Here is a 280222-nt window from a genome sequence, read left to right on the forward strand (position 1 = left end):
CAATGATGACCCCCAAGTCTCTTTCTTCCATAGTGCTAGCCAGCGTAGTACTGCCGAGCCTATAAGGATGCTGCAGATTTTTCTTCCCAAGGTGGAGAACCTTGTATTTATCGGCGTTGAACACCATCAGATTCTCATCCGCCCACTTGCTGAGCCTGTCCAGGTCAGCCTGGATCACCCGCCTGTCTTCTGGTGTGGATGCTTTGCCCCAAAGTTTGGTGTCATCGGCAAACTTGGCCAGTCTGCTTCTGACTCCAGTGTCCACATCATTAATGAAGATGTTGAACAGTATGGGTCCAAGGACAGAGCCTTGGGGGACCCCACTGGTCACAGGACACCATGATGAGTGACTTCCATCAATTACTACCCTCTGGGTCCGACCCCAGAGCCAATTTTCCAGCCAGTGGATCGTGGAGGACCCAAGGTGACAATTAGCCAGTTTCTTCAAGAGGTGATCATGGGAAACCAAATTGAAGGCTTTTTTGAAGTCAAGATATATGACATCAATCTCTTCTCCCTTGTCCAGGTGATAGGTCACCTGGTCGTAGAAGGAAATGAGATTGGTCAAGCAAGACCTACCCGCAACAAACCCGTGCTGGCTATCCCTCAAGATGTTGGCATCTACCTACCAGTCCATTAAGGATGGCCTCTTTAATAAACTTTTCTAAGATCTTCCCCGGGATAGAAGTCAGGCTAATGGGCCTATAGTTAGCCAGATCCACTTTCCTCCCTTTCTTGAAGATAGGCACCACATTGGCCTTCTTCCAGTCTTCGGGCACTACACCAGAGCGCCAAGAGTTTTCAAAGATCCGTGCTAGAGGCTGGGCTACAATGCTCGCCAGCTACTTGAGTATCCTGGGGTGAAGATTGTCAGGGCCGGCTGACTTGAAGGTATCCAGCTTCTCAAGATTTTCCTTCACGAAGTCAGCATTAATGGAGGGCAGGGGATCACCCTCACCTGGACTTCCCTGTCCCGTAGCGGGCATGGGCGTCCCATGGGACTGATGAAACACCGACGCAAAGTACCTATTTAATAGGTTGACTTTTTCCTGGGCGTCAGTTGTCAGTTGCCCCATCTGGTTCAGCAGGGGTCCAATGTTGCCCCTGCTTTTCCTCCGGCTCCCCACATATCTGAAAAAGGACTTCTTATTGTCCTTGATGCTCAAAGCTAGTTGGAGTTCAGTTGCAGCCTTGGCTTTCCTGGTATGCTCCCTACAGGACCGGACCAGTGCAGAATAATCCTCCTTGGAGGTGACTCCCATCCTCCATCCTTTGTAGGCCTTTCTTTTTAGCCTCAGGAGGTCTTCTAGGTCCCTGGAGAGCCAGGGAGGCTGCTGTGCCCTCTTGCTGCCTTTCCTCCGAGATGGAATAGACTTAGTTTGTGCATTGAGGATCGCTCCCTTGAGGAGCAACCACTCTTCTTGAACTCCCCTCTCCCTGTGGTCATGGTCCCTTAGGGCCTCACTGACAAGCCTCCTGAGCTTGTCAAAGTCGACTTTCCTGAAGTCAAGGACTTCCGTGTTGCTGACTGACTTGCCAGCTTTTCGGTGGATGGTGAAGGTGATCAGCTCGTGGTCGCTGTCACCCAGCTTCCCATCAATCACTAGGTCGCTGACTAGGTCATCCCCAGTAGCCAGTACCAGGTTAAGCAGCGCTTTGCCTCTCGTTGGCCCATAGACTTCTTGAGTCAGGTAGAGGTCATCCATGCACGAGAGGAAGCTTTGCAACCACTCAGATTTTGCTGAGCGATCCTCCCACGAGATGTCCAGGTAATTGAAGTCACCCATGAAAACAATGGTCCTGGAGCATGCTGCCTCAGCCAGTTCCCGGGCAAATTCCTGGTCAAGCTCAGGACTTTGGGTGGGAGGTCTGTAGTAGACTCCCACCATTGTGTCCCCTGTGCCGCGTTCCCCACGGATTTTAACCCAGAGGGTCTCCAGTCATCCACCCGGGTCGCCAATATCGGCTTGCAGGGACATGTAGCTTTCCTTAACATAGAGAGCTACACCCCCGCCCCTTTTATCTACAAGATCCCTCCTGTACAGGGTATAGCCATCTATACCTGTGGTCCAGTCATGGGTGGAGTCCCACCAGGTCTCCGTTATCCCTATGACATCATAATTATTTGCATTGAGCAGGAGGATGAGCTCCTCCTGCTTATTCCCCAAGCTCCTGGCATTTGTGTACAGGCAGGCAAGTGTCCCCTGGGGGGCTCCTTCCTTGCCCACAGATTTTAACAGGGCTGGGGCCGGGGTGGGCTCCCTTAAGTGCCTTGACCCGCTGGCTTTGCAAAGATTGCTCAGCGGGCCAGCAGTGGCGGTAGCCCCCCCATCCCCCAGCAGGCTTAGCTTAAAGCCCGGTGGAGCAGGTCAGCCAGTCTGGCTGAGAAGAGCCTCCTCCCTAGGGGAGAGAGGTGGAGGCCATCTCTTCCCAGTAGCTCGCTGCCTGTCTCGCCAAAGAGCAGGCTGTGGTCATGAAAGCCAAAGCCTTCCCGATGACACCAGCGCTGCAGTCTTTGGTTGACCACGTGGCTCCTCCTCTTCCTCCTCAGCCCATAGCCTGAGACTGGGAGGTTGGTCTGACAGGACCTGCCTCTAATGAACCCACATTGGTTGCCCCCAAGCATAATCTCCCCTGCTGGTCCCTCGCAGATGTGCTCCTGGATAATTTTCTCAAAGAGCTTCCCCAGGACCGAGGTAAGACTAATGGGCCTATAGTTTCCTGGGTCCTCCTTCCTCCCTTTTTTGAAAATGGGGACCACAATGGCCCTTTTCCAGTCCTCTGGCACTTTGCCAGAGCACTACGAGTACTTGTAAACCTGTGCCAGGGGTTCTGCAATGACCTCTGCTAATTCCCTCAGCACTCTGGGGTGGAGATCGTCAGGACCTGCTGATTTTGAACACGTCTAGTCCCACCAAAATTTCCCTAACTAGGTCCTCGCTGAGCCTGGGCCTGGCTGCGCCTCCCCTGGGTCCGTCCAGGATCTCAGTGGGGGGGATGACTCGGTCCCTGCTCAGAAAAATGGAGGCAAAGAAATTGTTAGAGAGGTTAGCTTTGTCGTCTGGTGCAATGACCAGATTTTCTAGCATGTACTGCTGAGGCCCCACATTACCTGGTACCTTCTTTTTACCCCCTATTTAAAAAAGGACTTCTTGTTATCTTTGATCCAGGTCGCTAGTCCCAGTTCTGTCTCCACATTAGCCTTCCTAACAACCCCCCTACAATCTCAAGCAATGGAGGTACAATCCTCCTTGGTGATGGCCCCTCCCTTCTATTGGGTGTACGCCTCTTTTTTAGCTTTGAGACATTCCTGGATGCTTTTGGTGAGCCATGGGGGATTTTGAGCACTCTTGCCCCCTTTGATCCACATCAGGATTGTCACCTTTTGGGCTTGGAGGATCGTCTCCTTAAGGAACGACCACTCTTCTTGGACTCCCAACTCCACCCCCCTCCGGGACCTCAGTGCCTCCCCGACTAGTCTCCTTACCTCATTGAAATCTGCCCTCCTGAAATCCAGAGCTGCTGCCGTGCTGCAGGCCATTGTCACCCCACGCTGGATGGTGAATTCCAGTAGTCAACAATCATTATCACCCCGGTGGTCGAGAACCCACAGTCCCCTCACCAGGTCATCACTGGTGGCCAGGACCAGGTCCAAAAAGGCATTCCCCCTGGTGGGACTGTGCACCTCCTGGGTTAGATGGAGGTCCTGTAACTAACAAAGGTATCTTACAAAGGTGTAAGATATGCACCTTTATAGACTAAATTTAGAGAGAGAGAGAGCACAAGCTTGTGAATCCAAGTTCACTTCGAAGATTCTGCGAAAGTATGTGTATACCAGGGATGGGCAAAATACAGCCTGTGGGCTGGATCCAGCCCATGAGGCCATTCTATCTGGCCCGCAAGGCCCCAAAAAACATTTTGAGTATTAAAATGTATGTGTCCTTGGTTCCTGTCAAAGATGAGGACCCAGGGGAAGTTCAGCAGGCTCCCACAACAGCAGGGACCACCCGGCCCCAACCCCAGCTGGAAGCCGCAGCAGGGGCTTCTGGCCTGGGACCATGTGAGTGCACTGCACCAGAAACTCAAGTAAGGGATGGGGGAGGGCAGGAGAGTACCCCACGCAGGGAAAAGTGGCCCAGGGAAAAGCTGAGCACTGAGAAAAGTGACCCCTCACCTGCCCTGTGGCATATATGGAGCTGTATCTCTCCCTTCTACAAGTCATCACCCCCAATGGAGCTATCTTGCAAGACTCAGGTTCAATGGGGCTGGGTTCCTCCAACCACCGAATCAGTCAAACACATATACGCACATATACACACAGATTAACAGGGCACGCCTGAGTCAGGCCGGATTATTCAGCATTGACAAAATGACACCCTCATATGCCTTGAACTCAGGTCATCCCTTATTTCAGCAGGACAATAATAAATTCAGGTAGACACATATACACACATGCTACCAGAGTACAACTGAGCAGACTGTGTCCCATCAGTACTTTCAGCTGATACCCTCATGCATCTCAAAACTCAGCATGTCCCAGTCTCTTGTCACAATGCTCCTAGTTAGTCATGACTCCCTTGATGAGCAGACCCCACCATAGTTTTGGGCGTTATAGGGATCTTTGGCTTAGGTAAAAGAAGCGCTGCTGCAGAGTAAATGGGGAGGTCAAGGAGAAGGAAGAGTAAATGAGGTTCACAGAGAGAGTATAGCAACCAGCTTGACCATAAAAGTTATGTATTGCCAGGTATATGAACTTATGATGATACCCAGTAGAAAAAGCCATACAAGAGGGACAAATAAAACAGTTACAATGTTACATAGTTTCAATTAGGTATTTGGGAAAGTCTAGCTCAAGTTTGATCAGCAAAAGTCAGGTTTAGAAAGCTGTGCCTGGAGTAAGAGAATAAAAGTCAGGTTCCTGGGGTCAGAGAGAGAGAGAGAGTTGAGGTCTCACAACTCAGCAAAACTTGAACCAGTCAAGGTTCCCAGGTGTTTGTTGGAGCTTTCAGATAGGCAGAGCCCTCAGCATGGCCAGTGAAGATATTCCAGGCAGAAAAGGGGTGGAACTGGTGCAGTTTTTGGATCCAAGCACCAGGACAGGAACTTGAGCTTGGGTAGGGGTTTTTGTAGAGAGCTAACAATAGCACAAGGGAGAACACAAGGTTTGTTTATGGGTAAATGATGGCTCATATTCTGGATAATAGGAACTGATCACTCCTGGCTATGGGTGGCATTACTCTGAGGGAGCTCACAATACAGACAGGCAGATTCAGTGTTTTGGGTACCAATAAAGGAGTCATTACTAGAATTGGTCTGATAAATACTGAGCTGGGTGTGTGTAGACATGGATTGATTAGCATTTGGAGCAGGGATCCCCCATCATGCAGTGCTCCCCTGCTTCTCTGGTCCCAGAATCCAATGCGGTCCTTGCCTTGGAATCTCTGTTCTCCATCCTGAATGCTAATGAAGGTGCTTTCCTGTCCCATCTCCCATGTAAATGATTTGCCATCAGGTTCCATCTCTGATATAAATGAAACCAGGGGAGTTGCTTCACTCCTATCACCCTTGTCTGGAGGGCTTTAGATGTGTCTCCCACTGCATATCCATTGTCTTTTGTAAGTCATTCCTCTAATCAGTTCTTGTTCAGGCAGAGGTGGGGAGGGGTGAGTCCTTTGTGAGCCAGACAGGCTGCATCCTGTGCCAAGGTTCCCCAAGAACACAAAGCTGAGAGGTAACAATCTTGTATGCTTATGTCTTCACATCAAGAGCTTTTTCAGGCTGTTATTCAAACCTTCTACAGAAGTAAATTCATAGATTTATAGATTCATAGATGTAGGGTCGGAAGGGCCCTAAGTAGATCTTCAAGTCCAATCCCCTGCCCTGGCCAGGAGAAAATACTGGGTTCATATGACCCCAGTGAGGTAACTATCCAGCCTCCTTTTAAAGACCCCCAAGGTAGGAGCTAGCACCACTTCCCTTGGAAGTTGGTTCCAGATCCTAGCTGCCCTAACTGTGAAGTAGTGCCTTTTAATATCCAGTCTGAATCTACTCTCAAACAGCTTATGGCCATTATTCCTTGTTACTCTGGGAGGTGCTTGGGGGAAAAGGGTCTCTCCCATTCCCCGCTGATCCCCCCTGGTAAGTTTATAGACGGCCACCAGGTCCCCTCTCAGCCTTCTCTTATGGAGGCTGAACAGGTTCAGGTCCCATAGCCTCTCCTCATAGAATCTGCCCTGCTGTCCCTGATCATGCGAGTGGCCCTCCTCTGGACCCTCTTGATGCTGGCCACATCCCTCCTGAAGCGCAGCGCCCAGAACTGGATGCAGTACTCCAACTGCAGCCTGACCAGTGTCGCATAGAGGGGGAGGATCACCTCCTTGGCCCTGCTTGTGATGCATCTGTGGATGCCCGACAAGGTGCAGTTAGACTTCCTGACCACGTCCTCACATTGGCAGCCCATGTTCATTTTGGAATCGATAATGACTCCATGATCTCTTTCTGTCACTGTGCTTTCGAGAATGGAGTTCCCCAGCCTATAGGTATACTGCTGGTTCTTTCTGTCCAAGTGTAGTACCCTGCACTTATCAGTATTGAATCCCATCCTATTCTCATTCACCCACCCTTGTAACCTGTCCAGGTCCAGCCTGTCCCTCCCTTCTAGCGTGTCCACCTTGCCCCAAATCTTGGTGTCGTCAGCAAATTTGAATAGGGTGCTTTTCACCCCCTCGTCCAAGTTGCTAATAAAGAAATTGAACAGTGAGGGCCCAAGGACCGAGCCCTGGGGGACTCCACTGCCCACATCCCTCCAGGTCAAATATGACCCATCCATCACCACTCAGCCAATTTGTGACCCATCTGACTGTGTAGGCATCAATGCCACAGTTGCCTAGCTTTTTAATGAGAATGATGTGAGAGACAGTGTCAAAGGCCTTCCTGAAGTCCAGAAAGACTCCGTCCACCGCGACACCTGTGTCCAATGATTTTGTGACCTGATCATAGAATGCAATCAGGTTGGTCTGACAGGACCTGCCCCTAATGAATCCATGCTGGTTGCCCCTGAACATCATCCCTCCTGCTGGTCCTTCCCAGATGTGCTCCTGGATAATTTTCTCAAAAAGCTTCCCCAGGATCAAAGTAAGACTAACGGCCCTATAGTTGACTGGGTCCTCCCTCCTCCCTTTTTTGAAAATGGGGACCACATTGGCCTTCTTCCAGTTGTCTGGCACCTGGCCAGAGCACCATGAGTGCTCGTAAAGCCGTGCCAGGGGCCCCTTAATAACCCCTGCCAATTCCCTCAGAACCCTGGGGTGGATGGCTTGCCATATGCACCCATTCAATGACGGTTTGTCATATGCAATATTTTCTTTGCATTTTGCATCTATATTTAATACCCAACTTGTGGACTCTGCTACTTTAATAAAAATACCTTTTTGTTTTTCCACTTTTTTATTATTCCCGTTATTTTGCTCTTAATATAAAAGTGGTACTCAGAGAGCAGCTGCTCTACACTCTAATCATTTTATCTATTATAGACATAACAGTTTTGGATGTCATCCAAAGACTTCCGGAACATTAAAGTAGTCTTCTAGCAGCCATGGTGCGCAGATACATTATATATTATCGGTCAGGCAGCCACACTTCCTAAATAGTTGTTTTGGAAGCCAGATGAGATGACTTCAGTGAGGAACCTTTGCTAAATTCCCACATGAAGGAACGCTGTGCCATTCTTCCAGCCCGCCTGTGGCTTCAGTTTTCAGAGACCCACATCCAGAGAGAGAAAGACAGACAAAAGGCAGCTGCAAAATCAGGAGGATCCCAAACCAGAGAAACCAGGAAGACTGGCTGAAGTCAGAAAAGGACTCTATCCCACCTACACCTGAAAAAACAGGAGGTAACTTTTGTTTAAGTCAACCAACATTACAGCGTTTCCAGACTGTTTTTAGGACAAAACACCTCTGCCATTTCATTCGCTTCAATTGACTGGTGGTGAGTAAATGTGGGGTCTATTATCAGCATATCATGAATTGTTTCATCTTATTTGGACTTGGTGCTGACATGTCAGCTGTTTTTACTCAGCTTGGCCATACACTGATTTCTGGTTTCTACAGGTTCTTGATCAGGGATCCTCATTTTCTCTGTTTAAAAATTGCAGACTCTCAAATTAAAACCCCCCAAATCCATGATTAAAATGAAATGCCACTGTATATATAGGTATCAATTGAACACAATGTTTTATTGATATAGTTACAATTATAAAGCAATTGGTAAGCCTACCAGTGCCTCAATCACTATAATAAAATACATTCTAAGTACCTATAAATTTTAGCACTATGATTTTGGGTTTTTTATCATGGAAAATCAGAGCTCCCCCTGCCCCCTTATCTCACCAGAATGTAAATCAAGCCCCCTCCCACCCCTCATGGCACCCCTCACTCCCCACCCAAAGCTCCACAGCCATATTGGTGTCCCTAACTCCCCATCCACAGCCTCCAACCCCTGCTGGTGCCCCTCACTCCCAATCCTCAGCCCCACCACACTACCCAGCTGCCAGAGGTATGGGACCAGGGAACTGAGTCTGCAGCCCCTGCCCCTCATAGCAGCACCCAAGCTCTGGATGCTACCTGTAGGAGACAGTGACTGCCACAGCATAACAGAGTGCAGAACCCAGCTCCCCCTCCCTGTTATAGGCTTGGGTTCCCTGCCCTGCTGCCCTTCCCCCCAGGGCCTCAGCAACCCAGCAGGTGGGGTCCAGTGCAGCAGAGCAGGGCTGGGGTGCGGAAGCTCCTTGCCATTGCAAGCCCTGCACCACCCTGGCAAGGTGCCCCTTGCCTGCCCAACAACAGCAAGGGGCATAACTCCACACTACCACCCCCACTGCCACCGGGTGAGCATAGGGTGCTTTGCCGGGGCAGCACAGGACTTGCAGCAGTAACATCGAGCTTTCCCGCCTGGCCCTGTTCTGCCTTGCAGTGCCAGGTCCTGCCAGGTGGTCCATGGAGGCCCCAGGCAGAGGGCAGCAGGGCAGAAAGCCTGAGCCTGCAGCAGCCAGCCTGCACCTCCACCCCATGCATAGATGTGAGGGGCATATGCCCCCCAACCCCCTGGGAGTGTGTGCAGCAGCAGGGAGTCTCCCCTCGCACCCTGGACAAGCTGCCCATGGCCCTGTCCTGCTCCCTACCGGGGCCCTGCTACTGGACATTCTGGCCCCGGGCCCCAAGCCCCATGTACCACCTGGCAGAGCAGCAGCCCCAGCCCTGACTAACTCCCTACCTCCGTCCCTGTGGGAGTCTCAATTCCATCCCCTCCCCCCCACCAGACTTACCTGCAGGAGCTGCTTTCCAGGCTGCCTGGTGGCCATGTGCATATACGTGCACATGGTACCCCCCCCACCTAACTGCCCTCCTCCTACTCCCTCCCAGCCCCTTGCAGGCTAGAACTCTGCCAGCCTGCAGAGAACTCTTTGCAGAAGTGGAAAATCTGTGTGTTTCTCCCTTAAAATTAGAAATCCATGTTTTTCTTGGTTAAAAGGGAAAATCCATGATTTTTTCTGTTTTTCCATGGGAAACAGAAAACCCAGATTCCTGGTGATGACAGCCATTGAACAAATAGCTGTAGTATGTGAAGTTCACTGTGCAGTGTGAAAATGCTTTCAGAAAATTTCTAGGGTGTTATGGCCACTCTCCTGGTTTGCCAATGACATATCAAGACCCTCTGGGCCAGAAGACAGTTTTTGCTTGACTGCATTGGCATGGCTTTTTATTTTCTTCTCTATCCACTGTTGTGTAATGCTCTCCCCAGCATCATTTGAAGATTGGCCAGTTGCTCAACACCTTCCTCTCCCCATTGATGAACTTGGGAACAGATATCTGGCCCACTATCATGATTTTACTATCAAACACACCCCAAAATAGAGGTTTCTCAATATCAAGACATAATCACACCCCAAGACTCCCTATTCAAAAGCAATATATTGTAACAAAGGGCAAGGGTTGGACAAAATGACTGCTTCAAGACCTTGACTTTCAGGGTGTTACCCCAGACATAGCACAGGGCTGAAACTGAACAAAGCCTATCAAGGAAAGTTTGAAATACAGACAAAATTAGGAACAGGAAGTTTCTCTACCAGAAAAGAAAGGGAGAGCTAGACATGCCTGAGGGGATCATGGGAACAAGCAGTAGCCCAGGTCCAAAGCCTGTCCAACACTGGATCCCTGCAAAAGAATCTGGAATGGATCCTGGAGGGACTTGGCAGATACCCAAATGGAGAGAGGCTGAAAGTTGGAAGTGATCTAAAGAATTATGAAGCAGGGCCATTCAAACACACTCCAGAATATAGGCCCCTGGGCAAAATTAAAGAGTATAAGGAAGGGCTCCAGGGGTGGGCAAAATGCAGCCTGTAGGCCAGATACGGCCTGCCAGGCCATTCTACCCAGCCGACGGGGCTCCTAAAAAATTTAGAAAATTAATATTTATCTTCCCCTGGCTGCCTGTCATGCGGCCCTCGATGACTTGCCAAAACTCAGTAAGCGGCCCTCCACCTGAAATAATTGCCCACTAGACTATTCTGTGGGTTTCCAAGAAGTACGGGGTAAATGTTAGTGAGCCAAAGCAGTGGAACTTATTGAGCCCTGAAGGAAAAAGCTAAACACTTTGTGGGAAGCCCAGGACCCAAGAGATGACTGACCTGTGTCCAGGCCCCAACGATTCCTATGCCATTCCTGGGAAGCCCTCCACTGGGGCTCAGGGACTGGGCTGGGCAAGGCCCTTCCCTTCTAGGCCAGCCTCCTCCTGTACAGGCTGCTTTAGCGAAGCAAGGGGACTCTAAGCCTGGCTCTGGTGGCCTCTCCTTCCTGAAGCACTCCCCCATCCCTAACCCCCATCCCTCTCTCTCTCGCACGCACACTCCTGCTGTCACCTCCACCCATCCGCCAGCCCATCACACCCCACAAGTGGTTCCTCGGACCAGAAGCCCCCACAGGCCGGAATCTCATATCCCAGCACCAGTGTGGGTACAGTGCAGGGCTGCAGTGCTGCAACTCCCACCAGCAGGTCCTCTTCCATCTAGCAGCTCGGGATGCAGGGTGTAAGATGTGTGGGGGGATGTGGGGTTTAGGGGGAAGGAGTGTGGGGGTGGGTGGGGGATTTTGGGGGGGGCTGTGGATGGGAGTAGGGGTGAGTGTAGCATTTGCAGGGGTGAGGTTTGTGGGGGCAGTGGGGCTTATGCAAGTGTTGGGGTGGGGTGGGGATTGTGGGTAAGGGGTTTGTGAGTAGGGGTGTGGGGATTTTATGCTTCTATGATAAACAGTTATAAAGGGATCATTATCATGCTACTTAGCAGAAACAACCCTAAACATACTATAGGCCTTCCACAAAAAAGATCAACTTTCTTAGATATTTATTCAGGGAGGCATGAACTTAGCAAATCATTTCCTTCACAGTTAAGAGATTAGAACAAAGAATCTATTCTCAGGAAAAAGAAACAGGCCTATGATTCAGCCTGGATGATACAAGTGTCCAGTGTACACATGACGCACACTGCTATGATCTCTGCAGGCAGCATACACACCAAATAAAAATATTTCTCTGCCAGAATATGCAAGGCACTAGATGTTGGATACTGAGCAGGGACTTGGCAGGCAATTCTCAGTGGCTGGATTTCAGACTATTAATTAGGAAACATTTACAAGAAAATCAAGGGAAAAATAGAGTTAGTGAGCATGCAATGCTAAGATTCAGAAGACAATCTGCTCCAGCCTGGCTCTTGCAAAAACTTGTGTCAGGCCCCAGGTGTTAAAAAGAAAGAAAGGTAAGGGATTGTTTCATTGATTCTTCACTGTCATTATCATTAATTGCTTTAATTTCTGTTCTCTGCATCTCTCCCTCTCGCTCTGCCTGTCACCCCGCAACTGACCTTTGGCTCCCACTTCCCTCTCTTTCTCCTGATAGTCCATGTCTATACACAGCTGAAAGGAAGTCCCTCCAATGTTTCTGTATTCGTCTTTCTATCTGTCTGCAAGTCTCAGCAGGTCCCCACCCATCCTCCTTCTCCGTGTCTCATTTTGTCCCCAATACCCACCATGGCCATTATCTGTCAATCAGTGTGTGTCTGCTGTTCATGCTCACTGTTGTTTGGCAGTTTCAGATATGGAGCTTGGGGTGAGGCTGGTATTACTGGAGAAAAACTGTGATGCAGAATGACAGTCAATAATTGCCACATATCCCCTCTTGGTTAACAGGTTTGTGCACTGGAGAGGGTGGCCCAGCAAATGTCAGTAGAGATTTCATGATGGGTGAGTTAAGCACACCTTTCCAGACTCCTACTCAAAATCCCTCAATCCCTGAAAGCCCACCAGGTGATACAAGTGAAAAGGTCACAGGCGGCATCATGCTGTTCATCTGCCTCTTGGGGCTGGTGGGGAACGGGATCGTCTTATGGTTCCTTGGCTTCCGCATTAAAAGGAACCCCTTTACCACCTACATCCTGAACTTGGCTGTGGCTGACATTGGTTACCTCCTCTGCACTTTTGTTTTCTGCATGACTGAGTTCATGGAATATGTCTTTGTTTCGGATGGTGATGATGATGAACAACAATTACAGAAGACATTTGATGAACTCAGATGGCTCATGTACAATGCCAGCCTGTACGTCCTAACAGCCATCAGTGCTGAGAGGTGTCTGTCTGTCCTGTGCCCAATCTGGTACCGATGCTATCGCCCAAGACACTTATCTGCCATTGTATGTGTCCTGCTCTGGGCTCTCGCCTTCCTCATGACTGGAATAAGGTCTTATGTGTGTTTTAATGAAAATTTTCAAAGCTGTCAGAAGGCAGCCATGTCTATGTATGTGCTCAGTTTCCTGATATTTGCTCCCATCATGGTGATTTCCAATCTGATCCTGTTCATCACAGTCCATTGTAGCTTACAGCACCGTCAGCCTGGAAGACTGTACACTGTTATCCTGCTCACCGTTCTCTTCTTCCTCCTGTTTACTGTACCCCTCAGTGTCCAGAGTTTCTTCCAGCATTTTAACTACTTTACCATGTCCATTCAGACCTGTTTCATGCTGGTCTCTATCAACAGCAGCATCAATCCAGTTATTTACTTCCTAGTTGGGAGCTACACAAATCGTCAATTCAAGGCATCCATATCAACTGCATTCCAGAGGGTCTTTGAAGATACAACTGATTCCACAACCCAGAGAAGCTCTGTTAACAGACTCAGCGGGGAGACAGCCACTGAAATCTCAGACAGCACACAATCTGAAACACTCACTTCTAGAGACAGAATTTCCTCTAGGTTGTAGAACTGGACATGGAAGAGGCCTTTTGGTCATCCATCTACGGTATTGCCTGGTTGCAAATTCTTTTTTGTGTATACTCAAATGAAAGTTATAATATCCTAATGTTAATTGTCCCATAGTGATCTCTACTCCATGGTGAACATAATGTAATCCTTTAAAGGCTGTTGGCACTGCATGATCAAATATCACCTTCCAGTTATCCTCCTAAGCTGTGGTCTCCTAGGTATTTCATGCTTTTGTGTACACCTCATTTTTCCCGGTGCTCTCTTTTCTTCTGTATCTAGCCAGCATTTGACATCAATAAACGCAATTAGCATCTCTTAGTTAAGTGTGGAAAAAAACACTTGACTTTCTGTCTGCAAATATTTCTCTTGAGAGGTATTAGCACCAGTACACGGAGTGGCATTTAAGGAAATGGTAGTGCACTTTTTCTGCGAGGCTTTTACTATGGAGTGTAAAAGTCACATATATCTGCTGTCATTAGTGAAACAGGTTGCAATGTTGGCTTTTAATTTTGGTAGAATTTTGAAGAAGATCAAACTGTACCACCTTCATGTGTTTTTTCCTAAAAATAAGTTTCCACCCATAAAGAAAATTTCTAAACTTTAATTCAGGAATTTTTAGTCATCTGTTGTATTAGCAAAATATCTATGCCTTTCTCATAGTAACTTATGCCTCTACTTATGTTCCAGTGAAGCAGAGCAAGGAGCAAAGTTAAAAAATATGAAAAATAGCAGTAAAAAATATCCTGAAAAAAATAAAATGTAGATATTGCAGAATAATATTTTCCCATGGAATTGTTGATTCTGTTGAAACTGTTTGTCATTTGCTTTTGTTGTGGTAATGTTCAGTGCCAATACTTCTGGGTAGGGAAGAATTTCTACTCTGTGTTGGGACACAGCCTAGCACAACAGAAAAATAAATGATGGTAAGTGTCTGACTATATGCCCTGTCTTTTCCCCATGCTCCCAGGGACCAGGGACCCTTCTGAAAAGGCTTATCTTCATCAACCAAGATAAGCCTTTTCCATCTGACAATCTGGGAAATAGCCTTTTCCCCCATGTCTGTGGTCCCCATATTGATCACTGGTGGTTCAAGAAATATCATATGTTAATGCTAAGTCCCTGCACCCTGCATTTAACAATCATTCGATAAAATAGATGGAAGGCAGTGCGCTGGGGAAGTTTCTGCTCCACTTGGAGCAAGGCTTTGGTTGATAACACAGAGTCTTGCTCTGTCTCACTGAGCCACGCACTCTCTAGTTTATTCCCTTCTACCTGGTTCCACATATAAACCTCTCTGAGCTGCCCAGAAGGCCAGCGTGAGGATGCACCTGGAACATAGGTGGCTGGGTCTGCAGTAGGCCCCTAGGAGCAACCTGGGGGTCAGCAGGGCAAGGGCACATGTTACCAGAGCTGGGAGGGGAGATCCAAGAGATGTACCCCAATATATAAGCTGAAGTCAGGCATCAGAGAACCGGTGCTGAGTTCCAGTGAAGATCTGAGGTCAGGGTCAAGGAAGCCAAGCTGAGTTAGGATGCTGGGGAAACCAGAGACAGCAGGGCCAGCATTGTGGTACAGGGGCCATCCAAGATCAGGGTCAAGGAAAGTCAAAGCCAAGTCAAGAGCCAGGAGAACCAAAGAGCAGTAAACACAAGGGTTGCCAGAACAGACTGAGACTGTGTGAAGGCACTCAGCTCTTAAGCAAAAACACTGAAGGGTTGGCTCTCCTCCTCCATTTTGCTCCCAGCAGGTCCATGCTCTGGCACCCTGGGTGACTCTATTTTGACAGAGGATGAAAGAGAATTGCAAATTGCACCTAAGTACTCAAAACAGCCATGATGCAATGAGGTGACTGCCATTTGGGTATATCAAGTGAATTGAGACCTAACCCTAGGAGGAGGCACATGATAAAAAAGTGGTTCATAAAGTAACAGCAAGTAGCAAAGTGCAGTTTTCATTCGGATAGTGAGTTCTACCCTGAGCGTCCACAAAACACCTTTCTCATATTCTGATTGTTTCATGAAAGGTGGCACTGGGATTTAATCCCTCCTTTTGTGCATTTTGTGAGTTTAGGTAACATCTAACTATTACACAAGGGAGAAAGGAAGTAAAAGCTATCAAACTTATACAATGTAAAAAATGATATACTAATATAACTGAAGGTAGGAAAGGCCATATCACTGCACTAAGGACTGGGAGGGCATAAGATTCTCAACCCCCTCCCCCACCAATGGCACTGCACCTGACTTCACCCACTTTTTGACCCTTTCATTAATGTTTGGCCCCGTTTTCAACAGTTTCATAAACACAGCCTAAAAACTACACTTTGGGGCAAGAATTCACACATCGAACATAATTTAACTATGAGATAAATCGTGTGAGGTTCTGAAGTCCTACACAAGCCACGCTCAGGCTCTGTGGTTCCTTAAATTACCCTATTATTCAGTACCCAAAGGTACTATGACAAAGGTCACCTTGCAGTCACAAAAACATTTTTCACTGTTGGGTATCCCTACCTTAGTTTTTTCAACAAAGTTAATGCCCAGCTGTTTCAATCTTGAAATAACATTCAATAACTGTGACATTAAGTGGTAGATTTACCCAGCAGAGGTCACTTAAACAGTCACCATTAAGCCATATGGGGCAATGTCTGTGTAACGGTGCTCCTACTCTATTACTAGAATGGGAAGGGAGCCAGATACTTTTGGCCCTTTTCCTCTCCATCACCCCTCTCCCTACACCTTTTTCTCCCTTACCTTTTGTTTCTTTGCCAGTGCATCCTTTTCCCCAAGGATAGAGGTTCCTTCCTCCTGGTTTCCTGGTTACTTGGTTCTGATTCCCGCTTTCACTCTTGCTTTCTTCCACTTCATCTCTGTGTCTCTTCTACTTGTGCCACAGTGGTGACCCCAGGGGCAAACTCACAGGTAGGGGAACCTGAAACCAGATGGCCACAGGGTCTAGGTAGAGGCAGAGCCTGATGATGACCTCAGGGAGCCCTGGGGCTCTGCGGGCTTGAGCTGCGCTGGGCAGGCAGGTGGGGGTGCCCAGCGGCACCCGTGGTGGGCCATGGCCCAGCCCACACAGCTCCTCAGGGATGGGCCGCAGCCACCCTGTGCACATGGGGATGCTGCCTGGCTGGGGCAGGACGCCAGGCTCAGGGGGCTTCTCTCTCTGGGATCAGCCTCTGTGCATGCTGGGCACAGTGCAAGCAGGGCAGAGCCATCCCCAGTGCAAGGGCCTGTCCACAGGAGCACCCTGGAGCCTGGGTACAGCTACTGCAGCTGCCTCAGCCTGCCAACGTCCTGGCCTTGCCCACCCAGAGCTCCCCTCAAGGGGCCAGGGCTGGGGCAGGCACTGCACAGAGCCTCTGCACTGCACACTCCTGGCTGGCTCAGCCCTGAGCAGCAGCTGTGGCAGAGCCCAGGGAACAGCCTGTGGCTGCAGCTCCCATTCGCACTGTACCCAGCATGCACAGAGACCAAGCAGCGAGCTCCCTGAGCTGAAACCAGATGGCCACAGGGTCTAGGTGGAGGCAGAGCCTGATGATGACTCAGCGAAGGGAAGCAGAGGGGCCATGTGACCCAGAGAGCCCTGTATAACCTCAGGTCTCAGGTTGGGGGGCAGTCTAGCCATGGAAGCTACTGGGGATGGAACCTCCTCTGAGAGGTGTGAGCACTGGAGCCCAGGCTGTGGAGAGAGGACTCAGGAAGCAGTCCCAAGTGAAGAAAAGTTAGGGACCTGCATAGGATGCAAGGTAAGTACCACAGGCACTTTCTGTTTTCCTTTCTTTTCTATGTGGAGCCCACCACCAAGGTGTGCAGTGAACCCCCTGTGAGATATTCCTTTGAACCAGGACCAGTGCTTGCATTTTATGGTTTTCATTTTTCCCCAGGGGGACGGATTGTGGCTGTAGGGAAGGTAGAGGCCACTAAAAGAGGGTGGCTGGGGACACCCTGAATTTGAAATTGTTCTGAGTGAAACCTGAAGTCATGGGGCGTGCCTGGAAGTTATTCGGTGGCCACAGGAGGTCAGGCTTTCCTGGACTGTAAGGCAAGAGGTGTCAGGGGAAAACAGGTCTCAAGGCCCCTAGCTGCCTATGTAACAGATATTGCAGGTGCTAGAACCTGAGGTCACAGGGCATGCCTGGATCTGAGCCAGGAGCTTCCAGCCCTGAACAGCTGACCCCAAGCTAGGGGACTCAGTGAGAGTAAAATTGGAACAAGGCTGGGGGGAGCCTCAGACCTGACAGGGCCTCCCTCTTCTTCAAAAGTATGCCATGCCCTCCATGAAGCCTCCCATATTAATTTTAACATCAAGGCATGGTGGGTGAGACTACTGAACAGGGGAGGCCAGAAGGTATAGGCACTAGTAGGGCTCTAGACACAGATACCCTGCTGTGGCACTCATAAGTGGCTTATAGTCTGGTCTTACAGTAAACGGACTTTTTTTCATCTTTACTATCTATGGAAGCCAGGCATTGATGATGTCAGTTGCGATAATAGGCAAAATGCTGTACAAACAAGTAATGTTATCTGGAGCTGACCATACTTAGACTTTTCACTGAAATATAAAATGAGATATGATGTTTCATCTAAAATGTTACTGGAATGTTTCACTGTAATGCTGTATGCTTGGAGAGTTGCTGTTTTGTATACTTTAGTCTTTAGCAGAGTCCTGCATATATTTTTCAGGAGTTTTGTTCTTGAAACAAATAAAAGTATTTCTTGTGATGACTAAAAAGTACTTTGCATTTGAGTCTTGTGAAGTGGTGGTATTGGGGCATCTGTCCTGTTATTTCACAGATTTCATAGATTTTAGGGTTGGAAGGGACCTATTAGTTAATCGAGTCTGACCCCCTGCCCTGGGCAGGAAAGAGTGCTGGGGTCAGATGACCCCAGCCAGGTGTCTGTCCAATCTCCTCTTGAATACCTCCAAGGAAGGGGACAGCACCACCTCCCTTGGAAGCATATTCCATATTTTGGCAACCCTCACAGTAAAAATTTTTTCCTGATGTCCAATCTAAATTTGCTGTCCTTTAGGTTGTGGCCTTTGTTTCTAGTTACCCAGATGGGTACCCTGGTAAACATTGTATCCCCTATTTCCTGCTGTCCCCCCCCTCCTGATGAGTTTGTAGACAGCTACATGATCACCTCTCAGCCTTCTTTTGGGGAGGCTGAAGAGATTCAGGTCCCTCAATCAGTCCTCGTACATTTTTTCCTGTAGGCCTTTAACCAGACGGGTGGCCCTCCTCTGAACCCTTTTCAGGTTATCTACATCCCCCCTGAAGTGCGGCAGCCAAAACTGGACTCAGTACTCCAGCTGCAGCCTGGCCAATGCAGCATAGAGAGGAAATATCACCTCCCTAGATCTATTTGTGATGCACCTACTTATGCAAGAAAGTGTGTGGTTAGTTTTCACTTATTACTTCAGCACATTGGCAACTGATGTTCATCTTCATCAAGTGCTCGTTGGCTTGTATTCCTCTGCTGCCAATCACGTTCCAGTAGACTACCTACTGCACCATCCTTTAGGTCCAAGTTACTGTTCTAGGTGAGGATAAGTATTTGCAGTTTCTGTGACCTAGATATCCATCAATAATGTAACCAAGGGAGGGAGACAATGAGCAGTGCACCAGCCCCAGGTGCTGATTCAGAGAGGGCACCAGAATGGCAGCCCCCAGGAAGTCTGTACTGCTATCCCCTCCCCCTCCCTGGCCATTCAGGGAGCTTGCACTAAGGCAGCAGCAACATGTTATTGCAGCAACTCCTGCAGAGCCTCTGCTTTTCTTCCCTTCACAAAGAAAAGAGAACTCTCCCCGGGGCTCCTGCCGACTTCTCCGGGATTGGATGCATTACCGCACCGGACGCCTCGTGGCGCCCGTCTCTGCCACTCCGGATTCGGGGATCTGACTCTGACTCCTTTTTGATTGGCTGAGGGCAATGGAGGCCATCGCCCGTCCCTTTGGAAAAGCACTCGCCTATCTCTTAAGACCGACTGACCCCCTGCCCTTGCTTTCAGAGCTTGTAGTAGCCCCTCATCCCCTGCTCTTGGAACCCACCTGCCCCCCACCCCTGCTGTGACGAGACCTTCCTGTCTATGTCCAGAACCTTCTTCCTGGGAGAAATTCATTGTTTCCCCCCTTTAGTGAACTATTCTTGGTTTCTGATGTCAGGGTTTGTGTGTGGAATATGTGGGACAATTTCAACGACACTTGATAGGATGCCATCACGCTAGGAGGAATGCAATAAATTGTTTAATTTTTTTTTTTAAGTTGCTGCTCTGGGCTCTCCCATGCAGCCACCAGTCCCAGCGCTGCAGCAGGTACCAGAGCAGAACCAGGAGAACACAGGCAGGGACGCTGTCTCTGTTCTACTGCCCCCACCCCTTGCTCCCAGGCTGCACCCTCCACCCTGGCTGACCCCTGGAGGGCTGGGGCCGGGCTAGGCATTGCATACAGTTGCTGCCCTGGAGGTTTCCAGTGGATGGCAGAGCCCTGGGCCCAGGCAGGCAGACACCCTGTCCCACCAGGGCAGCACTAAGGTGCCGAGTGCTGAAGCCGGGCAGTCAGGACAGGGTCTGGGCAGCGTGTGGGGAGGCGCTGCAGGCAAGCCGGCCCAGTCGGGCCCTTAGGAAGGCGGGGCCTGGGCAGGAAGTGGGGGCAGCCCTGGGGCTCTGCCGGCTTGAGCTGTGCTGGGCGGGCAGGTGGGGGTGCCCAGTGGCACCCGTGGTGGGGCATGGCCCAGCCCACACAGCTCCTCAGGGATGGGCCGCAGCCACCCTGTGCACGTGGGGATGCTGCCTGGCTGGGGCAGGACGCCAGGCTCAGGGGGCTTCTCTCTCTGGGATCAGCCTCTGTGCATGCTGGGCACAATGCAAGCAGGGCAGAGCCATCCCCAGTGCAAGGGCCTGTCCACAGGAGCACCCTGGAGCCTGGGAACAGCTACTGCAGCTGCCTCAGCCTGCCGACATCCTGGCCTTGCCCACCCAGAGCTCCCCTCAAGGGGCCAGGGCTGGGGCAGGCACTGCACAGAGCCTCTGCACTGCACACTCCTGGCTGGCTCAGCCCTGAGCAGCAGCTGTGGCAGAGCCCAGGGAACAGCCTGTGGCTGCAGCTCCCATTCGCACTGTACCCAGCAAGCACAGAGACCAAGCAGCAAGCTCCCTGAGCCCAGCGTCCTGTCCCAGCTGGGCAGCGTCCCTTCGTAGGCAGGGTGGCTGCGTCCCATCCCCACGGAGCTGAGCGGGCTGGCTGGGCCCCACCTCCAGTGCTGCTGGGCCCCCCGCTGTGGCCCCAGTCTGCGGAGCCCTGGGACAGCCCCGGCTCCCCGCCTGACCCCAGCTCTCCTCCACCTGCAGCCTTCCCAAGGGCCTGGCCGGGCCAACCTGCCTGCGGTGACTCCCCTGGTGCCTGCTGCTCCCTGCTCCTCTCTCCCTCTCTTCCCCCTCTCATCACAACATGCTTAACAAGAAAAAAAAAATCACAACTACAAAAGCAGTACATGAAGTTTTATTTATTGTCATCAGGTTTTCAATGTTTTCAATTTTTAGAAAGCCTCATATTCACTGTAAAAAAAAAAAAAAAAGCAAGTTATGATTATTAACTGTATTATATATGCAGTGCATATGTACACCCCCCCCCCGTCCCAGCTCCAGCTTCTGCTGGCTACCCCAACCCCTGATGGTGGGGCAAAGCAGTGTGGCACATCTACACACTGGGGTACATTGAGGGCTCACATCAGAACCCTTGTAGTATGTGGGACACAGAGCTTGTCTGGACCTATGTGCAAAATTCAAATGACTAAATTATAATATCAGTGCCCTTTTGCACAAGAATGTAAACTCATGACTAGGGCTACCTGAAACATAACAATACAGTTAATCTCATCTCTGGCTTTGGTATCAAGTACACCCCATGCCCAACTACTCTAAATTGATTATGAATAAGTTCCCCTTTCAAAGTAATTGCCTCATCCTTGTTATCATATTCTTTGCCAATCTAGGTGTCTGTGCCAGTTGGAAAATATTTTAGGATCTGTCCTGTTATGACAATAACCTATACAATGGCTTGTATTCAAGTAATAAAGTCCTACTGCAATTAAATCAAGTAGTATTCCTCTGGTTTAGGGTGCTGGGCTCGAGCAATCAAGCCATACTATAGGTAAGAAAATGATAAACCTCCAGAGAGATCAAGGGTTTGTGTGTATGTCAGATTCACCCACAATAACCAGAGATGGATCCAAAAGGCTAACATTTACAACACAACCAAAGGACAATGACCTCCACACTGTCAGCTTTGTCTGGACCCTGATCTTCAACCCATCAAGAAAAATATGTTTTAAAGAATAAGAGAATAATGAAGCTACCAGCAAGGTGTGCTCATCTCAAAAGGGAAACACCACGCTGACCCACCATACCCTACACCCAGCTGACCACCCTCCACAATGGATCGATGCCTGGTGAGAAGCTGCAAAGATCAGGACTGCTTCCTTGCCTGTGTTGGTGAGAAAACTACTATTACCACTAGAAATACTGGACTTGATTATAGCTTGTTTTATTTGTAAGATTGCAATAGCCTACCTGTCATTTTCTTGTATAACTCATTATTTAATTAGTAAAGCCTTTCTGCTAACTATTGATGGAAGTGTCGTGTCAGTCTTCCTAAACACTAAGCAGCCCATTTTGATTGCAGCAGTATGGTGGGGGCAAGAGGGCTTGCACAGTGCATTGGGGGCCTGCACAGTACAGCAGCGGGAAAGGGGGGAGTCTACAGGTATGTGGCCTGAACAGTGTGTGGCTGGAGGACTTGCAGTTCTAAAGCCTTTTACTCTCTTTCCCCATTTGCTGGCTCTCCTGCAACCTGCAGAGTGCATTCCTAGGTCTGCAGCTTTCACTTTGGCACCTGTGCTATCAAAAACGGTTCCTCTCCCTGCAGAGCTCAGAATCAAATTACCTTCTCTGGCTCAGGGTCGGGGCTTATATTCCCTGGGAGCACCTGTTCCAGTCACGTTTCCCAACCCTTCACAGGAATTTCTTCTAGGCTTTAATCAGCCTGCTCCTCCTTCATTGCAGTCCCTACTTAACTTCTTAACTTGCTCCCAAATAATAATCTGTAGGCTCCTCTATTTCTGCTGCCTTAGTCACTTATTGTCTGGCAAATAGCTCTGCCCCAGCTGCCCATTTATTGCAGCCCTACCATGCTGTCCTTTCCCTTAAAATAGAAAGGGCTAGAAGCCCCCTAATACAGGTAGGGATAGCCTCCTTCGCCTCAAGCCATATTCTAAAAGAAAGAAATGGCTACTACTGCTTTGTGTGAGGAGCCGAATCCTGTGAGGAAGAGGGGGATGATAGAATGGTTCTGGGAACATCTGGAGTGAGTCTCTGGATCCCAGCTGGTCTTTGACAGGAGCCAAGAGCTGAGCTGCTCCATGCCTTCAGTACCAAGGTGCTTCTCCATATGTGCAGGAGCAAAATGTTCTGACACCTTGGGAGCTTTAGAGTCACTCTTTAAGGCATCTATGGGAGGCACCTCCAGGTCAAGCAGCAGCGGACCAGGGGTTTGCAGAGTGTCAGCTTTGGACTGAGGTGCTTAAACTCTGCCTACTTTCTGCTTTGGGGCCCTAAACATTTTTGGATGTAGCCTTTAGTTTCTCAGTCCCTCAGTGTCCCACCTGTTAAACAGGGATTGGAGTCCTTCTCTACCATGCTTGAAAATATGTCATGTCGGGTTTTAGGGGAAGCTGTGCTTGCAGCAGACTCCTGAGACCTCCTGGTGTGACTGTCACCTAAACAACAGTCTGCCAAGTAGCTGAGCATAAAAGCCAAACTTTTCCCTGGATCCCAGGGGCCCAGGGCCAATATGAGGAACCAGAGACAGAAATTAATGCACCATGGCACTGATGACCTGGTAATCTCAGCTCTCCCAGGATGTATATATGCCTGTTTGAATGCCTGTGGTTTATGAAATATCAGGCTCCCACACTAACGTATAACAGTCCCCAAATCTCTTCCTAACCCGGCGGATTCTAAACACAACGGAGTAGCCTGGGTCTTTGCCTCTTTTCACAACTATGACAATGTCCTTCAGTACCGACCTGCTGCCTCCTTACTGCTCTACTTTCTTTCTTTACACTCCAAATTATTTGGACCACACTCTGAGTCAGTCATCCCAACAACACTGTGTGTGGTGGCAAGTATTGAAAATCCATTGCTTAGGTTTTGATGCCATCGTGTGGTCATTCCTTTCCCTGCCCTTAATTTTCTATCTGTATTACACTATTGCAATAACAGTTCTCATGGTAAAGCCAATGAGACATGACTTCCAAATGTATTTTCCTGCATGGGCTGGGAAATAGCAGTGGTAAGTAAAGGGGACTAGTAGTCTATATTTGGGGGCATTTGGTCAAAAGATTCCCAAGATACACTGCTTCCTGCAGAGGACTAGGTTGTAATACTTACTGGCTCCCCTCTCTCTCTCTTTTTTTCCCTTATTCACATCTGGGGGTTGAGGGGAATATGGCCAGTAACCTCCTAAAATATATGTCCATTAGGCTTGTGCAAATAGGGAAATATTCTATTCGGATTTCGATTCAGATTCAGCTGATTTCATAGATTTCATAGACATTAGGGCTGGAAGGGACCTCGGAAGATCATCCAGTCCAGTCCCCTGCCCAAAGGGCAGGAAGTCAGCTGGGGTCACAGGATCCCAGCAAGATAAGCATCCAGTTTGCTCTTGAAGGTGTTCAATGTAGGTGCTTGAACCACCTCCGGTGGCAGGCTGTTCCAGACCTTGGGGGCTCGGACAGTAAAGAAATTCTTCCTTATGTCCAGTCTGAAACGGTCTTGTAGTAGTTTATGACCGTTCGACCTAGTCGTCATCCCTTGGGGCGCTCTGGTGAACAAACGTTCCCCCAGATACTGGTGGTCACCCCTGATAAACTTATAGGTGGCCATCAGATCACCCCTGAGCCTGCACTTTTCCAGGCTAAAGAGCCCCATAGCTCTCAGCCTGTCATTGTAGGGTCTGCTTCCCTGACCTCTGATCATGCACGTGGCTTTTCTCTGGACTCTCTCAAGCTTCTCCACATCCTTTTTGAATTGTGGAGCCCAGAACTGGACGCAGTACTCCAGCTGCAGCCTCACCAAGGCCGAGTACAAGGGGAGAATGACGTCCCGGGACTTGCTTGAGAAGCATCTATGGATGCAAGCCAGCGTTTTGGTCTCTTTACTAGCCGCAGCATCGCATTGCAGGCTCATGTTCATCTTGTGGTCAATGATGACCCCCAAGTCTCTTTCTTCCATAGTGCTAGCCAACATAGCACTGCTGAGCCTATAAGGATGCTGCGGGTTTTTCTTCCCAAGGTGGAGAACCTTGCATTTATCGGCGTTGAACACCATCAGATTCTCGTCTGCCCACTTGCTGAGCCTGTCCAGGTCAGCCTGGATCACCCGCCTGTCTTCTGGCGTGGATGCTTTGCCCCAAAGTTTGGTGTCATCGGTGAACTTGGCCAGTCCGCTTCTGACTCCAGTGTCCACATCATTAATGAAGATGTTGAACAGTATGGGTCCAAGGACAGAGCCTTGGGGGACTCCTCTGGTCACAGGACACCATGATGAGTGACTTCCATCAATTACTACCCTCTGGGTCTGACCATGGAGCCAATTTTCCAGCCAGTGGATCGTGGTGGACCCAAGGCGACATTTGGCCAGTTTCACCAAGAGGTGATCATGGGATTCAAATCACTGCCCCCATTCAATTCAGCCAAATACGCATCGGAGATTCGGTGCTGATTCAGAAATTAGGATTGGCCAGGGAGAGGCAGGTACACCTGGGCAGCTGGAGGTTCCCCCGCAGCTGCTCCGGCTGTGCCTGCCTCTCTCCAGGCAGGGGGAGCCAAGGGAGAAGCCCCCATGGCTACCCTGCCCAGCCCTATCCCCTGCCTGTATCAGCACTGGGAGCAGGGGATCTGCTCTACCGCCACTTGCACCCTTCCGCCTGGAGTGAGCCGTGCCTGCATTGTACCCTCCCGCCCCAGCTGGGCAAGTGGCAGCAGGGCAGAGCCCCTGCTCCCAGCCCTGCTGTGCCCGCATCCCATGCTCCCCTGCTCCTCTCCCCGAGTAATGCGCCCCACCGCCCCAGCTGGGCAACTTGTGCCAGTCCCAGCCCCAATCTCACCCTCCCCCATCCCCAACAGACTTACCAGCTAGAGGCAGCAGTGTCAGCTGCCTGTTTAGTCTATAACCGAATCTCTGAAGTGGCCAAATCTTTTCCAAAACTTTTCCGAGTCGATTCAGATGCTTCAAATCTATTCAGAGCTTTTAATTGGTCTCCCAACTTGATTTGGATTCAGAGATTCAGTCCCCAAATCAGGCCAAATCTCCCCCGAATCGAATCAGCTACCGAAGCTTCACATAGCCCTAACGGCCATGTCCCTAAATCTATCTTGTGTTTTGTTTGGGGCTGAGAAAGTTGAGTTTAGCGCTATTTTAGACCAAACTGGGCAAGACTTTCACATAGACAGGGACTCTCAGCAGCATAAGCAGAGCAAAAGACCACACCTAAGATGCATGGAAAAGAAGTTATGTACTTCATGTCCCTTGCTTTTACTTCCTGTTTGGGTGTACATAACGGCCTTCTAATGTTCAGTATCAGTACTACAATACCATGCTTGTCAACACCACAGGACCTCTCAGTATGTTACCAAAAATACAATAGTGGCTCTCAACCTTTTAGACAAGGCACCCCTCAAAAAAGGCCAGATCTCAGCTTTCACTTACGGGTTTTTTTCCTGACTTTCTCTTGTAAATCATGCATGGGTGTTAGCATGCCCAACAATGCTAACATTGAGTGGCACCCTGCACACCCTTAAAAGCATCTCACAACACTCCAGTGCACTGCAGCATACTGACTGAAAATCACCAAAACACCAGATGCTTTTAGACCTCTATTCCCCGTCATAGAATCATTGAAAATTAGGGTTTGCAGGGACCTCAGGAGGTCATCTAGTACAACCCCCTGCTCAAAGAGGGCATCCAACAGTATATTAGCCTTCTTCACAACAAGGGCATGCTGATGACTCATATTCAGCTTATTGTCTACTAAAACCCCCACTTCCTTTTTCAGCAGAGCTGCTGCTTAGCCAGTCAGTCTCCAGTCTATACACGGGATAGTTCCATCCTAAGTGCAGGAATTTGCACTTGTCCTTGTTGAACCTCATGAGATTTCTTTTGGTCCAGTCCTCCAATTTGTCAAGGTCTCTTCGAATCCTAGCCCTACCCTCCAGTGTATCTACTACTCCTCTCAGCTTTGTGTCATCCACAAATTTGCTGAGAATGCACTCTATGCCATCTTCCAGGTCACTGATGAACATATTGATATTGAACAAAACCGACCCTAAGACCAACCCCTGGGCACTCTATTTGATACTAGCTGCCAACTAGACATTGAGCCATCGATTACTATCCTTTGAGCATGAAGATCCAGCCAGCTTTCTATTGATCTTACAGTCAATTCATCCAACCCATACTTCCTTAGCTTGCTTGTGAGAATATTGTGGGAGACTATATCAAAATCCTTGCTAAAGTCAAGGGATGTCATGTTCCCTGCTTTTCTTGCATCCACAGAGCCAGTCGTCTGATCACAGAAGGTAATCAGGTTAATCAGGTATGACTTGCCCTTGGTAAATCCATGCTGACTGTTCCTAGTTACCTCCTTCTCCTCCAAGTGTTTAGAAATGGATTCCTTCAGGACCTGCTCCATGATTTTTCCCAGCAACTGAGGTGAGGCTGACTGGATTGTAATTCCCCAGATCCTCCTCCTTCCCTTTCTTAAAGATGGGCACTATATTTGCCCTTTTCCAATCATGTGGGGCCTCTCCCTACCACCACGAGTTTTTGAAGATAATGGCCAGCAGATCTGCAAGCACATCGGCTAACTCCCTCAGCACCCTTGTGTGGAATCAGAAAAAATATATGCCTTAAACTTTGATTATTTTAGTTATCAGATGACATAACTGCTTTGTGGAGAATTGCTGGCTCTGTATAGTAGAACAGATAAGAGAAAGTGTTTGTTCTTTGTAACTCCTCTGCAACTGCTTCGCTCACCGCGGCCTTGAAGATAGCAAAAAAGTATGTACAAATCTGATTTCCAGGTGCAAGAAGGAGGTTTGTGAACTAACCTCGCCTCCCCCATTAGTTCCCATCCTGATTACAGCAAAGAAATAATGAAGTAATATTATAGCCACTTTTCATGCTAATTTCACTATATGATCACGTGAGTTGTAAACAACTGTTAAAAAGTATATAAACCTCCTGATTTTGCTCTTGGGGGGGGGGACCCCTTCCAAGTGCTTGGGAAATCCATGTCACTTTGGGGTCCCCCCTACAGCTGTAGTTTCTTTTGAATAAAAGCTTCTGCTGACCTGACCCAAAAGTATGCTGCGTGTGTTGCCACGACACTTGGGTGTTCAGCACCACGGACTTGTACACGTCCAACTTTTCTAAATAGTCCCTAACCTGTTCTTTCACCACTATTGACCGCTCACCTCTGTCCCAAACTATGCTGACAGGTGCAGTAGTCTGAGAGCTGACCTTGCCTGTAAAGACTGAAGTGAAAAAGGCATTGAGTACTTCAGCGGTTTCCACATCCTCTGACTAGGATGCCTCCCCCATTCAGTAAGGGACCCACACTTTCCCTGCTCTTCCCCTTGTTGCTGACATACTTGTAGAAACCCTTCTTGTTATCTTTCACATGCTTCTTGTCATCCATCTCATAGCTGCAACTGCAATTGTGCTTTGATCTTCCCAATTCCATCCCACACGCCCTCACAATACTCTTATACTCCTGCCTAGTCATTTGTCTGAAGTTTCTACTTCTTCTAAGTTTCTTTCTTCTGTTTTAACTCATTGAACGGTTGCCTGGTAAGCCAAGCTGGTCTTCTGCCATTCTTGCTAGTCTTCCTGCGCATCTGGATGGTTTGTTCCTGCATCCTCAGTAAGGTTTCTTTTAAAATACAACCAACTCTCCTGGACTCCTTTCCCCCTCAGACAGGCCACCCAGGGGATCCTGCCCATCAGTTCCCTGAGTCAAAGTCTACTTTTCTGAAGTCCAGGGTCCTTACTCTGCTGCTCTCCTTCCTTCCTTTCCTCAGGATCTGGAACTCAGTTATCTCATGGTCAGTGCTGCCCATCATCTCATGGTCATGGCCTGCCCCAAGTGGCAGGAAGAGCCTGGTACTGCTGCCGAATCCAGCCTGCAGCAGCAACCTGCTGTCATCCCATGCAGATCCAGGGGCATGTACCCCACTGGGAAGAGCCTGGCACAGCCCCCCAGCCTGCAGCCCTCCCAGGGGGTGCAGAGCAGCAAGAGGTGTGCTCCCCCCCACAATGATAGTTCCCTCCACAGCTGGCATGGGCTGCTCCTGGGGCCACTGCAGCCAGGGCTGGGATGAGGGCTGTGCCCCGCCCTGCCTGGGGCTCCACTTTTCTGCACTCACCTCAGCCCATGCTGGAGCAGCCCCGGGAGCAGCCAGGGAACTGGGGTAAGTGGGGCCCAGGAACTGGGGTAAGTGGGAACAGGCAGAGCCCAGGCACGGGGGGACAGGCAGAGCACAGTGCAGCCCAGTGGCTGCAGGCAGTTGGCGCCAACCACTCCCAGGGCTGCTGCAGCCAGGGATGAAATGAGTGGGGCCACAGCTATTTCCCCTCCCCATATAGACTCACCTGCTTAGGTGGGGTGCCTATGCTGATTGCATAAGAATGAATTTACCTCACATATAATGAATTATGGGTCTAAATATGCTCATCTCATAGGAGCGAATTTGCATTTTTTTTGTAAATATATATATATATATAGATATACACTCCAAGTATCACTCCACAAAGAAAACCTTCACCTGTTACAAAAACTGAACCCACAAACCCATACAAAGGCGTGCTGGACACCCAGACCCATTACAATATCCGCATTGCGTGCTACATACACAAGCAACTCCTGGTCCCTCAGACCAGGCAACCCTTTCCTTTCATCCCTACTCTGCTTGTAGGATCACATACTTGGTTCACCTGTTGTCCATGTCACTGTCACTCCAGGTCCCACTGGAGGACCTGCTGCTGCTGTTGCTGTCCTCAGCTCCACTTGTCTCTTCCTCTTCCTCACTGTCACTGCCCCCTTCTTCACTCAGGGGGAGTTGGAAGGTCCTGTGCCACATGTCTCTGTGCCAGGTGGCTTTGGTGGCGTCCTCTCCATCCTCCACTACTGATGTCTGGTAGTAGGTCTGGAGTTCACTCAGCGCCATTTTCACACAGCCTACTACCTCTACATCCGTGTGTCTGTACAACAGGAGGTTCCTGGCCTTCCACAGGGCGCTCCTGACACACGACACAAACTGGTTGAAACGGGGCAACAGGTTCCCCTGGTGTTTGGCAAGGTGTCCATACAGTGCCACTTCTCTGGTTAGTCGGTTGACACTGGTCACCGCTTCACAGAGCTGCTTCATCCTTTTCCATCCCTCTTTGGCGCAGGTGCAGACATGAATGGTGCATGCCCCCGGCTGGCGGGGCACAGCTGTGCCGGCAGTGGCAGGAGCATGGTGGTGGCAGCAGGAGCCCGGCAGCAGTGAGTGGGGAGCTCCCGCAGATGCCACCGGCACTGGTGGCAGAAGTGGGGTGGAGGCACGGTGGTGAGTGCCGACCAGGGGTCGGCGACCACCCACAGGCACCACTGGCAGCGTCGGTGGTGGTCAGGGGTGATCATGGACCACCAGTAGATGCCGCTGGCAGTGCTGGCAGTGGGGTGGCAAGTGCTGACCACCTGCAGGCACTGCCGACAGTGTCAGCAGTGCCTTTTCGCAGGGGTCACACCACCATGCACAGGGGGTACACATGCACCCCCATGCACCCCCTATGCATCGCCCCTGGTGCAGAACCAGAGGAGGGGGCGATCGTCTCAGTGGCTCCATGGCGTTGGGCCACAGGCAGCTGGGTATTCCCTCTCTATGTCTCTGGGCCTTCACTGGTAGGGCTTAGTGGGCTATGAGCCACTTCAGGTCCTTGTGATCTTTGCACAGGTCTTTGTGGTCAATGCAGTCCTACACAGCCTGGCACACATCACCCGGGAGCAGGTCCACAGGCAACATGGTGTCCCTCAGCCTCACTGTCTCCTGGATCTTGTGGTTGCTCATGGTGGGGCCTGCGCTCTGCAGGAACCTGCATAAATCAAGGGAAAGCTATATATTCTGTGGGGCGTGGACTGGCTCTACCCCCTTGTTAGGGCTTTTGTCAGACACAGGCAGCAACCCCAGCAATCACTCCACTAGCAGCACTCCCAGCTGCTCAGAGCATGTGGCCAAACACATAGTTCGCAAAACAAACACTCAGCAAGCCAAACACACAGGCAGCCCTGGCTCACTCACTCACCTTCCCAGAGCAATGCCTCCTGTTGCCTGGCTCCTTTTGCTCTTCCTCCTCTCACTCCCACCAAACTACAAAACAGTCTCAGAAACTAGCACACACCCAGGACCTCCCTTATTAGGAGAGGAGAAAAAACCCAGGCAGAATTTCCATGTCAAACAGTCAACATACTATAGAATTCATGGGCTGGTGAAGAGGGGAGGGAGGGGTCAGATTATTTTGTAACTTGATCTGACACTTTAGGGGTTAAGTTACTTAATGTGATACAAGTTGGAAGTCATTTGAGGAAGAGATGCCCCAGACCAGAGCTCCCTCCGTCCCTGCCCTGACCCCCCCCCCACCCCCACCCCCACCCCCAAAGTGTTCCTATTAATTTTAATTTACAAAGTGCTCTTCAAACCACATGGATAATGGAAATTGCCTTGTAAATTGATATGCCATACCAGGAGCTGAGGGCTTACGGGATAAATTAGAAGTTACCGTGCAAAAAGACTTGGGGGGTTTCCATGTACATGGTCAGTGGGTATGAGCATGAGAAGAGTCCTGAGGAAAGCCCTGTGTTGCAATCTAGACATGTGGACTGTGTGTCACTTTGCATGATTGCTAATACAGAAATTAGTTAGTTGATTAATCAAGGGGTTGGAGGTTCTGAGGTTTTTCTTTGGCATTTTTTGCTGATGTTTGGATTTTGGTATGGGGTGATAGATTCATAGATTCACAGATTCATAGATTCTATGAATAGGGAGAGATTGCTTTGAAGCATATGCATCTTGATGCTGTCAGACACAAATGTTGGCTGTCATATATTACAACTTCATCAAGCCATAAAAAGCAACAGAAACCAATGAGCTCAAACAGAAACAGGACAAACAGCACAACATTTGCTTCAGCAGAGGCTTCAGCAGCAGGGGAGCTTTGACAGTGTTTGATGAAGGGAGGGGCTTCAACCCTGCCAGGGTGGAAAGAAGTAACAGCTGCTGAGTCCTAGCACCAGCCCACCTCAGATCCAAGGCAGGTCATTCCAGCCTCCTGTTGGAAAACATTGCCAACTTGGCATAGTTAGCCCGTGCAGTGCCTAGAGTCCTGCAAAGACTTTCCCAGTAAAAATGCCATCCTTGGAAATAAAAATATCCAAACATGGTGTTAAATGAGGGCTGAGAACTGGCTGCATGAAAGGAATTGGCCACATGATGGCAGTACATGCTTAGGAATGCCAGCTCCTGAGACACCTATTGGCAGAGAGCATCCCTCTACTGCCACCTTCCCCCCCTCCCTTCTGCTCCCCAAACCCTAATGATTACCCCTCTTAGGAGGAAGGTGTTCAAATTAATTTTCCAGTGTAATGACACTGCTCTAACTCCCTGGGTGGATGCTCTGATTCAGAACAACAGAGGGCCTTTTGTTTTAAGCAGTTTTAACTTAAGTTACTTTGGAAAGTACTTCAGAGGAGGTCTGACCTTAAAACCTTTAACAAAGAAATAAGTGTTGGGGAGTTCTAATGATATTTTTGTACCTGAAAAAGCCCCAGGGTGGTATCGGCACAGGTTACCAGACTTCCTCACTACTGCAGACTAGGCCTCAAAGGAAAAAGGAAACAAATACACAACCTAGGGTTAAAATATAATGGGAGTCAAGATTGCAGGGCACCAGCAGAGCCACCAGGAACCTAGTGCTGGGATAGCAGCAGACATGTCAGGACTGAGGCAGGGGTGGAGCCTGAGGCTGGGGTAGATTGGATCACATGGAGCAAAAGGAGACTTCCTGGAACAACTTAGCCAGGCTCTCAGCTGCCTTTCCCAAGGTCAGAGTGTTATTGTTCTGCCTCATTAACCCCATTAATTGTCCCCTCTGCCAAAAACAATCCCACCTGGTTCACCTGTGTGCCAGGTGCATAAGGCACAGAGTTCAGGGGTGGGGAAGGAGGAGCTGTAGGGGAGGGAGCAAGCTTTATTCTTGTTATAGGGCTGAGACACTACAGCAGCCCTCGGAAGGCATGAGCCGAGCTGCCTAGAGTCTAGGCTCTGGAGGGGCCGCAAAGCACAACCAGAAGCAGGTAGATAGACCCCAGCTGGCAGCAAAGGGCCCATCAGCCCCTCCGCTTATGCTATGATGTGACCTCTGAGGAGCTGGTTGGGGTACAGAGGATGTCTGCCAGGCTGGTTCACCTGGCACAATCTCCCCACTGTGCCAGAAGGGCACAAAGTTTATTTAGGGCTAATAGGAGTGCCCTCCACCTGCTCCAAAATCCTCTGGACATGGACCAAGATGGCCAAAACCAGGACCGACTCAGAAGTGAGAAGGGCATCAGATCACATGTTAGCTACCTCCAGATACACCCTGATGTACCATAGCAACCCCAAGGAAAAACACCTCAAAAAAAGCTACATCAAACATGCCTGCTGCCCTGGGCCTGTGCCTGGCAATGGGGTTCCTGCACACAGCACCTAGTACATGGTCAGTGGCCACATCTTCTGCTATCTGGGCCTCCCACAGAAACACTCCCAGCCATTCTCAGGGAGAGTCTGGTGCAGCTGCCAGCATGAAAGGAGTATCTGTAGGAAGGGACACAGACGTGGCAGAGGACTGCCTGTGTCTGCCTTTCCCCTGATAACCCATGACATGGAAAAACCAACCTCAGTGCCCATGGGATTCCTCTTGGGACCACAGAGTTGGGGTGATAGAGCCACAATCAGGGGGGCTGGTCCCTGCCCCCAGTCCATCAACAGTTAACTTAGCAGTTGACTGACCCATGAGCCATGGCTGAGCCACCCCCAGGCACCATGGCATGAGATCTGGAGGCAGAGGGACAGTAGCACCAAGTCTCCTAGTCAAACCCCTGGGATCCATGAATGAGTCTGGCTCCCAGTGGTGTTTGGATGCTGCGTGGCCAAGATTAGACTTTATGAGAAGGGCCTGGAGGGCATGATGCCAACTGCAATCCTGATAAGCCCAGGCAAAGGCTGTGACTCAGCTTAGAAACTTTCCTGGCACTGTGGACTTTGGATACCCCAGCCACTCCTTGCTAACTTCAAGGAAACCATGAAGATAATGGCACAGTTCCTAGCAGCTAGGGCAGGTGTGACCATCCTCTGACCAGACACAGGGATCAAACCCTAGGCTTCTGCGCAGCAGCTTCCACTGCTTGCATGTAGGAACAGTTCCACCCACTGGGGACCAGGAGAGTCAAAATCTGCTGTATATGATCTAGCCACTAGAGGAAGACAGCAGTCCACCCTAGACTTGCATGCTAGTCATCTGGGCCTCTATATGTCTTACACATGGTGCACAGCTCAGCCCAAGCCAGTATCTGGACTCTTACTGCATTTCTTGGGGAGAGTTACAGCTCCAGAGATCCAGCTGATGTCCATGTAGCACTTCTCCCAGGAGTGGTGAGCAGCCCAAGAGCCATAGCTATGAGCCCCACTTAAAACTGACAAACACTTTACCTTCCCCAACCCCATGCACTTCCTCACTTGCCAGCACAATGTCCAAGGAGAATTTCAGGAAGGGGAGGTAAGTATAGAATCAAGCTGGGGAAACACAGCCCTAAGAAAGCGATGTGTGTGCACACATATACACACGCACACACATGCACACATATATCCATGGCACCTCTAGCAGAAATAATTCTGTCTCCCAGTATTTAAGTTCTTTCCTCAGGGCAGCACACTCACAGTTCGCTGTCCAGGGTAAGCAGAGTCCCTAGGGGAAGTAGTGACAGGTCTAGACTTGATGTTCCACCACCCCTGCAGCTTAAAGCAACAGAGGTGGGTGCACAAGAGAAAGCTGTGCAAGTGTGTATGTGCGTGTTCATATATGTGAGCAGTGTGCATGGGTTGTGTGCAAGTAGCATGAGTAAATGTGTGCAAGTAGCATGCATACCCATGTGACTAGTGCATATATGTGCAGCTGGAAGTAGAGTGCATGGGCACATGAATGTGTGTGCAAGTGTACTTTAGCAGCCCACTAGTACATATGAGCAGCATGAATGCATGTGCACTCGTAAGAGTGTGCCTGGGCATGTGTATATGTGTGCAATAAAAGTATGTGTGAGCAATATAATACTGTGTGCACACATGTAAGTAATGTGCATGAGTGTTTGAGAGCACATGAGCATGGAAGTGCATGTGAGCAGTGAAGACGTGCGTACTTGTATGTCAGTAGACTGAATGGTGCATGTATGCATGTGCAGCATGAGTGCATGTGACCACCGTGAGGTGCACGTGAGTGTGCACACACATGAGCAGTATGTAATGCTTGTGAGTGCTGACACATGTAAGCACTGTGAAAATGGCTATGAGATCAGTATGCATGTGTTACTATGTATAATGCATAAGTGCACATGCCAGTGCAAGCATGTGTGTGTGCCTGCATGAGTAGTGGGTGTGGGTGTGTGCATGCCAGCAGTATGTGTCACTACAGACACTCTCACTCTCTTCTTGTGCCAGCCTGTTCCGTCAGTCACATTCTTGGCCACACCTGTCCCCCACCTCCCCGCTCCCTCCCCGCCCCTCCCCTACCATGGCAGGCCACGGTGAGGGCGGGGACCTCACTGACTCTGGGCGGCTCCCTCTTCCTGCACTGGGCGTGAAGCAGAAGCAGGTGCCTCATGCTTTGTGACCCAGAGCTAAGAATCACTGGCACCTGGCAGAGAGGAGGCCTGGAGAAGGAGGTAGAGGGGATCTACCATACGGGGTGTGGTAGCCCACGTGTGAAGATCCTGCCCCCTCCACAACCCCGGCTCTGAGGATGGTTCCTGGGAGCAGGTTGTGATTCGGGACAGCTGAGTGACAGAGACGTGCAAAGCCACCCTGTCCTGGAGCTGGGCTCTGGAGTACCAGGACATCAGAGATGCATCAAGCAGCCAGGGGGCACAGTCAGACAGCAGGGACCACAGAGGCTACAGGGGCTGAGATCAAAGCTGTCATTGTGGGGGACGGTGGCTGTGGAAAGACCTCCCTGCTTATGGTCTTCGCCAAGGGGGATTTCCCCAAGGTAAGGACCCCCCTGACATGCACCAGCAAAGATGAAACCCCTTCCCCTGCCTTTAGACTGCCTTTCGGTGGGATCCTGACCCTAAAACCCCATGCACACACCTTTTCTTTGAGACCCTCCCCTCCCAGACTACTCCCTGTGGGCTTCCAGCATTGACCTAGAAAGACCCCACCCCGCACACTGCTCCTCTGGTGGGACCCTGAGTCTGCCCCAGAGAGATCTCCCTCCCCTCATACTGCTGCCTTTTTGGGGCCCAACATTACCACAGACTCCCCTTCCCTCTGACTGCTGCCCTATAAGAACCTGTCCCAGATAACTCCCCCCTTCACAGTACCACCACCCCCCCACCAAAAAACAAAGACCCCTATCCCTCATCCTGGACTCTTCCCCACCTTCAAGGGCTCTATCCAACCATCTCTACTGACCCCTTCCCAACACCGCCTTTCCTGCCCTCATTGCACCCCCTTTCTGGGTCCCTATGTGTGTGCTCTCTCCTGCTGCACAACATAGCTTGTTCTCATAATCCACCTAGCGAGCACTGTCCAGAGGGAGCCTGCTGGGGACTCATGTAGATTCCTACTCATGTAGATTCCCCCCCGCCCCCCACCCCAAGGATATGGCTGTACTAGAAAGAGCTGTCTGACCAGGTGAGCTGTGGGTAGAGCTATAAAAGTGAGTTGACCTCTAGTCCCATTGCAGGGACAGCCTTAGGGACATACCCAGGTCAGGACTCTCCATTTTAGTGAAGACAGCTGGCAATTTTCAGGGAACCACAAAAGTGATCCAAGGACTAGAAAATAAAAGTCCTTTTCACGGAAGGATTTCAAGAGCTCAATGGGTTTCAGTTGAGAAGGTAGGGAGCTGACTGAGCTCCAGCACAAAAGGATGTTCACTGGGGGAAAATACTAGGAGGAAAAGCACTCCTTCATCCAGAGGAGAAAGGCTGAACAGGAAACCAGGAGAATTCGCCTGAGAATCCAGGCCCTTTCTATCAACAGTAAGGAGGAGTAATTGGAGCACATTGTTAAAGAAACTGGATTTTCCATCTCTTCCAGAAAGGCAGCCAGCCTGGTACTGAAGCCACTGAGAAAGCGGACTCCATCATTTCCCTCCATAATGTGTTGCAGTCTCCATTCTCACGCTCAATACTAGAGTAACTGAGTAAAATTTAGGCCTTAATTTATACCACAGAACAGGTACATTGACTAGGAGTGTGGAAGGCCCACAGCGCCGCACAGCTATAGGTGTACTAGCTAGCTGTCCTACCCCTGATTGCATGGACACAGCTACAGAAGGCCTCCACTAACATAGCTTCTGTCATTCAGGGTGGTATGGTAGCAACAACAGTGGAGAAAAACCTTCAGCCACAACATGGCACATCTCCACTAGAATGACCTGCTGCTATAGCTCTGCCAGCACCACCATAGTGAAGATAACCCCATTATGTAGATAAGCCCTGCTTTTGTGAGAGAAAATGGGTCAGGGTACATGACAGTCCCTTCCAGCCTTAGACTCTAGGCCAGGGGTGGGCAAAATGTGGCCCATGGGCCAGATGCGGCCCACCAGACCATACTATCCAGCTCGTGGGGCCCCTAAAAATTTTAGAAAATTAATATTTATCTGCCCCTGGCTGCCTGTCATGTGGCCCCCGATGGCTTGCCAAACTCAGTAAGCAGCCCTCCACCCAAAATAATTGCCTGCCCCTGCTCTAGGCCCTGATGGCCAGGGCTGCTATAGCAGTGTTCTACCAGTACGCTGTACCAGCAAAGCATTCTGAGTGTGAGCATGGCGTATGGGACACCATGCTCCAGCCCCAACAAGCAGATTAAGCTTTACTGGTATTTCTGCCACTGTACTATGTCTACTCAAGGCGGTTTTACCAGAACAGCTATGCTGGTTGAGGGTCACACCTCATCACCTCTTCATAAGAACATAAGAAGTGACATTTACTCTGTCAGACCATAGATCCTTCTTGCTCAGTATCCTGTCATACAGTGGCAGAGAGTGGTTGCTGAAAGGGAGAGTGAACTGGCTATGACCCAGGGTTTTCCTACCATCCCTGTCTCACTTGCAGTCTCCAGCATTTAAGTTCTAGGAAGTCCTGATTCAGCGGTTATATCCCTAACTCCCATGCTCAATAGCTGCTGATACCCCTTTCCTCCAATAATTTGTCCAGTCCCTTTTTGAATCTGGCTTAACTGACAGCTTCCACAACCTCTGGTGGCAATGAGTTCTACACTTTAATTACACACTGGGCATGTCTACACATGCATTTACTGAGCAGTAATTTACTGTACAGTAAGTGGTTTTTATGCCAGTGTCTATATGTGCAGGCATTACTGCACAGTAATGCTGTGTGTGGACTGACTTGGAACTAAAATCAGTCCTAAGTCAGTCCATACAAACAGGGTTACTGTGCAGTAAGGTGTCTACTCATGCCTTACTGTGCAGTAACTACTCAGGCATAAATTTGCTACCTGAATCATGCAGGTAGCAAATTTATGCCCAAGTCAGCATAAGTCGCCATAGTTACTGCACAGTATAGGCATGCACATGTAGACATGCACCCGTACTGCACAGTAATTTTTGGGTACTATGCAGTGACTGTGCACATGTAGACATGCCCACTGTGTGTGTGTGTGGGGGGGGGGGGGGGAGGGAGACTTCTTTTTGTTAGTTTTAAACTTATTACCTACTCGTTTCATTTTGTGACCCCTACTTGTATTGTGAGAGAGAGACTGACACAGTTATTTTTGTGGCATAGATCTGCCTATGGATCTTGTCCTCCAAAGGAAAAGGACTAAATTATGGAGATATAAGTGTATGGACACACTAGCAACTTACTGGACATGTCTGCATGAGACGCTTAATGAGCAGAAGTCTAATTCTACTGTGCATTAGCATGGCGGGCAAAAACTGTGCTAATGAATAGTAGATTTAGTCTAATGAGCCTTAACATCACTAAAAAACCATTCATCTACGCTAATGCATAGTAGCGCCAAATACAGCACATCAAGTTAGTATCTGTCATTACAGGTACTAAACTTAATGAGCCATAATTACGGCACATTCATGAGAGTGTAGACATGCCCACTGGGCGTGTGTATCTACACAAGAAGCTGACTGCGCAGTAACCAAATAATACTGCACAGTCGTGCATCACAGCACTAACAATGCTCATACGCTACTGTGCAGTATTATTAACCTACTGCACAGTAGCATCACTTAAAAGACATTTGCCAGTGCTCCTGCACAGTAACTCCAATTACTGTGCATTTATTTAGTACTTATATAGACAAGTACTTGTTTATACAAGTACTATATAGATGCACAGTAACAACTGCACAGTAGTGTCTCAGGTAGACACACCCACTGTGAGCTAAAGGGTGGTCAGGGTTTTGCTTCCCATCAGTTACTCCATGATAACTGCCCATGTGGACATGCTTAACCCATAGTAAATAGAAGCTAAACCACAGACTCCTAAGCCTTTGCAAAAAGTTACAATAGGTTTGCTTCCACTTACCATGAGATAGTCATGCATGGGGGCAGTTACCACCAAGCAGCTGATGTGCAGTAAAGTCTCATTCTATCTTTGCCTTGTGGTAAGTTGATTTCACGAGAATCATTTATGGAAGTTTATACCACTATAACTGCTACCCCAACTAGGGGTTGTATTGGTATATCGGTACAGAAGCACACCCCTTACTGACATATTGACAGTAGCTCAAAAACCGTACAGACTCAAAATTAGAGCTCTTAGGAAAAAAGGGGGAACAATAACTTGAAACATTTAGGGCTTTCCATTTTGCAGGGTTCAATATGAGAACATTCCAGGGAAGAAACACCTTTTTTCATTAACCGATTTTTCGAAAACATGTCAGGGGGTTTTCCCCCACCTTTTCTGTTCATCCACCTTTTTATCCCAAAAGGGATGCATGCAGTGTGAGCAAATCAATAAAGTTCAAGGATTGTTTGTCTGCTGTAATGTTTTCAGGACTTTGATCAAGTCACAGAACATTTTGAAGTTGAAAAAGGAAAAAGAACATAAGCTTTAATATCGCTTGTTTCTTTAGTCAATGGGTTAAAAAAGAAAAACAGCTGGAAAAGAGTAGAAAACAAGTGCAAATTGTCCATGTGTTTCTTTCTTTTCCAAAACAAAAATGAGATAGATGATTTTCATTTTCATGGTTGAAATTCCCCGTTGAAAAAAATCATTATTGACTCTATCCCTTTTTTTAGTGGGAAAATATTTTAGCCAAAAAGTTTGAATCGGCTTTGAAATTGTTCTGTTAATTCTGACAGTGCAATGCCAGTTTACACCAGCTGAGAACTTTGCCCCAGTTGACTTCAATGGAGTGATTCTGATTTATGCTACCTCAGGATCTGGCCCTTCTCTTTTTGTATGAGTATAGAGATCATTGCACCCCACACACCCAAAGTAGCCACCTTAAACCAGGCAGGAGCAGCTCTTCAAAGTGCACAACACTTGAGAGCACACCAAGTGAGTCCCACAGCATATTAAACCAGACACAGTGAGCATGTCAACATGTGTATTTACATGCGCCTAAACTTAATGGACCTCTGCTTAAGATGATTTAGGTGCACGTCTACACGTGGATATGCTAATGCGCATTAAGGCACATTAAATTTAGACACAAATAGCTAAATTGCATTAGCACATGTGCAGATGCACTACTGTGCACTAATGCAGTGTCTATCCATTGACACAGACCACATTACTGTGCATTAATATGTCTACATATTCACTAACGTAACTTAGCTATTCGTGCATAAATTTGATACCTGCTTTACACAGGTATCAAATTTAGGCTTGATTAATGTAAAATCGCCATTTTTAAGGAGCATTAAGGGTGCACACATGTAGACACTCACCGTTAATGTGTCTTAAACTGGGCTAATGCACATTAAATGCAGGCATGTAGATACGCCCTGTGGGAGGCTGTTAACCCTGGGGGAATACAATAAGTCAATCAAAGTTGAGTGCTATGAGCTCATTAATGCACCCAGATAGATTGCAGCCTTACTTGTATCCCCCTAGCCATTGCCTATACTACAGTGAGGTCCCTCTTCCAGCCACAGCACAAGGTCATAAAAACATAAGAATTGCCATTTAGTGGATCAGACCATAGGTCCATTTAGCTCAGCATACTTAGCCTTCTTAGCTAAGCTCAAGTGTAGTGATACATAGTAATATCCTCTCTTCTTTGTAAGCATTGTGCGTTTAGCTCCCCATCCCCCACAACCCAGCTGCATTCTTACTATATAACTTAATTACATCCTCCCCCCACCCACCCTGTACTATGTAGTCACCTTCCTCCAGATCGCTGTACTTCCTACTACCCCTTCAACTTTGTAACTCCCTTTTTAACATTCACTAATAAAGTTAAACCTGTGTCACACAGTGGCAGAGAGTGGATACTGAATGGGAGACTGAACTGGGTATGTCCCCTATTTTTTTTCACTGTTCTTTCACTTGCAGCCTCCAGCATTTAAGGTCTAGGAAATTCTAATTCTGAGGCTGTATCCCAAACACCCATGCTGAGTAGCTTCTGGTGCCCCTTTCCTTCAAGAATTTGTCCAATCCCTTTTTGACTCTGGTTAAACTGTTAGCTTCCACCACATCTGGTGGTAATGAGTTCCACACTTCAGTTATATGCTGTGTGGAAAAAAAACTTCCTTTTGTTAGTTTTAATTTACTACCTACTAGTTTTGTTTTGTGACACCTAGGCCACATCTACACAGGACAGTGACTGCACATTCGTTACTGCACAGTCATTTAGTACTTGCATATACAAGTACTAAATGACTGCACAGTAACTGGTGTTACTGTGCAGTAGCATCCCCAAATAGCTTTTTGGTGATGCTGATTGTGCAGTAGCTCATTACTACTGCACAGTAGTGTCACATCACATGATGCTACTGCGCAGTCAGTCAGTGTCTCATGTAGATGTGGCTCTAGTTCTTGAGAGAATAAATAATAAATCCCTATTTACTTTCTCTTCGCTGTTGAGTATTTTGTAAACCCTTATCGCACAAGCATCTCTTTTCTAAACTGAATGCTTCTTTAGTCTCTCCTCAATATGAAAGCCGCTCCATTCCACTAATCATCCTTGTTGCCCTTCTCTGTAGCTTTTCTAGTTCTGCTATATCCTTTTTCAGGTGTTGGGACAAGAACTGGGCACAGTATTCAAGGTGTGGATGCACCATGGATTTATAAGGGGGCATGATGGTTCAAAACTTTCAGTTTTGCTTACAGTTCCCTCCTTGGAGGGAACTGCAGGCCTTCTTGGAAAGGTCACAGTCCAAGGTGTGAGCTATAGAGTCCGAATATCCCCTTCAAACTCACCTCTGTTGTAATAATTGCAAAGCCCTATCTCAGCAGAGTACATGGTGAACAATCGCTGCTCAGTCCATGGATCACAACCATTCTCCAGCTGCTTTGGGCCACACCTGTTAGATCTGGGCTTACTCAGACTCCTTGGGGCAGGGGTGGTGTCTTTGCTAGGTGTGTCCCAGGCTCAGCGCAACAGGGCTGGAGACTAGGCTGGGGTGGCCAGCTTGCAGGATGCATGCCACGAGTGGTATGGGAAGCCTCTTTGTGTGGCATGCAGCAGATGGGGAAGGCGGCAGGCAACACAGTGGCAGATAGGGCAGGGAGCAGAAAGCAGAACAGCAGACCAGACAGGGAGCACAGGGCAGAAAGCCAAAAGCAGAATAGCAGATCAGGCCAGGGAAGGGAATCAGAGTGGCACATGGGGAGGATGCAGGGCTTAATTTGTAGCATGCCTGCCAAAAAGGTTGGTCCCCACTGATCGAGGTGCTGTGCAAATAAATAACAACATTAATAATGAATAACCAACCTCAGTGCAGCACACACAGCAAGCACCTTGGCAACCTTCCCGCCCCCACCTATACCAGGGCAAGGGTGGACTTATGCTGCTGTAATAACTAGATGGTCCAGTCAGTGGTTAAGACATTAGTTTAGGACTACAGTAGAGGTGGGCTCATGTGCCAGCTCTGCCACAGACTTCTTGTAGGACCTTGGCCATGTCACTTAGGACAAGGACCTAAGTGCTGCCTAGCTGCTCTTTCAGTTGTATGAGCTAAAAATTTAGCTCTTCCCCCACCCTCAACACCTCCCCTATCCATTTAAGTGTGGATGCACTGGAATCCTTCAGTCCTGACAATATGAGCAGTTCAGCCCCTGGCTGAGGCCTGTGCCCTGTCCAGCTTCACACATGTGGGGTCAGCCCACCACTCTCACTTCAGGATCCAACCTGCCTGGGCCCCACCCAAATCACAGACAAAAAATGATATGTCCCATCCTTTTTCCTGCCCCCAGCCCCCTTCACCACTCTGTGCCTCACATTCCCCACCTGGCAGGGCGTTGCCCTGCCTTATGAAGGGTGGTGTGGGGAACAGTACATAGAGGATAGCCAGTGCTCAGATACATGACTGCCTCAGACAGAGAAATGAGCTTCACTGGGTTAATGGATTCCATCTCCCATGGGACAGTCTGTCTGTCTGTCTATTTGACATGCTGACTCCCCAACCCTCTTTCCTTCCTCCTCCTCATAGGCCTATGTGCCCACAGTGTTTGAGAAGTATACTGCTTCCTTCCAGATTGGCAGCAAGACAGTGCAAATCCACCTTTGGGACACAGCAGGTAAGTATTAGGAGAGGATAGAGGATGCTATCTATGCACACAGTATGAACAGAAGAGGGAGCTAGCGTTATACATTGGGGATTAACCATTCTCTGGGTTTATTAGGGCTTGATGTACTTGTGTGGGGAAATGTGTGCACGTGGGCATGAGTGTTCACACCTGTGGGCATATACATTTGCATGTATATGTATGTGTTTACACATCACAGGAGTTGCTCCCTGGTTTGTCATGTATTTAGAATGAGTTGGATGAATGTGTACAGTACAGAAGGTTTGCAGAGGGTTTGGCACATAGCTTGCTGTGTGAATCATTCCTGAGTACAAGGCTGTACACAGTTTCTGTGTGTGTAAGGGTTACAGCAAGGCTGGTTCCCTAAATCATCATGTAAAATGTATTAGCTTGCAAATCTGGGGTTGGGAAACAGATGGTTGCACACGGGTCAATTCTGCCACAAGGGTCTCTGAGAGGAAGCAACACTGTTTTTTAAAGAACAGCGCATTACAAAAATACACTTTAAAAATATGTATTTTTAGACTTCATTTTCTTAAAACACTTTCCGGAAAACGGAAGCTCCTTGTTTCTATAGACCCTAAGGTCAGAGTCCTCTTGGGGCTCAGCTGCTGGCATCATGAGCTGCGTGCACTTTAAGGTGACACATCTCTGGCATTTCAGCCTCGTGCATTCCAGCAGCCTGAGCCAGGCCTCAGAAGATCATGAGATCAGCATAAAAAATCTTGAGACTTTTCAGAATAATTAGATGAGGGCTCTTTTTTCTTCCTTTTTCCTAAGTGTTCTGAGCCTTTCTGTTACAAGTAGGTATGATTTTTAGATAGTCTTTCTATAGCAGTGACAGTGAAGAGCCCCCCCCCCCCCACACACACACACACACATGCACGCGCACACGGTCCTGTTTTTTATTTTTCCTTTTAATGAAAAATTAGATTAATCCACAGTCGCATGGGATTTAGAAAAATCGGAGTGCTCCTGAGAGACAGAGTAAAATTATGAGAATAATCAGAACTGCATCCTGGGAACAGGGGGCTTGTTCTTATAATGCAAATGAATGGGAGAAAGATTCAAGGCATGGGGAAGCAAGCCGATTGTAGTTTCTGAAGGTTTTGCATGGCTAGTCCTTTATCTGGCTATATGGCCCCATCCCTCAGTGCCTTTAGGAGCCAGTCCCCTCTCATAGCCAAGGCAAGGTCAGGGGTGGAACCATGCCCATTAAGAGGAGGGGTGTAATGGCCTCCTCTTCTTTTTGGCAGGGCAGGAAGATTACGACCGGCTGCGCCCACTCTCCTACACAGAAGCCAACATTGTTCTCATGTGCTATGATGTCACCAGTCCCAGCAGCTATGACAATATTCTCACAAAGGTAAGAAAACTAATTAGGGACAGAGGCCAGATGGGAGGACCAGGACTGGAGCACAGCCCTACAGCTAGCATTCCTGTCCTGCTCCGGGTAGTATCTCTTGCCCTATCCTGCTGGTCTCTGTTGTGCTTTTTAGAGCTAAGGCCTCTTACTGCTGCTCAGCAGGCATGAGCACCGGGCTCACTGCCTCCCCCAGAGATCTCTGAACTCTTTTGCTTCCAGTCCCTTAGGAATATGTAGGGACCTTCTGTCCCGTGACTCAGGTCCCACCTCTCTCTCTCTCTCTTTCTCTCTCTGCCCTATACAGTGGTACCCAGAAGTGAATCACTTCTGCAAGGGAGTCCCCATCGTGCTGGTGGGCTGCAAAACCGACCTGAGGAAGGACAAGGCTGTGCTGAGGAAACTACATGAGGACCAGTTGGCACCCATCACCTACCAAAAGGTGAGGCACCCTCCCAGTCCTGCCTGCCCCAGACATGCCCTCCCAATACCAGGATGTTGTGCAAAGCTGGTATCCTTCCACCCTGGGGGGGAGGGAGGAAAAATAGTTCCTTCCAGTAATAACAGACCAGGGTTCAACCAAGCTCCAAGGCTTCCCATCATGGTTTCTCCCAAGCCAGGACTACAGGGAAGGCAATGGTACCTTGCAGGCCTGGTCACTTCTGAGGGCTGAACTCATGCCAGGCTCTTCCTGAGGCAGCAGAAACTTCCAGGAAGCTCATGGTCCAGCGGACGGGTAGGGGAGGACAAATCTGGTGATCATGGCTTCCCCACCTCAGCAGAGGCCCGGCTCCTATCCCCATCCCTTGTACCTTCTGTGGGCCTCATGCTACTTTCCTCTGCTCCATCTCTCACTGGCAGGGAGAGTCCATGGCCAAAACAGTTCATGCCATCGCCTACTTCGAGTGCTCGGCCAAGTTCCAGGAGAACATCACCAACATCTTCGTAGAGGCCTCCAGTGCTGCCCTGAGTGCCATGAGGAAGAGTCAGCGGAAGCGGAGACCCAAGAGGGGCTGCCTAATCTCCTAGCCATCCATGTGAACCTCATAGGACTTCCTCATGTGCTGGCCACCCACCACAGGGACTGTACCGTGCCCTGCAGACTGCACCCATCCCAGATCTGCCCTGCCTGTGAGCATCTCTGTGGGCTTCAGTTCCCACAGGACAGGGCACAAGGTGGCAGATCATCTGTTTCCCTGGTGTCTCAGGGGGCACATAATGCCACGGGGCAGGGCAGTCACCCTCCCTACCATCTGACACAGGAAGGAACTCTTCTGCCCCAGGGTTTTGCTGCCTCAGCTTGGAAGAACCATTCAGCAACTGTCTGGCAACAAAAAGACCTACGAAACTCTTAGCACAGTGGCTGGTCCCACCACTGACCCCACTATCTCAGAGCTTCTTCCACCAAAACAGCAGGGCTCTGTGCCCACTGACAAGACACAGCTCAGCTCAGCTTGGCTCTGCTCCTACCCATTTTGGCCCAGCTCAGTGTGGCTTCAAAAACTCTCCTTTTCTAGCCCCACTTCTGCCCACTTGACCTGATTCAGTACAGCTCCAATCACTGTGGCCTCCCAGAGCGTTCTTCAGCTCTGATCACCCCTGTCTTGTGTCATCCCATGATTGTCTGTCACACTCTGGCCTCCGGAGTTTCACCTCCCAAAGACCTGTAGCTGGTTATGGTATCCCTTTTCCATCACTACTTGCCCCATTGCTACTTAGTTACATGGGAGTACAGCTTCACTGCAGAAAAAAAGAGGGTGGTCATAATTTGAGTTAAAATAGCAGTGCAGACAGGGTATCCTGGGTTAACCTGAGTTAAAATCTAAATCACTTTATCTGCACTGCTGTCTTAACCTGGGTTAGCCAACCTGAGTGAAACACACTGCTTTTTTCTCAGTGCAAATGTACCCTTCAGTCAAGTACTTCTACCCCTTCCTCCTGAATCAAGCGGCTGCGCAGTCCTAGGACCCTTCTCTGAGCCATTCCAGGTCTGCTGAGCTCTCACCAGAGACAGTGCCCAGAACTCAGAATATTGAACAAGATCTCCTAAATAGTGTAAACCAGCACAGGTCCACCGGCAGGTTGACACCAGCTTGGGATCTGGCCCCATTCACTCTAATGAAGGCATGCCTAGTTTGCATCAGACAAGGTCTGTCCCATTGATTCAGGTGGAGAGAAGCTATATACGTAAGCCAGGGGCTTGGCCCAGTGATTCCAATGAAGCAATGCTTATATAGCCCAGCTGGGCATCTGGCCTCGTGTGCTAATGTGGTGAATCCAAAGAAGTGGGGGAGTGGCCTGTCACCAACCTGTTCTGCTGTGCCTATGGGATCCAAGCATTCTCAGCTATTTCATGCTGCGAATTATGTCTACCTTCTCCCTGCCTCATCCCTATCTGCCAGACATGAGGGGTATACCTCATGTCCCTTTTGACCTAAGCACACCTGACCTGGGGCTTAGTTTTTCTATTTTCCCAGCATCCTCCAGGCACTGGTGTTTTATCAATATCCTAGAGCATCTTCCTTGAACCATCGCTAGCAAGACAGCACACAGGATGGTACAACAAATGTTGTACTGGGCTCCTGGGTGAGGCTGGACTATGTGGGACCTCCCTGGGCTTTGCCAACTTGCTGGGCTGGGATCAGATGAGCTCTGGGCATGACTTGGCTACTGGCAGCAGAGAGGATGTCACATGCCCAGACATGTCCATCCATTCACTACAGCTCCAGCCACCGAGGGAGTAACCCTGACCTGCAAGACTGCAACAAGAAGTACATCTAGCCTTGAATAAGCCAGTGCCCTATGCTGTAGGACATGCAGATGTGGGTAATTTCACCCACCAGAGATGCACTGCCAGAGAACCCTCAGAGTCCAAGTTGTGCCAGTTTACCTGTGGGTTTGTGTCTAAATGGTTTCAGGCAGAAGACAGGGTAGATTTGCACTTTATAGACTAAATTAGAGATGCATAACACAAGCTTTCATAAGCATCAGGCTTACTTCAAGGGATGCTATGAAGGGACTGCAGGAAGCAGAGCTCTGAAACAGAAAGCAGTGATTGCAGGACATACAATAGGAAAGGTGGGAGGAGAAAGGAGGAGACGCTGCTGAGAAAGTTATGGTGAGAGAATCATTCATGGGTACATCATGGGAACCTAAAAATATGGCAGGCCCCATCTCTCAGGTCTACCAGTATTATACTTGCTTTTGTGCCCACAATCCAGGAAAAATCCATCATGAAGTTGGGCCCTGCAAACTACTACAACAACAGTAAAATAAATATTGGTTCTATTTAACTCCACTGCCAGCTGAGGGGCAAAGCCTATGTGTGTGTTTGTGCATGTGCATGCATGCACATAAGTGCTTCTCCACAGCATATAGTCCAGTGCCTGGTCCAGTGGCTGTTAGGTGCCACTCTCAGGGATCAACCTGAGTAATATGGGGGTTTTACGCAAGCCTCCAACCCTAGCCCAGAATCTCTACCCCAAGGACATGTTCTTGAAGGGCAAGTCTGCCCAGTACCAAGAGATCTACATTGCTGGGAAGCTGGTATTGCTGGTATGTCTCCTCATTTTCCCCACTCAGGTTAAAAGCAAATAGGAGTTATGCTGCTTTACACTGCAGAGACCTGCCCCATTGGGGCAGTTAATATATGGGTTAGACACAGTGTCTTGTCAACCTCACCTTTGGCATCCCACATGGGGAGTCTTGCTAAACAAGCCTCACATACCTGCAGGGGGTCACAGTGTCATAGAGAAGTAGGGCTGAAAAGGGCCTCCAGAGGTCATGTAGTTCAACCCCATGCCTGAGGCAGGATCATCTCTATGCAAACCATTCCATACAACCATAATCTAAACTTCACATAAAACTGCCGTCAACCCAGACACAACACAAACCCAGCCAATGTCCTGGTTCAATAAAATGTTGTCAATATACACTAAGGAGGTCCTAGGTAGAGGGCCACCCCTTCCCCTCCCTGCTACAAAGGAAAGCAAAAAAGCTCACAGTCTATGGCCTTAGAGAGCATAGCAGCCATAAGGCCTAGTGTTGCCATCCAGCCAGGTTTCACCCATTTTATATTTCTATTTTTGATTATTCCTCCTGAGGTGTAGCACTTCACATTTTTCCACATTGAAATTGATCCTGTTAGCTCTAGCCAAACTTTCCAATCTGTCAAGATCTTTCTGAATTTTGTTCACATCCTCCAACATGTTTGCCATCCTTCCATTTTGCATCAGCTGCAAACTTGCTCAAGAAGCCTTCTATTCCACCATCCAAATCACCAATAAACACATGGAACCCCATCGTCACTACCCTTGGCACCCCATAGACTGCATCCCATGGAAAAAATTGCTGGAGAGCTTAGCCCCATATCTACTCATCCTTTAAGGCTAGGGAGCCATTTTGTGCTCCCATTGGCCCATCCAGGCTTATTCACCAGCCCAAAAAAGAAGGATCTTACACCCTGTGCACCAAAAAGTGGTTTGGTATTCCGAGCAATGAGACTTCCCACTGCATCATGCTTCTCCTCCTTCTCCCAAATCAGCAGCACCAAAGCTTGGGGGCCAGGAAAAGTTGCTGCTATATTGTACATAGTTTGTCCATCCCCTTAACTGGTGAATGCACCAGGTTTCTGGAGCCCAAGCACTGCAAAGGCACAGAACATGCCCTTTGGTTGGGCTTGTACAGGGTTCCCCTGAAGCTGGGAGGCAGCAGGTCCTTCCCAATGTCTCCCACATCTCGTACTAGCTAGAACATGCCCTGGCACAGATCCCAGCTTGTATTTGGTATCTAAACCATCATACTGGCAAAGGTCAGAATCATAGCATAATAGAAAATTAGGGTTGGAAGGGACTTCAGGAGGTCATCTAGTCCAACCCCCTGCTCAAAACAGGACCATCCCCAACTATAGCATCCCAGCCAAGGCTTTGTCTACCCAGGTCTTAAAAATCTCCAAGGCTGGAAATTCCACAGCTTCCCTGGGTAACCATTTCCTGTGCTTTACAACCCTCCTCATGAGAAAGTGCTTCTTAATATCTAACTTAAACTTCCTTTGCTGCAACTTGAGACCATTGCTCCTTGTTCTGTCATCTGCCACCACTAAAAACAGTCCAGCTCCATCCTCTTTGGAACCACCCTTCAGACAGCTGAAGGCTGTTATTAAATCCCCCTCCCCCACCCCCACCCTTGTCTTCTCTTTTCCAGAATAAATAAGCCCAGTTCTCTCAGCCTCTCCTCAGAAGTCATGTGCCCCAGACCCCTAACCATTTTGTTGCCCTCCGCTGGACCTTCTCCAATTTGTCCACATCCATTCTGTAGTGGGGGCCCAAAACAGGGCACAGTACTCCAGATGTGGCCTCACCAGTGCCGAATAGAAGGAAAGAATCACTTCCCTTGCTTTGCTGGCAATGTTCCTACTAATGCAGCCCAGTGTGCTATTAGCCTTCTTCTCAACAAGGGCATGCTATTGGCTCATATCCATCTTATTGTTCACTGTAACCTGCAAGTCCTTCTCTGCAGAGTCCTTCAAGGTCCTTCAGGCTCCATGATGCCTTGGAGTGGGACGTGATGCTGTAAGACCAATAGCATGTGTTGCCCCTCACTGCTCTTGCTCACACACCAGCAAAACACTTGCAGGAACAGTTACTGCCCCAGTGGGACAGTGGGACAGTAAAATCAGCTCCATGGGATGTTAGAGGAGGTAAGGCAGCTGTAAACAAGAGAACTGGAAACTAACTCTCTATGGTGGTTCTCAAAAGCAGAAACACTACAGGTACAACCAGTCCCAAAGTACTCTTCTACTCAAAACCAGCAAAGGGCCTCCCACCACTATCTGTTGTAAGCCAGCTCCTGTCACCTAGGATGGAGACAGCTGGTGAATAGGGCTCCCAGGAATACCCCGGGATGCAGGGCCTCCATAGATGACAACCAGCCAGCAAGAGGGCTTTCTACCGACTCCTGTCTTGGCCTCCCACATAGGCAATGCCAGAGGCACCATAAGGATGTGCCTCACCTGCCATCTCTTCTCAGGTTCCCTGATGCAAATTCCCTTTTCTGTGCACAAAGGGCCTGAGACTTCTTTCAGCACTGACTCCAAGCCAATCTGCCTGCCCATCCATATCTGCATGGAGTCGTGCCTACACGCCCAGCCCTGTGTTCACAACCTACCATCCCAGAATCCCACTGGATTTCTTCCCTTTGCAGCAATAGCCATGGTGAGGGTTCTGCAGTGAGAGGCCGGTTCATGGCTGTGCCACAAAAACATGAAGGTGGCCCTAGGCTAGCTCCCTCTCCCATCACTGTGATGGTTTGGAAGGGAGAAACAGGAGGAAACCCAGGAACCCCCACTGTGAACAGCTGACTCCAGACCAATATGGAGCAGGGCTGCAGAACATTCAAATGTACTTCAAAAGAAGAAATAACCAGATGCCATAGAACACTTTTCTATATTAAGGTGTTCATATGCATTTATTCACACACAGATTAAAAAGCAGATTTTGGGGACCTGTGATATACAGAAAGACCAACAAGAAGGTTTACTGGTCCCTTCTGGGCTTAAATGCTAGGAGTCTGCTAACTGAACTAAATACAATCCTCCAGATTGGAACAGTTGGACCCTCTGAAGTCCATTGTTGGATCCACTGGGAATGTAGAGGAAGTCATCTTCATTTTCTGACCCTTCTATGCACAAGTGTTCCTGCTATTGCTACAGCCAGCAGAGTTTCTAAGTTTTCTTCTTCTCAGAGACAGGGGCCAATCCTGAGCAGAAGTCTGTGATGGTGCAGATCCTGTCATCCCTTGGTAATATATGTAACCCTATTTCTTGTCTTGTAGGATTGTCTTGGCTGAACTTTTGTCCCTTTCCTGATTGTCCATTAAATGAAGGTACTCGGGGTGTTGAGAGAGGCTGGGGGGCCACTCTCCCCCTGATTGTTCCATTCTGTTCTTTACACTAGGTTAATCCTTAGGGATATGCAATCAAGAGATGCAATTACAACATATGGTGGCATATCTAAGCTTACTCAAGTACCAGTGCCACTGAAGACATGGTGGAACAGACTATCTGTGTGTGTATAAATCCAGGGTCTCCAGCAGCCTACCCTGAAGTTCTTCCCACTGTTATTGTTCCCCTGTTAGCAATAATAAAACTAACTCAGGTACATCTACCCTTGCTGTAATCATGAGACAAGATAGATGTTACTGGTAATCTCTCTGCACAGTGAGACACTGCTGTGGTTCCCCACAAATGTATCTTTCCCAATGCCCATAGCTGTATCAGCAAAGTCTCTGTAGGACTGACAAGTCCCAAAACTGAGGAGATTCTCAGCTGAAACTTCATATAGGTTGATCTGGACCCTGTAAAGACACCTCCTCTAAATGCAAATTCAAACTGCATTCAAATGTAGGAGAAACCAAACAACAACTGTGTACCAGAATGAATGCACACTGAAAAATCTATCAAAGACAAAAATACCCGACTACCTGTAGGTACATACTTCTCACAAGATAACCACTCCCTCTCCAATCTCTCAGTTCTAATCCTCAAAGGGAATTTACAAAACACCTTTCATAGATGAGCCTATGAACTTCACTTCATAAATCTACAGGATACAAAAAATCATGGACGAAATGTAGACGTTGGACTTACGGCATATTATAACCTGCCTGCATTTTACCAGCTACATTCTATCACCAATTCAAATTACCTACCTGTCTTACACCTATTATCTCACAAAGCCTCTGATCCTCACTGCTACCCATTTGCATTTTCAGAGACCTGCATTTTGCATACTGGCTTCCATTCCACCCAGGGGAGCACACAAAGCAACAACATACTCTTCCTGTCCCTGAAGAAGGGTGTTTGTACTCAAAAGCTTGCAAAGAACATTTTTTTTCCAAATATTTAGTTGGTCTAATAAAAGATATCACATTTACCCAAGGAACCTTGTTTGCATTAGAATGAGATAGTTATAATAGAAACAAAATGCAAACATCAAAAGCCAGGACATATCAAGGTAAGGTTCTACAATAATATTAACGCTGAGGGCTGGCTCTTCAATGGTTTGAATTAATGATTACCCTTACTAATATCAGCTGAGGATCTGGCCTAAGACTATTAATTATCCAACATGGCTGTGGCCCAAATTTCACATCCTACACCCCTTGCTTTGTGCTGCATTTCCCATATGGGCTTCAGATTCTCATTTCTTAGTCTCTAAAACTATCACCAACACAAGATTTCCCCAGACCCCCTGCTCTATTCACACCTGCAGAATGCCTTGCTCTGCCTTGTTCCACCATGTATGTTCCAGAAACAGTCTTCTCTTCTGAAAGACAACATAAATACATTAGTTTGTGGTAACCCTCCCTGCCTTCCCCTCTTCCCCCCAAGCTTTGGTCTACACTACAAAAATTTCCTAGTGAACAATGGCACAACTGGGTTGAGACAAATGGAGCAACTGCCCTGGGCACCAACTTCGGGAGAGGGGGCAAAAAAAAGCTGCTACTGCCATCACCCATGCGATTGTAATTGTGATCAGGGTGGCAACTGGAAGTCACCATTAACCTGTTGTCCAGGTGCTAAGCTGCATCCCTACACTGTTGCTAATAAAACCTCTCAGAAATACAGGACTGGAAGGGGCCTCCTGGGAATCCCCAAAACCACCACTTCAAACCTTCCCATACAAGAAGGCATGACACCTGTAACACTACCAACACCCTATAACATGACAGAAATAAAAACAGAGGAGATGGGGGCACTGCCAGTGCCCTGCCACTGCAACAACAGGGATGCAGTAGGTTCATAGATGTCCCGAGGATCCTAGGAAATGGGCTATGCTACAGAGGAAAACAAAACCCTCACAGACTGTGCCAAATCTGATCTAAGGGAAAATGCCTTCCTGACCCCAGATTTGGTGACTGGTATGACCCTGAGCAGAAAAGCAAGATTCTCTAGGCAGGAAGCTATGATTTGTCTGTCCCCGCAGGAGGCGGATCAGGGCATTCTAATTCAAAACCCCCATTTTACCCATGGTCAACATCCCTGCGCTTCAGAGGAAGGCAGGGTCAGGGTGAATGGAAGCCAGAAGATTCCATGTCTTTCCTATGCCCTATATGTGACAAACAAAAGTCCTGAAACATGAGGTTGCCAGACATCTACTGCATGGTGAGGCTAGCAAGTAATCGCAGAGCAAAGAGGTGGGAGCAACAGGCACCAACCTGGGCAAGGGCACAAAAATAGCAGCAGCTGCGCTAACCAGCCCAACCACTGGCAACAGCTGCACAACCACTGATGCTGCCCTTGCACCACTGATGCCCAGGGCACTCAAGCATCCAGTTACAACTGCTGGCAAAAGCCCAATTGTGGGCTGAAGGAAGAAGAGTACTTCAACTGGCTTCCCTCCAGTGAAGTGATACAACTGTCTGAACACCTTCCCCTGGCATACATTCTGTCTCCACTAGGCGGCTCTGCTAGCATAGCTATGAGAGCAAAAACTGTACGAGAGCTGTGTCCAAAGACCTTCACATAAGTGCTCCTTTCCCATTAGCAAGTGCTAAAATATGGGGAGTGCCCCGCCCTGGGATCTGCAGCCAGAAGGGGCTCTCTCTGGAGCAGGGGTGGGCAATTATTTCCAGCGGAGGGCCGCTTACTGAGTTTTGGCAAGCCATCAAGGGCCGCATGACAGGTAGCCAGGGGCAGATAAATACTCATTTTCTAAATTTTTTAGGGGCCCTGCAGGCCAGATAGAATGGCCTCGCGGGCTGCATCTGGCCTGCGGGCCGCATTTTGCCCACCCCTGCTCTGGAGGGATTTGCCCTCCTGTGCAAGGAAGGGCCAGGCCTGGTGGCCAGGAATTTGTGTATAGAGAGGAAATTGATTGGGGACACCCTGCATGCAAACCTCCAAGGTGGAGGATTTCTTGCAGAGGTGTGTCTTGGGAACAGCAGTTTGCATGGGGCTGGAATGGCTCCAAGCCCCTAGGCAGTCCCCTCAAGATCTGTCACGGTCATCACAGGGTCTATCAGGTTTGGGAGCTGAACCACATGCTGCTTCTTCAAGATGGTAAGTCCCACTACCAAGGGTGGAACCTGCCTGGAGTATGTGTTACTCAGATATCAGAGTGTTTCTCTGCTGCTTGGAGGTAGTTACCAGTCAGCTTAAAGCTTCACCAATTAACAGTCAGCCTGACATGTGCAAAAAAAAGAAATGTTATAAGGGCTGCAAAATGATGTTGTTGTGTAATATGTTGGTAGAGCAGGGTGTAGTTGGCAATCTCTTGCTTAAGCAATCTACACTAAGATTATTATTATTATTATTCTTGTGATAGTGGCCGTGGTTGTGGTTGTTGTTGTTTTGTCGTGGTGATGGTTGTCGTTGTTGATGATGATGAATGATACTGTCTCAAAAGTCCTCTTTACCAAGGAGGTTTGCATAATTAACTAAGGGACTGCATAGTTTCATAGTTCATAGTAGCTAGGGTCAAGAGGGACCTGAACAGATCATCTAGCCTGAGCCCCTGCCACAGGTTAGATGGTCTGCATAATTAACCCAACTTTACAGGTTGGGAAATCAAGGAACATAAGGGTGCTGTGGCTTGCCCAGTCACTCAGCAGGCCTGTGGCAAACCAAGAAACAGTACCCAGCCCTCCTGAGTTCCCAAAGAATGGCACTATGTATTCACACTTCTCCTACCTGTTCTCCTACAAATTCAAGGACTGGTTATGAACAAGGGTGGTAGTGGTGGTTGGTAGAAAAGAGCAAACTATTCAAACATATTTCCAAGACCTGCCACCCAGCAAAACAAAATCTCCCAGAAGTCATTTCTTCTAGGTGCTGGATTTTGAGCAGTGGCATGAATTCCCACAAGGTACTGTAAATGGAACAATCCAGTGTGGCCAAGGGGCAAAACTGCAATCAGTAGCAACATGAATCCCTCTATCTTAGTTCTGTGCTCTTTATGATCAAAGCACCCAGGGATTCATTTAAAAATGGTCCTCAGATGTCAATGAATTCAGGTAGCTGACCAGTTTGAATGTGTCACAAACACCATGGAAGCAACGGAGCATGTGACTTGAATCCAGCTTGTTCTGTATGCTGGTTTTAGTTAATATTTATTTAACTCTGATACCCAACATACAGTTGGGGGAGAAGTCCTTTAGTTAAGGTTTCTGCGTTCTTAACTTTTTGAAAAAGCTTTCTGAAAAAACTTTTTCTTAACTTTTTGAAAAAACTCCAAAACCCATATGTCTCTGGCTTTGCTTTCATTTTGCCTCTATAATCTGCTTTCTGTTGAGTCACCTTTAATAAGCATAACCCAATTGAGGCTGGCGTAAGCAAGTGAAACTATACCACAATGCAACAAACACCTTCCAGAAGCTTGCTGTGATGTCCTGTTTCCCCCTGCCACTGCACTCCAAGTTTTGTCAGATGCCAAGGATCCTATGACTCCTAGCACACAGAGGCCTCTATGAATGCTTGAGCTGAGCATCCTGGCACAGTTCACCTTCTCTTCCTGGGTATTTTGGCTAGAAAAAAATTAATCCAGACACTCCCACAACTTGGCTTCTAGGTAGTAAACCTCCTCATTTCTTTGACCAACCTACATCCCAGTGGGTATCAAGGTATGGATACCATCCAGAGCAATGACATGCACTCAGACCCAATGAGGCCAATTGACCATCCACAATTGTTATCTAGCGGAGTAATTCTGCAGTAACATCCCATCACTGGACCAGCCAGTGAAACAGGAGGGACAGGACTTTGTTATGATTACAGGGAAGCACCCTTTTAAAGGGAGACTGAAGGGAAACTCCTCTAATTAAAGGGAAACTCCTCTAAGAGCCTTGAAATCCATATGGTTACTCAGATTGTGTTTACTCAGATAGAATTTCCCCTGTCTCAGAGAAGGGCACAGCAGGGCTAGTGGCTCCATTTGAGATCATTTGGATAAAGGGATCCAAGATACATTTCCCAGGTACAAACAAACAAACAAAAAATCCAGCAGATTCGCAAGTTCTGCCGTATTTCAGGAGAGGGGCAGACCTGTGGTTCCTCAGCCCCTTGCCTTAGGTATGATCATGCCCCAAATGATCTCAATCACTTGACACCCACAAGCTCCATTGCAACAACAACAAAAAAGAGATTAGCTAGCTGCCTAGGTGTGTGCCTAACCCCTTGTGCTCTGCCAGCCCTAGTGAGACATGGCTGACTTGCTGGGCTTGGCTCCAGTAAACATTGGCATCTTTAAGCACTACTTCCTGCCAAAGTGATCATCAGTCACCCAAGGTTTTTCAAAGATGTACCTGTATCCTTTGAGAAATGGCTGTGCTTGAATCAATGTAAATACTGAGTATGGCCTAGTTCTCAGAAGAAATGTTCCTCCTTCTCCTTTGCTTTGAGCAGCAAGGGAAACAGTGAAGAACACTGACATCCCCCCCCTCCCCAGAGTGACCTGGCAAGTCCCACATCACAGCCACTTACCCTGAGGCTCTCTGCTAAATCCTGCAGGAGTGGCTGCATTCATTACACAACAGTCAAGACTCTTTTCTTTGCATTCTGACAGATAGTAGACTCTTTATTTGCCATTTTGTAATGAAAGCTCTGAGCACTTTAAGGACAAGCATGGCACAGGAGGAGAGGGTGGATAGTTGGAGGTGTGGGGAAGGAGCTGCTATGCTGGTTGATCCTGCAATGTCCAACTTCTTAGGCACCTGGCCCCAGCCTGGATTTGCAGCCCTCCCTTTGCAAGGCATGGGACTGTTAGGCACCTCCATGCTGGATTCCCTGCAACAGATACACTGAGCTGGATGCGTGTGGTAGCCAACAGGGAAGGCAGAGGACAGGGGTGGATTGAAATCTGAAAACTTCTCCTTAGGCCCCTTATTTAGCTGCAGGGGGCACACTTGGGGCTGAGAGTCCTGAGCCATCTCCTGGAGCTAGGGACCTACCCACTTTGTTGCAACAACAAAGGAAAGGGAAGGGTTTAGTCCTGCTTTTTGAAGTGAGATGGAGTTGATAAGGCAATATCTAGTCCCCCTTTTATCCTCCTGCTGTCTCACTTCTGAGTGGCCAGGGACTGCAGAACCCCCAGCCACACAGCACGTGGGCCATGTACCTCCCAAGCTGCACGCCACGCTGCATGGGCACCCCCCATCCTCCAATACTAGGTTACCCCCTACTGCACTGGGTTGTGCCAGTGCAAACCATGCCATACAGGGTCCCTGGCTAGTCCCAAATCCTCCCAGGTGCAGGTTCCCTGAGCCCTGTGGGCCTGGCCACAGCACATTACCCCAACCCAGGGACAGGGGCAGGCAGAGGAAGCTGGAGGATGGAGGGGGTGCCATAAGACCCCAGTGACAGCAGCAGGAGCAACAGGGAGGGTGGCACCTAGATGGGGAGACCAACACCCATGGGTTAACCCCTCAGGGGCTGTATGTGGTCCATGGGCTACCAGCTGGATAGCCCTTGCCTGGTGGTTAGTGCACACACCCAGGTATGGAAGACCCAGGTTCCATGCCCTCCTTAGGCTGCCAAGGGTTCAAACCTCCCCTGAGAAATTGCTCTTTACTACCCCGCTATTCCAGCCTGGAGAGGGAAAAGAACATGCTCTCCCCCTCCCTGTCCCCAAACTTGTGGTGCTTTGCATGGAACAATTAAGGGCTCACTGAGCAATAGGAAGACAGAGTTGGCATGGCTTCCTAGCCTAGTGCTTAGGACATCAATCTGGAAGACAGGTGATGTGGGCTTGGATGCTCTCCAGTGCAGGGTGGAATTGGGCACAAGTCTCCCACATCCTGGATGAGTGCTCTAACTGCTGGGCTAAAGGAGAGGCTGGGCATGGGGCAGGGGGAGCCTTCTCCTGCACCAATGTGTTTATGTGGAGCCTGATCTGTTAGTTATCCATAGAGCCTGCCCACATTAAGTTGCTCTGTTTGAGCTTGCACATTGATGGTGCAAGTGCTTTACCAGCAAGTAATACAAATACTTAACTTGGGCAGTATAATCAGTGATAAGCCTGCCTTGGGCAGGGATTGAACAAAATGACCTTCTGAAGTCCCTTCAAGCCCTACTTGTCTATGATGCTAAGGGCCCTGCCACATGTTCAAATTAAAGCTGGCTGGATGGAAACCAACTATAGAGTTGTTACACATTTTCAAGCACTAACTCTATAACTGGTTGGCTCTTTTTATAGCTGGATAGACATTTTTATGGTGTAATAATTACTTTGTACATGTGCCTGGTGTAAATGTATTGTGCAATTAAACAGTTAATTGCATCATATAATGTGTGGCAGAGGTCTACAATTCTATCCAAGGCATAAAGAAGTACTAAGTACCACTTTGCTAATTTACTTGTATCCATTCTAAGAGCTTTTGCTGGTACAGAGTACTAATATTTCTGTACTGGTAAAGCACTTGTACCATAAATGTGGATGGTGTGGGGTCTTGTATAGCCTATACTAGACTGATATAGTTAAAATAAAGCACCTGCAGGTAAATGACTTACTACTTTGAACCAAGATTGTTTCAGTTTAGCTTAAGCTAACTAGGAGCTGGTTCAAGATAAACTAAAATAAGCCTCTCTTACCTGCAAATTGTGTCCACACTGGAATTTTGCAGTGGTTTAGCTCAAACAGTGCAAATGAGTGTTTAGATAAACCACAAAATCATTTTAAACTAGGATAAAATCTGTGGTAGAAAAACATAATATTGATGTTTCTAAGTGGTGTGTAGGGCAGGCAGGGGGGCGGGCGCTGATTTTAACAGGTATTAAGCACATGTCACTCAAGGTGGGGTGAGTCAGACCTTTGGTTTGATCCTGCTCAGCAGGTCCTACAAGCTCAGTTCCACCAGCTCACACAGGTCAAAACTGCAAATAGTAAAGCAGGATTGGGGTTTCTCAAAAAGCAGCGATTGAGGCTCTTTCCATATCAATGAACATATGACCATGCATACACAAAGTGTGGTATCTTTGTGCAGTGGAGTATCTCTGTGGACCTAGGCTAAAAGTAAGACCATGGCCTTTTGCCAGTTTATGTGAATTAGTTTAAAATTACATCCTAAATTAAACCAGTAAAACTTTGCATATAAATAAATTCTTAATTTAAACTAGTGCAACCTCTGTGTGCAGATTAGGGCTTTCATTGCAAAAGCAGGGTATTTACTTATGTCTAGATAGTAATTTTGATGTAAAAATATATGGGGTGGCAAGGCACTGTGGTAGGAATATGACACTGCAGCTAGTAGGGGTCAAACCTAGGTGGAAATATGATATTTTAACTAAGTCAAAGTCTACCCTAACTGGGAGTAAAATGTTGCAGCTAGTTGAGGTTACCCCTAGCTTAGAGTAGGATACTTCAGTTAGCTGCCACCCTAGTTAGGGGCATGACCTTAACTATCTTCTTCAGGGTAACAAGTAAAGGTGTTAGGATACAAGCAGAGGGGGAAATCACCTAGTATTGCTATACCAGTATAACTATACCAGCATAGTTGTGCACATATAATTCTCCCTGTGGACACTCTTGAAAAACAGTAGTTTTTTTTCTTTATTTAGCTTATGTTGCCAAAAAAGGGGGCAGGGGAGCACCATTATTAAAATAAGGCCATGTCTACATTAGAAGCACTTCAGTGATTAAGACATTCTCCTGCTGTTCAATATCTTTGTTAATAATTTGGAGGGTAGGATTGAGTGCATGGCTAGCAAATTTGCAAATGAACCCAAGCTGGGTGGAATTGCAGACGCTCTAAAGGATAGGATTAGGATTCGAAACAACCTTGATAAACTGGGAAAATGAGAACTGGAAAAAACCAGGAAAATTAATTGAATTAAATTCAGTAAGGACAAGTGCAGTTTCACACATAAGGCGGAATGATCAAATGCACATACGAATGGGGAAGTGACTAGCTTGGCTCCAGTACTGCAGAAAATGACTTGGAGGCAGGGGCAGATCTAGGGGGGATGGTAGTGTGATAGCACTCCCCTCCCCTGCCCCTTTAATTTTTCCTTCACTCCTGTCATCTGCAGAAGCCAAGGATTTACTCTGATGGGAGCGAGGCTGCCCAAGGCACTGCTCCTGAGCCCAGGGGGAAGCAGGCAGCCAGCAGCCCCTGCTTCGTCAGCGCAGAGCCTGACCAGACTGTGTGACCTCTCTTTCCCAGCCAGGTGGGCCAACAGCATGTTATTGCTGCAAGAAGCCAATGGCATACTGGGTTGCATTAACAGGAGTGACAGCTGCAAGTCAAGGGAAGTGATTCTACCAGGCTATTCAGCATTAGTGGGGCCTCATCTGAAATACTGTGTCCTATTTTAGACTCCACATTTCAAGGAAGATGTAGAAGAATTGGAAATAGTCAAGCAGAGGAACAAAAATTATTAGAGATTTAAGAAACATGATTTATGAGAAAAAACTGGAAGATGTTGGATTATTTAGTGTGAAGAAGAGGTATCTAAGGGAGAATTTGACAACAGTCTTCAAATACCTGAAGGGGGGTTATAAACAGGGGTGACACGTAGGGAGTGCATGGGGGTGTATGTGCACCCCCTGAGAACGCCAGTGCACCCCCTATCAGGCCGTGCTCCCTGTTTAGTTGGCAGGCAAGGGGGCAGGCGGGAGCATCAGTGCTCCCCCTGCAAGCACTGGCCTGGGAGTGGGACCGCCAGCAAAAAGTGGCTGCACCACTTTCAGAAGTGGCCACGGAAGTTCTGGAAGCGGCACAGCCGCTTTTATGGTGAGTGAGATTGGCCACCCCCCGGTCACCAGGATCAACTGCCAGAAGATTTCCATGCCCCACTCCCCCAGTCAGCTGGATCTGCCACCGGGGGCTCCCCCACCCAGTTGCTGACCAATGTCAGGGGGGGCACATGGCCCCCTGACTCAAGAGGCACCAGACACCCATGGTTATAAAGATAGTGATGGATTATTGTCTGTAGTTGTAGGGGACAGGACAAGAAGTAATGGTCTTATATTACAAGAAGGGAAATTTAGGTTGATAGAAGACCTTTCTCATTATGAGCATGGTTACACATATGAACAGATTATCTAGAGGCTGCAGAACTTCTATCCTCAGAAATTTGTAAGCGCAGATTAGACAAATATTTGGGTGAAATGGTTTAGACGGGGTAGTTAAACTAGATGAAGCCCCCAACATCCATCCCTTCAGCCTTATTTTTCTATGATTCTGTCCTATACAAAGTGCTCCCAGTGTAGACAGCTATATCAACAAAGTTGTACTTTGTACCCATGCAGTCAAATCATCTCCCCCACAAGAAACAAACTGTCCCCATTGCAGTGCCATGTGGTTGCTATAATATTGCATCTACACTAGGGGTTTCTACCGGTATGGATATGCTGGTCAGAGTTCATCCTACATCTACCACATCACACCCCTGAGCAACTGAGTTATGTAGCACAGACATCACAGCCTAAGATCTTTAAGTGCACTGAACTCCCACTCCCTCCTTGGTCATTCATTATTATCATCATCTTGTAACTACCCAGTCCCATCCTTCCTCTGCCTCCTTTCAGGAAACCTGAGCAGCTAGGAGGAGGTGATAGTGACCATAGGGTACACTGTCAGGTAGGACAGGGAGCAAGAGAGGTTCATAGATTTCTTAGACATTAGGGCTAGAAGGGACCTCGCAAGATCATCAGGTCCAGCCCCCTGCCCAAGGGGCAGGAGGTCAGCTGGGTTCAAATGATCCCAGCAAGATAGGCATCCAAGTGTGTCTTAAAGGTGTCCAGAGTAGGTACTTGCACCACTTCTGGGGGAGTCTATTCCAGACTCTGGGGACTCAGATGGTAAAGAAGATTTTTCTTATGTCCAACCTAAAATGGTCTTTCCAGAGTTTGTGACTGTTAGACCTTGTCTTCCCTTGGGGTGCCCTGGTTAACAGATGTTCTCCCAGTTCCTGGTGTGCACCCTTTATATATTTATAGGCTGCCACCAAGTCCCCCCTGAGCCTAGGCTTTTCCAGGTTGAAGAGTCCCATGGCTCTCAGCCTCTCCTCATAAGACCTGGTGTCTTGTCCTCTGATCATGCATGTGACTTTTCTCTGGACTCTCTCAAGCTTCTCCACATCCTTCCTAAAGTGCGGAGCCCAGAATTGGATGCAGTACTCCAGCTGCAGTCTCACCAAGGCTGAGTACAATGGGAGGATGACATCCTGGGTCTTGCTTGAGATACATCAATAGATGCAAGCCAGGGTTTTGTTTGCTTTGCTGGCTGCTGCATCACATTCGTGACTCACGTTCATCTTGTGGTCAATCATGACCCCCAAGTCTCAGTGTAGCATTGCCAAGCCTATAGGTATGATGTGGATTCTTTTTCCCGAGGTGGAGCACCTTGCATTTCTCAGTGTTGAATGCCATCAGGTTTTGATTCACCCACCTTGTGAGCCTGTCCAGGTTGACCTGAATCACCAGCTTATCCTCTAGTGTGACCACATTTCCTCATAGCTTGGTGTCATCAGCGAATTTAGCCAGTCCACTTCTGATACCTGAATCCAAATTGTTTATAAATATGTTAAAGAATACTAGTTCAAGTACAGAGCCCTGGGGGATGCCACTGGTCACCAAGCACCATGTTGACATGATTCCATCGACTATCAATCTCTGGGTCCAACCACGAAGCCAGTTCCCCAGCCATCAGACCATAAGGTTGTCGAGGCCACAATTCCCCATTTTAACCATGAGGACTTCATGGGAGACCAAGTCAAAGGCTTTTTTGAAGTCCAAATAGATTATATCAACCTCTTCTTTGTCCAGGTGATGTGTCACCTGGTCATAGAAGGAAATGAGGTTGGTCAGGCAGGACCTACCTGCAATGAAGCCATGTTGGCTATCTATCAGAATGTTGCATTCCATTAGCTTGTTGTTGATGGTTTCTTTGATGATTCTTTCCAATATCTTTCCACGGATTGAGGTCAAACTGATTGGCCTGTCATTCCCTGGATCTTCCTTCCTCCCTTTCTTGAAGATAGGTACCACATTGGCCCTCTTCCAATCCCCAAGAACCTCACCCAAATACCACGAGTTCTCAAATATCCTCACTATTGGCTGAGCTATGATGTCAGCCAGTTCTTTCAGCACTCTGGGGTGCAATCCATCTGGGCCAGCTGATTTGTGGATGTCCAGCCTCTCAAGGTGTCCCCTCATGAGATCTTTGCCAATGATGGGCAAGTGTTCTCCCATATCCTGACAATGCTACTTCTTGTTTGGCAGGGTAATCCTCTTGGGCTGGTGGAAGACCGATGCAAACTAATCATTAAGGAGATTAGTTTTTTCCTGGGTGTCGGTTGTCTCCTGCCCCATTTGGTTTAGCAAGGGTTCACTGATGCCCTTGCTTTTCTTCCGATTACCCACGAATCTGAAAAAGGACTTTTTGTTGTTCTTGATTCCCGTAGACAATTTGAGTTCAGTTTTGGCCTTGGCTTTCCTAGTTTGCTCCCTACAGGTGTGGGCCAGTGCTGAATAATCCTCCTTGGTGATGTTACCTGACTTCCAACACTTGTAGGCTTCTCTTTTCAGATACAGGAGGCCCATAAGTCCCTTATTTAGCCATGGGGGTCACCCAGCCCTTTTGCTACCTTTCCTAAGGGCTGGGATGGACTTCCCTTGTGCTTCAAGGATTGCATCCTTAAGGAGCAACCACTCCTCATGAACTCCCCTCTTTTAGATCCTGGTTTCTCAGGGCTTTGGCAATCAGCCTCCTGAGTTTATGAAAGCTGGCTTTCCTAAAATCAAGGATTTCTGCATTGCTGGCTGACTGATTTGCCAGCTGTGCAATGGATAGAGAAAGTGATCAACTTATGATCACTGTCTCCCAGCTTCCTTTCGATTCTCAGATCGCTCACTAGATCATCCCCTTTGGCCACTACCAGATCCAGGAGCGCCTTACCTCTTGTTGGCCCATAGACTTCTTGAGACAAGTAGAGTTTCTCAATGAAGGTGAGAAAGCTATGTGACCAATTAGATTTGACAGAGTGCTCCTCCCATGAGATGTCAGGGTAGTTGAAGTCACCCATGACTACCAGAGAGCATGCACCAAGAGCGAGCAGCCTCTGCCAGTTCCTTGCCAATGTATGGTCAAGATCTTCTTTTTGGTTAGGAGGTCTGTAGTAGACTCCAACCAATGTATCCCCTTCACCACATTCCCCCCGTAATCTGACCCAAAGGGTCTCGAGTCACCCTTTGTGGGTGCCAAACTCCACTTGTAGGGAAGTATACTGCTCCTTCACATAGAGAGCAACACGATCCCTCCTGTACAAGATATAGCCTATGCTTGTGGTCCAGTCATAGGTGGAGTCCCACCAGGTTTCCGTTATTCCTATGAGACCATATTGATTTTTATTTAGGAGGAGAGCCAGTTCCTCCTGTTTGTTCCCCAGGCTCCTGGAATTTGTGTACAGGCAAGTAAGCCTGCCATTGGAGGTCCTAGGCTTCCCAGCACTCCTAGAAGAGTCCTGTCCCTGGGCTGGGGTATGAGTGAATTCCATTGGGAATTCACTTATGTCCCTTGTGTTGCATGACTTACTGATTCTGTGATTGTTGCTTGGTGGGCTTGCACTGGTGGTTGCCCACCCATCTCCTGGTGAGCTTAGTTTAAAGACCTGTCGAGTAGGTCAGTCATTCTGGTCGAGAAGAGCTTCTTCCCCATCGGAGTGAGGTGGAGGCTGTCCCTTCCCAATAGTCTGATGCCTCCAACTCTATAGTGCAGGCTATGGTCAAAGAAGCGGAAGCCGCCACAATGGCACCAGCACCACTGTCTTCCATTGACTTCATCAATTCATCTCACCCTCCTGTGTCCATGACCCGAAACTGGGAGGATTGAGGAAAAAACTACCTGCACCCCCAACCCCTTGAGCCCCGCCCCGACCCCTGTAGTCACTCATAACCCGGCTGAGATTTCTCCAAGTCATGTAATTTGTGCCCATATGGATGAGGAGCATGGGGTAGCGATTAGAGGGCTGGACAAGTTTCGGGATCCTCTCAGCTGCATCCCGGATATGGGAACCTGGGAAGCAGCAGACTTCACAGGCCAAGGTATCGGGGTGGTAGATTGCTCCCTCTGTCCTCTTCAAGAGGGAGATGCCCACAATGATCACCCTGCATTTCTTCCTTGGAGTGGTTACAAGTTGCCTTTCTTCCTCTAGTGATGGAGTTGGTGGCTCAGTTGGCTCTACTGGTGCTGCGAAGGGTTTATATCCGTTTTGACATTCCAGGAGGGTGGTGACCCTGGCACAGGGTGCCTTGGGGCTGGAAATTACCTTTGTCCAAATGACCCCTAGCTGGCCTTCCTGGGGACTCCTCTTGTGCACCCTTGTCCTACTAGCCTTCCTTGCTTCTCCCTCCTCATTCTTTGGGCAAAGAGCCTGGTGGTAGGCATCAATCTCCTCTTCACCAACCCTGATGGCATGCAGCCTCTGCACCGCAGCCTGGAGCTCCCCTGTCCGGCACTCCCAAAACTCTGATGTGGAGCATACCCCACAAGGGGAGGCACCCTTGCTTCTGATCCCAGGTACCTGCATACATGCCAGGCAGCCCCCACAGCTGAGAGCCAGGGGCTCTGTCTGAGTGGAAGCTGGAGCCATGGGTTCTGTCTGGATAGAGGCCTCAGTGGTGCTGGGGGAGCGGGGGGGGATCTTCAGGGGGCAGCACGTCACCTCCATCATGCAGGTAACAGTCCAGGCTACTGTTGTGCCACCCCCTCTCTTAAGGCTCACTGCCAAGAGCCTTGTGCCCTTCCTGCTCACCCTCCTGTGCTGACTCCCATACTAACTCGCATGCCAGGCCCAGAGTGCACTTGTTTGCGCATTCTGGTTGCGTGGCTCCCTGGGTGGCTGGGCCAAGTAGTAGCCAGGTGAGGGCATGACCCTCCTTGGCTCCACTCACCTGCCTCCCACAGAGGCCCAGCACCCACCCACTGCAGACCCCACCTACCTCCCAGGTGCGCTGGGGGTCTGGGTCGGGGTCCACCGGGTGTGTGCTGGGCTCAATGGGGGTGCAACAGGCTTCTGCCTGTGTGTCTTGTTCCAGCACTGGACCTACACTGAAGCTTCTGCCATTGGCAGGCCCTTTTAAAACCTGCGCATACACAGCGTGCCCACCGCTGGCACTGCACCACTCTCGACAGCTGGGGGCCCCTGTCCCACTGGAAAAGGGGGCAGGTAAGTGCCCCCCCTCCCCCCCCTTCCCTAGACCCTCACTATGCCACATGCTGGGCAGGACCATTTGCGTGGCTCCCTGGGGGGCTGGACCAAGTAGGAGCAGGGGGGCAGGGGAAGGTGGGGAGTGACAAAGAACAGATAATACTTAATACTTCATTGAAGACCAGATAATACTTAGGCATTTAAAAATCCTGCTATCACCTTTAGGATTTGACTATGTAGGGAGTTATGATGCAATAAACTGAAAGTTACAAAGGGTAAGGGGTGTGATCTCCTCACATCTTCATCCAACATAGTTCTACCAGCAGAACTTTATAACAGGGGCAAGGGTTAGATCACTTGGAGGATACAGCTGCCTTAACTTCAATGTGAGCAAAGCTCCCTGGTATAGACATACCTCTGCTGGCAGCAGAAAATTGCCTGCCACCAGTTTCACTAGCCCCCTGACGACAGTAGAAATAGTAGATACCTTCTTCTGCTAGCAGAGCTGCATCTGCATTCAGAGATGCCACAGAGGCACATCAGCTTTGCTATGTGATGTCTTCCCAACTGTGGCTGATGTAACTTTACCAGCAGACCTTTGCCATGTAGACAAGGCCTTAGAGAGCAGGAAGGAGAAGTGTTCACACTGGGACTTGGAGGGTAAGGGAAGGGTCAGGTCTGGATAGCCAGCATAGGTGGGATATGAGCCCCTAAAAGCTGAGGTGGCACTGCCAAGCCATGGGGCAGGACCCAGGGCTTAGGTTCTTGATTTGCTTTACTCTGTGAGAAAAGGATCCTTAAGCATGTTCCTGTGTGCGTATACAGGTTTCCCTCACTTTATGCGGGTTCTGTATGTGTGAATTCGCTCTTATGTGATGACCCTTTTTATACACAAAATTCATTATATATGAGGTAAATTGACTCTTATGCAATCAGTGTAGTGGAAGCCCACAGTCAGCTGCCTTGTGCGGTGCATTGTGAGAGTGATACACACCAAAATAAAGTCTCCTGTGTGAACCTATGCTCTTCGCTTGTTGCCTGAGACACGTTTCTGTAGTTGCCATCCCCATTATGATGGTGCTGTGCTTGTGTGTACTGTCTGCTGTTGGTGAGTACCAAAATTGTCTTGTATAAGTGGTAGAAATGGGTCTGGGGGGTCAGTACAGTCATGGTCTTGGAACATATCCCTATTTGTTACATTGTAAAGCGGGTTCCCTTTATGTGAATTCGAGTTATGCACTGTTTTCCAGGAACGTGTGTACAGCCTAAAGTGAGGGAAACCTGTATATGGCTCCTTGGCAGATTTGGAACCATGAGTGAATCCAATGCGGCATGTGAGGCCAACACTTTGAGTGCCCCCAGGGCTCTTTGCATGGGGGGGGTCTAATGGATGATACTATGCGAGGCACCAGGTTTCTGTGGTCTGATCTCAGATGGAAGTGATACCACATGGATTGCTGCAGAGCATCTGGGTTGGTGCTGTGGATGCCCCACGCCTGTCCAGTGCAGCCAGAATAACATTGTGTGCACCCCAGGGCTGTGTGGTGCTTCTGGGTGAAGGGAGGTAACACAGTAGATAGATATAACACTTGAACTGTTCCAAGAATGTCGCGATTTCACACATGTCCCTGGCTGAAGCTGTCCACACATACATTGCAAGGGGTCCTAAGTCAGTGGTACCTGGCACTGTGGGATGGAAGAGTGTCATAGGGTAGGTCTGTGAGAGGTTGTGGGGCTGGCAAAGGGGGTCAACATGCAGGTGCAACTCAGTGCACCATAATGAGTCCACACTACAGATTGGTCCCAACCCCAAATGCCAGATATGCCCATCCACCAGCCTAATCCCATGTGCTGGGCTGACCACCTACTGGCACAATCTAGTGTGCAGGGGCATGGTATCCACCCCACAACTCCAGAAATATAGCAGAAGGGGAGTGGGAATTAACGTTGCCATTGCTCCACATTTTCAGACCTATGGGAAGCCCTGTAGGCCAGATGACAGCTTGACAGGCAGGCTGGATCTGGCCGGTGGGTGGGAAGTTGGCACCACTGTTCTAAGTAGAAGTCACCTTTAAGGCTTGCAGTGCTGCCAAAATGCCACCAGGGGTTGGTAGAGTACCCAGACCAGCAACTTTTCCAGGGGTTAGTGCCTAGAGTTCCCCAAGGATTCCCCTAGAGGGGGAGGAAGGCACAGATTGGCTGGACACCAAAAAAGATGTCAATGCCCAGAATTGCAATTTCTGCCTGCCCTCTCACCAAAAAAAGATTTAAATAAGATTGATGGAGTTTACTAAAGAACATGATTATGCTGTACCAAAATTCATGTGGTGGTGCCTTGGTTGGGGGTGCACAGGTGTGAGCATAGGAGCAATGCTCAGGGGTCCCAGGCTCATGGCGGGGTGGGGGAAGGCATGGGAGCAGATGGGTGGCCAGGTGCAGTACAGTCCTGACTGCATCCCAAAGCAGCCAGTTACCCTGCGTAGGGGGGGCAGGGCACAGGTTGGGATGCCTGGAGGCTTGACCAGGCACAGCACCCTTCTAACACTGCCCCAGTTCACAGACGGGTTCAAAGCAGGACCTGATTTTCCTGTGGTGCAGACAGACGCTACTGAAGCTACTCTGTGCTGGAACCTGTTCATCTGAACCCTCATGCAATGAGGGTCCAGATTTTAGAAGGCTCAGGCCCCTTTAAAACACCCTGCAGCCGTGCACTTCTGTTTAGTCACAGCTGTAGAGCGCTTTCAGGGGCCAGATGTTGCAAAAACTGTCACTTCTGTCAGCACCCCAGTGTTTTTTGAAACATTGAAGTTTAAAGCTTTCAAGGCTGGGCTCGCCTTGGGAGCCATGCTCTGCACCCGAGCGCACCCTCAGAAGCACCCCAGGGTGCCCCCGCACCCCGCTTGAGACTCTGCAACCCAGCCCTACCCCCCCTCCCAGCAGCCAACGCGCATGCGCACAGCAGCACTAAGCGGCCGCGGGTGGGAACACCGGGCGGCACCGTGCGCCTGCGTCGCAGCTCTGGCAGGCGGGACGCGGTGGGATTGACCCCCGCGCCTGCGAACTAATGCGCATGCGCCTCGGCGAATCGGAGCAGGGGCGCGCGGCGCGCGTGCGCAGTGCGCGCGTCGGGAGAGGGTGGTGGGGTGGGCCGTACGGGCGGGGGAGCCGGAGGGGGCCGCGGCCGCGCAGGCGCAGTGTGGCGGCCGAGTCAGTGTGTATGTGAGACTGTGACGGGTTCAAAATGGCGGCAGCTGCTCCTGTGTGAGGAGGGGACCCGCACCGGGCGGGGGGCACCGGGGGCGCGGGGCGCGCGGCGGCGGCGGCGGTGGGGGGCGGCGGCCCGGCCCGGCTCAGCCCGGTCCTGCCCGCCCGGGGCCCCGGCGCCCCGCGGGAGCGGGCAGCGGGGCGAGCCGGGGGCGCCGGGCGGGGGCCGGGGTCCGCGCGGGGCCGGGGCCGGGGCCGGGCACGTCCCCGCCAGGAGCCGCCTGCCCCGCGGGGGCCCAGGCCCGCCACACCTGGGCAGAGACGGCACGGGTGCCTGGGACCGCGGACCCCCCGCCCCCGCTCCCGGGACTTGCCTCCTCCTGGCCACTGAGGATCCTCCGAGGCGAAGACGGCCACGCGTGGGATCTAATTTTTTTTTTCTTCCTTCCTCCCCTCTCTTGTATTTTCTGCCTTTTTTTTCCCCGTCCCTAGAAGAGGACAAAGGAAAAGAAGAGACCTGGTGAGAGGCTCGAGTGATTGCATTTTATGTTGTTTTATTCCTTTCCCCTTGTATCCTTGTGTCCCTTCCCCCCCCCCCCAACTGCTTTGGCCAATCGTGAGGAGCCTGGTGACCTGCCCTCGCCAATGCTCGGGGTCTCCCTCCTCCTCAGCCCCTCTCAAGTTTATGTAACTCTGTAAACCAGGCATTTGGTTCTGGCTTCCAACCAGGCGCCCGCGGCTCGCCTTTGCTCCTGTTTGCCTTTCTCTGAAGGGATGAGCTGGGATTTGTACATGGGGGGTTGTTTAATCTCCCTGGGTTGCATAGCTTTTATTCATTACGGGGGGGTTTCAAAACAGTCTTTTTAGGAAGGTGGAACGGGGCACCCAGTGTGTCGCGAAGAGCTGGCTCAGTGTTTTGAGTTGGGAGCACAAGCCCATGGGATTTCTTTCCCACCCCCTTATTGCTTGTAGATATCAAGCATAAGATGGGTGGGGAGAGAGGGGTCCTCCTGGGCTCTGCAGAGATGCGGTTAAAATTCTTTCATCAGCTTTCTCTCACCCTTCTGATTTAGTAATTGATGCAATTTAAAGTGAGGTCCTTGTTGCTAGTGGGTGCTGGTTGACAGGTCCCTAGAGACTGAGGTCCTGAATGCGGTCCCAGATCAACAGGGCTGCTGCCACTTGTCTGTCTCTCTCGTGCAAACCAGGCCAGCTTCCTCTCTGCCCTTGCCTAAGATTTCCTCTGGGGAGGAGGGGTGGGGTGTGAAGTCTCTGTGGCTAGTTGGGATCTTGGCTTCTCTGATGAGGAGCCTGCTGGGGTATGGGCTTGTGAGGCAACAGCTGCACAATGAAGCTTACCAAGTGTTGTGGCATTGTGTTGCAAGTTACTAGTGTCCTGATAGCTTGATTGTACACGTGCTAAACTTTGTTGGAGGACCATGTTTAAGCTGCTTACAATGATGCTAGCCATAGCAGCGGTGGAAGTCTTGGAGTTGACAAGCAGTAGTGCTTTAGACACTTTGTGATATAACCTCGCACATGATGGGTAGAGAAGAGTTAGTAATAACAGACATCAGTCGTGGCTTGACCTCTGTATGTGGTAGAACTACTTTCTTTTGCTGAGTAGTGGGAGGTTTCCCAGAAAGCATGTAGGATAGCAGAAACCATACAACTTTGTTGCAGACCTTAATTTCTATAAGGGTTCATCCTGTCCAGTATAAAACAAAAATCATGCCGGGCTGTTGCATGTTCTTGGCACTTTGTGTTATAATATTTTGCCACAGCATGGCAAGTGTCAAGATCTTGAGTGTTTGAGTGTACCCACATCGGATCAGTCATGCCAACCATAGTGATGTTGAAACACTTGTAGGAGAGCTCCGGCTGATGAGTGGCAACTGTGTGTTTGGTGGGGGGAGGTGTTGCAGGAATAGAGACTTTGAATTGGGGCAGCTGGAAGGAGCCACAGTTCTAGCTGCCTGGAGGCATAGCTTGTTCCATGATTTTGCTGGCTTGGGTTTTCAGAATGGAGCCTTAGATCACCTAGGGAAAGCAGGCTGCAACCCTGCTGCCACCAAATAGGTTTAAATATAGATGTGTAACTAGCATGGCTTGAGACCTGACTTAACTGTCAGTGATGCTGGTGAATGTGAAGTGCGAAGGCCTTTCTCTGAACTTAAATCACTTCATGCAGCCTGTCAAACAGTCAGATCAAAGTTAGAACTCTAGGTTCATTGCTAGGCACCTGAGGCTGAGTTGGTAACAGAGTTAAGGTGAAAGGATTAGTCCATTGTATTCCCTCACCCATTGTACATGGCATTGCATAGTGTTACAGAATCATTCCTAAGTGAATGGAAGTTTAAAGGAGAGTTTATCATGTGTGCCATTATTATTCCTTACGTTTTTTAAAGGAGGAAGAGGAAGAAGACAGCAGCCCTGGAGTATCTTTCTCGCTCTCTTCGGAAGAGTCAGAGATGGAGCCTGAGGAAGAGAGAATTCGTTACAGCCAAAGACTGGTCAGTACATTTTTCCTTGCCTGTCACATTTGGTGTTGGTCTTCAGGTAATTAAGGCTTTATGTTAGGAGCAGACTTAGTGCCCTATGGAGTGATGAGGCTTAGTGGCTTCAAGCGTCCTCGCTGTGATCTTATGTCATTAAGGGCTGTAGAGAGAAGTTAGAAACAAAGTTATTATTACCCTTCCTGGATTTAGTTATCTGAGTTTCAAAAAAAGAAAAAAGAAGCTGCTTTGAGATGCTTGTGGACAGAAATAGGCTGGTTTAGATGTCAGTTGTGATGCAGCTGCCTCTCCGAGTGGTATTTAGGGCAAACAGGAAAGGGTATTGAAAAGCTGTGTTATGGTACTCTGGGATAGCTTTGTGTTGGTCTTACATTGGCGTAGTACTGACTTGAATATACTTCTGAATCTGAGGAAAAACTGGCTTCGCTCTTTCAGTTTGAAGTTGTGTGTTTGTATGCATCTTCCTTTTTTTTTTTTTCTTTTTTTAAATAAGTGCTGCTACTCTCTTAAGGAGAGTCTGAGATTATATTAATGGTGTCTCTGAGTGGGATAGAGTTGCTGTAATGGGAAGAAGAATAGAAAACTTGTTGTCTTAAAATTAATTTCACTACTTGGGAAAAGTATTGTTAGCTAGTGGAGGGAAGCAAGTTCAGGCTGCTCTGGATAGTATGATACTTCAAGTTGTGATGGAGTTTCCCTGAGTCATTCTTGATCTTTCTCTTACCCCTAAGCCTCAATGTTTTTGGCTGTTATTGTTAACTCATCCTTTAATGCTATGAAACAAAATCATCTAAGGTGGAGTGGTTTGTTTATATCTGAGTTTAAGTTTCCTAGAGATAGAAAACGTGTGTGTGTGTGTGTGTGTGTGTGTGTGGTCAATTTTCTTGCTGTCTCAGTTGCTGCTCTATTCCTTATCTGCCTATAGAGAAGTCATGGGGGAACTGTAAATGGTGCTCATCTTTATAAAGGTGGGCTAGAAATGGAAGTCTTCTGAGTAATCAGTTTTACTTCAAAAAGAAGAAAACCCATACGTACCCTACTTCAGTGATGAAGTTTGAAGACAGTTTATGACAACAAAGTGATATGAACTGACTGAACAGCGGCATTGAATTAGAAGCTGGAAACACTGGGATGGGCATGATGAAGTAGGGTTGAATCTGGTCTAGGTTCTATATCCCACATTGTCCACTGTCTTCCTGTGACTTTTGGTAAATCATGTAGGACTTGTCTGTACTTTAGAGCTTTTGCTGGCATAGCAGAGCCCATAACTGAAGATATAGCATTTGCTGTCAGAACAGGTTTTTCTGACAACATCGTTACAGCATCTCCCTAGACAGCACGTTCAAAGCAAAGAAAAGTTGTCTTTTGTCCGTGTAGTTGTGCCCACACCATGGGACCTACTGCCATAGCTGGGATCTACTGTTTGCTGGGTGTTAAAAAAACTTTAGGCCCCTGAAGCTGGTATATACTGACAACTTCATAGTGTAGAGCAGGTCTGTGTATTCTTTTTACTGCAACAACTTCCAATTTACCATGGTACTGTGGCCCTGTTAGTCTTCTCTTCCACATCTTCTCTATCCAGGTTGCGTATAAACCTAAATATTACCAACAATTAAAGATAGTAAAACAATGTGAGCACTAGAGTCAATGCCTCATTGAAATGAATGGTCTGGATGATTCATTCTCCATGTTATTCATCAGGCCATGGCAGACTCAAAAAGACAGTACTTCATCAGTTAACTCTCCACACATCTCACCAGTGTAGTCTCAGTAAATCTGATGGTAAAAAGCTTTCCCAGATGCATGCTCTGATTCTGAGGTATTTGAATGTCATGTTCTTCATGGTAGTCTAAGAGTAATGTTGTAGATGTGATGGTTCATTAATTATATGAGAAGCCAGGATTTCTTATGTTGGTATCTTTTATTGAACTATGTAGCTGGTAAAGCTTTTGCATGAAGAGCATTATGTCTTACATTCAAACTCATCAACCCTGTGAGCCAGGCACTTTATTATGTCTGCCTTAAAATTCCAGTGGAAGAAAGCAGGTAGTCCTTCTTAGCACACATGGGACAGGTGCGCACAACAGGCTTGTTGGCATGGCTTTGGTTAGATATGTAGCAATGTGTGATTTTTTTTTTTTTTTTTTTCTTTGTAATCAGTATAGTGGTGCTGGCAAAAACCACTAGAGTGAACTCAACCTGTATCAGCTAAGCCATGCTTTTGTTGGTATATGTTGTTTGCAGTGGTGAGACTGAATTTACTGTCCAAAGCAGTGTTTTGTTGATACAGGCTGCATGCACATCCATTAGCACTTTGCAAGTGCAGTATACTAGCACAGATATATCCTTAAAGCCTTTTCAGTGATGTCCTGGACTTAACACCCCAGGCATGTCTTGAATGAGGGTGTCTTGAGCACTTCCTTTCTTGGTGTTCAGGGCCTTAGAGCTTGTCTAAACACTACTTTGGCTTTCATTTAACTAAGGCCCTTTTCACTGGTTTTATATTGGTGCAACTGTTTCAGTTAGAGGCTTTTTTTTAAATTAAAATGATGCGCTGGTACAGCTGGTGTGGATGTAGTTTTATTGCTACAAAGTTTGTTTTATGCCAGTATAAGTGCCTCCCTAACAGACTGCATTCACACTAATCGGGTTGCACTCCTTAACTAAACTGTTAGAATATAAACAGCAAAGCTCACATGTAGTCAGATATGCAATAAAAAAAGGATATTGTAGTAAGGAAATTAGTACAAACTCCCGGTATAAATGCAGTTACATGGATATAATGGTCTTCATACTGGTCTGGTTTGTTTCCACCTGAAACACTCAAATGCGTGTAGAAGTTGTGTGTGCAGGCAAACACTTAAAGACAGAAAGAAGTAGGGAAACCAGCCTACTGGCTGTATACAAGAGGAAACTAACTCGTACCATTTATGAAATGAGAACTTGGCTAACAACTTAAATGGCAAGGATATTGGGAGCCCACCCCCTCTAAGTAATGAAGGACAGTGTTGTCCTAGTCGGCTGCTGTTGGTGGCTTTCTACTAAGTTTGTTCATTACTGTTCCTCAGTAGTATAATGGAATGTTTCAGAGTTGGAAAAGTTTTAGGTGTTGACTTTTACCTATGGGGGGCCAAATCTATAGGCCATACTATTGAGAAGTGAAATGGAGTATAGTGTCTCATGTCCTGGACCCTGATTTCAGTCCAGCCCCACATCAGTAATGATTTAATTATTCTCATGTGAGGCTGTTCAGTATTTAGTGGGAACTAGGTTGATGGTCTCAATTAGTTCATGCCACAGCTAGCACTGCTCAGTATTTCCAGCAAAGGTCAAGGACTGAAGGGTTCTTGGAGATTCAGTTCTCAGTTTGCCACTCCTGCCAGCATAGCCCTGCAATCCAGTGTTTTTGCTGTCAAAGGCCACACTTAATTTGTTCTATTTGGACTCCATTTTCAAGAAGATTACATGACAAAATGTTCGACTGAACATGTGTCTAGGATATATGAATTAAAACCTTTCAGGAAGCCATCTGGCAAGACACTGTGCTTTGTCATTGCATCAGAACAGTGATCCAACTAGTTGAGGACCATGTCTTAGTGAGTGGCTGATACATGGTGCTTTAGTGGAAAATAATATCTTAACTCATCATGCACTCAGCTGCTTGTACAGTGCCATGCAAGGGGAGGAAGAGTTCAGGACCCTTCTGATCATCTCGCTCTTGAGGCACTAGACTTCGTTATCCCCACAGAGCTGGAAATCGATTTATCAAAACGTCTTGCACTCGCACAGTTGCGCTGGTCTCCTCCCTATCTGCCTTCTGATTGATGAGTTCTAGAGCGTGCCTGACTTGCCACCCTGGAGTGATTTTTTTTTTTTGCTATCTGCTGCCCATATTCTTAAAGTTTAGAATTGTCAGTCTTAATTTTTTCTTTTTGGAGCCTTGTCATTCCTGTCCAGTCAAACCAAGAATCTCACCTTCCCAGATAGAAGCATGATTAGATTGAGTCATAAAGACTCTCCTAAAGAAAGTTGGTGCAGAAGTAATTTTGTGCTAGTGAATGACTGACAGCAGTAAGAAGGAAACAAGGCCAGTCACTTCTCAGCAACTTTAACATCAGAAAGAGTATCTAATGCTAATTGTGGGTGAATGTAATGGTATGGACAGATTCCACTAGAAACATAAGAATTGTCCTGCATATATGCTGTAGATTGCCAGACAACTGTTGACTGGGTGCATGTGCATTTAGTAATAGTACAGGTTGGAATTAGAACCAAAATGTATGGGTCTCTTTCTGTTTGCCTTCCTTGAGCAATTTAAGGACATCATAGATATGTGTGAGTTTTGTTTGTTTGTTTTTTTAAATGTATCCTACCCTCCATTTCCTGAGAGGACTTTAAAAGTACTTGCCATTTACTTATTATTTGAGATTTGGAGGGAGACTAGGGATTCACTAACTAAAATGGTGCCACAAACATTCAGTAGCAAAGTTAAGAGCTGGAAATGAAAAGTAGCAACTTTGTATCTAGCTAAAATAGCTTGGAAAATGAAGGAGGAGAGTGTAATCACTTAAAGTGTAGGGGTTTAGGTTGTAGCCGTGTTGGTCTAAGGACATCACTTAAAGTGGAAATTCTTCAGGTCCTGGGCTCTTTAAAGTCCATTGGCTATGGTGGTAACATTATCTAAGTTGGTCTCTGAGTGCGCTCCCTCATCAGGGCTTCTGAGCGCTATGTGAAAAAATACAGCCATTCAGATTATTATACCCTGCTCATTGAGGGCCACTAGCTGGTCCATCCAGCTAAAAAGAGTACTTTTTACTGAACTGCTTCCTCAGACTCTTGGCAGTATCCCATGGAAGCACTGGCTTGGCCTAGCTTCCAGTTACATCCCTGTGTTGTGCCTCCTTTCCCCCCACCTCCCCAAGCAAAGATGAAACCTTCTGTAAACAGTGATAAACAGGCATGTTTTTACAAGCTTAGTGTCCACAATATCCCTCCAGGCATGAGTTCAGATGTACTTTACAATGCATAGAATGACAGGGGAAGGGAAAGTGTTCAACTGCAGTTCTTGATGCTGACCTCACGCTGTACGAAAGGTCATAGTCTGGGTTTTGAGGAAAAACTAGAGCATTTGGGGTGGGAAGGGAGGGGATATTGGGGCGGGGGGCTGTTCTGGAGAACTGTCCATTAGGTGTTTGGGCTTGAGGGGTGGGTGCAGAAGTAGAGGCCTGTGACCCACCCCTTTGTTCACAGCAACCAAAACAATGGGATTGTGAGGGTAGGCACTCCAATCAGGAGGCTCCAAATTGATTACATCTAGTCAAAGCATGAATTTCAGTGGCCCCTGACTTCTTAGCAGTGGGAATGTAGGGATGGTGATTGATTGATCACCATCATAGTGAACAGTCATTATGGTGATTAATCCCTTGTGTCCTTGATGATAATGTTCTGCATTGGCTTCTAGTAACTTGGCTGTTATCTAGTGCTCTTCATCTTCAGATCTCAAAGCACTTTACACAGGAGTTCTTCTTGGTAGTTTGCACTTCAGGCCTTGATTCCAGTTGCTCAAGTACTTGCACCTGTGAATACTTGGGGTGGGATTATGGAATGCATGCAGCTGTAGCTGTTTCAGGGTAGAAAATGCCATATACAGTCAAGTGAGAATCTGGAGGACTGCAGTCACTCCAGAGCTGCCTTGTAGTTTAGAAAAACACCTACTTTGTCAAATAATCTTAGAGGATTGGCCAACTTGATTTTCCAGCAAACTAGGTAAAGCCTCACTTTCCCAGCCTAGGGAGTTTGGCAGTTATGGTGGTTAATCTTCTCTCCTCAGTCTCTAGTAGGCTTCCAGCTCAGGTCACAAAAAAGTTCCTTAAAATTGTTGTGTTCTAAGAACCATATTCAGTGAGATTTGACCTTAAAGCTTTGTTTGGGGGGTGAAGGGTCATCTTAAGTGGAATCTAATAGCAATAGCTGTGTTTCCTTATAACATTCAAACTAGAATGAAAATGTTTTTAGTAAGCCATTCCCTACAGTATTTTCATAGAAACATTTTATCATTAGGCTTATCCATGCAAGAATCTGAAAATAAAATTGACTGGATTGTGTTCATTGTTGGCTAAGAAAAATGCAGGAGATAAATACCTCAAATATTTAAGGGAGTGATTTGCTTTTATTAGTTTAACACTTTTTTTTTTTCTTTAAAAACACTGACTGCCCCTTTAACGTGGTTTGGAGGCTGCAGTGCTGACTGAGCTGAAGAGAGGAGCAGTGAAGTAAATGAACATACCTGGGTGCCTATCAACAAAGTTCGCAAGTAGTATTGGTGTTTCCTGTTAATGAGCATGAATAGACTTTATGAGGTTAACATTGTTAGAGGTGGTACTAACTCTTTAGGATACCAGTTTCACCCCCCACTGTTCTTTTATTGTTTGCTAATCATTTCACTTGTCAGGAGCCTCACAACTGGGGTGTACACTTCAGGTAGTCCTCTGGGACAACTACTATATGCAGTGGGGCAGTGGCAAAATGTTCAAAGGAAAAACAAAAGCTGTTGCATCAGTTTGAATAAGATAGTCTTCTGTGAAAGTTTCTGGGGTGGGAGGAGGCAGTTGTTCTGCTACTGTTGAGGAAAGCTGTGAAATGCCTTATGCACAGAACAAGTTTGCTGATTCCAGGGAAGGAAACATCATGGATGAGCTCAATAGAGGGCTATAAAAGGGTAGTGTGAATTCCAAAAAAGCTAATTCAGTGGCCATTGTTGACCTTTCTGTTTATGGGGCTTTCAGACTTCTGCAGTCATTGTTTTGTTTAGTTTGATGGCTAAATCCTTTGATCATGTAGAAATGCCCAGATCTGTGCAAGGGAAGGAAGATCTCAGATTTGCCATGATCTCTGTGTGTACATTTCTGAGTTCTGCTGCATGGTGCATGTGCTCTGGAGTGCAGAAGCACAGCACACTAGCAGCCAGCTCCTGTTTAGTGGGGTAAGGTTTTGTCCTCCCCCACTCCCTTCTGCTAGGTGGTATGTGTGATGGCAATGAGATGAGTGTGTATTATGAATAAAACTGAATTTATACCAAGACAGCAGCATAGTTAAGATGGTGTTCTGGATCTCTAGAAACCTGAGATGTATTGAAAGCCTCTCCCATAGTTCATCCTCTTCCCTGCCCCACAACCCTAACTTTGGGCAAGTCACCACATCTCCATGGCTCAGCATCCCTATCCCTACCTAGCATTTATTATGGCTTCACAGAGAAATCTGCGATGCATTTATAAATCAGAAACCACCTCCACAATTGACTCCAACATCAGCAGAAATAATAACATCTAGATGGACCATGAAAACTGAACTCCCTACACCCTACAGATGTTAAATCTGCTTCAGGGTTGAGGTGTATTTGCTACCTGGTTTATATTCACTCGGAGAGTATGTGTTGATGCTACCAGCTTTGCATCTGCCCTGTGGATGAGGTACCCAGTCTGTTATGCTGGCTACACTAAGGGAATGTGCACACTCAAGTGGGGCTTATGTTGAGGCAGCTTAACCCTATGCTGTCTAGAAGGGAAGGAGGGATGGGCTTAGAAATTCTAGATTGGTTCCTACTCCAGATTTACCTTTAAGACCTAGCATCAGAGAGGGAAAAGAGAGATTGTGTTTTCCCTTTCTTTCTCCTCCCGTTCGTCCCTCTCTCCCCTAACAGCTGTCAGGATACCAGCATAACTTGCCCATAACACTTTTGTCAGTGCTTAAGATGATCCTGAAACCTGGGGACAAAATGTAGCGTGTGACTTCAGGCACAGATGTGAATAAGTAGCAGCAAAAGATGCTGAGTCAGCTCTGTGACCAAATATCTCTTTCCTCCATCTCTGAAGGGTTCTGCTTGTTCAAATTTCTTGCAGGTGTGCTCTGTAAGGAAGAGTAGAATATGCATTGCTTGTGCATTAGTGCTGTGTGTTTTTGTTGCTGTAGAAACAGTACTTGCAGTAAACAGTTTGAGCTTTCTGTCCAGGGACTTTGAATCTCAGTGGAAAGTCTAGGAACTTGGCTTAAACAAAGAAGCTGTATGAGATATGGTGAAGTAAAATCCACCACAAGTTTAAACCATATGGCAAGAGTTTGGGAGGCAAATAACCAGTGTAGTTAGCAGGAACTTCAAAAATAGGTCTCTCTAACACTTCAGCACAGGTGGTTAACCAGAGCTGCACCTCTACAGAGGTTAGGGTAGCTCTAGAGCATGATAAGTGTTACCTTTTTGTGCTGTAATGGAGCAAGGTGCAGACAGTTTTTACTCAAGTGTAGCTAGGAGAGGTCAGGTCAGGAGTGCAGTTATATCATTGACCTCTCTGAGCCACACTGCACTGAAAACTGCCTGCACCTAGTTTTCACTAACATTTTACAGTGTGATTAGTTAACATACATTAGCTATCACCTTGTTTAAAAACAAAAAAAAAACACCTTTGGAGAGGAGGACATAGCTCCAGAGAGAGTAATAATTGTCTGTGGCTTTTATCAGTTCTGCTTCTCGGGACTGGGAACAGACTGAAGAAATTATAGTTCTTAGCAGTCAGTGTCTTGAAAGTTTGGGTGAGGAGGCAGCCTGGTAGAAGGCCATAGATGAAGGATCAGGAACTTGCTGGATGGGACTGTTGCCTACAACAAGTCCTGATTTGCCCTACCTTCCTCAGTTCTCATGCACTCCCATGAAACTGCTTCCTGCTGCTGGTTTATTGGATGTGATCCTGGGAGTCAGAAGAGCTAGCGTTGAAAGGCATTAGCAGCCAGAAATAGAGAAGAGAGCTGCAAACGTAAAGTTTTTTTAATCCAATCCTCAAGCTACACTAGTATATGTACCTGTTTTCAGGTACATTACAAATGCTCATTAATTTTTCTTATACTTTTCTGAAGGAGCGAAGGGAAGCGCTTTCTGTATATCATCTAGCACTGGGAGGAACTATGGCATCTGTCGGATACTGCATTAATACCCTGTACAATACAGTGAAAAGGAACTTCCCCTTCAGAGACAGTGTGTAATTAGCCATCTTCCATGCAATGTGAATTGGATAAGGACACCTGAGGACATGTCTGTACTGCCTCCCTGCTAAACTCAGGATGCTGTTTTGAATTGAGCCCCATCTACTTACTCCCGTCCCACATGTGCCCGAGTCCAATATTTATACAGGGTTTATTAGTGTAGAAGGGACCTGCTGGGATATGCACCCAGAAGCCTTCTAAGTCTTCTATTCAGCTTGATTTTGGTATGCATGGAGTTGCAAGTTAGTGAGAGGGACTTGTCTCTTGACAACAGTTCCAAGCTCAGCTGGGACGTGATATAGATATGTTCACTTCAGCATTCCTTCTCATAATAAAATGAATCCTAGTTCCCTTTAACCACAGTGGTGAGAACCTTGGGGTCTCTTGCCTAAAGAGTAACATTGACTCAGCAGATACAGCAGCACTAACCCAAATTCTCTCCATACTTTTGATACCTGTCCACATGCTGTCCTAATCCAACTTCAATTTAGTTCCTGTGATGAGACAAATTCAGTGTAGTGAAATGACTACAGACTTCCACTGAGTTCTTAGTATGTCAGTGCCTTATGAGTACAGGTCCCAATTAATGCCAGTTTCAGTTTAAGTGCAGACTATTCCCCATGGGAGGATGTGATGTACAGAGTATGGGACTGCAGATTTTGCAATCCACCCATATAAAAGAACGTAATGAAGTCAAAGCAGCCATTAGTTGTCAAGCATGTGTGTTGTTGTTGGGTTTTTTTAATTCCCTTCCTAGTTTGCTCGGAGAAATTTATATATTTTCAATCTCTAGTTACACTCCTACCTAATGAAAAAACCTGACAAAATTGCCTCCTGTTAATCACCATCAAGTAGGCAGTGCATGTGCTGGAAAACTTTAGAAAGGAGAATCTTTGTCATATCTACTTTGGAAGAATGGAGTCTTAAAATCAAAGAGTCTCTTGTAATAGACTGCAAGCACCTGGGAGGATTTTTGCATTCTGAAACTTTTATCATAGGATTGTAAGAAAGCAGGGCTAGAAGGGGCCTCACAAGGTTATCTAGCCCAACCTCCTGCTCAAGGCAGGATTGTCCTTGACTATACCATCCCAGCCTAGTGTGTCTAATTTTTTCTTGAAAACTTTCAAGGATGAAGATTCCATAGTTCTTCTAAGTAGCCAGTTCCGATGTTTGTCCACACTTGGTCAGAAAATTCTTCCTAATCTCCTGCCTAAATTTCCCCTGCTGAAGCTTGAGACCATTTCCTCCAGTCTTGTCCCCTGCAGCCATGGAGAAAGCCCATCTCCTTCCTCTCTCTAATGACCCTTCAAGTACTGTTACCAAATCTCCCTTCAGTCTTTTCTTCTCCAGACTAAGTAATTCTAGCTCTTTCAGCCTTTCCTCATAAGTCATGCTTCCCAGGCCCCTTAATAATTTTTGTTGCTCTTTGCTAGATTCTTTGCAAACTGTCCTAATCTTTCTTCAAGTGTGGGATCCAAAACTGGACACGGTACTCCAGATGAGGCCTTGTCAGTGCTAAACAGGGTGGAAGAATAATTTCCCTTAACTTGCAAGTTACACTCCTGTTAATACAACTCAGCATACTGTTGACTTTTTCTGCAAGCAGAGCACACTGTTGGCTCATATTCTGCTCGTGGGCTACTGCAGGGGTGGGCAAAATGCAGCCCACGGGCCAGATGCGGCCTGCCAAGCCATTCTATCCAGCCCACAGGGCCCCTAAACAATTTAGAAAATGAATATTAATCTGCCCTGGGCTGCCTGTCATGCGGCCCTCAATGGCTTGCCAAAACTCAGTAAGCGGCCCTCCATCCAAAATAATTGCCCGCCCCTTGTCTACTGTAAGGCCCAAATCCTTCTTTGCAGTACTGCAACTTAGCCAGCTATTCCCCAGTCTGTATTTGTGCAGGCAGTTATTCCATCCCAAGTGCAGGACTGTGTACTTGTCCCTGTTGGAGCTCATCTGTTTGATTGTAGACCATTTTTCCAGTCTATTCAAGTCATTCTGAATCCTAGCCCTACCCTCCAGAGCGCAACTGTACCCAACTGGTGTTGTATGCAAATTTGCTGAGTATGCACTTGATCCCATCATCCAAATAATCAATAAAGATATTAAACAATACTGGACCCAGGACAGATCCCTGGGGAACCTCCCTTCATTCTTTCTCCCCAACCAGACATTGATGCTATTCATTAAGTGTGATGATCCGACCAGTTGCGGATCCACTTTGCAATACTTCCACCCAGTCTGTAATTGCTTAGTTTATTAATGAGTGTCATAGGAGATAGTGTCAAAAATGCTGCTAAAGTCAAGGCATATCACATTCATGGCCCTCGTCCCATCGATAGAGCCTGTCTCACCTTAACATAGAAGGAAATCAGGCTGGTCAGGCATAACTTGCTCTTGGTGAATCCATGCTGGCCCTTCTGGTTGCCTTTTTCTCCTCTAGGTGCTTCACTGTAAACTCCTTGAGGGCCAGTTCTGTTACCTTTCCAGGTATAGAGGTCAGGGTGACTGGTCTATAACTCCCCAGGTTTTCCTTCTTCCCTTTCTTAAAGAGGAGCATATTTGCCCTTTTTCAATCATTTGGGACCACACACATCCTCCCTGAGTTCTCAAAGAAGATACCCGATGGCTCTAAAATAACCTCATCCAACTCGTTTAGGGTACATCCCATCAGGCCTGTTGACTTAGAGACATCTAGCTTCTCTAACCTGTTCTGCTTCTGCTCAGAACTGTTTATCTCCTCTATCTTTGCTACCAACTGCACCCATTATCTGGTAGCTACCTCTATTTGTGAAGACAGAAGTAAAAATAGGCATTAAATACTTTAGCCATCTCTGCATCGTCTGTAACTAGATTGCCTTCTGTAAAGGACCTGTGGTTTCTCTGGTTTTCCTCTTGCTTTTGGCATAATTATAGAGAATCCCTTTTTGTTGCCTTTTATGTTCCTTGCCAGCTGCATTTCAGATTGTGCTTTGGCCTTCCTAATCTCCCTGCATGCCCACTTTGATACTCTTGCACTCTTCCCTAGTCCTGTAACTAAATTTCCACTTTTAATAGTTCCTTTTTGAGTTTCAACTAATTGAAGATATTGCTGTCTAACCAGGGTGGCTTCTTCTTGCACTTCCCATTATTCCATCACCTTGGGATAAGTTGATCCTGTGCTCTTAAAAGAGCCTTCTTTAAAGTACAGCCAGATCTCCTGGACTCCATTTCCCATCAGACTTGCTTCCCTGGGCATGTTTCCCAGCAGTTCCCTCAGTTTGTTAAACTCTCCTTTTTCTGAGGTTCCGTGTCCTTATTCTGCTGCCCTCCTTCCTACCTCTCCTTAGGATCTTGAATCTTATTCTTTCATGGTCACTGTCACCCAGGTTACCTTTCACTTTTGCATTCTCAACCAATTCCTCCTTGTTTGTAAGCAGTAAGTCAATAAGAGCTTCCCCCACTTGACCTCTCTGCCATCTCTATCAAAAAAATATCCCCATCACACTCTTGCAGAAGACCTTCTTTAAGCTCTATTGGAACCCGTGCTTTAGCATGCTGTTTCTCATGTACAGATTTGTTTACTACCCTCAGACGGCTTTGCCTGGGAAAACGGAGGTTGAGGTGTGTTACTGGATGAAGCTTGTTATGTTAGCTGCCCTGAGCTGACTTCCCTCAGTAACTTAAACTCCTATGAATGTCAGAAGAATTGGCTTTTGCAGAGGTTGTAGAATTGCAAAGGAGAGGGTCTTTGTTCAGACACAGAACACTTCAATAACAGAAAAGGGAGTAGGTTACACTTACGTTAACTCCCTTGCTTTAGTCTTCCTATTTGCTACTTCCTTACTTGTGAGATTGATGGTCCCAAGGCAGAATGTTTCAAAAGTGACCAGCCAGCTGGGAAATAGGTGATGTTAGAAAAAGGTGTGACATGCATTGCAGCTAGCAGCAGGTGCACAGGATGATGGGGAGCTCTGTTCTTGTATTAGAGCAGCAGCAGCCAAAAGCTGGTTTGTGACCTGGTCAAAAATTCAGCTTGGATGTCTAGCGTTAACCCTCTCACCTGTCAGCATATGCTCTAGAAGTAGTTTATTGGAGTCTTCCTCAGCCATGGGGTACTGAAAAAACAGACCTGGCTTTCTCAGCCACCCTTGAATTTTCCAACAGCTCCATGATGTTTATCTGTTAAACAACCAAAAGTACAAACCAAATGCTCTGCCCACTTGCTCTGAAACCCTGCCAGCTCTGCTCGTGATAGGAATCCCTCCTGGAACTTTAAACCCTGGAAGGTCTCCAGGCTCTAATGAGTCCTGCTAACTCACAAGCCTGGTGCACAAGCCTGTCCTAGTCTGGATAAACACCCAAAGTGTGACCTGCTTGCTTTAGCTTATAGTTAACTTGGTGGGGGGAATACTAAGGCAAAATCTGCTACATTTATTCTGGGGCTCCCTTTGCAAAACCTACTAGCACCTGAACAGGTTTAGTATGGCTGTTTCTCTAATGATCTCCTTTAGGGTATGGGGTGTTCAGTGCTGCTAAAATTAGCCACCTGTAAGTTTGTCCCTGTGTCAGGCTGCCCTCCAGGGTAAGAACAACATTCAGATATATGCAGTAGTTGGCAGGGTGTCCTGAGTTCCTGATATGAAGGACTGTGAAACTTCCCCCCCCATACGCATGCACGCACGCACACACACTTTTTCCCCTTGATTCCTTGTGCTTTTCCAAGCTGGATAGTGGTATCGCAGTGCTGCTGTATTAATTCCATTGTAGTTCCAGGTATTTTGGTTATATGGTAAAACCAGGGTAGTGGTATCGATGTTACACACTGTTCAGTTGCAGGTCCTTTGAGCAGCCCTTTACAGGGAAAGGATGGAATAACATGCACCTTGCAGAGTTGGGTGCAAGTATCCTAGTAGCCAGAGAGGAAAAAGAAACAGTGATGGCATACAGGAAAAGTGGATCTGAAATTATAAAAGTATTGAAGAGGAAAAGAATGAAAACAATGCAAGGCTACTGTACCCATTGCTGCCAAAAGCAGAGGTACAAGAAATGGCACTAATTTGGCTCTATAAAGCAAGTCCTTGTGATCCAGGAGCCCTGGTTGGAGGTAGAGTATGGCTGTTCGAGGGAGGGATGAAGGAGGAAAAATATTGTGGTTTAGGTGAGCTAAGGCTCAAGAGATCTGGGGGTCCTTACTAACTATCACAGACTTTGTGTGCAGCTATGAGCTAGTCTCTTAATCTCTGTGCTTCAGTTCCCAATTGTATAGAAGAGGATTCTTCCTAGGGATAAGGGGAAGGCACATTTACGTGTATATCAGAGCATTTGAGCAAGTCAGGTTCAGGTCTGACAACCCCCATAGCAAATCTGTAGCTACTTAACCAAGGCCTGACTGTTTCTTCAGTTGTCTGTTTGTGACCAGCCCAAGTAGCACTGACAGGACACATGGCTGGTCAGGCAGCTGCTCCGGGGCTGGGGCCAGGTTCTTGTGGTGGTGACAGCGTGGTCTGGAGACAGGAAAGAGCCACAATCCACTGCCTGCACACCCCACGCAGGGGCATGTAGGCAGCAGATCCCAGTTCTGCCCTGCTTCCCGCATACCCAGGCGGGCAGGGGCATGGAGGCAGTAGATCACAGCTTGTCCTGGCTCCAGAGCAGCTCCCTGCCCAGCTGCACCAGCCTCGCTTGGGCCGGTTTCCATGGAAACCCTGGCCCCGCACTGTCATGGCCCTGCTGCTCCTGGGGTCCATCTCAATGCAAACTGGTGGTAGCCACACAGGCAGGGGCTGGTGGGAAATGAAGTTTGGCTGCTAGCTGGATCTGCCTTATGCCCACCCCTGCTCTAAAGTGTGAGAGCTCCAAACTGGGATTCAGGCATTTTTATGTGGCTGGTTAAAAATTGATACTTAAGGCTAGTTTAAGTGAAGAGTAGAGACATGCCCAAAGCAGAACACAGGTTTAATTTGCAAGTTGAGGAGATGTACAGGGTGCTAGCCTATTACAATGAAGTGAACATGGCAAGAGGTAGATGGGGATGTCAGCCTTGAACTATTCACTGTGTAGTTACAGGTGGAGCTTTATAAATACATAGACAGTGAGGTTTTATTCGTTTATTTGATTTATATGCTGCTGTCTTGGAGGCTGGAGATGTAATGGTAAGCTCTGAAGGAGGGAGCTCAAAAAAGTCAGTAAGTGTTCTTTTGAAGGAAAAATGTTTGATTCAGAAGAATGTAGAGGCTTAGTCTACACATGATATGTTGTCTGACACCATAACTATGGTATCAGAGTACTTTAGCATAGAGGCAGCTTTTGTTGGTAGAAATCCCTGCATGACACACAACTACCTGGCAGAGCAGCGCTCATGCTGGTGGTTTCGGTATGCCAGGGCACGATGCTTTCACTCTCTCGTGCCAGCAGAACTGTACTGGATACTCTACAGTGTAGACAAGGTCTGTGTGTCCATGTTGGAAATAGGGAGATTATAAGTAAAAAGCTTGTGGAGAGTTTTGAACCAGGAGACCAATTCTGAATTGAATGTCTTAATAGATTATCTAGGGAATTGACCTGGGAGGGGGAAGTGTGGCATGCTCCTGCTTGCCAGAATGCAGAGCACCTGAGCTTACCAATCTAGGTTCCCTGAAGTTTTAAAAGTAGAGGATATTAGGAAGGTCATATAGGGGATTGCAACAAACAAAGCAGGAAGTGACTAAAGTTTTGTGGTGTTCAGCGGTTTCATTCCTAAAATATGTGAGGTTGCTTGAGCAAAAGGCCAGCTTGGTCTGTATTTAAATATGACCCCATATAAAAACGGGGGGGCAGGGGGGAAATCTCCATACCTTGTATCCATCTGAATCACCAGTTCCATTCCTCATTTGAGATGGGTTTAAGTCCAGGGAAACAAAAGTAGCTTGAAAAGGCAGGTGTTGAAAGCAAAAAGTTCCTATTGTTAGCTTAGCCCAGTGATTCTCAACTGAGGTGCTGAGAGACCTGTTCAAAGGTGCTGCAGTGTAGGTGCCCTACTAAGACGAAGTGGAACTGCCTCCTGCACAGCCAGATTGGGAAGGGCTGTGTTTCTGAGCATGCACTCCCTCCTACTTCAGAGTTATCCAATAAGCTTAAAGCAGGCAGGAGCAAGCTCTTGTGCCACAGCCCATCGCATTCCAGCCCTGCAGAGCCTCTCTCAGAAAAGAGGTGCACAGAGCAGGTAGAACTGTCCTGGAAACAGGTGCAGAGGAGGAAGTGAGGGGCCACATAAAGGACGACTGTGTCAAGAGCAGGTACTCCTGCCTGCTTCAGGCTTACCTGGTTGTGCACAAGGTGCATGGGGCAGTTCTACTTGGCTGCTGTGGCAGGACCCCTGTTGAGAACCACTGAGGTAAAGTGAGGCAGCACCAGTGTTTCTCACTGGGGTGCCACCAACTTTAAAAAAGTGTTATGGTGGGATGGCCTGAATTTAAAATGGTTGAGACCAGTGGCTTATCTTGCCATCCCTAGGAAGTCTAGATGGCAGGTAGAAGGATCAGCTCAAGAAGGGGGTGCTTCAAAGTTGTTTTCAATGCAGAAACAATTGCCATGCTCTTCATTTCCTGTATTGTAGATGGATTTCACCCAGTAGAGCCAGGCACAAACAGTGAAGGCCAAATATATTAGATGAGAATCCCTGATTTGTGAGTTTCATAGATTCATAGATGTTAGGGTCGGAAGGGACCTCAATAGATCATCGAGTCCAACCCTCTGCACAGGCAGGAAAGAGTGCTGGGTCTAGATGACCCCAGCTAGATGCATATCTAACCTCCTCTTGAAGACCCCCAGGGTAGGGGAGAGTACCACCTCCCTTGGGAGCCCGTTCCAGACCTTGGCCACTCGAACTGTGAAGAAGTTCTTCCTAATGTCCAATCTAAATCTGCTCTCTGCTAGCTTGTGGCCATTATTTCTTGTAACCCCCGGGGGCGCCTTGGTGAATAAATACTCACCAATTCCCTTCTGTGCCCCCGTGATGAACTTATAGGCAGCCACAAGGTCGCCTCTCAATCTTCTCTTGCAGAGGCTGAAAAGGTCCAGTTTCTCTAGTCTCTCCTCGTAGGGCTTGGTCTGCAGTCCCTTAACCATACGAGTGGCCCTTCTCTGGACCCTCTCCAGGTTATCCGCATCCTTCTTGAAGTGTGGCGCCCAGAATTGCATACAGTACTCCAACTGCGGTCTGACCAGCGCCCGATAGAGGGGAAGTATCACTTCCTTGGATCTATTCATCATGCATCTGCTGATGCACGATGAAATGCCATTGGCTTTTCTGATGTCTTCGTCACACTGCCGACTCATGTTCATCTTGGAGTCCACTAGGACTCCAAGATCCCATTCCACTTCTGTGCCACCCAGCAGGTCATTTCCTAGGCTGTAGGTGTGCTGGACATTTTTCCTCCCTAGGTACAGCACTTTGCATTTCTCCTTGTTGAACTGCATTCTGTTGTTTTCTACCCACTTGTCCAGCCTGTCCCGGTCTGCTTGCAGCTGTTCCCTGCCCTCCGGCGTGTCCACTTCTCCCCATAGCTTTGTGTCATCTGCAAACTTGGACAGAGTACATTTCACTCCCTCGTCCAAATCACTGATGAAGACATTAAAGAGTATCGGTCCAAGGACTGAGCCCTGCGGGACCCCACTGCCCACACCCTTCCAGGTCGAAACCGACCCATCCACCACGACTCTCTGGGTGTGACCCTCCAGCCAATTCGCCACCCACCGGACTGTGTAGTCATCCAAGTCAATGCCTCTTAACTTGTTCACCAGTATGGGGTGGGATACCGTAACGAAAGCCTTCCTGAAGTCTAAGTATACGACATCCACCCCTCCTCATGTGTCCAGGCGTTTCGTAACCTGCTCATAAAAAGAGACTAGATTAGTCAGGCACGATCTGCCTGCTACGAACCCGTGCTGGTTTCCCCTCAGCATAATTTGTCCTGCCGGGCTCTCGCAAATGTGAGCCTTGATAATTTTTTCAAAGACTTTGCCAAGGATGGAGGTGAGACTGACTGGCCTATAGTTGCCTGGGTCCTCCTTCCTCCCCTTCTTGAAAATGGGGACCACATTGGCCCTTTTCCAGTCCTCTGGGACTTGGCCCGTGCGCCACGAGCATTCAAATATTCCCACCAGTGGCTCTGCAATGATGTTGGCCAGTGCCTTCAGCACCCTCGGATGGAGCTCATCCGGGCCTGCCAACTTAAAGGCATCCAGTTCTTCCAAGTGACTCTGCACCATCTCAGGGTCTACGCGTGGTAGTATGGCGCCTTGCTGCTGCCTCTCTACAACCCCAGTGAGAGAGTTGTCATGCCCTTCGCTTAGGAACACTGAGCCAAAGAACTCCTTGAGGAGTTCAGTCTTGTCCCCCCTGTCCGTCACCAATTGCTTCTCCCATTTAGTTCTGGGAGAATGAATAACTGCAGGGAGGTTTTGGCCCTCCAGATGTCCTAACATAGTGTGGGTTGTCATGGGCTCCTCTTCGGATCTTCATTGCATGAGCTTTCACTAGTATCAGCATTAGTGAGGTCTTGCAGAGAACTAACATAACTGAAGCAGACCTTTACAGCCATTCCTGCTATAAAGTGCAAAATTCTCTCAAACACTGAGGTAGCAAGTATTTCACTGGGGATGAAATTTAGGTTTTGCTGTGATTGATACATGGAGTCTGGTCGGGCTTTTGGCATACTTTATGCAACATTTGCAGAGGCAGCCTGCTCTGATATGAGGAATGTGGTATGTAGGATGTTTAGCGGGTGAGGGAAGCAGGGAACATTTCACTACTTGAAATGTATGTTCAGAAGGAGTTGATCATCTACAGATCTGGAAGATGGCAGGGGGCTAGAGAGTTCCATAAGACATGAAGAGGTACAGCAGGACTGCTTTAATGGGTGAGTGGGTCTAGTTAGGTTGTGTAGCTTTGGAGGGTCCAGAAAGGACTGGACTGAGGTGGGTCAGAAGTTTCAGAAGCCCATATCTTCCCTATCTGTGCAATAGGTTGCAATGTGCCCCTCAACCATAAAGTCTGATTTTTTTTTTTTCAGCTCATGACTTCACTCCTGTTGCACTGTGAGAGTGGACACTAGAAGGCTCCAAATAGCTTTGTATTATACCCAATGCATAGGATAGTCTCATAGACATCGAGATTTGAGGTCTCGACTGTCTCATATGCTAGCAGTTCAAGCAAAGAAATAGTCTGGTAAGTTGTATACTGGTGCCAGTACAAGCAGGGCCACAAAACTAAGTTGAAAATAGCGGGGGGAGCACAAGGATGAGATTCATAGATTCATAGATGTTAGGCTCGGAAGGGACCTCAATAGATCATCGAGTCCGACCCCCTGCATAAGCAGGGAAGAATGCTGGGTCTAGATGACCCCAGCTAGGTGCTCATCTAACCTCCTCTTGAAGACCCCCAGGGTAGGAGAGAGCACCACCTCCCTTGGGAGCCCGTTCCAGACCCTGGCCACTCTAACTGTGAAGAAGTTCTTCCTAATGTCCAATCTAAATCTGCTCTCTGCTAGCTTGTGGCCATTATTTCTTGTAACCCCCGGGGGCGCCTTGGTGAATAAATACTCACCAATTCCCTTCTGTGCCCCTGTGATGAACTTATAGGCAGCCACAAGGTCGCCTCTCAACCTTCTCTTGGAGGCTGAAAAGATCCAGTTTCTCTAGTCTCTCCTCGTAGGGCTTGGTCTGCAGTCCCTTAACCATACGAGTGGCCCTTCTCTGGACCCTCTCCAGGTTATCCACATCCCTCTTGAATTGCGGCACCCAGAATTGCACGCAGTACTCCAACTGCGGTCTGACCAGCGCCCGATAGAGGGGAAGTATCACCTCTTTGGACCTATTTGTCATGTATCTGCTGATGCACGATAAAGTGCCATTGGCTTTTTTGATGGCTTCGTCATGCTGCCGACTCATGTTCATCTTAGAGTCCACTAGGACTCCAAGATCCCTTTCCACTTCCGTGCCACCCAGCAGGTCATTCCGTAGGCTGTAGGTGTGCTGGACATTTTTCCTCCCTAGGTGCAGCACTTTGCATTTCTCCTTGTTGAACTGCATTCTGTTGTTTTCTGCCCACTTGTCCAACCTGTCCAGATCTGCTTGCAGCTGTTCCCTGCCCTCCGGCGTGTCTACATCTCCCCATAGTTTTGTGTCATCTGCAAACTTGGACAGAGTACATTTCACTCCCTCGTCCAAGTCACTGATGAAGACATTAAAGAGTATCAGTCCAAGGACCGAACCCTGCGGGACCCCACTGCCCACACCCTTCCAGGTCGAAACCAACCCATCCACCACGACTCTCTGGGTGCGACCCTCCAGCCAATTCGCCACCCACCGGACTGTGCAGTCATCCAAGTCACCGCCTCTTAACTTGTTCACCAGTATGGGGTGGGATACCGTATCGAAGGCCTTCCTGAAGTCTAAGTATACGACATCCACCCCTCCTCCTGTGTCCAGGCGTTTCATAACCTGGTCATAAAAAGAAACTAGATTGGTCAGGCACGATCTGCCTGCCACGAACCCGTGCTGGTTTCCCTTCAGCATAATTTGTCCTGCCGGGCTCTCGCAAATGTGAGCCTTGATAATTTTTTCAAAGACTTTGCCAAGGATGGAGGTGAGACTGACTGGCCTATAGTTGCCCGTGTCCTCCTTCCTCCCCTTTTTGAAAATGGGGACCACATTGGCCCTTTTCCAGTCCTCCGGGACTTGGCCCGTGCGCCACGAGCGTTCAAATATTCCCGCCAGTGGCTCTGCAGTGATGTCAGCCAGTGCCTTCAGCACCCTTGGATGGAGCTCATCCGGGCCTGCCGACTTAAAGGCATCCAGTTCTTCCAAGTGACTCTGCACCGTCTCAGGGTCTACGCATGGAAGTCTGGCACCTTGCTGCTGCCTCTCTACAACCCCAGTGAGAGACTTGTCGTGACCTTGATCTATAGGTACTCGGGACCCACCACAACAATCTCCTTGTTTGCCCTCTACCAGGATAGGCTGTAGATGCATATTGCTGGCTGGTCCTGTGAAGAAACTGAATGTCTGGACCAGTGGTTCTCAATGTTTTTGGACTCAAGGCAGCCTTCCATGACTTCTATGAATTAAGTCACACCCCATTTCAAAAAGTAGTTAATTCATTTCAGTGCTTACCTCCTTGCAGAGGGGCTACACAGGGGAGGCAGGGAAGTATCCTATCTCCTCACTTCCTGCAGCAGCCTTCAAAGGATCTTGTGGCACCGTGACTGAGAGTCACTCATCTAGATGGCCTTCCTACTATTGGAAGAGTCTGTGCAACCTTTACAAAGCATGTGTTGAAGGAGATATTTGAGCTTGTCAGCATCTTATGTCCCAGCTTTTCCTTATAGTTCCCTTGCTGTTGTCAGCCATTGGCCAGTTACTTAATTGTGTAACAATTATCTGGTTGGGCAAAATGAGTGTCAAAGTAGCAACAGAATGACAGTAGGTCTTACTTGCATGTCCTTCTGCATAAGGACTTTCAGGCTAAGGGGGACAAATGAGGAGGCCACTCTTCTATTCTGCAGCCCTTATCTTAGAGGCATGGGGAATGGTATCCCAGATGATCGGCAGTTTAAAATCCCAGAGGAGAAAGTGAAGACCAAAAACTAGTGAACTGTTTTTTAATCATGCATCAGAGAGAGATGAAGAGACTACTGTAGAGAGCTGGCTGTGATTCTTATAGACACAGTTTTGGTGGACCCGTAGAAATATTCAAGATTGCAGTGGTATAGTAATCAGAATCTTCCTTGCTCCCCAGCACTATTTGAATGTTGTCTTTCTCACCCTTGCAAGACAATAAAAGCACTGTGATACTGGCTTAGTATGAGTTTCCTATAGCTGGTGCTATTTGTTTGTATTGTTGCAGTGGTTAAGAGCCCCAGCCACAGTCCAGGGGGCTCATTGTGTTAGATGATGTATACATGCTGAACAGAAAGATTGTTTCTCTGCCCACAGGAACAAAAAGTCTCAGCATTGGGGTGCATAAAGCTATCTGTAGCTTACCTTATCAATTGAATATTACATTAGACTTTGGGATAGTCCTCTTGTAAGTCCAATTTGTCTTACAGAGAAATGCCCTTTCATCAATCCTCTGAGACTAGGATGCCTCTCAGCACCCTGGGAAACACCTCTTTACTAGTCAAAAGGGAAAAGGGAGAATTTTACTGTGACCTATCTGAAAATATGGTGTGCCAGAGGGTAGAACTTTCTCATAAAAGGCTTTGATAAACATAGCACTTAAACCTGGTTTAAACCTGAAAGTCTGTTTAAACTGGTTTAAAGCTGCCTGGAATGGTTCAAAAGCATATCTGAAAAATCAGGTATAAATATAGTTTTTTTTAAACCAGTTCACAATAAACCAGTCCAGGTCCAACATTACATGTGAACACCAAGCGTTGTGACAGGGTCTGGTAAGTCCTCCAGACATCCCACACTGCATCACATCTCACTCGCACTCACCCACTGCTGCAACTGGCTTTTCTGGTATGCAGCTGGTGGGGGTCAAGGCCAGCCCTGCTCCCTGGAGGGCTGTTCCCTGCTCCTGGAAGGCAGCAGTGGCACTGGGTGGTGGCACTCCATCCCTGCTGGGCCCCTCCCTCCCTTCCCCCCCCCCCCCCCCCCGCCCCCAATCATTCCTGATGAGCAGTTGGCTAGTTATCTTTATAACAACCATCTGTGTCCTTACACCCTACTCATGCCCCTTAGCCGCTGGGAATCCCAAAGCATGGGTCTAAGCACTCTTTCCCCCTTCCATTCCCCCTTAACCTCCAGCCACCCAAGTCAGGTAGGCACACTGCAGGGTTCAGTCAAACGTAAACTACTGAACTGTCATTCTTCTCTTCTTTAGAAGCCCCTGGGACCCCCAAAGGACAGATGTAAGTACTTTTCCCTCCCACCCTGCTTGCCTGTGAGGCATGCTGGGCTGGGCACTCAGTCCCAGCCACAGGTGTCAGAGCCACAGTACTTCAACACCTAAAGTGACCACTCCACTTGGAACACAAGGGTACTTGCATGAGTGGACACCTCTGGCCTGCAGCAGTTGTGAACTAATTTCCCATCAGTGACATTTTGAGAACAGGTCAGTTGTTATGTGTGTCCATACTCAAAGTCACAGTAGTGGTGCTGTAAGCAGGAGGAAAAGAGTGAATCAAAGAGCAAAAGTTCTGCTTTGATCACCTGGCAAATGTAGGTTCAGTTCTCTGTGTTGTAACTAACTTCAGTGTGTATTGTGACCATACTTATGCTTTGCACAGGCTAGTATTTGAGCCTGCTCACAGATGGGTGGGGGGGAGGGAGTACCACAGTGCTCTACTTTAAACTTGGTGTGCTGTCATGCCAAGCCTTGTGCATGTCCAGAAGAGGCAGCACATTAATTGCACCCAGTTTTCCCAACATCTGCAGAGATCCGCACTTTAGTGCAGCATTTTTGCTGCTTTTATCCAATAGCTAATTGAGTCAGCTTTAGCTAAAGTACCACAAAGCCCTGCTGAAGCACCTGATCTCTACAGGTGCTGCAGAGCTGGGAAGTAATGTGCTGCTGCTTCCCATAAAGAGTGTGTGTGTGTGTGTGTGTGTGTGTGTGTGTGTGTGTGTGTGTGTTTTCCCATGTCTGTCAGCCTCTATAGTTACCCAGCTCAATATAATTAATACCTGAAGACTAACCAAGACAAACAGTTGTATTACAGAATAACCTGCACTAGTCTCTTCCAGGCTTTCCTTTGGTATAAAGTACTACAGCCCACAGGAGACTACTACTTGGTTATAGTTGAACAGTATATTGCCTCCATGTGTATGTATGTCATAAAATACTATTACTCTCAAGTCAGCTTGAGTTGAAGAAGTTCTTAGTCTGGGTTAGTTACCTTGACCTGCAAGCATCCCTTTAAATCCTAGGGTAGGTAAAACCTTGGTTTCCTTTCAGTTAACGTGTTCATTTCTGCATGAGTTGGGGCCATTCTGTATAAGTTTTATAGGAATTAGCTTGCAAGAAATCTATTTTTTCCAGCATTCATGACTCTGCCTGCTTTAATCTCATGGTCTTTGTCAGTTTGTACTAGAAACTGCTTTGGCAGATATTAGCAGAGATCTTTTTCTGTTGAGCAATTTGGGAAGAAAAGCTTATTGGCATAGCTGGGAACCAGTGATTCAACTGGACCTGGATAGACTGCAGTCCACGGCCTTATCTGCAGTTTGCCACCCTCCTCCTGGTCTGTGTTCTGGCATGGGCCACAGTCTGCAGAGCTCAGCATGCTGTACTTCAGTGCACACATCCTCTGGTCAGATTAATATATAGAGATTTGCGTGCTGACATCTGTAGCCATAATGCTTTATTTAAAGGGATACCATCAACCATGTAACACTTAAAGTTACTCTAATCTAGAGCTGCAGGGGAGGTTTCCTTTTTGGTTAGTGCATTTGCCTGCTCTTGTGTCATTGGCTTTGCTGGAGTCTGCTAGTGAGGAATAAACTAACTGAAAGGCTACCCTCAAACCCTGGTTGTTAAAGTCACCAGAAGCCACTGAAGCGTTGTCCATTCTACCTTTGCTGCTCAGTTGTTGTGGCTGCTGCTGGGAGCTTCTCCTGAAACTCGCTGGTCTAGACTCTAGTAGGATAGTGTTCCAAGCTGGAGAGGGCCTGAAGTCTACAGTAACAAGCAACTGAAAACATTACATCTCCTATACTCTACTTCAGATTTTTATAAGGAAAAAGGCAAAAGTCTACATTTTTCTCCTCTGCAGCCAGGTCACCTTTAAAAACATTGTGTTAGGTTTTCCTGAGCACTGTCTTACTCTTCAGGCCATTATTTTAAGTCACCCCCCTCCTTCCATAACTCAGATGTGGTTGTCTGAGAAATACAGCTGTCCTGGCTGCTTTATGCCATCTTCAGAAGAGGGAATTAGCTCAACTGTAGGCAAATAATTCAGTGGCATTTATAAGGAAACTGAAATTGTTCGGCTGGTGTTTGCTTTCACTGTGGGGTTGGGAGCGCCAGTCAGGATCCTTAATATCTATAGATCTGCTACTTTCCCAGTGAGCAGAAGTTGAAATGTGCACTGTCTGAACTAGGGCTTGGTTTTTTGCAGCAGCTAGACTACAATTGCCCTTCCACTCCCTACTCTGGATATTGACTAATGCATTGGCTCTTCAGGAAAGTCCCAGATTTGTAGGACACTTGTATCCTGATAGGATGTTTGTCCTGTCTGGACAGATTTTAAACTTTTTCTGTAAAGGTTTTTCCTTTCCAAGGCTTGTGCATATGTGGGGTGGAGATGAGCTCTGGCACTTCAGTCGTGCTCCTATCTGTGTGGAGTATAAGGCAGGGAGTGATCTCAGAGCCTGTTTTCCCAGAACGTGACTGAGAAAAAGATTTTATCTGATTACCCTTTGCTCTGGGAATCTTATTTTTGACCCTTCCTGGGGAGAAGAGCCAGTTCCAAAAGGGTATAGAGAAGCTGTGCTTTTTTTTTATTCCCCTTTCACAGAAGGTGGCATGCTGTAAATGTGCATCTTGCACCATAGACATGATGTGAAAAGCCAATCACTACAGTGTCTGTTATGACTCAGTTCAAGTTCTGGCAACCTCTCCAAATGGGAGACGGGTGGGGAGCAGGATCACAGACTTATCATTCAGGGTAGGGTTGAATAGTTAAATATTTTGAATAGAGGCATATGCAAAAAGTACAGCACTGTTTGGCAGTGGCCTTCTTGCCAGGAAACTTCCAAAATCTTTTAGCAATAATGCAGCTGCTTTGGTGCATCATTAAAAACTTCCTAATGTGCATTAACCACTAGTGGTTAGTATTGCATGTAGGGCTGGAAGAGGTAGGCTTAAAGCAAATCTTTGCAAATATACATAAAAGCAAATATATTTTGCAAGGCAAGAAACATTACTTGTTGACAAACCCTGGATTTAGCACTACAAATGCTGTCACAGTTCTCAATCTTTGTCCAAGACTATGTAATATGAGACCTTTATCTGCTTCAACTGTATAAATTGAAATGTGAAATGTGTGGCATGCAGAACAGCACACACAATGGTAATTTGTTCATAGATTTTTAGGTTTATCTTCTCTGAGGGCTTATATAGGCCACAAACTTCTCCAGTAACATTTTTGATAAACCTATTGCTCTACCCAGTGTTGATTTTAAGTCGGAGTGAATTTTAGGAAGTTAGACTATTGGTCTTGTACAGTACTGGTATAACATGCATGGTGTAATGTTTAATAACAACAGGAGTCACTGTGAGTGAGCAGAACTGTACATAGTAGGTGCTGTTCCCAGTAATGAGTGTGCAAAAATGGAGCAGAGCTTTCTTTCATTTTTTATTTCACATAGCTAAAGACATGATGGACTTCAGCAAAGTTTGTCCTAAAACAGGGGTGGGCAAAATGTGGCCCACGGGCCAGATGCAGCCCACCAGGCCATTCTATCTGGCCCACGGGGCCCCTAAAAAATCGAGAAAGTTAATATTTATCTGCCCCTGGCTGCCTGTCATGTGGCCCTCGATAGCTTGCCAAACTCGGTAAGTGGCCCTCCACCCGAAATAATTGCCCGCTTCTGTCCTAAAATATCATTTACATAAAATAAAAACACTACTGCATTCTATACAAGTCTAGACTTTATTAAAGAAAGTTATTAATATATTTAGCGTTTGTTAAAATGTGGCTTGACAGTCTTATAAACATGCATGAAAAAGTTTAAAACTGAGCCCTTAATCATCTTCAGCTCAAGTGAGTTAGAAAACTAAACTTGCTTTGGAAAATTTAATGAGGAAACATTTACTTTTATTCGCTACTTACAGGTTGTCACATGGCTTGTTGGAAAAAAATGTCCATGCCCATTTTTTGTTTCAACTTCATAGATTCATAGATGTTAGGGTCGGAAGGGACCTCAATAGATCATCAAGTCCGACCCCCTGCATAAGCAGGAAAGAGTGCTGGGTCTAGATGACCCCAGCTAGATACTCGTCTAACCTCCTCTTGAAGACCCCCAGGGTAGGGGAGAGCACCACCTCCCTTGGGAGCCCGTTCCAGACCTTGGCCACTCGAACTGTGAAGAAGTTCTTCCTAATGTCCAGTCTAAATCTGCTCTCTGCTAGCTTGTGGCCATTGTTTCTTGTAACCCCCGGGGGCGCCTTGGTGAATAAATCCTCACCAATTCCCTTCTGTGCCCCCGTGATGAACTTATAGGCAGCCACAAGGTCGCCTCTCAACCTTCTCTTGCGGAGGCTGAAAAGGTCCAGTTTCTCTAGTCTCTCCTCGTAGGGCTTGGTCTGCAGGCCCTTGACCATACGAGTTGCCCTTCGCTGTACCCTCTCCAGGTTATCCGCATCCTTCTTGAAGTGCGGCGCCCAGAATTGCACGCAGTACTCCAACTGCGGTCTGACCAACGCCCTATAGAGGGGAAGTATCACCTCCCTGGACCTATTTGTCATGCATCTGCTGATGCACGATAAAGTGCCATTGGCTTTTCTGATGGCTTCGTCACACTGCCGGCTCATGTTCATCTTGGAGTCCACTAGGACTCCAAGATCCCTTTCCACCTCCGTGCCACCCAGCAGGTCATTCCCTAGGCTGTAGGTGTGCTGGACATTTTTCCTCCCTAGGTGCAGCACTTTGCATTTCTCCTTGTTGAACTGCATCCTGTTGTTTTCTGCCCACTTGTCCAGCCTATCCAGGTCTGCCTGCAGCTGTTCCCTGCCCTCTGGCGTGTCCACTTCTCCCCATAGCTTTGTGTCATCTGCAAACTTGGACAGAGTACATTTCACTCCCACGTCCAAGTTGCTGATGAAGACATTAAAGAGTATCGGTCCAAGGACCGAACCCTGCGGGACCCCACTACCCACACCCTTCCAGGTCGAGACCGACCCATCTACCACGACTCTTTGGGTGCGAACCTCTAGCCAATTCGCCAGCCACCGGACTGTGCAGTCATCCACATCACAGCCTCTTAATTTGTTCACCAGTATGGGGTGGGATACCATATCGAAGGCCTTCCTGAAGTCCAGGTATACGACATCCACCCCTCCTCCTGTGTCCAGGCGTTTCGTAACCTGGTCATAGAAAGAGACTAGGTTGGTCAGGCACGATCTGCCCGCCACAAACCCATGCTGGTTTCCCCTCAGCATAATTTGTCCTGCCGGGCTCTCACAAATGTGAGCCTTGATAATTTTTTCAAATACTTTACCAAGGATGGAGGTGAGACTGACCGGCCTATAGTTGCCCGGGTCCTCCTTCCTCCCCTTTTTGAAAATGGGGACCACGTTAGCCCTTTTCCAGTCCTCCGGGACTTGGCCCGTGCGCCACGAGCATTCGAATATTCCCGCCAGTGGCTCTGCAATGACGTCGGCCAGTGCCTTCAGCACCCTCGGATGGAGCCCATCCGGGCCTGCCGACTTAAAGGCATCCAGTTCTTCCAAATGACTCTGCACTACCTCAGGATCTACGCATGGAAGTCTGGCGCCTTGCTGCTGCCTCTCTACAACCCCAGTGAGAGACTTGTCGTGCCCCTCGCTTAGGAACACTGAGGCAAAGAACTCGTTGAGGAGTTCAGCCTTGTCCCCTCTATCTGTCACCAATTGCTTCTGCCCATTTAGCAGGGGTCCTATTCCTCCCTGGGCCTTCCTTTTACTCCCAATATATCTAAAAAACAATTTCTTGTTGTCCTTTACTTGGGTTGCCATCCTCAGCTCCATGGTAGCTTTGACCCGCCTAACTGCCTCCCTACAAGCACGAGCAGAGGAGGTATATTCATCTTTAGTGATCTCACCCTGTTTCCACTTTTTATGTGCTCCCCTTTTGGCCCTTAGGCTGCCCTGGATTTCTCTGGTCAGCCATGGAAGCCTCCTGGCCCCTTTCCCTCTTTTGCCTCGCTCGGGGATCGTCTTGCTTTGTGCCCAAAGGATCGTTTCCTTTAGGCACAGCCACCCTTCTTGGGCACCCATCCCATCAAAACTCCTACTCTGCAGTGCTTCCTTGACTAATCGCCTGAGTGCAAAGAGATCAGCTTTCCTAAAGTCTAGCACTTTCACCCTACTAGTTACCTTACCCACTCGCCGTCTTATGTTGAATTCTATCATAAGGTGATCACTGTCTCCCAGATAGCTACCGATTTGGAGGTCCCCTATCATGTCATCTCCCGTTGCCAATACCAGATCCAGTATGGCATTCCCCCTAGTGGGACCATACACCTCCTGTGTCAGGTGGAGGTCCTGTACACAAGTTAGAAACCTGCGTGAGCGATGGGACCTTGCTGTCTGCGTCTCCCAGCAGATGTCCGGGTAGTTTAGGTCCCCCATGACTACCGCCTCTTTAGCTTTTATGGTGTCCGAGAGTTGCCTCAGGAGCCCCGCATCTATTTCTTCCCCTTGGTGTGGGGGTCTGTAACAGACCCCTACCACCAAATCCCTTTCTCCTTGCCCCCCATGTAGCCTAACCCACAATCCTTCTACTTCCTCAGCCTCGGATTCTGTCTTGATGAGGGTTGATGTATATTGCTCACTGACATAAAGTGCAACCCCCCCCCCCCCTTTCTTCCCTGACCTGTCCTTTCTGTACAATCTATAGCCCTCAATATGTACCGCCCAGTCATGGGATGAATCCCACCAGGTCTCTGTTAGCCCCACTAAGTCATAGGTGTTTAGTGCAAGCAGGAGCGCTAGTTCATCCTGCTTGTTCCCCATGCTCCTAGCATTAGTATATAGGCACTTGATCCCTGCGACTGGTGCCTTTGCTGCCCCCCCGCTCCCAGTCCCATGGGGCCCATTGTTTCTTACCTTCTTGTTCCTTACCTGTTCTGATGTGCTGGCCTCCCCATGGCTTTCAGGTTCCCAATGTTCTCCTTCTTCAGGCTGGGCTGTCCTTGTGGGTGCCACATGGTTTGGTGGTCCACAGCTTCCCCCGCCCTCGTACTCCCCTCCCCCCGACGAGCCTAGTTTAAAGCCCGCCGGAGGAGATCCGCCAACCTAGAAGAAAACACACGCTTACCTTTGGGGGACAGGTGAAGCCCATCCCAGCTGAGCATGTCCCTCGTCGTGATGTGCAGCTTTTCTAAAAACCACACTAAGTTACACTTCTGTCAGCTTTTCTAAAAACCACACTAAGTTAATGAAGTATTAACAGTGGCTACAGTATAAATTTCTTTGCTGGCTTTGATGGTAGGAAACAAATTAGTAAATTGATCATGTTCTTGAAGGTGTTAGGTCAAGCTTGTAAATTACTTGCTAACAGAATCAGAATAATCCACTCTGAAACCAAAATGAGTGTCTGAACATCCTTTTGCTCTGGTTTCAATAAATTAGGAATTAGGGGTTGCATCTTAATTTTGAACCAGTACAGCATTCATATGTAAACAAGGACTGGTATAATAACCCTTGCCTCAACTGCATTTAGTCTAGATCAGAGCTGTCCAACTTCTGGATTCCACCTTGGTCCTCCCCCACAGCCAGTCCATTTTCCCCCCCCCCCCATGTGTACAGCACACCCACTCCCCTCCCAGCTGCACACATTATGCAGGCAGCCCACCTGCAGGACACAGCATGGGCAACCTGGCTTCCTCCTTTGGGGAGTACGTAGCCTGGCCCTCTCCTGCTGCACTGCCCTGCCCTCAGGAGCAGAGGCAAAAACCAGAAGCTGGAGGAGGGAAGGGGGAGCCTGGACACTGGCCAGGGCTGCCATTAATGCAGTGGGCAGTGACAGCCAGGCAGGAGCCTGTGGGCTGCATGTTAACTCTGTGGGCTGCCAGTTAAACAGCCCTGGTCTAGGTGGAACAAACTGGGTGAGGTGGGGAAGAGAGGTAGCATACTTCATCAGTGCCATATTGTAGCTCTTTAAGCATTATGTTTTGTTTGCTGTGGCCTCTTAAATGGGGCTGGGGAATGAATTAAAACAGGGTGGGCAGAATACGGCCTGTGAGGCCATTCTATCTGGCCTGCGGGGCCCCTAAAAATTTAGAAAATAAATATTGATCTGTCTCTGGTTCCTGTCAAAAATGACAGGGACCAGGGGAAGCCTGGTGGGCTCCCACAACAGCAGGGTCTGCCTGTCCCTGCCCCGCTAGCCAAAAGCCCCAGGAGGGGCTTCTGGCCTGGGACCATGTGGCTGCACCACACCGCAAACTCAGGTAAGGGTGGGGGAAGGGCAAGGGAGGACCCTGGGCAGGGAAGGAGCACAGGGAAAAGCGGCCCCTCACCCACTGCGTGTCTAGTGCTCCTTGCTCCAGCCACTCGCAGCCTGTGCAGGGCTGTCCTGAGCAGGCACAGACGACCCCACGCGGGCTGCGAGCGGCTGCAGAGTGCCGGCCCCAGGGCAGGTGAGGGGCTGCTTTTCCCCTGTGCTCAGCACCAGCTTGTAACCCAGCCCTGCTGCCAGCCTGGGCCCCGCATTGGCTTTGGACTTGCCCGTTGGGGCTGTGCACAATGGCAGCAGTTGTGCAGCCCGCTGCCTACCCCCCCTCCCTGCCCCCACCTCCCCACTTGACACACCAGGCAGTGTTTGCCACTGCCGCCTCTGTGCTGCCCAGCTCATGAGCTCCGGGCGAGCAACAGTAACCAACACTGCCCAGCACAGCAAGTGGTGGGACTGCAACTGCCGCTGCCGCATGCAGTCCCAACGGGCAAGCCCAGAGCCAACTCGGGGCCCAGGCTGGCAGCGGCTGTGGGTTACAAGCTGGTGCTGACCGTGGGTGGGGAAAAGCGGCCCCTCGCCTGCCCTGTGGCCGGTGCCCCACCCTGCAGCTGCTCGCAGCTTGTGTGGGGCTGCCTGTGCCTGCTCAGGACAGCCCTGCACCGGCTGCGAGTGGCTGCAGCAGGGAACACTGGCCATGGGGTAGGCGAGGGGCCGCTTTTCCCTGCACTCCACACCAGCTCGTTCCCTGCCGGCAAACAAGGTGTCAGGGCTGTGTGCTGCCCCCTGCCTGTACCGTGGGGCTGGGGGGTACTGGGAGTGAGCAGGCGCAGGAGCGTGGGGCCCACACCGGTGTCCAGGGCCAGCGCCAGCGGGGCCTAGAGCAAGGTGGCAGGGGTACAGGGTCCCGGGTGGCAGGGACTCTATGGAGCCAGGCCAGCTCTCCCCTCTTCTTGCTGGTGCAGCCCAGCCTGACTCCACAGACCCCTGCCAGCCTGTACCCTGCTCTTGTCCCCACTGGTGCTGGCCCTGGGACATTGGTCCCAAGACATTGGGACATTGGTCCCAAGATGGTGACCAGGAGGCGGGGCACCTGTCAAGGCACGGGGCTACCCATGTGGCCCTCAACAGCTTGCCAAAACTGGGTCAACTTGGTAGCATCTGAATCCTAGAATATGTATTCTCCTCCCCCACTCCCTTCTGCTAGGTGGTATGTGTGATGGCATTGAGATGAGTGTGTATTATGAATAAAACTGAGTTTATACGAAGACAGCAGCGTAGTTAAGACGGTGTTCTGGAACTCTAGAAACCTGAGATGTATTGAAAGCCTCTCCCATAGTTCATCCTTTTCCCTGCCCCTCAACCCTAACTTTGGGCAAGTCACCACATCTCCATGGCTCAGCATCCCTATCCCTACCTAGTATTTATTATGGCTTCAGGGAAATCTGTGACACATTTATAAATCTGAAGAAGAATGGAGCTGGCAGTAGTGAGGGGTGGCATAGAACAAGGTTGGATCTCGTTGTAAACTGTTCAGAGTCCAAATGGAAAGTCTTGCTGATGAGCACTGAAGTGATGGGGCTAATGAACCTGGAGCAGAAAGAGGGCCCCTGATTGTACTTCAGCTGGTGCTGCCTGCACAGACTTCTGTGACTGAATGATCAGTGTTTTATAAATATCAAGCCTCACTTTTCCCTGGCCAACCTATCTCACCCATATCTATCTTGTTACCCAAATGTGTTATGACCCTTTGGTGGCAGATGTTCCTGTCTGAAGGAGCTTATCTTCTGTCATCTCATCTGTAATGGCAGAAATGTCACCAGTAACTCACTAGGCCTCTGAGTTAGGGGTGCCATTTTTCCTGGATTAAATACAAGCTCTGTATGAAACAAGGTTCTGAAGTTCTGTCTCTCCTTCACTCTTAAGGCTAAGTGAATGGTGGAAGGGTACATGCAGGAGATATATCATCTCTCTGGAAAATAACTCCTTTCTTCTCTTGGAATTAAAAACAAGATCTATTTCTAAAGTACTTAAACAACCCTTGAGAGTTACAGAAACTCCATCCACCTACTTGCAGGGGTGTAGGTTGGTCTAATAAAAGATATCAAATTCACCCAAGGAACCTTGTCTGCCCATCCACCTACTTGGGTATTGTAAAAACTTGCTTTAGTATATCTGAGTTATGCTGATGCCAAAAGCATCCACCAACCCCTTCAGTTCTTAGCAGAAACACCTATTACAAAGTCCTGTCCTAGACGCTGTCTTTGGTAGCAGTTACGGATGTGACGTTTTAAATCTGTTTGGTTTTCACAAAATAACCCCCTTTTTCTGCTCCCCTGATAAATTTTTAGCTTTCTAGTGAAAGCTAATTTAATGACATTTAAATGCATTAAATAAAAGCGTGTTTCTCCTGTTCCAATACAAAATACTAACTCACTTATAAAAACCCAAATAAAAACTGTTGAAAGCTGATTCCCCTTCCCTTGCATTGGTCCCATTTTTCTTGAACACTGTCCCATGCCTCCCCTGTGCTGACAACTAAGGGATGGCCAACTTGTGCCTGCTAGTAGTCTGTCCACCTCTCTCTTCCCCCTTTTGGCCTGAGTGCAAGAGCTCCTAGGCAACAGGGAAATAGTTTGACAGTAGCAAGTTTAGAGGTGGTCAGAACAGCAATTGCATCTGGGACCTGATTACACCAGTTGCTCTCTGATCAAAAGGGGTTGGGGAACAAATGTGTGCCAGGTAACCAGGGGACATATGCCCCAGATTAATACTAAGCTAGTTGCTACTCTTGGTTGGGAATGGTGGCATCTTCGTTTGTGGTGTAATGGAGGCCATAAATAAGTCCCCCCTCAAATCATTGACTTAACTGTTTGTTGTAAAAATAAATTGCATCTTCCAGAAAGGCATCAGAGCTGAGGTTATTGCAACAGCTGGGAAAATGAGCTGGTTGTACCACACTGTATGCAGCTATTCTCATCTTCCTGTTTGTTCTGTCCACAGCGTGGGACAATGAGACGGCGCTATGAAGATGATGGCATCTCAGATGATGAAATTGAAGGAAAGAGGACGTTTGACCTGGAGGAGAAACTCTCCACCAATAAATTCAACTCCACCTTTGTCGTCTTCATGGAAGGCAAAGGTTGGTTCCCCTTCCCTTGGTAGTTTTTTTTACTCCCACCCAGAGTCCTGTTTAGTTTATGAAGCCAATAAAATTATGGGGGGAAACATGCCTGCAAATAGACCATATGGTCAATGTTTTCTGAGGGCCCTTGCTTCTTGGTAGGGCAGACTAACTACTTCTCTAGCAGAGTATTAATATCAACTCTGATATTATGGAGAGGGAAGCTTCATGGGAGAAAGCTCAGGAGTCTGTTCAGCTGCAAGCTAGATTGGAAGTATTAGGTAAATGTATTGGCAGCTAAACATGTTCTTTTGTAATTGAGCGGATTGCTTCTTGGTGTCCTATCTCTTCCCTCCCCCAGCTCCTTCAAGCTCCGGTTCAGACTTTCTTATTTCCTTTTGTCCTGTTTTTATTCTTCTCTAAGGTATTCTGCTTGCTCAGCAGTAAGGGGCCAAGTAAATAGTTGGGGGGAGCAAATATGTGAGGTTGACCTAGGTAAAAAGGGAACATGTAAGCTTTGCATGGCATATCTGTGATCATACAACTGCTCTGTATGTAGCACTGGAGGGAGTGGAAGTGATTTTTCTTGAGTCTTCTCTTGCTTCACTGAGTTTGTTTGGGGAATGAGAGTAACAAAGCCTTATTCCTTTGCTTGCCTGACCCAGCTGGTGGAACCAACATATCCTGTCCTGCTTGTCTGCATGACCTGTGTCTGTGGCAGGCTGTATACAGCTGATTAGAGCACTGGAGCAAACCAAATTCAAACACTTCTGGGGTGGCTGCTTAAGCCCTCTCTTTGCTATATTCCTCCTTCACTGGCTGTACCCCCAGTATCTCCTTAGCGATCTCCCCCTAACAATTACTCACTCTTGTCTTTTATTCCAATGGCAGACTTCACGGTTGAATACATCCAGCGGGGTGGACTGAGAGATCCTCTGATTTTTAAGAACTCTGAAGGCCTTGGAATAAAGTAAGTATCAGGGTCGGGGAGGTGACTCCAGCCTAGGGGGTCACTGCACTGCCTGGACTAGGGAAGCTGTAGCAGGATCCCCCAAGTGCCTTCCTCAGAGTAGTATTTTCCTTCCTCTTCACCTCCTAATTTTATGGGTGGGTGGTGGTCTTGGGAGTGGATAGTTCAGAATCTGTTTTGCTACTTACATCCAAGCCACGGGGATCAAATCCTGGTAGTAAGGTTGAGTGCATTTTACTGTGCTATTGGGATATAAACTTATTTTGATAGGGTTTCTGCTAGGGGCACTGCTGGATTACAGGTCCCTAGGGGAGGCATGGGGAGCACATGCCTTCCAGATTTGTGCATGTGGGTGAGGCAGGGTTCTGGCTGGGGCTCTGTGCCCTGCTGCTTTTGCCCTGGTTGCCACGTGATGTCAGCATGCCTCCTGCCACCCACCAGGATGAGGGAACGTCTAGCATGGCCAGCACGCAGCTCCCTGGGCAAACTTTGCCCTGGGAGCTGCACGCTGGCCGTGCTGCACTTCCCCTGCCCACCTGGTGGGTAGCAATAGGGCACGCTGGCATTGTGAGGCTTCTGGGGCAGAGGCAGTGGGCACAGAGCCCCAGCCCGCAGCAGGTAGCCTACCTCTGCCCCGTGTATGAAACTGCGGGGCATGTGCCCCCCATGTCTCCCTCGGGGTCTGTGCAGTGACAGGGAGCTGCCCACCCTCCTACCTCTCCCATACCTCTGGATGGAGCTACCCACAACTGTTGCATGACCCATGACCTGACCTGTATGTGTGTCCCTCACTCCCAAGGCACAGCCCCCCCAGCCCTGCTGCTGCCCCTCACTCCTGACCCACAGTCTTCACAATTAAACCTCCCCCCGCACACTTCAAAAATAGCATCTTGTGATTTACATACCAAATCTCTTGATTTTTAAGAGTTTGTCTCATGATTTTTGATGCAGTGGGGTTGGCAATACTGGCTTCCCATCTGAGACAATGGATTACACAGAGCAGTAAAAATAGGATAATCAGTGGGCTGAAAGTCCTGTGGCTGCTGAAATTGCTACAGTGAGTTGCAAGCGATTGTAGATGCCCTGGAGGTCTTACTGGGCTGCGTGCATTGTCAGAACTCCGAACAAGTTCCTTTCTTTTGACTTTTCCCTGATTTGGGGGTAGGAATTAACAGGTATGCTCCAGGTACCACCTGGGTTCTAGTGCCATTAGTATGCTGATCTAACGCATCCCTCATCTATTATAAACTGTGATCAGCAGTGAAACAGCTAAGGATGGTACCTAAGTTAATCACACCCTGAAGTGAAGCAGTTTCAGGCTTCCTGCAGCTTGGTCTGGGGTTAGTAGTGTGGGGGTTTTTTTATTTTTTAAAGATTTAAGCTACTTCAGTAGAGTGGTGAGGAATGCAGTCTTTATTGAGGTAGTAAAACTAGTACCACCAAGACTTAGTGGCTACAACATACTGTGGTAGTAGTGCTCACCTCAGGGATTCACACCATTCTAGCCAAGCAGGTAGGATTAAAGCACTCTGACTTCGTCAGGCAATACTTTTTGTTTCGAATCATACTTTGAAGGTTTTCTTCAGCCATGAAGGAGAGGTTTAGATCCTGCCTTTCAAAGTACTATTTCTGCCAAGGTAACTACCCAAACCCATGGTAAATAATGCTGCATAAATCTAGTAAGTAGCTTGCCCTGGAAGTTACTGGGAGCTTGCCCTGGTGCAACTACATTTGTACATGTATCCTTAGTATAGATGAGCTATTTTAAACGAAAGCTGAAGTTCTCTGAAACAAGCTCTTTATTTATCAAGGTTACTATACAGTATAAACTCCCAGTTCACACTCTGGAGATAATCATTCCAATTTTTAAACTGCCTCTGCTCTCCTAGCCATGGATTATGCCTCAGCATTTGTCTCAGGTATTTGTCTGTGTTCCAGGATGCCAGATCCTGACTTCAGTGTGAATGACGTGCGCCTCTATGTAGGTAAGTACATCCCTTCTCTGCCTTGAATGTTATACAAAATTATCACAATGACCTTCAGGCAGAATCTGGGGTGGCTTATAGAGCAGGGGTGTCAAACTCATCTGGTCATGTACGGGGCTGAACTAGCCATGTGCCCTGTATGCAGCACAAGGAATCAGTCCAGGGCACGTGCTGCATGGGGCCCCTTGCAGAACTGGCTCTGCTCTGTGGCTCCAGTACAGCCTGGTCTAAGCTGTTTCCAGAATACTGCACTAGGCCGGTCCTGCATAGTGCCACATGAGGTGTGCACCCCAGACTAGGCCCCTGTGCTGCTTGCAAGGTATTGCAGTGCTGGGTTCAGTCTGCACCCCACATGCAGTATATAGAGTCAGTCCAGTGGCCCATGAGTCAGATCATACAGCTGTATGGGCCTTATGTTTGACACCCCAGCATAGAGGGAATAGTTTGGGATGTTGAATACTTTGTACCATGAGTTAGGAAAGGCTTTATGGCTCACTTGCCAAACAGCTGTTTATGCCCAGACAGCTCTTGCCTGAACAAAAGGTCAAGTATTTTGTAAGGTATACACATGGGGCTGGCAAGGGAAAGGGACTGTTCTGTGATCTGAAGCAGCTCAGCAGTGGTCTCTTGTTCAGAGAGCCAGAGACTGTTTCTAGCTGTCCTGGCATGGATGTGGAGGACAGACCTAGTGACTGGCAGGGTAGGGTTATTGAGTTCATCCCCCAGGAAGGCAGCATGTCATCTTGTCCCCTAGCTTGCCTATTCTTAGCAGCTCTTTGTGCACAGCAGTCGCTCACAGCAACATCTGTTTGTTGTGGCAGGGAGCAGGCGGATGGTGGATGTCATGGACGTGAACACGCAGAGGGACATTGAGATGTCCATGGCACAGTGGGCACGCTACTATGAGACCCCAGAGGAGGAGCGGGAGAAACTGTACAATGTCATCAGCCTGGAGTTCAGCCACACCAGACTGGAAAACCTGGTGCAGAGACCTGCCACGGTCAGTAGAGTTGTCTTCTCCTGCAGCATGCTTCCACCCTGCACCCTTAGTCCTTTGTTATGCTCCCTGGATCAGAGAGAGGCTTCCCAAAGAGGAAAGCTTTATAATCACACCAGAGCCCTGTGAATGCCTTTAAGCTAATCCACCATTGCAGACCTTGCTAAACTAGTGAGAAAAGCAGAAATAATTGGGTAGCATGACCTGGGAGCTTTCCTCTCTGCTCACAGAAAATGTACAGTAATCATGTCTAAATCTTCAGCATACTACTAAGAAATGACATCCTGCCATTAGAGAAGGTGGGACCTATTGTATATAAAGAGGGTTAACTGGAAAGTGTAGTAACCTCTTTAGAAGCAATGGCAAAACAAAGAAATCATTTCCAAATTTGAGTTTCAGTGGACAGATTTATGTTAGCCTGAGAAGAGTGGTGCGGAAGGACTGGGTCACTGGCTCCCAGCTTCATCTCGGTTAGCTGGTTCCATTGCCTGATGAGACCTTGGCTCTCTTCCAACCAGTGCCTGATTTCCCCAGTCAGCTGTTGTGCACTAAACTGCTAAGGAGCTTGTTATGTAGAACCCACTCATACCTCATACATTAAGCCTTGGCTCCATTGTAAGTGAAAAGCGTAGGTAGCCAACTGGGAGGTGCAGAGCGGCAGTGGACAGCAGAGGCTGATTGTTGAGGTATAGGGGGAGGGCTGGAATACCAGAGAGAGTATTCTGAACTCTGCGCTTGAACCTTCTTGGGTTCTGCAGCTTTCACTGAGGATGGCGAGAGATCAAGAGCCAGTTCAGAACTTTCATTTAAAAAAAAAAAATCATCAAATTAAAAACAAAAGTAACACAGTCATTGCCCTGTGTTTAGGTATTCAAATTTTATGTGGGACTCTTAAACTTTCCATGGGTTGCATAATGTTACAGTGCAAACGCATGCTGCCATGGTCAAGTTTCTGAGGGGAGAAGTTGACGACTTCAGCTGCCTGGACAAAGCAGTTAGGGCTCTTAGAAAGGTACCAGAAGTAATTTAGCAGTGTGCTCAGGAGTGAGCAAAGCGGCAAATTATGTTTATCATATCTTTGTAGGACCTTGCTCTTCTGTTTAGGAATTAAACACCTCAGCAATTTATTTCAGGGTCTCTTGCAGGCTCAGACACTGTTTACTCTCCATTTGCATTTGAGGCTACTATGCAGACATAAGGATTAGAACAAAAAAGCTACGTTATGGAGCATGCTTTTGTGACGGGGCTGGATGACACATTGCACAGAATTCTCTGATGTCTGTTGCAAGTCCAGAGTGGCAGTGCTGGCAAACTGGCTATGAATAGTCTTGGGTGAACTCCATTCTGAGAATACTAGTGCTCAGAGGGGTCCATTGCAGGCATAGTGTTTCTACTTCTGAAGTACTGTATTTCATACCAGGCTACTAGAAGCGGCAAACTGTGGGGTTATAAAGCCTCCTAACAATTCTTTAAGCTGTTGTGATCTGCTAGATGAGGAATGGAAATGAGATCTTTTTACCTACACTTGGACCAACTGTTTCTCTGGTTGCAGGTGGATTTGATTGACTGGGTTGACAACATGTGGCCAAGACACTTGAAAGAGAGTCAGACTGAGTCTACGAATGCCATTCTGGAGATGCAGTATCCCAAGGTGCAGAAGTAAGTAACTTCATGAGACACCTGTGCCCTGAACCCACCATTCCAGTAGGGGCAGAGGGTCCAGGATATAATGTGATAGGAGGTGGTAGCCTGTTCCTAGGAAAAGGAGCTCAGGGACTCTTCTTCCCTTTAGCTGCCCCTCAGGACTGTAAATGGTATTAAAATTACAATGATGCCAACAGCCCCTGTACAGTCCCCTCCATGACAGGGCACGTAAATGAGCTATTCTGTCTTCTCTGCACATCAGAGGAACTTGTATGGCTTGTTATTCCAATGCAGTGTCTCGGATTGGGTGAGCGGCCTAGTATTTACTGTCCTGCTACAGCCACTGAGGCTGGGCCAATGAGAAACAGAATCTCCAAGAGTTATTTGGAGGATGAGGATGAAAGTGCTTTCTCCTCTTGCTTCTGCTAAAGCTCCTTGTGGGGATTTGATGTAAATGCAAGGTGAACTCTCCTGCTGTTGTCAGCTATCTCCAGCAATAGACAGTTATTAAGTGCTTATCACTGTAGCATTTAGCTTCAAGAGCTGCTCAGAGCCTGCATATCCCAGAAGCTGAGCAGTTCCAAGTACTTGTCATTCTCTTCCCCCTCACCCCCTTACTTCAGTGTCAAAAATAACAGTTTTAAAACCAGAGGCAGGGTCTGGTAGTTTTTATCTACTCATCTCTTCTTCCTGCCCTCTTGTCAGGTACTGCTTGATGAGCGTCAAGGGCTGCTATACAGATTTCCACGTGGACTTTGGGGGCACCTCTGTGTGGTACCACATCCACAGAGGGGGAAAGGTATGAAAACTGTCATTGTGAGGGCTGCTGCCAAAGATGTTCTCAGGAGGGCTGTGTTGAGTTTTGTGGGTTTGTACCAAACAAACTGTAGGAAGTGCAGTTGTTCTAAGCCATAGACAGGCTTCAAAGAATATTTGATCCCCAGGCCAAGGTGCTGTTCACTGGGGATTTCATGGTAGGTGTGACAGGGCTAATGTTGCAACCTGGGGCCAGCAATAAAAATTGGTAATCAAGACTTTTTCAAGATTAATGGATGGTTTCAAAAAATACAACTGTACACCGTCATCTCTTTTTGTTGTTAATTGTCAGTAGCTTTGGGGGAAGTCTTAAAATGATATATGGCTTTGTAAGGAGAAAGAGCTAGAGAGACATGATGGACTTGAATATGAAGTCACTTGAACACTTTCTCCAAACAGTAGCCCAGAACTAGTATTCAGTTCCGTGCTTATTAGCTGTAAATGAACCCAAACCCAATCCCCTTAAATTAAAGGCTGGGCTGCCCGGACTTGGATTCAAATTTCCTCGGCCTGTCTGCTTGCTATGGTTAATTCTCTAACTCTCTATAATGAATTTATGATCATTTTGTGTTAAGGTAGAAGGAAGATTGATAGTGTGATATGGCTTTCCCCTGATCTGGACTTCAACACAGTTTTATGTACTGTTTGTGCTAGATGATATACCTCAGCATTTCTGGAAGGTTTAACTTGGGTAGTTTCCTTTGTTAACTTGTTACCTTGCAGCTATAAGTGTTACAAAAACCTGCTGCATTCTTTTTAATAAAGACAATGATGCAATATAAGCAGGAATCCTGGTTTTCTCGGAGTTAAAAAAAAAAATTCTGAAATTCTCTGATTATTTAAAAAAAAAACCCTCAAATCCACATTTTTTCCACAATTAAAGTGAAATGCCACTAAATACAGTTATCAGTTGAATGCAATGTTTTATTGATAGTTACGATTTTAAAGCAATTTGAAAGCTTACCAGCACCTCAATTATTATAATAAAATAAATTATAAATACCTATATATTTTGGCATTTCATTTTTTTGGGTTTTTTATTATGAAAAACCAGAGTCCACCACTTCCACTCACTAGGACATGGGTCCAACTATAGCTGTCCTTCCTGCTACTTTGTGGCTCTGAACAGCCCTGATATGCCGGTGCCCTGTCCCTGTCATTGCCTCTCACTTCCAAGCCCCAGCCCCTTGCTCCTGACCTGCTGCCCCCAGGCCCTGGCCCCCAGTGTGAGAGGTAGTGGGTGGATGTGAGAGGAAGCGGGATGTGATCACAATGTGGTGAGGGGGTGGCAGGGGGGGATACATCCCCCCCCCAGATTTCTGTGCCCACAGTGGGGTGTGGGACTGCAGCTAGGTCAGACCAGCTCAGATCGCTAAACATAAGAAAAAGTTTGTCAGAGGAAGTGTATAAATTAGTGTATGATCTCCATGTTGAATGGTCTCCCTAGCTTACAAATACCTGTGAGCCTAAAAGCAGTGCATGGACTCATGCATGTAGGAGTATACACCAAATTGTCCAAACTAAATGATCCATGACCTGTGCTCCCTTACAGAGGTTCTAGTTCTTAGTAAGGTACACTGGGACAGCTCTGGAGCTCTTTCCACATAAGCTGCCATTTCTAGTGGACCTCTTGTCCTCAGACCTGAGTTTAGTGAATGAAACTAGTTGGAAATGGGGAATTCTCTGGCTCATGAAGTCTTGCATAGTAAGTTGTAACAAATCTATGATCACGTATGTCTTCCTGTCTAGCTCTCCTGCATCTGAAGTATTTTTAGATGCTATTCTTTATTCTGCAACTTTACACATTATTGTGGTTTAAATTCAGGCTCAGTCCACACTTAAGTCCTACCAGCCTAATTCTGGAGTGTGAAAAGAAATGACAGCTCCTAGCTAACCACTAGGCCTAACAGTGTTCAAGGAACTGATATCGGGTATGATGGCAAATAATTCTTCTCTGGGCCTGAGTTTCATCTTCCTGAAGAGGCTTTGCTAGTGCATCTATCATATTGCAAGCACTCAGCATTAGCAAGGCCTTATTGTTATGGGTGCTTAAGGCTGACAGTAAATGCTGTCTGTAAAACCCATTTTTATATATAGAAAAGGGAAGACTTTTTGAATGCACAGAAGACAGGTAAAACATCCGACCCCACCCCCCACCCCTCCCTGGAGGTGCCCAGTTCCCATCTCTGTCTTTGAATAATCTCCCCCCTACTTGATTAAAAGCAGAATTTTCCTTTTACTGGTCACAGGCACACAAAACTAATAACCACTTGTTTCAACATTTAAAACAAGGGAACACTTCTGGAGTCCAAAAACTATTTAAAAAAAACCAATGAACTGTAATTTGAAAGCACTGCTCACATATTTCAGACAAAATAGTGGATTTTCTAATGTCTGAGATGTTATACGTATAAAACTACCTGTCCCCAAAAGTATAAAACATTTTAACAAAAATGTAATTGATTTTTTTGGTAAACTTCTATTACAGTGATTTCTATTATGTCATTACATAGCATCAGTGTGTAAAACTCATCTAATTTTAGATCTGCCTTCTTGGGGAGGTGGTAGGAAAAAGCTGCATCTTATACAGAAGCTTTGTATGGGTACCATATTTTCATCTTCCCTATAAAAATTATGCTTATCTAGGAATTCTGGTTGCACCTGTGAAAATGGAGATAAGTTTCTCCCTGTGGCATCTGTGCATACAACCACTTTTAGCCTCTTGCTGTAGTGATAATATACATATTTTTGCAAGGTGTTGACACAGCAGATCCAATACTACTTCCAGAGTAAAGTGTTGGGCTTCATGCATTGATGCAGTCTGTAACATCACAATATCTGAGCACCTTAGGAAATACCAAGCCATGTGCCCAAACTGCAGGGCTTCAGAAATCTGTTTTTTCTCACTTTTCTGACTCACTAGAGGCAGGAACTATAGTATTCCTTACCTTGTCCAAAGTTTCAGCTTTGTCAGAGCTCTTGTCTGCTGACAGAGCTTTGTGGACTGGAACTCTGAAAAGATTAGCTACAGGGTGCAATGTGGCTCTAGCAGTGGAAAGCACATTCTTCTGGTGAAGCTATGTCATATGGGAGTGCTAGTCTAGCTCTGTTGGCAGAGCTGTGTTCACAAAAGGGGCTCAGCCACCTTGGCACTACCACTGCAATTGGCAGTAGCCCCATTGTGTATGTCCAACTGAAGGTGTGTGGTTGAAGCAGTTTCCCAAAGGGTTGTGAATTTGATCTAATAAAGTGGGTAGGGTCTATGGCTGCCTTCTGGGAAGAAATACCATTTGCATGCTGTAGGGCTGCGCACAGGTGCAAATGACTGGAGGCTGAATTCCCTGTATTAATGATAAAGAGAGTGCCCCAGGAACATGGTCATCATGAACTTGTCCCATATATGCCTGCCTAGTCTTGAATTTGTTTTGTATTACTTGACACTGTTTCTTGAAGATGAGAATGTGCTGAATATCCCCATGCCTGGACTAATGTGCAGTCCTTGGCACATTTCTTAAATTGGAAATCTGTCATTTTGCTAATTGCCAGCCATCTTTAATAGAATACACATTTCCTGGTCATTCAGTTAAAACCACCCTGTCTGGGGATCCCACTATGGATGGAAATTTGGTGTTCTGGCATTTGAAAGAGAGCAGAAAAATTGCAAGAAACCAAAAGCGAAGGGCGGGGGGAGAGGGAGGTGGCTGTCCAGACTGTTAACTGTCTTGGGTTCTCTTTACATTTGCAGATCTTCTGGTTGATCCCCCCTACACCCCAGAACCTGGAGCTTTATGAGAATTGGCTACTGTCTGGGAAACAGGGAGACATCTTCCTTGGTGATCGAGTGTCAGAATGTCAGCGTATTGAGCTCAAGCAGGGCTATACATTCGTCATCCCTTCAGGTACGAATGGGGAACAGGAAGACCTGCCAGGGTATATTGCTCCTTGTAGAAGAGTGTCTCTGGCAGGGGTCAGTTACAGAGGGTGGGTTGGGAGACTGAGCTCTCTGCAGGACACGATCAGAATAGTATGACTTCTCCTTGAATTTCTTCTGTAGCAGTCACTGCCAACCTGTGGTTCATAGACATATTGAGTAAGACCTCCATTATTCACTTTAGCTTCCCACAGATATGTATTTCTTTATATTGACAAGGCAATCACTGATGTTGCCTGTGGTGCATTACTTGCTTACTATTATCCATGGGCCAGCAAAGGTTGGGGACCATCACTGTAGTGAGTAGCTGCAAGAGAGGAGTATGACACAGCTCAGTTGTCTTGTAGCTTTCATTAATTCCCAAAACATTGCCAAGTTAAATAGTTGCCCTGACCCTGCTTTAAGGCACCATGTACATCAGAGAAGAGAGATTGTATAGTAAAAGGGCAGAGGAAAGAGTCCAGCAGAGAGCAAGAAAATTATTAGGGGCCTGGAAAGCATGTTTTTTATGAAGAAAGAGTAAAAGAACTAGGGATATTTAGTCTGGAGAAGAGAAGACTGAGGGTGGACTTGATAGCAGTCTTCAATACCCAAAGGGCATTTATAGAGAGGATGTAGATGGACTTTTCTTTGTGACCATAGAGACTAGGACTAGGAGCAGTGGCCTCAAGCTGCAGTAGAGGAAATGTAGGTTGAAAATTAAGAGGACCATTCTGTTTCTGAGGGTGGTCAAGTATTAGAGCAGTCTGCCTAGAGAAGTTGTGGACTCTTTTTCCCTGGAAATTTCAAGAGCAGGTTGGACAGACATTTTGAAGGGATGGTTTAAGCCAGGGATGATCCTGCCTTGAGCAGGGAGCTGAACTAGATGACCTTGTGAAGGCCATTCCTGCTCTATTTTGCCAAAATTGTCCTTCTTCCTTCAAACATTCAGCTGAATCCAATACAGGCAAGCTTTTTCAGATAGCTTGGGGAACATTGCAGGTTTGCAGATATCAAGTGGAGGTGAGTCGGGGGGTGGGGTAGGGTGGGGTGGGTCTACAAGGTTGGCTCTAGCAACTCTAGGGACCTTAACTAAAGGATTGTTTTGAGCTTTTGTGAGGGAGCTAGTACATGAATTTAGGAAATGAGTAATGGTATTACACTGCTTCATATGAGAAAATGACATCAGCATTCTGCTGATGCTGGAGTCTGGGGAGCTGGAAGTGTAGAGGTAGGAATGAAGGTCAGAGGAGCTGAAGCTAGCTGACTAGGGCACTGCAGCAGTAATCTGGGGAGAATCATAGAACAACAGTGTGACAAATAGCTCGTAGCCAAAGGCGTTCCAGGGCTAGGAATAAGTGAAGCACCTGGTTTCTTGACAGACAAGCTAAGGAAAAGACAGTTTTAAAGCTGGTCCACTTGTCCAAGGGTAGGCCTTCTGTCTGAGACATACAGCAGGCTGAAGGAAAGCTGAGGTAAAACTTCAGACTGACTTGAATGAGGTAGATGAGGGTGGTAAACATGAAGATATCAAATGAGTGTTAAGCATACAGCTGAATATAATGCAAGTGAATGGCAGTGAAGGTCAAGATGAGAACGTGGCAACGGGTAGTGGGCGAATAGAAGGATGAGTTGATTGCTGTGAGACTCTACAGCTCCAGCATTTCAAGGCTCTTGATGAATGGGGCCTGGGGAGTATTTTAGGTGAGTGCTTCCCAAACTTTTGATACCTGGGCCACACATTATTAATTTTTTCCTGGATTAAAGTTGATGGGGCTCTTCACTCTTACACCCAAAAAGGGCAGTGGGGTTGTATGGTTATGTGAAGTGAATGGAACAGTTAGAAATGGTTCTCATGCTTCTAGCATTATTGAAGGTGATGGCATCAGCAAATTTTGCTTCCATGTTAGTGAGCTCTTTAGAAAAGAGGGTGGCACCTGATGCAGCCTCATTCACAGGCTAGTTCTCTATAAGCTTTCCCCTTCTCACGGTCCTTCTCCTTTCTCTTGTAGGTTGGATCCATGCTGTGTACACTCCCACTGATACTTTGGTTTTTGGAGGCAACTTCCTGCACAGCTTCAACATCCCCATGCAGCTGCGAATCTACAGCATTGAAGATCGAACACGGGTAAGGTGTTTTAGGAGGGCTGGCAGGTGACGTGCATTAAGACTCCCTTGGTGCAGGGGAAAGCCATAGAAACCAACACAGTGGCTTTCAGACTGATTATTTACTGTGTCAAATAAGAACATAGGAGGAATGGCTGCCTGGCTTGGGGGTGTGTAGAAATGACACACAAGCTGTTAACTTCAAAGCCAGGAGCTTCAATCCAGTCTTAATTTGGGGCGACCCAAGTCCCCCTGACTCACTAGCAGTGGAACTCTGTAACCCTATTAGGTGTAAGGAAAGGCACATTGTTTGCTAGTCAGTGGGGTCATTCAAGTGTCGTTGGTTTTGCATTTCCACGTGCTTCCTGTGCTACTTTGCAGTTCTGCACTAGATTTTGACTAGTCAGAAAAGATTATTGAAGCCAAAGGCAGCTTATAAATCTGAGCTGAACTGCTTGGGTGTATAGGTGACCTTTCACTACTTTACTACTATTGCCAAACTAATTAGGAGGGAGTTTATTTAAAAGTAAGTGTAGCAAAGATCCCTGACCCTAAACAATAAAGAATGAAATGCTAATAACTAGGAAGTGAACTGTGTCTTTGTCTGACACCTGGTGACTCCTTCCGGCATGAGGAGGTTTGTGCCAGGCTGCTGAAAGTGCTCTTAAGTGTTGGTTGTTATGTGTACTTGCAGTTCCCACCCCCAGAATAAACCTGTTCTGTGTGATGATTGAAGCATTGTTAAACTCTGCTGCTCTATATTTAGGAACGTAATTGATCCCTTTCCTTCTGTTATCTTTTGCCTCTTACACCCCTTCTCAGGTCCCAAACAAGTTTCGCTATCCCTTCTACTATGAGATGTGCTGGTATGTGCTGGAACGCTATGTCTACTGTATCACCAACCGCTCCCACCTGACCAAGGACTTCCAGAAGGAGTCACTCAGCATGGGTGAGAGCTACTGCCTGAGTTTTCGTCCTGACCCCTTCCTCGCCGTGCTAAAGCAGTTTCCTTTGCTTCCCCTCTGATGCACCATCTGGCTGTCTGAGTGGCAGGGTGGGGAGGGCTCTGGTGGGGGAATTCAGGAGGATTGCTTCCTTAATTTCACAGGGTGGTTTTTATGGGTATTTCCTCTCTTTCCTGTTAGCTATATTTAAGGGGATCAGGTTCAGTGTGGGGCTGGAGGGAGACTGCAGACCGGGAGAAGGAGATGTGATTTTTAGCCACGAGTCAAAACAAGCTACCTTTCTGTTTCCTCCTACTCCCATGATATGGCTTCAAGGAAAAGTCTGGAACCTCACAATGGGCTGCATTTATGCTACTGTCTATGAACTTTAGAGTGAAAGTTGCAAGGGTGTCTGGTGATTTTATAGCTAGATCCATATAGTCAGTACAGGGCAATGTGAAACCTTACTCCCTAAATGGAGGTGAACAGCCCTTCAGGGGCATCTTTCATGGCAGCCATAGAGTTTCTGGGGCTCTGATTTCTAGCCAGAGGATTCCATCAAAGGCAAGGCTCGCAGGTTTTCCTGGTCTGTGTTCTTCAGTAGTTTAATCTGGTCAATCTGGAGTAGACTACTGCACACAGTCCTGGCTTTTCCAGTCTAAGCATGGTCAGTACAGGCAGTCCTCGACTTACAACTTTTCGAGTTACAACGTTTTGCACTTATAACATTTATAAATTGACACCCTGTTTCAACTTTGACATCAGTTTCGACTTCACAACGCTTGATCCGATGCGACGCCACACCAGCGAACAAGTTCGCTGCGTCGCTCATCTCCCTGGAGAACATCTGTCCAAACTTCCTTGGACACTTTCTTTAAGAAAGCAGACAAGACTCCAGAAAAACCTGCAGCCAAGACTCCTGAGAAGACTCCAGTCAAGAACCCTTCAAAAAGTCCATCCAAGAGCGTTTCAAAAAGTCCAGCAAAGTCACCTCAAATAAGTCCTTCCAGATCAATATGATTGCTATTTGCGATATAAATACATTAATATAGCTATATTACTCATCTATAATTAATCTAGTACAAAATTCTGGGGTATTTTTGGTGAAAATGGGGTATCGGGCCTTGGTACAGGAACCAATCCCCCATTTATAACATTTTTTTTATAAGAAAATTGGTTCTGAATTGCAACATTTCGACTTAAGACACAGTTTTCAGTAACCAGTTGTGTCGTAAGTCTGAGGACTGCCTGTACCTGTTCTCTCAGTTTCTCCCCTAGCAGCAGTGTGGTGAAACAGTGGTTAGAGCAGACTTGTTGTAACACTCCTGTAGTAATGGCAATACTCTCAATCCCTCTCTTCTCTCAGTCTAGGAGCAAGCTGATTTATATTTAGCACTTTTTGGAAATAAGGATACTCTTTTTTGACTACTCAGGCAGTTTCTGGAGTTTCCCACGTAGTAGAAGAACCTGAAAAATTGAAGCATCCCATGAGCTAATTGGTTGGCTGGGCCTACATCTCTGCTTCTCTCATTGCTCTTTTTCCCTATGGCATTGGCAGATATGGAGTTGAGCTCCTCAGAGTCAGGAAATGTGGATGAAGAGGAGGATGCACCTGATAAGGAGCCACGACGCCCGGTCACCAGACGGTCAGTCCTCACAAGCCCTGTGGCCAATGGTGCCAACCTAGACTATGACGAACTAAGCAAAGGCTGCAGGAGTCTGCCAGGCCTTAAGAAAACCCCATCCACGGACTCCTCTGACTCCAGCCGGGCCCCTCAGAATGGCCAGGCCTGGGACCCCCTCGCCAGCAGTCCACACAAGAGCAACAAAGTGCACCTGACTCAGTTTGAGCTGGAAGGGCTGCGCTGCCTGATGGACAAGCTGGAGTCTCTGCCCCTGCACAAGAAGTGTGTCCCCACAGGCATAGAAGATGAGGATGCCCTCATAGCTGATGTCAAGGTATGTAGCAGCTGAGGCACCTCTGCTCAATAGAGTCCTATATTCTGTTGCCAGCACTTGTTAGTGTATGAAAGCAAGTAATGCCAGGAAGCACCTGGCTTGCTGCAGTGCTCGGGGTGATGGGGAAGTGAGAGTCGTGCAAGAACTTCCCTTTACCAGCTTATAGCTGAAATCATGAAGTCAGCTAATTGATCCAAAGCAGGGCTTTTACACATTTTTTTTTTAAACTGCCCCATGCTATGTTATGCGAGTGTACTCTGTTTTGATCTTTTGGGGTGTTCTAGAAATCTGACATGAGCCCTGTGGGATCATTTTTTTCTAAATGTGCTGTCCCCTGTCTTGATATTGCCTGCCTTTATATGTTGGGAATGATATGGTCCTTGTTCATATTTTGAAAGGAAAACATAACTACTCACCTTACCAAGTGATGTGTATAAAGGTGATTAGCCATGCTAGCTTGAAGTCAGACAGAAGGCAGTACAGGCTGACACCGTAGAGGATCATTGGTTCAGAGGCATGGACTTTCATAGGTGACAGCCTGTTTCATCATGCTGTGGGCTTTGGAGTAAGAAAGGATGTAAAATAGGGAGGAATTTAAATACAGTGGAGAAGTACAGAGAGAGGGGGCACTGCTGAGAGAAACAAAGGACTGGTTTAAAAGGTCAGTAAGGATAAGGCAGTTAACACATTGAGTGATACAGGAATAAACTGTTAGAGCTAACAGCTGTCCCAGGTTATGGGGTAAGAACCCGTAGTCTTTTGTAGAGACCATGGTTAACACAATCCAATAATGATTGTGGTTGATTTCTTGTTCTGCATTTTCCTGTTCAAAGTGGCTTTGAAAGTTTTATTATATAAGGACAGCTACATTGAGGGTAGTGATGGACTGTCCAGGGAAGTTAAAGAGATCTGCCCGATAAATTTTTGTACTTTTCTGGAATTGATGTCAAATAGATATCCATTCTTCTTTCACTTAAGGATTGCCCCAGCTGCCCAATGTAAACAGCAGACAGGTACTAAACAGGTGAATGAACCCTGCAAGTTACATTTTATGTGGTTTGGTTCAGTGATGATGTGGTCTGTGTTGATGAGGGAGCAAAGCTGGTATCTGGATCTGAAGCAAGACCTAGTGACTTGGCATTAGGTAGTCAGTTGCTTAAGAGACCTTGTTTGAGATGGGAGAAGAGGATGGTGGGGGCTGTCTATAGGCCAGGACGGGCTTTTCCCCCCAAGGCTGCCTTAAGATGGTCGTCATTTTAAAAGAAGCTAGAGGTTTTCAAGCGTTAGGCTGTATTTGATGACCGGGGGATTCTGTTGTCCACATTACAGAGTTGGTATTGTAGCAGGTTGGAGTGAGGTCCAAGTCTGACTCTGATTTTTTTGAATGGCTACAGTTCTGGGATTGTATGATAAGTGTAGGAAGTCTTGTTCCAGATTCCTAAGGTGTGCCTCATGGCTGCTGGCAACAGAGCAGATACAGCTGTAACATAGAGCTTGGCTGTAGGTGATGGATTTAGTGATATGCTTAGGTTGAAAGATGGTGGCATGGAGGTAGCTGTAATAGATGGTTGGTTTCTGATGCAACATAGTAGTGATGTGGCCATTGCAAAGCTTTGCAGTGGGGTTTAAGAAATTAATTTGGGTAGAGTATTCGAGAGTCAGTTTGCTGGGAGAGTGGAAATTGTTAAAGTCCTGGTGGAATTTCTTTAGAGGTTCCTTCCCATTTATCCACAGGGTAAATATGTCATCAGTGTATCTTAGGTATAACAGGTAGATAAAGAGGGCAGCTGCAGAGGAAGCAGACTGAGATCTGTCATAAATACATTTGCAAAGTGGGGGGGGGGGGGAGGGGACTGTGCATGTGCATGTGCCCATGGCATTTCCATTTGTTTTATAGACATAGTGAGATCCCAAATCTGAAATAGTTGTGTAAGGCTAGAGTGGGGAAAGTGTGTGATGGAAACATAAGCAGTGCCATCACTGGGGAATAATGTTCTTTATGACTTGTAATCCATTACCACTGGGGATGTTGGTGTACAGAGATGTACAAGTGATGCATATGTGAGCTCTGGACTCAAAGTGAGAGTTGAATGAAATTTGGATCCCAGGTTTTGGGATTGTAAAGGCAGTAATCTGGTCACTGGCAGAATAACATGTCCTAACAAAGCACTTTTTGCTGGTTTCTTCATCTCTGAGTTCTGAAAGTTTGCAAGAATGTTCATATGAGGGTGTCCTCCATTCTAGCTTTAACCATGATAGGTGGGAGGGGTCGCTGGTCATCAGCACTCATTCTTTCCTTGTTACAGACTGACTGGGCTGTGTTTCTATTTGGTTATTTTGCAGAGGATTGGAGATCTGGCAGGTTCTCCTAGACAGGCTAAGCAATTTTTCCCCCTTCTCCCTGTTTTCCACCATTCTTTACATCAGGTAGACCTGTTTCCAAAATGTTAACCGTTGCTAAAACCAGGGAGAGCAGGCTGGACTCTAGTCGTATCCATAATTTGCTTTCCAAAGGCCTCTTTCTCCTCTTGGGCCATTTCCCTTTCTTGTTTTCTGTCCCTTAAACAAAAGAGCAAACAGTGTTAAATTCCATCTCAGTAACTCTGCTACCCTTCTAGCACCCCATCCCCAACTCTTCTATATAGCTTGGAAAGGCCAGCCTCCTCCTAATTTGGGAAAGGGATACTGGAAGGCTGGTGTTCCTGGTGTTTGTTAGTTATATTAGTGGTAAAATGCCTTTGCATGAACAAGCAGAGTGTATGTACTGTTGGATGGTTTAACTTTTGATTTCTTTGCTTTTCTGCCTTATGGTATATTATGTGTCCAGCGGCCATAACTGATATATATCAAGTGTTTGTGTATGATCTAAGACTTTAGAGAGAGATTTTCTGTTCTTGACTTTTTAAAAAGTTTAAAAGGAGACTGTCACTGTCCTCTGAACATCTAATACACTGTTTTTAAAATGCCTAGCAGATTGTACCATAAACCAGGTCTGTCCAGTTGGCAGCCCACAGGCTGCATGTGGCTGCCAGGGAGTTAACCTATGGCCTCTGGGCTCCCCTTCTGGGTGCTACTCTCCCTGGTGCTCCTGCTGCTGCCACCAGTGTCTCAGGGCTCCCTTTTCATCCTCTAACTTCCACTTCTTACTCCTGCCCCTGGGGATGGGGCACGGCAGTGTGGCCAAGCCCACAGGGCTGAGGGAATCTGCTAGTGGGGAGGTTCTGAGGAACCTGGTGGACCCCATGCAGTACAGCAGGAGGGGTCTCACATGGCATGATGCAGTTCAGTGGGGGGTGCCTGTGTGACTTAGGAGGCATGTAACTCATGTGGTGTTTGGCCAGCAGGTCTGCGGCCCTCAACTGCTCAGATTTGGATAACCTTGCTATACACAGTGGTTTGGTCTTGTGAATTACTTCAGGGGTGTCAAAGATGTGGCCTGTGGGGCTCTATCATTCAGCCTATAGCATTGCCTGTGGGTTTCAACTGGTCCCGTGCACTGCATGTAGTGTCCCAGACTGACACATGCATGTGGCACACAGGGTTGGTCTGAGGGCCCAGACCAGCCCACAGGCTGCCCCTGTACCCTGCCTCTGGCTTATGGGGCCTGATGAGTTTGCCTCTAGATTACTTGGTGCTGGCCATATTTTTAAAAACCATTGTACGCTTATCTAAGATTTTGTAATATACAAAATGTTCCAGTCAGTCACGCATTCCAGATCAGTTGGTGAAAAGCAGTGCAGACTAGTCAGAACACCTGAGCCAAGTGGCATTTCCATAAAACTCTCTTGTGAAAGGTTCTGCTCTTGGCTGGTGAATACATTGGGTCTGTATCTTTAAAAGCTTTTTTTCTTCAGCCATGAGAGTTACAACTTAGATTCTGGACACCTTTCAGCATAAAAAAAACCAACACACAACTTGACACAAGAAAAGCTAGTTGGCATTAATGTTTCATAGACATTAGGCCTCGGAAGATCGAGTCCAGTCCCCGCCCGAAGGCAGGAAGTCAGCTGGGGTCATAGGATCCCAGCAAGATAAGCATCCAATTTTTTCTTGAAAGCGTTCAATGTAGGTGCTTGCCCTGTCCGATGGCAGGCTATTCCAGACCTTGGGGGTTTGGACAGTAAAGAAATTCTTCCTTATGTCCAGCCTGAAACGGTCTTGCAGTAGTTTATAACCGTTCAACCTCCTCATCCCTCAGGGTGCTCTGGTGAACAAACGTTCCCCCAGATACTGGTGGTCACCCCTGATAAACTTATAGGTGGCCATAAGATCACCCCTGATCCTGCTCTTTTCTAGGCTAAAGAGCCCCGTAGCTCTCAGCCCGTCATCGTAAGGTCTGTTTTCCTGACCTCTGATCATGCACGTGGCTTTTCTCTGGACTCTCTCAAGCTTCTCCACATCCTCTTTCAATTGTGGGGCCCAAAACTGGACACAGTGTTCCAGCTGCGGCCTCACCAAGCCCAAGTACAAGGGGAGAATGAGGTCCCGGGATTTGCTTAAGAAGCATCTATGGATGCAAGCCAGCGTTTTGGTTACTTTACTAGCTGCAGCATCCCATTGAAGGCTTATGTTCATCTTGTGGTCAGTGATGACCCCCAAGTCTCTTTCTTCTGTAGTACTAGCCAGCGTAGCACTGCTGAGCCTATAAGGATGCTGCAGGTTTTTCCTCCCATAGTGGAAAACCTTGCATTTTTCAGTGTTAAACACCATCAGGTTCTCATCCACCCATTTGCTGAGCCTGTCCAGGTCAGCCTGGATCGCCCTCCTGTCTTTAGGTGTGGATGCTTTATCCCAAAGTTTGGTGTCGTCGGCAAACTTGGCCAGTCCTCTTCTGACTCCAGTGTCCACATCGTTAATGAAGATGTTGAACAATATGGATCCTAGGACAGAGCCTTGAGGGACCCCACTGGTCACAGGGCACTATGACGATTGACTTCCGTCAATTACCACCCTCTGGGTCCGACCATGGAGAGGTCTCACACCTGGAGAGGGTCCAGAGAAGGGCAGCTCGTATGGTCAAGGGCCTGCAGACCAAGCCCTACGAGGAGAGACTAGAGAAACTGGACCTTTTCAGCCTCCGCAAGAGAAGGTTGAGAGGCGACCTTGTGACTGCCTATAAGTTCATCACGGGGGCACAGAAGGGAATTGGTAAGGATTTATTCACCAAGGCGCCCCCGGGGGTTACAAGAAATAATGGCCACAAGCTAGCAGAGAGCAGATTTAGATTGGACATTAGGAAGAACTTCTTCACAGTTCAAGTGGCCAAGGTCTGGAACGAGCTCCCAAGGGAGGTGGTGCTGTCCCCTACCCTGGGGGTCTTCAAGAGGAGGTTAGATGAGTATCTAGCTGGGGTCATCTAGACCCAGCACTCTTTCCTGCTTATGCAGGGGGTCGGACTCGATGATCTATTGAGGTCCCTTCCGACCCTAACATCTATGAATCTATGGAGCCAGTTTCCCAGCCAGCGGATCGTGGTAGACTCAAGGCCACAATTGGCTAGTTTTGCCAAGAGGTGATCATGGGATACCAGATCAAAGGCTTTTTTGAAGTCAAGATATATGACATCAATCTCTTCTCCCTTGTCCAGGTGATGGGTCACCTGGTCGTAGAAGGAAAGGAGATTGGTCATGCAAGACCTACCCACAACAAACCCGTGCTGGCTATCCCTCAGGATGCTGGTGTCAGCCAGTCCATTAAGGATGGCCTCTTTAATAAACTTTTCTAAGACCTTCCCTGGGATTTGCCGGATCCACTTTTCTCCCTTTCTTGAAGATGGGCACCACGTTGGCCTTCTTCCAGTCTTTGGGCGCTACTCCAGAGTGCCAGGAGTTCTCAAAGATCTGTGCCAGAGGCTGGGCTATGATGCTTGCCAGCTCCTTGAGTACACGGGTGTATATTGTCAGGGCCTGCTGACTTGAAAGTATTCAGCTTCTCAAGGTGTTCCTTCACGAGGTCTGCATTGATGGAGGGCAGGGAATCTCCCTCACCCAGACCTCCCTGTCCCTTAGTGGGCATGGGCGTCCCAGTTGTCAAACTGAAGTGATTCAATAATAAATGTTGAAGTCCTCTTTCCCTTGGAACAGGGGTGTCAAACATATGACCCGTGGGTCTTGGACTGACCTTGTATGCCTGTGTGTGGCATGCAGACTTGGTCTGGCATTTGGGCTGAACCTGATGCTGTACATGGTACAAAGGGTCAGTCAGGGACACATGCCAAACTGGCCCTGCATGCTGGCTCCAGACATAGTCTGGATCAGGCCATGCCAGAGTTAGCGCACACAGCCAGTCAGGCAGGGCATCACATGTAGCATACACCCTGTGCCTGTACCTGTCCCCAGTGCTGTGTGCAGTGCTTGTGGCAATATGTCCAGCCCATGTGCCACATGCAACACATGCCAGCCCCACTCTACTGCTTGGACTGTTTGTGGTGCACTGACTGGATCTAGCACTGTGGGCAATGCCCACAGTTCAGGCTTGCACAGGACACATGCATGCAGTGTCCTGCTAGATCAGCCTTGCATACCGACTCCAGCATGCACAGATGTCCTCGGGCCCCATCTGGACTGGCCCAGGAGCCAGCATGCAGGGTTGGTCCAGTGAGGCGCCACATGTAGCACACGCCTTTGCTAGGCTGCAGACAGTGCCCATAGTGCCAGGTCCAGCTTGCATGCCATGAGCAGTACAAGCCCTGGAGCTGGGCTGACATGGGCTGCCCTTGGCACAGGGGGCCAACAAGAGCAATGTGCTGCATACAGCATCCTGCCAGACCAGCCATGCATGGTGGTTTCACCTCAGCCCAAATTGGCCTAGAGACTCTCGTCTGGTCCATGGGGCCTTGGAGATACTAAATCTTACAAGTAAGTAAGGTGGCTTTTAAATCTCAATTCCTTAATTTTGCTTGAGGAGACCACAAAAGTGAGGCTGAGAGACCTTAACAGGACAGCTTTCTAACCAATTTTAATTTAAATCTTTGCTACATGATACTTTTTATGTCCAAGACCTGATTCTCAACCAGGATGCTGCCAGATTCTTTGAAGGGTGTTGTGGGGTGTGAATAGATTTATGCAGATAAGCACAGGTTCAGGCTTGTCCCTGCCTGGCCTGTTTCCTCCACCCCTACCCATGCTGCCCAGCCCTTCAGCAAGGAGGTAAGCATTGTAATATATCAATTATTTTTGGAATTGGGTGCCACTTAATTCACAAACATATGGAAGAGTGCCTTGAATCCAAAAAAGGTTGAGAACCACTGGTTTAAGAGTTAAAACCCTGCATTAAGTAGGAAAAATAGGACCAAACCCTTGCAGTTGCAGTTCCTGCCTTCATAATTTATGGTATAGAAGATGAATCAAATTTAGAAACTGCTTACCTTGCAAAATTCCCTGCCGACTCTTACCTTCCCATCTCTGTTGGTGCAAGTATCATGAGACTTGCCAGATGGTTGTTGGTTATTTTATTAACTCTGTATCTGACATGGTAGGGTGCCTCTCTGCAGAACCATGGTACAGTTTTAATTTTGGAAAAATCTAACCATTGTTGTATCCAAGTGGAGTTCTTTGCAGTGAAGTGCTTGTACCAGAGTCTGTTCTTCCTGGTCTTACTTAGTAATAGTCACTTTTCTCCTGCAGTTTTTCTATCCTCCTGTTTTGCCCCAACGCGGCATCTTTACTGTCCCTCACCATTGTCCAGCCCAGGGGTGGGCAAAATACGGCCTGCAGGCTGGACGCGGCCCAACAGGCCATTCTATCCAGCCCACGAGGCCCCTAAAAAATTTAGAAAATTAATATATATCTGCCCCTGGCTGCCTGTCATGCGGCCCTCAATGGCTTGCCAAAACTCAGTAAGCGGCCCTCTGCCCCTGGTCCAGCCTTTGCCCCGCTGCTTACTTTGTGTCTGCTTGTAAAGAGTCCAACAACCATTTATTTGGGCTGGCAATCTGTGATGTTACCAGCATAACTTTCCACTTTGTAAGGATTTCTGTGCACTTGAAAGTTGACTCCAGTTAAGGCAGGGTGTGAATTTTAAAGCACGGTAGCTGTCCTGGACACCTCCACATGTAAACTCTCTCTTGTTCTGATTTGAGTTTAATCCACTCTCCCGGAAGATTAAGCTCAATAGGAACAAGCCACTCATACTCAAAAATATATATCACCATGCAACCTGATGTAGGAATAGCTGTTGTGCTCTAAATTCACCCCTGCCTTAATCTGAATTAACTTTAAAGTTAATAGACAAGTCCCAACTAAGTTACTCTGCAGCATTAGCAAGTAAAACCTTTTATCTGTGTGATGTAAACATGTTTTAATTTTCTAACTATGTTGGGACTAAGGTGCTTCCCACAAATTCTTGTGCCAGACTTCTCATTTGAAACATTTAACTAGCTGCACCTTCCAGTGTTGGCTCCCATTTCCCAGGACTCTTTAAGGATTCATAGATTGTAAGGGGATAGAAGGGACCTTGCAAGATCATCAGGTCCAGCACCCTGCACTAGGCAGGAAAGACATCTGGGGTCAGGTGACCCCAGCAAGGTGACTGGACAGTTGCCTCTTGAAGATTTCCAGAGTAGGTGATTGTACCACCTCCTGAGGGAGTTTATTCTACTATCTGGACACCCTGATTGTAAAGAAGTTTTTCTTAGAGTTGAGCCTGAAACAGCTTTCCAGTAGTTTGTGGTCATTGCTCCTGGTTTTTCCCAAGGGTGCCTTTGATGTATTCCCTGATGTGGCAGAATTCCTTGGCTTCTTCACATCTTTCAGGCATAAGAGCAAACTAAAAGCTGCAGATGGCTGAGGTACTTGGATATAAGCAGTGCCTGTTCCAGACTGTAGTATTTGTAGCATCTCTCAAACTTTTTAATTCAGTGCCATCAGTTTACAAGCAAATGTTTATCCTTGTTTATTAATAATTCCCTGTATAGGGGTTGCAGATGAATGGGCATGAAGTTTCTGCCCTTGTCTGAGAATCTACTTGGATATCTACAGCCTGGAGAGCAGTTGAACCGTGTTCAACCATCATCTGCTGGCTTTTTAACGTCCCACTCAGCAAAGACCTCTGGGTATGCAGTTTCTAACAGGCTCTGTATATCAGTTTCCCAAATGTTTGTATTCCAGGGGGTCCTGTAGCTGCCATGGTTGTGATGAAAATGACTCTTCCTAGAACTGGAGATGGTCAAGAGATATAACAGGTTTTTTTTCCTACACTGGCTGGGCTTGAACCTGTTCTGCTACTAGTTCATACAGATTGGACCAATAAAATCTCAGTGCTCATTTGGTCTAGGTTTCACTTTTGGAGCTATTTTCTATGTGGCTTGAAATTACTTTCTCTTTCTTTTTGGGTGTCTTTATCTAAGGCACACTCCTGCAGGGTCCTGTACTGACCTTATACCCTCTATTGGTTTATCACAGATTCCTACCACTTCGTAGAGCTTGAGAAGTGGAGTCTGTTTACCCTAGAGCACTGACGCTATGAACAATGTCCCTCACCTACTTTCATCTTTAATTTTATTGTAAAGACCTCTCTGTAGCTTTCCCCAGCTCCGCAAAACTCTTGGTGGGCTGCCACATAATGCTTTTCGTGGCCTAAGCTTGACTTGCTACACAATGGTGACATTAAGGAAGCCTGAGAGCTGGAAAACCTAATCCTTGCCATTGCAAAGGATGTCCCTAGGATGAGCTGCATCACAACGTACTGGCCAATCAGTGCTGTAGGCTTACAACACTGCATCAACACTTCCTTGATCCTCAAACACCCGCCTGTTAGGACTTTTGCAAAGATCTACCTAGTTTCTCACAACTTCCAACAATCCACGTTATGGTGGGGGGGGCACGGCGCTTCTACCTCTGGGCACTAAGCAAAATCCTTGGTTTCTTAAGCAGCATTTCTCAACCTGTGGGTCGTGACCCAAAGGTGTCTCAAAAACATATGAAGGGGTTGTGAACAAACTTTAAATATGGATTCTCCTTCAAAAGAGAAACATGTAGGAAACAGGGACTTTTTCCTTGCAGTCTGGCAAAATTCCAGAGAGCTATTTGGGGCCCCCCTGCCCCACACACTGTGGGGCTAGGGCCTGGGGGTAGTGGGTCAGGAGTGAGGGGCACTGTGTTGGGACTGGCCACTGATGTTTACAAAAAAAGGTTGAGAACCACTGTCTTAAAGCATAGCTGGCACCAGGTTACTCCCATGGTATAACACTGTACTGGGCTATCCAGCTGGCATCCCATGGCCTGCCTGTGGCCTTTGAATTAGCATGCAGCCACTCTCCACCCCAGTTTTTCCTGCCCCCGTGGGCGGGAGGAGGCTGGAGTACCCAAACTGCACATGTAGCAAAGAAGGGAATTGGGCCTGCTGCACTGGAAGTGGGTTGTGTGCACAGCTGGGAAGGGGAGAGTGGGGAGCTGGGATGGCTGTGCTGCAAGGAGCTGTCCACACTGTCCCACTGAAGTGGGAGCCAGCTTTCTTTTGTGGCGTGTGGGGCCCCCAGTCCATAGCCCTTCCGGTATGTGGCCCCTGGCTGCCCAAAGTTGGATGGCCCTGTTGCAATATATTAACTGGAAGTTGTAATCATTTAGCTTTGTGCAAAATAAGAGGTTTCTTCCCTCCTGTTTTTATAAAACTTTGAGCTACCTCCTTCCTAGACCCACCCATTTCCTTCATAAATCACCCAGTGTGTGCAGTCTTAAGGGTTTTTTCTTTGTGGCTGTTCAGTGTTCCTTTTGGACCTCCTATTCATAAGAGTGAAGCTGTTTTGAACCCACCTCTCTGCAACACCAGTAAGAACCACGTCTATGTAATCTTAATAGTCAGTATTGGTATTATGATAGACACAGAAGTCTCATTGTGGGATCGGTACTTTCTGCTGTGTGCTGTACAACCATGAAGCACAATGCCTTACTTGGAAGGCTTTATGATCTGAAGTTCTTGTATGTTCATCCTTAGTCCTCTGTCCTGGTTGTAGCCTGTCTTTATTCAAGGTAATCATTCATGCCAGGATTTAGCTGCTGCCCAGAATTGCACTATACAGGCCTCTTCAGTGATCTGATTCTTCTCGGTATTCCTCTGCAGCGGCACTAGTTAAATCCTGCTGCATTGCATGGTAGGCTGCTGCTGTCTTCCTAGTCTGCAGAGCTAGAACAGCCCACTCCTTCTGGCTGTGCAAGTCACTGTTAATTCAAAATGTGGTTCCTTGTACTCACCCCAAAACAGTCTGTGTTCTACTCTCTCCGTGGATAGTTTCAGCACCTCCTCCAGTCTCCATTGCAGGCGATGAGGATGTCAGTTGTTGAAGCCCACATTGCTTCTTACAAAAGGGGACCTCATTTCCCACCACAGCCTCCCCTTCTAGTTTCAGAGTAAGACAGCAGTGCTGGAGACAGAGGGTTGGGTAGGAGGAAGCCAGGCACATTGCACAGCCCCGAAGGCTGCTGAGACGGAGGAGTGCTCTGCATCAGAGTGGAGGCCACTTCTTGCAAGCCAACCTGAAACCTACACTGAAATCTGCCAAGGGAATGGCTTATTGAGAGATGGTTGGCGTGAGAAAGCAAGCACTCCCCTGTTGCTGCAGAGGGAGAGAAGACTAAGCAGTCCCTATTCCACTGGAAAATGGGATGGACAGCAGCGCAGGCCCTCAACATGAAAGGAAAGTGGAGCAGTGGGCTGAGACCCAGTGAGGTGAATGGAGGAGGCTTCCAGTGAGACTGAACAACTAAGAGGAAGGGATGTATACTGAGCAAGACTGCACCAAGAAACCTTTTCCTTTGAAGGACTTTAGCACCATGCATTGCATGAGGCTGCAGAAAGACTCCAGAGAAAGTACCCTGTGTGTCACAATTAGAGGCTGCAGAAATTCCCCCCTCCCTTCCTTTAGAGCTGTGCTCCAGCATCTTGACTGAGAAAACCTACACCCTCTGAACAGCATACCCCAGTCCCTGTGTCTGCCTCAGCCTGCGGACAGCCTGTGACAATAGCTTACAGATTTGAATGTATCCTGGTAGAATAGCTCTGTCCTAGTGATGGCAGCTCCACTGACAGCATGAGGAGCTGCTTGGTTGCTGATTAATTTGGCAGAAACAGCACAACTGCTGCATGTGCGTGTCCCTTCTGTCTCCTTCCTGTGCCCTTTGGGTACAAAATACCCAACTGCACTGTACTTGCCAGCCAACTCCTGCAAGACTTGGAGCTCTTTGGCATGTTGTAGATGCAGGAAGGAAAAAAACAAACCCTATGAGGCAGTATAACCCGGCCCTGAATGACTCATTCAGTAGTTCTTTGTGCATTTCATGTTTAAGTCCTCCATTTTTTAATTGAAGCAAAACCGTGGCATAATGTGCTGTGCTGGCGCCCCACTGACTCTAGGGGCACAGCAGTAATGGAAACAGTGGAGACTGGCAAAATGGGCACGGGGGCTGCAGTGGGTTTCTGTCTCTTTCCTCCCTCACAGTGGTTAGGGCACATAAATAAGCAACAGCCTGAATCACCTCCAGAAGTCACTGGACCTAGGCTTTCAGCCACAGTAGCAGAGGCTCAGGCTTTTAGATCCCGTGGTCCGGGTGATTTCTGATCCCTGCAGATGGCACACATTTTCAGTAGGGCCCCAGTGGTCTCCAGTCTGTCTCCCTTGTAGGGCTTGGGCATGTGCAGTCAGAGGAGTCCACAACACACCCCAGTCCAGACAAAGGAGAGGTGGCCAGTGAAAGTGAACAAGGCAAGGACAGACATAGGCCAGCAGCACAGCTGTGGCGCATGCAACGGGTTAAAGCATTTCTGTTGCTCCCTCAAATCTGCCACACAGGAGCCCTCAGGGGGGCTGGCCCTGGGTTCTCCGATTGCAGTGGCGAAGGGAGGGGCAGAAGGTGGGGACTTCTCCAGCAGGCAGCTCTGCCAATCCGCAAGCCGCCAGCCGCTTGTCCCAACCCCCTCCCGGCTCTGCAGCAGAACGGCTCTGCCCTCTGTGCACTGCCTCGCTAGCTCGCTCTTTCTCTTCTGCCATCTTCCCGTTGCAAAGCATTTCTGGGAGCCGCATGTGGGTGACGCAGCAGCATTGTTTGCAGGCACAGGAAGCCACTGCTGCTGCTGAAGGGTTCTGGAAAGAGCACACTGCTGCCTGTGCAGCTACCCAGCCTGGGGAGGAAGGGGGAGGTTTTCCAAACATGTCCTTGCCACCTGGGGGTCTGGCTGGAGTGCACTAGATCTGAAAAAGTGGCAGGGGGAAAACCCTACAGCTCGCAGTGCAGGCAACGAAACAAAGAGCCTCGGAAACTTCACCCGAGAGCCCCGGCAGCTCCAGAGGGACAAGGCACGCAAGGTCAGGCAGCTGGCAAAGCTTTTTATTTGGTGGGTCTGGGGGCACAGATGGGAAGGGGGTGGGGGGACTCCATTGCCATCCCTGTTTTCACAGGGCAGGGCTGTCGCTCGCCTGCAAAACCCTACTGAAGTAGTGCGTGGTCAGGGCTCGAGCTCACCGCTCTGCACTGACCAGGGCTAGGGGGTGCTTGCTTATGTGGGGGACCCTGCTCCTTCTTGCCGAGAAAGCCCATGACGGGTGCCTGCCATCCCCTTCCCCCTCTAAGTCAGGGCATTGTCTGCTCGTGCTGGCTTCTCGCAGCAGGGGAGCTCAAGTCTGGGATCCAGGGCAGTGGGACAGCAGCTAAGAGCAGAATGTGCCTATTTGGGGTCCTCCAGCCTAAACCATTCTGCCTGGCTAGCTGGCAGACATGGGTGTTCCCCCTCCCACTCAGTTGGTTGTGCATGTCTGAACAGCTACCCCCTGAAGTGCCCCGGGCAGGGGAGAGTGTGCATTCCCCCCTCCCAGCTTGAACAGACAGGCATTGAGGCGTGTATGTCTGAATGCCCCCGAGACCCTGACCTTTCCTTTGAGCATGTGCTCATGGGAAGGCTGACTGCTAGAGGAGGAAGGTCTTTGGGCACCGTGCTGCGCTGTGCTGCTGGGGAGCGGAGGCTGCTACTTCCTGCCACCCGCAGCCTTCTGAGAAGGGCGGGGGAGCTGCTGGAAAGCAGCCCTTCACAGTAGAGCCTTTCTCTGGGAACATGCCTCCCCTTGGGTAAGTGATCCCAGCCCATGCCTGCTCCCAGCTCCCTTCTGGCAGCAGGAAGTGCTGTGCTCCAGCTCCAAGCACATGGGGATGCCAGTAAGAGATTCCTGAAAACGTAGCCATAGCAACACGAAGTAAATAAAGCACCTCTGCAACGGCTGGGTGGGTAGGGCAAGGAGCAGGAGCATCTGTGATAGCAACAGGGATCTAGCTCCTCCAGGGCTGCAGGCACTTGTTACTGACACTTGGTCAAGAGGTTGATGTTCCAGAGTGACAGACAGGGAAGCCAGTGCTGGGGACGTGCCCAGACACTCCAGTATCATTTGATCTTAAAGCCAGATTGGGAGGCGAAGTGGGCAGAAGCTTCTAGCTTACCTGGCATCCAGCACATGGCTGCGGGGTTCCTGATTTGCACTCCAACCCAGCCCTGTGCTCTGGCTGCTGCTTCACACTGTAGCAAGCACCAAGAACTGTCAGACTGGCTGAGCTGCCTCCTCCCAGCCCTGTGGGGGTGTCTCAAATGCGCATCTTCCCCAGCACCATGGCTCTGCAGGCTCTGCCGGGGGAGCCTTGGGGCTCAAACATGGAGTTTATTGACAAGCACTCATAGAGCGCACCTCAGTTAACAATAAATATGTTGTATGTGGGAAGGAGCTGGTGGGCAAGAGCTTGGGGTAGAAGAGGTTTCTTCCCCAGCCACCACAGCAGTGGCTGAAGCAGAAGCATCAGGCTTTTCTCATGTACCTATGCTTCTCATTCCTTCCTCTTGTCTTCCTGGCTTCCCTAGCTGCTGCTAGAAGAGTACGCAAACAGCGACCCCAAACTGGCACTTACAGGCATCCCTATCGTCCAGTGGCCCAAGAGAGATAAGGTAAGAGGCGGGGCTCTTGTGTTGCTCAACTCCTGAGGGTGAGGGACTTACATAGCCCTTTTCCCCTCTGCTGCATTCTGTACAAAGCTAAAACTGATGGTGGAATCAGGATACCTGTAGCTATGCAATCCCATTTCCCAGTGATCCTCCAACACGGAATGGAAGAAGTCTTCCACCACCTCCCTGCATCTCATCATACAGTCCTTAAGGGGGAGAAATGTAAATAAGATGAAGAGCATTGAGAGAATCATTGGAGGTGGGAGAAAGGGAGAGTGGTGCTGTCACAACCTCCTGCAGGTGAAGTGCAAAGTTCACAAGTTAATGATCAATGTGAATCTAAGCCCATTTGGTAGGAACAAAGACTTATTTCCAACTACAGGCAAGCACCTGCCCCCTAGCTTTTAAGTGAGCAAGCTCCCTATGTGACCTGTAGCCCTCCTGCATCCCAAAGCTACCCCCTTTACTCTAGCCCTATCTCCACCAATCCCATAGAAGAGCAGAGCAGGTGTTTCTGCCTGCATTTCTGGAAATTGAGTTCCTGCCTCCCTCCAAAGGGTCTTTTCCACAGATAGCAGCTGACCAGTCAGGCTCTGAACTGAACTGCCCTGCTCCGCCTTCTTCCATGTGGGTGTTGTCACTGGTCTGAATACCAGCCATTCACAGGCAGATGGGAGTTGCCACTCAACGCCATTCCTCATTTTCGTCCCAAATCTGGCCACCAGTCGAGGAGCTGAAATGGTGTCACATGACTGACTTGCTGAGTTACCTGCCACCAAAAGCAAATAGTGGCAGCAAAAATCTCACACAGGTACCCATAGGTTGGAAGTTGTTTGCATAGATTGTTTGGCAAATGCGTAAGAACAGGCAGGGAGTTCATAAACCAGAAACTGTTCACAGCAAAGAACGGAGCACATTGGCTAACACGGGCAGCTTTTAATGAGTTTAATTTATTGTCAGGAGGTTGGATAACCTGAGTTCCTATTCTCTATGATTCAGAAGAAAGCAAATATAATGCTGTCCCCCACCAGAATCTTCAGTTGGGTTTTGATCTTTAACCACCTATCTTGTACTTCTATTGCCAGCTAAAGTTCCAGGCCCGACCAAAGTTGCGGTTGCCCACCATCCCCATCACCAAGCCTCACACCATGAAGCCAGCCCCACGCCCAGCACCTGTAAGGCCCACGGTCTCTCCGATTGTGTCGGGAGCAAGGCGGAGGCGGGTGCGGTGCCGTAAATGCAAGGCCTGCATGCAGGGCGAGTGTGGCATGTGCCACTACTGCAGGGATATGAAGAAGTTTGGTGGGCCTGGTCGCATGAAGCAGTCCTGTGTCCTCCGGCAATGCTTAGCGGTGAGTCCTGCTGCCTGAAACTCCCTGAAGGGAGGGTGAACAACAAGAATGACCAGCCCCCAAGGGGTAGAGTGGGCAGGGATCCATCCCAAGGACAAAGATGGAGGGGTAGTTGCTTTCACAGATGGAAGATCTAAGCAGGTTTGGAGGGAAGATGGTAAAAGAACAGGATCCAGCAGGTTCTCTCAGTGCAAGGGACATGACCCAAAGGCAGCCCCTGGAATGACCAGTTCTGTAAGCAAGAGAGTAGTTCCTCTGGGTTGCATGATCCCTGGGTTTCACTCTTGGTTTCCTTTGTAGCCCAGGCTGCCTCACTCTGTTACGTGTGCACTTTGTGGGGAGGTGGATCAGAATGAAGACTCGCAGGACTTTGAGAAGAAGCTCATGGAGTGCTGCATCTGCAATGAGATAGTTCATCCTGGCTGCCTGCAGGTGGGATAGGGCTCAGGCTGGGTCCAGTCCACCCCCCACCCCACAGCCATCCATACCCATTGCCATGGGCAGGGAGAGGCAAAGGGCCATTGGACAGAGACTAACCATTTGGTATCTTCCATCTGCAGATGGATGGGGAAGGGCTGCTCAATGATGAATTGCCCAACTGCTGGGAATGTCCAAAGTGCTACCAGGGTGATGACTCTGAGAAAGGCCAGGTAAGAGGAGAACTTCACTGTGAGCTGTGCCAAGAGAAGCCACAGGAACAGGAGGAGAATGGGCGTGTGTGCGTTGCTTTGCAAATGCACATCCCTCACTGCTGTGGAGGTGTGAAGTGTTTGGGCCCATTGTATGGGGGATGAAGGGAGAGGAAGCCCAGCTGTGTGTGGTATGATAGTCCTGAATGCTGAGCAGGTGGACATTGATGGTGTCTATGGCAGTATGGAGAGTGGGGTTGGATGTTGTTGCATGTGGACAGCAGACACAATGGCATCTCTGTGGGGCCTGGTGTTGGCAGGCAGGCACTGGTGGAGATGTAGCACAACAGTGGGGGTCATGTGGCTGGCAAGCACTGTTGGAGCTTGGTGCTATTAACTTCCAGTGGAGCAGGTTCATAGCTCTGTCATCCATGCCCTCCTGGCCTTTGCAGAAGGCCCAGCTACCAGCAAAGCTCACTACCCCCCAGAAGAAACGGCTGTTCCAACGGCAGTCGCACCCAGACCCTGTTGCTAAGCAGCAAGTGAACTATGTGCGCCGCAGGCTGGCCAAGTGGAGGCTGGCAGCACTGCCTAGGCGGCGGACCCATGGCTACCAGATCATACGTAGGACGTTCCCTGCCGTCCCAGACAAGACTCTGCCAGCGAAAGCAAGCAAGGTGGGGGGGAGGGGGGGGCAGCATTCTGTTTCCTTCACTCCAGCTGAGGCTCAAGTCCCTTCCTTGTGGGTAATGTGCACCCTTTTGGCACCTCCTTTCATTTTAATTGCCTGAACACTTGACTTTGGGTGGGAAACCTGTCAATCTTGACACTACTGGTGAGAACTTTGCATGTTTCCCTCCTGAGTACTGTGGGTTGGGGAGGAGGGTGTGGGTGCCTTATTGGTCCCAGGAGATAGCAGTCTTATTCATAGATTCACAGATTGTAGAGTTGGAAGGGACCGCATTGGATCATCGTGTCCCACCCCCCGCCCCTGGCAGGAAGGAGGACCGAGGTCAGATGACCACAGCCAGGTGACTAGCCTCCTCTTGAAGACCTCCAAGCTAGGTGATAGCACCACCTCTCTTGGAAGCCCATTCCAGATCCTGGCCACCCTTACTGTGAAAAATTTCATCCTAATATCAAACCTAAATCCGCTCTCAACTAGTTTACACCCGTTATTCCTAGTCTCTCCCTGGGGCGCCCTAGTAAACTGCGCTTCCCCTATTCCCCATTGACCTCCCCTAATAAATTTATAGGCAGCCACAAGATCTCCCCTCAGCCGTCTCTTGTGAAGGCTGAAGAGATTCAGCTCTCTCAACCTCCCCCCATAGGGTCTATCACGAAGGCCACTAATCATGTGAGTAGCCCTCCTCTGGACCCTCTCAAGATTCCCGCATCCCTCTTGAAGTGTGGCGTCCAAAACTGGACACTGTACTCCAGCTGCAGCCTGACCAGTGCCGCATAGAGGGGGAGCATCACCTCCTTTGTTCTGTTAGTCATGCACCTGCTAATGCACAACAAGGTGCAATTGGCCTTGTTAATGGCCTCGTTACACTGCCGGCTCATGTTCATCTTGGAGTCAGTTATGACTCCAAGATCCCTTTCTGCCTCCGAGCTGCTGAGAAGGACACTCCCCAACCTATAGGTTTGCTGGGGGTTCCTCCTTCCCTTATGGCTTAAACCTCCTTCCTCCTTATGGCTTAAACCTCTCCCACACGCACTGCTGCCACCACTAAGTTCAGCGAGAGCTGCAGGGTGCTGTGTGTTCAGTCAGGCCACTTGGAATGTCTCCTACATCCATACCAAGGCATCTCACCATTTACAGCCAGCACCCTCTACCCCCCAATTTAGTCCCTCTGGGGCATTGTAACACTAGCAATTCCTGGTGTAATTGGGCTTGTGCGTAAAGGAAGAGTTGCTGATCGTGTGCTAGAAACTGCAGACAGATTTGCCCCTCTCAGGAGACCAGTCGTGATCTGGGGACCTCATAGTCTTGCCATGGATTGGAAGGAAGGTTGCCATAAAGAATCCCACAGCCCTGGGATAAGTTCATTTGAGACTCATGAGGCTGTAATGCTCTTCACACCCTCCCCCTTTTATCAGTCAGTGTTGGGAGAGCAGATAGCCTGCTGGCTTTCCCTTACTGATGGTGCGGAGCCCAGAGGAAAGGGTGGAGTGGGGTGAGTTTTCAGTTTCCCTCTTTGACATACTAAACAGTGGTGGGGTCCCCTTGTACAATGTTTCAGCAAAACACTCTTGTCCATGTAAGTGTGACGCTACCTCAGTACACTCCTGGTGTTTCTCCTGTTGGCATGTTGCCTACCAGATGGTATGGGGCACGGGGGCTACCCAGGCCTCATGCTGTTGATCTAAGGTGTTGATGCCCCTCTCTGCCTGCCTTACAGAAGCGGAAGATGGAGGAGAGCGATGAGGACACGGTTCAGGCCAAAGTCTTGCGGCCCTTGCGAAGCTGTGAAGAGCCCCTGACTCCCCCACCAAACTCACCCACCCCCATGCTGCAGTTGATTCATGACCCAGCATCACCGCGGGGCATGGTGACACGGTCATCCCCAGGGGCTGGCCCCAGTGACCATCACAGTGCCAGCCGGGATGAGCGCTTCAAGCGGCGGCAGTTGCTGCGACTCCAAGCCACAGAACGCACAATGGTGCGGGAGAAGGAGAACAACCCCAGTGGCAAGAAGGAGCTGTCGGAGGTGGAGAAAGCCAAACTCCACGGCTCCTATCTCACGGTCACGCTGCAGAGGCCCACCAAAGACATGCATGGCACCTCCATTGTGCCCAAACTGCAAGCCATCACCGCCTCCTCCACCAACCTACGGCACTCTCCCCGCGTGGTCATGCGCCATAGCCCAGCAAGGACGCCCCAGCGGGGCGGGGATGAGGAAGCAGAGGATGAGGAGGAGGAGGAGGAAGAAGAAGATGAAAGTGCGGAGGAGGGTGGGGCAGCCCGCCTCAATGGCAAAGGTCGGCTGCAGGATGGAGAGGAAAGCTGGATGCAGCGTGAGGTGTGGATGTCAGTGTTCCGCTACCTCACTCGCAGAGAGCTCTGTGAATGTATGCGGGTGTGCAAGACTTGGTACAAATGGTAAGTGCATGGCAGCTGCCACCCTTGCCCACCCTTCTCTGGCCTCCCAAGGAGCTGTCCAGTGTCATCTCTGCCCAGTCAAAGGCAGTGGTCAATGCCATCTAATTGCTCCTCTGTACCAATAGGGTGATGAATAAGGAAGGGCCAGGGGGGGGTCTTGCTTCAATTATGATGAAATCCCTTGGAGCTGGCAGGTATCAGGCCCCTTGCTCTCTGGTTGTGTCCCTTTTCCCTGTGGGAAGAGGCATATATGATGCAGGAAGACTGTCAGGATGCAACCTGTGCCATACCCCTTTGCCAGCATCAAGGAGTAAGCCCCTACTTTTCTGGCATGACCCTTTGGACCACAACCTTTCAGTTTTCTTCTCCATTGAAAAGCGCTTCCCAGGCTGCAGTTTAAGGGCATCTTCAGTCCTAACCAGTTCCATCCTTTCCCTGTTACAAGTGCCCACTGTGCCCAGTCCTGGGCTCTCTTCTTCTTTCATGTGGCAGCTGCTGTGTGTCCTTCTCCCATCTCCCCCCTTCCCTTGGCCTTGCAGTTTGGCTTGTTTAGCCCAGTAAAGCAAAGGCTGAGCAGGGGTGTGACTTCTGTCTATAAACCATACACACCAGGGATGGAGAAAAACAATCTAAGCTAAAGGGCAGCATTGGTACAAGGACATGTGGGCATAAACTGGCTATGAAAAGCCTTAGGCAGAGAAATTAGAAGGCTTGTAACTGTCAGAGCAGAGAGTCTCTGGAACAGCCCTGCAGTAGAAATACAGGGAGTGAAGAGCCTGAGCTTCAAGATGGAGCTCGTTTGCCTTATGACGGGGATTATATAAGGCAGTGCCTGCTGTAGTGGGGCACTGGACTTGGCCCAGCAGGTTCCCTCCAGTCTCTTGTTTTTAGGCTCTACAAACTAGCTGATGAGAGAGTAGTAAATCTGTTGCCTATAAAGGGCAACAGTGCAAGCAAGGACAGTACAGATGGCAGAACCTTTTGCTGCAGGACTGATGCAGAAACCCTGATACATCCCATAAGTTCTGGTTATCTCCCGGCCTCTTCCCTGGACCCTCCTGGGTTGCCAGCATCCCAAGAGGGATGTGGGATTTGTCTGTTCCAGCCATAGGACTTACTCTCCAACTCAGCATGCTAATAACTCCATCAGCTTTGAGTGTCCTCTGGGCTGAGTGAGGAGTATTGAGAACGAACCCTCCAGGCTGAGTGTCTGCCCTGTGGGAGGGGATTAGCCTGGTAAGTGCACTGCAACCCACAGCTAACAGATAAACAGGGAAAGGCCTCTGTTGCCCCTGGTGTGCCTTTGCTCTCCCTGTTGTAGTACAGCAAAACCCAACTGCAGCACAGCTGATTCAGGGCAGCAAAATGACCTGTGGTCTGGGGGACAGATTCTAGAAATAAATCCTCCTATACACAGCAGGAGGGGGGTAGAGGTGGGAACAACTCCTGGGAAAGCCTGCTGGAGCTTGACTGTCACACCAGGCACCGTGCACATGTTCATGTTACCCAGGAACCTCTCCTTTGTTATCTGGCAGGCTTCTCCTGTCTAAGTTGGGTCTTTTTGTCTGTCTCTGGCTCAGGTGCTGTGACAAGAGATTGTGGACAAAGATTGACTTGAGCAGGTGCAAGTCCATCACCCCCCAGGCTCTGAGTGGCATCATCAAAAGGCAGCCAGTCAGCCTCGACCTCAGCTGGACCAATATCTCCAAAAAACAGCTCACCTGGCTTGTCAACAGGTTGCCAGGTGAGCGGGGTCTGTGGTGGACCAGGGAGGAGATGGTGCTTTGCCTCTGCAACACATCATGCTGGGGATGAAGTAAAACCGCCCTGGGCCATCAGCCCTTGGGCCAGGTGCACTGCCACCATTCTGAGTAGTCAGCTAGTCAACAGGTACTATCTTGAGGCACTGGCTAATCCAAGCATCCCTTGCAGTTGTGATTCAATTTAGTGCTTTCACTCTATCCCCGGGGCAGCTTATGGCAAGAGCTCCCAGAAGGTTCGGGTGCTTGAGAAGCTGGCCCTAGTAATGAGATGCCCTGTTCTGTAAAATGAATCCAGTATCCCAATACCTCCCCAATGTTGAGGAGATGGCTCCACTCGAGCCATGCAAAGGCAAGGCAGTATCCAGGGTCTCTGTTCATCAAGGCTTGGCCTTTCCCAGAGCAGAAGCTGGAGGCAAATTCTCCAAATATGCAAGGTGGTGGCAAGAGAAGGAGCCTAGCAGCCAAAGCAGATGTCCTACAGCTTGATCAATCTGACTTGATGCATTCTGTCTCTCGTTCCTTCGGCAGGCCTGAAAGACCTCATCCTTGCAGGCTGCTCCTGGTCTGCAGTCTGTGCTCTCAGTACCTCCAGCTGCCCCCTTCTCAGGACCCTCGATCTTCGGTGGGCAGTAGGAATCAAGGACCCACAGATCCGGGACTTGCTCACACCTCCGACAGACAAACCAAGTATGTTGGTTCCCGGGTCACACGTACCAGTTGAGACATGGGCACCATGGCTATGCAGGACAGTTACCAAGGAGGGTGGGAAAGCTGCCAGTGCTGTGAGCTTGCTGTGCTGCTTCACAGACTGATATTCTGGGACTGAATGGGCTGGTGGTCAGGGATGGACAGCTATGTCCTCTAGAACAGCATTTCTCAACTCACGGGTCACGACCCAAAAGTGGGTCACAAGAATATTTGAAAGGGTCATGAACAAACTTAAAAAATGGATTCTCCTTTAAAGGAAAAAAAAACCAAGGGAAACTGGCTTTTCCCTTGCAGGCTGACAGAGTTCCAGCCTGCAAGGGGCTGCTTGGGAGGCCCCTCATGCCTTCTATGCACCCACCCCACACATGGGGCTGGGGCCTGGGGACAGCAGGTTGGGAGTGAAGGGGCACTGTTTTGGGCCTGGCCATTGATGTTTACAAATAGGTCCTGATACAAAAAAGGTTGAGAACCACTGCTCTAGAAGAGGTTTTGAGGGGGCCCAGCCTTAGAAGCACTCAAAGGCAGCACGAGACCACAAATTGACTTGACTTTCTTACCTGCCTCTAAAGGTCAGGACAATCGCAGCAAACTCCGCAACATGATAGACTTCCGGTTAGCTGGCCTGGACATCACCGATGCCACGCTGCGGCTCATCATCCGCCACATGCCTCTGCTCTCACGTCTCGACCTTAGTCACTGCAACCACCTCACGGACCAGTCAGCCAACCTCCTAACGGCTGTGGGGTCTTCCACACGCAACTCGCTCACAGAGCTCAACATGGCAGGTACAGGTCTAGCACCCAGCTAGGCTGGTGTTCAGTTTCTGTGCATCCTTGCTTAACAGGGGTTACTACTGCTGGGACCTGGGGGAGTGTTGAGTCCTTGTCTATACCACCGTGACAGCAGGCTGCGGCTGTTTTTCCCTGAGCACATCCTGACAACCTGCAGGCACGCTCCAAACCTGAAAATATGCCAGTGAGGCCCTCTGTGGCTGCTTTTAAGACCACAGTCTCTAGCCTGCTGGGCACATCCTCTGGTGATCTCCAGGTTAAGAGCCTGTCTTTGTCTGAGTGTAACCCAAATGTAGCTTGCTGTGGTGTACACTAGCCTAGCTTATGGGTCAGGCCTGGCCTGCTTTCTGTCCTGGCCAAGAAAGCTGAGTGACCTCTGACTTGGGGATGGAGCATGGGACATGGCTGGGAAACACCCTGCAGCTAGCAATCTGCTATTAAGGCTGAGTGGGGGTTATTGGCTCACGTGAAGTATGTGAAACACTGGCTGCAGTTCGCAAGACTTAGGGAAACCACTGGGCAAGTTGGGTCCTAGAATTCCTGTTGCCGCGCTATACAAGAACACCTCCGCTCTCTCCTCAGGTTGCAATAAGCTGACAGACCAGGCCCTGCTCTACCTGCGGCGCATCTCCAACGTCACCCTGATTGACCTGCGAGGCTGCAAGCAGATCACCCGGAAGGCCTGCGAGCACTTCATCTCGGACCTGTCCATCAACAGCCTTTACTGCCTGTCTGATGAGAAGCTGATCCAGAAGATCAGCTAGAGACCAAGCCCAGGCAGACTGAGGAGAAGGAAAGATCCCATCCCACCCCTCTCGGAGAGCCGCTCCTCCTTCCCCCCCCCCCCCCACTCTGTCCTGCTTTGAGGCCAGCATTGTGCCCACCTCCCCTGCCCAAATCCACAGGCAGGTCAGAGGCCAGCCTGACTCCACAGTTGTCCTCCTCCTGGGACTTTGCTGATGAAGATGTCCTGTCAGGCTGGCCAGTAGCTGAGGAGGAATGGGCAAACGCAGGGGGAGCTCGCTCAGAGGCTGCCCGCTCTTAGTCTGAAGTTGAAGTTGTGTCAAGGTCTCTGCATGGAGGAACATGCCCCCTTTTCTCCTCGCCTCAGCACCCCGGAACAGATTTTTGCTTCCTAGTTAGCATGGGTGAGGGGAGCAATACCCTCCCCATGGAAGAGGGATTGCAGCTGGACAGTCTGGAACAAGCTTGCGCCCCATCTCCTCCCCGGTGCCACCCCCATCATGTACATCTCTTGGGATCCCATGGTTTTTTGGTAACCTAGTTTGTCCTGCCATGTCTGCACCCTTCCTTTAAGCTTTCCCTCTTCTTGGCCTTGACTAGCAAAAGTGACTGAGGTTCCCCCACTGCTGTGTTTGGTGGTTCTTCTTGCAGAGAGGATGAGCCCTGGAGTGGCTGGAGGAGGTTGGACAGTGGGTTCTTGCAGGTGGATGCCTCTTTCATGGCTAGCTGGGGAAGGGTGGGTTACAGCCCCTGTCCCACTTTAGGAGGCAAGGTTGGACATGTTGAGCTTCCGCTCTGGGGTGGCAATGGCTTGCTCAGAGCAGTGTTTACCCACACACCGGCCAGGGGATGGAGAGTCCAGGTTCTCCTCTCCCTTCTTAGAAGGGAACAGGGAAGGATGTCTTCAGGGGGCACAGGTACATCAGAGCTCAGGGAGGACTCAGAAGGCATCAGACAGGGTTTCCAGATCCTGCATGGGGTGGGTTGCACCTTCTCCCCAGCCTCCTGTATGCAGCCTAGTATCATTAAGCACTCTTGGGACACTGCAGCCAGAGGAGAAAACCCTTCTCTGTCTTGCCACCCAGGGCGTAGCTATTGGCTCTTGAATGGGGAGATGAGGATGGGGGTGTCATTGCCCCCACCCCCACACCCTTTAGCTGCCACTTTTTCCTTTGCAATGAATGGTCGGTCCAAAGAACCTCTCTCTTGGGCAGCAGAGAGCTTTTTGCACTTTAAAAAAAAAAAAAAAAGGTTGGAATCTTATTTTGGGTCACTGTTTTATTTTCCCCCCCTGCCCTCCCCTTCTCCCCTCCCCCCCAGCCCCCAGAGTGACTGGACACTCCCCCAACTGAGAGCTTGTCAATGTAATGCACATTTTGCACTGTGCTCTCTTCTTCCACCACCTCCTGCCTCCACACCCCAACCCCACTTATCTCTGAGCATACTGATAGCACAAAACCAGACTGCCCGTGCGCTCCCCTAGTCCGCTCACAAGGCTTGCACAGGAGAAAGCAACTCGAAGCAGCAGGGGAAGAAGGAGGCAGGCCAAGGGCAGTGGCAGAACCTGAAAGGAGGCTAGCACAGATGTACCCTCGCTGCTTCCAAAGCAATAAGGGAGAGGAGGAAGCAGCTGTCACCCCTTCAGCTCTCCTTGCGGCCTGCTGGCTCCAACCGCTCTGGCACCAGTGACCTCTGCTGTGGTGTTGGCTGGGGGCGGGATGAGGCCTTTGTTCAAATCAGCTGAACCCCCAGGGGGTCAGGCCCTGCACTTCCTTCCCCCAGACCTCCATGTTATGAGCCAGGTTCTGTTCTGAGAGGGGGGAAAATGCAAGTGTGATGAATTCCGCAGTGCCTCGGTACATGGGAGTTTTGCTGCAGTTAATTCTGAGAGTTTTGAGCAAAAATTACCCACTTATTCTTGTCGCTGACCTGGGAGTGGAAGCTTTCTTCCTTTTTATGTTCTTTGGTTGCTCCTGTGGTAAACTTTTGAGAAGAATCAAACTATTTTTGTTGGGGTTTTTTTGTTTCCTTTCTAAAGGAATGTGGGGCAGCCACAAGCAGGAGATCAAGGACATCCGACCTGGGGGACGCACCAGCCCTGAGCGTGGCTGGGCTAGCTTTCTTTCCATTTTTTTCTTTTCTTTTCTTTTTTCCCAGTCTGGAAAGCAAAAGTATCTCTGTACCTAAAACAATATGCAGTCAGTACTGAGCTACAGCAGATCGTCGCTACAGGGGGGTGTCAATGCTAGGCAGTGGGGGTGACCAAGCTGATGGGTGAAGGGGCCGGCTAGTGTTTCAGTTCGTTGCCCCATGGCCTTCTCAGACATTGGCCCTCCACCAAGTCTGTGGCTCCAGAGACTTAAAAACTTAAAATGAAGGTGCGATAACTCGTTACCATAACTGGCCACCACCTTGGAGGGCAAGGGGTGAAAATCCACAAAGGAAAGAAGAAAAAAAATAATTATATATATGAAATCACTTAGTGATTTAAAAAACTGCTCCCTAAATAAAACTCCCTAAAGAAAGTCATTATTGTTTAAAGGGTTTGGTTGTGTTTTTTGTGTTGTTTTTTTTTTTCTTCTTTACCCCCCCCTCCCCCCCACACACACACAAAGAAATATTGTAAATATATATATTTTTTGTTGGCAATTTAGAGTCCATCTCCAATGTTTGTGCTTTAAAATTAATTGTAAGCATTAAGGGTAAAAGAAACCAAGTCTTATGTGCTCTCTCAGTTGATATGTTTTGGGTTGGGGGGGCTTATTATTTGGGGCAAAGGGAGGGGGAGCTAGTTGGAATTCTTTTTTTTTTCTTTTTTTTTCTTTTTTGTTGTTTTTTCTTTTTTCTAAGCATTCTCCAATACTGGTTTTAGAGAGAATCTTTGCTCATAAAATTACCACATGGATGGGAGAGACACTTGTGGGGGAGGGGAGGGAAGATACCAGCCTCTGAAGGGAAATATTTTGTTTCTTGGGGGTGGATTTTTGGAATAAAAGTTTAAAGAAAAATGTTTTGGGTGTGCCCATTGTTTCTATACGAGTTGGATGTCTGGTAGACGGTACCACTGTCGGGGTCCTTATTTTACTACTGTTATCCTCCCATCCTGAAATCAAAAAGTAATGCAGTTCTGCAGGGTTATTATTGTGCGCGTGCCTCTGATTACCTGTCTAGTGGCAAATTATGACACTTGCAGCTTCCCCTAAAAGGCAATCTAACTGGTTGCATAGAGGAAGCATTATGTTTTCAATAATATGATCATTGCTTTATGCAGCTGCAGCTTCTGAAAGAGGCCTTCCCTCTTGCCATCTGCCTCCTCCCTTGGAACTATAAATTCCTGTAGTGGTGGAAGGTCAAAACCAGAGAGCTTTCTGGATTCACTACAACTTTTCCCCTCCACATAAACCATCTGAGCCTTAAACAGTCTCTGGTTCCAAGCAGGGGAGAAGTAAAGAGGTCATTGCAGAGGTGTCAGAGCCCTGCCACTTCTTCAGTCACATCTGGTCTTTCTGGTCTCCTGGAAAACCATCATGTTTCAAAACCATACAACTCCTGAGGCTTCGTCTTTAAAGACACAAAAGGTGCGCCCCCATCATCACCACCACCCTGTTCTGGACACCCTTGACTCAGGTGTGTTTCAGTCCAGAGCTGGGAAGGCTCTGTTCCTCCCCACTGGTCCCTGCCTCTGCCTCCCTTTGGGTTTAACTTGAAAAATACCCCTTTTGGACCTGTCTGGATAGGAGACTTATAAGAGAAAAGGCTTTTCAGATCAGCTTATGGTTGTTATGCCCAGCTTCCAACTGCTTATTTGTAGAGGGCTTTGTATGCTCAGGAAGACAATGTAGACATGCCCTGCTGGCGCATGCTGCCCGATGAATCAGCTCCGTGGGCTCCTTGCAACAGAATGCTTCTCCGCCTCTCATCATTCCCTTGCTTATACCTGCTGTTCTGGCCAGTGGAAATTGCAACTCCGGTCTCTTCCCAGCCTCCCACTCATACTGCATCCCTATTTTGATTGTTCTGTTGATGCCCTCCAATGCTCTAGTCTTTCAGGTAAGAAGAATTGGACCCAGTTTTTTCTACTCCCAATAACACAAGCTGCACAGAAATTTCAGCTCTGTGGTGCTTCCTCGGCATGGATGGCCCTGATCTCAGCTGCACAGCAAGCACTATCACACTTGCTGTCTGTTCACATCCATAAGCGTTCTGCAGCACTGTGGTTTCTCCATCTCATTGAACTGACATTGGAAGGCAGATCCACTTGCTTTTCCTCAGGGCTATCAGCTGACATCCCGAGTCACATTTTTTCCCTTTCCAAGCTGGTATTTACAACAGCTTAGCATCTATTGAATGGAGAGGCCTTTTTATCTTGCTGCCTCCATTTCAAACTAAACAGGCTCCACAAGTCTACATGATCACACTAAGCTCCAAGAGTTTTAAAAAAACACTCTTCTTCCCATTCCTTTCCCAAATAGGCAAGTATGAGGTGCTATTGTTTCCTCCTATCTGCTCCTCACACAATCACTTTGGCCTCTTACACAGTAAGTAATTAGGTGATTAACTTGATCCCATCTCATGCTACCTTTTGGCTCCATCCTGCAGTAGACCTTTAAGAATTTTTCCTTCGCTTTCTCCTTCCAGTTTTTGGCAGATGTCATAAGAACGTGCCCTTCCTGAAAATAAGCTGCCTTTCCTACATGTAATGTATGAAAGTTTTTTATTTTTTTCTCTTTGTCCTTAACAAGGAATAACAATCCTTGAGGAAGATATCCCCTGCCAGCCTATGCCAGATTTAGAACAGAGAAGGCATTTGCAATCAAATTTCTTTAACCTAAAATGTCTAGGGTGCTTTGTTCAACATTGTCTAAATTGGCTACAGGCCTAGGGAGAGGGCTAGTAGAGAACTGGAAAACTGAAGTTGCCGAGCCACCCATTTCACAGTAGTTTGGAGTCTTGTCATGGCCCAGGAACCTACTGTGTTAAGCAAAAAGATGATCCGTGTTTACTGTCTAAATCAGTGATTCTCAACCAGGATCCTGTGGCACCCAGGGGTGCTGTAAGATCCTCTTAAGGGTGATGTGCAATATTAGTACTATTAGGAGTCCAAATGTCCCTACCAGATCAACCCAGAGATTTCAAGCAGAAATCTAGTGTCGAAAAACATTCTGCCCTTTTGTCGGCTGAGTTCTTCGCAGCGCAACTGCTGTATTTTTCCATAGTTAAGGAATAAGCAAAAGCTGAGCAAGCCTCTTCCAAGAGGTACCTTGAGTCTAATGAGGTTGAGAACCACTCATTTCAATCATTCCCAATCTGATGTGCATAGGACACTTCTGGCTTGGCTTTGCCTTTAGAAAAAAATCTGTTCTGGAAACCTACGTACCTAGTAAGTAGTCCACAGTGTTGTGCATGTGGCCACTGGCTCAGGTAGCTACTGACTGGGGTAGCCCCTGACCTAGTTCCATTGCTTGAACACCCCTGGAGGAAGGTGAGTGATGGCTGCTTGTACTACAATGGCATCAACCAGCGAAGAGTGGGGAACGATAGTCCCATTTTTGTAAATCCCATCAACTTTTTATCTTTGAAAATAGGACTGAGGTTCAGAGTCGCTGGAGTGCTTCTGGAAATGCTTCTCGTGACCCAGACCTTTTTGGCAGCAGCCATGCCACAAATTAGCTCCACACCCTCCCTCAGTGCCACTCTGCTCCCCTTTCCCTGTTTGATCTGCTGCTTTGCTTTGTGCTTCCTGCCCTGTTTACCACTGTGTTCCCTGTCTCCTCCCTCATCTGCCATGTGCCTCATAGGCTGCCCTTCTGCTTGTGGCGCACAGGTTGCTGGTTGGCCACTCTTGGTCCAGACTATGGAGTCAAGTCATTCCCAGGTCTCCTGAGCCCTACTTGCTGGACTATAAATGCTGTCAATCCCCCAGTCATACTAACTTGAATTCATTGCATCTCTGATTCCTAGACAGGCTGTGAACTTATTCCTTTGCCTTTAGGTAGTGCTTATAACTCTCTGCCTATTTCCTTCCCTTAACCTTAAGGCGGAGGAATTGCCTTCTATAAAGTGCCTGTAAGTGTTATTTCTATTTGTATCCTAGCTTTTAGAAGTACCGGGGATGGATGCACATTGAGTCGGCACAGCAACTTTTTTTTTATCCCTCCTTTCTTTGGAGGTCTCTAAGAGGACTGGAGAGTCAGCAGGGTCACTGGAGAGCTTTTTAAATAAAAGGGCAGGTCCTTACTGATCCAGCCTATGGATTAAATGTGGTCTAACCTGTGGCAACAAAACTTCCCCTATGGAGCTCTGATGGCCTCGATAGTTATAGTGGCCTGTTTGGGGGCTTGTGCAGCAGTTTCTGCAGCTGCTACGGATGTAAAATGGGGGAACCATGGACTTGAGGGGAGGTGGGGTACAAGAGAAATGTCAGAGATAAAGCCCTTACTGGGCCAGAGAGACTGACTCAGGAAGAAGTAGTCCCTGCAGGGCTGTGCAATGTGGACTTTGGTTTTGATTCAGGGTGTTCCTTGCTTTACAGCAGGGATGCTCAACCCCAAGTGCGGGTCTCTCCATGGGGCCAAAAATCTGGTGGTGGGGAGCATGGGCAGTTAACATGCCCACAAATTTTAAGTCCCCTATGGGAGGATTGATTAGATCTAGCTGGCAGACAGACTTGGCACACTCACCTGACCCACACGTTGAAAAGGTTGGGCACCACTGCTCTATGGTGATCCTGTTTTGCTCAAACAGCTCCTCCCTGCTGTTGCTTCAATCTCTCTCTGCTCCCAGAACCAACTCCATACCACAATAACCTAATAAATCTTCCTGCAAAAAAGTGAGATATGACTTCCCTTCCTGTTCCCATAGCATTTCCAGTTCTGACTGATGTAATAAAGAGCACAAGGCTATCATCCCTCCCTCCCTCCCTTATCCCTGCCCAGCTCATTTGTTCAGGCTGTGCTACTGGGTCCGGGTATTTCATCAGCATATCAAGGCTGGGCCGAGGATGCATTTACCAAGTAGTGTAAGTAAATGTACCAAGTAATAGATTTCTTTTTTGGCAGTCCCATGCACTCATGTTCTTGCTATTTCGAGCCACTGGGCCCCTTCCCACTTCTCCAGCTGGTTTCTGGACTGAGGTTGCTTCATCAGTTCAGTCTATTTGGAGGCACAAGGTCAGGAAGGTCGGGCTCTCGCTTGAGAATCCTGAAACCTTTGTCCTGGCCCTGGCTCTGCTATTCGCCCACCCTCAAGTCCCCAGTCAAGTCCCTTCTGCTTCTGTTTCTTCCTCTAATAGAAAAAGGGAGGCCTCTACTTCCCCTTGCTCCAAGTGCTTTCATGAGCCTGGGGTAAGGATGCTGCAAAAGGGAAGTCTCTACAGTGCCTGTCAGCTTAACCACTGCCTCCCTCCCCTGCCCACAGGAAGATGTGTGTTCAGCTCTGTCCTCCGTTATTTTAAATGGCAGCTACTTATAGAGGCCCCTCCCATGAGAAGCATGGTCAAGAGCACCCCAGGTCTCTGGTAACAGATTCCCCTCCCGCCCCACGCTTGCTCCCTGCTGCATGAAACTCGCAGCCGCTTACTCGCTTCATTTCCTCTGTGGGCCTGTGCATGCCGCATGCGAGCCGAGCCGTGCATCTGGCCACTTCCCTTTCCTCACAGCCTCCTTTCCACCTCGTATTTTGAGCAACCGTCAAAGCAGGCACGTCTCCCTTGGCCCCCTTGCACAACAAGCTGCCACCTGCGCATGGTGGCCTCCCTGCATAGGGGCCAAGCCGCTCTTCCCCAAGCACTCAATGTGGTAAATCCCTCAGCAAGAGTAAGGTGGGCAGCCTGTCCCCTGAGAACAGACACTGGGGTGGGGATACAGGATCTCCTGGGCATCCCAAGGCATTGTCTCAAGACCAGCGGCAGAGATGCTCTCCTTCCACTGTACAGCCCATGGGGGAGTGGGAGCCTCCAGCTGTCAGGACGGGGGAGGCGGCTGCTTAGGGGGCAAGACCAGGCAGGGTGCATCACTTGGTTGAGAGAGGACAGCAGCAGAGGACTCTGCCTAACTCAGCAGCTGACGCCCAGTCTGGAATCGCCTTTGCTCGTCTCTCCTTCAGAGAGACTGGCTGAGTTGGCAAGGAGAGCGATTTACTGCATTCCTCCCACTGTGCAGAAACTCGACTCAAGTCTGGACTTGACCAGGGCCTGTGGCTAGAGCTCTACTTCCCCAAGAGTGGCCACATGATGGCAACATAACCCTGGTGATGAGTGAGCAGTGGACAGGCTGCAGGCCTGGCTTCTGATACTGGCTGCAGCTCAGCTCACTGGCCTGCAGGAAAGAGTTAAAAGCCAGGGCTGCCAGACAGGAAGAGGCCACCCCTTTCGGGGCTTCCGGCTTCTGCCAGTGGCCTAATAGCAAATGCTGCAGTGCAGCGCAGGAGCCTTCAGGCTCCTCAAGATGTGTCCCCCATACCCCTAGAGCATACTCCCCACTCTCCTATGCTTTCCTGGAGGGAAGCACAGGTGGTTCCCATGTCCTGGCCATGCTGCTGCAGCCCCTTCCACTCTTCCCTGCCTGCTGCAATGGCGGCAGCTGGGGTTTCCCCTCCCTGCACCCTGCCATGGGTTGGCTCTATGCCCTCCGCCCTTTCCCATGGCCTGGCCCCTGAGGACTGGCTCCATTGTCCAACTTGACCCGCACAGTCCTGTCTCCGTATCCTGCCCTGCCTTGTTCCTGGCTCTGCCCCTCGGCTTCTCAAAGCCAGGTTTTCCCTTTTCGTCTTTCTCTGGGCCCAGCCTGTCTGTGTCCTGCCCTGGCGCCTTCTCTACCTCCTCCACCATTATGAGTGCTTCTCCACTTTTGCTTTTCCCCTCCTTCCAGATCTCCCTCCACCCCACCTGGGGCTCCTGTCAAGGGTTTCTGCTGCCTTCGATTCCAAGCTCCTCCCTGCTTTTCCACCTTCTGCCAGAGTGCCTTTCCTGGGTACCCAACTTGAGCAGCCTATGGAAGGGGCCTGAACTGCAAATGCATTCAAAATTAATCCAGGCCCCTTTCAGGTATGGAGCAAAGCCCACCAAGGCTTCTTAGAAAGAAAAAAAAAATCAGAAATAAAACCAACCTCTCAACCACGGCAACGGTGTCTTGGCAACACTGGTGAGAACAGCACCTCTCTGCTACTGGCTCACTGTTCTTTCCATCCCTCTTGTGTTTTACTTGCAAGATTTCTCCCCTTGGTAGAAACGCAGACAGCAGGAGACCCCGCAAAGAGACAGTGGACTCAGGAGGAGGCAGGAAAGCTGGTGGTGTAGGCAGCTATTCAATGTGATGCCCAACCTGCTACTGCTGAGAAGTCTCCTGTTTGAAGGAAGGAGCAGGAGAGGTCATGAGTGGAAAGATCATTATTCCCTGAATGAAAGACAAGGCCATGCACCCCCCGGAAGGCAGGAAGAAAGCGGCTGCTGGAGATCTGACAATGAATGAACCAGCCTTGATTCACAGGGTGCAAGACAAATCCTGCCTTTTATAGGCACAGATGAGGGCAGGAGTTGGGACTAGGGACCGCACTTCAGTCTCAGCTGCAGGTGGTTGGGCTCATTACAAGGTCACTAGGTGGAGTTCTTCAGCTGATGGTACACTGATGTCAGGCTACAGGATCCTGTTTGTCTAGCTGATCCCTGCACAGGAGGGGAAATATTAAAAGGAGAACAGGCTTCCCCAAGGCCTTAAGACCTCTGAGTGGATTTAATCTGGAAACAATAACAGCATTAACGCAGAGCAGGCACAGAGCACCTTGGGAATCCCCCCACCTCCCTTTCTCTTTGGATTTGCATCTTGTCTGTGTGAGAAACCTGCATTGGTCTAACCTCAGGTGTGAATTGAAACCAGGGCAAATCCCAGCATGGATATGTTCTCCCATCAGAGTGCCCCATCCCCTCTCGGGCCACAAGCTGAGACCAGATGGGGGCTGGGTTAGGCTGAAGAGCAAGAACAGCAAGTGAGGCAGAAGGAAAAAGAGCTTTCCCCGAAAAGCTCCTTGCAACACGAGATGCGTCTGAAGCCGGAACCCTCTCCAAGCAGAACCATTAGCTGTTCCCTATGGAAATCTCCAGTCATGTGTTTGGTGGGGAAGCATCATCTCTCCCTTACAATGGAAACTTCCTGACTGCAGAAGGTTATTTTATTCCTGTGTGACAGATCAGACTCATTGACATATTGGCAGTGGGGAAAAAGAATGGCAGAAATTACCCACGGTGACAATCAACTCAAATATATTGGTGTGCTATTGTCCCATCCCATGCTAGGCAAATGCACAGACCGTCTCCAATAGTTCCCTTCAGAAAGGATATTTAAGAGTCCAGGGCAATGGCTGCTGTTCCTAGATACAGCTGAAAACTTAAGCACTTAGGCCCTCATTGTGCAAACGTAATGCCCAGCACCCTAGGGCCCTGGTCCATGCCCAGGTCTTTAAGGTGCTACTGGTATAGTCTGGGCTGGGAGGCCACTATGGAAGCCCCAGGTGCACAGATACAATTTTTCAACCCTGTGCTCGAGGCAAGGTCATCTCTGGACAGTGGGTGGTGACGCTTCATTCAGCCTTGTCACTGCAGAGCTGAATGAGAGAGAAGAGAAGGAAGGAAACAGGAATTGCCTTGGCATGTTGGAACAGGCTCTACAAAAGATGCACCAGGGCAGGCTCCTGGCCCTTGACTGCCCTTTGGAAATCCTCAGCCCTCATAAGACTTTTTAGGGAGTGACCTGGCAACAAGGATTACAGCCTGGTTTTAGGGCAGACTTTCCAAGGAAACGTCTTCCAGCTACCACACTTTCATGAACCTCACACCCACTGTCTTTTGACCTCCTGCCTCACACACTGTCTGCTTCTTCACCACCATTCAAGGTGAAGCATCAATCTCCTCTTTGGCAAAGGTATGCATAGCTTGATGCTTTGGAGAAGATGGAGGCAGGAGCTGGAGACCAGATCTTGTCTCTGTTAAAGCCAGTAGGGAAACTCCCAGAAACTTCAATCAGATCTGCAATCCTACTATCACCTCTGCCAGCCAGCGGAGGAGCCACAGGTGGGCATTCTTCTGTGCCAGAGACAAAGCCCTGCTCCTAAGCTCCTTTTCATCCCCCTCTTCTCCAGACGCATTTCCCTCACCAGCAGCAGAAGAGACACAGGCACTGGGATCTCTTACTCATTCACTCCCACCCCTCCATCCAACCCCACCTGGCCTCAGACCAAATGGCTGGCACCAGGGCCCACTTCTAGCCTGCCTTCCCCTCCTACCGGCCTCTCCTTTCTGGGAGAGTCCTTGTTTGGAGGCTTCCTGACTGCTTTCTTTGAAGCATAGCATCTCCACAGATGAGTGTTAGGATGGGAGACTGTCTGCTTGGACCAATGACCTGGTTCTGCTCCATGCCACCCCAGGTATCCCTGCACTGCCTTGATCCTGACCTTGGGGTCCATGTTTAAGAGCCAGGGCCACAGGGGAGGTGGCATGAACTGCTGAGGGGGAAGTTTCTGCTGGAAGCATTTCCTCATCTTGGGATGAGCAGATACTTTCAGCCCAGCCAGGACTTGAGGAAACTCATCAGTTCCATTCCTAGTTGTGTGAGAGTGGCCCACTGCCATCTTCTAGTCTGATCTCCTCCCAAGGCTTCATCCCTCCAGGGCAATGACCGGTTGGGCCAGGGCTTGGCCCCTGGCAACACTTCATTCAGGGCAGGTGCTGCATACTGATGCTGCGTGGTGCTCCCCCTCTGAGGCAGAGTTGGGGGGTTTGTCCGAAACCAAAACAGACTCTTTTCTCCCTCACCCAAAGTGTTTCCAAGCAGGAGATGGTCTGAAACCCTACAGACATTTTTGCAGCCCTATGTGCATCCCAAAGGTGCCTGGCTATGGTGAGAGACCCTGTGGATGTAGATATGAGGTAGGGCATGTATGTGCTCACCCTGGCTGACTCAACTTCCCCAAGCTTCAGGGTGATCTGTGGAGAGGGTAGGGAGGTCACCTCTGTCCATGGGACTGTAGAGAGGCTGAGGGAAGGTGATGCTAGCTCTTGGAAACTTCACCCAGGAGCAATCAACAATCCAGAGCTATCTACCGTCAGGAAGCTCTGGGGCCATCTGCCCAGACATTTCCTTCTCATAGTTTCATAGTTGGTAGGGTCGGAAGGGACCTGAGGAGATCATCTAGTCTGACCCCCTGCCATGGCAGAAAAGAGTACTGGGGTCAAACGTCCCCGGCCAGATATTCATCCAGCCTCCTTTCAAAGACCCCCAGGGTAGGACCCAGCACCACTTCTTTTGGAAGTTGGTTCCAGGTCCTAGCTGCCCTGACAGTGAAATAGCGCTTCCTAATGTCTAGCCTGAAACTACCCTTCGCTAGCTTGTGTCCATTGTTTCTTGTAACTCACAGGATTGCTCAGGGGAATAGGGACTCTCCCAATGCCTGCTGGTCTCCCTTGACTAGTTTGTAGACTGCCACTTCTCTTTTGGAGGCTGAACAGGTTCAAGTCCCTCAGCCTCTCCTCACAGGGCCTGCCCTGCTGACCCCTGATCATGCGGGTGGCTCTCCTTTGGACCCTCTCCATCTTGGCCACATCCCTCCTGAAGTGCGGCGCCCAGAACTGGATGCAGTACTCCAGCTGTGGCCTGACCAGTGTCGCATAGAGGGGGAGGATCACCTCCTTGGACCTGCTTGAGATGCATCTGTGGATGCACGACAAGGTATGGTTGGCCTTCCTGACCACGTCCCCACACTGTCAGCCCATGTTTATTGTGGCATCAATGATAACTCCAAGATCCTTTTCTGTCTCAACACTGGTGAGAAGGGAGTTCCCCAGCCTGTACGTGTGCTGCTGGTTCACTTTGAGAGAGTTCCTGGAAATGCGTGAAACTTGTCCTTGGATGGATGGGGTCTCACGGTCTCCCTTGCCTTGCATGGGTGATCCAGGAACATAATAATGTAGCTATGTGAAACAGAAATTACTCTGCTATGCATTTCACTTCACCCTCCAGCCCTTCCTAGCTCTTCCTGCTTGTTACCCTTCCCCTTGTCCTCACCCCTTGGCCTCCTGAAGTAGAGCTACCTGCTGGTGGGGTCAAGAGGGTCCTTACATTTGTCCTCCTTGTGACAGCACAGCCTGTGCAGCCATTGCCAGCTCCTCTGAGGGTTGGCTAGTGCCTTGCCTTCCAGCAGGGGAGTGTGATTTGCAGTGGGATCCCATCCAGGGGCTGATGGAGATAATGGATGCATAGCACCTGTTAGAAGATGATAGAGCTGTCCTGGGCCCATAAGAAGGTGGAATCTGCTACTGCCCTTAAATAAAGGCTCAGTAGTTTCACCCAACTGGCAACTTTTGGGGGTCTTGGGTGGATACCCGTTGCTAAATCCATTTTTAATGAGAATTACATCTGCATGGAGAGTGGATAGCCAAGCAGCTGCCATACATGAGGTGCAACCCAGGTTATTGTAGCCTATCCTCTTTCCTGACTGGAATGCCCTGCAGCACACAGACATCTTGAGACTAGAGTATCTGATGAACAAGACAGACAAAGCTGGGATATGAGTTGTGGGGGAGCGGGAGGGACCTGTCAGTGCCAGTCCTTTTGATAGAGGCTCCCAGTTGAAGGTAGGATGGCAGGAAGGGAGGAGACTGGTTCATTGCAGAGGCTAAGATCACATGTGTTACTGAAGAATAGAGACCCTGCTAGTAACTGTGCTTCTTCCAAAGAGGCAGCTGGTCCATCTGTAGCCCTCAAGCAAGGTAGGACCTTCTTGAGCACTTGTCCTGGCACTGGGCAGTGAGAGCTAGGAGCTTTAGAAGCCACCAGCCACCCCAGTTCTTCTGCAGGCCCCTGGAGGGCTAAGGGATTGTTTACAGCCCCCTATATGTTCTTCAGAGAGATCTCACACTCGTATAACCCCTGGCTTGAGAACTGCCCTGGGCCAGAGCCCAAGTCACCAGTACCCTCAGGTTGGTTTGGGGAACAACTGATGGTGTGAAAGGATCAAATATGAAAATAGCTGAGCCCAATCAATCAGCAGAGAAGGCCCCTTGACCTGTGCTTAACATGACCTTAGATCTAGATATGCCACCCCTGAGGTTCCAGCATGTTGCCAAAGCATCATTGCAGCAGGGAGCTCTCTCAGGTCTCTTAATCATTCATTTAATTTAATTAATCAGTCATTCGATTTGCTACTTAATTGTTCCCAGCGGGCGCTCCTGCCCTTCTGTTCCATGAAGCTGTACATTGTCAGGGGATAGCTGAGCAGCGGGTGCTTGGGAGACTAGCCAGGCCCAGAGATAGGTAGGGGGATCCTGGATCCTGCACCCCAATGCTGCATCCTAGCAGGAGGAACCCCTGCCCACTCCCCTCTCAAGTCCTACATGTGTGGCTGGTTGCTGCCAGGCTGCGCTCCATGCCCAGCAGGGAGATTCCCACCCATGGGTATCAGGGAACAGGGCGAAACCCATGGGCTATTTTGTCAGGGAGTCACAAATGCAGGAAAAGGAACAACATGAGACAAACTATTTGCATGAAGGTCTATCGCTTCTCATCCATACCCCAGGGCTGTGTCACTTGGCTGCTGGTGGTAATATCCTTCAATGCAGCTAATCTCATTTTGTCTGTCTACAGTGAAACCAGTGACCTGGTTCCTTTATTTCTGCCTCCTCAGCATGTGCCCCTCACCCACGCTCCTGAGCAGGCAGCACCCAAGGGGAGAGCTTAAAGAACAGCAGCAAACCTCCTCCTTTCCTTTCTGGGTGTCAGAATCTGGGTTCTCCTGAAATGGGCGCTGTTGACCTAACTGCTCTATATCAAAAGCAAACCCAGAGAGGCTCTTACCAGTCCCACCTTCCATGAATGAAACGCTGGATAATCAGAAAGAATCCAATTGACTTTTCATCATTTTTCCTAGGAAGGTGGATTTTCCCCTTCATTCCTCTATACTGGGGGGCTAGAGGCCTGCACATGCATTGTCCTCATGTTGTCAGAACCACAGTGTCTAGGATATAAGCATGGAAAGGAGGAGAAGCTTTCACCAGTTAACCTGAAAACAATGCTTTTCATGGAACATCGTGCTTGGTCTTGTGTTTGCCCAGCTGGGAGTAGCTTGCTACTTGCACTGCATCACTGGAAAGGATCCAGCCTGCCTAATTCCACCTCACTTGATTCTTTGTCTTGATCAGTATCACCAGACAGATTTAAAAAAAAAAAAGGGGGGGGTTGGTTTTTTTACTTCCGAGAGCTGTAGGTGTTATCTTTTTAATTGTTTCCTAAGGCTTAAATCTTGTTAACTCAGAAGTTATCTGCACACTCTGGCTGGCACTCTTTGGAGCCGTGCTTTATGAGTAGTATTCCGGTAATGCTTCCATCACTACTACCCTACTTCAAGATCAGGGCCATGTTGTATTGGGTGCAGGACGGACGACCTCATGTAAGGTGAGCCCTGCCCCAAGGAGCCCACAGTCTAAACAGAAAGGAAGGAGGAGTATTCTTGGGCCACAGTGAAATGAAGTGACTTGCCTACAGTCACCTAGAGAGTCAGTGGCAGTGCTGAGACTTGAACTTTGGTCCCCTGAGTCCCAGAACAGTACATACCAACAAGGCCACCCTTCTGGCAATGCTTTTCCTTTAAGACTTCTTAATATTCTTCTCCTTTCTGGAGGTTCTTGATTGGCAGCAGTCAGCGCCAGCAGGAGGGACCTGCACTTCTGCCTCTACACGTGCCCAAGTCTCATCTCCTCTCTTACCACAGGGATATGGGAGCTGATGGCCCAGCAGGGGCCAGGAGGCAACTGCTGCGGCTCTGAGAGAGCTGGGTTCACTCCCTACCTTGAAGGGCCATAGTACATTGTGGGCTGAACACCTCCATGTGTCCTCACTGCCACCTATGTGACAGGGCTTAGGGAACACATCCAAATGGGCTGGACAATACTCAGCTGGGTTTAAATTCACAGCTGGAGGAGGGAGGAAATATACCTCTGCCCTCTCAGCCAGCCACCTCTGTGCTCTCGGCCATTGTTAATTTTCCCAAGGTCCTAAATAAAACCCATAAAGCAAGGAGCCAGAGCCAGTCAGAAAAAGGGAAAAAGTGTTTTGGGTTTTTTTAACTCTTAGGAAGCATCCAGTTGTAAATGCTGCCTTGGCTTCTGCAGGAATTGGAGCAGAGAGGTCTCACATGCCCATTCTCTTCTCTGAGCCGGGTGTCCCAGCCAGACTACATCTCCCACAGTCCCCTCTGCTTTTGGAAGGGGGTGGCAGGGTATCACCGGATATTTTGGCTGTAGTACATCATGGGAGGTAGGCATGAGGAAACCAAATGCTGGACCAGTCCCAAACCCTGCTTTGTTTGTTTTCAGATGTTTGGGATTTGAAGAGGAAAATCTCCATCTTCTAAGGGAAGCGGATGTTCTCCTTGAAGAGCCGCCTTTGGTTAAAAAGCCAGTTTTCTATTAACAAACCACCCTTTCTGATTAGACCCATGTCCCAGGTCTGCTTCTCTGGGACCTTGGTCAAGGTACAGACCTGAGGATAAGACAACAGTGCTTATTCTTGTAAGGATAATGTGCCACATGAGCATGTCTTAGCAAACATGTCCCCAAGGCCGGATTAATACATAGGCAAACTAGGCACATGCTTAGGGCCTTAAGTGAAGAAGTGGCCCGGTTGTGCTTATTTGACATGTTACTTTTTTCACTCAATAATTATAATATAAATATACAGTATTAAGTAGGGAGGGGACCACGAATTTGTTTGCCTAGGGCCCACTAAAGGGTTAATCCCTCCTGCAACCAGTTAGGCACGTGCTTAACTTCCAGCGATTAGGTAGTCCCATGGACATCGCACCAGTGAAGTTAAATATGTCAATATTGCCAACTCTGCAAGCCTTACAGTGTTGGGTGCTATACGTGGGAGCCCCTGGTCCCAGTCGTGATTCAGTAGGAGATTCCCTGCTTTCACTTTAACAAAAAGGTAAGTTTCTCGTCCTTGTGGGCTAGAAGAAAGCCTGCAAAGGCTTGGAAACCAGAAAGCAAATAAACCAGTTGTTTTTTAAATACCCATGGTTTTTGAGATGGCCTCAGGACTTTGTCTCAGCCCAGCTTGTGAATTTTGAAGCCTTGTGGCTGACGGTCCTGGAAGATGGAAGCGGCACCATTTTGGCAGAAAAATAGTAAGCAATAAGATGGCAATGTTCACTTTCCTCCATCATTTAATAGTGTTGGAGTGATGTAGTAGCCATGATTGTCCAGGAAATATGCGAGAGGCAAGGATTTTTGTGGGCGATATCTTTTATTGGACCAACTGTATAGTTGGGATAGACTTAGACAAGCTTACGAAAGATGTCCAGTAAAAAATATCATCCACAAAAATCCTTGTCCCTAAGCCAGTAGTTCTCAACCTTTTTAGACTCAGAGCCCTGAGGCACCCCTGACTAAGCACAAGGCACCCCTTGGAAAATGCCACCTCTTCATTTTTACTACAGAAAAATAACAGGGCAATTCTTCTGTTGCAAAGAACTCAGAAAGGCCATAACAGGGCAGAAAGATTTTTAACACTATGACTTCCTATTTGAAATCTCTGGGTTTTTCTTGTGAATCGTGTTTACATACCTGCTAGCGCTAACAGTATGTGGCACCCCCAGCACCCTTGAAAGGATCTCTCAGCACCCTAGTTGAGAATCACTGCTCTTAAGTAATGAAATATTTTCCATCCTTCTCATGGCTTGTGTGCTGTTTGCCTCTTGCCTGTGGAATTTGTCTGGGCAATGATAGGATCATTCTGGTTGGTTTCACTCCCATTTTTAAGCCTCTTGCAAGGGAGGGAGTGGGGCTTTTTATCCCAGCAGTGAATTTGACTTGATTTCCTTTCCAAATGGACAACACTAGCGGTAGCATATGTAGGGGTGGGCAGCGGGACAGCAGCCCCAGAAATTACTTGTTTTTGCCTCTAAACGCTGGTATGAATACTCAGAGTCCAAACAATAGGTGGACTCCTCTCTCCAGCTGTGCTCTATGCATTTAAAGACAAAGCTCGGGTATGCTTTGCCAATAGGAAGACCAGAACTGATTTTTCTTTCACATGGGGAGCTGATTGGCAGGGCCCTCATCCTTAGACTGGTAGTTCTGAGGCAGGCTCTGCCTTTTCGTTTCAGGTGCATACCAGGCCAGGAATGTGTTTCATCCCTGTGGACTAGAGCACTCCAGCGGGGTGCAGGACTTTGCTAGAGATGCAAAGACTTGAAGGTTAGGCAGGATCACTGCAATAATCTAATCTGACTTCCTGCATCGTGCAGACCAGCAAACCTCGCCCAGGAATTCCTGCGTCGGGCCTATACACTTATGGTTTGAGCTAGGCATCTCGGCTCAGCTCCCAGTCTATATTCAGGGAAGGGGGACACAGGGTGTACCAGGTCCCACGCTGCTCAGATGCAGACCTGCCCCCCATCCCAGTCCTCCACTGTCCTGGCAGCATGGCAGAGAGGAGATCACAGGTTGCAGCTTGGTAGGTTTTCATGTGGCTCCTCTTTCAAAAGCAATTGCCCCTGGGAGGACCTGCAGTTGTTACTGTGCCCTCCACATGCTGCACTTGTGTACCTGATGCACTCACGCAACCAGGTAAGTGGTGCCCACCAGGCCACACGTGACACATGCAGCCAGCTGTTGTGCTGGCACCGCCATCGTCAGAGGCTTTAAGCAACATTTTGGGGGGGGATGTGTGAGACTTCAAGCAACAGCGCGCGCGTGTGTGTGTGTGTGTGTGTGTGCGCGCGTGTGGCGGAGGAAAGGAACAGGAGAACCTGGCCTTGTGTGTGCAGGAGAGAAGGACGAACACATCAGCTGAGACCTCCAGAGGGCAGCGTTCAAGCTCTCTGTCCTCCCAAAAAGCTTCACTTCCAGGTTTTCAAGGCACTGTGACTTTAAGCTGCAGCCAGGGAGCGGGGGGGGGGTGTGTGGAAGAGTCTGCATGAGAAACACACAAGCCTGCAGCCAGCCAAGGAGGAAGAGTGTGAGTGCAGGAGCCTATCCTCAGCGCCTTGCTCTCTCCCCCTTTTCTTTTTTTAATGCCCCTACAGATTCCTTGGAACTTCTTATTTCCCCCCGCTTGCACTGACTCAAACACATCTTTTAATCTCCGGGCCCAGGCCCCCCCCTTCCTCTCCCCACCACACACACTCAGCCTTCACACTCTGCTTCCCCCGAGTTCACACCCGCACACACTCCACTGAAAAACAGAAGCAGTTGTCAGCAAGAACGAGGGGAAGACAGCCGGCCAAACCCCAGTCTCAGGGCACTGGAGATCCGCCTCCCTTGTGTGCACACACACACGCGCGCATACACACTCACACACACAGCCCTAGAGAGGAAGAGGCGGTGAACAGCAGAGGAGCTGGGGCTGATCAGAAATAAGGAAGACGGGAAAGAGCTCGCTTGCTGCTTTTCTCCACAGGCATCATGTGGATCTCTTGGTGAACGGGCTTGGGGGGAACGTACCCCCTTTTTCTTCCCTCCCCCTGCCCCAAGCCCTCCCTCCCCCTTCACAGCTGGCATCAAGGGGGCAGCGGGGGGCTGCCTCTGCCGCTGAAGCCTGGGGGAATAAAATACAGTAAATAAGCTTTTTTTTTCTAAATAAGAAAGAGAAGGGAAAAAATTTTTCTGGCAAGATGGCCGACCTGGAAGCTGTCTTAGCCGATGTGAGCTACTTGATGGCCATGGAGAAGAGCAAGTCCACTCCGGCAGCCAGAGCCAGCAAGAAGATTCTCCTACCTGAGCCCAGGTGAGCCCAGGCAGGTGTGGGGCAGCTGGATACCTAGGCCCAGCCACATCCCCTCCTCCCCCGGGAGGAGGTCAGTGTTCGGTGGGGTATTGCAAAGGACCCACCACCTTGCCCTCCAACTCCCCCTCCAAAATGCCCACCCCCAGGGCCTCCCTGGAGGCAGAGCTGCCAGCCCAGTGTGGGCAGAGGGGTCTGGGTGGCATTGCTTTAGGAGGGGAGCAGTGTGTGTGACTGGGCATGGCGGGGCAGTGGGGGTGGGGGGGAAGCTGGTGCTTTCTGTCATGTCGAAGCTGTTGCTTCCTGATTCTTCTCCCTCACGCCAAGCCCAGGTCCTTCTGTTTTCCTGCGTCCCTCTGTGTGCCTGCCTCCTTTATCCCCCACCCAGGGAGAGGGGAGAGAGGGTGGTGATTATACCCCCTCCACTTCTTTCAAACCCACCCCTCAGACCCCAAATCTAGGTTCCCCTCCCCTTCATGTCTGTCAGCGTGCAGCAACCGGGGCTGTGCTCTCCTTGCCGAAGCAGCCCTAGCATCCAGGACTAGTGAACCCGGGCACCTTGTAACAGTCAGGGATGTTCGTTAGAGATTGTCAAGCATGCACCTGCGGGCAGGCACAGGGGACGCTGTCTTGACCTAGGGGTACACAGACCCTGGCATGTTCTCACACCTTCTGATCCCCCACCCTTCGCAGGGTCTGGACTCAGCCCCTGCCTGGCCCAGCCTTGCCGTGCTGTGCATCCATCAAGCACATGGTCAAGGGTCCATGTAGTGCAGCCCAGGGCAGGAGATGTAGCACCCATGGCACTTTCTTCCTCCCAGAGGACTTCAATGGGACCACCAGGCTGCTGTGGTCATGGCCCAGCCAGGAAAATGCAGCTGGTTCTGGGGTGTGAGGGATCTGGCAGGGAGGAGAGAAAAGGCCTTGAACCAAGGGCTCTAGGGCTGCCTGCCCCCCGCCCCTCATCTGTCTCCCCTACACATACCTCCTGTGCTAGCCATGCTGGACAGATTGGGGCTAGAGCTGTGCAGAGTGTGTCTGAGATGGGCTTATGCCTAGTGCGTGCAGGTGGGTGGGACGAAGGGATGGATAAGGAGCTGGAGGCCTGGATTGGTGGTTGCGGGGGTGAGTAAGAATTTGGAGGGAGGGGGCCAAGTCATCCAGATTCAGTGCTCTTGTCTCCAGGGAGTTTAGCTAGACTAGACCCCGCTACCCCCCGAGCAAGACCCACCCCTCAGCTTTATGGAGACAGTTTACATTCAGGTCCTGCCAGTCTCTGCCCTTCCCCAGTATCCCTGTTAAAAAGCATCTCTGCCCCACGCTGCCCCTGACAGCCACAGGCATTGCCAGGCCCTGGGAGAGGGGATCTCAGAGCTCAGGCCCCTTGTTGGCCCCAGGTCCCAAGTGCCCCCTGGGCCCATAGCACGATGGTGTTGAAGGAAGCCCAGGCCCCACCACATGGGCACGCTAGGTTAGTGATGACTTGTGGGAGACAGCAGGAAGCCAGCACCAGGCCAGGGGGTGCTGAGAGGTCACACCACCCTGGGTGATTTTGGTATGAGTGTAGTCCATCCAAATGCATGTGCGATACCCTCTGCCCACACTGCCGGTGGGGATAGACCCCAGGCTCCACAGAGGGAGATGGCAGCCTTGCTGCCTCCAGCTGCCCCCTGGTCAGCACAGCAGGGAGGCTGGCCTGGGGAGTTTTCCCTCAGATCTTTCCCTACTGGAAGTAATCACTTGTTTGGAGTGCCCCCACCTCACAATCCCACTGTCTCGGTACTCAGGCTGGGTGTGTTGACCCCCCCATGTCCCAGAACAGGATGTCTCCTAGGTCCAGGTCTGCCGAACCCCTGCCCTGAGTTGTCTCTTCCCCCCGTAGATTCACACACCTGATCCTTCCACACTGCTCCCTCCCCCCATCATTGCAGGATCAGGGTCGGCTTTGCCAGCCCTGATGGGGGCGTTGCACAGGGGGCGTCTAGGCTTAGGGGACAGAGGGCACTGGGGCAGGGTGCAGTGGAGCTCGGCCTTTGCAGGTGGGGAAGTGGTTTGGCCTTTACATGGCTGTGGGCACTGGGCTGAAGGCACAGTGAAGGTTAGGGCTGCATGGAGGGAGAAGTGGGGGCTTAGCTGGTGTGTGAGGATGGGGGCCCTAAACCAAGATGTGGGGCTCCCAGTGAGGACTGGAGGTGGGTACAGCAAAGGCATGGTCTGTCTGTGCATGGGGTGCAGCAAGGGCTGAGTCAATGTACAGAGGCAGGGGGCAGTGGGTTAAGATGTGGGACTCACTGGGAATGCCAGGGCTGTGTGAGGGCAGCAGTAGAAACTGAGGTAGCATGTGGTGGCTGGGGCACTAAGGTGGGATGTGAGGGATGCAGTGAGGGCTGGGTCCATGTGAGGGCATCAGTGGGAGTGTAGCTGGTGTTGGGGGGCATTTGGCTAAGCTGGGAAGGTTGCAGCGAGGCCAGTCAGGACAGAGTGAGGCCTGGGACATAGGGCAGCAATGTGAGCCAGGGGCAGGAAGAACAGAGGTGCTCTCTATGGCTATGGCCAGAGGTTGGGGTCAGTACTGCAGGGCTTCCTCCACAACTGGGCTGGGGGGGCATGTCTTGGCTGGACCCCATCCAGATGTGCCCCATGGCAAGGACCACCTCTGAGCCCTGGCGCCGCAGGAAGCTGACAGCACGGGGGGGTTCCCAGTGTCACAGGGCCCCATATCATGGCCCTCACTGCTGGGTAGGGGAAAAGGGAATTCCTTCAGTCCCAGGCCCTGTCAGGACCCTCCTAGCCTGCATCTGGCTCCACTTCAGGCCTGTCCCTGAGCCATGGTCCTGGCTTCCTGCATCCTCCATTGTCTCCAGATTGCAGCCAGGCCTGAGGGGAATATGTGGCCAGCTGCAGCCCACAGCCTGCATCCTCAGGGAAGGACATGGCCAGCAACAGATCAGAGGCCTGGGAAGGGCAGGAGGTGTGTGACACCAGGTTAGGGTTAGGGGAGGAGGCAGGGGCCTAAAGGAATCTCCTCTGATCTCCCCAGCACTCAGAGCCGTAACGTGGGGCCTAGTCAGACCAATCAACCTAGTGGGGTTGGGAGGGCCTCACTGCCCCATTTTGCATCAAGGTGCCTGTGGGGAAGGTGAGCCTATATGAGTGACAGCCTCTCCCACACGGCTCCCAACACACATGTGCACCTTGAAACCATCCCTCCCCCACAGCCTGCATGCAGCCTTCTCCCATGCACCCCCTAAATGCACCCCTCACATACAGCCTCCCCCTATGCACATGTCTGTTTCCACACACACACTGCACAGGCATTTCCCACGCATGCCCTGCCCACGACCTCCTCCTATGCTTGTGCGCCCGTACCCCACCTCTGCACACCTTGCACATGGGCTGTGCATGTGCACACCTCTACCATCCCAGTCCTATCCTGAAAGGGATCCCTCCCTTCCCCAAGCCTCCCATCAACTCTGCCCATCCTTCCCTGCTGCCACCCAGAGCCCCCACTTCCCTTGCTTGTTTCCTTCACCCTGGGGCCCAGCCAGGGGGGGTTCCTGCTTTCTGCTTACACCTCAGGGTTGCTTTGGCAAATGGAGCTGGAGCCTGTCAAAACAGCTTGAGTCTGTGCTGGTACTTTATCACTCACTAGCCCTGCATCACATACACCATCCACTGAACTGCAGCAGGGCACTGCCAGGTGCCCAGGACTGGGCTAGCAGGGGGCTGGGGGTCAGGAGTGAGGGGGAAATGCACAGTAAGGTGGGGAGTGAACCTGCATGCCAGGCAGCTCTTGCTGCCGCAAGGTATTTTGGTGTTGCACAGGCCTACCCCTTGAGGATCACACCTGGGATGCAACTCACAGAAACCCCCAACCCTTTGTGCCGTGGCTGAGAGCCTTCCCCGTGTCCAGCAGAACTTCCATTCCCTCCGCCAGCCTTGGAGAAGGTCCTTGCCCATTTCTAGTTCACCCGGAGTTGGAGTAAGGGGGTGGGCAGAGGGGAGTTTTCTTTCTCGGTGTGAAGTAAGTAACCCTAACAGCCTGCGTTCAAGGAGGCCGGAAAAATGAGGACCTGTGCCTAGTATGGAGCTGAAGTGAGGGTGACACAAGTGTAGCTGTTTGGGCCCTGCCAGTCCTCCTGTCCTTGAGAGCAGCCTCTGGGCTGCTCTACCAATCGCCATAATCACGACGGCTGCAGAGATGACCACACCTCCTTCTGTCCCTTGAGGACACCCCAGACACCTCCCATTGGAGGGGATGCAGTGGAGCCTGCTCTGTTTCTGGCCCAGCAGAGACTCCCCCTCAGGCCAAAGGAGTCCTCAGGGCCCTGGTACATGAGGCCTGGCCCTGGCAGTAGCTGCATGAGGTGCTCAAGGCTCAGTGGATGATGGCACCTGCATGAGTAGGATGTGTAGCAACCCAGGAACTCCCAGAGCAGGGGCCCATCTCCTCTGGTATCTCATCTATGGCTATGCTAGCTCCAGCTGGAGATGCCAGGAGCCCTCTAGTGGGAACTTCTGGGATATTTGGGACCTCTACTGGCTCTTTCCAGTAGCCTGTAGAGGCCCTGACTATAGTGGAGTCCCTACTGTGCTAAGAGCTTCACAGACCCTGAGCAAGTGACTCCTTGGTCCAGAGCATTCATGGTCTGAATGGAGAAGGCAAGCTGAGAACCAGAGACAGGGTGGATTCACCCAAAATCACAGGGTGTCTGGGGCAGATCAAGGGCTAGAACCCGAGTCCTGGCTCTTAACCTTCCTCCCATAGCTAGAAACCAGACCCAGGAGTCCTGGCTCCCAGATTCCCAGACCTCCTTATCTTGCCCAGAGCTGGGAGCAGGAGCCATGTGTCCTGGGGCCCAGGGCCTCCCATATTCCAGCCTCTAGATTCCTGGCCTTTCCCAGAACTAGGGATACAACTCAGGGGTCCTGAGTATCTCAGCTTTGCTCACTGCAGAGGGTCTGGCAGGCCAGCTTGCCAAGGGAAGGAGCGAGCATTCTGAGCCGGAGGGGTTTCCCACATGCTGAGGCCCAATCCCTTCCTGGTGGCATGTATGGGACTGCCTGCCATCTTGCAATGGTATTCATACTGCCGGCATCCCTGTTGGCACACTGGAGAGGCTGCTGGCACCTGCTGTCAGGTTTTGAGGCCTGCTCAGGCCCCAGTGGGTCTTCCCTGGCTAGCCCAGTATAGATTGGGGTTGAAGGTCTTAGGGAAGGAGTCCAGTCTCTGGTGTGCTGAGTCTGAACCCTGCAGGCCTCCAGAAGCCATGTTCAAGCCAGAGCTCTCTGACCCAAGTCCTACAGGGAACCACAATGCCACAGGGTATTAGAGCAACCTGCATCAGCAGTTGGGGTCTCAGTGTGGCATGACTTGTGGTAATTTTCCTAAAAGAGGAAGGACCAAGCTCTGGTAGAGGTGGGACTCCAGAAAGGTGTGATTGGCTCCGTCCTCTCCCACAGGCTCCCTGAGCAACCCTGGGCAAGTCACTTAACCTCTGTACAACAGGGCTGGTAGCACAGCCCTGCCTCCCAGAGAGATAACAGTACACTACAGATTGAGATCTGCACAGCTACTGCAGCAGTGGGGCTGGATAAACCCTTCAAAAGAAAACTAGTGTCACAATGGGCCCATGTCTGGTCAGCTCCAAAATGCCCATGATTCACAGCCAATTCCCTGGTCAGCTCCAGGACACCCAGGTTCTAGTCCTATTTCTGCCACTGGCCTGCTGAGTTGTTTCCCGCCAGTCCCTTCCCATTCTTTGTGCCTCAGTTTCCCCTTCTGTTTGTTGGCTTAATCTAGCTGGCCTCTTGTGTGGTGCAGTGAACAGTGCTATGGGGCATGGCCCTGGGTCTAGACTTCTGTCATTCGCCATTGCCATAATGTAAAGCTGCTTTGTGAATAAGCTAGTGGATATGCATGGTTTGCACGTGACTGTTATTCAGAATGAAAACTAAAAAAATTCTAGCCAAAAATCTTTGTTAAGCTGCAGTTTAAGGTTCTACAGAGGCAGCTGCTGCATAGGAGAAAGAGGAAAGGTCTTAAAGAAAGCAGCAATTTAATTAAAAAAAAATACATTTATGGGAAGTCAAAGAGAGGCTTGTTCAGGGAAAAAATGTGTATTGGAAACCAGGAGGAGGAAACAGCTCAGGGACTGGTAGGGAGGGGCCCATTCTGAATGGCTCCAATGGGTGTGAGGTCCAGGGGGTCCCAGATGGTTTCCCTGCAGGGTGGGGAGCAGCATGAGGTGCAGGTATCCTAGTTCACCGCCCTGCATCTTGTATCTTGGCAGTATTCGGAGTGTCATGCAGAAATACCTGGATGACCGGGGCGAAGTGACCTTCGACAAGATCTTTTCTCAGAAGATTGGTGAGTGGAGGGGAGGCTGGGTATGGAGTAGTGCTGTGTGCCAGCACATGCGCGCACAGACACATGCAAGCATGCACACCCCAAGGTTTACCTGGCATTGGCCCCACTCTGTTCATCCAGGAAAGCTGAGGGATCAGGAGTGAGAGGCACTGGCAGAGCTCTGGGGAAACCCACATCTGGGCCGACGGGGGGCTGCGGGCAGAAGTGGGCTGACAGGGCTTGGTGCTGAATAGGCATCCCAAGGCAACAGCTGTATGCATCTGCCCAGGAGGAGGTGGGTGAGACTGGCCTCAGCTGCCAGGGAGGTGGGGGAGCAACTAAGGAGTATGAAAAAATTATCCTTCCTCTTTGTGTAGCCTGGACAGCCATCTCTTTCCCACCCCCACCTCCCAACCCCAATGCCTTGGGCTCTGCTTGGGGGATCAGGACCCAACACTGAGCCCCCTGGCTGTAGGGAAGGACTGGAAAGGGGTAACAGAGGAGGGTTCTTGGTGGGATGGGGAGGGTCCTGGGGTGGGGTTGAAAAGGTTGGGGTCCAGGTTGTTGGGCCAGAGGCAGAGAGCAGGGGCCCTGACTGAGGCCAGGAGTTGGGTCTGGGGCGTTCACAGGTCCCTTGATCACTTGGAGGCTCACAATGGGTTGGGGCTTGGGGTTGGAGTTTTCTCCCATCTGCCAAAGGCTGAGGTCAGGGGTCCCCCAATCCATCATGGGCAAGGACCTGCCAGTTTCTCTTTGTGGGGGGCAGGCAGGGTCTCCCAGTCAGTCAGGGGCTGCTGCTGGGCTGGGGGCACCCCAGTTGAGTTGGGGTTTTGGGGGCCGTGTGATTTCAGGCCTGGCGTCCCAGTGGCGTGGGGACACTTCCTCTTTCTACTGTTGGTAGCTAACGGTCCCCGCAACAGGAAGTCCCTGTCACTTCCTCCACTTCTCATGCTGATGCTCGTGGTTTCCGCGCAGATACACTCCACACTCCTCCCCGCCCCCCCTGCCAAGGGCTCTCCTGCCCCCTGCACATCCCCTGGTTTCTTGCCTACGTAATCCTGTGAACTGTGGCCACCCCAGGCTACACCGTGAGAAACACCTGGAGCCGTTTAACCGCAGGGCCAACATGGGTGGGAGCAGCCTTCCTCATACTCCCCCTGAGTCCACATAGCCCTTGAGTGAGGCTTCTTTGGGCCCTGTCTGCACTGGTGTCCTCAGCTGAAGTCCCCCACCATTTCTACCCCTGGTATAGATGGGAGCTGGGTCAGAGGAGGCTTAATTCATAGCTGGCCCTGAATTTGCCTGCCTAGGGGACAGATGGCAGAGGGGTGGGGAATGGGGCAAGGGTCTGTCCCCTCTAGGGGGCCCTGGTTCTGGTCCTGTGGGGAGGGGCATGTGCTGGCTTCAGAAAGTGGGGAATGGCATGCAGCACCTCTCCCGCTTAGGGTGTGCCAGCCCAAGGGCAGGGGCAGGCCTGGTTGGGGTGGGCTGGAGTCTGGGGCTCTGGGACCCTAACGCTGGCGCTCTGCCTCCCACTGGCTTTCCTAGGTTACCTGCTATTCCGGGATTTCAGTGTGAACCAGGCGGAGGAGGCGAAGCCGCTGATGGAGTTCTACGAGGAGGTGAGGCCGGAGGGAAGGGATCACAGGGGTGTCTGATCCCCAGCCCTACCTCAACTTGCCCCCTCCACATCCAGCATGGTGCAGGGGGCAGTGAGGATGGTACAATACCCTCCATGCCTGGGGGAATATATGTCAGTATCTCTTTAATGACCCCAGGCACAAAGCTGGGAGGGGGCTGCTTTAGAGAGGAGAGATCCCAGCATGCGTTGTGGGGGCCCTTTCCCTATGATCTTGGGCAAGAGGGCTGTTTCCCCACAGCCCTGCCTAAGCCTTGCTGATAGGAGAAATACTCACTTGCCCTGGGGGTCTTCAGGAGCTGTGTATTGCCCCGTTTGATGTGAGAGGGCTGGTAGAGTGCCACCTGCCCCGGCTGGGGAGTGGGGGGCTTAGGCACAGCTGCGTGGGCTGCCCTGGGAAGGGATGTTCCCAGCCATGGCCTCTACATCCCTCCCAGCTGCCCAATAATGACATTGCCTGCTCCTCTCCCCGCCCCCTGCAGATTAAGAAATATGAGAAGTTGGACTCCGAGGAGGAACGTGCCATCAAGAGCCGCCATATCTTTGACCAGTACATCATGAAGGAGCTGTTGGCCTGCTCCCATGTGAGTGCTGCCTGAAGGGATGCCGCAAATCCCCACAGGCTTTGCCTCAGAGGAGGACCCCTGAAACCACTTGGGAGGGACAAGGTGGCCACCCCACAAATACTGGTCCATGTCTGTCTCTGTGCCTGCTCTCTGAGAGCCCACAGAACCACCCATGCTGCATCCCCCACACCCTGGCCTCCTCAGAGAGCCTCCTACTGCACTTCACCCTGCTTCCCAGATGTCCTAGTCCTGGTTTGAAGGTTGGAGTCATTCTCCTTGTTCAGGCAGTCTGGGGTGTCCCCACCCCCCGGACACATTCCCCTTTCCTTCTAAAGGGTGATGCTCCTACTGTGGTGCCAGAGCCACACTGTTCCACCCTCCTAGTGTTCCCCCTGCCCTGCTCTTTTGGGAACCATCCGGTGAGGAGGAGTGCCTGCTGTTGAGCAGCCAGTGCTCTGAGTCCCAGGGGGATTGGGGGCATTGGACACATGGGGTTAAATGATCTGTGTCTCTGCCCTGTAGCCATTCTCCAAGAGCGCCACAGAGCATGTACAGAGCCGGCTCAGCAAGAAGCAGATGCCACCCGACCTTTTCCAGGTAATTATCTTACAGACATCCCCAACACCCACTGGACCAGGCCCACAAGCCTATTCCAGTTTGGCATCCCCACGCCCCCCTGCCCCGCCAAAACCCAGCCCAGGAGTCACTCCAGCCTGTCAACTCTTCCGATTCAGCCTCTCCTCCCACCAGCTATATCAGATCTAACTTGGTCTCTTCCTCCTCCCCCTCGCTGAGCAAGAGGGACTGGGGCTGGGATCCCCTGATGGGGGAGGGAGGGCAGGTTTAAAGACTTATCTACAGTACCCCTGTCCCCAAGCCAGAGCACTGAAGTCCACTCTCGTCTCTAGTGTTTGAAGAGGGCACTTTGTACTTCAGAGGGGATTAAGGAACGGGTTGGCATATACCCAAAGGCAGAGGGTCCCCTACCTGGGGCCCTGGTATGGGTGGGAATGTGTCCTGGTAGGAGGTGGGAGTCCCTGCTGGGCCCCACAGCATTAAGCCTATGTCACCCCCAGCCCTACATCGAGGAGATCTGCCAGAACCTGCGTGGTGGCATCTTCCAGAAATTCATCGAGAGGTGAGAACCCCCATTGTGGGCTGGGGGCTGTCAGCAAGGGCCTGGGAGCTCTCTGCAAGGCCCTGTTGAGGGGGAGCTACTCTCTTTCCCCAGGGGTCTTGAAGAGGGTCATCTAGTCCTCTGGGGAGCTCTGGGGTTGTCACTATCAAGCTGTGGGGGTACCTCTCCAGGCGTGCCACGGTGGGGGTTCTCTTTGCAGGGGGATGGCATTATCTGATGAGGTCTCAGTGTGGTGGTGAGCTTCTATGAGCAGGGTGCTTTTTGAGTGGGGCATAGAGGCAGCTTTAAAATCCTCTAGAGGTCAACATAGGGGTTTTCTCAGAACCCAGGGGGATAAAATGTCTCTGGCCAGAGGAGTCTGCCTATGAGAAGATGGGTGCTCTCACTGAGTAGGGGGATGCAGAAGGTCTTCCTATGGGAAGTGGCGGGAGGACCCCTAGGTAGAGGGGTGAGGAGTCTCTCACTGGGCAGGGATTGGTGGGAGGTGGTTCTTTCCCCTAGAGCTTCTGCATCTTTTCCATCTCTTTTCTGTTTAATTCTAGTGACAAATTCACCCGCTTCTGCCAGTGGAAGAATGTGGAGCTGAACATCCATGTGAGTGTCACTGGGGGAAAGTCGGCAACAGGTGTTACTTGAGAGGGACCTTGCCATGGGAGGAGAGGTGTTGGGTTTTACCTGAGATGGGCCTGGAGTGGGAGCACAGAGGGGGCCTGCCTGCCTATATCTATCTGCCTATCTGTTTCACTAGGGAGCCCAATACCCCACAGAGTCCATGCATGTCCTAACTCAGCCCCAATGCTAAGAACTGATCCCAGACCTTCCTCGAGCTTGGGGACTCATCCTTTGGTGGTGGGACAAGGGTGTCTGTTGGGGGCCATTGTTAAGGACCAAAGGTTTTCACAAGGTGAAGGAGTGACAAGGGCCAAGATGGGGCTCAGGTTGAAGAGGAAGGCACTGGGATGGGGAGGGCAATGCTTCTAGGGTACCTGTATGGGAGGCCCCCCCCCCCCCCCCATCTCATCCCTCCAGTATCTCTCCCCTCTTTTGCTTCCAATACTTGCCAATGCCATTGTGCCACAGAAGGACGGGCTGCTCCCAGGCGGGTGATAATATCAGGCCATTGCTTCAGACATGCTGTTGCCTCCCCTTCACACCCAGCACTGTAGCCAGGGCTTGGGAATGGAGGAGGGGCTGGGCATGGTCTGTCCTCCTCATTCTTGAATGGAAGCAGTTTTAGTGCAGCAGCTTATATGAGAATAGAGGGGAGAGGAGCTAGAGCTACTGTCTCCATGAATGATGGTTCCTGGGTGCTGCACATGCTCACATGCCTAGAAAACCAGGGATCAAAAACAGTTTGGTCCCTCCACTTTGCTACTAGGGAAGCTAAGGCACAAGTGGGGAGTAGTAGCTTGCCCTGGGTCACAAAGGGATTCAGTAGCAGAGCTGTGGATTGAACCCCGGAATTCTGGACTCAGTGCCTTTGCCCCAAGTCACTGCAAGGTCCTGGACATTGGCCCTATGTCATATGACATATTACAAATTTGCTCCAGTGTAGTCGAGTTATAGCCTGCAATCTCTCTTCTTCCCCCTCCCTGTTGCACCCACCCTCCAGCTGACCATGAATGACTTCAGCGTGCACCGCATTATCGGCCGCGGTGGCTTTGGAGAGGTGTATGGCTGCCGGAAAGCCGACACAGGCAAAATGTAAGCCAGAACCCCTCCCCCAGCCTGTGTGGGATGGGTGGGCTCCGGGGTTGAGGGAGTGGGTGCTCACTCTCACACATTGCCTCTGTGCCCTGAGGGAGATTTCATCAGTGGGGAAATGGGAAAAGTCTCCAGCATATGGGGAAGGAAGGTAGAAGTTTCAGAGGGATTGATACCCCAGGCAGAGGGATATCTACAAGGATTCCTCTGGGGTGGGTGTCCCAGCTGCAGGAGGTGGAGGGATACCCACAAAAAGGAGAGGAGTGCTGTGGATAAAGGAGACAGGCACCATCATGGTGAAGAAGGGAGTTATACTCACAGGACACATGGACAGATATCTGTCAGGACAGGGGTGGAAACTGCCATGGCTGTGGGAGGCAGAAAGATACTTGCAGTGAGGAGGCAATGAGGAAACCATGGGTAGCAGAGAGACCCCAGTGGCAGTGGCAGCGTGGAGGTTATCCTGGCTGTGTGGGGCACAGGGATGCCTGCATTGGGGAAGGGAGGTAGATGGGCATTAGCAATGAGGTGAAGGAGAAAGGTACTGAAGAAATGGCAGTGGTGAGATCAGGTGCTGTGGCAATGGGAGGCAGAGGGATACCAGCTGGGCTACTTTTTCTTTCTGTGGCAGGTACGCCATGAAGTGTTTGGATAAGAAGCGCATTAAAATGAAGCAGGGGGAGACGCTGGCCCTGAACGAGCGCATCATGCTGTCCCTCGTCAGCACCGGGGTGAGAAGGGGTCCTTCACTCCCACCACCTCTATGCCAGGGATCAGGGTATAAAAGATGGGGTCAGGGTCAGGAGCGGATGTGATGGAGACAGCAATGAGGGTGGGTGGTGAGGGAAAGAGCCTGCAGCATGTGTTGGGACCATTCAGATGAAGCTCAGGGCAGCATGTGGGGGCAGGGGGCTTGTGGGGTTCCTATGGTTCAGTAGGTGACCTTTTTCGCCCCCACCTTGTGCCAGGACTGCCCCTTCATCGTGTGCATGTCGTATGCCTTCCACACACCCGACAAGCTCAGCTTCATCCTGGACCTCATGAATGGTGAGAGAACCCTGCTCCCCCAGCCTTCCCTGCCTGTATTGCACTCCTAGGTCTTGCTCTCAATCCTTCAGACACCAGTGCCTGGTACTGTACATACCCCATGGGAGGCAGCCCCAGCCCTGGAGACAGACAGGAGGGAGACTGAGGCACTGGGAGGGAGCACTGTGTCATGGGGAGTCTCTGGCAGAGCTGGGAAGAAACCCTTGGAGTCCTGAGACTCATCCTGGCACTCCAGCCATTTGGCCATGCTGCCTCTCCCCACCAGTGTCCGTTCATCTTTCCTCTCCCTGAGTTTGAGGCCTTGTGCCTTCTGAGCTCACGGTTCTGTTCGCACTTGCAGGGGGCGACCTGCATTACCACCTGTCCCAGCATGGGGTCTTCTCTGAGTCCGAGATGCGGTTCTATGCTGCTGAGATCATCCTGGGACTTGAACACATGCACAACCGCTTTGTAGTATACCGGGACCTCAAGGTAACCACATGCCCCCACATACATACCCCCACAGACACCCTGCTGCTTCATGGGCTACCAGAAGCACAAGGTATCCCCTCCCTCACCCAGGAGTCCCACCCCACCTTGTGGAAAGCCAGCTGCTGAAGGTGGGGGCAGGGTTGGGGAAGGCAGGGTGTTCCCCTGCCTTGGGCTTTCCCTTGCCCATGCACAGTGTGCTGAGATGTTGGGGTAAAAGCAAAGCATCCACTTCAGGGACCCCCTCCTGCCCTTCCGCACTCCTGCTAATATGGGATGCTCCTCCCACTACTACCATGCTGCTGTGCCTAGGGTAGGAAGAAAGGTGGCAGGGGGAGAACAGCCCTTCCCAGCTCCTCTTGCCATCTCCCTTCAACTTGGATCACAATCATAAGCCAGTGCTCCTGCTCTGCTCCCCACAGTGACCCCTGCTTGCAGGGCTGGGGCTGAGCTTGTACTGAGGGAATTGCAGGCACTGCCTTTCCCTTTCAGCTCTCTCCTGGCCTTCCCCAGTCCTCCCAGGCCATTGCTCAGGTTCACAGGGCACTTCTCTCTTTGCAGCCAGCAAACATCCTGCTGGATGAGTATGGCCACGTCAGGATCTCAGACCTAGGGCTTGCCTGTGATTTCTCTAAGAAGAAGCCTCATGCCAGTGTGTGAGTGTCCTAAAGACCCCTCCACCCCACAGCTGGGAGAGGCTGGGGCTGCCTTTGCACCATGATGGCACTTGGCACCCTCTGCTGCCTTTGCTGTACTTTGATCCTTTTCTTTGTGTCTTTCTGCCCATCCATCTCTGGCCCCGCAGTGGCACGCACGGGTACATGGCGCCAGAGGTGCTGCAGAAGGGTGTGGCCTATGACAGCAGTGCCGACTGGTTCTCCTTGGGCTGCATGCTCTTCAAGCTGCTGAGAGGGTGAGTGAGCAGCCAGCACAGGGCTGGTCTTAGGCTGGAATGGGGCGGGGTGGGGTGGAGGAGCCAGGGAGCAGCCTGTGATCATGCTGTCCCCTCTTGTCACAGGCACAGCCCCTTCCGGCAGCACAAGACTAAGGACAAGCATGAGATTGACCGAATGACATTGACTATGGTGAGTGGGGGGTTGAGGTAGGGTAGCCACCACTGCCCACAAGGGCACCATTCAGCAAAAAAGGGTTTCACTGGCCCTGTTCCCTGCACTGCCTCTCTTCAGGAGCCAGGGCCCTTTTCTGTAGGCCAGGAATTAACTGTTCCCACAGGCAGGCCAGGGACCCTGAACAGCTGAGGGTTGGTGCCCTCACCCAACACCTAGCTGCATCAAGGCCAGATGCACCCATGAGCCCTCTCCTGAGCTTGGGCTAGTGGCCCCTTGTGCAGGTCCCAGCTCTGAGACCACAAGATTTCGCCAAAAAAAAGCTGTTCTGTGTGCACATGCATATTCATGTGCATGCTACCATTTCCTGTTGAGAGAGAGTGTGCGTGTGTGTGTATGTGTGTGTGTGTGTATGTGTACCACCATCCCCTGTTGCCTGGGATTGTATGTGTGTATACCATCATCTCCTGGTTGGGTTTGTGTGTGAATACATGTGTGTCTACCGCCATCTCCCACTGACTGTGTGTGTGTGTGTGTACCACCATCTCCTGCTACACAACACTAAGTGCTTGTGTGTGTGTGTACCACTCTTCATACTGCCTGGGATTGTGGCACCCCATAAATGCCCCATGAATCTGCCTTGTGCTGTCTGTCCCCCAACTTTACAATTACCCTATCCCTTGCCCTGCAGGCTGTGGAGCTGCCCGACTCCTTCTCGCCTGAGCTGCGCTCCTTGCTGGAGGGGCTGCTCCAGAGAGATGTCAACCGGAGGCTGGGCTGCATGGGCCGTGGGTGAGTCCCTTACCTGCACAGGAGTAGTGCAGGGGATATGCCATGGCCTGGGGTGATACTACGAGGTAGAAGTCATGTAGCAGGCCCAGCCAAGAAAAGTGTAGATCCATGTCCCCAGCTGGGCTGTGGCATCGGATCCTCCAACAGATAGCACACCAAGGGGATTGGTACAGTGAATCCAGCCTGGGCTGTTCTGTTTGTGTAGGGTCTACAGAAACCTGGCTGCTGTGTTTAGTCAGAGACAGCCTGGAGCACTCTGGGGCTCCCTCTGCTGGCCCAGCCCTGCCTGCTCTTCCCAAGCCAGGTCTCAGCCTTGTCTTTGGCTTTGTGCCACAGGCTGGAGCAGTGGTTGGGTGGCCCTTGCATAGGTAGCATTTGAGTATAGGGGCTCCTGTCACCAACTCTGCTAAGCCCAGTTTCTGTCTTATTCCACAGGGCACAAGAGGTAAAGGAAGAACCCTTCTTCAAGGGCCTGGACTGGCAGATGGTTTTCTTGCAGAAGGTGAGTGAGGGCTGTGAAAGGGGGAGAGAGACAGGGCAGAGCCCTGAGCAGAACCACCCTCCTGCCCCGGGCCCCCTCTCTTGGATTCTCTAACATCCCTTCCCTTTGCTCTGCAGTACCCACCACCCCTAATCCCGCCACGTGGGGAGGTCAATGCAGCTGATGCCTTCGACATTGGATCCTTCGATGAGGAGGACACGAAGGGGATTAAGGTAGCAGATGGATGAACCCTCCTTTCTCTGGTCTGTCAGCACCCCCTGCCAGGGAGGGTGGGCCTGGTTATTGTAGGTTCCACCCCCTTATGGGAAGTTGTTGAGGGGAGGGGAGCTGGGCAGTGCAAGTACCACCCCCTCCCTAATGTCACTGTACATCTTGTTGGCTTTGGAGAGTCCCACCCCCTCTCTCTCACTCCAAGTATTATCAGCATTGCCTTTTCTGGAGTGGAGAAAGCACCCCTCACAACTCCCACAGTAGAAGCTTGCTCATGGTCCCCTTTGCCCCAGCCAGTCACTCCAGGGCTTCCTCTGAGAGAAGGTGCCCCTGCCATGGAGTGGTGGCTATGGGTATAACCATGAGGCTGCTTGGAGCCCCTGCTGTCCTGCTAACCCTCCCACTGCCCTCCCTTTTGTCCTTCTGTCCATCCCTAGCTGCTAGACAGCGACCAGGAGCTGTACCGCAACTTCCCACTGACCATCTCGGAGCGCTGGCAGCAGGAGGTGACAGAGACGGTTTTCGATGCTGTCAATGCTGAGACCGACAAGCTGGAGGCCCGCAAGAAAGCCAAGAACAAACAGCTGGGCCACGAGGAGGGTGAGGGCAGCAGACACCCCAGCCTGTCCTACAGCCCGCTTTGCATCTGCCCCCCAGTGTCACCCCAGAACTAACTATGACTCCCCTTGTGGCCAGCCTCACCCAACACAGCTATAGCTGTATAGAATTTTATATCCAAAATCAATCAGTCCATCTGTGCATCATGGCATCCTCTCAGGGCTAGCTTCACATCCCCCAGCCGGCCCCATGACCCACAGCCAGTCCCACACCCTGTCTCCCACTTCCTCCTCCCTGTGACAGGCTCCATGCCCCACAGTTTTACAGTTTTTCCCCCCACTGTCAGACCCACTCCACACAGAACCCCCTGCTGGACCATCCTGTCTACATCAAGCCTGGCCTGTGCAGTTACCTGACTGTCTCTTCCCCCCAGAATATGCCATGGGCAAGGACTGCATCATGCATGGCTACATGTCCAAGCTGGGTAACCCCTTCCTGACACAGTGGCAGCGGCGATACTTCTACCTGTTCCCCAACCGGCTGGAGTGGAGAGGGGAGGGCGAGTCCCCGGTACGTGGCTGGCAGAAAGGGCCTGGGGAGGAGGTGGAGATACATGCATGCATTCAAGGGGAGTGGGTATGGCAGGGGCTGATTCCATCTGTGTGACCCTTCCTGCTTCCCTCCTGCCACTGCAGCAGTCCCTGTTGACTATGGAGGAGATTGAATCTGTGGAAGAGACCCAGGTCAAGGAACGGAAATGCATCTTGCTCAAGATACGGGGTGGCAAACAGTTCATCCTGCAGTGCGATGTAAGTGTGACCCCTGCCAACTGTACAGTGCCCCACTCCCTTGCTGGCTACCAGCCGGCCACTCTGTTCCCTGTACCCCAGAACCTTCAGCTGACTGGCTGCCCTGCCCCACAAGGTGCCCATCTGACTATCCCCATCCCTGTGCTCCCTGTTGGCTTATGATTCCCTCACACACCTACTGGCCAGCTGTTCTTTCTTCTTTCCCCGCCCCCTGCCCCCAGAGGCCCTAAAGCACCTCCCCTCTCTGCATTGCCCCCCTCTCCCTGGATCCTGCTCCTTAATGCCACTTCCATCCCTATCTGGCAGGGGTGGTGTGTCTGCTTACAGCCCCCACAAGCAGTAGGCAGGATGGAAACTCCTCCAAACAATCAGATGGCACAGGCCTGATGCCTGACCTCTGACCCTGAATGACTCAGCATAGTTATCACTTTGAGTCATTGGAATGGCCCTTGCTCCTGGATGTGTGTGACCCATGGCTTTTGACCTTGAGTGGTCAGTACTTCCTGGGTGCAAGAGGTCACTGCAAAGGTCCTTTTCCCCTCAACATGATCTTGACCTTGATGTTCAAGTCTTGGATGTTCAAGCCAGCATACATGGCACAGTGTACATCCCCATACACCAGCCAAGTCACTGGATAAGTGACCTATGACCTTGAATAGTTGAGTACATAACCTCTTGAGGTCTCCAAAACATTCATGCCACCTGAATGTGACCCCTGACCTCAGGACCTTGAATGGTTCTTACCTGTTAAATGCTGGGCAGCACTGCAGAGGTTGCTTCCCCTACAGCTAACCCCACCCTGACCTTTGAAACTGAATGGGTATGGCCACTAAGCACTGGAAAGGTGTTTCCTCTAAAGGTGACTCCTAACTTTTGACCTTGAATGGGTGGGATTGGCCCTTTGGCAGTATCCGTGGTAATGACCCCTGATCCACTGACCCCCGTTCTCTATCCTGCAGAGTGACCCCGAGATGGTACAGTGGAAGAAGGAGCTGCGCGATGCCTACCACCAGGCACAGCAGCTGCTGCAGCGGGTCCCGCGGATGCAGAACAAGCCACGCTCGCCTGTGGTGGAGCTCAGCAAGGTGCCACTGATCCAGCGCTCCAGCGCCAATGGCCTCTGACCCTCCCCAGCCCCTGCTCTGGCTTTAATTTATTGGGATGGGTTTGAACCGGCTCCCCTCCCCCACCTTCCCTCCTTCCTTCCCTCCCAGGAACATCCTGGTCAATGTCGGCTCGCTGGTTAGTGTCACGTCCTGCCCCACCCATGGTAGCACCACTGGGGGGTAAGGCTGCAGGTGGGGGCAGGGCCACCCACCCCCTGGGCAGCTCCTTCCCCCTGAATCCGTACCCTGTCTTGGGGTAGGGGCTGGGCTGTGCCTTCCCCCTCACAGGGCATGAGGGTCCCTGAGAGGAACCTCCTCTATGGCACTTCCTGCTTTCTCTCTCCCATTGCCAAATGGCTGTTGGTGCTGGGGGGCCCTGCCCCAGGTGCCTGGAGTAGTGGGGGTGGGAAGGTAGCAGCAGAGAGGGGCCCTTGCCCCGCATGCATCATAGGGCATATCCTTGGAATCCAGTATGAGGGCATCCCCCCCACCCCACCCCTCCAGCCTGGACAGCCAGAGGCTCTCAGGGCAACACCCCACTCTACTCCCCCCCCACCCGATCCCAGCGGGCAACTGGCCACAGAGGGGCAATGGTGCCATGAGCATGGCATAGGCTCCAGGTTTGGCTCCAAAGCAGGAGGGGGGACATTGCTGCCAAGCAGGACTGGGGGAGGTGCACCCTCCCCTCCCCGATAACCCAGAAGTGCCGGGGTCACGGTAGGAATGCAAAGTGAATCGTCTGGCAAAGATGAAGGAAACTCCCTGCCCTCTTCTGCCTGCGGCAGTTGCTGCTGTTCCCCTCGCCCCCAGCTACCAGGTCCCCTCTCCATACTTCCTCCTGCCACCTGGCCCCACCCCAGCACCCTGTGCTAACCTGTGCCAAAGGGTGGGGGAAGGGGGCCAGCCACACCTGTCCCCTTTTGGCAGAGAATCAGCCAATTCATTTCACATGTGACCTATGCCAAACCCAAACCAAGGCCTGTGGAGGCAACCTGCACCACCCCTCTGCTCCCCCACAACCACCACATCGTGCCATGTCCCTGCCTCCTGTGGGGAGGCATGGGGGACAGACGCTGCTCCCAGGTGTCCCTCTGGTAGCAGCGGGCCTCGTGCCAAAGGAGAAGAGTTGCCTGATGCCCTGCACCTCTGCCTGGTGGTGGCTGGGGGTGAAGCATGCAGGGGCAGGTGGCTGGGGATGAGCTGGGGAGGTGGTGGGGGGCTGGTGCCAATGCCAAGTGCTGTGTGTCTGTGTATATAATTGTGCCATGGGGCTCTGTGCCCAGCGGGCCCAGCCTGCTGCTCTCTATTATCACTCAAGCCAGATAGCTCCTCCCCCCCCCCCAGCAGTGTTATAACCCCTGGAACAAGGGGAGGGGGCTCTCAGGGTGACTGAACCCAGGGTCCCATCCCCAACATGGAGCCAGGACAAGGTTGAGGGGGGGCATTTATCAATGGATTGGGGGCCTCCTGACCCGCCCCAAACTCTGGCCCCCTTGCATGCCACCATGCCACCCCCCACCCCGCATGCCCCACCCCCACACGTGATGAGTTCTGCCCCTGGCTGTTCCCCTGCAGGGGGAGGGGGGGAGGTATCTATCTCTGGGGGAGGGGAACTTTGCTGCCTCCATCCCCCTGCCCATGCCCTCACCGCGTCTGTAAATATTTGGTGTATTGTCCGTCTCTTCTTTAGGTTGTTATATTTTTTTGCCGATTTTTGAATGTGATTTTAACAAGTGGAGGAAGAAAAAAAAAAACCAGACTGAGTTTTTATAATAAAAAAAGTGTTAAAAAAAAAAAGGAAGAGGGCAGCCTGAGCTGGGGCTGTTCTGTATGTGTCTATCTGTCTGTCCAACCACAGGCTGGGGCTGCCCCAGGGGCTGCTTCCCCATCGTGGGTGGGAGGAGAGATTTGGAAGTGGGGCAGGGGGCAGATATCATCATGGGGATGCGGCTGGAGTTTGGTCACGGCATGAGGGCAGAGCATGGGGCCTGATTTCTAACAGCCTGGTGGATGAGGGGGTGCTGGGGCTGAACTCGTGGGGTGACCCCTGCCCCCCCCCATCCCAAGGAGGTATAGCGATTGAGGGTATGAGTCTCCACTAGGGTGCAGGGGAGAGGGCAGTGTACCACAGCTCATGCCACATTTGTGCAGAAGTCTTCCACTTTTCAGAAATGAAGGAGCTCTGTTGGCAGCATGCGGCATTTGAGGGCACCAAGCCACGGGGAGCAGGCAGAGGGGACTAGTAGGGGGCTCTCCCAGGCAGTCAGTGCTGGTCCCCCTATGCCAGGGCAGCACTAAGAGGTGCTGGGAGGTGGGCAAGGAACCAATGTAGGGTGCTTTCCCCTGGCAGGTGCAGTGAAGGAGACTAGGACTGGGGCCAAGAACAGGCCATGGGCTCTTCCCATCCTACATGTGCCGGGGTGGTGTTTCTATGCTGTAGAGCAAGTGGTGGGGGCATAGGGTTTTTCCTGCTTCTTAGGGGGACAGCACAGCTCCAAAGAGTGAGCTATTCCCCTTGTCCTGAAGTAGGCTAAGCCACTCCCTTTTTGCAGCCAGCATGTGAGGCAGGGAGCTCAGAAATCCAACTCTCCTGACCTGACAGTGGTGAAAGCAAGCATAGCAGGGGCAGTTGCCATGCAAGTTTCTTGAGCTCTGCCCCTCACTCCTGACCCATGGCCCCTTGACCATCTAGCTCTAGGCTGCACCAGGCACAGCTCCATTGCCCGCTTCCCTTGGAGATTTTGGTTCCTCTTTGCAAAGCCTTGTAGCTATTTAGGCCTCATGCCAAAGCGTCTGTTTCTGCTTGGGGGAGGGTTCCCAGCATGCACAACTGAGGCCCTGCTCCTGGGCGCTCTGGGAAACACAGGGGTTGAATCCACCCTCCCCCCCCCCCCATCCATCTGTCCCCACCCCCACAAATACACCAGACCTGTGTCCACAACTAAGTCATGCTTCTTAGTCTTTGCATCCCTCTGTAGTTAAGTCCAGACTCCTGGGCTCTCTTCCCAGCTCTGGGAGGAGAGTGGGGCCTAGCAGGTAAAACAATGGGGAAGGGAGTCAGGACTCCCGGGTTCTATGCCTGCTCTGCAAGGGAGGGAGGGAGGTGTATGAGTTAGCAGGGGCAGGCTGGATGCCAGAACTCGGGCTTCAGATCCAACACTCAAAGGACAGGAGAGGGGGTCTAGTGAATTAGCCGGGAGGGATGGGGAATAAATGGATGCCAGGACTCCAGGGTTCTCATCTTGCTTCTGTCACTGACTCACCATGTGGCCTTTAAGAAAGCCCCCACTCCTGGTAGTTCAGTCTCGCCACATACGGTGCTCAGCTGCTCTATTTTGACCCTGGTACTGAGGCTGGCAGGGGTGACTTCACTCCCTTGCTGGCTGACATGGAAACTGCAGGGCTGTGTGTCTTAGGCCCTGCACTGCTCCCTGCTCTGTGGATTCTCCTGTAGGCCTGGGCACCAGAAGTGGATTCACCAAGCCAGGTCAAGTGGGGTCAAGAGGGCTGCTTGTGCTACAGGGAGCAGGCATGAGGATCTGTAGGGGGTGCTTTCCCCCCCGCGCAGCTCCGGCCCCAGTGACCCACTCTGGTCGATGCTGCGGGAAAGCATCTTGTCCTGGCTAAACCCCAGCCCCGCTTGTTCCAGCCTTTCTGCCTACGGTCCTCCCACCCCACCCACTGGCACTGCCATAGGTTTGGCTGTACTTCCTCCTTCCTCCATCATCAGCCCTACCCAGGGTGGTGTGCTGTACCTCTTGGGGCCCTTCCTACCTCTGGACAAACCAACTTTCTCCCTGTTAACAGGGAGCCCAGGCGTGACACCTGCCTCCTGACAGCTGGCCCAGCATCCCTGAAAAAGTCTGAGCTGCTCCATGTCCCTGGGAGTATCTGAGGTGGCTGTCAGGTCCCAGGCCAGAGTGTGGGGGGGAGCACAAGGAGAGGCACCTCCTATACCTCATTCTGCAGGCAGCCCCCAGCCTCAGGCGGGGAGCAACTAGAGCAGGCCCCAAACCCCTCTACTGGCCCAAATAGCCAGGCCACTCCTGCCCTGCCAGACACCGGTGCAGGATGTTGCTCTCGGCTTTTAAAGTGACCCCTGCTCACCCCAGAAGTGGGTGCATCTTGGTACTGGGCAATTTAATGGGTAGATTGATAGATGCATACAATCTAGTTATAGGCAGATAGATTGATGGATACATACATACACCGAAGCCATTTCCCACCACGGAGGCAGCTAGCAGTCTTTTTGCATTAGCGATGTTTTTATGTGTATGTATGTATAATATACATATAGATATATAGAGATATATACATGCACACACACACACATATATATATATATATGTATGTGTGTATGTGTATACACACACACACTTAATTTTTATACATGCACACACATCCACTGAAATGCAGGTACCTCTGGGGTGGGATGTGGCTGCAGCATATAGACACATATACAGACATACAGTATCTATATACTGCAGTCACATCCCACCCCAGAGGTGGCTGCATCTCAATGCCGGGGGAGAAAGTCATTCATACCTCAACTTTGCCCCTGCCCAGGGGGAGCCATACCTTGTTTCTGAGCTGGGCCCTTCCTCCCCCAGGAGGCAGGGTTGGGAAAGGCTTTGGGGCTGTCCAGCCCTGCCTGTCTTTTCATGTCACACATCCAGACCGTGGAATAAGCTCCCTCCAGAGGTGGTGCAGTCACCTACCCTGGAGGTTTTCAAGACAATCGCCTCGCTGGGGTCACCTAACCCGTTTTCTTTCCTGCCTAAGTGCAGAGGGCTGGATCCGATGAGGCGCGAGGTCCCCTCCAGCCCCTCACAACCCATGAATCCCGGTCCGGCAGCCGGCCGAGCCCCGAGCCGCCGCCGCGGGGGAGCAGCACGGTTCAGGTGAAGCCTGCCCCTGAGGGGCGGCACGGGACGGGAGCCGAGGGCTGCGGGCAGAGGCCCTGCACGACCACCCTGCATGTGCCCCCCCTCCTCCCCTCACGACGCGGTCCCAGACTGTCACGACACGAGCCTTTCCCGGCCTGCGGGGGGCGCTGCCCTGCGGGGCCGGGCCCGTGTGAGGAGCGGGGCCGAGTTAAGGAGACGCGAGCGGGCGGGCGGGAGCAGGACCCAGCGCGCGGCCCCGCAGCCCCGCCCCGCGCCGCCCCCGGCAGCTGCAGCGATTCCGGGGCAGGCCCCGCGCCGCGGCAGCCTCTGCCCGCCGCCCGCTGCCCGCCTGGCCGGCGAGGGAGGGAGCGGCTGCAGCCGGCGGAGCGGAGGGACGGGGCCGAGCGGCTCCCCCCGCTCGCAGGCCCCGGGCGCCGGGGAGGCGGCGGCGGGGGCGGCGCGGGGACATGGTGGCGGGATGGCCCGCATCGCCGCCGCCTTCCCGCTGCACCTGCTGGTCTGGCACAACCGGCACCAGGCGCTGGACAGCGCGCTGCGCACCGGGCAGGTAGGGCCGGCGGCGCGGCGGGAGCCCGGCCCCGGGGAGGCGGGACAGGCCGGGCGCGGGGCCTGAGCCGGGCCCAGGGAGCAGCCCCGGCCCCGCCACGCAGGGCTCCTGCCCCGGGGGGACCCAGCCCCACCCCCCTCCCCCAGGCTGAGCCCCAGCCCCCATGGAGGTGCAGGTGCCGGAGAGCGCAGGGCAGCGCCGGAGCCCCCAGGTGTTCCCGGCGTCACCCCACAACGCCGGGCCGCTCCAGGGCTCGTCACCTGGGACCCAGCCCAGCCAGGAGAGCCGCAGAGTGTGGGACCCCCATGATCCCCCCCCACCCCCAGCCAAGACCTCCTACCCAGCATCCCCCGCCCTCAGCTGTCAGGCAGTGGAGATCCTCCCCCTCCAGAAAAAAAGGGAATCCCTTCTCACAGCTAGAGCCAGGCGATAGACATAGACAGCGGGATGCTGGAGGCAGGGATGTACCCCCCCTCTTTCCCCCCAGCCCATGGCACCATGAGGCTGTAGGAGGGGGAAGCTCCAGGCAGGGGTGAGACCACGGAGATGGGCATGAGATCCCAGGGAGAAGCAACCTCAGGTGTTTCAGCTGGCTGCGCAGGGCCTTTTCCCACAGCCCTCAGGTCCAGCTTGGGCCCTGTGGCGTGCAGCTTGTGAAACCCCTGCTTGCCATGCAGCATGACATCGAGCTGATTGACCCACGGGGCCGGACCCCCCTGGAGCTGGCCGTCTCGCTGGGCAACCTGGAGTCGGTCCGGGTGCTGCTGCGGCACAATGCCAACGTGGGCCGCGAGAACGCGGACGGCTGGACAGGTACGGGGTGAGGGGAGAGGGATGCTGAGCAAGGTGGGTGGAGAAAGGTGCATGGAGCTTGGGGCAGCTTGAATGCCATTTCTTCTGTGGCATGATACCTGGCACATGGGGCCTAGCCCCAGGGTCCACAGGCCCAGCGTTCAGACCTGGGCATCACCAGCAGCCAGCCCAGCATCCTACCGCGTGTTCGCTGGGGCCCCAGCTTTGCCCAGGTTGTGGGCGCAAGGGGAAGGGAAGCCGGGTAGTGTGCCCTGCCTGATGGCTCCCCTTTGCTCCCAGTCCTGCAGGAGGCTGTCAGCACTGGGGACCCTGAGATGGTGCAGCTGGTGCTCCAGTACCGTGACTACCAGCGTGCCACCAAGCGCCTGGCTGGCATCCCCGAGCTGCTCAGCAAACTGCGCCGGGTATGTGCATGTGTGTGTGTCCCTACACCTCCTCCTGGTCCTGGCACCCTCTTGCAGCCCTGGGCAGATCCCTCCCCCCTCAGCAGCCCACCCCCCACCCCAACCCTCCCTTGAGGGACAGCCCTTCCTGCCCTGCTTGCTGCTGCAGTGTAGCTGACAACCCAAACCTTGGGCACCCACCATGGGAAATGATCCTGCTCCTGGGATCTGTTGGGGAGGGTCTGAGATCCCCAGGGATCCTGTGGGGCATGCAGCCAGGGCCTTGCCCTCCCCCTGCAGGATTCCTCACCCTGAGGGATCTCCCTCTTCAGGGAATCCCCCTCCTTCTGGCTCCTGCTCTCTCTCCTCCCACTCCAGGGGATCTTCCACATCTCCTGATCCTGATTGGCTTCGCACAGGATCCCTGTAGGGAAAGTTTCTTGCTTCATTTCCCACCACCTGCCTCTGCGGAGGGCCCCTGCAGGGAATCCCCACATCCTTCCCAATCCCCACAGTCCCTGAAGAGGTGCCCCAGTCTCACCCCTTGGCCACGACATGTCTTCCAGGCCCCAGATTTCTATGTGGAAATGAAGTGGGAGTTCACCAGCTGGGGTGAGTCAGATTCTGAGGCCCCTGGGAGCCAGGGGTGGGGCAGCCAAGAGGTGCAGCTGGTTAGGGGAGGATGCTCCATCCCTCCCTTCCCCGAGGCTGGAACCCAGTGGCATCTAACCATTGGGAGGGCAGGGGTGCAGCGTGATGGGGCCAGCGTAGGGCAGCATGTGGGGGCTGGGGTAGGGGCAGAGGTAGGGGCTGGGGTGTGCCTCATACCCTGTTGGGGAGGAGGTTGCTAGTATGCCCAGCAACTTGGTGGCAGTTCCTGGTGGCAGAGGTGGAACTGTGCCAAGGCTCTGAGGCCTATGTCAGGGTGGGGAGCTGGGCTGTTGTTGACCCAAGCCAGTCCCCAGATGGGATGGGGGTGGGGATGGGGCAGCCTGCCTTGCTGTCTGCCCCTCCTTAAGCCCCCTACTCATACCGCCTCCCCCCTCTGCAGTGCCCCTGGTGTCCAAGATATGCCCAAGCGATGTGTACCGGGTATGGAAGCGGGGCGAGAGCTTGCGGGTTGACACCACCCTGCTGGGCTTTGAGCACATGACCTGGCAGCGAGGGCGACGTAGCTACATCTTCAAAGGCGAAGGTCAGAGATGCCCTTTCTCCCATAGCCCCCAGCTCCTCACAGGCCCTGGTTGTGGGGATGGAGCAGGAGTCTGGCTGCCCCTGCCTCCTGTTTGTGTGGATTGGAATCTGTCCCATTCTTGACACATTCGGTCTGCCCCCCCACCACACGTGCCTGGCTGCTTCAGGCTATGACATCAAATCCTGCCTTGTCCTAGGGGCTGTGGGGTTGCTACCCCCATTTGTCCTCTTGCCCCCCCTCGTGGGAGCTGGTTCCCCCTGAATTGGCACTATCTTACCCCCCAAGTGAATGGCTTCCAGAGCAGGAGTGGGAAACTGTGAAACTTAGTGGCTCTCCCCTAGTTGGGGGATAGAAAGGGAGTGCTGCTGTCCAAGGTGGGTACCACATCTCCCCCAGGCTGAAATCAGGCACCCCTACCTCCCCAGCATCCACCCTGAGACTCAGAAGCAAGAGAGATTGTAGGGACTGCTGCACACAACCCCTGATGAGCAGTACGTGTGTGGGAGTGGGGGTGTTGAAATCCAGGAAGCCTCCAAATCTGCCCTATCTTGCTGGCCTGGCTCACATGACCCAGCTGTGCAGGGGAGAGGGTGACTGGCGCTGATGTGTGGCATCCCCTGACTCTTCCCATCCCCGCTCCTCCCTTTCTCCCCTAAGATGAGGGTGCTGTAGTGATGGAGGTGGACCATGACAAGCAGGTGGTGTACACGGAGGCACTGTCACTGGCCCGGCATGAGCCGGAGCTGATGCTGGCTGCCATGCAGCCCACAGAGGAGCACGTGGCCGGCCGGCTTACCTCGCCCATCGTTGCCACACACCTTGACACCAAGAATATTGCTTTTGAGCGGTGAGCCGGACAGAGATGGGGCTAATGTGTGGGAGCAGGGCTTGGAGATGGTGGGGTGGTACACAAAGAGAATTCACGCAACAGAATGGGGGATGCGGAGGGGGCTTGTGCAAGAGGAAAGGGTATGTGAGGGGGCAGGGCACCAGACGAGTTGCCTAATGCTGCTTGTGTGGGGCGGATGTGGGCAGGAGAGTACTGGCTGGTGCACGGGGCGAGCAAAGCAGCACAGGAATGTATGTGAGCCTGGGAGTGCCCTGGCCCAGCTTACACCTTGGCTCTGATGGACTTGGGGCAGCATCCTATGGGATCCCAATCCTGTGATGGGCCATTGAGGTGCATGGGGGAGGATGGGGCTGGCAGGGGGAATGCAGCAACTGACTGGTCATCCCCATCTTGGCAGGAATAAGTCTGGCATCTGGGGATGGCGCTCGGAGAAGATGGAAGTGATCAGTGGCTATGAAGCAAAGGTAACCCCTTCCCAGGTCTGGGGTGCAGGCAGGAGAAGCCTACAGGGGACTCCACAACCCTGGTAGGGAGAAGAGTGGCAGAGGGATGGCCCTCAGACACCTGGGACAGCAGCACTGGGACAGTCCCTATTCCTTCAGACTCCCAGCAGTACCCTAGGGAAAGGGAAACTGAGGCAGGAAATGGAACCCGGGTATCCAGCCAGACAGTGCTTAGCCCCAGGGGGCCTTGCAACTACCAGCCCCTGGGGTGGAGCGACGGCAGGCTAGGGCCTAGATATCCTGGGTCTGGCAGGTTTGGAAGGAGCTGACCATGTCACATGCCCCAGCAGGTTTACAGTGCCAGCAATGTAGAGCTCATCACTAAGACGAGAACTGAGCACCTGTCTGACCAGGACAAGTCCCGCAACAAAGGTAACACCCAGTCCCACCCTCTTATCAGAGCACCCAGGCCTTGCCTCTGGGACATGCCTGTCCCAACTCTTCAACCACAGCACCTGCCCCCTCTGTCTATGACAAACCCAACCCAACCCTCCACAGTTCCCAGCCCTACACTGACAGTACCCACTCAGGAGCCCTGTCCTCTCTCCTCCTCCCTACAGCCTGCCACCACTCTGACATCCACATCCTGACCCTCCAATTGGATGGTCTGAACTACATAGATTCAGGGAAACACAGCCCCTCTTCCATGACCTATGCACAGCCTCCCACCTCCATGGTCAGTGCCATGGCTGAGGCAACACAGTCCCTACCATGGGCCCCTTGGGAAAGGCACAGTGGGCACAGGGATCTGTTTCCTCATGGGGCCTGTGCAGGGGGTTGTCCAGCCTGTGTTATTCCCTCTGTGTTCCCTTTTACAGGCTCCAAGACGCCCTTCCAGTCCTTCCTTGGGATTGCCCAGCAGCATGCTGCCCACAATGGGGTAAGTGGTATGGCCCCCTCCTACACCAGACATGAGGGGTGCTGCTCCTCTGACATGATGGGAGTCTGACCCCTCTGCACAGACAGGGGCGCCCACTTCTAGCCTGTGGAGGTGAGGCTGGGGCCATTTGATGCCAAAATAGGCATGGGGAGGACTCAGACACAAGGGGCACTGCCAGAGAATGCCCAGAGGATTTGACCCAGCCCTGATCCCTGCCCCTTCCCATTGTCTCCCTGTTCCAGGCCCCTGTGCTGCAGTCTGCCACTCCCACGAACCCCACAGCCATCACCCCCGAGGAGTATTTTGACCCCAACTTCAACCTGGAGGCCCGCAACATTGGCCGACCCATTGAGATGTCCAGCAAGGTGCAGAGGTAAGAGGGGCAGCAGCCTGAGGCAGGGGTGAGGAGGATCCAGAAGCCTATAGGTTGGCGGGGAGGAAACCAAGGTGTCCAGGATAGCAGGGCACTCTTAGAAGATCCTGTGGATAATAGGCTGGGAGAGAGGGATAGAAACCCAGGCATTCACGAGTGCAGCTGGGCCTGGCTTCTTGGCTCTGTGCAAAGGCGGGGTGGGCAGGCTGGCCATGACGTTCCCCATGGCTGTGCCAGGTTCAAGGCCACGCTGTGGCTGTGTGAGGACCACCCCCTGTCGCTGGTGGAGCAGGTGACGCCCATCATCGACCTCATGGCCATCAGCAACGCTCACTTCGCCAAGCTGCGCGACTTCATCACTCTTAAGCTGCCACCTGGTTTCCCAGTCAAAATTGGTGAGCCAAGGGGCAGAGCCTGTGGGAAAGGGTTGGGGCCAGCCAGAGAGGTGGGGCAGCAGGGTGGGAGGCTGGGCTGGATTTAAGAAGGGGTGGCAGATGGGGGGTGGGATGGTTGTGGGGAAGGCCAGAGGAATGGGCCTAGTTTAGTGGGAGGGCATATAGAGGGAGCTAGTTTGGAAAAGAGGGGTGGCTGCCCTCTACCCCATCTCATGTTTTTCTGCCCCTTCCCTTCCCAGAGATTCCCCTCTTCCATGTCCTCAATGCCCGGATCACCTTCAGCAACCTGTGTGGCTGTGACGAGCCCCTAAGCTCAGTGCGGATCTGCTCCTCCTCACCCAGCCACTCCCCAGTGGAGCCCAAGGAGCTGGGTATGGGCGCAGAGGCTCCTGCAAACCCCAGAGGTAAGGGAGGCCTGGATGGAGTGGGGGATGGGAGGGCTCTGCATGTCAGGCATGACACTACAAATGCTGCTGAGACACCGTGGGGCAAGAGCTGGGAAAAAGGTGTCAGGTCTTTGGGGCAGGGTGCCGGGTGGAGGTGCTGCCTGTGGCAGTGGGATGGTCCAACAGGGAAGCCATGTCTGTGGGGTTGCTGTGGGCCAGGTAATGGGGACTGGGTTCCCTCATGCTGTGCTCAACCTGTCCCTCCCTGTGCCCTGTGCAGTGTTCCCATTCCCCTGCGAGGTGGACCCATCAGTGTTCGAGGTGCCCCAGGGCTACACCGTCCTGGGTGCTGGTCGCAATGAGCCCATGCGTGATGAGGATGATGACCTGCTGCAGTTTGCTATCCAGCAAAGCTTGCTTGATGCTGGCACTGAGACTGACCAGGTGGGATGGGGGGCAAAAGCCGTGACCTCTGCAGGGAACATGGCATTGGAGTACGAACTGACTTAAGGGGTGGGAACTGGGACCTAGGGCCTCTTCCCTTCAGGGAGAACCTGCTTCCTGGTGTTTGCTCCCTGCTATTGGGAGTGGCCCTGCCTCTGATAGGGGTGGGGGAGTGAGCGTGAGGGTGTATCTTCCCCCTTGCTCACAGGCAGCCTTGCCTGCAGGTCACCATCTGGGAGGCGCTGACCAACACACGCCCAGGTTCCAACCCACCTTCCTACGAAGAGGAGCTGCAGCTGGAGCGGTGAGTGCCACAAGAGCTCTAGCAGTCAGAGGGCCTTCCCTCCATGGGCAACGGGACACCCTGGCCCCCCACATACACCCTCACTCTCCACAGCTCATAGGTAGAATCCCTGGCCTGGGCTCAGGTGAGGCAGGTTCTAGTATCAGGACCAGATTCTTTGTCTTATATGCACTACAACAGGGATAGGCAACCCCCAGCACAAGTGCCAGCGCATGGCACGGGAAGGCATTTTTGCTTGGCACACATGCCTTGAAGCAGACAGCAGGGAAGGGGCTGGGGCTGCACTGCCACAACAAGGATCAAGCCCCTCGTGTCTCCCCCATCATCCACCGCAGGTGTGCCAACATCTTACAAGTTGAGGTTGCAGGTTTTTTTGGCACTCTGCCCAAAAACATTGCTGGCCCCTGCCCTACAATATGTATCGCCTATTGCTCCCACCTCCTCCCCTTCCCCACCTTCCTTGCAGTGACAGAGAAATGTCCCCCACTGCTATCAACCACAGTGCCCACTGAGGTGGATACAGAGTCCCTTAGTGCTTTTATACCCACCGTGCAGGTAGTGAGCCTCAGTTGGACTTGTGTAGACAGGGATCCCAGAGCAGCAGGGCCAGAAATAGGGCTCCCTAGGGAAGTTTCCCCCACCACACACATTTCAAGGCAAAAGGTTCAGGCTCCCAGCAGGCTCAGGTAGGCACTCAGAGCTGCCTCCCCTTCCCAAAGCAGTAACTTCAGGCCAGCATTGTGGCAGTTGCATTCACGGTGTTTGACTTTGAGGGGTTTAGAAACAGCCTTTCTTCTCCCCCATCCTCTGTTTTTTTAAAGAAAGTTTTGACCCTAATTCCAAGGCAGGAGTCAGGAGACAAGGTGCAAGGCATGGGTTAGTTTTGGCAGTCCAGGTTTTCCCTCAACCTGGGCTGCTGTCTCCCAGGAAAGCCTGTTTCTGGGATCAGGGCCAAGATCCTTTGGCTGGCTGAGGGGTGGTGTTGAGGCCCTGGGACAGAACTGAAGTGGGAGCTGTGGTTGTAAGGAGGATGCATGACTGAAGGAAGACATGGGTTTTTAGGAGTGGTGATGGGGCAGTGGGGGGCAAGGGCCGCATGTTAGGATTGGGTAAAAGGCATGGGGCTCAGGCTGTGAAGTGGGAGGGTAGTGCTGTGAAGACGTGTGGCTGTGTAGGAGGGTCATGGCCCTAAATGGGGTTGGGTCATAGGATAGGGCTGGGGCTGTGAAGGTAGGCCACACGCTGTGTGTTAAGGGCCATGGCAGTGAGGTAGCAAGTTGGGGCTGATATGTGATGGGAGCATGGCTGGGAAGAAGGCTCTGGATAAGATATAGGACTGCAGCATGGCCAGGTTTTGAATATGAAATTATCGTATTGGAAGCTCAAAATTATTGTATTTGCTGAAAAACTATCATACACCAAAAAATTATGCAGATAAGCCCACAAATATGTGTGCAAATAATTCTTCTTTGTTACTTTATGTTGCTCACTATAACTCGCCAATGAGTGAATGAGAACTGGGTCATCAAAGTTGAAGCACTTCTTTATTTCAAGGCCAGCAGTCATAAGAAAGTGCTGACAGCAAACCCAGAAGTCAGTTAAGACTCTCTGAGAGTGACTTGGGTTTTGCATATGCTGCATTAGTTAGTGGCCTTCAAAATTATTGTACATTTTGAACACATTTACTAGTATTGATCGTACATTGTACAAGGGTTGAAATTATTGTACAGATACAATAATTACTGCACACCCAGCAAGACTGTAGGACTGTGAAAGGGGGTTACGGGAAGGGACGGGGATGAAGAGGTGGGGCTACAGGTGACATCATGGCTGCAAATGGGTGGAGCTATGGGGTGGGGGCAGGGCTGTAAAGGGGTGGTGCAGGGCAGGAGCAGGTTTATGGGGTAGACAAGTGGGTTAAGATGTGGTGCTACGGACCAGGAGTGAAAGGAGCTATAAACCCTTCTCCCTGCCGTGCAGCGCCATCCAGGAGAGTATGTTCCTACAGTCAGGGCAGGGCTTGGGCGAGTCCGGCAGCGAGGGCAACAGCAGTGTGCTCCCCGCTGAGGGCAGCCCTGCGCCCAGCACCAATGGCTCGTCCTCGTCGAGGCCCCCAGCCTACCCCAGCTTCGACGAGCAGCTGCGCCTGGCCATGGAGCTGTCGTCCCGGGAGCAAGAAGAGCAGGAGCGCCGGGAACGTGAGGAGGATGAGGAGCTGCAGCGCATCCTTCAGCTCTCGCTGACGGAGAAGTAGCATCCAGGCCAGGCCCGGCCACAGGGCCCCCAATCTGAGCCTCCCCAGCGTGTGCTGTTGTGATTTTAACCTCAAGTGGGGGTCCCCACCTCCTGCCCTGTGCGGGTGGCCAGACTGGACACGGCATTTCAGACCCCTCTGCCTTCCCCAGGATTCTCTTGGCCCTGACCCCTCCTGGGTCTTATTTAATATAACTCCTGTACATTTTTTCTTTCTTTTAATATTTTTTTAAACATGGCTATTGCTTCTTCCCCCCAGTGGAGGAGAGCAACAAAAGGGGGAGGGAAGGAAGGAAGGACAGGCTGGACAAGCAATATGGTAGTGCTTGCATTGCTGACGACAGTAGAATCCCAGACACAGCATGACAACATAGATCTCTGCTGACTGCATCTGGGGATTTGGGGCTGAGGCAAGGGCCAGAGGAGGTGGGGTCAGGGCCAAAATCTTGTTTCCCATAGCACATGCTATGGGGGTGCAAAGGGAATCTGACTGGTGGGAGAAGTGGGATTGAACCCCAAACAGGCCCAGGCCCAATGCTTTTGAGTCCTGTGCTCTGCCCATGAGAAACCACCTCTTTCCGGGTTAATTTATTTTATTTATATCTCTGCAGTTCTAAGGGGAGGGAGGGGTGGGGCCGTGTCTTTTGGGGTTGGTTTGGTTTGGTTTTGGTTTTTTTTAATTAAACCTGGAGGGTTGTAAAGGGAATGGCTGCAGCAGGCGGCTTCTGGTGCCCCCTGGGGTGGGGCTGGGGCTTTGGGCAGCAGGCAACTGTGAAATAAAAAAGGAGAAACCAACCAACCAACCAACCGCCCTCCTGGCTTCTTTCATTCAGCATGGCGTGACAGCTAGCCAGAGGGCCTGGAGCCAGGATCCTGCTTGCAGCATCCTGTCCCGGGCCTGGGTCTCCTTGTGTATTCACCCAAGCTGGTGCTGTGCTCTGATAGCCTTGAAGGCCTCACTCCTTACTGGGGAGGGCTGTGTTGTGTCCTGAGGAAACCACTCCCCCTCCTACTCCCCACAGGCACAGCCAGGATCCAAGCTAGAGCTGACTAAGCTACCCAAGCTGCCAGGACGGCCACCTGCTACGTGAGCTGCCAGGCACGCTGGGTACACAGTGAGCGCCACCGCTGCGTTCGCTCGCTATTTAAAGGGATGCTACTTCAGCCTTATCCACTACAGCCCTGGATGTGCCCGACAAGCAAGCATTGCCCAGCCAGGCATGTGCCCGGTGGAGCCAAGGGGGTGTGCGTGCACCCGGAGCAAAGCTGCTGTTGCCCAAAGGGGATGCCCGCAGCCCTCCACAGCCCCTGCTCGCCTCCCCTAAGACAGTGCTTTGCCCCCAATCTACTTGTCCATTCAAAATCGCCATGGGCTCTAAGGCCCTGCCGGTCAACTAGTTGCCCCCGCTATATGGGGGCTAAAGGATGAATGGTAGACAGCTCGCCATCAACCGGGCTTTCAGTGGGCACCGTGCAGGCAGCTGGGTCACCGCTGCCAGGCCCAGGGCAGAGGGGCAGCCCTGCCCGTCTGGGGCCACGTGCGGCAGGGAGCCGCCAGCGAGGGCAGGAAGAGCAGGTCCCGGTGGGGTGAAGAGAGCGGGGCAGGGGGAGCTGCGGCCCGGGCGGGCAGGGTGCCGCGGCCCCCCCGCGCTGGTCCCGGGGAGCCGCCCGCCGCAAGGGCCGCCCCGGGGGAGGTGCCTGGCGCTGCTGCCTCCCGGCGCTTCCTGGTGGAGGCGGCGGCAGGGACCGGCTGGAAAGTTTGTGGCCGCGGCGGGCGCTGCGGGTGCGGGGGCGCCGCGCATGGCGCTGGTCACCGTGCGCCGCTCCCCGGCGGGCGGCGGCCCCTCCACGCCGCCCGGCTCCAAGGTGAGTGCGGCCCGGCCCGGCCCGGCGCTGCAGCGGGGGGAGCTGAGCGGGGCGGGGCGGGGGTGCGCCCGCCGCTGCCTGAGGGGGCGCGAGGCGCGGGGGGCGCTGTCCGGCCCCGGGGCCCCGGCCGCGCCCGGCTCTATCTCCGCGCCCAGCCGGACGCTGTCGGCCGCCGCTTCTAACTTGTCATCCAGTTTCACAAGCCCGCACTTCCTCGCCCGGCTTCCCCTGCTATCAGCTCCCACACGCGCGCGCACACTGCCCCTTGCCACACACACACTCACCAGTGGCACCCCTCAAACACCAGCGCCTAGCTCAGGATGCCCCCCACTCTGGGGTACACCCCCCCCAGCCCCTTGTGATCCTTGCTCTGGGGCGTTAGCACCCCCATTCACACACACACACACACACACACATGCACATGCATGCAGCCCTGCCCTGTGTGGCCCCACCAGGTGCTTTAACACAAGGATTCACACCCCCAGCACCCCCCCACCCACATCCACTGCCCAGCGTGGTCCCACCCCCCGGGATTCACACCAGCATCTGCTCTGACACGTACACCCCCCGACCCATACACATACATCAGTAGCACCTCACACCAGGGCACTCACACTTCCAGCACCCCCCAGACACTCACACCCAGTTCAGGGGGACCCTTTGGGGGACTAACACAGGCATTCGCACCACCCCCCCCCAGCCCAGTGAGCTGCTTATTTTGGGGCGGTAGTACCCACCTTCACACACACAACACGCACTTGCACACATGCAACCCAACCCTGTGCAACTCCACCGGGTGCATTAACACAGGGATTCACACTCCCAGCACCCACCCACCCACACCCGCTGCCCAGTGTGATCCCACCCCTGGGGGATTAACACGAGCATTCACACCTACACCCAGTGTGATCTTTATTTTGGGACATTAGCACCAACATACACACACACACAGGCCCACCCTGCTACACAAGCCCATATAGCTCAGGCCTGATCGCTTTGGCTGCACCAGGCGCCCCTGGCCAGGAAGGGGCAGAGACATTTCTTATTTTTCTCCACGCTTAAAAAATGTCAAGAGGAAATAGTGGGCATGGGCTGGGAGACAGGAGTGAGGAGCGGGGAGGCCCTCGATATACAGGTTGAACCCAGGACCTTGGTACCTGCTCAGCCTCTGGTGCCTCCCACCTGCTGCTGGCTGGAGTTGATGCCAGAAGCAGGTAGGAGGCACCTTTTGAGCCTCTGGACCACATGCCCACATCCCTGCTGCAGTTGGCAATGGGAGGTCAGCCTGAGCCCAGATAGTGCCACTTTAGTTTCCTCTACAGGTGAATTGATCTTCTTGTGCTCTGCTAGGACCCTCCCAGTGCAGAGGTTTGGGGTGGGCTCCTGGCCCCCAGGGACGGAGTGACCCCAAGATGCTGCTGCACTGGGTGTCAGAGTTAAGGGCATTTGTGGAAGCTGTGCTGTGGTCTCCCACATCCTTCCCAGACCTGGCCTCACCAAAGCAACAGCCACACATCTGCTCCTGCTACCCCATCACCTCCACCTCTCAGGGGCAAGCCCTTTCTGGCAGGTAACCTCCACAGACTGAGCAGGGATTCCCCTGTGTGAAACCCATGCAGACACCAGGGGACACGGTGGTGCCAGCACTGAGGCCAGGGTGACAGTCTTTCCCTGCAGGGGGCAAAGAGGGGTGAGTGGTGGGATGGAGCAGATGTGGGGACTTGCAAGTAGCAGGGAACTGAATGCCCCTCCCCCCGGCTCCTGCCATGCCAGGTCTCTCCGGGCAAAGGTTCCCATTTTGTTGTGCTGCATGCTGCCTGTGAACTCAGTCCTGGGCTTCACAGAGTTTTTGGTTGGGAGTTTCTCTGGTTGTTGAAAGGAAAGCAAATGAGGCCATGCAGTGGGAATTCCTAGCTGTGCCTGTCCCTGGTTGGCTCTGGTGACCTGTTGTCACCTCTGGATCTAGGGCTCTAGTTTGTCACCCCCTGGAGTTATGGGAGCTAGCAAGGCCCACAGGCTGCCTGGCAAAGCAAGCAGTTGCTTGGGTTCTGGCTCTAGCTTCTATAACCAGGAGCTGCAGCACTCTGGCCAGCCCTGCCTCTCTAGAGTAGCCCTCTGGGTCACCCAGCTGGAATGGGTGGCACCAGGGGAGGCAGGAGTCAGTGAGCCTGGCACCCAGCTGTCTCAGCAGAGCCCTGTGCTACTAGCTTATGCCCACTGGTATGCGAGGTGCTGCTTGCATCATGTGGACCTATTTCTCACCCAGACCAGCTACCCTACCCTGTGCCCAATGAGAGTGTGATCCATGAACTCTGCTTCCTTTGCAGGATGAAGAAGTTTCCAGGAGGAGTCAGCTGCAGCGCCGGTGAGGAGCTGATCCACTCGCCTCCTTTACACTCCCCCTCCCATAACTGGTGGGGACTGGGACCCAGCCCCATGCCATCCCCAGGGAAGATGAGATGCAAGGCAGTGCTTAGCTGGGGACAGGTGCCAGCTGAGGATGCTGGGATCCCCTCAGCCCTGGATTCCTCCCTATATATATCTATATAGTTAGGTCCTGCCCATATCAAGGGGTTCTCTGCCCTGGCTGTGGGGTGGAAGCAGGTGCACCTCTTCCCCACCCCATGGAAGCCTGAATGCCCCCTTCCCTCTAGATTAACCTCAGAGCCCCATTATGAAGTGCACTTGCTCCAGTCAGTGTCACTGCTGCCCCCTGCTGCTGTGAACTGCTGCCCCGAGACTGACCATGTGTCTGTTAGTTTGCTGTCAGGCAACTGGGCTGCATTCTGGATGGTTGCTGCCTGCCTGCAGACTCGGGCACGTGCCTTGTTTTGTCTCACACCTATATTGTACCCCCCACGATCTCCCACCCCCACCTGTCTCCTGCAGGCAGAGCTTCGTCATGGTCAAAGGGGCCGCCCTGCTGCTGCAGGAGGATGAGAAGTTGGAGACGGTGTCGGAGATGTCACCCCCACCAGAGCAAATCCAGAACCAGACCCCAGGCCAGCAGGAGCAGCACCTGCACCTGATGATGAGGCTGCTACGGCCAGAGGATGCCATCTGCCTGGTGAGCCCAGGTGGCCAAGTGGCTGGGGCACTGGCTGCTTGGGGTAGATGAGGGACTCCCCATCTCTAGCCTTGTCCCACATGTTCACCACTTCCTGCTCCCAAAAAGTGGCCTCACCCAGCCTAGCCCAGCCCAGCCCAGCTTATCCCTGCCCTCAGCCCATCCAGCAAGTCTGTCTAGCTCAGCCCAGCCCAGCCCAGCCCAGCCCAGCAGGTGCAACCAGCCTAGTATACTCCACTCCATGCCAGACCAGTCTCTGTCCTGTTCTAGGCAGTTTCCAGCTAGTGCAGTGCATGGGGAGGGGGTCCCGGCTGTTTTCCAACTTCTCTCTGGGCTCCTGTTCTGCTGAGAGCAGCTCAGAACATCCAGGCAGCAGTGTGGCAGAACTGGCCTTAGCCAACCACCAGGGGCAGAAGGCATGGCCCTGAGCCAGCGGCTGAGCTCTGCAGCTGCAATCGAGACTCAAGGGGAGATGGTTGGGGAGGATTTGGTGGCTGAACAGGGGCCTCAGCCTGCCCTCTTGGGTCTCCCTCTGCTCCCATTCTTTGCCCCTGTTACTCTCTGCACCTGGTCCTGCCCCATCCCCAGCCCTTGTGGCCCAGCCTGACTCCCTCCCTGGCAGGCGCTGGGCTGCTGCTGCGTGACCATTGCCCAAGCATTACTCATTGTTTGCTATTACTGTCCCCTTCCCCCCCACATCCCTGGCACCAACCCAGCCTGAGCAAAGAATCATTAACCCCTCTTACAGCACAAGCACCTCCTCCCAGTCACATGGCACCAGAGGCTGAGGCAGGCTGGGGGGCAGGGGAGGGGGCATGGATCAGCACCCCCTGTGGGGGTGGACAGGGCTGAGCAGTACAGGGTCCAACCCCCTCCCTGATGTCACAGTGCCCCCTGCTGGCAGGGGGCTGGGCTGGCAGGATGGAGGTTGCGTGGGTGGATGGGTGGGTGGAGGCTGTGGAGGAGGGGACCTGTCTGTCTCTGGATTCTCCTTCTTCAGCAGGCACTTGGCCCAGAGCTGCAGCCAGTTCCCCATTTATGGCTGTGGGGCTCTCGCTCCCGTCTCCTGGGCTGGCAGCCAAAGCTGGCCATGCTGCCGGGCCTCAGCCCAGCCCTGGCCCTTGGGACTCACTGCAGGCAGTTTCCCAGAGCTGCTCGGAGCTGACCTCCCAGTCCCAGCTAGACTTGAGTCATGCTGCCCTCCACCCTGGGCACCCCTCTCTGGAGCCCAGGAGCCCATGTGCAGAAGTCACAGTCCCCTTACACCTCACAGGGAGAGCTGGGCAGTGCAGGGACCCAGCACCCATCTGTACTGCTCCTCTGCCACCAGGCACTGATCCTGGGCTGATAAACTACTGCCCAGCCAGCAGGCAGCGCTGTAGCATTAGGAGGGGCAGAGCCTGCATTGCCCAGACCTACCCTCTCCAGCAATAGGGTGAGACACCAGGGGAGGGGGCAAAGTCTGCCCTGCCTAACTCCACCCTTCCCAGCAGGGGGCACTATGACATTGGGGAGGGGGCAGAGCCTGCCCTGCCCAGCAGGGGGTGCTGTGACATCCAGGCAGCAATGAACCCCAGAGGGGCAGGTGTGAGTCTGGCTTTCCCCCTGCAGGCTGTGCGGCTGGAGTCAGCCCAGCCCCACCGGATCCGGTACCTGCTGGTCGTATCGATGGAGGAGAAAGAGGGTGAGAGCGAGACGGTGCTTCTGGGTGTGGACTTCCCTGAAGAGGGGTGAGGAGGAGGGAGAGGGGTGGCAGGGGAGGGGGGAGGTGGGGCAGGGGATAGGCTATGGGACAGAGGGAGGGGAATTTGGGGGCAGAACGACAGATGGGGGTGGGTGGCAAAAGCTGGGCGGGAGCAAGGCAGCAGGTGTAGGAGGGGTACTGTATGGGTTGCGGAGCAGAAGGGAGGGCATGGAGGGCCTGTGGGCTCTCAGCCCTGGTGACCTGGATGGGAGTGACATCAGGGGGTGGGGCAGGGAGCAGAACTCCAGAGGACCCTTGTTTGGGGGCACAGGAACCTCTTCTCTTTCCCCATACCCTATGGTCTGACTCTCTTCTCTCTGCCCCAGCTCCTCCAGTTGCACCCTGGGGATGGTGCTGCCCCTCTGGAGTGATGCCCAGGTCTTTCTTGATGGGGACGGGTAAGAGACTGTAACTCCCTGCCCTGCTTTCCCTGACCCCGCTCTTGCACATAGCACCCTGCTTGTCCAGTGAGACCCTGGCTTCAGAGAAGGAGATGCAAGTTCTGGATTTGTTGCTTGCATCCTTTCCTAGATGGTTCTTGCTACAGCGCAAGGGCTCCCTGCAACTCCCTAGGGTCACCAGACAACCCATCTAGCTCCTTTAGCTGCAGCCCCTCCAGCCCCCATGTACGAGGACACTGCATCCCAGTGAAATCCAGTGGCTGAATACTGTATTGCAGGGCTCTCTAACTTCTGAGTGATTTGGGGCTGCAGGCCTTTTGGCCACACTGCACTGGACACATGCCTCCCAGGCCGTATGCCATGCTTCATGGGCACCCCCAACTGCAATGCATTAGTGTCTGGCCACCATTTCATGAGCCACCACCCCATGCTCCACTATGCTATGCCATGTGGGACTCCACTACCCCACGGTGCCACACAGGGTCCCAGGTCCCTCCACCGGGCCTGGCTGCATCACTTTGTTCCACCATCGGGGTGGGGCAGGCAGAAGAAGCTGGAGGATAGAGTGAGGAACCCTGAGATGCTGATGGCAGCAGCAGGAATAATGGGGAGAGTGACACCTGGAGCCCAGGGGCCACCAGTTGGATAGCCCTGCTGTATTGCAAGTGGCCATGTGACTGTGGGTCATTCTTTGTGGGGACCTGAGCCCCAAGTGCAAGTGGAGGGGGAGGGGTTTCTGAAACAGGAGGAACTTGGGAGAATGCCGCCCCTCTTTTTCTCCCTCTATAGCATGGCTTATCTACATGGAGTGAGAGAGCCCGGCTTGGCATTCTGATCCGAAATACTGCACACTCTGTGCTCAGGAGTGTGATAGGGCTCACAGAGAGCCCCTGAAATTAGCACTGCCTGTTCTCTAGAGCCCATCCATGGAGGCTGATTGCCCTTCCTCCCCCTATCTGGCACCCCTGTCCTGGCTAACAGCCCCGTCAAAAAAATTCCTGCCCATCTGATTTCCCTGTGTCCCCAGGGGCTTCAGCGTGACATCCGGAGGGAAGACACGCATCTTCAAACCCATCTCCGTCCAGACCATGTGGTGAGTGACCTCCCACTGCCCATTGAACACAGCTAGTGGAAGCAGTAGGATGTGGGGGAGGTGGGGAGCAGCTGGGGTACAGGGCTGAAAGGAAGCAGCGGGCTGGGAGAAGGGTGGAATGTCATTGTAGCTAGGATCCCTACTAGGACAAAGGATTTGGGAAGGTGGAGCCCAATACTAGAGTCCTGTGGTGTGTGGTCAGTGTAATGGGTAGGTTTAAGGCCCATTCCTCCCCAGACACAGCAGAGGGCAGGGTTGGGCCCTATCTGGGGTCTCCCTCACCCATCTCTCAGGCAGGGCTGAGGTCCTGGCTCAAGTATTTTAGATGTGATTTAGTCTTTCTGTTTGTCCTTCCCCAGGTCAGTGCTACAGGTGCTGCACAAGGCATGCAATGATGCTATCCAGAACAACCACTTCCCTGGGGGCAGTGCATTGGGCTGGGCCGAGCGGTACCAGTGCACTGTGGCCTCAGAGCAGAGCTGCATCAACGAATGGCTGGCCATGTCTGACCTGGAGTCCGTGAGGCCAGACTCCTTCTGCTCTGACAAGTCAGTGCCAGACCCTCAAGGGCCACGTAAGGGGTGGGACCTCCATACTGTGTACCCCACCCCACAATGGAGCCCCACTTGTCCCCTGCCATCTGGGGGGCAGGCAACCCCTCCACCTCAGCATCCAATGGGGTTCCTTGATGAGGCGGGGCTGCAGCTGAGGTTAGCCAGTGCCACATGCTGATTGGCAGATATTGAGCTCCTTCCCCATTGCAAGAGCATCGGGATTTAATCCCCCCAACCCTTCCTGGGCAGTGAATTGGTTGGGCTGCTGAGGGGGCAGAGCTTGAAAGGGAGAGAGGAGGGTTACGGACAAGAAGATGAAGCCTGGGGCGAGCAGCACACCGACATCCCTCATGTTTATATGCCCCCAGGCCGACAGAGCGTGTGGTGACAGAGAAGATGATCCGAGCCAAGCTACGTGAGGTGATGGCCACTGCTGATCTGGAGAGTATCACTGCCAAAGAGGTGAGAGTAGGCGGACAGAGGGGCAAGGGGCTCGGATGGAAGATGGGACTTGGAATTAAGTAGGTCAAAAGAGGAAGAGTGCTCCAGCTCCCTACCACCACCACTGCCACCATGGGGCTGGAGCAAGGTATCCTAGCTCATTGGCTCCTCCCCATGGCAGATCCGTACCGAACTCGAGTGCCGCACTAACTGCAGCCTGGCTGAGTACAAGGAGTTCATTGACAATGAGATGTTACTCATCATGGCCCAGATGGACCGGCCTTCCAGGATCTTCGACCACCTCTACCTGGTGAGCAGGGTTGGCAACCCCAGATTTATTTTTTTTTACTTACAATCTGCAAACTTTTTACTGACAACCAAAATTTTTACTGACCTATGTTTTATGTAATATAGCTATAAGCCTTCTGCCAGGCCCTGGATGGCAATAACAAGGGCTGGGCTCAAATTTAGCAGTTTTTAACACTGACTTTCCTGGGAAAGAGAGAAACATGGGAAACCAGAAACCTACCTCACCCCCACACCCTGATATCCCTGACTGCACCCTGCATCCTGCTGCCCTCATCCAAGGCCACCACTCAAACTTTACCCCTGCTGGCCCAAGCAAGGAAGCACGAGCAGCACAGTTGTGCCTATCTGTGTATGCCCATGACAATGTGGGCATCAGGAACAGCCCTGAACCCAGTCAAGGGGTCTTCATCCCTCTGTATTCACCCTAATGCCTCTCTCTAGGGCTCTGAGTGGAATGCTGCCAACCTGGAGGAGCTGCAGCGCAACAGGTGTGTGCAGGCGGGGGTGGGCACAGAGATGTGGAGTCTGCATGGGGCTTGCACTTGAAACAGGGTATGTCTGTTGCCCTCTAATGGCTGGAGTGGGTATTGCAGTTTGGTCCTAGGGGCTGGATTCTTTTGTTCTGCTGATAGCAATCTCTCCCTGCAGAGTCAGACGTCAAAAGCCACCTTGTCTAGGCAGGGGCACCCACGTAGAGAGTTCAGGGCTGGTCCTCACCTCCTCCCTGAACAGGGCACACAGAAAATACCAGCCACAGCATTGGGTGGATTCTGTCCCCAGCCTGGACAGGGCTGATTGACCTGGGTTCTGTCCTTACCCCTTACACTTTGAACTACCCTTCCCTTTGTCCAGCCTTACCAAGGGGAGCAGTTCTGGGGTACAGCAGAGGAAAGCACATCTTTAGGATGCCTGCCACCCTGGGTGCCTGATGTGGGGGTCTCCAGGTGGGGGTGGAGTCTTCCTAATGCCCCCCATATATTTCAGAGTCACTCACATCTTGAACGTGACCCGTGAGATTGACAACTTCTTCCCTGCCCTGTTCACCTATATGAATGTACGGCTCTATGATGAAGAGGCCTCCCAGCTCCTGCCCCACTGGAAGGAGACATTTCGCTTCATCTCCGATGTCCGGTGAGCCTCCAGGGCCATGCACACCCTCACCTTCACAACTCCCAGCTGTGAGTCAGCCAGTCTCCCTTCCTGTGTCTGGCTGCACTGAGGGCTGGAAAATGGCAAAATGCCTTGTCTGCTACACAGGACATTGCAAAAGGGCAAGCACAGGAAAGATGTGTTCTAGGGCACGTGTGGGAAGAATCAGACATACCCTGGGGTATGTGTGGGCACCAGCATTGGAGCATTGCTGGGGTGACTGATAGCAGCACACTGCAGTCCTGCTGTCTATATGCTAGCGTAGTTACACATGGGACAACTTTAGAGGCTTTTGTTTTATCTGAATGAGTACAAGACAAACCAGAGCAAGTTCTTTCATACCATACACTGGTTTATTGGGATATTAGCAATTAGGCAAAACTACCGCTAGCAGCTACATACAGTAGAGAATACATAGACATGCTCACTATGGGGTGGTGAGGTCTCATATCCCTCAGAGTCTGTCCTCAGAGGTAAGGCAAATTTCAGACTCCCATATCTGTGCTTTTGTGGGACAAGTTTTATACAGTTGAGCAGTTTTATACCGTTCAGATTAAATTGTCTGTTTTCCCCCTCATTTTTCTGGGATAACTATCTCTTGGCCAATCCAGCAGGGAGCAGGGAAGTTCCTGAGCCGTGATGTGTTGTCCCTTACCTGGGGTTGTCTTACTGGCATGTGATGCAGTGATCACCAGCCTATGCTTCTTAGCTCACTTGACACAGATCTGCCCTCTCTCACACACTGGTCATTATGATGCAGGCTGAATCGCTTCTGGAATCAGTTTGTCTGTGAGGAAGAATGTAGTGACACATACACAGCATAGAGGAATTTAGGATATCTGAATCCCCAACGTTGTAATCTGTAATTACAGCATCTGAAATCTGGTTTGGCACACGCTCCCAGGCTGGTAGAGATGCCAGACCCAGTTCCCACCGGCATGTGTGTGTGATGGAGGGAGGGATTCCAGCAGCCAGACCCTAGCCCCTGCCTTACCAGCCCATGTCCTTCTCCACAGGAAGCAGAATGCGCGGGTGCTTGTGCACTGTAAGATGGGTGTGAGCCGTTCAGCTTCCACAGTGATCGCTTACGCCATGAAGGAGTACCAGTGGACGCTGGAGCAGGCCTACCGGCATGTACAGGAAAGACGTCCCATTGTGCACCCCAACCCCGGCTTCATGAAGCAGCTGGAGTTCTACCAGGGCATCCTGGATGCCAGGTAGCCAAACTGAAGCTGCCCAGCCCTGAAGGGGGCACTGAGACAGGAGGGAGGGGGCGGAGCCAGTGCTGCCCACCCTTGCTCTTCCCCAGCAGGGTGCCCTATGACATAATGGGAGGGGGTGGAGCCAAGGCTGCCCAGCCCCGCTTCCTGGAAGGGGGCACTGTGACATCGTGGGCTAGGGCAGAGCCAGCACTGCCCAGCCCTGCCATCTTCCCTAGTGTGGATGCTATGAGCCCTTGATGCCTGGCACTCACCCAGCCCCCTCTCTGCACAGCCGGCACAGCAGCCTCTGGGCGCAGAAGGCTGGGGATGCCCAATGGGAGGACACAGGGGATTCAAATGATGCCAGCAGTGACCTCTCAGCCAGCGACGAGAGCCCATTCCCTGAATCCCCCACCTCAGAGGAGGAGCCAGCCAAAACACCCACTTACTGCTTTCGACCCCTACGGGAGCCCCCCGATGAGCCTACCCAGTCCCCCCAGGAGGCTGCAGCAGGAGGCCATGCTGGCCTGGCGGCCCAGACCTCCACACATGAGGCAGAGGAGCTTGGTGGCTCGGATGACTCAGGAGCCGAGGAGGTGCGTAAGCACCTGGCTGCGTTGCAGTCACCTCAGTCCCCTGGCAGCCCACGCCGGCAGCGCATCAATCTGTACGCCATCATGAGGAGCATCAGTGAGATGGAGAGCCATGACACCCCATCCCCGCTGGAGGGCCCTGTTGAGGGGGAGGTATGGTGAGGGGCTGGGAGCATCAGGAGGGAAGGCAGGGTGCAAAGTACTGTTGTGGGGCAGCAAGCTAGTAAAAGATGCCATGGGCAAGATGCAGAGCCCTACCAGGGGATCACCGTGGGAGTGTGACAAAAGCACCCTGGAATAGAGGGTGGGAGAAAGCACTACTATGGAGTGCTGGGGAGAGAAGCAAGGCATGATCAAGGGGCACCACAGGGGTGTGGACGGGGGTGCCAAGAAATAAGGGCAGGATCAGGGCACCACTGGAGGGAGTCACAGGGGTGTGGAAGGGGGCACCATGGGGGAGGAAGCACAGCCAGAAGCTGCTTGAGGGGAAGTGAGTTAGGGAGGAGATATGAGGCCTGGCTCTCAAGTATGACCTGACTGCACTGCTTCTCTCTCTTCTGCTTGTGCAGATGTTTGCTGTCTCAGGAATCCAGTCCTCCAGAGGCAGCCCCCCATTGCAGCCTGATGCCTCCCTGCCCCCAGTGCCTCAGAGCCAGGAGGATCCTGGGGCTGGGGCAGGATCCAAGGTCCAGCGTCGCCAACAACGAGCCACAATGGACAAGGTGGGGGGCTGGCGGGGCCGGCACCGTGGCCGCAGGGCCTCCCGGAGCCACGGCCAACTATGCAAGCAGATGTCCTACCGCCCGGCGCCCGGCAAGGTGCACACAACTGTGCGGCACATGGAGGGCCCTGCCCCCGCAGCCCTGGACCCACCCCGGCGCCGTGCACCCCATGTGCAACACCGTCTCTCAGTGGCCCATCTCATAGACGCTGCCCTGGTGGTGAGCCGCACCAAAGAGTTCGAGGAGCGGCTGGGAGCCCCAGGGGAGGAGCCCATAAGCCCCACACCCTCTACCTGGGAGCCCCCACCTAAATCCTACGGCTTCATCTCCTCACGGCCACGAAGGATGGTACGACAGGCCAGTGTGGATGTAGACCCTGCTGCAAACGGTAGCCCTGCCCCTTGCCCCACCGCTGGAAGGGGCTCTGTCCCTGACAGTGACCCTGCTCCTGGCTCTGGCCCTGGCCATGACAGTGGCCTCACCCCTTCTCCTATCTCTGAATGTGGCCCTGCCCCTGACAGTAGCCCTACCTCTTCTCTCACTTCTGCAGGTGTCCCGGACAGTGCCCCAACCTGTTGCCATGCCCCTGGCAATATCTCCGTCCCTTGCCCTGACCCTGACAGTGGCCCAGCCCCTTGCCCCACCTCTGATGGCGTCCCCACCCCATAACAACATGGCCATGGCTACAGATGGTGCTGAGCCTGGGTATTACCAGGCAGGGGGAACTTTCAGTACCAGAGGGCATCAGCGCCAGTCATCCAAGGGGCAGTGCCAAGAGTGGAGCTGGTGTTTGTAGCCCCAACCCCAAGGCCTGGCTCCTTCATGGTCAATTGGGTGTGGCCCTGTGGGGGGACCCTCCTTCCACCCCTCACGAAGCCCCTCACCAAGCACAGCACTGCCCTGAACCCTGCACTGCAGCCCAGCAGGTGTTACCTGAGAGGTGGGGGGCACCACCTTTTCCACTGCCACCCTCCCCTTCATGCAACTCTTTGCTTGAGTACCACTGAAGCGCCGCTTGGGCAGGCAAGTCTGAGGTGCTCCCTCCCAACTCCCTGTGACCTGCGGGGAAAGGTTGGAGCTGGGAAGGGGTGATAGCCCTTGCCTCACCTTGCCTTATGCACAGACGTCGAGCCATTTCTCTCTGTGCCAACCTCACTCAGCCTGAGAATAAAGAGTTTATTCACTTTGCAGTTGGCTCTAGCCTCTCCCTCCCACCTTCCAGCAGGAGGCTCCTCTTCCCCTGGTGTCCCAGGATGAGACACCAGGCTGGGAGGCCCCTGCTGAAGCCCTGGGAGCCTGGGATCTGCCTTATTGTGGGGGGCTGGGGCTTGTGGGTAGTCACACTGTCCCATCTGCCCCTGCAGATTGATAGGAGTGGATGCTGAGGGCTGTTCATGCCAAATGGTGGAACAGATGATGGCACCCTGCAGCTGCCCCAGGAGAACAGCATAAAGTGGGGGTTACTCCTGTACAGGGAAAGGAAGGTGCTATTCCTCTGAAGGCATCTTCATACAGTTGTTAACTGCCGATACAAGAGAGTTTAATGGTACCGTAAAGCCTAAGGCATAGTGCAAGTACAGCACTAATCCCTAAGTCTCCTCACTCACCACCTGTGGATCTCAACACAGGAGGGGTGCACTGCACATGTGCGTTTGTGTAAATAGGCATCATCATTATCCCCATTTCAGCAATAGGGAAACCGAGGCAGGTGCCCTGTAGTGACTTGCCCAAGGTGACTCCGCAGGCTTGTGGCAGAACTAGGAATAGGACCCAGGTGGCCTGAGTTCCAACCCAGTTGTAATTATTTGTTTGGACCAATGGCGATGTGTAGGGGACTCATGGGGGGCACATATGCACCCCCTGAGAGTGCCGGTGTACCCGAGCACCACTTAGGCGATGGGCAGGGTGGGCAGGTGGGAGTGTCGGTGCCCCCCCTGCAAGCACCGGCCGATCACTGCAGCCACTCCCAGAAGCAGGATCGGCTGTGGGAGTTCCCCTGGGCAGGGAGATCAGCCATGGGGGATTTCCCCCCAGTTGGCAGGACTGGTCGCCGGGGAGAGGGCATAGACTGGTGCCCCCTGACTAAGGTGGCACCAGTTGCCCATGTTTGGAGCATGTCCCCAGTCACAGCTTATGACCCCCACACCACTCCCCACCTTCTTGTGCCAGGGGCTATACAAACAAAAGTGAGACCTCTGCCCCCTGGTGCTAGCAACCTGCAATAAGAGTGGTACAGGCAGGAGTCAGCAAGCCAGTGTGATGGGAACCAGTCTCTGCCCACTCTCACCTAGCCCCTAGCTAAACTGTGGAGAGGCATTGCAGAGACAAAGAAGAGCTTGTAGGGGACCATAAGGGGACTGGACATGTATGGATAGGGGACTTCTCCTTTGTGAGGGGTCACAGTGGAGGAGGTGCCTTCTTGGTGGTCTAATGTGGGTAACAGAGGTTTGAGCTGGTAGGAGGTGACCCCCCAAGGCTGAAGAGAGGCAGTGGGAGGCAGAGACAGCCCTTGACAGTGACCCCCAACAAGGAAAAGGAAAGGAGAGGCTGGAATGGGCACAAAGCAATGCAACTCCTGGCCTGCCCACATCTGTGCAGATGCAACCAGAAACAGCCATACTGAGGTATAGTGCCCCACGCCCCAGCCCACCTGCCTTACCCATCCATGCCCACTGTGGGCCTCAGAGAGGGTGGGCTCTTCTGCTCAGGGATCTTCAGCGTTGGCCTTGGACTCTGTGCCCTGTCTACAGGAGGAGGTGAAATTGCAGAACAGATGTGCCCAATTCTGCACCCCTTGCCTGCTCTGGAAAGTGCTTGTACTGGCATAATAAGCCATATGGCATATTTGCTTCCAGGTCTGAGGCAGCTGTGGGCCTCCCCAGAACCCTGGATGGAGGCCTGATTCTCCTCCACAGGCCCAGTATCCAGAACTGGATTGTCTCCTATGATGCACTGCAACAGGCATTCCCAGGATGCTTTCCAAGCAAGGAGGCTATGGTGCATCATGGAAGATTCAGTTCAGTCCTGCAGCAGATCCACTGAGGAGGATGAGAGCATGAGGCACCTGACTTGCAGTGCCCAATTGGGATTTCCCAGACTGACATTTTTGGGGGAGTCAAGCTTTGGTGGGGAACCTCCTGCATTCCCCAGCCTCTCCAACCAGCTCCAGTGGTTTCTCTTTACTGGTTCATGCAATGATGGGATGAAGCCTCTTGCTTTCCAAGCTGCATCAAACACAGCTATGCCACTTCCAAAGATGGTTGCGCTTGGAAACAATGTGAGAGACAAAGAAGGATAGGGTGGAGAAGGACAAGGTTGCCAGGAGTGGCGTGCAGTGTGTGGTACGTGGCAGCAGGTACTGGAGGCTCTAATTGCAATCAAATCCCATTGTGCAAGTACTGTACATTCACCTAGGGAGAGACAAGGCCTGCTCCGTGGAGCAAACAGTCAAAAGACGGGAAAGACTGATTCTTACCCCTATTTTGCAGATGCTCCTGAGTCAGCCCATTAACCTGCCCACTGAGCAGAGCTCCTTGCAAGCAACTGCCCCTGCTCCAATCAGGGAAGGAAAGAAAGCACACAGGTGCTAATAATTACCCACAGCCTCTAATGATCTTTTTGGGAGGTAATTAGGTCCTTGGACCTACAGCAGTGGGTGGCTTTCTGCGCTCTCAGCAGTTCAGTCATCTTTTTACTATTCGCTAATGACTCAAGTGAATGGAAGTTGGGGGATCCAGGGTTACCAGGCCCTGCCTGGTCCCGGAGAGGAGTGACAAGCAGGGGGTAACAATGATGCCCTGTCATGGGACCCCCAGATCCAAAGAGCATGCATGCAGACCCTTCCAAGAGCAAGGGGCTGGGACAAAAGCCTGCTGTGAAGATCCAGAATTGGAGTTGTCACCATGGGCAGATCTGGGATGTTGAAAAGGGAGGGTCCAGATGGCATGCTACCTCTTCACATATTACACAAAACACTTTTCTCTAGTTCAAAAGAAACGAGAATCTTTAATGATAAGGTAGGGGCCCAGGGCTGTATTACTCAGAGTGAATCAAAAACAATATAACTTTATTGGAATGTGTATTAATTTGCGGTATCATATATTAGAAATAAAAACACAATAAACCAGGCCAAAATAATCAAAAGATGTTGTTTCATTAGTCCTGTAGTCATTAGAATTAAATCGACATCTCATAAAGATTCATAAAACACAACCTAGCCTTCTTGAGCACCTTGGCAGTGTATGCAGTGCTTCACTGAAAGTTATTTCCATCCCTGAGTTAATGTTCACTCCAGTTAAACTTTCCACACCTGAGTTAATGCTTTGAGCTAGAATTAAAAACAACCTGCAGGGCTGTGAAACTGGAGCTACAGTATCAGGAGCAGCTAACAGAGGGCAGGACTGCAAAAGAAAGGCTAGGGTGATATGGGGAATATCAAGACTTAAAGAGAGGGTGATTAACACCTATGGAAGAAGACTCTAGGGGGGTGCAGATGGTGTGGTAGGTTATAATGAGCCATGAAGTTAAGTGACTCCCTTGCTGCTGCCAGAATAGAGATGCTGCTGCCACTGCCAGACAGTTGGTTTTAAACTTTGCATGGACTAGGAATCAGAGGGGTACCACTGCGCCTGCCCTGGATCTGCCCCTGGCTGCCGCCATCTCAGTAGATGTTAACCTGTCAATTAGGAACCCTTTGTTAAGTATGCTTTGTTAGGAACCATTTGTTAGGCACCACACCTACATGCAGGGGAAAGGATGGTCCCTCTTCCACTGAGCTGAATGGGATAAGTCACTCAGGAAAGGACAAGGTTAAAGATGGAGAGACTGAGAGCGTGGGGCAGTTAAGTGACTTGACTCAAGCACAAGACATCTGTTGTGGGGCTGGAGCCATCTTGCCTCAGCAAGAGGCTAACATTTTTCACCAGTGGCAGGGAACCCTAATTCATCCTGGCACTGCTTTGTGGGGCAGGAGGTTCACAGTGCCAGTCTGCCGGTAGCAGCAAGGTTCTGCCAAAGGTCACCCAAGAAGTGTCCTACAGAGGCCTCCCCCTGACCTGCTTCTTGCCCACTGACATGAACTGCATCTGGTGCTTGTAGTGTCCACCTTGAGTGACAACAGCTGCAAAACTGAGCTGGGCTACCAACTGGCCTTTCCAAGTATTTAAGTTAGAGAAAGACAGCAGGGCTGCTATTCAGTTTAGGGTTTTACGCTGCTGCTGTTCACCATTGTGTCTGGGTGTAGGGGCAGGCCACCAGACCAGAGATCCAGAGATGGGCACTCTAAGCCTGACTCTGCAACAACCTGCTGTGTGGCCATGGCCAAGTCACCTTCCTTCTCTGTTCTTCAGTTTTCCCCTCCACCATTTGGTTAACTTGTCAGGTCTCTGGACCAGGGACTGTCTTATATGTCCATGAAGCACCCAGCACTTACAGGGCCCCAATCTGCCTTCCAGGCCTTTGTTTGCTACCGCAGTACCAGTAGTAACAATTAGGTGTGTGCTAATTAGAGCCCCTGTTTCCATCCATGAAGCCCAGCACTACCTTTGCTAGAACTCATTTGCAGTGAAAGCAGGCTGGGCCCTCCTGGTGTTTTGTTGGTGGCTAAGCTGCTTGCTTATTGTGTTCAATATTTGCACAGCTCCTGTCACCATGGGCCCGTGCTGCCTGCCCAATGCACCTACATTTATATGGAAATAAACAATTAGGAACATGAATGGGATTGCCAAGTGTGCACTGACAAAGCAGGGCTTTGTAGGAGGCACTGTCAAAGTGGTGAGCACTTTGGCTTTAATAACCCAATGTTCCTTTCATCCCGTTATTTCATTTGGGACTTTTTTTCAACAGGACTTGCATTGACAAAAAAGAGCAAGAGAGAGAGAAAGGAAAATATCATGTTTTTAAAACAAGAAATCTATTTGGAAATGCCACAAGCAAAGCAGTTTGTTTCAAAAGCTGGCTGAGCAGGTTGCTAAGTGTTGCCAATGCGCTTCCCCTTCACCTAACACCACTTGAAAGCCAGGAAGCTAATCATGAAGGAAGCCCTCAACTCCATGCTGCCCACGCAATACCCTCACTTGCCTCCGGAAGCTCAGAGGAATGTGTTTGCCATCTCGGCTGACCCCGGCTAGATGGTATTTCCATTAGGAACCTCAAGCAATAAACCACAGACCTCAAAAGACCCCTTGAAAATGAAATATAACAATCCTAGGCTGATACACATTGACCACTTTCAAATATGGGCCCATTTATGTACAATCTTTTGCCACACATTGATAAAATCCTACCCTTTTCTTATAAAATTGCATGAACCACATAATTCTCAGGAAACTACTATTGCACAGGACTGTCAGAATCCTGCTGTCTGATAAGCAAATTAATGGATCTCATTTCCCCATTGAATGCTAAAGATAAAAACAATTTAGATATGGAAAGCAAGGCCAGATCAACATGGACTCTGGCGGTTTTTGCTTTCCTTTTTAGAGAGGAATGTGGTCTTCTTTCTTGGATTTCTTGAGTGTATTTTAACAAACTACTTCTTGTCCTTGTAGTGGCAGGACATTTACAGCACCCTTGTGCCCCTGTTTTAGCTGTTGCAAGTTAGGGTGTTCTTGATGTTTGCAGGCATTGGGCCTGGTAGTTGCATGAGAAGGTTGTTCATACTTTTTCTTTTTTTCTGGAATAGACTGGACAGACACTTGATGTAAATAGGAACTGGGGCAGATCTGGGAAGGCAGTGGGGAGGGAGGGTGCAGTGGGGCAGTTTCATCCCCTCCTTCCCCTCCACCACTTTTATTTCTGGTTTACCCAAAATTTTAAAACCAACTGCCTGGCAGAATTTCTATTTAGGCAGCAGCAAGGGAGTCATTTAACTTCCTGCCTCATTTTAAGCTACCTGATAACTTCTAAGCTCCTGGTTCCACAGGTATTAAGGGCCGTCTCTCCTTTTTAATGGTCTTGTTGTTCCACTAATCAAGCTAGCTTTTCTTCTGCAATTCTGCCCTCTGTTAGCTGCTCCTGGTATTTCACAACCCTGAAGATTGTTTTTAACTCTGGCTAAAAAATTTAACTCAGGTGTGAAATATTTAACTCAGGTGAACATCAGCTCAGGGGTGGAAATAACTTGCATTGTCAAGATGTTCAAGAAGGCTAGACTGTTCTATGAATCTGACACAAATGTGCATTTAGTTCTAGTGAAAACAGAACTAAAGAGACAACGCCTTGCCTAGCTTGTTGTGCCTTTTTATACCTAATGTATGCTATAGCAAATTACTTCACATTCCAATAAAGCCATATTTATTTTTGCTTCAATCTTGAACTGAATAATATAGAGTTAGGCCCCTAGCATATTACTAAAGCTTCTAGTCTTTTTGTTTTTTTACTTGGGGAAATGTGTATGTTGTGTTATGTATGATGAATGATGCACCACACTATCTGTACCCCCCTTTTCAAAACCCTACATCCACCCATGAATAGGGATGATCATTTGTTGTTCAGGCATTTGGACTATGTGATCTCTGAAGTCCCTTCTAGCCCTATTATTCCATATTTGGGCAGCACATGGAACCAGAGCATCTGACAGAATATAAATAATAAGTAATAATGTATAACAAACGTTAGTGTTTTGTGGGTCAGAGTTAAGGTGGTTGGGACAAAACATGCATTTCTTTGTCCGTAGGAAAAAAGGCTGTTCAGCTCCAGTACCACGTGTCAGATTTAAAAGGTCCTTGATTATTTCCTAGCTATAAAATGCTTGTCCTTTGTAAATGAAGGGGTTGTTTGTGTTGTTGTCACTTAGCAACCTTCACTGTTTCGGAGATGAAGTATTTGGTGTATGGAAGTGACACGGGAGGGAACCACAGGCCTAGCGTGCGTGGCTGTGATACGCCCTAGCGGCCTGAAAGCCTGCTGCATTGGGACAGCTGCCAGTAGTAGCATTCCTCTTTACCTCATGGGGCAGAAATGAGGACATTTATTGCTAAACTCCCCATGTTCCCTCCCCACTCAATTCTATGGATGGAATTTTTCACCCAAACTGTCTTTCTGGGGAAAACTGGGTCTAGGGCCAAACGTTTGCCCCATCCTGAAAAGCACTGATTTTCTGTGGGAAACAGTGATTTCGTGTAAAAAAAAACAAATCTCAACAGCCAAACACCAAAATAAGTTGATTGAGAAAAGCCACAGCAGTACCCACGCGAGTTGCAGTGCATGTGCCTCATATCCCCATTCTTGCACACTGGCTGGGTTCCCCAGCCAGACTACATCTCCCATGCACCACAGTCACAAGCCTGTCTGCATGTACTATCTTGCCTCCGTGAGAAGTGGATGGGGCCAGGGCACCATGAGATTTGGAGTCGGGCAAGGGACCCTAGGGGAAACTTGGCAGGAGGCACCTGGACCACAGCCATCATGGGGCCCCACAGGAGCTTTCTCCAATGTTTCAGATGTAGCCTTACTTACGTCATTGCAGCATGCTGTGATAAGCATGTTGTTATGCTCACTTTGTGTATTTCTTTTCTGCATACCCTCAGCAGCATGCATGTTCAGAGGGTTGAGGGTGACTTGGGCTTGGTTTTACTGTTTGAGAATAAAGTGCGCAAATATCAAAGGCAGGTGGATCAGATCTCTGTGTGCACTGGGCCACTCTTCCAAAATGATGAATTTTGTAGGAGGACAACTGATGTAAATGGAAAAGTCACTGAAGCACTCACTGAGAGCTCTACAGAGGTCTGCAGTGGGATGTTCACTGGGACCAGCATAGAGTTTGCCAGTAGCATTACAAAGCAGGGGGTGGTGATTGGGATCTGACCGTGGGGTGGGCATAAAAATAGCACCAGGGGTGCTGCTGGCCTGACACTGCTCCCTTTGCCACTGTGTCCAGGGCAGACTGGCATACACCTCTGAAGCTTGGTGTATATGAGAAACTCCTGACACGAGTTACTCTTTGGCATTGAAGGACATCAGATCCTCAAAGGGAAAGTGTGTGGGCCAAGAAAGAACATTGGTGTAAAACTCCTACACTGAACTTAGCCCTTGTTACCACTGGCCTGTGCCTTGCAGAAGGATTATACACATCCTGACTTTTTCCACATAAAATGTGAACTGCTTCCCAGGGGGAAATAAACCCTCTGTTTTCTGACTAATTCTACACATGGTAAACTTTTATACACCAAAACACACACTAGGGTGGCTGCCAGGGTCCCAATAACACAAACTTGACTCTCTGATCTCGAGGGGACTTACTCTTGGCAGTACAGGGCCCACGATGCATAGCTGAGCAGTTTTAATTTAATTCAGTAGGCAGTGGCAGTGCCACAGGCCTGCTTGCCAGCTCTGTGATATTAGTCTACCAGTTCTTTGGAAAGTGGGTACACAGACCCAAGTGGCAACACATTCCTCCTCCAATGCCAGCTTGTCTCCCCCATCCATATGCATCCCCAGTCCTCTGCCCCCACCCCGCCTCGCCCCGCCTCCCCTCCACACTGCATCTCTGCACATAGCGCACTCTCTGGGTGCAAAACTCCTCAGATGCAGAGCTCTGAGGTCTGATCTCCTCTGTATCCTGTATAGCCACCCAACACTTCGTGGGCTGAGGGGACAGTGATTGTATATGGAGGGGAGTGGGGATCATTCAAGCCTTGCTCACAACCCAGGAGTCCCAGGTTATTGGTGGTCTAGTGCTCAACAGTAAAATAATTCACAATGTGGTCATTCTTACTTAGGGACCGGAGTGAACACACGTGGGTGGTGAGGGGGTGAGTGCCTAGGCGGGGTGAGGAGGAGTAGCCCTCCACGGGCTTGGTCCTGAGCAGCAGCAACCCTGAGCCAAGGGGCAGGAAATGAATGAGGACATGGGTATGTGAGCACCCTCCCCACTCCCCATACAATGCCCTCTGCCTACCCCGACCCCGGGCAGCGTGGCCAGGTCTTAAATATGACATTCCCCTATTGAAATCTCACAATTAGCGTATTTGCTGAAAGACTACCACACACTGAAAAATATGCAAATAAGTAATCCAATACGCATGCAAACAATTCTTCTTATTATTTACTTTTTATGGCTCACTGTAACTCTCTAATGAGCGAGTGAAAACTGAGTTATCAAAGTTGAAGGCTATTTCCTTATTCCAAGGCGAGCAGTCATAAGGAAGGGCTAGCAGCAAACCCAGAAGTTGGTTAAGACTCTGAGAGTGACTTGGGTTTTGTATTTGCTGCATCATTAGCTGCCTCCAAAGTTACTATATACTCTGAGCACTTTTACCATCACTGATTGTACACTCACTGTACAAGGCCAGCGGGCAACACTGACCTCCGCCTCCAGCACCATTAAAAAAACTACATTACCCAGCAGCCCTTGCGCGGCCCCTGGGCCGAAGCACACCGCCCGCCCGCCGCGGGGCAGCTTGGGAAATGGAGTCCCGTGCGAACACGGCCTGGCTCGCGCGCCATCTTGCGTCTCTCCAGGGAGCGAGGGGAGGACTACAACCCCCGTCGTGCTCTGCGCCGTGCGCATACGCCGTGCGCCTCTTCCTTGTTGCTATGGGAGCCGGGAGCAGGAGCAGGAGCAGGAGCAGGCCTGGCTCTGCTGCCCCTGGGCTGCAGTGCGGGCTGGGCCCGTCTCGGTTGCCTTGGCAACAGGGGGTGCGCGTTGCCATGGGTACGGGGCGGTTACCAGGGGGGCGCTAGGCGTGCCCCGCGGGGGGATGTCGCGGCCGCAGATCATCCACAGCGGCCACTTCATGGTGTCGGAGCCGCATGCGGACGCCGAGGCCGAGCCGGGCCCGAGCCCGGACGGGGCAGGCCAGGCGGGCCCGGGGCGCGGCCCGCGGGCCGCAGTCGCGCCCGGGCCCGAGGAGCCGCGGGGCCACGCCCGGGCCACCGCTTACGACTTCCTGACAGTGACCGAGGGCACGTGCCAGACCTACCGCTACGGGCCGTGCAGCACTGGCGCCCTCAGCATCGACGCCTCCCTCACGCGGCTCTTCGAGTGCATGACGCTGGCCTACAGGTGACGGCGCGGGTGCGAGCAGCATGGTCCAGCCGGCCAGCAAGGAGCAGGCCTGGCCAGGGCCACCAAAGAAACTACCTGCTGCCCCTGGGCAGGGAGGCGGCTGCAGCCTCTGTGGGACAATACAAAAGAAAGTAGGGAAGGGAGTGAGGTGGTGGGTGAGTAACAAGGCAGCCGGGGGGAGATGCCGTGCAGAGCATGCAGCCGGCGCCCGTGCCCCAGAAGGACCCTGGGGAGCCTGCAGGCACCGACCCGTGAAGCTGCCCGAGGATGTGAGTGAAGGAGCGAGAGGAAGGCAGCTCCACGCTCCTCCAGGTCTCCTTGGCCAGAGCCTCCGTCCTGGTCTCATGCTTGGCCAGAGCCAGGCCTATTTGTTACCTTGAGGGACGTGGGTCTGGGCCCACCAGGTCATCTGATAGCCTCCCTCAGGTGTGGAGGCTACAGAAAATGAGACGAGATTGTTGGGGACAGAAAATAATGAACACAGGGACAGGAGTGCTGGTCAAAGGTTCGTAGCTAGAGAGCCAAGGGGAGTCACTGTGCAGGGCATGCTGGACAGCACCCGCTGGCCCTCAAACAAATCCAAGGGACCAGCAGATGCTGCCCAGTCATACTCTGCCTAGAGACGGGAACAAACGGGAAAGAAAAAGGCCTCATAGTCCCCGGGGACCCTCCCAGCCAGAGCCTCCTTCCTGGTCAGGTATATAGCCAGGCCCAGGAGGAGGTTGACCAGGAGGTCCCAGGGCTTGGAGGGGCTACAGACATATGCATAAATAAAAGGCTGCTGCTCAGGACATATGCATAAATAAAAGCAGGACATCCAGAGCCTCGGCAGGAGGGTCCAGAGGAGGCTGAGGAGGGGCTGCAGCCTGGCACATTCGAGGTAGGTGTGTGCCAGGGTCTCCCCCTGTTTTGTTGGTAGACAGGGCAGGTTGCTGCAGTAAAGCACTCCAGATACACACCCTGGTGATGGCCCCAAAGGAGGAGCTGCCAGCTGAGGTCCCTGGTGGCTCATGGGATCCGGGAAGGAGTGGGAGATGTTGTCCTTAACTGGTGACCTTAACTCCTGCCTCTGCTGTCTTGTTCCTGTTGTCCCAGGAAGTCTGTGGCTGCATGTGCAGTGACAGCAGAGGCATATAGTTCCCTAGTGGGCTTAAGTCCCTACTTAAGGGAAGCTGAAAGCTCTCTTGGTGGGGCTAAGCCCGTTGAACTATGGCATAACACGCAGGCCTGGCAGGCCTCAGCTCCCATCCATTTTCAGGATCCCGTGAGCCACTGGGGACCTCAGAGGGCTCCTCCGCCCCTTTATCCTTCAGCACTCCCTCATCGTCCAGCAGTCTCCTCAACCTTGATTTACCCAGTGTAGTTTCCCTCCCCAAGATATCTTTAGTCTTGTACCCTGTCCCCCTTTCCTAAAGTGTGGAGAATCACCTTAACCCTCAGGTGGAAGGGAATATTTCACTCCTCCACATCTGAGTAGCAAATTCCTTCCTGGGAGGTTCCTGACTCCCACCATAGCACTGCTACCAGGGATCTTAGCTGGCAGCTCCTCCTCAATGGAACTGTCGCAATGGGCATGTATCTGGTATGTTTTACAGACACCCCTGATACTTGCCCCTTTTTCCAACAGGGAGATCCTGGCACATGCCTACCTTGAGTGCAATGGGTTGCAGCTCTTCTTTCGACTCCTCCAGAACCTCCTGCTGAGGTTTTGGCTGCACTTCTCCCTCCACCATTTTTGTTATTCACTCCCTGTCCTTGGCCCCACCAAGCCCTGGGACCTCCTGGTCAACCTCTGGCCAAGCTGGCCAACTACCAGACCAGGAAGGAAGTTCTGGCTGGGGAGAATGGGGCAAGTGGGGGACTGTCTTCCTGTCACTCTTCCACTTTTGTCTTCGGGTGGAATTTCACTGGTCATGGTTCACAGGCTCCCTCCACTCATTCAGGGGGCAGTGGGCGCTGGCCAGTGTGCTCTGCATGGTGTCCCCTTCCAGATCTCTTTATTTTGAACCTGTGACCTCACTTCATTCCCTTTTTTTCTTTTTTATTTGTTCCAAGAAATTAGTTGTTACTTTCTCAGTGGGCTCCCTTTTAAAGGAAGACTTCCAGTTTTTCTTTGTGCGTCTAGACCCCCAATTCCTTGAAAGTAGCAAATAGGCCTGTATGCAACAAATAGGCCTGGTGGCCTTAGGCCCACCTAGCCAATGTGTAACAAACAAATGGGCCTGCTGGAAAGCGGGGGTGGGCTGAGCGTATGAGGTCTGGCACTGGATCCTCAGGACATAGATCGTGTTGGGTGGGGGGTAGAACAGAGGGTGTGAATCCTGCCCATGGGGCATGCACAGTGTGTGGTGGGAGGAGGAGACCAAGAGCAAGAACTCAGTGGTCCTAGCACTGTGGGGTCTGGCTTGCAGGTGGCCCCTTTCAAAATGCCCTCCAGAGAAAACGTGAGGCACAGATAGAGGAAACGGATTGTAAGTGTTACACTTCCTCACTGCTCTGACCTTTGCTCTCCTTATGTAAGTGCTGTAATTTTATGCTCTGGGCCTATGTGGTTTATATATCCCAGATACATTAGTTCTCTGTTTCTGGAGACTAGTATAATTGGTAGCAGATGGCACAGTACTGAAGAATGGCAGCCTTCGCTCTGTGATTAGCAGTCATTGGTGAAGTGTGTCCTCTTTGGAGGCCTTGGTAGGAAATTGCACAACTGCAGTACAACTCAAGTCAGCATTCACAGGCACAGCTGAGAGAAGGGTGGACACAATTGCGTCTGGGCTCCTGGCTCTGGGCATCATCACCTTACAATTAATTTCCATTCTCCCAAAGGCTTTTCTTTCTTTAAAATCAAATGTACTAGATTTCTGAAGCCTGGTTTTGTATATCTTCTATGGATTTTTAACTGCTGTGTCCGTTATAACGTGGTTCTTATCCATCAATTACTACTATGGATTCTTGTTCTTAACAGCAATTTTGTCTGGACATTTCCTTTGTTTTATAAATCTGTTTCATGGCCTCTGGACAAATCTTCTTCTGCCTCCTAATGCACTCCCAGTCACACATGACTCCAAGGTCAAAGAAGGTCAAATGTTCTCTGTTTGTGCCTAGGTGACCCATCAGGTTAGCACAGTTAAGGCATTCCAGTTTCTATAGCCAATGATATGCAAGAGCATTCCTTGTGGTAGGGTCCTGTCTGACCACCTTTGATTCTTCAGGCTGAAGGACCATGTCCCCATCTAGTGCTGGGTTGAAAGTGGGTAACCCCTAGTGTGAGTCCTGACGAGGCTCTTGATCTGTGATGATACATTAACCTCTCTGCCACCCCTCACTGGATATCACCCTGCATGAATGTGCAGGACTCTGCATTCCAGGAATCAGCAAGGTGTGGAGCTGGCCTAAGGAAGGCATCCCTTTCCTGGGTAGCAACTGGAGCAGGTCTGGGGAAAGAGTGTGTGTGTCGGGGGTGGGGGGAGGGGGGGATTCTTAGGGCCCCAGATTACAGCTGATAGGTAGGGGCCTCTGCAAGAGGGTATCTTTATATATCCAGGACTCCCCCATAAATGTCAGCCAGCAGCTTGCTAGGACCACTTGTCCCAGGTCCACTACTTGAAGACCTGCAGAAGAACAGCAGAGCAGTCAGGATACACAACACTATAGCATGCAATTTTTCTAAGGTTTATTGGAGTCTAAGCACCCTATCTGTGTGCATCAGTCTCTCCCTCAAGACTCAGCAGGGTACACCATACCTATTTGTAGGTGTATGACTTTGCATGGTTGACCATGGAGTTCAAAAACTTGGTATTTCTTACCTCTTCTCTACATGGACTGTGTCACGACTAAGAGCTCTATCTATCATCTCCTGCTTCCTGAACAGGGTATAGCTCAAAGCAAAGGCAGTGAAAGTTCATTAGGAATAATTGGATTATTCTAATCAACTCTTTGTTTCCAAAGGCATGGCTTTCCTAACTGCTGCTTTAATCAACTTGAATTTTGGTGAGAGCAGCCACAAAAAATAAAACAAAACACCCAATAGACTTAAAGCTAAAACTCCATCTCTTCTGGATCTCACACCAGGGAAGTGAACATGAAACAAATATCAGCTGGCAGAATAAAATGCATTTCAGCCTGAAGTAAAGAGCTGCTAGTTGATGGAAGGGGAAAAAACCCCCAGAATGTTATGGTTAATAATACCCATCATGAGTTATAGTATGGCTAGGATTTTGCTATGGCCATCATGGAAGTCACCTAGCCTATGAATGTAAAGAACCTCTGACTTTTCATGAGGCATTCTGCCATTTGGTCAACAAGTAGACTGCCTAAGGTCATGGGAGATGTAGGTTTTCTAGAGATACTGACCAACAGGAAAGAAGAGAGGCACAATCTCTCCATACTGCAGATCCCATGAGCCAATACTTCCAGTAGGATGATACAGTCAGAAGTTCACTGTGCAGGTGTTTCTTTAAATATTGCTCCCTCTCCCTATGCCTGTCTGTGACTTCTGCTAAACATTATTGTGACAGCATCATAGCCTTAATTACACAGTTGTCATAGTTCTAGGGGCTAGCTTAATTTCTGTTCTCATTTGGTCTCTCTGTGTGTACCTGGTTGAGAGATTCTGCCCCTCTCATTTTTCCTGTTTTTTCAGACCACTGTCAGGCAGCATGAAAGGTGCATTTCAGAGCCTCTTGATCTGGACCATCATTTATACCAATGGATGTTCTGCTCCCAGTGTGTTGGCAGTCATGGCCGTGGGGGGCTTTGGATTAGCTGGCTGTGCTCTCAGACAGATGTCTGTGCTACCACTGTGATGTCAGGCAGATACTGAGACAGGAGAAGGAAATTAGCTAGATCCCACTGCAGGATATTTTCCTGGAGAGGGTTCCCCCAAGGGACACCACTTCCAGACTTGGCTAACCAGCACAGCAGTGCCTGAGACAGGCTGCTTAACTGGGATGACCAAGAGTAGCCACAGAACTTCAGGGTATGGACTGGAGGGCTGCTTTCCATGAGATCTGCATGGAGCTCACCCAGGAGCTGCAACAGCTGAACATCAACTCCAGCATAGGGTTTAGTCATTGTCAGCCCTGTTAGTAGCTGACTGTTTTGGTGTTGAAAGATCAGCAATCAGGGCTATTGTCACAGAGCCATGTGCCACCCTCAAAAGGATGTGTCTTCTCAGTTATAAAAATTGGCAGTGCATAGGAGGTAGTTGATGACCTTGGCTGGTTAGGATACCCAGATTGTTTAGGAGCCACTGGTGGGACCCTGTGGCTCTACCTGGTCTCAGCATTCAGCAGGAGAAAGTGGATTTCCAAAACCTCAGCCCTGTTTTGGCAGTGAAACAAGAAATTTCGGTCTACTGAAACCACAGCAAGTATTAACACTATGATGTTCCCTCTGGTTGTTTGCAGAAACCCAAATTTTACCCTCTGCTTCTTGTTCTGCATGAGATCTGTGACAACAAAAGAGAGCGAGGCTGCCCAGTGGGTAGAGGTGGAGAGAGTTTGGGGACATTATTAGCAGCAGAGAGGGGACCTCTTCAGAGTGCCCCAGCTCCTCGTGCTGGGCCGGCAAGCTTTGTGCAGCTACTTTGCAAGCGGAACATAGTCCAGAGGAACAAACATCATAGGACTGTTGAAATGAGTGTCGTGACTATACTGTCTGTAATGATCTTATTCAGGAGAGCTGGACTTCAGTGAAATGTTTCAAGTGCCATTGTCAGTAATACAAAAAGCTTTGTGGAAACGGCACAGGACAAACCAGTGCAAAAGATAAAACCAGTGGAACCAAGGCAGATCGCATGTGTATTTATGCAGGTTGGCTCACACACATGTGGGGGAGGCGGATCATGTGATCTTGTTTCAGGGGGTGGAATTGTGTAAGAAGAGTGTTCTTGCTGGTGGGACTTCCACTATACTGTGTTCTCTCCAGGCTGCAGGTCATGGCTAAGCTGGGGAGATGGACCTTAGTGTATCAGGGCAATCTCCTCCTGCCTGCATCCCACATCCTTTCTCTGGCCAAGTGCTCTATGTATTCTCCCAATGGCCTCTCACTCTTGCCCCACAGCACAGATCCCCCCCCCCCCCTTTCTGTCTCTCTCTGTTCTCTATTGAAATCTAGTCACAAGGTCAGCACAAGATTTTCCAGGTGTCCAGTGACCAATTATCCCTCTCTTCTTGAGGTCACCACTGGGTCTAGTGCTTGGAACACAGATAATCAATACAAGGTCAAGGCCCCAAGCAGCTTTGGAACCAAAGTACAGGACCTGTGGTGATCTCTCTCTTTTATTGCTCCAGTAAAATCACTTGCCCTTCAGCGCATGGCTTTTTATTTTTACCCTGCTGAAACAAATGTTTTAAGAGCAGTTGCTAGGAAGTTGAGGAGAGATTGAGTGAGGAAAGGCTGTCTGAGATGCATGTTAAATCAGGGGAGTTGGAGACGAAGGCTGACGTGGTTAAAACATGATGAGAACGCAGGAGGCCAGGAGCCTGCATGAAAGGCCGAGGGTGTGTACAGAGGGTAAGGAGCAGGCCTTAGAGAAGATGGGAGGAGGAGGTGCAGAAGGACATTAGTGCAAGGTACGGTTTCTGGAAAGAAATTATAGGAGAAGGGGGATGGGAAAGATGGATGGCATCAGTGTGCTGCCAGACCTGGTAAGAGACTGGAATCAGCAACTGCTGCTGCTGCCATCCAGAACCACTGGGGACGAGCACAGTAGAGCCAGGGAGGCAAGGGAGCACCAGCACACGTAGGTGTGGGGCTGGCTTGGTTGGTATATAGTTCTGGGATTCAAGTTTTCTAGGAAATGAGCCCTTTTGAGCTTTTATTTTCTGGCCCTGGCACTACAAGGGGCAGTGGATAGAAGCCAAGCAGGCAGAGAGCTAAGTGCATTGCCTGTGAACTAATGTGCCTATTCTCTTGTGTAGCATTGCCTTCCCATCCCCACCCTGCAGCATGGCAGCATCCAACCAGTACCTGGAACAGGCTTTAAGTCCTTCTATACAGTCAGTATTTGCACAGTTGATTTTAAAACAGCATGTTACACTGATGGAGGCCCCCTCTGCTGTATTGCGAACTTGACTCTTGATCTGAACTTTGAGGGCATTTTCACCTTGTTTTGGGTGAGAGGAAAACATTTTGACTGTCTGGAAGAATCTTTTGGGGCCCCATGATTGACTGGTGCTTTCTGCTGGCATCTTGTTTGATATCTACCCAGCTTCTGTGATGGCCTCCCTGGCAAAAATCCACTCTGTGTACTCAGAGTAAGACCAAGTTTATCGGGGGGTGATAGGACAAGGGTTTTGGCTCAGTCACCATAAGTGATAGGAGTCCGGTGCTTGTGGTCTCCAAGTTGGGGTATAGTGATGGTTCACATGTAAAAATTATCTAGTAATCTCACAATTTAGGGCTTTTGCTGGTTGCCAGTTGGGGCTAAAAAAGGATTTTTTTTCCCCCTCCTCACGAACGTTATTAGCTTCTGGGTGGGGAAGGAGGGTAGAGGTTTCTTTCCTCTGAAGTATCAGGACATTGGCCATAGTTCTGGCTGATGGGTGTTTGACTGGGGTGTGGGGTGTTGAAACTGCTGATGGTACTTCAGAAAACTGAGAGGTTTTGAGGTCAGGAAGGAATGTTTTGCCTGCCCAAACTGACACTGACAATGGGGTTGTTGTGAGAAGGAGGAGTTGTCTGTCTTCTAGCAGGGGGCATGGTCCTTTTCTGAGGATGTTCTGAGCATCTATTAACCAACTACTTCTCCTTTGTCATAGTGACAGAACATTGGCACGTTACAGGGTGACGTTGGTGTTTTGGGTGCTGTGCCTTGTACTTACATGGGAGGGTTTGCAGTGGTGATTTTAGAGATTCCTGGGGTAAGTGGTGCACTTGCAGGGGAATGGAGTCAACGGTTAGGAGTTCCCTTCTTGTCCTGTGTTCCTAAGTAACAGGAGATCCTGCTTTGGTATTCTCCTGGAGCAGCTTGGTTTTGGTGCAGCCCTGAGCTGTCCCTTGCATTCAAAGCCATACCCACTCGTGGATCTTTGCATTCCACTCATTGCTTCGGAAAGAGGGGACTGGATGTGTTTCTCTCTCCAGAGGGCAAGGAAGTTCAGGACTCGTTGAGAGAATGATGTGGAAGGACATCATGGCTGTAATAGTGGACTCAGGAGATGAGGACTTACCCTGAGCTGGGAACACAAAGGGGTGTGTGTAGGCATGTACCAGCATTTTACGTATAGTCTGGTTGACACCCAGGCAAGATGACCTTGGAGTTGTGGAGAGTACATAAGAAACCAGGAAGGCGAATCCAGAGGTGAAGCTGTGTATTGTGGGATAGCAGTAGGAGGTTGCCTGCAGGGAGGATACCACCATGCTGGGCAGAGTTTTGTCACTTCCGGAGTGGGGTGAGATGCCAGATAAGTCAGAAGAGAAGCAAGAACTTTGGTTTATGGAAACAAGACAGTCAATGTTAAAAGTGTTCATGATTGTGAGCTCTCAAGTGCTTCTGTAGCATCCCTGCAGTGGGAACTGAACCCAGACCCCTGAAACTTGAAGTGTAAATTCTGCTTCCCATGTAGACCAACTCTACGCATTTCTTCAGCCCCTGAATCCACTAGGGAGGGGAACGTATAAGATCTGCCTTCTTTCTTCCACCTGAGACTCATTCTAGTGTGTGTAGACTTTGACCCCATTTTGTGGGAGGGGATCAGTCCAAGGACTTCAGAGCTACAAGTTTCCACATGCTCCTTAACAGATCTTAAGTAGGAGCTGAGAGGGAACCATCCTGAGCCATCTCTTCCTTCCTGTTCGGCTGATCACAGATGTTACTTGAAAATAAATGCCTTGACCAAAGTATTCAGACCGAAAATACCACCCCTGATGGCAGGCTCATGTATGAATATGAAGGAGCCCTTGCTTTTTACCAGATCTGTCAAGTTTACAACAGTCCCCATCACTTCAAAGCCAGATGTTCATCCAAAAAGCCTTAGTTCTGCCCCAAATCAACCAGGATTTACCCATTCTGAAACACCAGCATTTGGGTTTCTTTTAGATGTCTGTCCATTCCAGTTAATTTGCTGAGCTTCTCAGCACAACAGAGAACCTTTGAGTTGGTTTTGGATTGCCAAATTTCAAATCCCAACATGAATTACGTGGGAGATCTCTCAGATTTGGGCCTCAGACCTTCCTACTGCCTCTTCCCCTAACTATCCAGAATGTGCTATTTTGGAGCTAAAATAACATCCAAAAGCAGCTAGTTTTTCACCTTGACTGAAGGAATTCAGGTATCTGAAAAAAAGAGCGGGGATGTTGCCTTACTGCTGAGGGGAAACTGCATGACCCTATGGTGACATTTGGGCTACAAAGAGGTGTCACATTTTTCCTGGGAAAAATCATTTTATCTGGGAACAAAGTGAAATTGTTCAGACGTCCACATCTGTTGTTTCAGGATAAATTCAAAAAAGATTTACAAAATAAGAAGTGCCAACAGTTTACCTGGGGACATCACAAAGTGCATCTGAACACCTATCCCTGGATTCAATCAATGAATCAATGGCAGAAAAGCAGCAATGCGTTCAGCCACTCACTAAACCCAAAAGGCAATGTGTGTACATGCCAATCCTAGGGAGGACACAGGCACAACTTGTCCAGTGGCAAATGCAGCATCCATTTCTACTCCCAGAAACCTAACCCAGAGGCAGATGATGCAGGGACAGCAGCTGAAGTTTCATTGATGCAGTTGGGACGTGTCAGCTTCTCCTTTACTGTTAACAAGTTTGTTGAGTGGCCAGAAAAACTACCAGTTTTCAGTGGCAAATTGAAATGTGACATGTCCCTCGGCAGCAGCAAAACTCTGGCTGCTGCTCTTGCATCATGTGCCACTGCTGCTTCTCTGCCGTTTCTGTTACTGGAGCCAGAGCCGGAGAAGGGAAGATGCAGGGAGCATGCTGTGGGGAGAGGGGAACAGGATGGGGAAGTGCCTCCTAGATCCATTCCTGTGCCTCCCGCCCTAGACAGCACCTGGGGCCTGTGCCTTGCTCACGCACCCATTGTTACACTACTGGTGCCAGCACGGCACTGGGAGGTGGGGCCAGTTGACATTGGTTATGTTTCAGTCTCTGACACTTGCCTACGTGATGACTGGCAGACAAGGTTCTTTGGGTGAATCTGATATCTTTTATTAGACCAACTTAAGTAGTTGGAAAACAATTATTAAGCAAGCTTTCGGGTTCAAAAACCCTTTGTCAGGCTAAGGAAGTTTCTGCAGTTGGTGTGTGCACTTCCTGGATGGAATGAAAAGTAAAGAAGCCAGAGGCTGGGCTGGTATGCATACAAGATAGGCAGTCAGTGAAAATGTAGATTGAGGAGTCAATGGGTGAGAGACAGGCTGGGGGAGTGTGGGGGAGAGAGAGAAGAGGGATGAGTAGTGGAGAGATACCTGGGGAGTCAGATGTCAGACAAGTTATAATGTGTCATAAATCCAATGCCTATATTTAGTCCATGATTTTTAGTGTCCAGGAGGCTGATGAAGTGGAGTTCATAGGCTCGTCTCTGGGAAGTGTTTTGTAAGTTTCCTTTGAGGATCAGGACTGAGAGATTGGAGAGAGAGTGGTTTTCTTGTGAGAAGTGTGCCCCCACAGGTAATTGGGTATTCCTGTCTTTGATAGATTTCCAGAGTGCGTTCATTCTGGTGCGCAGTTGTTGTTTGGTATTGTTTGGTCTCCTACGTATTTTCCATCAGGGCATTTGGTGCATTGAGTGAGATATATTACATTTCTGGAGGTGCAGCTGTAAGATCCGGGGATGCTGATGGCTCTGTTGTGGGGTGTATTAATTGTGGGGGTGGTGGAAGTGTGTTGACAGGTTTTGCATTTCTTGTCATGGCATGGTCTGGATCCATTTAGTGTGTTCTGGGCTTGAGGAAGTTTGCTTCTGGTGATGAGGTTAGCGAGGTTTGGTGCTTGTTTGAAGGCTAGGATGGGTGGCTCTGGAAAGATCTTTTTAAGAATAGGGTCTCTTTCTAGTATGAGTTGCAATTTTTGAGGATTTTCCGTAGGGGTTCGAGGGAGGGGTGATTTGTCATAACCAGCAGTGTGCGATTTGTGGGGGGTTTTCTTCTGTACTGCAGCAGTTCTTCATGTGGTATCCGAGTGGCTTTTTCAAACATGCGATCTATCTCTCTGGAGGAGTGTCCTTGTTGGGTGAAAGTCTTTTTAAGATGTAAGTATGTGGTGACTGGCCATATATCTCTCCTCTCCTCTGTGCAGCTCTGTGCTTCAGTTTCCCCATTTGTAAAAGGGGTGGGGGGGACTGGTTCCATTCCTTGCAAAACTTTTTGATTATCTACTGATGAAAAGTACTTGGTAAGAACAAATATATTAACAAGCAGTGCCTAAGAGCAGCAGAACTAGAGAGACAGTGTCTCAGATCTACTTCCAGTTTCTGCCAGACTTGTAGACACAGGGCATCTCTCTGCTGCTTCTAACCAGCCCCACTTCCCCTGTTATTTCAGTGGGTCTTTCACCCAGTACCATGTAGGATAAAAGTATTCAGAGAGAGAAGGAAAGGCATTGTAATAACCACGCATTAGTGTGGTATACCGGGAAGGGACTCCAAACTCTTTTCTCATGCGATTAGATTTCAAGTAGCCTTTGACTTCTTTCCCAGCCAACCCTCCCCTCTCCCCGAAGTCCCAGATCTGAAAACAGCTGTCCAAATTGCCTCTGGATGAGTGAAATCCACTTTCACTCACTGCATAGTGAACTGGCCAAATTGGAAGCTGAAGTATCTTCTACCCAAGGAGTGAGATCTTCCTCCCAAGGGCTAGGAACAAATCTCCATGCCCTCTGATTACTTGGGGCTAATCAAAGCCTGGCTAACACCGTGACCATGCTCATCACCATCTTCTTCCTTTTATGCATGGCAGCTGGGCCCTGCAAGGCACCAGCTGTGTCTGGGCTGCAGATACTTGCCCCTTTCCTAACTTGCTGCATTCCCGGAGATTTGGGTACTTGGATGTACGTGGGTGACCTCTGCCCAGCTGTATTAAGCACCCCCAACAAAGGGGATCCATAACACATTTGTAGTGGGCAGTAGATAGGGAATAAATTGAGGCTTCTTCTCCATAGGAACACAGGGAAGGAAGGGGCCTCTTGGGTTATTGAGCTCAGACCCTGCTGACACAGGCACCATCTCACATGATCCCTTTTGTAAACTCATCAAACTCCCGTTTTGAAAGCACGGCTGCTCCCAGTGGGAGGCTGCTCCAGCCCCTGACTGCTCTAATGTTTCGGCTCATTTGCTCTTGTTGCCACTATCATCCTTTGCCTTAAATAGCTTTTCTCCTTCCTGGTATTGACTCCCATAATGTGTTTATAAAGAAATCAGATCTCTCAGCCTCCATTTCAGTAGAAAAACTAGCAAAGCTCTCCTGGCCTTCTCTTAAGGGAAGGGTCAGCAACATATGGCCTGTGAGGTGGATCTGGTCTGCAGAGCCATTGGATCCAGCCCACAGAGCTTTTGACCTGGCCTCTGCTTGTCCTGCCACCTGCATGATGGCTGGATAGCTACAGAAAGCCCTGTCAGCAGCAGTGGCTGGGTTGAAAGCACTGGACTGCCTTGGTCCCAAGTCGGGTCGATTGGTCCTGTTGCTATAAAACCTTGCCAACTGCTCTTTTAGAGCTTTGACTCTCCATTCCCCCAACCAGCTTCACAGGCCCTCTGCTCCTGATCCTGTGTGCGTTCAGTATGTCTCTGGAGTTGTATGTAGGATAGATTTAACTATGTGCCACCTGCCCCCAGGACCCTAAAGTATGAAGAGGCAGCTCTTGGTCCAGCAGGATGTTGGCTGGCACAGGGCACACCTGGCTTCTCAGGGTGCTTACTGAGAAGAAGGTGAACTCAAATCTTCCCAGCTTGCTCATCATAGCAGAGACCCCAATAGCCGGGTAGTAGTTCAACCCATGCCTGTTGTAGGGGATCATATATTAGGGACGTGGTGTAATGGGCCAAATACAATCCCTACATTACTCATGGCAAGCCCCAGTGAGCATGGACAGAGCCACATGAGCAGGTCTGAGGCCTGGTCAGATATGGGTGTGAAAGGATCTTTGAGGAGGGCGCAAGGTGCGGAATAATGCAGGAGACTGCTCTGGTCCATACAGGATCCCAGGGGAAGGGACAGGTGTCCAGCATCCATGCCCATTCTCTTATTGTCATTGGCTCCCTGTCCTGCCTACCTACTTCCCCCTCTCCATGAACCACATGGCTTGAGTGGGTTTTGTTGTGTTTGGTGTTTGACAGTGGGAAGATCGTGTCCCCCAAATGGAAAACGTTCAAGGGCTTGAAGCTGCTGCAGCGTGACAAGATCCGCCTCAACAATGCCATCTGGCGGGCCTGGTATCTGCAATGTGAGTTGGGGGGGGGGGCTGCCTGTACAGGGTCTTGGGAGTCTTTCCAGAACAGGAAGTAGCAGGATGAGACCCCACCAATGGACCTCCATCTCCATGGCAGTGTAATGCGTGGGAGGACTTCTGACACCTAGAAGGAAGAACTGCTCCACAAGATAGAGCAGGGCTGTCCAACCTTTTTGAATGTGGGGCTGGATCATGAACTTTTTATCACCCAGTGGGCTGGCGAGCTATATTCAAAGACCTCACAGGAAGCAGTATCACATCACCCCCCCCCAAACAAAAGAACAGTGTTTACTTTCGTTTCCCGTCGCTGCACCTCGGGCCTCAGAAAACAGCTTGGAGGACCGCATGGCAGCCCACGGACCGTATGTTGGACAAGCCTGAGATAGAGCTTGAATCCCATATATCTTTGTGACTGATAAACTTTCACCCATCAACTCTTCTGCCAGCTCCTGCCCTGCTGCCAGGTCCCAGTTAGAAGGGCTGGGTTCAAATTTGAGCCTTTAACACCAAGCATAGTTAAAAAGTTTGGTTGTCAGTAAAAAAAATTTCAGTAAAAAAATGTCTTGGGTTGGCAAAGCTGCTTGACTGCAGCAGTGATTTCACACCATGCTGCCCCCCACAGCCTGATGCCTCTAACTGCACCCTGTACCATGCTTTCCCTCCGATTTGCTCCCCACCCCCAGTCCCACTCCCCCTCTCCCAGCATGGACCCCCAAAGAAGCTTACCTGCAACCCAGCGGTAATACAGGATGGGAAGCAGCAGCAGCTGCACATGAATAGAAGGGGAGGGGTCTATAAGACCTGATAGGCTTCCTGTGGGGTGCTACGCTTCTGCTCAGACACCAGGTGGTACTGCTGTGCTTTGTCCATTCTTCAGTCAAGCTCCACCTGTCCGGCTTCTTTCAGAGAAGGATCTTCAATCAAGCAGCTGGAGCTGGATTGTTTTTACGAACAGCTCAAATTTATGTACAGACAGACATTTTTAGCCTGAATTTTTACAGACTGTCCACAAATTTATGGACATTTGGCAACCTTGCACCTCACCAACCCCCATCCAGTCCCCCGCCCCAACCCAGTGGGTGTATGCCCTCCCCGTGTCTCACTCCACCCCCTGAAGCAACTGGTTCCCCCAACCTGGGGCCAGATGTGGGCCAGCACCCCTTAGTGGGAACAGGTCATGAGTCCCATTCCCACCCCTGGAATCCTGTACTGGGACTGGCTTGAAGACAATTCCCCAAAAGGGAAAGGCTCCATGTGCTCTGCTTGATCCCAGTGCCCAACAGGGGCACTCCTGGAGGGGAGGCAGAAGAGACACAAGTGACAGTCTCACTTGTTTCTCACCTCTGCAGATGTGGAGAAGAGGAAGAACCCGGTGTGCAACTTTGTGACACCACTGGAGTACAGCGATGGGGATGACCACCGCAAGCCAGAGGTGAGTGCGTGGGCAAGGGGTGCTGCACAGGGCCCTCACCCCAGGCTTCAAGGGGCTTTCATGGGTCAGACACCACTAGCAGTGGCTGTTTTTTGGTGCTGCCCTGTCCCCTCTCTTCCCTGACAGCCCTCCCCTCCTTGGGGGGCCCTCATCCTGACTCTGTGCTGTCACCTCTCTGTTTCCTAGCCCCACAGGGCCCTTTTAAGGGCTGGAAGGAACTTTTACTTCAAAGCTGTGGGGTTAGACACGTTATTGGATTTTCTGCTAACAGGTGTTGGGGTCCCCACCACACATACACACAAAATAGGTCTTATCCCTGGGGAATGTTTTTAATAGAATAAAAAGAAATGCACCAAAACCCTAGGCCTGTTGTACGAACCATTGTCCCAGTGCCTCATTGGACCAGTAGTTACTTTTTCTCCCACCCTTCCTGGACGAACTCTCTTTAGAGGCTCCTTCTAACGCCCCTAGAGACAGGCTGCAAGGATCCAGGCTGCAGAGATCCAGGCAGAGGACTCTCAGGGATATGAGCAAGAGAAGTCAGCATTGAGGAACCTCAGTGGGAGAGGAAAAGCAAAGCTGAGAGGGAAACCTCCATGGGCATGGGGGGTAGGACTGAGACCTCCTGGGGAATGACAAGGACATAGGCTGTTGTTGTGGGAGCCTTGATCCTCTTGTGGGGAAACTCACCAATCCCTCAGAGGTTGCACCCATCGTAGGGTTTGCAGCACTAGAAGATTGTGTCAGCCGGGTCAGAGATGAGGATGTCCAGCTCATGCAGGGGGTCAAGCTTTATGGGGCAGCCATCCTTAGCTTCACTGCCCAGTTCCTTCTGGAGGGCATCAACCATGCCTTGCTCTGAGATTCAGCTGGACTAAATCTGTGATGCAACACAGGCCAGGACTCGCATGGTGCACACAAAATCTGCTCAGCAACCTCTTAGAGAGGGAAGGCTCTCATGCAACATGGTGTTGGTGAAGCCAGAGGCTTAGGCCTAGTTAGGGAAGAGTTAATGCTTGCAAGGTCCTAGAAGGTTGAAAATAGTTGGATTGCTGCAGCAAGCAGTGCCTGGCCCTGCAGGGTGCAGGGTTTAGGGAGGTATTCCAGCTTGGAATAGAGCCAACAGACATACATTACATGGAGCTTGCATAAGGGTGAAATGGCCGAGAACCAGTTCCCCTGGGCCTAAGTGATGTGATACCAGACAAGATAACTTGGGAACGCTGTGGAGAAGGTAGGTTAATGGTATATGGAAATGTAGAATGTGGGAGCACTTGAAAGCTATATGTCATGACAGCATTTTGATTGGCTCATACGCGCATTATCAGATAACAGATCAATGAGCTCACCTGCAATTGGATTGTTCCAGGAGTAACGTCTGTATAAGAGGGGCAACGCCAGGGAGATGCAGGGCAGCCCATCCTAATACCAAAAACTCAGGGCCGTTTGACCATGGCCTGTCTTATGACCAGGACTTAATTTGCAGGCCTACACATGGAATCGAGGTTCAGTACAATCTCCTGGCTGATTAATGATTACCCTTCCTGAAGAGTGCTCTGGGTCCAGTGATTGTGGATTCAGGCCACCACCCCAACCTGCCTGTGCCTACTTTGCTTATAAGTCACTTTAGGTACACACGCTTAACCTCTGCATGCTACTTTTATTTACATTGTTTTGCTATATGCAGTTAACATGTAAGTGATAGCTGCGGATCCTGTTGTACCATCCTTATTTTGATTGGCTGCTTACTCTTTCTAATTGACAGCTGCTTCTTAAGCACACATTGAGCATTTCCGTCTGCTGCTGTTAGCCTAAATTTAACGTGGGCAGGTACAGCCGCTTCAGTGATGAGTCACAACACTTCCATTCAATAACAGGAGGCTTTTATTGCTACACAATAGCAGTGATAACTAAAGCAAGCAAGCATTTAAGCAAGTTTCACCATCCACCAGCTCTAGCGGTCTTGCAGATTCCATGGGCATCTGGCCAAAAGCATTGCCATCTTCTGCAGGTTTGGGAACTTCTGAGCAGGAGCCCCCAGTTGCTTAAGAAGTCTCCTTTTATACCAGTGTTCTTTTGCTCACACAATGCCAGCGCTCAGTTTCTGCTTTCCCATTGGTTTCTTCACTCTCATCTTGCTGTCTTTAGACCACTAAGGCCTTTGTTTCCATGCTGTTCACATGTTATTGTTCATGGACACCAGTTTCTAGTGTCCTTGTTTCAGCTGGTTTTGCTTAGTTTTGCAAATATGCAGACTCTACTATCTTGTTTTTTACATGGCCAAGGTTCCCATACACTACTACTGTCTGCCAGATATGGTCATCATTATTTTTATCCAGTTTCTACTTGTAGCCTAGCCTCCTAGGCATTTTCAGCTGCTGTTGATTTTTGCTGCCATCATCTGCGATTGTGATTCTCCTGCGTCTGTCTCCCACATAACTGCCACACATATGCTCTTACAATGAGATAAATCCTATCTTATATAGGCAAGCTTAAACACATGCTGGTATTCAGCTGCTTGCTTAATGCCCTGCCGTTGCTTCTACACACACTAATCTTGCTGAAAACACTTCTGTGTCACAATTTAGAGTTACTGTCTGTCCGCCACTGGCACCTGCTGTTGTGGGTATTCAGTCACTGCCCGCGTACCAGGTCTGCAGCCTGCAGTCCATTGGGAAGGCCCCCAGGGCGTATTGTGATAGCCTTTCCATCCATGTAGTTTGGCTGGCATGTTAGACTTCTCAGTGCCTGGATTTGCTGAGCAGCTCTTGCTTGCTGTATCCTTGCCTTACAGGCTGTGATCATGGAGGGGAAATACTGGAAGCGGCACATCGAAGCTGTTGTTCGGGAGTATCACAAGTGGAGGGCCTACTTCCGCACGCAGGTAAGACCTTCCCTGACTCCTTTCCCACCCCACAGCATTACTTTGGTTCCCTCCAACTGCCCTGAGGGATGCTTTTTTCCCACTCAAAGCACTGGGGGCCCCTACCTGTGCATCTACAGCTCAGGCAGCACCACAATAAGCTTCCCGATTTGCTACATCACCCTGGTCCACCTCTGGGGTTGGTTAGGGCAGTGGGGGCCTGAGATGTGTAGTCTGTCCAACTGTCAGACAGGGTCTAGACTGGGGGGGCAATCATTTGGTCTGGTGGGCAACTTAAGGAGTTTTGGTGGGCTTTTGTGGGCCAGGGGTTGGAGGGGCAATTGATCCTATCCAGGACTGTCTGTTCTGCACCAATTGTCGTGCTGGACAGAGCAGGTGGGCGGGGTCTCCAAGGAGAACGGCTTGGGATCCCAGTGAGGAGGGTTTGCTCAGCCAGGTACATGGGATGGGGCCGCAGGCAAGCAGGGGAGTAGCATCTGGGAGTGGGATTGTGGGGTGGTGACAGCTCTGGCCCGAGGCAGAGCTGTGATCCTCTCCCTGCATGGCTCTGTGAAGGGTGCAGGTTCTGCATGCAGGCACGAGTGGGGAGTGGATCACAGCTCTGCCCCAGGCTCTGGCCCCGTACTGTCACCACCCTGCAATCCCTGTCCTTCCCACATGTGCCACTCCCTGCCTGCCCACAGCCCCATCCCATTTGCCCAGCCAAGTGCATCCTGCACAAACGGGTCCCAAGCCAGCCTCCATGGAGACCCCATCTGCCCACTCTATCCGGCGCCCCCAGTAGTGGGTGTGGGGGAAAGGGGCCAGGGTGCCTGGCCAGTGGTGTTGGGTCAGATGGTGGCAACAGAGACACTGGCAGCAGCAACCAGGCAGAGTGAGCTGCCACCACAGGGGCTGCTGGGAAGCCCCACCCCACTGCATGCCTGGAGCAGTGGCACCAGCCGCACGTGCCATGATCTGAGCTGCCTCTTGAACCTGGGTCGGATAGGACTGAGGGATCTGCCACAGGCCAGATAGAATCCCTTGGCAGCCTAAGTCTTGCCCACCCTTGCTCTAGAGCAACCTCCCCAGGGGGTGAAAAGTGCTTTGAAATCCCTGTGCCAGGGAAGGGGAAGGGGTTGCCAAGCAGCAGGCCTTTGGTGGCAAGGCTCAGCCTCTGCTGGTGTTTGGATCTAGAGTGACTCGGTGCCTGGCCTGGGGCTTTCCTTGAAACTCATCCATCTCTCCATCCATTGCTGGATGGCTCATTTCTGCCAGCATCCCACCCACCCACCACCTCTGCAGTCCTCACAAGTTGCTAAAATGCCAAAGCTGGGGGTGGGATTCCCCCGTACCTATGCCTAATTGTCCCTGTGTTCCTTCCCCTCACCCACGTGCCCTCACACTCAGAGATGCTTCAGTGTGATTGCAACCTGCTGGGGATGGGGAGTGAATGGGCAGCCAGCCCATGACAGAGCAGCCAGCACACCCAGCTCCTGGCAAAGGACCCTTTTCATGTCCTAAAGTTTCTCTTTGTTTTATTTTTCAGGTCCAGAATAAGAAAGATAAACCTGTGTCTTTACCCACTCAGGTACAGGTCTCATGCCCTACCTAAAGCCAGCAGTGCCTCTGCCCCACTCCTGCTGTGCCCCCTGCTGGGGGGGGGCGGGCGGGTGGCGGCACTGGGACTAGCATAGCCCTGACCTCCCCACTGAGAACTATTACTCTTAATTGGCTCTGAGCTAATCCCCCTGTCGGTGTCCACCCTTCCCTGAGCAGCGCACAGTTGATGCCTTCCAAAAGGAGCTGGGCATTGAGGCTGAGGATGACTTCCCCATGGAGCTGGACCCCTTGCATGATCTGGACATCCATATCTCTAACTTAGCCGATACCATCTTCTACACTCGCAACCCCTACGGTGGGCCCAACCCTCGTGGGCTTGGTGAGTCTCCCCACAGCCTCAGCACTGGCCTATCGGCATCCTTGGAGTTCCCCAGGGGTCTCAGCCCCATCCCCTTTGCCTGCGGGGGTTCCCTTGTTGGACTTGTATCTCCAGTCCCTGGTGGGGCTCCCCGATGCTGAATTCCACCCCCCATATCCCTCAGGGAGCCCTCTGCCTGGATCCCTGCCCCCTGTCTGTGTGTTAGAGGGACCCCAGTTCCCCCACCAGTCCCTGGCAGGGTGGGTGCGAATGGCTAGAGGTGTGTCTGACCATTCCCTGCTCTTTCGGCTTCTTCCCCACAGCTCACCAAGGGAATGCAGACATGATCCAGCCCACACTGACCCAGCTGCACCCCAACCTTGGGGAGGATTTCATGGACACCTTGGATCACATTCATGGTGAGTCATGCTGGCTGTCACGCTTGGGTAGTACTTGGATGAGACGGGCATTCTTGGCACACATACAGAAGGGCTGCATGCCAGAAACAGGGTGTACAGAGCCCTCAATGTGTCAGACCCCAGTGCCTGGTAGGGGTCAACTGTATGCCAGCTGGCTTGGCACCTGTCCCTCTGCCACGCTGAGCTGCATCAGGACCAGCCGGCCCTGCCAACCTTGATCTCCCTTGGACAGGCCACATCAAACTCTGCTACCCCCTGGCTCTGATCCATCCAGCCTACTGTCCCCTCCCTGCTGTGTCAGGTGAGGTCAAAGGGCCCAGCTCTTCTAGTCCTTGGTCTCTTGCGGGCTGTAGCATCATGGGTACCTCCTCCCCAGGGACGTGTGTGCACCTGACTTATGTTCTGTGGTGGGGGTCACAGCTGCCTGGCATATAACTAGCCCATGGTTAGCTCTACGTGTCACAGAGATGGATCCTCGAAGCTGGCCCCATATCAGATGCCCGCCCTGCTGCCTGACCCATGTGTAGTTCTCCAGCCCTCTCACCCACTGGTGTTCGCATTGGAGCAGAGCTGCAAAAAGAACAGCTCAGCCTATCCCACGCATTGCATCTTGCCTGCATCTTGCCACTGGGGCAGGCTGGGAGTTATGACCTGCTTAGGAGGGGTAAATGCCACTCACTGCATGGAAAAGGGAATGAAATGATCAGTGCTAGTTGTGCCCCAAGACAGCTGTCCTAGAATTGGGCCTTCCCATTTAGGAGGTGCTGGCGGGTGCCTGCCTGGCTCAGGGGAACAAAGAATGGGTTATAGGGCCATTCCCTTTGAAAAGCCACTGGGTCTAATCCAGCTGCAGGGCAAGGGGTTTGACTGGTACAGTGTAGCAGGGTATAGGACACAGGCCTTTTCTCTTGGGGCGCTGCTCAGGTTGGGGGAATCTAGCGGCTCTGAGGAGCAGGGTATGGGGTTTAGGTCTTCATGCAGACATTGTCTGGTGGGCTTATTCAAGGGAGAAGGCAGGGAGATTGTGAAAGCACCTCAGGCCAGAGCTGCCTTTGCAACATGGACACCCTGTGCAAGTGCTACTTTGCCAGGCTGCAGGCAGGCACTGGGAACACTGCAAGGCTGCCGTTTCTGAATGCGTGTCTTTTTCTTTCCCTGCCGGGACCCAGGCAGCTTGGCCAGCTCTCCCCCAGGGGCCACCTGTCCTAGCCTGCGGCTCAGCAGTGTCTCTTCTGTCGCCTCTACCTCCTCTTCTGACTCCCTGAAACTCCTCCTGTCTGTTGCTCCTGTCTCTGCTGCCAGGAAAGGTATAGAGTGGTCCTCTGGCATCTGTGTGACCAACACCACGCCAGGGGCAGCACCCAAGAAGCACCCATCCCTGCCAGTGGCCATACCAACATCCCAGCTGCCTTATGATGGGGCACCTGTTCCAGCATACACCGCTCCATTGCTAGCAGAGATGTTTTGGTGTACATCCGAACAGTGTACGCTGGGATATGTAACCTCTCCAAGCCATTTCCCAGATGAGGCTAGCTGCAGGTGGTATCTGGGTCACTATTTCGTCATCATTAGGGGCTTGTCCCTGTGTTCAAGGATCTCCCCTAGTACTCCCCCGACAACTCTGACTCAGCCAGATTACCCTTTGACAGCCCCATAGAGCCCAGTGGGCCTGTGTGCCCCAGGGTGCATCAGCTGCAGTTTTCTAATCCTGGCCCTCAGCCCCTTATTCTCTCCTCCAGCCCTGGTCTCTCCCTCCTAGCCCTGCTGAAGCCTCCCAGTCCTCTCCAGCCTCCTGCTCTTCCAGCCTGGGCTCCCACTCAGCTTTGCTGAGGCTCTTACCTGTGGCCCCCTGCTGGCCCAGGCCAGCCCTAGGCTCCCTCCCCCCACCCCCCCTCAGCTCTGCCACGCCCCTCCATCCTGGCCCACAGCCCCCGGGCTGGCCTAGCCCTAGGCTGCTTCCACCTGATTCTCTGTGAAGTTGTGATATGGTTTCTCTGCTCACATTTACCTGGGCCTTTTGCATTCATTCTCTCTTTCTTTCATTCTTCCCCCTTCCCCCTCTCCCTCCTTTTTTCCAACACCATTAACTCTTTTTTTCCTCCCTTTCACAGATTTTTTGGCTGCCTGTCGCCCCCAAGCTGCCCTCCAGGTGAGTAGCAGGCACCTGACTGCTCAGAACTGCTCAGGTCCCTCCCTGCAGAGATCAGCCACTACCTCCCTGTGTACTGTGCCTCTCCCCACCTGCTAGAGAGGCTGGCTGGGCGGTGCAGGCTCTGCCCTCTCCCTTGATGTCACAGCATCCACTGTGGGGAGGGGAGGGCTGGGCAATGCAGACTCCACCCCCTTCCCCACATTCCAGCTGTGTTTATCATGTGCATCCCTGCCTGGTGGAGGCCCTGGAGCTGACTTTCGTTTCTCTCTCCCTCTCCCAGGCCCCCACACCACTGCCAGATGTTTCCCCCCTGGTATCCATCTCGAGCACCTGTGACACAGATGGGACCCCCAGTACCACCAGTCCCAAGGAGATGCGCCTGGCTGAGGACTCTGTCACCTTTCCCCTGGAGCTGGAGCCTCCTCTTCCCATCAATGGGCAGCAGATCTTCCTGCCCCTCTTCCCCACCTCCCCAGTGCGGGTCAGTCCACCTCCACCTGCTCCCCCCGCCCTGCACCTACAGACCCACCCTGCCCTCGTCTTCTCTGTCATCACCCACACGACTGCTGAGAAAGCTGCTTCCACCCCTGGTGCGGAAACCCTGGGGGGCACCTTTGCTGTGCCCATGTCTAGCCCCCTGCCAAAGGGAGGGCGACGCCGGCAGCTGCAGCGCATCGCCCCTGCACCTACCTCCAGCTGCCCTCCAGCACCCTCCAGCTCCTTTCTCACCCAACTGCTCAGACAAGGTAGGCATTCTCTAGCCTGCCCAGGCTGCCTGGAATTGGTGAGGGGCGGGGGCAGGGATGGGGGAGGCAGGGCCTGGGTGCTGGATGTCAGGGCAAAGGAAGCAGGAGGAAGCGAGGGGCATCACTGTACCAGGAGGGGCAGGAAGGAAAGGGTGTGTAGCGGGGTGGGTTCTTGGGATATGGAGAGATGGGCAGGCCTGTGGGTTGCTGGCTGGGGAGGAGAATAGGAGGTGGGCATGGACTGGGGGGGACATGGGGTTTGGGGGTTGATGGGCTCGCTGGCTGTGGGATGGGGCACAGGGGCTGCTGCTGTTGGGGATGGGGTGGGCATGGCAGGTCTAGGGTGCAGTGAGAGGAGGGGCTAGGGGATACACAGGGCAGCTCCCACCCCTCAGACTTGCCCAGGCCCAGCACCCAAGGCTGGTCAGTTGCTGCACCTGTTGGTTTCCGCAGTGAAGAGCTCTGGACCATGTCTTCTGGGCAGGGTTACACTGGTGTCTAACTGCTTATGCCTCTTACCCAGGCCCTGCATCTCCAGCCAGAAATTCTCCCCAGGTAAGAACCCTTGTATATGCCTCCCCGCCTCCCCTCAGGTGGGGCAGGCAGAGAGGCTGGGGGAGGGGAGAACTGGGCTCCTCCCCAACTCTGATGTCACAGTGCCCCTGCTAGGGAGGGCAGGGCTGGACAGTGCAAGCTCCACCCCCTCCCTAGTGTCACAGCAGGCCCCTGGAAGGGAGGTATATGAGCCCAATCACCTTGGAATTTCCCAGGCTGCCTGCTTGGTTGGGGTGCCCTCTTCTGCCCCCCCTGTGCTTCTAGTTGGAGGCAGATTTCTATCCTCCCCTGCTGACTCCCTCCATGTCTCTCCCCTCCAGATCTCCGGCATCCCGGAGGGCCCTGCAGGCATTCTGCTGACGGAGAAATCCTCCCACCCTCACTCCAGCACTGCCCCCTCTGGCACCGGTATGATGGGTGGGTGCCAACCTGCAGGCCCCTCCTCGTTTGGGATCATGATAGTGTAGGGTAGTGGTGGGGAGAGCTGTTAACATGAGGGTGGCATGAGGTAAGGGATTTGGGCTTGGGGTACCAGAAGGGGAGGGGGCTCTTGGGGAGGCAGGGGGGTGGTGCTGGCTTTAGCTGGGGACTGGGGTGTCTCCTAAGCAGCTGGAGGGAAGGGAATGAGGGGCATCTGGAGACATTTGGCTTGGGGAGAAAGTCCTGGCCTATAAGCAGGAAGCCACCCTCCCCAGAGTGCCAGCTGTTGCTCACACCACAGCTCTTGCTTATGTGGGGCCCAGCCTGCCCTGATTGCGCCCCAGCAGGGCTGGGTCTAAGGGAGCTGGATGCAGTTCCTGGCCCCTCTGACCCTCCCAAACAGACACTGTCAGCACTGGGGAAATGGGGCCAGCTCTGGCTGGCAGGGCTCATCTGAGGTGCTTCCCTCACTGGCCTGTCCGCCTGGAGAGGCTGGGCTGGGAGGCTCACCTGCTGTGCCCCTCCGCTCTGGAGCCTGGCCATTGAGAGCGACACAGAAGTCTTTTTGCTCCCAAGATTTTCCCTTTGCAAATTCCCAGATCCAAAGGCTGAGGATGGAGCTGAGCGCAGAAGGTCCTGCTCCCCCCGCCAGACCTGCAGTCTCCCTGGCACCAAGGTATGTAGGCCCTCACCTCTGCCCCAGAGGCAGGCGCTTTCCTCTTCCAGTCAGTGTTGACCCAACTGCAACATTAGGGGCGCTGTTGTGCACGGAGGGTCAAGCCGGGGTCTGGAGTGACAGGGGGGTGCTAGGCTGCAGGGGGCTTTGTTGAGTCTCACATTAGCTCCTAGTTTCCCTTGCACTTGCGGGAAGCCCTGGTGCCTGGGGAAGGGGCTGAGACCTTGCGTTCTTACTGGTCCCCACAGGGCAGCCAAAGACCCACCCTGACATCGTCTGACCACACCCGGCGCATGAACATCAGCTCCAGCTTTGACGCCCTTGCCAGTCTGGTGCTTCAAGGCTCTGCCCAGCCCAGCTTCAAGGTACCTGCCTTGCCCTAGTATGTGCTCTCATGTGATGTCCAACTGACCCTATCCATCTGTTTCTACACCCTGTCCTTGCTTCACCCTGGCCTGTCCCCTCTGTCCTGTCCATCTGTCCCCATGGTCTGCGCAGGTCTCACACTGTGTGCTCCCCCAGCTCAGCAAGGCCATGCTGTTGCAGAGGAGTGCGGCCTATGTGGGGCGGCTGCAGCAGGAGCGTCAACAGGTCCAGGAGACAGCCCAGCGCCTGCGGGGCGAGATTGAGGAGCTGAGCGCTGCCATTGGGTGAGTACAGGCAGGGGGCAGGGCCTACGGGGCAAGCTGGAGGAGCTGAGTGCTGCCAGCTAAGTGTAGATGGGGGGTGGGGCTGCACCTCTGTGGGCTTTGCCCGCCTCATGGCTCTGCCCTAGAGAGTACCAGCGGCAGCTGCCCCCCAGTGGGGCCCCAGTGGTGGCACCCCCAAGTTCAGACCGTGCTGTGGAGCTCTACGATGACTATGTGCGCCGGCGTACCCTGCAGGATTGGCGCTTCTGGCTCGTATCCACCACCCAGTTTGAGCCCAGGGCAGGGGCACGGGCCTTGAGCTCTGGGCCAAGAGGGGCAGATTGGGTAGGAGTGAATGCTCTGCAGGTGGAAGGGCCAGTGTTGATGCCTTTCAAGGCCAAACATGGGTCTGGGGGAGGGGACAAACACTGGCACTGGGGTGGGATAGAGGGGGCCATGGGGCAGAGACTGCCCCTCAGTGGGGGCAGGAGCTCCATGCAGCAGTGGGGGTACAGGGGGCAGAGCCAGCTGCTAGGAGGTCCCCCTAGGGCTTTTGGAGCATGCAGAAGGTGTATCTCCTTAACCCGCGTGGCTGAAGTTCAGCGTGATCATCAGGCCGCTTTTTGAGAGTTACAGCAAGGCGGTGAGCACCAGCAGCACTGAGGAGTTCTACCAGTCAGTGCTGGGCTGGCTGGAGCAGCACTGTGCCCTGCCCATGCTGCGTCCTGGTATGTACTGCCCCTTTTGACCCTGTGTCTGGTGCTCTAAAAAGGGGCTTTTCTGCCTCTGCAACCCCACTTGCTTCGCAGGGCACTTCCTTCCCAGCCTTCCATCAGCAGCTCCAAGACACCCTCCTTCCACACCTGAACATGGGTGTCCTCAGCTCCCCCATTCATGGGGCAAACCAGAGCAGGGGGAGGTTAGGGTTCAATACAACATGGTGGATCTGTGGCAGAGCTGAGATGGAAGTAGGGAGGCCTAGTCCCTCTGCTCTAACCACTACACTCTTCTTCCTCCCTGAACTGGGATAGGATCCAGGGTGCTGTTGCTCTGACTACTAGGTATGAAGAGCTAAGCTTGAAGTCCTAAATGGCCCCAGGACTGCCAGCTGCCCAGGGATGCTGCCCTGATCAGTAGGCTGGGCCATCAGAGGGGCTGTCTCCCTTCCGCACTCACTGTATCAGCCCCTCCTCAGGGCCCTGGCCTGATGGGAAGGATCTGGGCAGGTGGGATCTGGGCTGACCCTGAGCTGACTTCCTCTCCCATTTTCTCTCCCAGCCATCTCCAGCTCCCTCCTGCAGCTCAGCAAGATGACGTCCATCTTGACGCAGCCCTCCCGGCTCCCTGAGCAGGCCCTGCAAGCTGTCAGCTGCCCCAGCCATGGCAAGGGCCATGCCTAACCTGGCCCCTTTCTTGCTGTCAGGACCCCTGTCCACAGAGAAGAGCCCATGCCTCAGCCGTGTCCCAGGGACGCTGCCCAGAGACTCCTCTCCCCAATACAGACATCAGATACATTGGGCAAAATGGAAGCCAGGGTAGAGGCCTGAAGTGGCAAATGGATGGATCCGCAGCTAAGGGAATCTAGGACACAGGCTCAGGGCTCAGATCCCCTGTAGCCTCCACAGAAGGGGGATCTCAGGGCCTCAGGGATCCAGGCAGGGTCATCAATAGCCCCTTTCCCCCAACACAGGGATCTGGGGAAACTACAGTCCCCTTTACACTGTCCATGAAACACCCAGGCAACAATGACTGGGACCTTCATTAAAGCCCCCCTGGGCCTGGACTCCAGCGGGTACTCAGTCTTCTTGTTGGGTGGAGGAGCAGACTGGGGAAGATGGATGTGCACTCGCTGCCCTGCTTGCCTGCTGTAGGGCGCTGCACTACTTTTCCCACAGGCTGAGGCCCAAGGCAGTGCCCAGCACTTGGGCTCTTATTTTTGCCGAGTTTTTCCTCAGCCATGGGTGACCCTGCTCCCTCCTTCAGCATCTGGGCCCTTAGCCAAGAGTGGCAGTTACCTCTGAAAGAGGGAGCACACTCCACCCCACCTCACTGCAGCCTTGGAAAGGGGACCCCGACTGGGGGTACTCCCTGCCTGGGATACTGCAGCCTGACAGGGACAGCCCATCCTGTTGCCAGGAAGCTGTTGCTTGTTGCATTTCCCTTAATGTCCCCAGGGCCCTCTCCCCACCTTTCCCTGACACTATTGCTCTGGGGATGTTGGCTGCCTGCTTCCTGCCAGGACCTCCCCTCCCTTCCCCACTGCCAGATTGCAGGAGTGGGGCAGTCTTGGGGTGGCTATGGCAAGGGGAGCCCCCCAGGGCCATAGCATCTTCAGGACTTGGGGCTGAAGGATGGTGGGGCACATGGACATTCAGGGCAAAGATCCTGGCATGGTCCCCCAGGGAAGGTGCTTCTCCCACAAACCCCTAAAAGCAAGCCTGACACTAAGGGCCAGAAAGAAGAGCTGCAACCAGAGGACATGGACTGCTGCTGTGCATAGGCAGCTCAGCCAGCACCCCTAGGCAGGGGGTGGAAAGTAGGGTAGGTGCATGCTCCATACCACGCTAACTCCAGTCAGGATCTGCCTTCTGCATGAGACCAGCCCTGGTAGTGGTGGCACCAATTGGGCAGTGCTGCAGCTGTGGATTGGTAAGGGCAGCTCTGCTCCAATGGGTCTAGGACGCACTGGAAGAGGAGTCGAGCTACTCAGCAGCTGCAGTGCTGGAGCAGGCGCATTGCCACCTCCTGAGTGTTTGGAACTTGGTTCTTTTAGACCAGTATTTCTCAATCTGTAGGTCACAAGCATGAAAGGGTCGTGAACAGGATCATACTTTAAAAACGGAATCTCCTTTAAAGGAGAAAAACCATGGGAAACTGGCTTTTCCCTTGCAGGCTGGTAGAGTTCCAAGGGGCTGCTTGGGCCCTCCCCCCATGTCCCACGCCCCCACCACACACTGGGGGGCTGAGGGCAGCAGGTCAGGAGCGAGGGGCAAGGAGTCGGGACTGACCAATGATGTTTACAAATGGGTCCTGGTGCAAAAAAAGTTGAGAACCACTGCTGTAGTCTAGACCTTGGGCCCCACTTGCCCGGCCATGGTTCCAGCCTTCCTGCAGTGGCCACACAGGGCACCAGGGGGCACCTGTGTCCCACTGTGGCAGGGGCTGCCACAACAGCCCACTTCCCCTGCCCCCACCAGGCTGTTTCTGGGCCCCAGCCAGCAGCTGGGCAGCACAATGTGCTTACCAACATGATAACCTCCAGGTTTCAGGGGTCCAGGGGAGGTGAGCCCTCACCTCCACGGCCCGCCCTCCACCCAGACCATATCAGCACTTGCACTTGGCTAGCTCTAACTGTGCAGCTGGCACAGTCCCAAGAGACCCATTCCCTGTACCACACAGCTAGAAGGCAGGAGGCCAGTGGCTCTCACACAAGCATTTAATCCAAAACACACACGCCAAGGGCTGTTGGGAAAGTGGACAGCACCAAACACAGCAGGGTGCTGGACTGCTGAAAGCAAGGCTGCACTAGGCACCCCTGCAGTGTCCCTGGACACACCATGCCCTTGGCAAAGCCCCCTCCCGCTCCTCCCCCAAAGCACTGGGAATGAGAATCCTCTGCCTAATGCTGGAGCGAAGCCGCTTTCCACTCAGGATCCAAAGCACTCGCTGTGGGGGCTGGGCACCAGCGCAGGGTCCCCCTTCCACTTCATATCATGAGCTGTTCAGGCCCCTCGCACTTCCCCCTCAGAGCGGGTACTCGTGCCAGAGACTGTAGGGGAAGCAGAGAGAGGTTACTCCTAGGGAGACCCAGCTCCATGCCCTGGTACACCCCTGGGCCTGGCCCAGGCCAAGGCTGGAATGTGCCTGGCTCCCCGCAGCGCCGCTGTGGCGGGTCTTCAGGAGACACGATTTTACGGTCAACTTGAAGGAATGATGTGGCTGGAGGCAGATGGGTCACACGGCTATCAGCTTTCAGGGCCAGCGAGCTGTCGTTGGAGGGGGGTGGGGAGGGCGCACATTTCTCCCTACTTTGTAAGTCCTGCTTCCCTGTGACACCCCCCCCCACTCTCCCCTCACCCACTCAACAGAGCAGGGCCTGGCCCCAGGGTGGAGGCAGAGAGGCCCCGTCCCCTGGCAGGCAGTGCTGGCTGGCTGCAATGCTTTCCTAGGCCGCTAGGAGTGCTGTATGGCAGGGAACAGGGCACACTCCCCCTCCAAGTCACTGCTACCTGGTAGGTCAGCAGGTCCCAGGCAGCACCCCCTCGGGATGCAGGGACAGGGCTGGGCTCAGAGCTGAAACTGATTCAACAGCCTGATTCTAGGGCAGGAGAGGGCATCTCCACTGCCTATCCAGCAGCCTCATGGTCCTACCCCAACCACTCAACCCTTCCCTGACTTAAGCAGGCGCAGGCTGAAATAGCCCAAGTCCGGCTGCTGATTGCAAGTAGGGAAGGGGGTCAGGACCGGGGCTGGTCTCCCTCCATCACCCAAGAGGTGACTCACCCACCCCTCTCCTACCCCAGCCAGCTCTGGGGGCAGATCTGCTGTCTCAGGGGTGAAGTCTTCTGGGCATGGGTCAGAGAAGCATTGCTGGCCCCCAAGGCACATCCACATCTGGCCCAGCCCCGGGCTCCCCACCGGCATAGCTCTGCCAGGACTCTACCCCTGGAGCATTGCTGTGGCTGCAGCACAGGTGGCCAGTGTCAGCGGGGCCTGTGGCAGGCAGAAACGGTCTGTTCAGGGCTGGACACCGTGATGCGGCCTGCTTCGCCAGGGGGCTTTCTGCAAGGAGGGTGAGCTGGGCTCCCAGCCCCACCGGCTCTGCCCTCTCACCTCCAGCACTTTAGCCAGGCTGCCCCGTCTACCAGAGGGGGCTCGATCCTGCATCTCCTGACAAGGGGCCAGGCTGCTCCAGGGGGCAGCTCAAACAGCTGGCTGTGCCCAGCCCTGCCTGTGCCACCCAAGTGATGCCACCACCCAACTAGCGAGCCCCAAGCACAGGCCAGGCCCCGCCAGCCCCCTCCCGCCGTGGGCAGGGACCCAGTCCCCAGTTCCCTGGCTCGGGAAGCTCCCGGGAGCCGCCTGACCCACCTGTAGGTGACGCGGGGGTCCTCGCCGTGCTGCAGCAGCGCCTCTCGCACCGCGTCCGGGGGGCTCAGGCCCAGCGCCGCCGCCCGCTCCCAGCGCTGCAGGCGCGTGATCCCTGTGGGCACGGGGGTCAGGGGTGGGCTCAGGGTCCTGGAGCCCCTCGGGGCACAGCCCGGCCCGCCCGCGCCCCTCCGGAGGTGGGGGGAGGGTCTCACCGGTGCAGGGCCCGTACTCGGGGCTGAGGTCGAAGCGCTTGAGCAGGTCGAGTGGGGCCGGGGCCGGGGCGGCGCGGGGCTCCTCGGCGGGCCCTGCCCCCGGGGCCTTGGCTGCGCAGTCCCGCCGCGGCCTCTTCACGGCCGGGAAGGCATCGGGGATGAGCCGCTTGCTGCGCATGGCTGGGGGCGAGCGAGCGGGCAGGCCGGGCTTAGGGCGCGGCGCCCCCAGGCCGGGGAGACCCCAGGCGTCCGCCCCGCGGCCCCACCCCCCGCCCCTGCCCCAGGCCGCGGATTGGACCCCGGCGTCCGAGCCCCCGCGCCCCTCACCTGGTCCGGGCCCCTCCGCGCGCTGCCCCGCCACAGTGACGTCACTGCGCGGGAAGGCGCCAAGGGGGCGTCGCGAACACCTCTCCCCGGAGACCCTGGGGGGTCAGGCGCGCATGCGCGCGGAGCGGGGCGTTGCTGGGGCCCACGGGGTTCCCACCTCCTTGTGGCGTCACAGACAGGGCGGAACGTGGGTGTGGTGATGGGCCTGGGTAATGCGTGCGGGGTGCTGATGGGCCTGAGCCGGCAGCACGGGCCCGGCCCGGGGCACAGCGAAGAGGAGGAGGACGGGGGTGGCAGCCTGGGGGTGCGGAGCCAGGCACGCGGCTGGGCCCGGGACGCCCCGTCTCCTGACCAGCGCCTTGGGCACAAGCAGACACAGGGCGAGGCGGGCCGAGGGGGGAGGGCGGACTGGAGCGTGGCCGGGGTCACCTGCCCTGAGTAGCCCTGGAGGAGGTGGAGGGCGAGCACCGGGGCCAGGCTGTAGTGGGGTCCGGCAGGGCTCGACTTACACTTTGACTCTTGGGGGGTGGCAAGAAAAATTGGGTTACCCACCACTATGCCCTAATAAAATCAGAACCCGTACAAAGGCGCACTAGCCACCCGAACCCGTTACAATATCCACATTGCGCGCCACGCACACAAGCAACTCTTGGTCCCTCAGACCAGGCAACCCTTTCCTTTCAGCCCCACTCCGCTTCTGGGGTCACGTACTCAGTTCACCTGTTGTCCATGTCTCTGTCGCTCCAGCTCCTGCTGGAGGACCTGCTGCTGCTGTTGCTGTCCTCAGCTCCACTTGTCTCTTCCTCTTCCTTGCTGTTACCACCCTCTTACAAGTACAGATTTTTTTTTTTTTGGAAAAATATGTCTATATATATATATATATTATATGTATGTATATGTATGTATGTATATACATATATATGTATATGAGGTTATATATATCTACACTCTGAATATCACTCTACAAAGAAAAACCTTAAACCTGTTACAAAAACTGCACCACTGCGACCCGCACACCCATACAAAGACCCGCTGGCCACCTGAACCTGTTACAATATCCGCTCCGCGCACAACACATACAACCAGACTAATTCTGGTCTCAAACCAGGCAACCCCGTCCTTTCATTTCCCCCCTGCTTGCAAGGTCACATACTCAGTTCACCTGTCATCCATGTCACTATCGCTCCAGCTCCTGCTGAAGAATTTGCTGCTGCTGTCGCTGTACTCAGTTCCACTTGTCTCTTCCTTTTCCTCACCGTTGCTGCTCCCTTTCCTGCTCAGGGGGAGTTGGAAGGTCCTGTGCCACATGTCTCTGTCTCATTCTCCACAACCAATTTCTGGTAGTAGGTCTGGAGTTCACTCAGCACCACTTTTACACAGCCTACTACCTCTGCATCTGTGTGCCTGTATAACAGGAGGTTCCTGGTCTTCCACGGGGCACTCCTGAGGCAGGACGTAAATGTCAAACTGGGGTGACAGGTTCCCCTGGTGTTTGGCGGGGTGCCCGTATGGCGCCACTTCTCTGGTTAGCCCATTGACACCAGTCACCGCTTTGCAGAGCTGCTGCACCATATTCTTGACTGTTCCGCAACCTTTCTGCGGACCACCTAAATGGAGCTTGCAGACCAGTGGTGGTCCACAGACCACAGCTTGAGAACCTCTGAGCAAGAGTATCCTGGAGCCATCCCTAGCCAGCACTCCTGCCGTGCTCCCCACAGGCAGATCTGCTGCTGGGGGGGATGGTACAGATGTACCCTGCTTCCCAGCCTCCCAGGTCCCACTCACTACTGCTGCACCAACCCCAGGAAACGTTCTTGTCCCGTCCTGCCCTGCTGTCCAGGCCAGCCAAGCACCAACTCTGTTAATGGTTCATTTGCTGGGATCAGAGGCTGCAGCAGCCCCTGCGGCAGAGACCCAAAGGGCAGGACCAGCTGCTGCCAGGCAGAGCCCACCCTGCCCCACAGACACCTCATCACCACTGTGCTCCTAGGACAACCCCTGCCGCAGGGACAGTGAACGTGCAGGTGAGTGGAAAGCCCCCTGCCCTGCCCAAAGCAGCCCCAGTTGGCTGGGGGACAGCAGCTGACAAACAAGTGTGTTATTGCAGGGTCTCTCTGTGGGGTGGCCTTCTCTGTGGGGAAGAGGGGGGACTGAGATGGCTCTCAGGGAGTTGATGGCATCTCCCCTTCCCCAGGTGCCTGCATTATCCCCTCTGGAGGTTGCCAGGGCTCAATCCGGCCAGCAATGCTGATCCTGAGCTGTTCCTCCAAGCTGCAGCTGCTGGAGGGAGTGCTGCGGCAGAGCCTGCCTGAGACACTGCCGGTGACATGAGACTGCTCTTGAGACATTGGGTGACAGCCCCCCACACTCATCCAGGGACTGGGCAGAGGAGATGGATGGTCTTGTCTGCCCTGGGTGATGGTGCAGATGCTGGGTGAAGGGCTGAGCCTTCCTTCTGGGCTATGGGGGTTTCTGCTACCCCCCCCCACCCGACCACACAGATATGGGGTCACTGGGGGTCCAGCCCCCTCCCCCCAGCTCCAGCTGCTCTTCTGGGGTTGCCCAATTGTTGCTTGTGCAAAGTTCAAACCTAGCACAAATGCCTGCTGCTCACCTGGCATAGCTGTGAGCAGTCCAACAGCCAATCACAGCCTGGTTGGCTCTTGCCAGCCAACCATAACATCAGTAACCTCCATGCCAGCCAGTCACAGTGTGGGCAGCTTCTACGCTCATCAATCCAAAGTGGCCACTGAACAGGGAGCAAATCTCTAGATTCAGCAAAAGTAGCTCAGGAGACAGAGGGCTGGGGAGGGGAGGCGGTATGAGGGGTGGTCCCATGACTCAGGGGCCCACAGGTGCCATTGGGTGTTGTGGCTGTGCTTGGCCTTGGGTCTCAGCACCCACTCAGACTGGTACCTGAAGCATAGGACCTCCTCACCTTCTGCTCAGCCCCCCATACACAGCCTCCAGACCAGCTCACAGAGCACACACTGGCCCCAGCCCTGTTCTGCCCCTCGGCATTCTCCCCCTCCCAGACCTACTCCTTTAGCCTGTGCACCATTCCCAGGCCTCCTCTCTCCATCCTGCCCCCTCACATTTCCAGGCCTGGGGTTCCCCCTTCTCTGGCTTCAGCCCCATTGAAAGCACAGGGAGGTGGCAGCCATCCTGACTGAGGTTAGTGGCAATGCCCGCCCCTCTGGAAATGCCAGGGGAGACTGAAGAAGGACCAAAGGCTCCAGAGAGGCAGTAAGTAATGAGGAGCTGAACCCACCCCCAGGCCAAAGATCAGGGGGTTCCTGATAACCATGTCGGAGCCAGCATCACCCTGGTCTCCCTTCCTCATGTGAGTCTGAGTCCCTGATGCCTGTGGCTCCCCCTGCCTGGCTCTGACACTCTGCTCTGTCTCAACCAGGTCCTTGGTGCTGTGATGAACATCAGCCGTGGGAATCCAGCTGGCCATGAGGTGTTGGTGGATTCGTGGCCCAACTTCAAAGCTGTCCTCACCCGGCCACGCAAGGAGGTGAGACTCCCCTGCTATGGGGTACAGGGACTGTCTCCCTTGGCAGGTGCCAGCTCCTCCGTGAAGGAGTGTGGGGCTGGCAGGAGCCAGGGCCTTTCCCTTATGGGAGGCGCTTGCAACAGTGTGGCCCAAAAGATAGCTGACTTGGGGTGTGAGAAGATTGCTTCTCCTCCCTGGAGTTTCCCGCTCAGCAAGTATCTCCTGGCAGGTGGTGACGGATGACTCTGATTTCTATGCTAACATGTACTCAGCCTTCTACCGGGACCTGGGTGCCTACCGGGCACTGCTGAGCAGCCCAGGGGCCATCAACTGGGCCCAGACCTTCCGCATACATGGTAAGTCAGGGACCATCCCCCCTGAACCCCAGAGCAAGAGCCCAGGTGTGGGAAGACCCCAGGCACTGCACAGGAGCTCTGGGTCTCTTTTGGGCTTAGTTCACCCCCTCCCCCTCACTTCCATCAGTCCGACCCCCCCCCCCCCACATACATGGGCACTATTCAGGGTCTCCCACGGCTGCTCACAGTGCATTGCTTCCCACCCTGCAGGGCTCCAGGACAGCGTGTGTGAAGCCTCCAGGGACATTGCCAAGGCCAAGGGCTTCCAGGTGTACCCATCCACTTACTTGGTGTATCTCCTGCCAAGCTCCAGCACTGTACCTGATGTCAGGTCAGCGTCTGCTGTGCTGCCCTCATGGGGCTCTGAGGCCATCTCATTGCTCTGTATCCAGGCCAGAAATCACAAGCTAGGCCTAAATGGGGTCCCCAAGTCATCCCCGTCTTTCTCCCCATTCCCCATACCAGTGAACCCACACCTAACTTCTTGCAGCTCTAGTGTCCCCCTTTCTGCTGCCCAAGGGTGGACCTTGAGACTGGGTCAGAATTATTATCCCCAAGAGACAAAAGGCTTGTGCCCCATTCTCACTTCTTGAGGTAGCTGGTGCCCTGGCCTGGGACTTAGTGAGAGCCACTGTTCCCCTTCCCCTTCATCTGCCCATTTTTGTAGTCTGTCTAAATCTAGTTGCAGCCTCTCTCTTCCTTCAACTGTGTCCACCTCGCCCCAGATCTTAATGTCATCAACAAACTTGGACAGGGTGGAAAGCAACTAGATTTAGACAGACTACAAAAGTGGGCAGATGAGAATAGGATGGGGTTCAACGTAGACAAATGCAGGGTGCTGCACCTTGGGAGAAGGAATCCACAGCATACATACAGGCTGGGGAGTTCCCTTCTTGAGGGAGGAAAGGGATCTTGGAGTCATTATTGACTCCAAGATGAACATGAGCCACCAATGCCAGACTGCAACCAGCAAGGCCAGCCATACCTTGTCATGCATCCAAAGGTGCATCTCAAGCCGGTCCAGAGAGGTGATACTCCCCCTCTATGTGACTTTGGTCAGGCCGCAGTTGGAGTACTGTGTCCAGTACTGTGTGCCGCACTTCAAAAGGGATGTGGCCACCCTGGAGAGGGTTCAGAGGAGGGCCACCCGCTTGGTGAGGGGGCAGCAGGACAGGCCCTATGAGGAGAGACTGAAGGACCTGAACCTGTTCAGCCTCAGCAAGAGGAGGCTGAGGGGGGACCTGGTGGCTGCCTACAAGCTCATCAGGGGGGATCAACAGCAAATAGGCAGAGCTCTTTTCTCCCCAGCACCACCTGGGGTGATGAGGAACAATGGTTATAAGCTGATGGAGAATAGGTTTAGGTTGGAGATCAGAAGGCAATATTTTACAGTTAGGGTGGCCAAAATCTGGAACCAACTTCCCAGGGAAGTGGTCCTTGCCCCTACCTTGGGCATATTCAAGAGGAGGTTGGATGATCACCTGTCTGGGGTCTTGTGAACCCAGCATTCATTCCTGCCTGTGGCAGGGGGTCAGGCTAGATGATCTGTTCAGGTCCCTCCTGACCCTAGCTACTATGATACTATGATACTATGCACCTCTGACCTGGCCCTCCCATCTGACTCTAGCCACCTCTCTCTGCTGCTTCAGGCTGGACCCTGCCATGAGGCTCTCAAACCTGGATGTCTCCCATGTCAATCTGCTGAATGAGACATGGCCCTATGGAGGGAATGAGCAGAGCCGGCGGTATATAGCCATGCTAATCCGTGGCTTCCCCAGCACCTGCTTCCTGGATGCCACAGGCTGCCCCATCAGCTGGACAATCACTGATCCTTTTGGTGCCCTGACACATGGCTACACCCTGCCCGAGCACCGTGGCCGTGGCTATGTCAGTGCTTTGTCCTTTATCTTGGCCCAACAGATTCGGACACAGGGTTACCCTGTCTATGGCAGTGTGGCATTGGACAACCACCGCATGCAGAGACTGCTGCAGTTCCATGGCTTCCAGTGCCGGACTAAGCTGTGCCGTATCATCTTCCACAGCCCGGTGCCAGGCAAGTTTCCTGCCTGGGTTCTTCCAGACTTTTAGCTGGATGCCATTCCTGGATTCACTGCTGGGCCTGGTCCCAGCCTGTACCCCTAGTCATTCCCCATGGACTGGTGCTGAGGGCTGCCAGCATGGCTGGGCAAGGCCAGGGCTCACCTAATTTCATCTCCAGCCCCTCTCTCTGGCTGGAAGCCTGAAATGTCACATAGGGCAACCCCTCTTCCTGTACTCCTGAGTCCCAAAACCAGGCTGATGGGCTCTGTCCTGTCCCCTGCACCCAATAGCCAGGCCCCTCAAGGGTAGCCTCCTTTCTGCACTCCATACCTGTAGCACCACACTGCCAACCCCCTCAGTGGTGGCCTTAGGGTTGTTGGGGCCCTGGGCAAGAGTCATTTGGAGCCCCTTAGAACCACTTCCTTGCAAAAACTTCACCCCACAAAGAATGTGGGTCTTCTAAAGTCTGGGGCCCTGGGCAGTTGCCCAGTTTGCCCTCCCCTAAGGCCGCTACTGGTCCCTTGCACTACCCTGGGCACCCAGACACCCCCCCCCCCCCAGCTATTCCCTCCTCCCATTTAATAAAGCTGCATACACTCACCTGCATCCTGTGGTCTGACGTGTGCCCCTCACCTGCCATCTCCCCCAGCCAGCCCCCGGGTACCCTGCTCCATTCCCCCACCTCCCCCCTCATCCTCTTCTTGGTATTTCATGGATTTCATAGACATTAGGGCTGGAAGGGACCTCAGGAGATCATCGAGTCCAGGACAGGAAGTCAGCTGGTGTCAAAGGATTCTAGCAATATAAGCATCCCAATGCTTCCTAAAGGAGTCCAGAGTAGGTGCTTGCACCACCTCTGGAAGGAGCCTATTCCAGGCCTTGGGGGCTCAGACAATAAAGAAGTTTTTCCTTATGTCCATCCTAAAATGGTCTTGGAGGAGTTTGTGACCATTGGTCCTTGTCATCCCTTGTGGTGCTCTGGTGAACAGACGTTCCCCCAGATCCTGTTGCATAGCCCTGATGTACTTATAGGCAGCCACCGGATCACCCCTGAGCCTGCACTTTTCCAGGCTGAAGAGTCCCATGGCTCTCAGCCTCTCATCATAAGGCCTATTCTCCTGCCCTCTGATCATGCACGTGGCTCTCCTCTGGACTCTCTCAAGCTTCTCCACATAGTTCCTGAATTGTGGAGCCCACAACTGGATGCAGTACTCCAGCTGTGGCCTCACCAAGGCCAAGTACAGCAGGAGGATGATATCCTGGGATTTACTTGAGAAGCATCTATGGATGCAAGCCAGAGTTTGGTTTGCTTTACCAGCTGCAACATAGCATTGGTGGCTCATGTTCATCTTGTGGTCAATCATGACTCCCAAGTCCCTTTCAGCTTTGGTACTAGCAAACGTAGCACGGCCGAGCCTATAAGTATGCTGCAGGTTTTTTCCCCCCAAGGTGGAGTACCTTGCAGGTTTTGGTATTGAAAATCATCAGGTTTGTATCCACCCACTTTTTCAGCCTATCCAAGTCAGCCTGGATCACCAGCCTGTCCTCCAGTGTGGACGCTCTACCCCAAAGTTTGGTGTCATGGGCAAACTTGGCCAGTCCACTTCTGACACCTGTATCCACACTGTTGATAAAGACGTTGAAGAGAACAGGTCCAAGGATGGAGCCTTGGGGACACCACTGGTCATGGAGCGCAATGATGATTCTCTTCTGTCAACCACCACACTCTGAGTCCGGCCTTGGAGCCAGTTCCGCAGCCATCAGATTGTGATGTAGCTGAGACCACAGTTGGCCAATTTTTCCAAGAGGAGATCCTGGGACACCGGATCAAAGGCTTTTTTGAAGTCCAGATATATGACGTCAATCTCTTCTCCCTTGTCCAGGTGATATGTTTCCTGGTCGTAGAAGGAAATGAGATTGGTGAGGCAAGACCTACCCGAAACAAACCCATGCTGGCTGTCCTTCAGGATGTTGCCATCAGCCAGCTTGTCAAGAATGGACCCATTGATGATTTTTTTCCAGAATCTTACCAGGGATTGAGGTCAAGCTGATTGGCCTGTAGTTCCCTGGATCTACTTTCCTCCCTTTCTTGAAGATGGGCACTACATTGGCCTTCTTCCAATCTTCAGGTACTTCACCTGAGTGCCACTAGTTTTTGAAAATCTTGGCCAGTGGTTAGGCTATGACTCCTGTCACCTCCTAAGTACTCTGGGGTGCAATCCATTAGGACCCGCTGACTTGAAGGTGTCCAGCCTCTCAGGGTTTTCCTTTACAAGGTCTACACCGATGCTGGGTATAATTTCACCATCACCCTGGCTGTCCCGCATCTTGCTAGGCATGGCAGACCCTTGGGGTTGATGAAAAACCAACGTGAAGTACCCATTAAGCAGGTTAGCTTTTTCCTGGGAGTCGGTTGTCAGTTGTCCTATTTGGTTTAGCAGGGGTTCAATGTTACCCTTGCTTTTCTTCCTACTCGCCACATATCTAAAAAAGTGTTGGCTACAAATGTCCAACTTGGGATCCTTAAAATTCTGGTTTATTAGGCAGATTGAAACACTGTAATGAAGTCAAATCATAAACCTTGGGGCTGGTCCACACACACACACACACACACATGCACACACACAGTAGCGAGCTACAAGAGTCGGGTATACCTATCCCACAGGCGCTGGAGTCTGCTGTTGATGGCCAGTTGAGGCTTCTTCCAGCGTGGTGTTATCCACCAGAAGGGGGTCGCCGGCTGGTCCTTCTGGCTGGACAGGTCGGGTGCTGGTCAAGTTGGAGATCAAGAGGGTGCTGCTGAGGGTCACTTTTCACTGCTTTTTATCTGTCCTTGGCAGACTTTGGTGACTCCCCAGTTTTCAGGTTTGCCTAATCCAGGGGTTGTTGACCCTCGTGGGACTTCCCCTTCGGTGGCTACTGGATGGCATCTGTCAGCCCCAGGGGTCATCCGCATATACTTGCAGGTTTGGGAGTCCGTTGATGAATTTTGAATAGGGCTCTGGGAGCGGTTGATCTGGAGATATTCAGCCCCAAAAGTTGGTCCCCGGCATTGACTAACCCAGACCGGGGCTTCTAGCCCTTGAACAGTGAAGTTTAGAGAATTCCCGGTTGCTACATTTGTCTCCTATTGATTTCTTCCCTTGGTTGATCTGCAGTTTCCCTAGGAATTAAATGCCGCCTGCTACTGTGTTACGCATTCAATCACTGATTCACTTGCTCTTTCAGGGGCCTGCCTGACACAGGGAAGGGCAGTTTGATTCCTGTCCTTGTTAACATTGTTACAGTGTATAACTTACTTCTAAAACTAAAAGGGTGTAGGTTCTAAAACTAAAACACATTTAGTTAAAAGGTGAAGAGTATAGAATATAAGCTACAAGAGTAATGCCATGGCACACAAATAGATAAAAATACCAAAATACAAGGGGAGATACAAAATACACACATACAAACTTTAAAACACAATTCCTTATCTCATAGTGAAAGAAAGAGGAAGGAAGAAAAGGTAGAAGAGGAGAAACATATTCAAAGAGGGGAAAGCACATGCAGGCAAGAGGAAAAGGGGGCTTTCTGCTACAAAAGGACTTTTTATTGTCCTTGATTTGTGTAGCCAGGTGGAGTTAGGTTGCAGCCTTGGCTTTCCTGGTTTGCTCCCTACAGGTAACGACCAGTGCAGAATATTCCTCCTCTGTGGTGATTCCTATCTTCCATCCTTTATAAGCCTCCCTTTTTTGGCTTAGGATGTCCACGAGTTCCCTGCTGAGCCAAGGGGGTTGCTGTGCCCTTTTGCTACCTTTCCTCTGAGATGGGATGGACATACCTTGTGTCTCCAGGATCGCTCTCTTAAGAAGCGACCACTCCTTTTGGTCTCCTCTCCCTGCTGAGTCTTGGTCCCTTAGTGCCTCAACAACAAGCCTCCTGAGCTTATCAAAGTCAGCTTTCCTAAAGTTGAGGACTTCTGCATTGCTGACTGACTTGCCAGCTTTGCGATGGATAGTAAAAGTGATCAGCTCATGGTCACTGTCTCCCAGCTTTCCCTTGATCTTTAGGTTGCTGACTTGGTCATCCCCTTTAGCTAGTACCAGGTCCAGCAGCACTTTACCTCTTGTGGGTCCATAGACTTCTTGAGTCAGGTAGAGCTCGCACATGAGGCAGCTTTGTGACCATTCAGATTTGGCCGAGTGCTCTTCCCACGAGATGTCTGGGTAGTTGAAGTCTCCCATGACAACTATGCACCGAGAGTGTGTAGCCTCAGTCAGTTCCCTGGCAACTTCCTAGTCAATCTTTTGTTCCTGATTAGGAGGTCTGTAGTAGACTCCTACCATTGTGTCCCCTGTGCCATGTTCCCCACATATTTTAACCCAGAGGGTCTCTAGTTGCCCTCCCTGGGTTCCATTGTCAGCTTGCAGGGAAGTGTAGCTGTCCTTGACATAGGGAGCTACACCCCTACCCCTTTTATCTGCACAATCTCTCCTATACAAGGTATAGCCTTCTAAACCTGTGGCTCAGTCATAGGTGGAGTCCCGCCAGGTCTCCGTTGTCCCTATGAAATCATAGTCTTTCTTGTTTAGTAGGAGGACCAGTTCCTTCTGTTTGTTCCCCAAGCTCCTGGCATTGGTGTACAGACATGTAAGCGTCCCATTGGGATCCCTAGGCTTCCTCACATTCCCCAGAGAACACCGTTCCAGGGCTGGGGTAGGAGTGGAATACCTTGGGTTCCCTAACCTGTTGGTTTTGTAGGTAATGCCTAGTGGGCTTGCTCTGGTGGTTGTCCACCCATCCCCTGGCAGGCTTAGTGTAAAGCCTGGTCAAGCAGATTAGCCAGTCTGGCTGAGACGAGCTTCCTCCCCAAGGGAGGTGGAGGCCATCTTTTCCCAGCAGACTGCTGCCTCTCTCACCAAAGAGTGGACTGTGATTGTGGAAGCCAAAGCCTTCACAATGACACTAGCACCACAGTCTTTGGTTGACTACCTTGATCCGTCTCCCCCTCCTCAGCCCATGACCCGTAACTGGGAGGATAGAAGAAAAAGCCACCTGTGCCCCAACCCACTAAGCCCCGCTCCCAGAGCCCTGTAGCTATTTGTGACCTGGCTGGGATTGCTCCAAGCCGTGTTGTTTGTGCCCACATGGATAAGGAGCATAGGGTAGTGATCAGAGGGCCAGATAAGCTTGAGGATCCTCTCTGCCATATCCTGGATGCAGGCCCCTGGGAGGCAGTAGACCTCCCGGGCTAGGGGGTCAGGGTGGCAGATTGCCCCCTCAGTCCCCCTCAGGAGCGAGTCTCCCACAACAACCACTTATCATCTTCTGCCTGCGTGTCTTGAGCCGGAGCCGGGGACTGTGTATGGCTTCTGCCATTGCCGGGCCCTTTTTAAATCATTTGAGCCATGGGAGCTCTGGGGCAGAATGGGGCTGTGAAACTGGTCCCCAATTAACAGCGTGCTAAAAGGCCTGGAGCTTGCCGGTTGCCAGAAAGGCATGCTTGAGGGGCATGGGACATGCTGGGCTGGGGCTGCCAGCCATGGTGCTTTGACAACTCAAAGTGCTGGCTTTTCTGCTAATGCCAGAAGTGCCCACAGACGTGCCCCAGCAAGGGCTGTCTGGGGAAGAGCCTGTCTCAGCATCTCACGGGTTAATTACACCCCAGTTTACACATGTTGCAGCCCAGCTCCTGGCATTCTCCAGATGTGCACAACTAGCTCCTTGGTGCCATCCCACCCTTATTTTAGGGACTCTCTGCAACTTCTCATCCTGTCCCTCCCACCTCCCTGCTGGGGACCCTTTGAACCCCATGTTCCCTTCTCCCATGCCAGGCTCCATGTGCCCTTTCCTCCCTGAAAGGGACCTCATTTCTCCCCACCACCCACACCCAATTTCCACATATAACTCTTCTGCCAGGGATTGAACAGCAGCAACAAGAGCTGGGATCAAAGGGATTTAACACACAAACCTGGGAAAACAAATCCACCTAGGTGTTCCATCCTGAGCCAGCTTCCCCACTCACAGGCCACAGTGAAGCAGAATGGGGTTGAATAAAGGGGAAAAGGGACAGAAACACACAACCTTGAGTGAAACCCTTAGCTGTTAAATCATCGTGGAACCCCCAAACTATTAACAGCCTTTATCACAGTCACGGCCAAACCAACCCAGGAGATCTACTGCCTCTCCCCACCCATGGGGAAGGGAGACTTGCCCAAGGGCTGCCATTTGGGTGCTCTACTGCCTATGCCAACCAGCAGTGGTAAGGACTGGGTAGGGAGGACCACCCCTGCTGCTCCTTACCTCCTTTGGGGATCACTGCACCTTGCTGCTGCCAGGTTCACCGCTCTGTTCTTCACTGCCTCCAGATGTCACCACTACCATCATCCTTGCTGCCCCTCTGCTCAGAGTCAGACCAATTGCAATATTTGGGGTCAGGAAGGAATTTTACCCCACGGTCAGGTTGGTACAGACTGGGATTTTTGCCTTCCTCTGTAATGGGGGGAAAGGCCCTCTTCCCAATACCTCTTGGGCATATATTGACAACATTTCATAGAAGTAGGACGTTGGCTGCCATGGCTCCCCTACTTTATTTTTTGCAGGTTTGGGTGTTAGGCCTGTGTTGTGTCAGGTTGACAGTAGTCTTATGTAGAGTTTAGATCATGGTTTGTATGGGATGGTTTGGATAGGTCTGATGCTGTGTCAAGCAGGGTACTCACTACATGATCTCTGGAGGTCCCTTCCAGCCCTACCTCTCTGACTCTGCAGATCCAGCTCTATTAGCCTCTGAGCTGTCCAGCTTCAGATATAGGAATTTCAGCTCTTTTAGAAATCAGTGGGGAACAGGTTTCCCCTGAGCCTATTCCAGGAACTTGTACCCATAGACACTTTCCTTTGGAGGCTGGAGGGCCAACTTCAATGCCATTCAAAGACAAGTCTCAGGCTGAAGGCTCTTCTGCTTCTCACACACTCTTCACATTATATCCAAGAGCCACCCATTCTTCCCAGCTCACAATGAGCTCTGTTCCCTCAATGGCCTTTCCCTTGCAACATTTGTGTGCCTACAAACCCCACTGTTTTGGAAAGGAGGGCTCAGAGACCTGATCCACCTGGCTCTTTACAGTTACACATTTAACCCAAAGCAGTACAACAGGCACAAGTAGTCCCATACCACTGAACATGTCCCCTAGGGTGGAGGGCATGCAGAGGACTAACAGACCTGTCCTAAGGGAACATAAGCACACATTTCCCAGAAGCTCTGGCTCCTATGGGGTCCCAGGTGTGGAGAAGGGCAGCTCAGCTGGTTAGAAGGATGGAGCACTTGATGCTAGGACAGACCAAGGGAGCTTGTTTGTTTAGCCTGGCAAAATGGGGGCTAGAGATGATCCCTATTTTGAATGTATGTGAACCCCCAGATGCATCAGAAAGGTAAATATCCAAAAGGGAGATGAATCTGAGCTGAAGGGTGAAGCAGACACAAGTAACAACAGGCACAAACAGGCCACAAGGACATAAGATGGAAGGTGAGGCATGAGGGTTGCAAAGAGCCAGGCCAGCTTCCCACTGAGGAAGGAGGGAAGGAGCAACCCTGTTAGGTGAGGATGGCACACGATGGAGCTGGAAAGAGGGTTAGTGATGTGTGTGTGCCAGAGCCTGAAGTCAGTAACCCTTGAGACCCTTCCAGGCCCCCCATCACTGTGCTGCAGCCTTGAAGGGAGATGCTACAAGCTCTGCTCCTGGTATGGCTGGAAGACCCTCTGCACCAGGTCACTGGGGTGCCCTGCAGAACAGGGCAATGCCCTGGGAAGCCACACAGTGTACTGGCCATGGTAGGGGCAAGGCCATGTATGTGGTAAGAGCCAAGCCATGACCAGGCAGGGCAGCCCACAGGAAGGGCCTTTAACATCCCCAGAGCTGTGGGCAGCAGTGGAGGGTGCCACTCGTGGGGAGTCAGAAATGAGGAGCACTGGCAGAGCTGTGAGGGATCCTGGGGCCGGGCTAGCAGAGGGCTGGGAGTCAGGAGTGCGGGGCACTTGCAGAGGGGCTATGGCCGGGTCATTTTGCCTTTGTCCTGTGGCTGCGGTGGATTCTGGGTAAGATTGTGTTTCCCAGGAGTCCTGCTCCACCCACCTCCTCCCACCTATCGAAGGAGCTGATCTGGGGATGCAGCTGCCCTGGGTGGGCTTCAGGCCAGGCACCCACTCTGTTAATGTTTCATTCACTGGGATCAGAGGCTGCAGCAGCCCCTGAGGCAGAGATCCAAAGGGCACCAGCCGCTGCCAGGCCAGGTCCTCCCTGCCTCCCGGACACCCCATCGCTGCTGTGCTCTCCAGAGCTGCCCCAGCCTCAGGACAGAGACTCTGCAGCTGAGCGGAGCCCTGTGCCCTGCCCAGAGCAGCCTGAGCACTGGGGACAGGCAGGTCTGTCACTGAAGGGTCTCCCATGGGCAGTGGGCTGAGCACAGATTTGTCTGTGATGGTGGGGTCTCCCTGTGGTGTGGAGTCTGCAGACTAAGGAGGGGAGGGGGCAGGGGAGGTGGAGGGATGAAGACAATGCCAAGGAGTTAATGGGGTCTCCCTTCCCCCAGGTGCCTGCACCCTCTTTGCTGGAGGCCACAAGGACCCAGTCCAGCTGGCGATGCTGATTCTGAGCTGCTCCTCCAAGCTGCAGCTGCTGGAGGGGGTGCTGCAGCAGGGCCTGCCCAAGACGCTGCCGGTGATGTTGGGCTTCCCCTCTCCTGAGGGGCCCCTACAACCCCCACACACTCATCCTGGGACTGGGCTGGGTGGGGGTGGGCCCTATGTGCCCTGGGTGACTGGGGGACAATGGGCCAAAGGTCGGGGGGTGGTGAGAGCTCCTCCAGGCTCACTGATGCCATCTTGGGACTCTTGGCCCCTTGTCTGGCACTGGCCATTCTGCCAGGGTTTGCACCCTCCCCCCCTCCCCCCCCCCCAGTTGACCCTCATGCAAAGTCCAAACCCAGTTTAAATTCCTCTTGCTCACGCAGCAGAACTCTGAATACCTGGCTAGCCAATCACAGCTTGGATGGGCTCCCTTTTACCTTTCACCACCTTGCCAGGCTTGATTCCAGCCAATTGAAGCGTGGGCTGGTTCTGTGCCAGCCAAATGGGAAGGGGATACACAGCAGGGGGTACAGCTCCAAACTCAGCAAACACTAACTCAAGAGGCAGGAGGTGGGCACAGGGGAGTGGGGAGGGGAGGCAGGGGCAGGGTCTGAGAGCTTCCCCTTGGCTCAGAGGACTTCTGGGTACCAGTACCCAACCTGGCTGGGATCCCCAGAAACCTCATGCTTCTCTCACCCTGTCCATCACCCCTGGTACTGCAGGACATGTGCACAGAGTCCAGGGCAGATACCAAGGCTCTGAACCATAGAGACTCAGTCTCAGCCTCTGCCCCTGAGCCCTCTTCACCCAGCCTCACCGGGCATGTGTTGGCCTCAGTCCTTGGGCCAGGAGCTATTGTTCTGCCCTTCTGCGTCCCCCCATCATGGCCTGTATCAGCCCTCCAAACCCTCGTACCCCCCCATCCTCCTGCAACCCCCATCTTTCTCTCCCTGTCCTGCCCTCTCACATTCCTGGAGACCCCCTCACAGTTCCAGGCCTGGGGCTCCCCCCCCCCGGCTTTAGCCCCATTGAAAACCTGGAGAGGTGGCAGCTATCAACTGCGAGCTGTGGCAATGCCCACCTCTCAGGAAGTGCCAGGGGAGACTGGAGAAGAAACAAAGTCTCCAGCGAGGCAGAAGGTCACAAACAGCTAAACCCGCCTCTGGGCAAAGATCAGGGGGCTCCGGATACCCAGGTGGAATCGGGCACCACCCTTGTTCTCCCTCCACCTTGGCACCCATGGGTCCGCCTCCGTGGCACTGACCCCACCACACGTCTCCATAGGTCCATGGCAGCGTCATGAACATCAACCGTGGGAACCCAAGTAGCTACGAGGTGCTGGTGGATTCTTGGCCAGACTTCAAAGCTGTCCTTGTCAGGCCACGCAAAGAGGTGGGGGCTGTCAGATGCTCTGTGGGGACTGGCAGGTGTGGCACAGGAAAGAGATTTAGAGGTTTCCTCTTTTCTGATCTGGCCTCAAATCAGTGGCACTGGCTGGAGGTGTGTGAAAGAGGGCATGGGACCTTTCCCCTGTTGGGGCTGCCAGGCTGGGATGGGGGCTCTACCCGTCTTGGGGCGTGGGGGAACTATTTCTCCTCCCTGGAGTTTTGTTCTCAGTGAGTGTCCCTCCAACAGGTGGTGACAGACAAGTCCGATGTATTTACTAACATGCACGCAGCCTTCTACCGGGACCTGGGTGCCTACCGGGCTCTGCTGGACAGCCCGGGGGCCATCAACTGGGGCCACACAATCTACATCATAGGTAACAGCTGGGCTTGACTTCCCCAAAGCCCGAGTGACCCTGTAACAGGGGGCCTGCTCTGGGCTGATCTCACTGTGGCCCAAACCCCTGTTTCTGGGCTAACCGCCTGCCTTCTTACCCACCACGCCTGGTTGTTAATTAGTTCATTGATGTAATTAAGCGGGAGGCTGCCCATTTCATGCCCCGATGCCAGGGACCACTATCTGCAACTCCATTCCTCCCCTACACCGCAGCCCAAGCCTTGCAGATGGCATCTCAATGTTATCATCATCACCAGGCCCCCAAACTGGGCCCCAGAATCCTCCTAATTGACCCCCGCCTGGATTCCTCTCCTCAGGCGGTCTCATTCGCCTTCATCCTGGGCAGCATAGCTCCTTGAACCGCTTCCCCTTTGGGTGTGATCCCCCCTCCCCGGGACCTTCGTCTCTCTAGCCCTGGCCCACCTCCAGGCCAGCTGAAGCCCCAGGTGCGCAGCTCTTGGGCATCCCTCGTGGTGGGCCCCCGGCCCTCTGATCCTTTCAGTCCTGGCCCCAGCATGGGCCAGCCATGGGGAGTTCAGACAGGCCTGAGTCTATGGCGTTTTCTCTCTCTCTGAGGGTCCACCCTCCAGGCCCTCAACCAAGGGGTCATCCACCCAGTCATGAGGGCTAGGGGTTAAGGCGCCCCAACCCGCCTTTCACTGGGGTGGTAACTGGGGGCTCCCGGACCACTGGGAGCCCCACCAGGCCACCCACTCCCGGCAGGGTGCAGTTTTAGGTCATGCCCAGGATTAGGAGCCTCCTTACCATCCCCTACAGCTCCTCCCTTACCTTCAGATGATACCAGCAGCCCTCCGGCCAGGCGGTGTTGTTGCCTGCCCTCCAGCAGCAAAACTGCCCTGTTTATATGGGCAGCCCCCGATTCAACATGGCTGCCCTCGTCAGGCACCTGGCAGCTGCCAGCTCCAGGCCCTTGAAGTGGCAGCACACACAGCGCCTTGCCACAGGCCTCCATAACACTGGCAGTTCCTGCAAACCCAGCTACCAGAGGCCCTATGGCACAGCAGGGTTGTGTGGGGCAGCCCTATGCCAGTGCTGGGCTGAGGGCACAGGCTGTCTCCCTCCTGAGAGCCAGGAGGCCAGCCAGTTTGGTGCCTTGGACACATGCCCCTCCATCGCCTGCCTTGCCAGATGGACCTGCTCTGCAATGCAGACCCCATAGTTGACACTGGTTTGTGGGGTGGGGGTTTCTGCTCATGGCACACCACTTCTCCCTGCAGGGCTTCAGGATGGGCTATACGAGGCCTCCAGGGATGTTGCCAAGGCCAAGGGTGTCCAGGTAAATTGGCAGTGCTACTTCACCTTCTTCCACCCTGACCCCAGCACCATGCCCGACATCTGGTAAGTGTGTGTCCTATCACTTCACCCAGCCACCACCCAGGGCAGTCTGATGTGGGGGTGTACAAACACATTGGGCTGTGTGCCCTTGGCACAACCAGTGACCAGCCTTCACCCCATGCAGGCTCCAGTGCAAGAGATAACCACCCTCCTCCAGGACACTTCAGGGGCTGTAGGGAAGAACCTATCACAGAGTACACCTGAGGTGGGGGACATCCCAGCTTCGAATATCCCCATGCCTATGTGTCCAACCAGCCAAAGTCCAACTGCAACACTGCAGAGAAGGACCAGGGGGTTACAGTGGAGCAGAAGCTGAATATGAGCCAGCAATGTGCTCTTCTTGCAAACAAAAAGCCAACAGCAACTGGGGTGTAGTAATAAGTGTGTCACTTGCAAATCAAGGGAAGTGATGTTTTTATTCTGTTCAGCACTGATGAGGCCTCTCCAGGAGAACTAGTTTTGGTCCCCTCACTTCAAGAAGGCTGCAGACAGTTTGGAAAGAGTCCAGAGCAGAGTGACAAAAATACTTGGGGGCTTTCCGAGGAGTTGTGATGAAAGGCTAAAAGAGCTAGGGTGATGTAGTATGGAGAAAAGAAGATTGAGGGGGAATTTGATAACAGTCTTCATATACCTGAAGCGTGATTACAGACAGGATGGAGATGGGCTTTTCTCTGTGGCCATAGGGAACTAGAGTAGGAGTAGCACTAGGCTGGGTTTGTGGGGAAGGACCCTATGTCCCACACCTAGGTTTGAGTCAGAGCTGGCACCTCCTTAAGGGAAAGGCCTCCGCTTCATTCCCACCCCCTGAGCCAGCCAGTGCTGCAGAATGGGGTTCGGGGAGGACCAGCACCACCTAGAGGGGAAAGGACCAGCACCCTTTTCCCTGCTGCTCTGAGCCGGCCCTCCTGTCCTGTAGCTCTAGTGCTCTCTCTCTGCTTCCCCAGGCTGGACCCTACCATGAAACTCTCATCCTTGAATGCCTCCCATGTTGATCTGCTGAACGCGACATGGGCCTATGGGGGGAATGAGCGGAGCCGGCGGTACTTGGCCCGCCTGATCCGCAGCTTCCCCAGCACCTGCCTCCTGGATGCAACAGGCTGCCCTATCAGCTGGAACATCACTGACCAATTCGGCACCACGGGCCATGGCTACACCCTACCCGAGTACCGCAGCCATGGCTACAATAGCATTGTGGCCATTGTCACGTCCAAGCGGCTGCATGCACAGGGCTACCCCAGTTTTGGCTACACCAGTCTGGACAACTACCCCATGCAAAGGCTGCAGGTGAGCCATGGGTTCCGGCTCCTGCCCAGCCTGTCCTACTTCATCAACCATCATCCAACACCACGCACAGTTCCCTCCTGAGTCCCATGTCCAGCCAACCAGGGCCTCAGAGCTGGGGGATCAGTTCTACACCCATGGGCCCAATGGCACCATCCCCACTGGAGAGCTGCCCTCCCCACCCCAACCCCAAACCAGCCGTACCCATGTATCCTACTTCCCACGGCCCACTGAACTGTTGTTCTTCCCTCCAGCAGAGCCAAGTGGTCACTGTTGTCCTCTCTGCTCTCAGTCAGAACAGCCCAAATTGCAGTCAGCCCCTAAGGTGTTCCCTGCTTATTCTCCCCCCAGGCCCAAAGAGGCAGCCCCCAGTCAGGTTTCACTCTCCCCCACCACCTTGTCACAACTTTCCACATCATAGCCTGCCTACATCAGCTCTCTGCCCTTTGCTTTTGGCCATGCTGCCAAACCATAAGAACCAGTTGAACTGGAGAGAAGTTGGCCTGTGAAATTGTCCCACACTTAGGAGAGGGGCATGGTGTCATGCACAAACACCTTGGCTGTTGTCCACTAGAGGCAGCAACTCCCTAAAGGTAAAGAATCTGTCTTGGTTAATCCAGGGTAAAATGCATCACTCTGTTGTGATTATTCCCAGAGCAAGTGGTAGGGATCTCCTGGAATGCAGAGCTAAGGTTCACCATGGGAAGAAACCCATGGACATTCACCTGGGAAATCGCTTTAACTCTGCTCCCTGATTGTGAGGCACGGACAGTGCAAGGATCCCGTGGGTGTCTTCACAGTTTGATTAAATTGATTGCTGAAGTCGCTGCTGAGTTTCCTTCTGATCTCTGGCATGGCTGGGGCTACCTGCATGACAATGTGCAGTGGGATTTGATCCAGTGCCGCTCAACTATTCCCAGTTTTGGCTAAAAAAATTAGGGTTTTAGAATGCAATATGTTGGCAAACAAAGGCCTGTTATTTTAACAGGAAATTTCAATATGCTGTCAAAAGCCTGAACGGCCAAAACCTGAAGATGGTCTGGAGTCCCATTTCTAGGGGTTCCCTTTGAAATATAACGAAAGCCACCAGCTCAACCCCCTACCCAGAATATTTCCCAGGGGCTCCTCAGCCATAGTGCTGCTGCACTCACTAGTGCTGAGTCTAACTCTAAATGGAAGACAAGGATACCTAGAGAGGCTGGATAACTACAAGTCAGCAGGACCTTGTGAACTACACCCTAGAGTACTGAAAGAACTAGTTGACGTCATCGCATGACCAATGACAAAGCTATTCAAGAACTCCTGGTGCTCAGGTGAGGCCCTAGAAGACTGGAAGAGGGTCAAAGTTATGCCTATCTTCAAGGAAGGAAGGAAGGACAACCCAGGGAATTATAGGCCAATCAGTCTGACCTTGATCCCTGGAAAAATGTATTGAAGAATCCATCGCAGATAGGCTAACACAAGGCAGTATTCTAAATGACAGCCAACATGGCTTCGTTGCAAGCAGGTCATACCTGACCAACCTCATTTTCTTCTATGATCAAGTAACTCACCACCTGGATAAGGGAGATGAGGTTGACGTCATATTCTTGGATTTCAAAAAGGCTTTTGACTTGGTCTCTCATGGTGTCCTCATGGTAAAATTGGCAAGTTGCAGCCTCAACAACTTAACCGTCTGGTGGCTAGGAAACTGGCTCTGACGTCAGACCCAGAGAGTGTTCCTAGATGGAACGGAGTCAACATGGCAAAAGGTGAAGTGGTGTCCCTCAAGGCTTAGTACTTGGACCAGTGCTTTTCAACATCTTCATCAACAATTTGGACATGTGCGTGGAAAGTGTACTGGCAAAATTCACGGATGACACCAAGTTATGGGGAAGTGCAGTCACCCTGGAAGACAGGTCGAGGATACAGGCTGACCTGGACAGGCTTGTAAAGTGGGCAGATCTAAACCGAGAAAAGTAAAGTGCTCCATTTGGGGAGAAATGACCCACAACATACTTATAGGCTCAGTGGTACTACATTAGCCAGCACCACAACTGAAAGAGACTTGGGGGTCATGACTGACCATAAAATGAATAAAAGCTACTAGTGCAATGCTATAGCCAGCAAAGTGAACAACACTGGCATGTAGCAACCGATGCATCACAAGCAAGACCAAGGATATCATCCTCCTGCTCTGATCAGCATTGGTGAGGACACAGCTGGAGTACCAATTCCAGTTCTGGGTGCCGCAGTTCAAGAGGGATGTGGAGAAGCTGGAAAGAGTCCAAAAGGGAGGCCACAAAAGTGATTAGAGGTCTGGAGAACAGACCATACAAAGAGAGGCTAAGGGATTTGGGACTATTCAGTCTGGAGAAGAGAAGACTCAGAGGGGACTTGGTGGCAGCCTTTAAGTATATAAGGGGTGAACATCAGGGGCTAGGAGAACACCTGTTCACCAAGGCACCCCAGGGAAAGACTAGGAATAATGGTCATAAACTAATAGAGGATCACTTCAGATTATACATTAGAAAAAACTTCTTTATGGTTTGTGTCCAGCAAACTTCTCCTAGTCATTTGGCTCAATGTTCAATGCCTTCATATTGCTCTTGCAAACATCTTTGAAATAGAGTTGAGGATGTTTGTGTGGTCTTCCTGTATAGTGTTTGCCATTCAAGTGATCCTTGAGTATATGGCTACTGTCCATTCTCCACGTGACCAAGCCATTAGAGTTGGAGCTGACTGAGAAGAGAATGGATGTTTGGAGTGTTGGCTTGTCCCAAGACATCAGTGTGGGCAACTCTGTCCCGCCTGGAAATTCCTACAATGCGGCCAAGGCAACATCAGTGCAAGTTGCTGAGGTGCTTTTGTTGGGTAGAGCATGTGGTCCAGGATGCACTGCTGTACAACAGGGTGTTGTTGACATGAGCATAATATACTTTGGCCTTAGTCATAATAGTCAGTTTGCTGTTGTTCAAACAGAAATAACAGCAGTCCTATCATTGGGAAGTGCACTCCCCCAGCCCCTGCCAGGCTGCCAGATCTGGCAGGAGCTGGGGAGTGCACTTCCCAATTATGGCTCTACTAGCTACAGTAATTTCAGGCTCCTTCATAGTGGTTTAGGAGACTCCTCCTTAGTTTGCTCTTGTGGCCTTATGGCTGAGGGCAAGCAAAACTCAAAGGCATCCGAACCCCAAGCCTCTGGGCTTGGGCCTACACGTAGGATGCCCACCAAAGGATTTGGAAACATCTGAAGCCCCAGGTTGCAGGGAGGATGTTTGGCAGTAGTAGGGCCACTTATGGGTCTTGACTGATTCACGGATTTGGAATTGATTTGGCTGATTTGGCTTGGAACACGATCCATTCTCTTGTAAAAAAAAAAAAAGTTTGGGGAACTCTTCTAAGAGTTGGCTTGGTCCTAGTACCACAGGGGTTGTCAACTGGGGGTATGCATACCCCTGGGGGTACTTGGGAAGGCCCCAGGGGGTACACAGCAGCAGCGCAAAAGAGTGGGGGGTGGGGCTGCCAGCACTTTGTGCTGCTTGAGCTGCCGCACCTCATTGGCGCTTTTGTTTTCGCTGCTGCCGTATGCCGCCAGCACTTCTGATTTTGCTGCCGCATGCCACCAGCACTTACAGTTTTGCAGCCACAGGTGTGCAAGGGCCCCCCTCCCCCGGTCATCAATTGGCTGCCGGGGGACTCCCTGCTTCTTGACCAGCTACCAGGGGTACACCGACCAAAAAAGGATGAAACCCCCTGTGCTACTGTGCTGGGCAACTTCACTGAGGACCAGCCTTGGCAGTCACCAACATGAAGAAAGTGCCATTCTTCATTAGCAAAGCCTGCCTTGGCATGTACTCAATGGCATGCAGGATCCTAGAGCTGTGTCCTACTCCTCCTCATTCCCCTGCTACAGAAGATCCCCCTTTTCTTCTGTGCTGGCCCACTGCAGGGGCCCAGTACCCCATGGTGTGCATCTGAGGCTCAGGTTAGGATCACCCTGACACCAGTGGACTCAATACTGCTCAGCTAACCTCATCTCACACACTGCAGATGACATGGTTTCATTAACCCTGCACCCAAAAGACTCAAAAGATTTTTTTACTCCAAACACCCAACCACTCATCTCAGGCTGATGGGTAACAATATGCAAATGAAGCCTGGTCTTCTCCTGAGCACCAACAGATGGCGGCAGAGAGCTTCTTCCCCCTGTGTGCTCTCCAAGAGCTGCCGCCTGCCCCTACCCCTGCTACCACCCGCAGAGACAGAGTTCTCTTCCCCTCCAGGGCATCAGGCTCCGGGGGAGGATTGCCCGAACACCAAACTATTTAGATGCACAATGGCTTGGTAGGGTATCTTGGGAAATGTGGTCCAGGCATCTCATTCCCCCTTTGGAGCCAGGGTCACTCCATAATGCATCCAGTGCCCTCCTGAGGCAGGGCAGTGGCAGTGCATCATGTGTCCAGCCTGCACATGCAGCTGGTGGGGTTTGAAGTAAGGGGGCTCCACAGACCTACCCACAGCAAGGGGCATGTGCACTCCTTCCCACCTCCATCCCCACCAAGGGGAAGAGCCGGACCTGGAGTGCCACCCTCTGCCCGGGGGTCTGCTCATGCGAGGTCCCACCTGAAGCACTCTGGGGCACTCTGGAAGCAACTGCTGACCCAGGATGCTACAGCTTTCTGTCACAGGCCTGTGACCATTCCCCCCTCAGTGCAGCAGTGCCCTGGGCTGTGGCCTGCATGGGGAAGGGTGATCTTTGGGGAGCTGTGGGCAGCAGGTGCTGGGAAGAAGTCCATCTAGTGCACAGCTGTCCACTTCTAAGTGGAGCCACTGCCCCCCTGTTGCATAAGGTGCATGTGCATGGGTGCCCCCCACCTCACTCGCAGCTCCCCAGCTGTGGGCTTCCCTCTGCACCGTGCCATGCAGATGCCCTGGGCCTCGTGCTCCCCAGCACTGCTGCGCTGCACTGCCCCATGCCACTGCCTGGGCAAGGACAGGTAGTGAAAACCAGAGGAAAGAAGGGGAATCCATAGATTGTAGCCAGAGCAATGGGGGGAGTGGCAGCTGGTGGGAACCTAGGGGCTACAAATTAATCCCTCGGAGGATGCACACAGCCTGTGGGCTGCCAGTTGGATGGGTCTGGTCTAGCAGACCTGTGCAGAACTTGTGTGGCTGTCAAGAAGGATTGCGCCAGGCCAGTGCCTCAGTGGCTGGAATAGCAGGTCAGCAACTGGGCTCATAGGATCATAGGAAAGCAGGGCTGGATGGGATGTCACAAGACCATCCAGTCCAGATCCCTACCCAGGGCAGGATCATCCTAACCTGACCATCTGATCAAGAGTAGTGGCTTATAACCGGGCAGGGGAAATACCGTGTATCTGTGTCCAAGAAGGCAGTTTTCCTGAACTGCCCCCAAGAGAACTGCTCTTCTGGCATGGTTCAGTACCTGCCGAAGTGCAGCGGCCTTAAGCCCAGTTTATGGAAATGGCAGTCTCCTTCCTTGCTTGCTCTGAGGGCCATATGGCTAAGGGCAAGCAAAACTCGGGGACATCCAAACCCCAAGCCTCCAGTCTTGGGTCTGCAAATAGGATGCCTGACAAAGGTTTTGGAAACATCTGAAGCCCCAGGTGTGGGTGGAGGATGTTTGCCAGTAGTAGGGCCACTTATGGTTCTGAAAGCTTGGATTTGGAATTAGTTTTGGCTAATTTGGCCTCGGTTACAAATTAAAAAAAAAAAATCTAAACCAAGTTTTGGTCCAACTTGCTCCTGAAAACCTCCAAGGAAAGAGATCCCTGCAACCTCTCCAGGCAGCTACTCCACTGCTCAACGACTCGCACAGGCAGACAGTTCCTCCCAGTCTCCAACCCAAACTTTCCCCACTATAGCCTGAGGCCACTGCTCCCATAGCCATCTCCACCTCTGCAATCACCCTTGAGGCACTTGAAGACTCCTCCAGACCAAACAACCCAGTTCCTTCAGCCTCTTCCCACACATCCTGTGTCCCAGGCCTCCAGTCACCTCTTCCACTCTGCACTGGACTTCTGCCAAACTGTCCACACCCCTCTCAAAGCGTGGGACCCACAACCAGACACAGGGCTCCAGGTGCAGCCTCACCAGCACTGAACAAAGCAGAAGAATCACCTCCCCCGATCTGCAAGGGACACCACTTCTAACAAAACCCAGCGTCCTGTGGGCTCTCCCCGCAACAAGAACATATTCTTAGTGAGGAAAGGGTTGTATTTCAGGATAAGGGAATGCCTACAACTAGTATACTCTGAATTGTACTTCTATAGAGGTGATGGGATGAGTACGTGGGCACAGATAAACTGGAAAGCACTGTTTGACCCAAATGGGGTGGGATAAATGGGGAGCAAGGGCTGAACTGTAAATAAGAGATACAAAACTGTTATATATGTTTAAGGGTATAGCATGCAATAAGATAAATTTACCATGTGTTTTGTAGAGGCTAAGTGTATGTACACCCAATTGTAAAACGACAAAGGGGTTCAGAGGAAACACAGTGCACGGTGTGGTAATGAACAGGAAGTGTATCACATGTATATGGATTTGAACCTGTGGTTTTGTTTTGTAGTTGAGTCTTTGTAATAACTTGGTGTTTGAGTTATATGTGAAACTGAAGATCAAGCGGAATCCGTAGTTTATGGTGTGTACAAGAAGTAAAATGTTTGAGATGTTATGTTTTGATTTAAAAAAAAAAGCACACTGCCAATTCATGTCCAGCCCATGGTCTGCTGCAAGCCCCAGCTCTCATTCCACAGCGCTGCAGCCTAGCCAGTCTCTCCAGCCTGCACCTCTTCATGAGGTCATTCCACCCCGGTGCAGGACTCCGCACCCAGCCCTGTTGAACCCACCCGACTGATCACAGACCACCCCTCCAGGTCACCCCAGATCCCAGCCCCATGCTTTGGGGCATCAGCAACTCCACCCAACGTGGTGTTGCCTGCAAATTTGCCAAGCCTGCCCTCAATTCCCACTGTCCAAACCATCAATGAAGATACCAAATAACACGAGACCCAGGACAGACCCCTGAGGAACCCCCACCTGACACCCTCCCACCCCAAGCCATTCACAAGCATCACCAAGCAGGATAATCCAATCAGTTGTGCACCTGAACCAACCGGTGGGCATTTCCCCAGCCTGTCAATGAGGATGTCAATGGGAACAATGATCTCTGGAAGGGGGTGAGCAGGGCAGCCCCTGTCCTTGTTCTGCCCACCATGACAAAGCACACATGGTGCTGTGTGTGCACACAGGCCTCAGGTCAGGGCCTCAGGCCTCTGTTCCTGGCTGGGGTGTCTCACCTCAAGTGGCTGCAAGGAAGCCACTGCCCCTGGCTCTTGGCCATGTCCACCTAGATGGATTAACACATTCTGTTAATAGTTCATTCACTGGGATCAGAGGCTGCAGCAGCTCAGAGGCAGAGACCCAGGGGGCAGGACCAGCCACTACAAGGTAGAGTCGACCCTGCTCCCCACAGACACCTTATCACCACTGTGCTGCCCTGGGCCAGAGACTTTGCAGGTGAGTAGGAACCCCTTGCCCTGCCCAGAGCAACCCCAACACTGCTGGGGACCAGCAGCTGACAGGCTGTACACAGGTTATTGCAGGGGCTCCCCATGGGCTTCTCTGAAGGCTGGAGGGGGTGACACCCTGAGTGTGACTCTCTGAGTGTGACGGGGACAGTGCTAGGAAGTTGATGGTGTCTACCTTCCCCTAGGTGCCTGCACTGTCCCCATTGAAGGTGTAAGGGCCCAATCCATCCAGCGATGCTGATCCTTAGATGCTCCTCCAAGCTGCGGCTGCTGGAAGGGGCATTGCGGCGGGGACTGCCTGAGACACTACCGGTGATGCTGGGCTGCCCCGTCCCTGAAAGCCCAAGTGATAGCCCCCCTCACACACACACTCTAGGACAGTACAAGAGGGGGCCCTTCATGAGCCCTGGGTGGCAGAGCAGGCAGTGGGCTGGGAGGCAGAGCCGTCCCCAAGGGTTTGGGGCCGCAGCTGCTCCATGCCCTCCCTGGTGCTGGGTGCTGCCCCCCTCCCTCTTGCTTTCCAAAGTGCAAGCTCGGCACAAAAGCCTGCTGCTTCCGCCGTGCAGCCAG

The 280222-nt window shown here is 51.2% G+C and overlaps 11 protein-coding genes across 26 annotated transcripts in view; 10 read left to right on the forward strand and 1 right to left on the reverse strand.

Moving 5' to 3' along the window:
* Positions 1–11577: 11577 nt before the first annotated feature.
* LOC102569998 (mas-related G-protein coupled receptor member H) lies at positions 11578–14237 on the forward strand. Its single transcript, XM_014607283.3, has 2 exons — positions 11578–11806; positions 12237–14237. The coding sequence occupies exon 2, from the start codon at positions 12284–12286 to the stop codon at positions 13301–13303; it is 1020 nt and encodes a 339-aa protein (XP_014462769.2). The 5' UTR covers positions 11578–11806; positions 12237–12283; the 3' UTR covers positions 13304–14237.
* Positions 14238–35285: 21048 nt separating this feature from the next.
* RHOD (ras homolog family member D) lies at positions 35286–48060 on the forward strand. Of its 2 annotated transcripts, none has more exons than XM_019496785.2 (5): positions 35286–35703; positions 43348–43390; positions 44656–44765; positions 45070–45204; positions 45624–48060. In XM_019496785.2, the coding sequence occupies exons 1-5, from the start codon at positions 35560–35562 to the stop codon at positions 45789–45791; spliced, it is 600 nt and encodes a 199-aa protein (XP_019352330.1). In that variant the 5' UTR covers positions 35286–35559; the 3' UTR covers positions 45792–48060. The 2 variants fall into 2 exon arrangements, with proteins under 2 accessions (XP_019352330.1, XP_006260153.1); XM_006260091.4 differs by having other exon boundaries at positions 35288–35703; positions 43303–43390.
* Positions 48061–70066: 22006 nt separating this feature from the next.
* On the forward strand, positions 70067–149255 carry KDM2A (lysine demethylase 2A). Of its 7 annotated transcripts, none has more exons than XM_059722456.1 (23): positions 70067–70121; positions 70603–70630; positions 72519–72623; positions 106788–106926; positions 107800–107878; positions 109817–109863; positions 110685–110863; positions 112413–112519; positions 113210–113303; positions 117066–117219; positions 119243–119358; positions 120159–120285; positions 121839–122239; positions 137072–137155; positions 138238–138504; positions 138805–138936; positions 139065–139154; positions 139586–139810; positions 141539–142239; positions 143820–143983; positions 144531–144689; positions 145280–145495; positions 146084–149255. In XM_059722456.1, the coding sequence occupies exons 3-23, from the start codon at positions 72582–72584 to the stop codon at positions 146263–146265; spliced, it is 3705 nt and encodes a 1234-aa protein (XP_059578439.1). In that variant the 5' UTR covers positions 70067–70121; positions 70603–70630; positions 72519–72581; the 3' UTR covers positions 146266–149255. The 7 variants fall into 7 exon arrangements, with proteins under 7 accessions (XP_059578439.1, XP_059578438.1, XP_006260152.1 ...); XM_059722455.1 differs by having other exon boundaries at positions 70082–70167; XM_006260090.4 differs by lacking the exon at positions 139586–139810 and having other exon boundaries at positions 70083–70167.
* Positions 149256–165182: 15927 nt separating this feature from the next.
* GRK2 (G protein-coupled receptor kinase 2) lies at positions 165183–185766 on the forward strand. The gene is made up of 21 exons (XM_019496788.2): positions 165183–166017; positions 172308–172384; positions 173912–173985; positions 174485–174586; positions 175091–175165; positions 175645–175706; positions 176249–176300; positions 177319–177410; positions 178042–178141; positions 178379–178457; positions 178798–178928; positions 179487–179581; positions 179731–179838; positions 179944–180010; positions 180684–180784; positions 181220–181286; positions 181403–181498; positions 181934–182096; positions 182488–182624; positions 182750–182863; positions 183823–185766. The coding sequence occupies exons 1-21, from the start codon at positions 165905–165907 to the stop codon at positions 183985–183987; spliced, it is 2070 nt and encodes a 689-aa protein (XP_019352333.1). The 5' UTR covers positions 165183–165904; the 3' UTR covers positions 183988–185766.
* Positions 185767–189157: 3391 nt separating this feature from the next.
* On the forward strand, positions 189158–198410 carry ANKRD13D (ankyrin repeat domain 13D). 2 transcript variants are annotated; one of them, XM_059722463.1, is made up of 15 exons: positions 189158–189423; positions 190101–190236; positions 190516–190640; positions 191186–191231; positions 191671–191814; positions 192472–192661; positions 193062–193128; positions 193455–193539; positions 193986–194047; positions 194290–194420; positions 194658–194815; positions 195055–195219; positions 195482–195645; positions 195870–195949; positions 197930–198410. In XM_059722463.1, the coding sequence occupies exons 1-15, from the start codon at positions 189334–189336 to the stop codon at positions 198201–198203; spliced, it is 1917 nt and encodes a 638-aa protein (XP_059578446.1). In that variant the 5' UTR covers positions 189158–189333; the 3' UTR covers positions 198204–198410. The 2 variants fall into 2 exon arrangements, with proteins under 2 accessions (XP_059578446.1, XP_059578447.1); XM_059722464.1 differs by having other exon boundaries at positions 189159–189423; positions 193458–193539.
* Positions 198411–199935: 1525 nt separating this feature from the next.
* SSH3 (slingshot protein phosphatase 3) lies at positions 199936–212531 on the forward strand. Its single transcript, XM_059722461.1, has 14 exons — positions 199936–200068; positions 202396–202433; positions 202958–203135; positions 204747–204865; positions 205206–205277; positions 206308–206373; positions 206733–206921; positions 207296–207389; positions 207550–207678; positions 208119–208165; positions 208662–208808; positions 209843–210043; positions 210321–210774; positions 211191–212531. Exons 1-14 carry the CDS (start codon positions 200003–200005, stop codon positions 212010–212012), a joined length of 2622 nt encoding a protein of 873 aa, XP_059578444.1. The 5' UTR covers positions 199936–200002; the 3' UTR covers positions 212013–212531.
* A 9456-nt stretch (positions 212532–221987) lies between these two features.
* Positions 221988–249358, forward strand: LOC102566037 (MLX-interacting protein). Of its 4 annotated transcripts, none has more exons than XM_059722465.1 (17): positions 221988–222348; positions 235645–235751; positions 237107–237189; positions 239984–240073; positions 241602–241643; positions 241832–241994; positions 242297–242392; positions 244504–244541; positions 244825–245290; positions 245814–245845; positions 246166–246262; positions 246865–246941; positions 247190–247306; positions 247440–247591; positions 247717–247843; positions 248169–248298; positions 248849–249358. In XM_059722465.1, the coding sequence occupies exons 1-17, from the start codon at positions 222044–222046 to the stop codon at positions 248968–248970; spliced, it is 2244 nt and encodes a 747-aa protein (XP_059578448.1). In that variant the 5' UTR covers positions 221988–222043; the 3' UTR covers positions 248971–249358. The 4 variants fall into 4 exon arrangements, with proteins under 4 accessions (XP_059578448.1, XP_059578449.1, XP_019352318.2 ...); XM_059722466.1 differs by having other exon boundaries at positions 247464–247591; XM_019496773.2 differs by having other exon boundaries at positions 246166–246253.
* Positions 249359–250988: 1630 nt separating this feature from the next.
* On the reverse strand, positions 250989–253297 carry POLD4 (DNA polymerase delta 4, accessory subunit). The gene is made up of 4 exons (XM_019496774.2): positions 253201–253297; positions 252874–253053; positions 252662–252773; positions 250989–251339 (listed from the first exon to the last, which is right to left on the reverse strand). The coding sequence occupies exons 2-4, from the start codon at positions 253049–253051 to the stop codon at positions 251315–251317; spliced, it is 315 nt and encodes a 104-aa protein (XP_019352319.1). The 5' UTR covers positions 253052–253053; positions 253201–253297; the 3' UTR covers positions 250989–251314.
* A 769-nt stretch (positions 253298–254066) lies between these two features.
* LOC102569293 (glycine N-acyltransferase-like protein 3) lies at positions 254067–260022 on the forward strand. 5 transcript variants are annotated; one of them, XM_019496792.2, is made up of 6 exons: positions 254067–255224; positions 255395–255522; positions 256613–256720; positions 256929–257055; positions 257266–257386; positions 258976–260022. In XM_019496792.2, the coding sequence occupies exons 2-6, from the start codon at positions 255445–255447 to the stop codon at positions 259259–259261; spliced, it is 720 nt and encodes a 239-aa protein (XP_019352337.1). In that variant the 5' UTR covers positions 254067–255224; positions 255395–255444; the 3' UTR covers positions 259262–260022. The 5 variants fall into 5 exon arrangements, with proteins under 5 accessions (XP_019352337.1, XP_006260162.1, XP_019352336.1 ...); XM_006260100.3 differs by having other exon boundaries at positions 258705–259237; XM_019496791.2 differs by lacking the exon at positions 255395–255522 and having other exon boundaries at positions 258705–259237.
* Positions 260023–267268: 7246 nt separating this feature from the next.
* Positions 267269–272942, forward strand: LOC102569061 (glycine N-acyltransferase-like protein 3). Its single transcript, XM_014607277.3, has 6 exons — positions 267269–267494; positions 267662–267789; positions 268983–269090; positions 269334–269460; positions 270719–270839; positions 271781–272942. Exons 1-6 carry the CDS (start codon positions 267284–267286, stop codon positions 272199–272201), a joined length of 1116 nt encoding a protein of 371 aa, XP_014462763.2. The 5' UTR covers positions 267269–267283; the 3' UTR covers positions 272202–272942.
* Positions 272943–279518: 6576 nt separating this feature from the next.
* The window catches only part of LOC106737731 (glycine-N-acyltransferase-like protein 3), a 2695-nt gene continuing 1991 nt past the window's right edge, over positions 279519–280222 (forward strand). Inside the window, exons 1-2 of the mRNA XM_014607278.3 lie at positions 279519–279641; positions 279838–279964. Of these exons, the coding sequence (XP_014462764.1) occupies positions 279887–279964 (78 nt within the window). The 5' untranslated portion in view covers positions 279519–279641; positions 279838–279886. The remainder of the gene's footprint in view (positions 279642–279837; positions 279965–280222) is intronic.

This window comes from Alligator mississippiensis, chromosome 2 (genome assembly GCF_030867095.1).
Source record: "Alligator mississippiensis isolate rAllMis1 chromosome 2, rAllMis1, whole genome shotgun sequence".
Classification (NCBI taxonomy): domain Eukaryota; kingdom Metazoa; phylum Chordata; order Crocodylia; family Alligatoridae; genus Alligator; species Alligator mississippiensis.

Bases quoted from the DNA above. Each gene is read 5' to 3' on its own strand.
- LOC102569998 (XM_014607283.3), top strand. From the start codon at position 12,284: ATGATGGGTGAGTTAAGCACACCTTTCCAGACTCCTACTCAAAATCCC.
- RHOD (XM_006260091.4), top strand. From the start codon at position 35,560: ATGCATCAAGCAGCCAGGGGGCACAGTCAGACAGCAGGGACCACAGAG. The intron at 43,391-44,655 runs GTAAGTATTAGG...TCTTTTTGGCAG, and splicing joins CCACCTTTGGGACACAGCAG to GGCAGGAAGATTACGACCGG. The intron at 44,766-45,069 runs GTAAGAAAACTA...TGCCCTATACAG, and splicing joins ATGACAATATTCTCACAAAG to TGGTACCCAGAAGTGAATCA.
- KDM2A (XM_059722455.1), top strand. From the start codon at position 70,148: ATGGCGGCAGCTGCTCCTGT. The intron at 144,690-145,279 runs GTATGTTGGTTC...CTGCCTCTAAAG, and splicing joins ACCTCCGACAGACAAACCAA to GTCAGGACAATCGCAGCAAA. The intron at 145,496-146,083 runs GTACAGGTCTAG...CTCTCTCCTCAG, and splicing joins CACAGAGCTCAACATGGCAG to GTTGCAATAAGCTGACAGAC.
- GRK2 (XM_019496788.2), top strand. From the start codon at position 165,905: ATGGCCGACCTGGAAGCTGTCTTAGCCGATGTGAGCTACTTGATGGCC. The intron at 181,287-181,402 runs GTGAGTGAGGGC...TTTGCTCTGCAG, and splicing joins AGATGGTTTTCTTGCAGAAG to TACCCACCACCCCTAATCCC. The intron at 182,864-183,822 runs GTAAGTGTGACC...TCTATCCTGCAG, and splicing joins AGTTCATCCTGCAGTGCGAT to AGTGACCCCGAGATGGTACA.
- ANKRD13D (XM_059722463.1), top strand. From the start codon at position 189,334: ATGGCCCGCATCGCCGCCGCCTTCCCGCTGCACCTGCTGGTCTGGCAC. The intron at 190,237-190,515 runs GTACGGGGTGAG...CTTTGCTCCCAG, and splicing joins GAACGCGGACGGCTGGACAG to TCCTGCAGGAGGCTGTCAGC. The intron at 195,220-195,481 runs GTAAGGGAGGCC...TGCCCTGTGCAG, and splicing joins GGCTCCTGCAAACCCCAGAG to TGTTCCCATTCCCCTGCGAG.
- SSH3 (XM_059722461.1), top strand. From the start codon at position 200,003: ATGGCGCTGGTCACCGTGCGCCGCTCCCCGGCGGGCGGCGGCCCCTCC. The intron at 200,069-202,395 runs GTGAGTGCGGCC...CTTCCTTTGCAG, and splicing joins CCACGCCGCCCGGCTCCAAG to GATGAAGAAGTTTCCAGGAG. The intron at 204,866-205,205 runs GTGAGGAGGAGG...TCTCTGCCCCAG, and splicing joins GTGGACTTCCCTGAAGAGGG to CTCCTCCAGTTGCACCCTGG.
- LOC102566037 (XM_059722465.1), top strand. From the start codon at position 222,044: ATGTCGCGGCCGCAGATCATCCACAGCGGCCACTTCATGGTGTCGGAG. The intron at 241,644-241,831 runs GTACAGGTCTCA...TTCCCTGAGCAG, and splicing joins CTGTGTCTTTACCCACTCAG to CGCACAGTTGATGCCTTCCA. The intron at 245,291-245,813 runs GTAGGCATTCTC...CCTCTTACCCAG, and splicing joins CACCCAACTGCTCAGACAAG to GCCCTGCATCTCCAGCCAGA.
- POLD4 (XM_019496774.2), bottom strand. From the start codon at position 253,051: ATGCGCAGCAAGCGGCTCATCCCCGATGCCTTCCCGGCCGTGAAGAGG. The intron at 252,774-252,873 runs GTGAGACCCTCC...CCGTGCCCACAG, and splicing joins CGAGTACGGGCCCTGCACCG to GGATCACGCGCCTGCAGCGC. The intron at 251,340-252,661 runs GTGGGTCAGGCG...CTTCCCCTACAG, and splicing joins GACCCCCGCGTCACCTACAG to TCTCTGGCACGAGTACCCGC.
- LOC102569293 (XM_006260100.3), top strand. From the start codon at position 255,445: ATGCTGATCCTGAGCTGTTCCTCCAAGCTGCAGCTGCTGGAGGGAGTG. The intron at 255,523-256,612 runs GTGACATGAGAC...TGTCTCAACCAG, and splicing joins GCCTGCCTGAGACACTGCCG to GTCCTTGGTGCTGTGATGAA. The intron at 256,721-256,928 runs GTGAGACTCCCC...ATCTCCTGGCAG, and splicing joins TCACCCGGCCACGCAAGGAG to GTGGTGACGGATGACTCTGA.
- LOC102569061 (XM_014607277.3), top strand. From the start codon at position 267,284: ATGTTTCATTCACTGGGATCAGAGGCTGCAGCAGCCCCTGAGGCAGAG. The intron at 267,495-267,661 runs GTCTGTCACTGA...CCCTTCCCCCAG, and splicing joins TGAGCACTGGGGACAGGCAG to GTGCCTGCACCCTCTTTGCT. The intron at 267,790-268,982 runs GTGATGTTGGGC...ACGTCTCCATAG, and splicing joins GCCTGCCCAAGACGCTGCCG to GTCCATGGCAGCGTCATGAA.